Source organism: Chiloscyllium punctatum, chromosome 5, assembly GCF_047496795.1.
Source record: "Chiloscyllium punctatum isolate Juve2018m chromosome 5, sChiPun1.3, whole genome shotgun sequence".
Lineage (NCBI taxonomy): Eukaryota > Metazoa > Chordata > Chondrichthyes > Orectolobiformes > Hemiscylliidae > Chiloscyllium > Chiloscyllium punctatum.
Genome location: NC_092743.1, coordinates 101,636,307 through 101,901,543, shown reverse-complemented (window position 1 = coordinate 101,901,543; position 265,237 = coordinate 101,636,307). Strand labels below are relative to the sequence as shown.

Sequence of the window (265,237 nt, the reverse complement as noted above, 5' to 3'; positions counted from 1 at the left end):
AAAACTAGACCATGTCACCATTTGGTTTTATTTTGATAAAAGATAAAATGATAAAGGACAAGAGATTCAGGCTACAAGCACCTCCTGTGCTGGGCAAAAAGACAAAATAAAATCAAAAACAGATTTATTTTTCTCTTTCTTCAAAACTTGAAAAGGCATTCTCCTCTATAAAGGAAATCCATGACATTGAATGCAGTATGCCCCCAGAATTTGATCAAGCAGCAATGCCCATAGCATATACCTAAGTTAGACATTTTCCTTCGCTCTCCAGTTCAAAATATCATTTCTTATAATAACTTCTGGCCGTAATGTTTTTGTCCTATAGTATGCGTTTCCACTAATGTAAGGGCAACTACTTTAATAATAAATTTAGATAACACCCAGTTCTGCCTTATGTTTCTTCCCTCCTTCAAAACACAGATCACAACCTAAAGTCATGCTTAGCTGGAACTCTTATATTCAAACAAAGCATCAATTGGTCAGAAGGAGAATGAAAGAAGATTTCAGACTCAAAATACTAATTCTATTTCTCCATCCTAAGATGCTTCCAGACCTGCTGAGAATTTCCAGCATTTTCAGTTTTTATTTCAATTTCCAGCAGCTGCAGTGTTTTGTTTTTGATTATGACATAGGTTTTCCATGTGTCTGATTTGGAGAACTCTGAATCTTGTACTTGGTTAAAACTGAATAAAGAAGAAAAGATAAACCTCCATTTCTGTTTGCCTTGAATGACCTCAGGACATCCTAAGCAGTGAATAGCCAATGGTGTACTTTTGAAATGTAGTCACTGTAGGAAGCATAAAAACCAATCTGCACACGGCACGATCTCACAAACAACATTAACATAATGATGAGATAATCTGGTTTATTGGTCCAGGTCACCAGGATAACTCCATCAATCTTCTTTGAAATAATGTGATGTTATATTCACCTGACAGTATGGAACGGACCGGTTACGAAAGTCGAAATTGTTGGAGTCCTGTTGGATTGTTTCATCTGAAAGAATTGTTGCTTTCAAACAGCATGATTTTACAGTGACAGCTTCGATGACATACACAGTTTCGATTTAGCCATGTAGCAGCACCAATGCAACATTACATTGGAGACCCAAGAAAAATGCACCATGTTAATATATGTTAATATGCAAGTTAATCCACCATCTGGGTTTAGATTCTGGTTCTTTCCAAAATGGCTATGAACATGCCCCCAAATACCGGTGATTTATTTTCTAGATGAGGTCCACACAGACCCAACACACCCATCTCCCTTTGCAACAACAACAGAACTCCGCATGGTTTTCATGACATGGACAGAATCTTCTTGAGACAAAAGGGGGCTTGTATGTCAGCTGGAGATCCAATGGCAAAATGATTCTGCCTCTTGGGGTAAGGATCCCAAATCTAAAAGCAATCATGCATTGTGGAGATCACTGGTAGATTTCTGCTTGAAAGTATGACTCTGGGGGCAAGGTTCATGCAGGAATTACCAGCCAATAAAAGGTTGGCACCTCTTGCACTTGACAGTGCCACAGAGAATTCTGGAGGAGTGTCCAGGATTGTGGTGGATCTAGGAGAACTGGAAGTGAGTTGCATGTTGTTTGGTGATCGAGTTTTTGGGTTGAACAGGGAAAGGAGGGCTGGGGATACAGAAGCAAGGACAAGAGTTGGCTGTCAGTAGACAGCCCTTTTCCCTTTGCTGATCCCTTGATTAAGCCTTTGATTCTTTTGATCAAGGAGGCCTCTGACATCAAGCTGTGTCAATCCAAGCAGTGGTGGGTTGGGGTCCGTAAATGGAATTTAATTAACTGGGTGGGAAATTGGATCCTGGGCCTTCCTGCCCTTCAGTTCTTTCCAGAGGAGATGGGAAGATATCAATATTTGGGAAGACCCCCATCCCACCTCATTAAGTCCTCTTGCTGCTTATAAGCTTGCACCAATTTAGACTCTGCCACAGGAGTCATTTCTTAGCTTTATAAGGAATTTTCTCAATCTGAGGCCTCTTATTTGTCTGATATTCAGCAGAAAAATTGTTGACTAGGTGATGAAACAGCAAGGAGTCACCACATGGTACACTCTTATTGCTTTCATGGGAATGAACAGTCATTGGCAAAGGAGCATGTGTTGTCCATCTGCAATTGCCCTTTAACTGAGAGCCTTACTAAACAATTTCAACTGCATTGCTGTGGATAATTTGGCCAGCCCAGGTAAGGACAGGGAATTTCCTTCCCTAAGGGATAACTCAACCAAAACTTACAATAGGCAACAAATGGGCAAAGAACTGAAGGTGCAAATATTTGCAAAGAGTGACTCGTTGTTCAGAAGCTTTAACAAAAGCATCCCAAGTTAGAGTATTTGAGACAGGATATAATTAAATGACAGAGCAGAGGATAGGGGCAGGTAAATTGGAAAATATAATTTATTTTACGTCTGTTGTGATGGTACTTTCAACTATCCATTGAAAAACTAACAGCATACAGCACATGCCATTTTCCTAACTGATCTAGGCCAGTGTTTATGCACCACCTTACTCCCCTATCAAATATAAACATTAAGCCTTTCATCCTCATGTTTGTACCCAGCTTCCCCCTAAATAAATCCATACTGTTCACCTCAACCACTCCCTGTGTTAGCAAGTTTCACCACTCTCTGAGGCAAGAACTTCCATGTGAGGTTTAATAGTGAACATCTTATATTTATAATCTTTTGTTTTGGACACCCACAATCTTCTTTACATGTACTCCTTTGTACTCTTCAGGTCCTCTATCACATCAGTCCTCAGCCTTCTCTTTCCTGATTATTTTAACCTTGCAATTCTGGTTTTATCCCAGTGATCATTTCCACCTTTATCTGTGCCTCTATATCCTCTTTGTAATATTGAGACTGGAATCGAGCATGGTATTTCTATGTAAAATGTATAAATCTTCCAATATGATCTGTTCCTCTTATATACGTCTTTAAAGGATCTTCTTTCTACCAGGCCTGTCAAGCAATGTAATCTAGAGCTTTACTGTTTCATTCCCATTAAATTGACACTACTCTGAAATTTAAGAGAAAGTACGGGAGGGACCGCTATTTAAATGCATTTCTTCATACTTGTAAGGATTGAATATGTTTAATTATATTGTGACTCTGAGGAGATTTGTACACTGAGGTCACAGAAACAAATGATCCCAACTTTGTAAGAGACTAGTTAGAAATTCCTTTTTTTAATGAGTGCCGTTGGCATTTGCACACAGAGCAGAAATTTATCTGCTGACATCAATGAAGGTTTGATAGGGAAATGGGCATTTTATAGTTTCAATCCTTGACTCTGTATCAATGAGTGCAAGGGATCAATGACTCTGAGGCCAGATATCTCAAGAAATGAAAAATACTAGGACATGAATACTTACTGGCTGCATGGTTTCACTTAAAAGAAAGAAATTTGCTTGTTAAGCAACTAACAAATAGCGTAATATTTTAATGCAAGGTCTTTTACATAAGATGCCAGCATTTGCTACCATCACTGAGGTTAATTAGAATGAGATGTGTAGTGATTACAATTCCAATAAGAAACTATTCAGAAGCTATGATACTATTATCCCAATTATTAACCTTCATAGTCCATCTTAATGCAAACTAATTTCTAAAATCAAAATGAAGATCTTGTTTATAAAAGAATGAGATCTGGTGTGCTATGAATACAGTATTGGTCTTTCTGATTAAAGGATCAGATCCCTCCCTTCAATTTCTGTGTCTCTAAGATTTGACTGCAATTATCGGGTGAATACTTGCAACAGTTTTCAATGCAGCTACTAAAGAATGCGTTATTTCAGCATAATGGTCAGACTCTGGAAGAAGAACAAACTGACAACATCTCACTCTGGTCTGCAAAATTATGGTCACAACAACAACAAATTGCATTGATTTAGCACCTCCAACATAGTAAAATGCTCTATGGTGCTACAAAGATTCATGAGAAATAGGGGCACGAACAGGCCAGTCAACTCCTCGGGTCTGATCTGCCATTCAATACAAATCATGGCTGATCTGATTGTGGCCTGAACTTCACTTTCCTGTATACCTCCATAGTTCTTGTTTCCACTTATAAATCAAAAATCTGCCTAACTCAGCCATATTCAACATTCCAGGCTCCACTGCTCTCTGATGAAGAACATTCCAAAAATTCACAACTTTCTGTGAGAAGAAACTCCTTGTCTTTGTATTAAACGGGAAATTACTTGTTTTTAACTGTGTCCTTTATTTTACCGTGAGGGAATCTGAGCATCTATCCTGTCAAGCACCCTCAGAATCTTATATGTTTGACTAAGATCACCTCTCTTTCTGCTAAATTCCCATGACTCTAGGCTGTACTTGCTCAAACTTTCCTCATAAAGCAACCTCTTCATCCCATGAATATATTGGTGAGCCTTTACAGGATTGCTTCCAATGCAAGTCTATCCCTGCTTCTGTATACAGTAGTGAAGGTTCCATCTCACCAGTGTCCAGAACAGTATAACCTCACATGACTATCATGAAACAATTTGATACATAAGAGGGTATCAGAGAGCAAGACCAAATGTTTGGTCAAAGGGGTGGGCTTTAAAGAATAAAAACAAGATACTACCAATGCTTGAGATCTGAAATAAAATCAAAAGGTGCTGGATAAACTCAGCAGGTCTGGTTTTGTCTTTACTGAGAGAAACAGCAGTCATGCTTAGAGTGCAATATGACTTCTTCCGAACTGATGAAAGGTGGAAAGTGATAGTTTTTAATTGACAAAGTGGAAGGAAGACTGAATAGAACAGATGGTGTGTATTTCTGGAGCAAAAGACAATGTTCATTGTAATCAACGTGAGATGTAGAGGCAACATAGGTACTAAGGCTGGGTATGAATGGTTGGAAATAAATTTACTTTAAGAAGTATATAAAAAAGAACAGTGTAGTGGAGAGGCAGAGAGGTTTAAGGAGGGAATTTCAAAGCTCAGGCATCATTCCAGAGGTCATAATTAGCAGAGCACAAGGGTCTGAGGATTGAGAGATTGGAGAAGATTACAGAGAAAAAAAATCAGCAAGGTCATGGAGAGATTTGAAAGTGAGAATGAGAATGTTAAAGTTGAAGCATGGCTTCATGGAGGGCCAAAATACATTAGTGAGCACAGGAAGAGGTTTTAGTCTGAGCTAACTCATGGAAAACAGAACTTGTGATGATCTTTAGATAGAAGATGGTGGAATGTGAGAGGCCAGCCAGGAGTCTGTGAGAACAGCAAAATCAAGGTGTAACAAAAAGCATGGATAAGATTTCAGTAGTAGATGATCTGAGGCAGGGATGGATCCTAGTAATGTTACAGAGCTGACATTGGTGGTCTTAGTGTTGCCAGGTGCAGAGTTGGAAGGTTCCCAGGGTCAAATATGACACTAAGGCTGTAAGCAGCTAGGTTTAATCTCAATTAGTTACCAGGGAGAGGAATAGAGGCAGTGGCTAAGGAACAGATTTTGCAACAGAGGTCAAAGACAAGGAATGGCATGGGCAATAGCGAATCAGTTGGGAAAATATGGTGAGATTGGGAAAAGAGATTCTTGGCATTGAGAAAAAAAAAACTGTCAGGTATTTTCATGTAAGATTTGGAAGGTAAGATGAGAATCGTGCTAATGAGCAATGAGGGGCCTATTTGCATGTGTTAACATCAAATTATTCCATAATCTCACCTCACTTGTTTGCAATTTGCTATTTTCCCACGGAGGGGAGAGAAGCTAGACAGCAACAATTCTTGACAAGGAAGTTTGAGTGCATGCCTGGTGGTTGCAGCTTCCATCTTCATCAGCAGGGCATGCTCAAATGGGCAGCAATGAGCTGCATCCTCTGTTCACAGAGTTGGCATTGGCAAAGCACCAACCGTACTAAATCATTGTGGCAACTCTCTGACTCACAATTCACCATTTCAATACTACACTTTGAGCCTCTGGACACCTTACATTGCAATGCTAGTACCAGGCTAGTTTGCATGCAGGGATTAGCACCCATCTCATGCATTGAAACAGGGTATACCACAGGGCTCTTACCTTGCTTTCTTAGTGATCACTCACTGTGCTCGCTGACATGGACGGTCACAATACTTCTGTCTTGCTTTGTCTTATAACACAGATATAAGGCCAGGCAGCCTGTTAAGTTTGCCAGCAGTGATCAGTCAAGGGGACTGACATGTAGCTATACAGCACAGTGCAGCATCAGTGTCACACTGACACCATGTGACAGCAGCTTACGTGGCAAACATATTGTATGTGCTTCAACCAAATGAACGTATTGCAAAGTCTAAGGGACGTAGTCCTCAGTCAAATCTAGGGAATCCCCTGTTGTAAGTCAAAGGATGTCTCAACAGTCCATCAAATCCAATCTCAGACCAGGGACTTAGCCACAGTCATTTGGTCATTTGGGCTTACAGGTTCCATAACATTACAGTATAGGGAGTGGGCTCAGCATATCTAGTGCAACCAACCCAGAGATTAATGGTTCATCATTTGGGGAGCTGCACAGATTTTAGTCAGGCACTGATCAGTCACCAGACCAGGCTGTCCGTCCATGTCAGTCAGGGGATTGAAAATGGTATTTAGGACAATGGTATTTAGCATTGATTTAGGACATGGTTTGGGACATTGTTTGATATAGGTAAGCTGGTTTTCAGGGGTTTACGTGGAGTGATGAAGATTCAAATAAAATAGTTGGGTGGGAATGTGAGGAAGCTCAAACTTGATGGGGTTGATAGGGAATGCAAGGCAGAAAGGAACATGAAGTTCTGGGGTGAGGTCACCTTGATTGAAAGGCTGAGCCTGTAAGTCACTCTGTGGAACACTTCTTGTGTTGCTTTCCATCCCCATTCAAACTACAAATGTGCATTGGAAATGGAGAATGGCTGCCATCTCTTCTGGAGTGAGCAGAGTCAATAATGTTGCTATCTGAGGGTGTAGCTTGACTTGTGAATGACATTAAGTCTATCAAAAGGTAACTGCAGTCATTGGAATATTGACTGCTCACATTTACTAAGGACCTGTTTTGTTTCTGATATTTCCTTGTAACCTAACTGGAAGCACAACCAATGGATGCAGTCATAGCTGAGGATGCTGGAAAGCAAACTGCAGAGAAATGGATGAAGAATAGATGTGATAGCAATCCAAGACTAGCAGCCACCTCCTGCAGCTGCCAAACACCCCACACATGAAGAGGTCACAGCAGATGGTCCCCTCAGGTTACATAGGAAGAATGGGAGCCTATCATCCTTCATGTAATTTCATCCGAATAATTGAGAGACAGTGCCTGCTTTCAGCTGAAGATAGCCCCGGACACAGTCGTGGACTGTGTCACCTGCTGGAATGGGGCTTGCAATCTGAAAGGGTGAGTGGCCAATCTATTCCAATGGCCATCAAGATGATACTGGTGCTTAAACTTTATGCAATTGGCCGCTGCCAAGGACCCAGTGGGGACCTGTGTAGGATCTCTCAATCCTCAACCCAAGAATGCGTCAAGGCTGATACCAATACAAATAGTGCCAGATCACTGTGCTTCCCCTCATTTCCCTGTGACAAGGTCATAGCTGCCTAGGCAGTGGCAGTAGGCTTTGCCAACTTCACTGGCTTTCCCCAGGTGTGGGCATATTCTTATGACATGGGGTAAACCCCTTTGTTAATTTAAAACCCGCAACACAGAAAAGATTTATCCTATGCAGTAATCTGTGGTAATTCGACAGGTCAAGAACTATTTAAAGTAAAACTTAACAACTTTATTTCTTAAAGTATAGCAGAGAATAACAACTAACAATTATTTACAATTCCTTCCTCTAACCTACCTTTTACCTTTCCATCTATAATACTAGTCCGATAAGACTCCCAATTAAGATTTACAAAACAAAACTTCTTATCTCGAAACCAGGCAGCTTTTGGTTCTTCTCTGTATTCCTTTCTTCTTTTCTTCTTCTAAGAGATTCTGCTTCACTGGTTATAGATTGATAAAGGTACCTTTAAGAGAGTTATTCTCTGGACAGTTTGCAGATGCTGGCTTGGCAGTTCTCCTCTCAGCTGTTCAATTTTCCCCAAAGCATCAGATTGTGTCATTTGCTTTTATGATTGACAATATACTAAATTCAAACTTGATTGGGATTTGGTATTCTCGGAGTATAATTTAAACTGATTGGCTGACTTCGAATTTGTTTTTGTCTCATAACAACTCAACCAGTGCTATCTGTTCTGAACCAAACGTTACTTTGTAAATTCTCCAGCACTCAGTGTGTTTGCCAAATCCTTCACTCTCTTAAAGGTATAATACATCTCTCTACCTTCATAACAATATACACATATCAGCTTGAAAGCACCACGTTATAATGTGACTGATTTCATCAATAGAAAAGGATTTCATTTGATCAATGGACAAGACATTTGTGATCATTAACACTACATCTTAGAAGTGGTATTAATGATCCAGGGTGGCACAGTGGCTCAGTGGTTAGCACAGCTGCCTCACAGCGCCAGGGACCCGGGCTCGATTCCAGCCTCGGGCGACTGACTGTGTGAGTTTGCACATCCTTCCCGTACCTGCGTGGGTTTCCTCTGGGTGCTCTGGTTTCCTCCCACAATTCAAAGATGTACAGGTTAGGTGAATTGGCCAGGCTAAATTGCCCATAGTGTTCAGGGATGTATAGGTTAGGTACATTAGTTAGGGGTAAATGTAGAGTACTACGATATGGATCGAGGTGGGTTACTCTTTGGAGTGTCTTTATGGACTTGTTGGGCTGAATGGCCTGTTTCCACACTGTAAGGATTATACTTCAAAAAAAGTCTGTGGCAGGCCTTCTGGAAATTGTTATGATGCCTACGTCCTTGGTAACTCTCAGGATCCTGTTTCATTTAAAGGGTTGGATGTCTTACAAGGATTGCTGCTGGGAGACAAGGGCTGCCCTCTCCAATGATGATTGATGACTCCATTATGGAACTGTCAATTAAGGCCAAGCACCAATACAATATAACCCGTTCTTCCACCAGGGTGATCATGCAGCAGACCTTAGATATCTTAAAGTAGGGGGCCTTTTAGTACACTCCAGCCAGAGTGAGCCACATCCTCCCAGCATACTGCGTTCTGCACAACTGAAGCAGACAAACAGGACAGATGATGGTTCCTTAAGAATTAGGAGAGGGACAGCTGTATTCTGAGGAGGAAGACAGGGGGAGTACCTCTTTCATCATGATCGAGTGGTGCAGCACTGAGTACAACAAGCCAGACAAGATGTAATTGACAGCGGCTTCCCATACATCTAACTTCTGTGAAAGCATTGTTCATTGACATAGAGGTGTATAAAATAATAAGGGACATCGATAGGGTGAATAGCCAAGCTCTTTTTCCCAGGGTAGGGGAGTATAAAACTAGAGAGCATAGATTTAAAAGGGACCTAAGGGGCAATGTTTTCATCCAGAAGGAGGTGGTGGAGGCGGATTGGCATGTGGATGGTTATATGAATAGGAAGAGTTCAGAGGGTTGTGGGCCAAATACTGGCAGATGGGTCTAGATTAATGTAGGATATCCAGTCATCACGGACAAGTTAGACAAAAGGGTCTGTTTCCATGTTAGATATCGCTCTGATTGTAAATTTGTTAATGCTCAAAAAGCAAGCAGCCTCATTTTAGACCCAGAAGTGAATGCAGTTTTTTTTTTTGCTTGCTCTTTCTTTACTTTTCCTATTGTATAGTAGCTAACTTTAACAACTGTTTGAAAGCTTTTACAATATGTGATGCTCCAAGATTGCACAATGACAAGATGTTAGGCTATAATGGGGCATTAAGGAAGGATTGGTGGCACAAAGGTCAGGGAGCTCCAACAGCTTCATTCCTGTAGATGCAGCAGCAACGGCAGTCAATCAGACAAGTGACTATTTAAAGTGCCAATATATTTATGAAAATGATATTGTAGTTACAATGATGTGCCACCAATGGGCCCTCAGAGGCTTTTCGTTTACATTTCTCATTCACGATGTGCACCTCGTGCAAACCTGGTCTTTCAATATGACATAACGGTGGGAAAGCCAGAAGGTCTTGGTTGCTACAAGCTCCTCTGCCATGGATGAGGCACGATGCATGCATGCATAATGTGATGAGGAGTGGAGAATTCTATGGGACAACTCACTGGAGCTCACAGGGAAAAACCCTCTGTGAAACCCCTGAAATTGACACTCAGCCTGGTTTTGGGAAAATTCAGTCCAATGGCTTCAAGTTTTCTCAAGGTTTACTTGGAAGTAATCTTTGCTCATCCAGTACTGGATCCTGGATAACTAGATGATCATTTAGAGGCAGTGGTAGAGTTGAGAAAGATGGTGGTGAGGTGGATCTGGGTGTTATGCATGTACACGTGGAACAACACTGTGGGCTGAATTTTATGCTGCTTTGAGAAGTGTTCCCTGTAAACCGTTGGTGTGCTGACATATCGAGTTCCAGCTCTGGAAGTCATTGCCTCACACTGACCTTGGAAGTCTGCATAGGGAAGAAACAAATTATAGGGAATGTAGGTTGGCAATGACAAGAAAGTTCGGAAGATACAGCGAACATAGAAAAACATGATTCCCAACATGAAGAAAATGTTTCTAATTTTCCACTTAGGGTTTAAGCAGTGAGTTCTGAATCTCACTTATGTTATTTTCATGCACTTGCCTCTTATTATTAGCCCACCTCATTTCTCTGCAGCTCCCAAGTCTCCCCTCCAAACTGCGAAACGAGATGGTGCCAATTTCCAACATAAAAGGCAGAGCAGTTACCCGGTGGCAGCAGATCTCCACTTGCTTCTCCAGGCCTTTGGACAACTCTTGTCTTCATCACCATTTCCCTGTATGCTCCAGCAGACCGTGTTCTTTCACTCCAGGTCCACGCAAATCATCATCACAAAACCTCCAGCCTGAAAAGTAAAGGCAAAGAACAGTAGATGCAGGAAATCTGAAACATAAGCAGAAAATGCTGGAGAAATTCAGTGCGGAAGAGTTCTGATGAAGGGTCACTGGACTTTAAACATTAACTCTGCTTCTCTCTCTACAGTTGTTGTGGGACCTGCTGAACCCACCTGCAGCAATTATGTTTTCCCGTCAGCCTCAACACACCATAATGGCTGCTGTCGGACAAACTCACACACTACTCCAGCCCTTCAGGACTTTATGCTTGAGCTCAGGGACACTGATGACTTGTAATGCTTCTTCTGGGTAACTTGGTATGCAGGGACATACACTTCGTATGCATCTAGACATGATGTATTTCATGGCTCATAGCTTATTTTCTTAGTCCAATTCATTTTGTGCTGACTTGGAGGTTGCCTTTCAGCAGAGAGGAAGAGGTGGACAGATTTTCATGGTCCAGAGACCTGAACATCATGGAGGTGCATATGTTGCTTTACAACACCATGCTACGTCAATGTCACAACTACAGTATATACCATCAGCTTACGTACAAACACACTGTACATGATTCAACCATGGCCATGTCTGAATGTCAAAGAGGACCAATATTTAGCGGGGTGAAGGGAACTTATGGCGAGTCAGGGGGGTGTCACTACAGTCAGTCAAGGGACAAGTCCAATCTTAGTCCAGGGAGTTGGCTACAGTCAGTCAAATTCATGATTTTAACGCAGTCGAGGGATCATGTCCTTGCATTATGGAAATTGAGTCATGGTCGGTGCTGCAGGTCATGTACCACCAGACTGGTAGTTACAGGTTTATCACTCATGGTGCTTCGGGAGCTGGGAACTGGGCATACTCAGTTACTGCTATTGTCCTAATCCAAAATTGAATGGGAGTGGGGGGCACAGCTAGTCCTGAAAATTTAGGTTTTAATGAACATTGGACCTGTCAGGGAGCAGCAGAATGTGAAGTCTATGGATTGTGGTGGCTCAAGTTATATTCATTGGACTGGAGATCATTGACTTTATTCCTGCAATGCTGGGAATCCTGCTTTATCCAGAACACACCATTGTCAAGTAACAGGAAATCAGTAACCAGAGGGAGTAGACTTCAGTTGGTAAGCAAAGTAACTAAAGGCAGCCCAAGAAGGCAGATCACCACCACCTTCTCAAGGGCAACTAGGGATGGGCAATAAATGTTGGCTCACACAGCAACTCCCACATCCCGTGCCTGAATAAAATAAGGAAAAATGTTGTGATACATTATAATCCGGGAGAAAGTGAGGACTGCAGATGCTGGAGACCAGAGTTGAAAAATGTGGTGCTGCAAAAACACAGCAGGCCAGGCAGCATCCGAGGAGCAGGAGAATCGACGTTTCGGGCATAAGCCCTTCTTCAGGAATGCAGGAGAATTGACGTTTTGGGAATTCTGGGAAGAAGAGCTTATGCCTGAAATGTCGATTCTCCTGCTCCTCGGATGCTGCCTGGCCTGCTGTGTTTTTCCAGCATCACATTTTTCAATACATTATAATGCAGAAAGCCTAAAGAAATAGGTTCAATAGAAAATTCCGGAAATAAATTAGATAAGTACTTGAAATGGAAATATTTGCAGGTTTGTGCTGAAACAGCAGGAGGAGTGGAGGTAATTGGATAGCTTTTATAACAAGCCAGTATTGATATGACAGGCTGAATGGCTGCTTCTTCATTTTGTGATTCTGTAGACTTAACTGTTTATCCTCAATTATATTCAAGCCAGCTTGCTGTGTGGATTCAGACACTGCGGCAGAAAAGAAGTTTAAAAAAAAGAAATATTTGCTTTGAAGATTTTTGACATCTCCCCGGTTGACAGACTGAGTGAAACCAACATGGTTTTTGATTAGAGAAGTGGCAGGTACAAAGGGAGAGGAGTATAAAGCAGTCAGACAGAGAGGCAGCTGAACCACAACTGATTTATGAGCATATATTCAATGTTGAATTTCTTGGCCTTCTTGCTGCACGAACACAATCATTCGAAAGAAAGTTTCCATTTCAAGTTTGTGCAGGATTATCCCCTGTTACCTAGTCTAATCCACCATAAACAAATTAAATTCTCGCCAAATTGACTTGAAATCAATAGTTTCATTTAAGAATTGTGAGGCGTAATAAAAGACAAAAATATAGCAACTGGTCTCAACAATTTAAAAAGAAAATAAATCATTGCCTTTAGAAAAACAAATCTAACATTCACATGACCACATATTGTCCAGTGGGTAATAGTTGTCAAATGGTCGAATGGCTTGTGACTTCCCTCACCAATTACTGCAGGGTCCTTTAATTTAGCATTTGTGATACAGGTGCACAGTTATTGCTGTTATAACAAATGCTTCATTTTGTTCAAGAATGATACTTTTATTAACAATTAATTCAGGATTGGGTGTTTGAACACCAGAGCCCCTTGCCTACCTGAACTGAGAATTGCATTTTCAAATTAATTGAGATTTGAAAGAGATAGAAAGAGAAGACAGAAAACAATAAAATATTTCCAAATAAATCATACAATATTTCATTTTGGATACCGGTAGAATTAGTGTTTTTTTTTGTTTTTCTAGAGGGTTCCCAATAGTAAAACCAACTGGATTTGATATACAAATAGCACAGCTATCACTTATTGGATGTACTTCAGAAGGTTTTAACAACAAACTTGCACTTATATCAAGCCTTTAATGTGGTAAGTTGTTCTCAAGCACTTCCCAGGCACGTTGTCAAACAAAATTTGACTTGGAATCACATAAAGCACTTAGCACAGGCAACAGAAATCTTGGTCAAAGATGTATGTTTTAAGGAGTATATTAAGGGAATGAGTGGTAGACAGGTAGTTAGATTTAGTGAATGAATTCCAGACTTATAGCCCATGGCATTGTTGTGGGGCAGTGGCAGTGTCCCTACTACTGGGCCAGGAAACCTGGGTTCATGGCCCACCCACTCCAGAGGTATGCAATGGCATCGCTGAACAGGTTGATTAGAAAATATACAGACTTAGGTTCCAGATAACTGTAGAGCTATAGACACCACCATGACTGGCGCAATGGTAAAAATCATATGACCTCCTTTTGCCCACAACCACTCCTACATTCCCACCACTGGCTATAAACATGTCAATCCTAATAGGACTTTCCATGGCCAATTGGAAAACAAATATTTCATTATGTAATTGAAAGATATTTGGTTGCTTCTCAAAAAATCTTTTACTCCTATTTCACACATTTACAATTAATAATCAAAGCATTTGAAAATATTTCAGAAAGACACAATTCTGTTATAGCTCCTGTGATATTGTTTTTACTCAAAGCAATGTCCTTGAGGTTAATTCTGTATTTGTAGAGGTTCCGGGGGTAATCCTGGAAGTTTGACAACTCTACATAGAGTAAGGGAAGGTTAGTGTGGTCTCGATAGACCACAATGTTATAAGGGCAAAGTAGTCACATGTGAAGCAAACGTGCAAGCATATCATAACATAGACACAACTATGTGTACCTATTGTGATTTTCTTGTGTTTTATGCTTCTAGTGCAGTTCTGGTATTCTTGGCATGGTGAGATTTGATTTTGAATTGCTTGTCAAGTCAAATGATGGTCTTTGTGGCAGGAATGACATCAGTTTGGACTGTGGTCTTTCTTGAAGTTGAGTGGCCGCAAAATGGAAAAAATTCCATTCGGAGGTCAGGATGCAAGAGGGTAATTCAGTTGCTAGAATGGCATGGAGAGAGAGTCATTGAGGATTGAAAAGAGGGACGGCTGCTCAGTGACTGACTGGACAAAGAGAATGGGGCATAAGGTGTATGTGGGAATGAGGAAGCTGGAGGATCGACAATCACAGCTGGGAGGGCAAGAGAGGGTTTGATTAGCAACTCTGAAATCTTTCTTGCAATGCTAAGATCGGAGGAACATTCCAGTTCCTTTGGGTCCACAAAGCATGACTAAAATATATTTAACTTGTGAAGGTATAACCTTTTCATTGTTTACATTTCTGAGTCCTGAGAAACCTGCGCAGCAACAGTAAATTTAAACAAGATTCCCAATTTCATTGCTCACCACCCTCCCATCCTTTACCTCACATACACTGCAATTTGTATTTGTGTGTTGCACTGGAGATACATTTCCTGATTTGTTTTAATTTTTCATGCTACGCTGACCCTCTTCCTCACATTGTCTTGGTTTAGCATCAAAACATAGAAAATAGGTGCAGGAGTAGGCCATTCAGCCCTTCAAGCCTATACTACTATTCAATATGATCATGGCTGATCATGCAATCCATTCCCACTTTCTCTCCATACCCTTGATCCTTTTAGCCGAAAGAGTCATGTCCAGCTCCCTCGTAAATATATCTAATGAACTGGCCCCAATAGCTTCCTGTGGGGCGAAATTTCAACAGGTTCACAACTCTCTCAGTAAAGAAATTCTCCCTCATCTCAGTCCTGAATGGCGTATCCCTTATTCTTAGACAGTGAGCCTTAGTTCTGGATTTCCTCACCATAGGGAATATTCTTCCCGCATCTAGCCTGCCCAGTTCCATCAGGATTTTAAATGTTTCTATGAGATCCCTTCCTCATGTGTCTAAATTCCAGTGAGTACAAACCCAGTCAATCCAGTCTTTCCTCCTATGTCAGTCCAGCCATCCCAGGAATCAGTCAAGTGAACGTTCGCTGGACTCCCTAAGTAGAAAAAGCACCCTTCCTCAGACTCAGAGACCAAAACTCCACACAATACTCAAGGTGTGGTCTCACCAAGGCCCTGCATAACTGCAGCAAGAAATCCTTACTCTGATACTCAAATAATCTCGCTATGAAGACCAGCATGCCATTAGCTTTCCTCACCGCCTGCTGCACCTTTGTGCCAACCTTCAGCGACTATTCCACCATGACACCCAAGTCTCATTACACCTTCCCATTTCCTAAACTGCCACCATTCAGATAATAATCAGTGTGTTTTTGTTAATTAGAGCTATAGCTTGTCTCAATTAAAATCAAACATTGCAAACTTGCAAAGCTGCAAACAAATGAGGAAGATACTACTTCTATCCAAAATAATGATTTTTTTTTTGCTTCAAGGGTTGTGAACAGTTGGAATTCTCTATCACAGAGCTCAGTGGAAGATTAGTCTTTTGGTACATTTAAGGTAGAGCTTGATATAATTTATAATTACCAAGGCATGGGAAGAGAGTGGCTAAAGGGCATTGAAGTGTTTAATCAGCCATGATTGCATCAAATGGGGGCAGGTTTAATGGGCCAAATGACCTATTTCTGTTCCTTTGACCTTAAATAGTGGATGAACTGCCAAAATTAACTCTGAATTCTCCAACGTAACCGTACAGCAAATTTCTCTCATCCCTGTTACCATTCTGGCAAATCTCATCTGCTTTGTCTCAAGGACCTGTATACTCTCCGTCTCAACGTATTGCACTTGGCCTGGGTATTTACTAGAAGAATTCTTTCTTTTAAACACTGTTAGATACACACATTCCCGGTTATCTGTCTTGCACTTGATCATTCTCGCATCCTGAAAGCACTGCCTTCAGCACAACAAAGAACTCCCACCTCCTTCAATAAAACGCAGCACAAGCACAATAACTGCTAGTCCACTGGTGTTTGTCATGAATCAATCCAATTGCATTGCTAACCAGGCTTACTTTACCAAATTTTTATGAACAGAGTTGATTAAAAGTGAGAAGGAGATGATCATCTTGGGAACATCACAAGGATAACCTCAAGGATGGTGTTGATCTAAATTTTGACTGCATTGCTCGGATTTTCCTCTTTGTATGATATTGTATTTATCAGTCTGGGTCAACAGAGTGTATGGAACAATTTATCCAGTGTGATAATCTCCCAAAGAGTTTTTTTGAGTATGGAGACACAGCAAGAAGCCGTATGAAAGATATGGTTATTAATCAAAACTGATAGAATCTTCAAGATTAATAGAATGACCAGTGGAGATGCAGCAATGTCGTGTAAGTGACAACAAAAAGGCAACACAGATTTAACATTTCCTGTGTATTCTACCATCACAGGTTACTTTATCTATATTGTTGTAAAAACTAAATTAAAACACAATATAAGAAACATTTCTGTTGAAATACTTCTGGGTACTTCACCTCAGCCTCTCATCATGGTGCAGAAATGACTCAGCTCAAATACAGAAGGGCGCAATTTGAGCTGCACAATCTAAAATGAGGCTTCTGAGCTCCCAAGTCACTGTCAGTTACACTCCCTTTATAGGCTAGAGCTTTGTTCACAAAGAGGTGATAACTAGATAGCTTGCATTTCATGTCAAAATAAATATGCACAATAGCAGCATCACATTGCTTTTACATTAATGTAGTGGAGCAATGAAAATCAAGGATGATCAAGAATTGGAGAAGCACAGAGATCTGAGATCTCACGCTAGCTATGGCATCATTACATACAAATTGTAACTGTGACTATACTCAAATTAAAAATGGATCCCCACTGGCATTCTTCATTGCCTCTCATCGTGTGCCACTAGAAATTAAGGTGGTGAAAGCAGAGTACCTAAACTGCTACATCAGCCAGCTCCCAGCCTTGTCTAAGTTTTGGTTGTATCGTGTCTTTTCCAATGTGGAGTTTGGCAAACAATATAGTGCTTATGAGATACCACAAAAGATGTGGTGCCACTTTTAAAATACTGTATACAATTCTCATCATCCTTCTTTAGGAAAGATGTCAAACTTCAAAGGGTGCAGAGAAGGTTTACAAGGATGTTGCTGGGACCGGGGAGTTTGAGTTATAGGGAGGGGCTGAATAGGCTGGAGCTTTTTTCCCTGGAGAGTTGGACACTGAGGGGTGACCTTACAGAAATTTATAAAATGATGAGGGGCATGGATAGGGTGAATAGCCAAGGTCTTTTTTAAGACCAAGGAAGTACAAATCAAAACAGCATAGATTTATGGTGAGAGGGGAATGATTTAAAAAAGATCTAAGAGCTAACGTTTACACAAAGAGGACGATGCGTGTATGGAATGAGCTACCAAAGGTAGTGGTGGAGGCTGGTACAATTACAGCATTTAAAAGGCATCTGGAGAGCACATGAATAGGAAGGTACATGAGCCAAAAGCTGGCGTATGGGACTAGGTCAGATTGGAATGTCTGTTGGACTGAAGGTTCTGTTTCTATTCTGTATGACACTATGTTTACGTTGTTGTAGACAGGCTAAGCAATTGCACAGCAGGTCAGGTAGCATCTGAGGAGCAGGAAAATGGATGTTTCAGACAAAAGCCCTTCATCAGGAAAGAAGGGCCTTTGCCCGAAATGTTGATTTTCCTGCTCCTCGGATGCTGCCTGATCTGCTGTGCTTTTCCAGCACCACATTCTTGACTCTAATCTCCAGCATCTGCAGTACTCAATTTCGCCCAGGCTAAGCAATGGGCTGACTCCTGACAATACAAATTAATCTGTAAATGCAAAACACTGTATATTGGGAGAATGTGAGTCAAAATTATAAACTATACAATCTTCATTTGGCATATGGGGAAACCTGAGAGGCAGCTAAGAGTACTAACTGACCTATCATTTTCAATAAAGTAATTAAAAGATAAATAGGATATTGTAATACATAACATGGGGATAAAATGTTTGAGGGCATGTGGTTGCCTATGTAAACAGCTAAGAGGACTCGACATTGGTTCTGCGTTAACGTTAATGATACAGAGTTAGCAAAGTGAACATATTGCTTTAGATGAGCACAAAGGAATAGCAAAACAGTTTCAGCCACTCCCCTGATGAATATTTATGGCTTTTTCTGTGATTATAGTCCAGCTGATAAAGTGGCAGTGAAGACTACCTTGAACTTATATGATACAAAAAGTCCATTGCACATTCCTGTTTCGAATAATATATATGCATATAAAGGGTCTTCGCTAGTTTAAAGGAAAAGAATTTGGAAGGCAATACCTCTAATATTTATTAATTATATCCCTAATGGTCATTGTAAAGCAATTAACCATAATGCAAAATATTAATTTTTGGTATATTTGGAGCAACATATTTAAATAAATATTGATTTCATAAAAATATATCAAAAGGAAAAACTTGTATTTTCTACAAAGCTTTTCATGATCATACTGTCAATGCACTCAGTAGCCACAACACAGCCTTCAAGATTCATGCTCATCTATCCCCCTCATTGCTACCCTACCACTAATACACTCCCAATATTTCCACCCACTTGAATGGCTTCCTCCACCATAACACTGCGGTTAGTTTGTTCATCCTCCCGAAGTCTCCACTCTTCTCCACACAACTTGCAAGAACTTCATAACTGTTTGACAATTGCAGTGACAGTGGCTCCTTGAGAGCTGCTCTGACATCTGCCTCACCCATAATTACAGCCTCCTGTCCTTGATCACAGACCAAGCTTAAATGATCTAATCTATGGTGTGAGGCTAGCTCCTAGATCAAAGTGCTCAGTAACTTTCTCATCCATGATGCAGTTCTCCTTCTGCAGCGTGCACTTTAGCTTCTCAACTTGAATTCATAATTATTGGCGGCACGGTGGCATGGTGGTTAGCACTGCTGCCTCACAGCGCCAGACACCTGGGTTCAATTCCCGCCTCAGGCGACTCTCTGTTTGGAGTTTGCACATTCTCCCCGTGTCTGCGTGGCTTTCCTCTCACAATCCAAAAATTTGCAGGTTAGGTGAATGGGCCAGGCTAAATTTCCCGTAGTGTTAGATGAAGGGGTAAACGTAGGGGAATGGGTCTGGGTGGGTTGCGCTTCGGCATGTCGATGTGGACTTGTTGGGCCGAAGGGCCTGTTTCCACACTGTAAGTAATCTAATCTAATAATTGCAAGCACTTACTACAGTTTGTTCATTGTAGACCATCTTGATGTCAGCAGTTTCCACATGTTAAAACTGCAGCACATCATCTGATCTGCCCTTGTTACTTCATTTTATTTAATGTATTAATTAAATCAGCCTAAAATCTTTTCACTACACTTGAAGAATCCACACACTTAACATTTTCTTATAATTTTCCATTTTTTAAATGTACTCGTGTCAATCTTATACTTCAGAAGCAATTTTTAAAGCTAAAAAAGTACTAAAGACCTAAAAATAAACTTATAATCTTACTTCTATTTTAAAGATTATAAATACTCACCAATCCTCCTCATTAATCAGCTACTTTGTTCAGGCTAAAGCAAATGATGAAGAGTCATCTAGACTCGAAACGATAGCTTACTTTCTCTCCATGGATGCTGCCTGACCAACTGTGATCTCCAGTAATTTTTGTTTTCAGTTCAAGCAAAAATGTTACTCCTTCCACCATTTAATTCCTTCAGGTGCTTAACTCCCACACTCAATTATATGTCAAACGCCTTGAGATGCTGAAGTATTCTTTGTAATGTAGTCAGTGTTGCATTGCAGGAATGCAGGGGCCAACTTTTTAAACATCAAACTTCTACAAACAGCAATGGGATAATGACCAGATAAACAGTTTTCTTTTGTGATTTCAATTGAAGGAGAAATATTTTGAACAGGACATCAGGGAGAATATCCCTGCTCTCCTTTGCAATAATGTCACAGGATCTTTTGCATCCACTAATCTATGGTGAAACACATTCTTGCAAATGATGTAAAGTTTTGGTAAATATCTTCATGTAGGATATAGGCATATGGCTAAGGAGAAAGTGAGGACTGCAGATGCTGGAGATCAGAGCTGAAAATGTGTTGCTGGAAAAGTGCAGCAGGTCAGGCAGCATCCAAGGAGAAGGAGAATCGACGTTTCGGACATGAGCCCTTCTTCAGGAATGCTGAAGAAGGGCTCATACCCAAAACGTCAATTCTCCTGCTCCTTGGATGCTGCCTGACCTGCTGCGCTTTTCCAGCAACACATATGGCTAAGGAGTCAGGAAAAGATGGCAAAAGTCATCCCAAGCCTTAGACCATATGTACGGGTCAACTGACTATCCCTCTATGTTTTGAAGCCAAGACTAAGGGATTCAGTTCTTCAAAATGATGAAAAATACAATAGAAAAGAGAGTCCAAAATTAATAGGCAAGAAATTTTTTAAACATAGTAATTGGACAGGGATTCCCTATTCAAAGTGCAACATATGTTTTTTAAATCATGAAATAGATAGGGAATTAAATGGGCAAAAAGATTAAAAATGTTAAAGCTAAGAATGATGCTATTTCTGAGACTTAAGCTATAGGAGAGACATATTTAGGTGGAACTTAATAAAAAGCTTTGAGATTATGAAAGAGTTGCTTGGGCAGACCTTATATGTTTCCACTTGTGGGGGAGACTAAATTACGGAACAATTAGAGTTATTAGAGTTATTAATAAATTTGTTCAGGAACTCAAGAGAAACTTACTTATGTAAAGAGTGTCTAGAATGTGAATCCTATTACCACATAGAGGTGAATAGCATAGTCTAGAGGAAGGTACATGACAGACAAAGAAATAGAAGAATATGTTGATAAACTGAGATGATGTAGTACCTGAGGAGGACAGTATGAATCATAAATACCAGTACATACTAATAAGGCAGTAAGGCTGGTTTCATGCTATAAATCACATGTCAGTCTATTATCCTTTTCTGCCCCTTTTAATAATTTTATATTTACAATCTTGATGAAGCAGTAGTCCAAATCTTTTTCTACTGTGGGAACAGATGTGGAATTTCTGTGACAATACCAGATGTGGAGAAATTCAATGTAGAGCTACCTCAGAGTTACAGCAAGTGTTTGTTGAAAGTCTAAGAAATCTTTGCTTTGGAAATTTTTTTTCTTGAAAACCAGTTTTCTGCATATTATCTGTTTTTCATCATGTCTCATTTAAAGCAGGACTCTGCCAAGAATAACTAGATGACCACTTACTGAGATTTATTGACGTGTGCAAAGAAAAAAACTGAAGATTGAGAATGTAGGTACTGAGGAATTGTTGACAGTTTCAAAGAAAGCAGGATCCCCCAATATTGGGAAACGTTCTTTTTCTGTTGGCTTTGCAAATTCAGTATTGAGACAATCATGAAGGTCACTCACTGCTGTGGAAGTCACAACCATGTAGAGTAAAGATGAGTACGGTGTAGATTTAGGATATCTGGTCAGCATGGAGGGGTTGGACCAAAAGATTTGTTGCTATGCTGTACATCTCTATGACTCTATGACACACTTAGGTGGTAGCTGGATAAATAATGAAGAAGAAATAAATAGGTAAGAGGTCTCTCAATTACAATGGAGAAATCAGTTCAGCCATGATTATTTCTTATTGAATGATGGCCTTCTAGTACTCTTATTTCTTATGGTGCTATGGTCTTTTGAAGTGCTGATAGAGTGAGATGAAGTGGGAGGATACCAACTAATATTGGACCAACTGATCTGTTTCTGGTGTACATTCAATTGCAATCAAGGACAGGTTAGTCACAAATTTAGGTTTAATTCTCAGGGTTTCCACATGCAAAGCTTAAATTGCATGTCTGACTTGCTTTTGTTTACATCAGAGTTGTGTAAAAGCCCTTCAGTGTGCTGAGCTTCATTTTACTTTTTTTTGTTCTCCCAACCCAGCCCCTGACTGTGCGCTGAATGCAAATCGAAGCTAAGCTTTGCTGGTAGATCACTCCAGGCACATCCAGCACTTGACAATGAAGAAATCCCTGCTCCATTTATATTCCAGATTGGAATATAAATTTTCTCTTATTCTTATGGCATCTTGTGCTATTCCCTTGTACTTTAAAGTAATATTCTGGATTTATTTAATCTATACTCTATACTTTAGCAAAGTTATTGCTATCAACTAATTTATGTCACAGGCACAGATTCCACGATTCCCCACTGTCAGGGGAGGACAGCTGCATTCAAAGGGGGCATGGGTCAGAAATAGGGCCACATAACTGTTAGTAATATTTCTTAGGCCAACACACCCATGTCAAACACAACTTCCCACTGGAAGTACAGCAGTCCTGATAATTTTCCCACTGCTCCTTTGTCTTTTGGAGGTAACATTTATCAGATGGATGCAAATTATTCTATTTCAAGAAAAAGCAGGTGAATTCTTCCTGGTGTCCTTTGATCAACATTAAAAAAACAAATCACAGAATCTCAGGATTCTGTGCAGAAGGAGGCCATTCAGTCCATTGTGTCTGTATCAACTCTCCAAATGAACATCATAATTTAATGCCATTCTTCTACTATTCCCCGATTACCTTGCAGATTGTTCCTATTCCAATAACCATCTAATGCCCTCTTGAATACCTTGATTAAATGTGCCTCCACCTCACTTCCAGGCAGTGCATTCCAGACACAAACTATTCACTGTGTGAAAATGTTTTTTTCTCTCATCTTGTATTTGCTTATCAATAAGTCTCTGTCCTCTCATTTTCAATCCTTTTTATGAGTAAGGATCTTTTCTGTCTATCTATTCTCCATAGACCCATCATGATTTTGAAATCTTTTATCAAATCTCCTCTTAGCTGTCTTGGTTTTAAGTAAAATAGTTCCAACTTCTCCAATCTATCTTCGTGACTGAAGTTTCCAATCCCTGGAACCATTCTTATAAACCTCCCCTTTAATCTCACCAATGTATTCACTGCCTTTTGAAGTGTGGTGCCCAGACTGTACACAATACTCTAGCAGTGACCTAATCACTGTCCTAAGTTCAGCACAAACTCCCTGCTGATGTACTCTATGCCCCTATTAATAAATCTAATGATATGGTAATGTTTATTAACTCTCGCCACCTTTAATGATTTTTGCACATACACAAGCATGCTCCTGCACTCTTTTATATTAGACTGTCTCTCTCAAGGTTCCTTCTATCAAACTGTATCAGCTAATACTTCTCTCTACTTCATCTTCACACGTCATCTGTTACCTATTTGTGAATTCCACCACCAACTTCTCAATGTCCTTTTGAAGTTCTAATCTCCTCCTTGCAGTTTACTATGTTTCCAAGGTATGTATTGTCTGAAAACTTTGAAAGCGTACCCTGAAAACCAACGCAGTATATATCAAGAAAAGCAATAGTCCCAAGACCGAACTCAGGGTAACACTATCATAACCTTTCCACCATCCGGAAAAATATCCATTGGCCATTATCTTGTTTCTTATCTATTTTGCATGAACAAAATGCCCTGCAATAAACTCAGTTCCAGCTCTATTCAGAAACAATCTGCCTTGCCTGTACAGGTGCCATCTCCCCAGAGCTCCCCAGTATCCCAAGGATCTAAATTGTTCCTTCCTTCAACATCTGTCCAGCCATGCATTCACCTGTCTTATCTTATTATTTGTACCCATTTGCAGATTGCACTGGGTATAATGAGGAATTTAGCACTTTTGAGTGTGCATTTGTTAATTTTCTACCTAGCTTCCTAAATGTTGACAGTAGGACAATGCCTCCTTCTTATCTTTGTTGTTGGAACCATTGTGGACCACGACCTTTGTCTGACGACTATCCCTCTTGGAGTCATTCTGTGACATTCTTGATCCAGGCATCAGGAAGGTAACATACCATCCCACACAAGTGTCTGTCTATTTCTCTAACTACCAATCCCCCAGCACCACTGCTTTTCCAATCTTCTTCCTTGCCTCTGGTAGAACTAACATGATGCCTGGCTTTTGCTGCACTTCTCTGAGGAACCAATTATTATTCTCGTCAATACCCATAACAGAATAAATCAATTAAGGAACAGTCATTTGGGAGACTCCAGTATGGCCTACCTAATCCTCTTTGTGGTTACCCATTCTCTAAAGTGCTCCTAACTTGTGGTGTGACCATGTCTCAGAGTGTACTATCCACGTGGATATCCTACTCTTGGATGTAACACAGAGACTCCTGCAGCCTGAGCTCCGAAACCTGCAACTCAGTTTCTCCAGTGGTGACACTTGCTGCACGTGTCCTCGTTTAGGTCATGAGACAGATGATATGTTGATCAGATAATCTGTTGCTGCTTGTTCAAGTTTGCTGAGTGCAGATTGGTTGCCCCTTTTCCTAGGTTGCATTAGTGTCTGCACTTTGTTGGCTGCAATGTGCTTTGGGACATCCTGATGTTATGAAAGACTGTATGGAAATGCAAGTCTTTCATTTTGCTACATAGCTATAGTTGAACAATCTTCAAGGCAGTCAAAATAAGTAGAACTCTAATTGGTTTCAGAATTACAATAACTGTGCTTCATCTATTCATTTTAACTATATGTTCAATTTTGAGTATTACAATGTGTGTTTGACAAAGTTGGCCTCCAATCTATATAACAATGTAACAGGTAATAATTTTGTACCTAAGATCGCATTAATATAAAAGCATATATCCTCTTTGATCAAGTAGTAATTTAATAACTGTATCAAGTAATTCCATCTCCTTCTGGTGCATACTATACTGTAACAATGAATCTAAAGTCTCAACTACTTAGGTTCTACAACTCTCTGAAATATCTTTGCTCCTCCAATTCTGGCCTCTTGAACATCCCAGATTTGAAATTCTCTTATATTAATGAGATCTCAGAAATTCTCTTCTTAGACCACTCTGCCTTTTCTCACTCAATAAAAAGCACTTTGGTAATTTATCTTAGTATCTCCTTATATGACTTGGTGAAAAAAATATTGTTTGATCATCGTTCCCATGAAGCACTTTGGGTTTGGGGATAGAAGTAAAATTGGAGAACTTTTCCAGAAATCATGCAATAATAATGGTGCTGACCCTTTTCAGGATATTGAATAAGGTTGAGTTTTAGTCATTCAATCCCCAGCATCTCACAGCACTGAATTCAAACCTTTTCCTTTAAAAGACAGAACTATTATGGATTTTGTGGACACCAATAGAATTGAGGTGACACTTTCAGATTTATGTGCAAAGTATCTGGTTACTCTATAGGATGGCAGAGTGTTGAAGAAGTAGCAGGCTGGGCTCTGAAGAATTGACCATGGTTTTACTTATGACTGCAGGAATCTTGCATCACTTTTGTTTAAACTTTTCTATTGCTTTCAATATAATGCCTGATAGAATCTTTCATAAGAATGCCAGAATTTAAAACGTAGGAGAACGAATAGGGCAGATGACCCCTCAATTTTCCTCTGCCAGGCAATAGATCATGGCTGATCTGTTCATGGCCTTAATTTCTTTTTTCTACCTATTTCCCATAACCCTTTCCTTCCCTAAAGTTCTGTCTAGCTCAGTGTTCAATATATTAAATGACCTCTATCAAGGAGAGAATTCCAAAGATTCATGATTATCTGAGAGAAGATAAATCCTCTTTATCTCCATCTTAAATGGGTGATCCGTTATTCTAAATTTATGCCCCTAGTTCTAAAATTTCTCCAAGAGGGTACAACCTGGTTGGTCGATGGGAGGAATGAATCTGTTTGTTGTCTGGAAGGAAGGATCAATGAGAGGAATGGAAGGGAGGGGGAGGGACTGGGAAGGGAGTCGGGGATGGGAAGGGAAGTTACTTGAAATTGGAGAACTCAGTGTTTAGTCCTCTGGGCTGTAGGATGTCCAGTCAGAAGATGTGGTGTTGTTTCTGCAATATGAGTTCTGATTTGTTGTGGCAATGGAGGAGGCCAAGGATGATCATGCCAGAAAGGGAGTGGTTGGGGTAATTAAAATGGGCTGTGACTGGGAGGTCCAGTCAGCCTCTGCGGGCCCAGCTGCGACACTCGGCGAACCGTTCCTCAAGTTTAAGCTTGGTCTCCCCGATGTAAAGAAGACTGCATCAGGAGCACTGGATACAGTAAACTAGGTTGGAGGAGAGGCAAGTGACCCTCTGTCTCACCTGGAAGGACTGTTTGGGACCCTGGGTGGGGGCGAGGGTGGTGTTGTGAAGGTAGATTTTGTATCTTTTCCGGTTGCAGGAGAAGGTACCTGGGGGTTTGGGAGGGTTGGTGGGGAGAGTGGTGCAAACCAAGGATTGGCAAAGGGAACGGTCCTTGTGGACTGTGGAGAGGGGAAGATGTTCTTGGTGGTAGGGTCGAGGTGGAGTTGGCGAAAGTGTTTAAGGATGATGTGTTGGATGGGGAGACTGGTAGGGGGATAGGTGAGGACAAGGGGACCCTGTCTCTCTTGTATTTAGAGTGGAGGGGGGGTTAGAGCAGTGGAACAGGGGATGGAGGAGGTATGGTGGAGGGCTGTCTGAATGACAGAGGGGGAAAAAGCACATTGTTCAACATAGGTGGACATCTGGGATGCTTGGGAGTTGAATGTCTCCTCATCTGAGCAGATAGAACATAACAGCGCAGAACAGGCCCTTCGGCCCTCGATGTTGCGCCGACCTGTGGAACCAATCTGAAGCCCACCTAACCTACACTATTCCATTCTCATCCATATGTCTATCCAATGACCAATTAAATGCCCTTAAAGTTGACAAGTCTACTACTGTTGCAAGCAGTTCATTCAACGCCCCTACTGCTCTTTGAGTAAAGAAACTACCTTTGACATCTGTCCTATATCTATCACCCCTCAATTTGAAGCTATGTCCCCTTATGCTAGCCATCGCCATCTGAGGAAAAAGGCTCTCACTGTCCACCTGATCTCACCCTCTGATTATCTTATATGTCTCAATTAAGTTACCTCTCAACCTTCTCTCTAACAAAATCAGCCTCAAATCCCACAGCCTTTCTTCATAATTGTACCAGCCTCCACCACTTCCTCTGGCAGCTCATTCCATACATGCACCACCGTCTGCGAGAAAAGGTTGCCCCCTACGTTTCTTGTATATCTTTCTCCTCTCACCCTCGAGAGGGCTGTTTGGTTCCTCGAGCTCAGTCTACCATTCAACAGGATCAGGACTTTGAGGTTCTCATCCTTCTTTCTAGTAATATCATCGGTGTCAATGTGCACCTTGATCTCTGGCTCTTCACCCTCTCCCAAAGAATATTCTGCAGTCACTCTGTGACCTTCTTGATTCTGGCACCAGGGAGATACAATACCATTCTGGAGTCAGGTGTACAGCTACAGAAATACCTGTCTGTTTTCCCAACTATCTATTCATCTATCACTATTGCACTTGCCCTCTTCTTTTTCTCTTCACACCCTCATTATGCATTTGAGATACTTGTGGTACCATACGCTTGGTTGTTGATACATTCCTTTGCTGAAACATCACCCTCACCAGTATCCGAGATGGAAAATCAGCTGGTAAGTGAGATAGACTCAGCAGAACCCTGCAGCACCTGCTTGGTCTTGTGAGACAGCCAGGCAGACTTCTGTTGCGCCTCTTCCTGCTTGGTCTTAATCTGCAGTGTGTGACCACTTTGTCAAATGTATTACCCACATGGTTCCCAGCTTTGCAATTGCACTCGCAGTGGCTCCAGTTGCCATTCAAGTTTCGTATGTCTTTGAATCAACCTGTTCAGAAAGACACACCTCAGGAGAAGGTGGAACTTGAACCCAGGAATCCTGGCACAGAAATAGGGACACTACCACTGCACCACTAGAGCATTGGGCACTATTTCGAAGAAGGGAAAAGGGGCTATACTGGGCAGGAATTGGCGCTAATTATCTGTCAATTCCCTACATTACAAAATAATTCATTGTCTGAAAAGATAGATTTTGGGAGATCACCTAATATTGAAAAGCCTGATATAAATGCAAGCCTTTTTATTCTTACACAGGATTTTACTTTTCCAACTGGTAAATGAAAACTTGAGAATAATGACAGGTATGTACTTATTAACAATGCGTTATTAAGGCAGGAAATTAGGCAGCTAAATTTATATGCATGAAATACAGTCTCTCCAATTGACTGGCAATCTATACCTCCTCTTCACTGTCGTCTCTCGCCCAGTAAATATAGCTGGGGTGACTTTAATTGTGTTATGAATGTACAATTAGATAGATTACCTTGCAGGCGGGTGGAAGTAATTCTTTTAAGTCTGCTAAGGCATTATGAACGGCTGTAAAGATCTATGATTAGTTGACATCTGAAGAAAAATGCATCCTGAGGACAAGAATTATACTTTCCATTCTCACCTTCATCAGATATGTTTGCGTATTGCTTATTTATTTATGGATGAACCTTTAGTTTCAAACGAAGATCTTGCACATGGGAAGTATTCTATTGCAGAGGCCATGGAACTGGCTGTTTTCAGCATCCTACCACTGCTCCCCACCACCCCTACCCATGACAAAGGCTACATTTTTTACAGCCAGCAGCTTCGCTGAGCTTCAGGAATTTGTATAACGTGATGTTGGCTCAGATAAAGTGACAGAGGGTGAGTGTATCTGGAAGGAATCCAAGGTGTGGTTCATCGGAGAATGACATCTTACTTCGTGGCATCAGGACACCTTTCAGCACAGGTTGCTGTATGCCAATTAGGTGTTGGAAAAAAGCTTGGCTGATCTTCTGCTCCCTAACGCCCAACCCCTAATTAACTCATCATAAACCTGGATCCTTCTTGTTCAGTGATAGGAAATTTATCACTAAACTATCAAATTACTCCAACCTCACTTAATCTGCATGCGAACAAATTTCAAGGCTTTTCCTCCTTTATTCCTGATGAAGGACTTTTGCCCGAAACGTCGATTTCGCTGCTCGTTGGTTGCTGCCTGAACTGCTGTGCTCTTCCAGCACCACTAATCCAGTATTTGGTTTTCAGCATCTGCAGTCATTGTTTTTACCATAACAGAGAAGGAGGCTATTCAACCCCTCATCCCTGTGCCAGCTCTTCGAAAGTGCTGTTTCACTCTGTGTTTTATTTCTCCATTTTGATTTCTCACGCTGTTTTCCCTGGAGGGTTGAAGGCTGAGGAGAGTACATATAGAGGTTTATAAAATTATGTGGAGCATGGATAGGGTAAATTGACAAGGTCTTTTCCCTGAATGAGGAGCCCAGAACTAGAGGGCATCAGTTTAGGGTGAAAGGAGAAAAATTTACAAGGGACCTAAGAGTCAAAGTTTTCATGCAGAGGGTGTTGTGTGTATGGAATGGGCTGCCAAAGAAAGTTGTGGAGGTAGGTACAGTTACAGCATTTAAAAGGCATCTGGATGTGTATATGAATAGGAAGGTTTTAGAGGGATATGGGCCAAATGCTGGCAAGTGGGACTAGATTAATTTAGAATATTTGGTCAGCATGGACAAGATGGACTGAAGGGTTTGTTTCTATGACTCTATGACTCTAAGATCTTTCCCTTTCAAAAATTGATGCAATTACCTTTGAAAGTTATTACCAAATCTGTTTATGCATGTGTTGTACCTTACAACAACTTATTGGCACCAGTTTTTTTGTCCTAATGATCCACGCTGATGTTCAAGTATCACGCTATCCTCCTCCCATCCCACTTCATCTCACTGTCCCATCATATCTCTTTATTTCTTTCACCTTGCACTTGCTGACTCATAGGTTAATATCTCCTTTTCAAATTCCTTTAAGGCCTTACCCTTCCCTATTTGTGTAATCTCTTCCGGCTCCACAACTGTCAAGGATGTCTAGGCTCCTTTAGCAACCACAAATTCACAGAATCTGAGTGTCACTGGGATTGCCAGCATTAATTGCTCATAACTTACATAGTGGCACCAGGACACCTTTCAGCATAGGTTGCTATATGTTAATTTGATATTGGTGAGATCCCTGAGAAGGTGCCTTTTTGAAATGCAGCTGTTCTTTGGGTGTCAGAATGTTGTTAAGAAGGGAGTCCCAGGAATTTGACCAGGTGAAAATGCTGAAACGATGATACACTTCCAGGTCAGGATGGTGAGTGGCTTGGAGGGAAGCTTGCTGGTGGTGGTGTTCATGTGTATCTGCTGAAATTGTCCTACTACATAGTGGATGTCGCAGGTTTGGAAGGTGCTCTGAAATGCAACTTGTGTATTTCTACAGTGCACCTTGTAGATGGTACACACTGCTTCTACTATGTGGAAGGATTGTGTATTTAAGATGGTGGATTGGGTTACCAAAGAAGTGGGGTGCTTTGTCCAAAATTGGATCCTGTGGATGGTGCTCAGACTGTGCAGAGTCTGGAGGTGGGGGGTTACTCACCTCAGAATTCCTAATCTCTGACCTGCTCTTGTAGACATTGGAATATTCCTTAGTGTGGACACATGGTTGCCTGTTTTCTGCTCACCCATGCAGTGTGCCATGTATAGGCTGCTGGTACATGTCAGTGTGGGAATGATGTAGCACACTGTTGTCCAGCAAGGTGACTGCACTCTTCACTGAGGACCACTAATGAGTTCATCGACAAGGCATTCAGTGAGTAGCCCTTAAGTGCAGGCTGGTCCAACCTGTGAGCTAGGTGCCAGTCCCTGTGTGTAAAGTGTCCTTTCAGTAGCCGTTGACATGCTCAATGTCAGCGCACGTCTGTGCTTCTTGAGAGGCCTGGAGGGGTGCCAGATGTAATTAGATTTTTTTTTAGATTGGATTACTTACAGTGTGGAAACAGGCCCAACAAGTCCAGACCAACCCACCGAAGCGCACCCACCCAGACCCATTCCCCTACATTTACCCCTGCACCTGACACTATGGACAATTTAACATGGCCAATTCACTTAACCTGCACATTGTTGGACTGTGGGAGGAAACCAGAGCACCCGGAGGAAACCCACGCAGACACAGGGAGAATGTGCAAACTCCACACAGGCAGTCACCTGAGGCAGGAATTGAACCCTGGTCTCTGGCATTGTGAGGCAGCAGTGCTAACCACTGTGCCACCGTGCCGCCCATGTGATGATGCTGCTCCTTTAACAAGGTTAGGTTGTCCTTGGTTTTCTTTCATAGAGGTTGAAAAAATAGCGATTCCGAAAAATCTGGGTTTAACTACTTTGGAATGCTTTCAAGTTTAAAAGAAAAACCCTTGTACAATAAAAGGAGAGTAGCCAGTTCTCCCAGCTCAGCTTTCCTCTGGCTTGGTTTGGTTTTAGCCAGCAGTCTAGCTGTTCAGGGCTGCTAGTGAGTTGTGAAGCTGCAGAACCCAAAGAAGCAGATCCATGCTGATCCTCCCTCTCTCTGACATCTCTCCTGTAAGAACCTGGGTTGGATTTTTCCTTTTTTTTTGCAAAGCGGTGCTTATGGGGATTGTTGCAAATATTTGGAACAGCATGATTAAGTTGGTATAATCTGTTGGGTTTTTGGATCGGTTAAGTTATTCTGTATTCTGTTCTCTTTTGTTTGTGTTTCTTTCGGTAATCTTGCAAATCGAGTCTGTTTTGGTTCAAACTCAGTGGCTGGGCCAGCTACATCACTCCTAGAATATGTACTCTCCACCTCCTTAAAGCAACGAGCAAAGTTAGAGTCCGGGCTACTGTCTTGAAATGTTTTGAGGGGGCTGGCCTGGTCCATAACACAGAATGGTCATGAGGGGTTGGCAAATGGCAGATTTGAGGGAGCATGTATCTGTTGCCCATGGACTGTGCCCTGAGATTGTGTTTGGTGTGATCCTCACAGCCAGTTACAAGCTGGAATTACCAGGTAGCCGAAGTGACTTTCATGTGGGGTTTTCTCGAGGTCTAACTTGTTTGGCGTGTTTGGGAAGGTAGGAAGCTGAATGTTAATGAGGAACATTGTAGCATCAGTAACTGTTTAACAATCTATAATCCCGTTTAATTGGCAACTTGCTACTGCCTAGTGAGAAACTCACCTTGCTGCTCGGCAAGAGCATAAAAGATGGAGCAAAATGCTTCCAACGTCAAGAGAGTCCCCACTAGACTTCTCACCCAATACTCCCCCAATCTCACCACTCATCATTCAGGCCCCTATAAGATTCTGCCCCATATTTCTTTTAACACAGAGGGCTAAAGTTTGCATTACAGTTATATAAATTCTTTTTTGACCCACATTTACAATAGCTGTGTTCTGTTCAGGGCTTCACTCCTCAGAAAAATAAATTGATCTTGGAGAGAGTGCAGTGTCAATTTGTTAGGTAATAGCTTGAAAGGACCACGTTGTGAGGACATGTTATATAGACTAAGATTGTATTCCCTTTGATGTAGAAATTTCAGAGGTGATCTATTTGAGGCATTCAGATTTGATCAGGTTAAACGAGAAAAACTATTTCCTCTGGTGGATCTGTCCTGAACAACGGGACACAATCTTAAAATTAGCCCATTCAGGAGTGAGATCATTTGTAAATAAATTTCAAAGCTGAGACTGCAAGATTATTTTGTTACACAAGGGTATTAAGATACATGGGACCAAAGATGACAGACAGATTTCATATACAGCCAGCCATTAATTAGTTAAGTTGCATAACTCACTTGAGGGACCAAATCTTCTTCTGTTCCAATTCCCTAAGTCTCTAACTTCATACAGCCACATTAAAAAAACCCACTACTTGATCAACTTAAATGGGTGAATGAATGAAGAGTCATCTGGTGTCATGTCCTGTATCTAGAACATACATCTACCACAAGTGTCACATATGATCAATTTTTAAAAAGAAACATTCACAGGTAACTTATTGTGTGGCGCCATCATCTTATCATAGTCAGTACTTTACTGTTAAATAATCATGACGTGTAGAAACTGCTATCAACATTCATATTTCATATTTTATGACTCTGCAATAGATTTTTGGCCAATTTTTGAAATATTTTGGGAAAGAAATTGAGCCCATTAACTGAGGAGAGGGAAGAAAATATGGGAGGGGGGGGTTGGTTTCATGGTGTGTTGAATGTGGAGTAGAACGCATCGACATTGATTTAGTTTGTCATGTAGTACCGTAAGAAACATGACTTGCTATAGCATCTTTCATTGCCTCAGGACATCTCAAGCATGTGAAGGAAGCGCTTTTTGAGGTGTAGTTACTGCTTTAGTGTAGGAAGCCTGGCAGGCAATTTTCACACAATAAATGGAAACATGAAAATGACTTGGTGCTCAATGTTAGTGATGTTGATTGAGGGATAACTATTGACCAAGACCTGGAGACCAGTTGCCAGCTCTTCTTCAAAATATTGCTGTGAGGTCTTTACCTTCCGAGAGAGGACACAGGAATCTTAGTTTATCAACATATCGAAAAGACTTCTGACAGTGCAGCACTTCATTAGTTCAGCATTTCAGTGTCAGTTTGGACTTTGCACCCAGTTTCTGGAATGGGAGTTACATCAATAATCTTCGGTTAATATTTATTCCGACAATATAACCATTACATAGCAGATAATCTGATCTCTCTTTCAGTCAGAAGAGAACAGCTTATTTTGACACCATTTGGATGCTGTCTGTGAGTTTTTTAATGGTGTTACTCTGCATTATGGGTCGCCTAAAGACAACTCAGTTACTATATATGATCCTTGTATCATTACATAACCTGCTACCGGTTAGTGTAAACTGTGCAATACTTAACAGTAGACTGTCCAAATTTCCAACCTTCAGCAGGAAGCATTATAAACATTGTGTGAGCTGTTAGGTTAGGAAAAATGATGTTGAGATTGATAGTGTAACTGGATCATTGTAAAATGATTTGGTTGGCTTTCGTTATTGATTTCATTCTAGAAGGCGAAGGAAGAAAACAGGTTATTCATGATTTATTTGTCAACTTTCCAAATCCAGCCATGACATTCTGAGGGTGGGAGGGAGTAGGGGAGTTGATCTGAAGGGCAGGCTACCTGTACTCCCCCTTCCCCCTCATCCCCGAATCGCTCTTCCCCCTCACCCCTGTGCAGAAAAGAACTGGACCTTCTCTTGCCAATTGCATTAAATTTGTGTCCTCCTGTTACTGACCCTTCTCCAGTGGAAACAGTTTTTATCCTTTACTCTATCAAAGTCCTGCGTAATATTAAATGCCTCGATTAAATATCACCTCAAACTACTCAGGAGAACAACCTCAGTTTCTCAGACATATAGTCCCTCTCTCTATAAGTGATATTTCTCATTCTGTAAGAACATACAAAATAGGAGCAGGAGTAGGCCAACAGGCCCCTTGAGGCTGCACCATTTTCTCACTGTATTAGTCTGGTAAATCTCCCTAGCGCCCTCTCCAAGGCATTGACATCCTTTCTGAAGCCCAGAACACAATATTTTAGCTGATGCCTATATAATCAGTGATTTATAAAAGGTTTAAGATAATGTGCTTTCAGGTTTATGGGTTTGAATAGTGTCCAAATTGAAGACATGAAAGGCTTCTTTCTTCTATTCATTCTACGAGACCTAGATGAAACAAATTTGAGCTGTGTTGACACGACTGATATAGATTATATGGGCTCAAAGCACACAATGCCTTCCAGTTGTGCAAAACCAGCTCGAAGCCATCAATCTCATAAGACATAAGATTGTGGGAATTGGAAAAATTCACAGTGAAACAGAACACAGAACCATAGAAACGTACACTACAGAAGAAGGCCATTTAGCCTGTAATTCTTATGCTGGCTCTCTGAAAGAGCAGTTCTGCTTCATGCCACCACACCAGTCATTTTTGCCCATAATGCCTTAAATTCCCTATCATCAAACATCTGTTCAACTTCCTTTGAAAATTATTTCTGGAATCTGCTTCTGCCACCTCATCAAACTGGAAGTTCCAGATCCAGACAACTTTCTGAAATAAATAGTTTCTCAACTCCCCACGAGGTCTTTTTCTACTGATTTCAATACCGACAACATCTGCTCATTGACCCAATTGCCAGAGGAGATTGATTTCTCTCTCAAATTCTCTCATCATCTTGAGAACATCCTTAGTTGTGACAGTTTTCTCTGAGATCAGATCAAAAAAGACATGGGGGCAATTTTTTTTACAGAGAGGGTGGTTTGCAATGTTTAAAAGACACTTAGATAAGTAGGAAAGGTTTGGAGGGATATGGGCCAGGAGCAGGCAGGTGGGTCTAGTTTAGTTTGGGATTATATTTGGCATGGACTGGTTGGACTGAAGAGTCTGTTTCTATGCTGTATTACTCTGTGACTCAATGAAAGGCCAATATTAGTGGTGCTGCAATGAAGAGATTGTGCATTCCCACTAAATTGGAAGGAGAATCATTGAATGGCTGCAGCTTAGAAGGAGGCCATTTAACACATCATTTCCATGCTGGCTCTTTGAAATTCGTGCCACTAAACCTCCATTTCCAAGCAGCCCCACCCATGTATTCCTCAGCAGGAAATTGTTCTCAGGACATTGACCCTGTTCCCAGGCAGATCATAACCATAATCATGACAAAGATTTTCTTCATATCACCATTTTTTCTTCTGCTGAACTGGAGCCCTCTAGTATTTCCCCCTATCTGCACTGTTTAGATCCCTTATGATTAAAAATGTCTCCACCACATCTCCAATCAATCTTCTCTTCTCCAATGGCAACTATTCCAGCTTCTCCAATCCATCCACACAATGGTAACAGTGCTTTTAAAATTCAGAACTGACATCTTTTCTGTAGATAAACACAAAACCATAAACAATAAGAGAATTTCCAAAAGTGTAGAAGTGGAAAGTGGATATATGACCTGCTCAATGGTTATACAAAATGTTACAATACCACCACTGAAATGTTCTTTGCCCATCCTTTATAGCATTTTATTTTAATTTCTCGCCTATATTTTCTGTCATACAAAGGAATACAAAAGGTCAGAAGTCATGCTTCACCTATATAATGCTTAGATCACATGTGGAGTGCTGTGTGCGCCATACCGGAGGAAGGCAATCTTGACTTTAGTCAAAGTTAGATTTAATGGATACCTAGACTCCAAGGGTTAGAGAAGATTACACAAACTAAGGCAAGGTTCCCTGGAATTTGGAAGATTAAGGGATAGTTTGTTCATAGTTTTCAAGACATTAAGGGAAATGAATAGGGTAGCTTAGCAGAGATTATTTTTACTAATTTAAGACTAGACCTTATAAGTTAAAAATTAGAGCCAGCCTTTTCAGGAGTGAAATTAGGAAAAACTTTGATATTGTAGCTTGGAACTATCTGCAACAAACAACAATTGATGCTCAATCAGGTATTACTTTCAAAGTTTGTTTTGACAGATTTTTGTTAACCAAAGATTCTAAAGAATATAGAACAAAAGTGGAGTTAGGTCACAGATCAGCCATGATCTCATTGAAAAAGGGATCCCACTGAGAGGCTGAATAGCCTCTTCCAATGACTAATTTTCTATCTTATAGAGACTTTCATTTTTTTTTGCTATATCAACTTCAATCTAAATTGAAATATAAATGAAGCTAATTATAAGGGAACAAAATAAATCAAGAACCAAGAGGTTAAAAATATAATTCTGTGCCAGCAGTCATGGGTGACGATTTCACTGTGAGAATAAGCAATTGTAAATAAATTGTTTACCAAGGTCAGGCAGTCAACTTAAATCAGCTCTGTCTGTTGAAGCCTACCTCATTTTTATAAGCTTGTCAAAGATTCAAAAGGTCAGACATTTGTTTTGTCAAATGCATTTATATTTATTTAAATCCTGCAGTAGGTGGATTTTACATTTGGACAATGCATTACACCTGGGTGAAGATTGCTGCTTATATCACCACCTACTGGCTGTGAAATGACAGCGCAGTTTTCAAAGGGCAGGTGTGTGACTTTTAAATGAAATCATCACCGGCTCCTGATGTACAGAGATACCTCGATTATCCGGCATTCAATTATCTGAATATTGGATTATCCGGCAAGATCGCAAGGTCCCTATGCTTGACTACACTATGTTATCCAGCATTCGATTATCTGGAATTTGATTAATAGAACAAAATACTGCCTGCCCATGTCCTTCGGATAATCGAGGTAAAAACAGGCGTTAAATAGTTTCAGAAGCTTGTTTGTTTTGACAGTTTCCATTGAATTTGGCTTATTGCCCAAGATGAACATTAGCAGGGAGAGTAACATTATCTAAAAGTGGCTGAACTCTTGCTCAAACTAATCAATATTGTCACTGCAATAGTGCCATCCCCTTTAATTTGAATGTTCAAACAATCGTGAAATCTTGTCAACACGCTGTTGAAAAGGAAACACAATTTGGGAAAATGAAGGGCTTTTGTATCAATAGGAACTTAAGGACATTCAGCCCCTCAGCCTGTCTGCTATTTGATGGCTGACCTGTGGCCTAATGGTACACATCTAATGAGCGTGATATCCCTTAGTGCCTTCTCCCAACAAAATCTATTAACCCAACCTTACTAACCATTGACTGGCATTTATGGAATAGAATCATAATAATCATCCAATCACTGCAGTATGGAAAGAGGCTTTTCAGCCCAATGGGTATGCACCAACTCTCTGAAGAGCATCCTACCCAGCCCCAGACCACATCCTATCCCTGTAACCCTGCATTTTACCATGGCTAATTTACCTAGCATGCACATTCCTGGACATTATGGGGCAACTTAGCATGGCCAATCCACCTAACCTGCACATCTTTAGACCAGAAACTTCTACCACCGTATGCATAAATAGAACTATAGAGTCATGGAATTTCACAGTACAGAAGGAGGCCATTTGACCCATTGTGTCTGTACTGGCTCCCAAAAGATCTATGCCTCTTACCCCATTCTCCAGCTCTATCTCCATAGCCATCTAAATTCATCACTTTCAAATATATATCCTCCTCTTTTTTGAAACCTAAGGAATCCACTTCCACCCCTCTCCCAGGCAGCGCATTCCAAATCCTAACAATTCTCTGAGTAAAGAAGTTTCTTCTCATCTCACTCCTCTGCTCTCTGTTTGACAATCTTGAAATTGTGACCCATTGTTACTGACATACCAACAATGGAAACAGAATGTTGTTCTTCACCCTGTCAAAATTATTCACAATGTTGAGCACCTCAATAACACAATCTCTTAATCTTCTCTGATCCAAGGAAAATAAACCTAATTTCAATAATGTTCCTTTGTATCTAAGATCCCTCAGTCCCGGTATCATTCTAGTAAATCTCCTTTGCAGTCTCTTCAGGGCTTTAACATCCTTCCTTAAATAAATTGTCCAGGACCGAACACAATGCTCCAAAGGTGGTCTGACCAATAATTTGCAGCAGTGTAGCATCACTTCCTTGCTTTTATAATCTATGCCTCTATTTGTAAACCCAGGGATCCATTAAGTCTTCTTAACAACTGTTTCAACTCGCCTGGCCACCTTCACAGAATTATAAAATTCCATTCGCTCTGCTCCTGCACTCCTCTAAACGTTGCATCATTGACCTTGTATTGTCTCTTGGTGTTTCTTCTAACAAAATGCATTGCCTCACATCTCTCTGCATTGAACTTCATCTGCCAGGTGTCTGCACATTTGGCCTGATTATCAATGATCCTCTGAAGTCACTCAATGTCATCGTCACAATTTTGTTGGGAGGTGCTGTGAGGCAGCAGTGCTAACCACTGGACCACCGTGCTGCCCCACTGTGAAGTCACACAAGTTACAGGTTCTTTTCATTTTAAAAATATCCTTTATTCATAAAAAAGGCAGTTCAGTTCTGTACAGGTGCATATCAAGGAAACATATAAACATTGGAATTTGACTCTATCCAAACAAAACCAAAGGCATCTCTTACTTGAAGTAAACTATATTTACGTTCATTTGAGGCATTGGGAGGATCTAATAACTGAACAGAACCCAAGTTTGGCAGAAGGACCTCAGACAGTGGTCTTTCCCAACTGTGTCTTGAAGACAGCTGCCCCAAGCTTTACTGCATCCCTCAGCACATGGGTGCCGAGACGTGACTTCTTGCACCTTTCACCCAGTCATTCAGAATCACAGAATTGTTATGGTAAAGAAAACCATTTGGCTGAAATGCCTGTGCAGGTTCTGTTACCTAGTGACAATTTTCTACCTTTTCTTCATATCCCTGTGCACCATTTTTATACAAATAATCCTCCATTGTCCTCTCAAATGCCTCAATCGAACATGCCTTCACCATATTTCCAGGCAGTTCATTCCATACTCTAACTACTCGCTGTGTAAAAAAGTCTTTTCTTATGTCACCCTTATTTCGTTTGCGCATCATTTTAAATCTATGATCTTGCGTTCTTTTCTCTTCGACAAGCAGAAGCAGTTTCTCCCCATTCATGGGGTGGTAAGGTGGCTCAGTGGTTAGCACTGCTGCCTCACAGCAGCAGGGACCCGGGTTCAATTCCAGCTTCGGGTGACTGTTTGTGTGGAGTTTGCACATTCTCCCTGTGTTTGTGTGGGTTTCCTCCCACAATCCAAAAGATGTGCAGGTCAGATGAATTGGCCAAACTAAATTGTCCATAGTGTTAGATGCATTAGTCAGAGGGAAATGGGTGTGGGTGGGTTACTCTTCGGGAGGTCAGTGTGGAATTGTTGGGCCAAAGAGCCTGTTTCCACACTGTAGGGAATCTAATCTAATCTTACTCTGTCCAGTCTGTTTATGAAATTGGAAACCTCGATTAAATCCCCTCTCAGCCACTTTCTCTCCAAGAAAAACAGCCACAACTTAGAGTCGTAGAGGTGTACAGCACGGAAACATACCCTTCGGTCCAACTTGTCCATGCTGACCAGATACTCAAATCTAGTCCCATTTACCAGCACTTGGCACATAACCCGCTCAACCCTTCCAATTCATATACCCATCCAGATGCCTTTTAAATGTTGTAATTGTACCAGCTTCCACCACTTCCTCTGGCAGCTCATTCCATACATGCACCACCCTCTGCATGAAAAAGTTGCCCCTTACGTCCTTTTTTTATTTTTCCCCTCTCACCCTAAGTGAGTTCTAGTTCTGGACTCCCCCACCCCAGAGAAAAGGTTTTGTCTATTCACCTTATCCATGCCACTCATGATTTTATAAACCTCAACCTATGATGCTCCAGGGAAACCAGTCCCAGCCTATAGCTCAAATCCTCCAACCCTGCTACATCCTTGTAAATCTTTTCTGAACCCTTTCAAGTTTCACAACATCCTTCCGATAGGAAGGAGACCAGAATTGCATGCAATATTCCAAAAGTGGCCTCACCAACATTCTGTACACCCGTAATATGACCTCCCAACTCTTATACACAATACTCTGACCAATAAAGGAAAGCATACCAAACACCTACTTCACTATCCTACCTACCTGTGACTCTATTTTCAAGGAACGATGAACCTACACTCCTAGGTCTCTTTATTCAGCAACATTCCCCAGGTCCTTACCATTAACGGTGTAAGTCCTTCAATCTATCTTCATAACTGACGTTTCTCAATTTTGGAACCATTCTTGTCAATCTTTAAATAAGAATTTTACTTCAATGTGTGCCAATAAACAATCCTTAACTATGTAAGTCTTGCTTGTGACTATGGTTTACTTTATAATCCACTGCTCAGCTGTGGAATTTCATTTTGTTTCAAAACTCTAAAATGTCATAATAGTAAAAGAAAGTTTTATTTCTGTGCCAATCAATTTCAAGCTGGGTGACTGTAACTTAGAAGACACATTCTCACTTCCTTCATGATAGAATCAGGCAGGTTACGAGGCCATTCAGACTATGTGTGTCTCCAGATCATTAGGCCTGGATTAGTACTGGACTCGAGATTACCAGTCCAGTAATAGAATGCGCCTGCACTCAATAACATCAAAATGCAGCTCAATTTATTTTTTAAGAACTTTCTCCCCATTGACTTACCGTAGTTTCACATAAAAGTCATCTTTATCCTTCTTGATAAATTCTGTCCTTCATTTTAATGTCAGAAATTATCAGCATGCATCCGTATATTTAACGTGTCAGTTTAACGTCAGTTTAAATAGACAGTTTAACGTGGAGTTGGTCTAAGTTTCTAGCTGTTTAAAGTTTGGCATCTGGATAATAATTTGTTTTACTGCTAAGTACCAGGAAAATGATTGCAGTTTGCATCACAATTCATGCATACATTGAAAATTTGACATGATTACATCTTCATTGACAGAATTCACTGCACTTGTGAGCCATATATTGGGTGAGTACATGCTTACAAAATCATAGACAATAGACAATAGGTGCAGGAGTAGGCCATTCTGCCCTTCGAGCCTGCACCACCATTCAATATGATCATGACTGATCATCCTTAATCAGTATCCTCTTCCTGCCTTATCTCCATAACCCTTGATTCCATTATCCTTGAGAGCTCTATCCAACTCTTTCTTAAATGAATCCAGAGACTGGGCCTCCACTGCCCTCTGGGGCAAAGCATTCCACACAGCCACCACTCTCTGGGTGAAGAGGTTTCTCCTCAGCTCTGTCCTAAATGGTCTACCCCGTATTTTTAAGCTGTGTCCTTTGGTTCGGCACTCACCCATCAGCGGAAACATGTTTCCTGCCTCCAGTGTGTCCAATCCTTTAATAATCTTATATGTCTTAATCAGATCCCCTCTCAGTTTTCTAAACTCAAGGGTATACAAGCCCAGTTGCTCCAGTCTTTCAGCCTAAGGTAGTCCTGCCATTCCAGGAATTGACCTCGTGAACCTACGCTGCACTCCCTCAATAGCCAGAATGTCTTTCCTCAAATTTGGAGACAAGAACTGTGCACAGTACTCCAGGTGTGGTCTCACCAGGGCCCAGTACAGCTGCAGAAGCACCTCTTTGCTTCTATACTCAATCCCTCTTGTCATGAAGGCCAGCATGCTATTAGCCTTCTTCACTACCTGCTGTTCCTGCATACTTGCCTTCATTGACTGGTGTACAAGAACACCCAGACCTCTTTGTACTGTCCCTTTACCTAAATTGATTCCATTTAGGTAGTAATCTGCCTTCCTGTTCTTGCCACCAAAGTGGATAACCATACATTTATCCACATTAAACTGCATCTGCCATGCATCTGACCTCCCACCTAACCAGGTCACCCTGTAATCTCCTAACATCCTCCTCTCATTTCACCCTGCCACCCAGCTTAGTATCATCAGCAAATTTGCTAATGTTATTACTAATACCATCTTCTATATCATTAACATATATTGTAAAAAGCTGCGGTCCCAGCACTGATCCCTGCGGTACCCCACTGGTCACTGCCTGCCATTCCGAAATGGAGCCGTTTATCACTACTCTTTGTTTCCTATCAGCCAACCAACTTTCAATCCAAGTTAGTACCTTGCCCCCAATACCATGCGCCCTAATTTTGCTCACTAACCTCCTATGTGGGACTTTATCAAAAGCTTTCTGAAAGTCCAGGTACACTACAACTATTGGATCCCCCTCGTCCATCTTCAGAGTTACATCCTCAAATAATTCCAGAAGATTAGTCAAGCATGATTTGCCCTTCATAAATCCATGCTGACTCTGACCTATCCTGTTACTACTATCCAGATGTGTTGTAATTTCATCCATTATAATAGACTCCAGCATCTTTCCCACCACTGAGGTCAGACTAACTGGTCTATAATTTCCTGCTTTCTCTCTCCCACCTTTCTTAAAAAGTGGTACAACATTGGCCACCCTCCAATCCGCTGGAACTGATCCCGAATCTATCGAACTCTGGAAAATAATCACCAACACATCCACGATTTCTCGAGCCACCTCCTTCAGTACCCTGGGATGTAGACCATTTTCAGGGTCTCAGTTGAGGCAGTTCTTAGCATAAGGTAATGTCTGCTCATGTGTTTTGCATTTGAAAACCATTAAATACCAGGAACATATTCAACTATGAGTTTAAAACAAATGCATACTTAAAATGTGGATAAAAAATTACATTTCTTATTTATATCATGCCTGACATAATCTGAAAACTTCCCAGCCAATCACATAGTTTTGAAGTGCTCCTATAATGTAGGAGCTGTTGTAGCTCACATTCAGATCTGCTGAAGTTAACGGTACTTTCTTCATATATATGAATCATTTTTTTAACTGTAAACTCAGATTTAATCTATATGTAATCAGTAATGATAAAGCTGTCATCACTTAAGCTGCTGAAAAATATTTTTTCTTTTCAATATCTTCAGGCTTATTACGTATGACAGGACTGTATTCTGAATGTGGAAGTAAATACTACGTTTACTAAATGATATTACATTAGCTTTCTCATTGTATTCTTTAAGGTGCTATAAGAAATAGGGTTGTGGAAATCTGAAATCATTTTAGTCATAGAGCCATAGAGATGTACAGTATGGAAACAGACCCTTCAGTCCAACCCATCCATGCTGACCAGATATCCCAACCCAATCTAATCCCACCTGCCAGCACTCGGCCCATATCCCTCCAAACCCTTCCTATTCATATACCCATCCCAATTGTACTGAATTTATTACATGGGGATTGGAGTACAGGAAGAATGTTTTCATATTTCAGCTGAGCAGAATGTTGTCGAAAGCTCATCTTGAACATTGTGCAGTATTGTGAGCAGTTTTGGTCTCTTTACTGAATAAAGAACAAACCTGACACTGAGAGCGTGCAGCTAAGGATGACACAACTCTGCGTGAGTAGAGTTTGGGTCAATTGGGCCTGCATTCCATGATGTTGAGGAAAATGAGTGCAGGGCTCAGTGAAATATATTCATAAGTCTTTCTTGCAAGGTGTCAAGATATTAATAATACCTTGTAACCAAACTATGCATTATACTGCACTGCTCATTCACATCGAAAACAGAGATCAGAGCTGTCAATCACGGGATGCAGTGGTTCACTGTTAAGATCTTACATGCTGTGGGACATTTAAGTGTGCTTGACTGTGCATGTGTTTAATCCACAGATAACCACGAACCCTGGAAATGCAGGAGGAAGAGTTGAAAAGGGAAAAATAACGTGTCACCTAGGACAGGTTCCAGTCAAAGCTGTGTTCATTCATGATTCTGTATAGTGGCAATGCAAAAGTATACATTCCATAGTTAATGTTTACGTGAAATTTTCCATCTGTGTTGTGGTATGGACAATATCAAGAAAGTTGGGAGAATACAGTGAAATTGTGTACATCAGAATCTTGACTGAGAGAAAGCTTTGAGATTTTCCCCTTAAGCTTTAAATGGAGACTTGAGAATCTCGCTATACAGCCTCAATTCCATGCTTTTGTGTTTTATTATTCGTCATCCTCAACTGGATTCTAAAACACAAACAGAAAACACTGGAGAAACTCTGCTCTGTTGGACCATCTGTGGAGAGAAAAAACAAAGTTAATGTTTTAAGCTAATGTTTCAAGTTCGGTATGAATCATCATCTGATGCAACTCCACAGATGATGCCAGACCTACTGAGTCCTTTCTGTTTGCATGTTATATCTCCAGCATCCTTAATACTTCGCTTTTAATTTCGCCATATTCCTACACCAATTCCAGTTGCCCTCTCCTTCCCCGAGAAACGAGCTAGTGCACCTTTCTGACATGAAATTCAGGGGGGGATACTCACTGAATGCTTGTCCTGGCCATCATCCGACTGCTCCCTCTGTTCAACAACCCTGCATGTGCTTTAGACACCATCCTCCTCAACTCTTCATCCACACAAGTTGACATTAGTGAACCACCAACCTCCCCACAATCATCACATTTGCTGTCAGACCAACTCTTGCCCTACTTCAACCTGTCAACCCTTGACTTTTGGAGGTCAGAGACATCCATAATGTTCAAGTGTTTGCCAGGTCACTCTGCACACAGACAGACAGACACATGCACACACACAGACACACACACATATCTGCATGTGAACCATCTTATGTGTCTGAGCTTACATTTTTAGCGCTCTCTCACTTTGCACTTCCTTGGAGGCTGCCAGCTTCAGTGGGCTTGCATTGTCTTTTCAGTGCAGAGGGGGAGGCAGACAGCTTATCACTAAACAGTTCAGGGAATGGACAAGTAGCTGTACATCACTGAACTACATCAACATCAGCCCTGTGACATGTGCCAGAGGTTTATTTAGTAAACACAGATATGGGGTTTCAACAAAATGCAATTGCTTGAATGTCAAAGGCACATAGTCCTTTGTGGCCAAGGGGAGACTCTGATCAGTCAGGGAATACAGTCACCCGCACTCAATACCAGCTGGCCATGGGATCAGCCAAGTGGTTGCTTACTAGAGCCTAGGGATCCATGACCTTTTAGTCTCTGGATTTGAAATCAATAAGTCCTTCAAGTCAAGCACACCCAATCTGGGGATTACAGGGAGGTCAGTAAGAGAGTTATGGAGTCATTAATTCCTGGGCTGGGCCATTCGTAGTTAGGGACTGCACTGATGGGCCAGTCCTGGGAGTTTGGGTAGTAATAGATATGAGGATTTTCAGGAGACAGTATGTGGAGTTGTAGGGACAGTAGGCAATTCAAATCCAGGCATTGGATAGTATCACTGAAGGGATGATTCTAGTGAAAGGGGCTCTTCAAGATATAAGGGTGGGGCTTCGTAGAGCACAGGAGGGAAGTGGGAGGCCTGGAAGGGGTAATAGTCACAGTCACCATCACTCTGGCCTCTACACAGGGGAGAATGTTTGGCAAGAATAACATTAGAATTCACAAAGTCGGGGCTCTGGGTTAAAGGGTCATTAACAGTCATATGAAGGTGATCAACTGAAACAGAGACTGAAAGGTGATCAACATAAAAAGGAGCAAGAAAAATGTGGGCAATCATTCTGTTTCTCAGGTGGAGCCTGGATCTCACTCACAAGAATTAAAGTTGGAACCATACCATGTTGGATTGAATGTTGACGGTACATTAACTGCACAAAATGGCTGACACTGCATGCAATGTGGTCAATATAAATTACTTTATTTCTCCTTGGGGGTGAAATGAAACTTTTGATTTTTGAGTCCTCAGAATTGGGCAATTGCTATAGTCAAGACCACAGTGATTCAATAATGAGACACATCTAAATTCAATTTGCACTTCATTCAGTATCCAAGAATGCAGATTAAGAATGATAGACTCAAGTGAGCACAACCCTCCCATGTCATGGGAGCAAATGAAATCAGAGAAATGTAATTAAAAGCCTCATATGAGAAACACAATCTGTAGCTATGATGGAAGACAATGCTTTGGAGCTGCCAGATTTGTCCACTGAACTACTAGGATGAAAGGATACAGGTTGTGGTGGACAACAGTGCTTTTTCTTTTAGAAGGTGCACTGCCATCCAGTTGTCTTACTGGCACAATTCTACTTCCCTAATGTAGCTTGAAAACACAAAATATATTTGGCTACTGTGCTGCTGCTTATAGAAACATAACAGTTGTGCCCTTGGAAATGCTCCAATCCACAATCTGTAGGCTTCATAGTGATTGATATGAGGGACCAGGGATTCCTTCAGTAAAAGTGTGTGATCTTTCTGACCTCCTCCACAGATTGTCAGCGCACACGTTTGCCCCACACTTCACCTTGTGACCTTGATTCAAATGGAAGCACAAACTAAAGAAAACAGCATTTCCAACTTGGTCAGCAAGCTCAGGGTTAGCAAGCTCAGGGTCAGCACGTTCAGCAGGAAGAGCAACCTCCAATAGTCATCAAGGTCCCAGCCTGTTTGCCTAGAAAACATGAGCAATCCTCTCTGGGGGTGTTCGGGTCTAGAGGGCCCATGCCTGCTGAGAGTATCCTGCCCAGACGCAGGCTTATCTTTCTCAGCTTGGATTCTAGCATCATTGGCGGGGGGGGGGGGGGGGGGAGGGGTCGGGGAACCTCCTCTCTATGGGTACCTTTTGGCATTACCTTGTCTCTGTAAGAGGAAGGGGCACTGGAGTCAGGTTGAGGTCCCTTGCACCGTGCCCCCTTCCAATGACGCTGAGCACCAATGGATAGAGTGATGGAGTGCATCTTGTTTGGATACCAGGGTGTTGATCTGAGTCTTCATGGTGATCATCGCCTCTCCATGAGACATCCAAATGCATTGCACTGATAACACTGATGGATTCCTCCATCCTTTGATCAAACTCATTGTGAGCCTCTGACAAACTTTCTTGCTGTTCTTGTGCCTTTCGGTACATTTTGATGGTCACTAAGGATGGAGATCATGGGATCCTCTATTGCTTGGTGCTGAGTAGTACCCTTTTCCCTGACAGTCATCAGTGTCAGATACCAGCAGTATTTATCCTTCAATCAACTGTGGAAATGTGCCAGAGAGCTGATCACTGCTGTGCTCCCATGTATACTCTAGAAAAGAGTACCCACTGAGGTAAAAGTCTTGCAGGAAAAAGCCTTGTCAGTGCATCCACTGAGAATTCTGTAGCTTCCTCCTCAGAGGTGGAGGTGGTATCCAGCATAGACCTCTTCCTGCTGGAGGTTCATTGAATATGCACCAGGGTATTAGTTGTGTAAGATAGATTAACGTTTGTGCAGGTTAAGAATGGGTTAGCAGCACAACACAATGAAGTTTTATGGGTTGGTTGCGTATAGAGTTCTCCCTGTCCCCATGAGTGGTCACCTTCTTCTACAGCCTAAACATGTACTTTCTCCTCAGAAGAAGTGAGAATCCTTACATCTGCCATGTGCCCACCTGTCTGGGCCCTCTTGGGCTTGGTTGCGGATCAAGTTTTTGTGCGATGAGATAAGGGTGGGGTGGGGGATCGAATGTAATGGAAATGGTTAGAAGGGCAGTTGGTGTTGCTGCAGGAGGTGGTAGGGTAAGTGAATGAGAAAACAATGAGATGGCAGGAAGGATTAGTTTTGCAGAGAGTGAGATGGGTGAGAGCTGTTGAGTGCACATAGACGTGATAATAGTGAGAGTTGTGGTCCATGAGCTTTGGTGCAGTCACAAAGTTTGAGTGAGTGGTGGCCCTGGGAACATCAGGAGCAGAGATACCTGATTGTTTGCACTGGACCTACACGTGTTTCAATCAAATGGCCATATCTCAAAGTCTTGGGCTAATAGGCCTCAGTCAAGTCATGGGGAGGGGGTGCTTATGTCAGTCCTTGTCATAAACACTTGAGCAGACATGGTCTGGGAGTCTGTTTCAGTACAGTCCAGGGAGTGAGCCAGAGTTAGAAATGCAGGTCCAGTGCAAATGTCAGGGAATTTGCTGTAGTTCATCCAGTGAGCAAAACAGGGATCAGTCAGGGATCTGGTCAGTCATCAGTCGGAGCTGTCCTTATTCAGGGTGTTGGACCACAGTCAATCCTGGGGATTACCAAAATGAAAATCAAAGAGGGTATCAGGGGTCATTGCTGTGCTTGGGAAGTGGACTCACTGTCGCATCTGATCCTCCTTTAGTTTTCTGCACCCTCACTTCATTGTAGCAAGAGTAACAATAACTGCTGCTTGTAGCTTCCAGTAACCTGTCTGGGAAATACCAGAATCGGAATTGGTCCCTCAATAATCTGGGCACTCAGTATAAGAATTGATCTCAGTTGATAGTATTACATATTCCTCCATCCAGTGAGATGTGGTGCATTCCGATAAGGAAGACCATGGAATGCCTTTATCTGGAACTTTGACACTGGTCATTATTCTGATGAATGAAGCAGCGGTCATGTCTGAAAGAGTCAGTAGAAGATTGTGAGTATTGCTTGAATGTCATGATTTGTCCCAGCCATTCATCACCCATCAAAGGAATCATTGCGTGCAAACAACATGATGCCTTCAAAAGATGGAAAGGTGATATTGAGCAGCAGGATCATCACCTCCTGAATTGATACCCGGTACCAGTAGGTGGGAGCTGGGTGCAATGATCATTCATTGATTGTAAATTTATTGGTGCTCAAAAGGCACACAATGTGTTTCTGTTTGTTTTTTATTTGTTTTTACTGTTGCTAAATAAAGTGCATGCTTTGAAGTATTTGAAAGCTTTCCTGAATGTGATGGTGCCACATTGAACAATGATAAGATGCTGGGGTATGGTGGGCACAGGGGAGAGTGGCAATGAGTTAGATGGAGTTGTTCACTGTGGCCAAAGATACATAAGCTGTGTGACTTGCAGGGATGAAGTGCAAGGAAATGTAGGTGAGGCCCATTTTGAGACCCCTTCTACTCAGATAACTGATACAAAAAGACACCAGCAAATTTCGACTCCTTATCCGCTCACTTAGGTCTCTCTCTCTCTCTCGCCCTCACTTTACCTTTCCCTCCTCTGTTTTTCCTCTTTTCTCTGTTCGTTTGCTGTTTCCTCAATTTCTAATTTCTGCAGTTCCCAAATTTAATCTCTCTACCGCTATTCTATTAATTTCACCATCCTCCGTTTCCAATTGTTCCCAACCAATTATGGACGACTCACAAACTTTGCAAGTGAGATAGTCAGTGGAAACATGTAAAGGTTTGGGATGGCTGGCAGCACGTCCAGGAGGGGTGGGCACTGCCAGTGTAGGTGGGTATCATGAAGGCACCTTCAAGATGGAGGCAAACATCAAAGATTTGTACAAAATGTAACGAAAAAGGAAGAAATGTAAAATGTTCTGCAGCCCCAGGCCACCAGTGCAGAGAGGCAGATCAGCATGCCCATGCTGGGTGTCTTTCACTGAACGCACCTCTTGTTCAATGTACACACTGCTGGATATCAGCTGTGCTCTCCAGTGCACTGTGGAATCCATTGACCACCTGGAAAATCCAGGCAGAGTCAGAAGACTGCATATAACTGGCACTTTAATCAGCTGTTTAATTTCCTTCTCTGTATTTAAAACAAGCTATAACACACAGCAATGAATTCAAGTCACTTGGCTAATTCATTTGTAAAGTGAAATAAGTTTCTGGTCATGATGCAGATTTGTCACGATTCATATACTAAGCCATGTTACCGTGTTCCATCTGACTATTATGTGATAATTAAGTAGTGAATTTTAAAATGAGACAGATTTGCATTGGTTTGTTTACAAATAAATTCACAGAATCACAGAAGTGCTACATTGCCCATTATGCCTGCACCAGATCCTTAAATGATCAATCTTAAATGATCCTTAAGTGATCAATTGCTCACAATTGAATAGGTTTAATATGGAAGGCCATTTGACACATCTAGTCAATGCTAGTGTTTATGCACCAAACAAGCCTCCTCCCATCCCTATTTCAGCTCAACACAAAAACATAGAAAACAGGAACGGGAATAGGCCATTCAGCCCTTCAAACCTGTTTCACTGTTCAATATGATTGTGGCTGATCATCCAACTCAGTGCCCTGTTCCTGCTTCTCTTCATACCCTTTGATCCCTTTAGCCCAAAGAACTGCCTCCTGTTCAGAAAGTTCAATGTTTTGGCCTCAACCCTTCCTGTGGGAGAGAATTCTACTGGCTCACCACTTTCTAGGTGAAGAAATTTCCCTTAACTCAACTCTAAATGCTTATCCTGTATCCTTAGGCTATAAGCTCTGGTTCTGGACTCCTTCATTGGGAACATCCATCTCGCATTTACCCTGTCTAGTCTTGTTAGAGTTTTATAGGTTTCTGCTAAATCTGAGTGAAATTAGTCCGAATTGATCTGGTCTCTCTTCACGTGTCAGTTCTGCCATCCCAGGATCAGTCTGGTAAACCTTTAGTGGATTCCCTCCATAGCCAGAACATCCTTCCTCAGATAAGGAGAACAAAATTGCACACAATATTCCAGTTGTGCTCAATTGCACTATGCCGGACAACATGCCATTTGTCTTCTTCACCGCTGAATGCACCTGCATGTATTTTGCTATCAAAGTGGATAACCTCATATTTATCCACATTGTACTGAATTTCCATGCATTTGTCCATTTACTCAACTTGTCCAAGTACTGAAACATCTCTGTATCTGCCACACAACTCACCCTCCCACTCTTTTTGTCATCTGAAAACTTGGAGATTATCTGAATATATTTTGTTCCTTCTTGGTGAAATTACATTTAGTTCTCTCATTTAAATCATTATTATATGTTGTGAATAGCTACAGTCCAAATACTGTTCCCTGCAGTACCCCACTCGTCACTGCCTGTCACTCAGAAAAAGACCCATTTATTCTTACGCTTTGTTAGCTGCTTACCAATCGCGTACTCAATGTTGGTTAGCTATCCCCAACTTATGCATCTGAGCTTCTATTTATTTTTCCCCAACAGACTGTAACTAGTTTCCCCTTAAATGCATATTTTCTTCCTCTATTGAATAACGTACTGCACACATCATGAGCTCTTGTCAGAATATGTTGCCATTGAATTCTGTAGCACTCTCAATTTTGTAATGCAACTCTCTTCCTCCCTCCACAGCCCCCTCCCATCCCCACCCCAACAGACTGTACAATTAACACCACTGCTCCAGTAAATCACATCCCACTAGATCCAGTTCTACCCTATGACTGTTAATCTATCCTTTGTCTTGCAGACAGATGACTGGACATAAATATGCAAAGCAATGACCATGACTGGACACCCAACTCTCTCTGACACACCGTTCCCTGCCATCACCTCAAACTAACCAGGATAGGACAGGGTTCTTGGGGTTCAGTGGTATTTTCCCTCCCTTTGAACTAGGAAGTCTGCAGGTATGTAATATCATCTCTGAGTTGGTTGATTAGAAAATAATTTATAGGACCAAAAAATGCCACCATGTCAACTTTTCACCTGGCCAGTTATCCTGACTTTTCTGAACTTCATTTGGAGACACACTAGAGACTGCTACTCTATGATTAACCTTGATTTAATGCCCTTGTAAGGGCAAACAACCAAGTATTTACTCTGTAGACCTGGACAAAGCCAAATTCACCAGGTACAAATCTCTTATATGCAATCAAGTTTCTGCAGCCACTGAGTTCTCAAATGGTAGAAATTAATTTGAATATAGTTCAGTGGAGTTGTGCTTTTAACATGATGCAAATACATTTCCTGACACCAGCAGCCAGGAAGGCCCACACGCCTTCTAAAATCAGTCAACTTCATTGCTAAACTTTATTTCTCAGTCAGAATTTAGCTTTTTGGATTCTTGGCCAAATAATTTTCTCCACCCGCCATTCTTTTCACTTCCTCCGGAGGATTCCACCCTGTGTCTCCTCTCAATTTGTTTTGTGTGGTGATGTTTGATGGTTAAGAAAGCAACAATAAAGTTGGTGGCCTTGCAACCCCCACACATACAGCACACTTAAGAGACAAGTTAATGATCTCATTTTTCATCATAGCAGATTCAAATCTGTTCTCTGTTCACCTTAAGCAGGTCATTTAAACAACACATTATTCATGAACTACCAGAGTCCAGTCAGTTTAAATGCCTTTGGAGTTATTTAATCAGACTTAAACACATCCCGTTGTGTTGCAGGTCTAAAGAGCTGTTTGCAAAGATGTCGGTTCCATACAAACATGTAAGTTTGTGTTGTGTGACATTTTTTATGTGCATTCCTCTTGAGTGTGTCAGACATGGTTCATTGGGTAGCACTCCCTGCTCAGATTCACAAAGGCAAGCAATACACTATCGTTATTAGAATTGGTTAGGAAGGTTTGTACAAATGGCCAGACTCATATTGTACTACTTATTAGATAGTGTTAGATTTTCAGGAGTGTTTCTGGGTGTCTCATGGTTTCATTTCTACCATTCTGTTAGTTACACAAGGGGTCCCCGATTTATGAAAATCCAATTTATATTTAGAAACACAATCCCATACAGGGGTGCAATTTCAAATACAGGTATCTGACATATGAACATTCTCTGTGTTATGAACAGCTGCTTTATATTGTCATGCATTGTGTTCCAATTTGCGTACAAATTGACCTGCGAACAGACTCAGGAAGTGAACCCATTCACAACCCGGGGATTGCCTGTAATTAAAAATCATTGCAAACACTTAGAACAGGAAATTGCTGGGAATACATGGCAGGTCAACAACATCTGAGCTGGAAAGATAGGTTAAGGTTTTGCGTGTGATCTTGCATTTGAGCAGATAATTTTGTTGTTTCCTTTTAAACTTCTGACTGCTAGGAGCAAAGTGGGTGGAAAGGTGAATGAAATTTCTTTAAGATTTCCACTCCAGCTATAACATCAGCAGGAAATAACAGAAATCCTGGAGAATGAGGAAAGCATACATCTTCTAATCATTTGCATCATTTCACTGTTGATCTAATGCTGAAGAAACCCTGAAGAAGCACATCGACCTGGACCCAATATACCGGCCACTGCAACGGACAGCTGGAACTGACAGCCAGAAGCAGCAGGTACAAATCACTACAAATGCCGGAGGAAAGATCACAGAAGCGCTTCACAGGAGGCTCCCAACCACTGAGGATGTCACCTAGACAGGGGACGAAACGTCTGCAGCACAAATTCCCAGCTCGGCGAACAGAACCACAACAATGAGCACCTGAGCTACAAATCTTCTCACAAACTTTGAACCCTCTTGAACGTTTCAGCAGAAATGGGAATAGATGGGTTGAAGGATACTTGAACAGTCAGCCATCACTTTCATCTCAGTGCAAGGGATACTGTGAGATGATCTCAGCCACTGGGATTCCCTCCTGTTGAGCTGTTAGTCATTGGCCGTGATGCCAAAATCTGGTTTGCACTGTTGGTGTGAACTCCATAGTTAGTTGGATCTGTTTGTCTTCTCTTTTGCTGTCTGCAAATAAAAGATAATGTTTTGATTTGTCGAATTGTTTGCCTTTAAGTGGTTGTTCCCCTCCTGGACAATGACAAATTGCAGCTCTCTACTCCTGGACTAGGACAAATTGTGGCTCTTCAGTGAGCATTAGGGATAGAGTAGCACTGACTGTGAGAGGGTGTTTGGATGAGATGTAGCTATGGACAGGTAGGCTGTGGGGCCTAGTGATTAAACAATGACTAGGATAAGAGAGTGGGGAGTATGTGTGAGGGAGTATCAGCCATACTAGCTATGTGCCATGAATGACGTGAGTTTGTAGCAGCTGTGCCATGACATTGCCAGTGAAGGGCAACACCAGATTGCCAATGCAAATCTGGGTGCACAATATGGCGTGGGTATAAGTGATGGCAGTCTTTTGGGGATAGTCAATGAATGGCAAGTAGTTCTGGGAATGAGATGCCCTAAGAAAGGCTAGAACCATACACGAGAGATGCCACGGTGTGGTAGAGAGTTAATAAGGTGAGTTTACTGAGATACGGTGAGAAAACCCATTTGGCCTCATGGTGGAATCCCATCCAAACAAAATTTGATGCAGTTTGGATTTAGCCAAAGAAACATCATTCGGCCACATGTTTCAAATTCATATCTCACAAAGAAAACAACTTGGTCCTCCAAGTTGGTATAATCGCTATTCCTGGACACTCTCTCTAAAGATTGAAAATGAGGCAATGGGAAAGTCATTTTATAGAATTCTTGTTCAAGAAGCAATAAATTGCATTTTGGTCAAATGGGTGGATCAGAACATACACGATGGGCTGAAGGGTATATTTCTGTGTCACAAATTTCCAATTATTTCCATTAACGCTTTTTAGCATAGAAAATTGTGATGTCTTTTCATAAATAAACTGCTAAAGATTCAATATTTGCAGCAATTTCTCAACATTAACTCTATTTTCTCAAAGAGGGGTAGATGAGAATTTAATCTATATGGGTATTTGCTGTTCCAGTCAATAAGACTTGGTGTAAATTTGACCAGAAATTAACTCATGTTCATTTTGGCAAGTTTCATGGAGTGCTTCTGCAAGGCCTAACAGGCTTTCTCACACTGTGCTCCCAAACTCACCTCATCACTTGTGCACCACTACGGTGCCCCATTCATCATTTTCTTCCACATTGTAGCTGGAAATTCTCACCTCAGCTGGGGACTGGTGAGCCTGCAGACCTGGTGCTGGAGTCAGTTTTAAAGTCCAGCCATACATCCTGTCAAACACTGACAGTCTGGAGTTGTCCTTCTCTGTGGATGTAACTGAAGGGCAACCACAAACAAATACTTCTCAGGACACATGGTCATCAATTCATTGCACATGTAAGTGTACGCCTGTTGCTATTGAAGAGCCAAGAGACACAACTTACCCATCTTTAATTTTATCCCACTTTGCAATCCTGTCTATGGTACCCCAGCGCCTAGTGTAGCCCAGTAATTTCTCATTGTTCAATGGGAGACCATTACATTCAGGAAAGTCTTCAAATGCTTCAAATTATTCCTATTTTTGCAGCAAAAGCGAAAATGAACAAATAAACAGAAGTTGTATTTGCCCCTGGGAATAGATAGCAGCTGCTTGTTTTTCAAGCCCCAACAGATTTACAAGCAATGAATGATCACGTAAGCAGGCTCACATCTACCTCAACCAGGAGTCAATGAAGTCCTGTCTGGATTGTATCATTCAACACTGCAACCCTCCATCATGCTGAAGGCGATATTCTTCCTGTTCAATGATCTCCTCTTCCTCCTCCAAGGACTGCTCCACTCTCCCAGCTCCTCAGCCTCCATCATATCACTCATTGCTTGCTGCAGATGTGCAGATCATAGCATGTTACAATTATGCAGCATGCTCTGTCTGCAGGCCCAGCCCCTCCCCCGACTGATCCAAGTGTCATAACCTCCTTTTCCGCAGATCTATCATCTGCTCCACCATTTCCCTGGTGTAGAATGGATTGCATTGAATCTACTATTAGCCTCAGTCCAATAGATGTTTAAGCTCTGGTAATCCTCGTCTCCCAGCTGATATCCTCGTAAGGCATTCAACCCTTGAAACAAACCAGGAACATGAGAGTTCTCAAGGAGAGAGCATCACGACACCTTCCATGGCACCTGGCACAGACTTGTCAGAGGTGGTATCAATGGTCGCATATGACTTGTACTTTGATGGAAAGGAACCCTTTCTATTGATGACGTCATCTGTTATGATAAGGCCCTCTCAATGCAACATAAGTACAATGTATGCTGCCCTGCACCTGAGGACAGCCACCTAGTTGCTAAAGCCTGTTTCCTGTTGAGCTCGTAATGGGCAAATGAGATGAATAAGTACAATCTGGCATAAATTGAGTTGAGTTTTCCTCCTTCACAATTATAGTCCCCCTGCATCCCTGCATGCTGCCTTCAATCTACAGAATCGAGTTCTCCCACTTTCCTATCACAGTGTTGGCCCCTGATAACCCCCTTGACTTTCATTGAGACTGTGGCCTAACCTCCTGACCAATAACACTGCTGTAAAGTGACTTCTTTGTAAACTACATTAAATGTTCTATTTAAATACAAATTCTTAAAGTTTGAATAGCTGATATGTAAGTACAGAGGAAGATTCTAGACTTTTAGATTCTTCACTTTTGTGATCTAGATGGTCTTATGCAAAGATTCCCCTCAATGAATTATACAGGTAAAAGCTGAGCCTGTGATTGAATTAAGTTGCACATGGTGCCTGGAAGGTACAGGTCAAGATGGGGTGAATCTTTTTTTTATCATTTTGTACTTTCTTGTCATCATGTGAGATCTGGGAGTGATTTGATTGTATTGGCACATGAAAAGACAACTGGAGAAATTATCCTTAACTAAAAAACTTGTATTTGTACAGTGCCTTTTCACAATATTGCTAAATCTTTTACAGACTACTGAAGTTCACCCTTCTCATGTAAGAACCATAAGTTAGATTGCACACACATCACGTTCACACAAACAGCAATCTGATAATGATCAGATATTTCCAAGGACACCAGGGATAACTTACCTGCTACTCTTTGGAAGAGTGCCAAGAGCCCTTTTATGTCTACTTGAGAGGGCAGATTGGACTCAATGTCTCATTTAAAAGATAGTGCATCCAACAGTGCTGCAATCCCATAGTACCATCCTTGATTTTGTGCACAAGTTTCTGGAGTGGGTCTCGAACCCACAACCTCCTGACTCAGAAACCGACTTTCCTCATCTGCTCCCCACTCAAGATAAAATAGGAATGAATTAAAAATCACCCACTTGGATTGAACAATCTTCCAAAACCAACAGCAACAACTAAGAGCTGCATCTGATATTAATCAGCTTTCCATATTTTTCCAGCGTGGAACCATTCTTGAATTTTTTTTAACATCTTTAATTGCTTTTGACATTTGTTTAATGGAGGACAGTCTCAGGTATAAATAATAGTGGGTAAAAAGGAATCACCTCTTGGTTCTGCTCTATTTGGGTGTAAATAAAGCATGTTATGAATAAATATTCTTCCTTTAATTACTGCCATCTGTTTGATGTACACCCATTATGCAGGCCGGGAGTTGAGTTCAGTTAGGAGGTGATATTCATGCAGAACCTTTGAAGACAGCTCTCTCTTTCTCATTCACAGCTGCCTGGAGTGAAAACTCAGCCATTCCCTCATTTTTTTTAAACATTAGATTTTCATCTTTTGTCTTTCAGAATTTTCAGCAATATTGTCGAATGAAAATTCTTGGCAGATCTAAGAAGCCACAAATACTGATGGTACCACTTAATTCACAAATGAAGAGTACAAAGCAGGTCATATTTTTTGCAGAAGAAGCAACATGCTTTTCAGTTCACAATTCTCTTCCAGTAAGAACCACTTTACATTTGCTTTCATCCAGTTTGCAGGCTAGCCTTGGTGGAATAAGGGAAGGTAGTGTTGTAGACAAGAGGGACCTAGAGGTTCAGGTATATAACTCTTTGATATTTGCCTCACCTATAGACAGGGTGGTTAAAAAGGTGGTTAGTTGGAAAATCACATTGAGGTCAGACATGATATTGGTGAGCCTCTTCTGAAGTACCGTGCCCAATTCTGGTCACCCTTTTATGGCAAGGATAATACTAAGCTCGAGAGAGTTCAGAAGAGATTTACCAGGATGTTGTCAAGTATGGAAGGTTTAAGTTATAAAGAAAGTCTGGATAGGCTGGGACTTTTTTTCATAGAGTGTAGGAGGTTGAGAGGTGACCTTACAGAGGCTTAGAAAATCATGAGGGATATAATGTAAGTTAATAGTAGGTGTCTTTTCCCTAAGGGCCATATTTTTATAGTGAGAGGAGAGACATGAGGGGCAAAATGTTTACACAGAGTGGTTTGTATTTGGAATGAACTTCCTGGGGAAGAGGTTGAGGTGAGTATGATTACAACATTTAAAAAACACTTAGATAAATACATGAATAGGAAAGATTTGGAAGGATATGGGCTAGGAGCAGGCAGGTGGGACTAGTTTGGTTTGGGAATATGTTCAGCATGGACTGGTTGGACCGAAGGGTCTGATTCCGTGTATGACTCTGTGACTAGGTCAGTACGGAAGGCACAGTGACTTTCATATTAATTACTTATTGATGGGTAACAAACTGGAAAAACAACTGGGTGACCTAGTCAATATCTATCCCTCAATCCGTGTCACTAGAAGAGATTATGTGTTTACACACCACTTCGATGTTTGATGGAACTTGCTATGAGTAAATTGGCCGCTGCATTTTCTTACATTATAACAATGAATATGTTTCTTAACACTGAATTGTTTGTCAATTTCATAAAGTTGTGAAAGGTGCTATATAAAACATATAATTGCATTTAGTTTATAGTGCAGGAACAGGTTGATTGGTCCATGTGGTGTTCATGCTCCATACAAGCCTCTGTCCATCACACTCTATCCTATATTATCACCATATTCTCCTCCTTTTCATGCAAATATCTAGCTGCCTCTTAATGCATCTTTGCTATTCATCTCAAAAAATTCCTGTAGCAGTAAATTATGACAATGAATGTTGTAAACATGTTTCTGAAGGCATGGAATGTTACCTTTGTAAGCTTTGGGCCAGGAGGATATACAGAAGACACTGTGTGGAACAAAAGAGGGAAAAAAATGTCTTTTTGTCACATCATTCAGGATATTGAGATACCCCAAAGCACTTTACATCTAATGAGTATTTTTAAAGTATATTGTTGGGTCATAAGAAATATGGTGACAATATGCACATAGCAAACTTCCACTATGGAGTATTGAAATAATTGGTGTTTTGAGTTACCAACTGAGGGACAATTGATAATCAGATCAAGCAACCATTGGTCCTCTTTAAATTTAGTACTGTGGGAGTTTTTTTTACATCCCCTTGAGAGAGCAGATGGGGGCACAGTTTATCATCTCATCTGAAATACAGGACCTCTGACAGTGTAACACTGCCTCAACACTGTAATGATGGGCAGCCCAGATACTCATGACAGTTTCTAGCACAGGACATAAGCTAAAATCTTTGGCCTCAGAGATGAGAGAGCTATCAGTGAGTCATTGCTGTGACTTCCCAACAACCTGGAGGACTCAATGTTTCCCTTAAGGAAAATGAATATTCTTATTTTGCATTACTTTCAGGACATCAATGACTGGAGGTGTTTGTAGCTATGTTGTTGCAGCAACAGCAATTTCAGGAATTTTGGCAAAATTAGAGTTTAAAACTGCATAAATACATGGACACATGTCCACAGTATTTCAGAACCTTCTGTGAAAATGCATATTACACAGCTCTCCCTTCTACATGAGGTTCAAAATTCATTTTCTGCGGCACAAATACAGATGTTTTGCAGACTTAAAGGTCACTTCTGCATACGACTGGGTAAGCTAGAAATTCAGCATCAAGTTACACCATTACTTTTCTTAGATTTCAAGTACTTCTTTTCCCAATAGCTGTGCAAAAGCTTTTCTTCAATAGTTTAGGCTTGCATTTGAAGATTTATTTTTCACCTCTGCCCTTGAGAGAAACAAATCAGTTCAGAGCTGTCACAAAACAACATTTTTCAAGCATTAGGCTAGGGCAATCTGAACATTCTTTCAAGGCTTTGATTGCAAGTGTTGATTTTGGAAGCTAATTCTTCCTGATTTCATCTGTTAAACGTCTTCAATTAGTTTCCGCAGGATGGCAGAGTGGTTAGCACTGCTGCCTCACCACACCAGGGACCCAGGTTTGATTCTAGCCTTGGGTGACTGCCTCCATGGATTTTGTATAATCCCCCCGTGTCTGCACTGGTTTCTTCCCACAGTCCAAAGATGCAAAGGTTAGATGGATTGGCCATGTGAAATTGCCCATAGTGTGCAGGCTAGGTGGGTTAACTATAGTAACTGAGGTGGAATGCTGTTTGGAGGGTCGGTGTAGACTTAATGGGCTAGATGGCCTCTATCTGCACTGTAGGGATTGTTTGTTTTAACTCTTGGATTTCTTTAAGTTAAATTCCCCAAATTTTTCATGCACTTTCACAGTAAGGGAACAAAATAATTCCGAGACTGAAATCTTGGGAAGTTTTTAGAGTCATAGAATCATAGAGATGTACAGCATGGAAACAGACCCTTCGGTCCAACCCGTCCATGCCAACCAGATATCTCAACCCAATCTAGTCCCACCTGCCAGCACATGGCCCATATCCCTCCAAACCCTTCCTATTCATATACCCATCCAAATGCCTCTTAAATGTTGCAATTGTACCATCCTCCACCACTTTCTCAAGCAGCTCATTCCATACACGTACCACTCTCTGTGTGAAACTGTTGCCCCTTAGACCTCTTTTATATTTTTCCCCTCTCACACTAAACCTATGCCCTCTAGTTCTGGAGTCCCTGACCCCAGAGAAAAGGCTTTGTCTATTTATCCTATCCATGCCCCTCATGATTTTGTCAACCTCTATAAAGTCACCCCTCAGCCTCCAATGTTCCAGGGAAAACAGCCCTAGCCTGTTCAGCCTCTCCCTATAGCTCAAATCCGCCAACTCTGGCAGCATCCTTGTAAATCTTTTCTGAACCCTTTCAAGTTTCACAACATCCTTCTGATAGGAAGGAGACGAGAATTGCACACAATATTCCAACAGTGGCCTAACCAATATCCTGTACAACCGCAACATGACCTCCCAACTCCTGTACTCTGACCAATAAAAGAAAGCATACCAAATGCCTTCTTCACTCTCCTATCTACCTGCAACTCCACTTTCAAGGAACCTACACTCCAAGGTCTCTTTGTTCAGCAACACTCCATAGGACCTTACCACTAAGTGTAAAAGTCCTGCTAAGATTTGCTTTCCCAAAATGCATTTATCTGAATTAAACTCCATCTGCCACTTCTCTGCACATTGGTCCAACTGGTTAAGATCCTGTTGTAATCTGAGGTAACTTTCTTTGCTGTCCACTACACATCCAATTTTGGTGTCATCTGCAAACTTACTAACTATACCTCTTATGCTCACATCCAAAACATTTATGTAAATGACAAAAAGTAGAGGACCCAGCACTGATCCTTGTGGCACTCCATTGGTCACAGGTCTCTAGTCTGAAAAACAACCCTCTACCACCACCCTCTGTCTTTTACCTTTGAGCCAGTTCTGTATCCAAATGGCTAGTTCTTCCTGTATTCCGTGAGAACTAACCTTGCTAACCAGTCTCCCATGGGGAACTATGTCGAACGCCTTACTGAAGTCCATATAGATCACACCTATCATTCTGCTCTCATCAATCCTCTTTGTTATTTCTTCAAAAAACTCAATCAAGTTTGTGAGACATGATTTCCCACACACAAAGCCATGTTGACTGTCCCTAATCAGTCCTTGCCTTTCCAAATACATGTACATCCTGTCCCTCAGGATTCCCTCCAAATAGTTTGCCCACCATCGACATCAGGCTCACTGGTCTATAGTTCCCTGGCTTGTTCTTACCACCTTTCTTAAACAGTGATACCACATTAGCCAACCTCCAGTCATCCGGCACCTCACCTGTGACTATTGATGATACAAATATCTCAGCAAGAGGCCAAGCAATCACTTCTCTAGCTTCCCACAGAGTTCTCGGGTACACCTGATCAGGTCCTGGGGACTTATTCCACCTTTATGCATTTCAAGATATCCAGCACTTCCTCCTCTGTAGAATGGACATTTTGCAAGGTGTCACCATCTATTTCCCTACATTTTATATCTTCCATATTCTTTTCCTCAGTAAATACTGATGCAAAATACTCATTTAGTATCTCCCCCATTTTCTGCGGCTCCACACAAATTTGCCTTGCTGATCTTTAAGGAGCCCTATTCTCTCCCTCGTTAACCTTTTGTCCTTAATGTATTTGTAAAACCCCTTTGGATCCTCCTTAATTTTATTTGCCAAAGCTATCTCATGTCCCCTTTTTGCCCTCCTGATTTCCCTCTTAGGTATACTCCTATTGCCTTTATACTCTAAGGATTCACTCGATCTATCCCGTCTATAACTTACATACGCTTCCTTCTTTTTCTTAACCAAGCCCTCAATTTTTTTAAATTCTTGGTGATTGTAAGAAAATTATAATACAATTTTTTAGAAATCCTATTGTTAAAACATACACTATCCCCAGAATGGTTCTCTTTAACCCAATTTACAAAATCTTTTAACAAAGAAAATGAACAAACAAAATCCCTCTTGCAACATTGGCTTAATTGGAAAAAAAGGATTTGAGTTTGCATGACAGGAAGTTTTCTGAAGATGGGGAGGAGAGTGTTCAGGAGTTGAAGGTGGAGTAGTGAATATGGTAAGCGTGGGTTTGGGTATTGACTTGCACTTCGTTCCATAAATCTTTTCAAAGAGCCACGATTTGTTTTACAGAACAGTGTATGTGCTTTGACTGGGACAGCATGAATGACGAAAGAACCACTTATGTTTCAATTAGGGCAATGTCAGTAAGGACATCTTCATCGATGGGAATGCAGTCATCCAGTACAAACCATTAACATGTATGCAGAGAGCTAGGAGTTCATCATCAACTGTGTCTGCTCCATGAAGTCAGTACCTTCTTTACAGCTATACCTTGGGCTAACTCCAATGCAGTTGTCATGAGCATCAACTGTAGCTGATAAACATTTATTACATCTTAAAGGAAAGACTTTTATTTATAACATGCCTATTGCAACATCTGGATTTCTTAAAGTGCTTTATGCCACTTTTTGCGAGTGTAGTCACTGTGGTGATATTAAAAATGTGGCAGTCAATTTGCACGCAGCAAGGTTCATCAAACAGCAACGAGGTAATAACCAAACCATCTGCTTACTGGTACTTTAGAGGCTGAGGGATAATTATTGGCAAGGAGAACTCTGACTCGAAATGTGGGATCTTTTACATTTAACCTGAGAGGACAGACAGGGCTTCAGCCAACGTCTCATCCAAGACACAGCGGTGCCGCACTCCCTCTGAACTGCAATGGAGTGTCAGTCTAGAGTTAGTGTTCAGCTTTCTAGAGAACCTGCAAATTGCTTCCTCAGAGGAGCACACTGACAGACTGCCTCAACATAGTATATTAGACTAAAGCTACTCAGGCTACCTTGTGGCAATAAAATGCCACATGCTATCCACCAAACTGGTGTGGGAAGGTGAAGTTGTTACAAGTCAAAACAATTTTTGACACAAACCTCACCAAGTTAAATACAGAAAAGGGCTGGTAGGGATCACCTATTAATGAATTCTAAGCCTAGATTTTTTATATATTGCGAAGGCTCCAGGGACTTTTTAAAATGCTGGATGATACCTGGCTCCAGAAGTCACATGCTCATTTTCAACATTACCAATTTTTCTGATAGGGCAAAAAGAGCAGTGCAACAGTCACCACATAGGATAATTGAACTCAGCAGGACTATTTAAACTCAGGGCTGAGTTTCAAACAGACTGCATGTTTGGTATAGCAAGGGCCTTAACTCTGCAGAATGGAAGTTACAAAGTTATGAATTTTGCAAATACTCTTGAAGTGCATATAAAATATATAGAGACATGTAAAATTATTTAGTCCCCAATTATTAAAAAAATGAAGTAAAACAACCTGCCTGTTTCAGTGATTTATAAAAAAACCCAAGCTGCCAAGTTATTTAAATCACTATCCTTTTAAAAATGTTAACGAAAAGGCTTGTGTCATTGCAAGTTGAAAAAATGTGTTCAATCAATAACAATAGCTGATTGTTGCCAGTATCCCAATTGCTATCATGATGTGATTATTGATGTTTGCCTGTTTTCCACAATATTCTATTATCTTAGTAGGGGATCAAAGTACATAATTTGATTCACAACTCAAAGCATTTATTAAAGGATTATTGAGGAGTAGTTAGAAAAAAGATTGAACATTTGAGGGGGCTGAAATATTTTGAATGGGACTTCACTAATGAGAGTTCTTTTTTATTTTCATAAAGGCAGTGATAGATAGTTAGATATTTATGTCATCTCAACCTGGTTACTGAGATCTGTCAGGGTGAATAGGTCAAGGATGGCATGGAAGATAAAAAGAGAAGAGTTGGTGGATAGGAGTCATGATTGACATCAGTCAGAAATACATTGCCATGGGAATGTGTTGGGAATCAGTGTTAATGATGACATGGAGCTATGAGCAGCCATGGAGTTTGTTTGGTGGGGACAGTTGGAAGGATGGGACATGGGAAATGCATGGTTGGATAAGGCGGCATGCAGGACATGGGCTAGATGGCTTAAACACTTAATGAAACAATTCCGTCAAGTCCTAGAAAACAGAAGTACTCCTTTTAAACATTTTTTCTCAGCATTCAACAGTCCCTGTCATTCAAGTGCACAGTGGTGGGCCTGACTCTATCCTATACCTCTACCTCCCAGAATGAAGATCCTGTCATTTGGGTGTCTTTCTCCCATGGGGAATGTGAAGAGATGGATGATTCCCACTTCCACATTCTGAATCAGGAGCAAAGATCCAGGTCACCATCACAGCTGTGAACTATCTCCACAAATTATTTCAACCGCACAACTTTGACTACAATATAAAACTTTTTGGTCATCCTAATGTTGTGAAAAATACTAAATAAATAAATAGATAAATAAATAATAAACAGACTTCATGGCTTGGGAATGCATTTACTTGAATGCAACTAGGGATGAGAGACTTCAATTCCATGGACAGATTAAAGAAACTAGAATTGCTCTCCTTGAGAGAGATTCCAGAGACATTCAAATAAATAAAACAAAAACAAGAAAAATGTTTTTACACTGCAAGCTTTTGTGATCTGGAACGGTCTAACAGGGTGGTGGGAGCAAAGCCAATAGCAACATTCAAAGTGGATTTCTTCAATGCTTAAAAGGGAAATGTTTAGACTATAACAAAAAAGCGAGAGGAGTGGGAGAATTGGATAGCTCTAAGATACAGTACAGGGACTGATGGACTGAATGGTCTCATTCAACGCCTAATTGTTCTTCAATTGCATAGGTCTTTATGTTCTTTTTGTTGTCCTAGAGTATACCCAGAAAAGCCATCCATATATTGAAAGGCACAAGTGTTATTCTCAAACAAACCCACAACATGGCTTATTTTTAATATTTAACATTTGTTCAGTCCTTCCTTACCTATTCATGTGCCAAATTTGAAAGTACATAAATGAAGCATTGGTATCAAAAGTTTGTTGGCATTGACAGGAAAGCTGCTGAATAGTTAGCTGCTAGAAACCTGTTCACAATGGTTTGTATTATGCCTTATTTTTGCATTGGAGTTACAGTGCAGAAAAAGGCCATCTGGCTCAAGAAGTCTGTGCTACTGTTTATGACCTCCTTCAACTTTATTTCATCTCTGCCTATTAGCATATCCTTCTTTTGGTTGCGAAGGGTGAGCAAATCAGGAAAGGGTTGCAAGGTAGCTCACAAAGCAATCTCACACACCCCACAGAAAAACAACAGTATTTCCCGATTATCTTAAATATAAATATCCTGGAATAATGAGGAAATGCTGCTTAGCAATGGACAAGATTTTCAGATAAATCATTTGTGCAGGCTTTAGAGCATGAACAAGGGAACTCATGATACAGCTAGAATGATTATTAACATTCACTTTGCTTAATGAAGATTGCAGGAGGATACGTCAGGAACAATGCCAGGCATACATAAAAATTGCAGTGTTAACTCAGTGAAGCGACAACCCAAGACTACTTGGATATTGAACATGAAGAAAACAGAAACAGCATGTGATAGACAGCCATTTTGATCCAATTTGATGTTACTACTGGACGAGTCAGATCACAGACTGAGATCTAGCTTGATTGATCTTTTTGTTAACTCGAAGAGGTGATTTGTCACTGAAACACAAGCGCTGCTGATTGGTGTTAGGAATAAACAGAAGCTTATTATACAAAAGAACAAAGATGAAATAGAATAAGTCAAGCTATTTACATATAACACATTTTGAAAGATTTAAAAACAAATGGTAAAAGATAATCCGATTGATCCCAACACCATCACTTTGCAGTGCTCAAATATCAGAAAGAGTTCCTGGTCTTGAGAGTTTGTTAGCCTCCTTCTCGATTATTCACACCTGAGCTTACAACTTTTCAGCTTCAAATAAAACCTTCAGGTTCTAATCAAATATTTCTGGTCTATAAATTTCAAACTAAAATCCTTACACTGAGATAACCTATTTCCTAAGAAAGAAGGTTCAGTGAACCTAAGCCAAAAGCTGTCCAAGTCATTTTTTCTCTTGACGAACAAAGACAAAATCAATGCCTGATTCTTCCAAATCAGAAGCAAGGAGATGCTTTTGAATGTTTATTTTGTCCAATTGTAAAACTCTAACAATGCAAACAAATTCCCATCATCACTTCATACTGGTTAAAATAAAGGTCTGACAGAAAATCTGAAAAGTTAATTATTAAACCATACTAAAACCAAAATCCTTATGCCATCAGTTCAAAATCCAAAATCCAAATTATATTAAAATACATGTAAATCACATACCTTACATCATATAGGGCCATGTGCTTCCATAATCAACAAATCAGATGTAGGCTCTGCAGTCCTGGCACAACCTGTTGTGAGTAGCGGTGGTTAAATAACTCACTGAAGGAGGAGGAAGTTATACAAAATATCGCAGTCTTATCCCAGCATATTACTGTAAAATACAAAGCTGAAACATTCACCAAGATCTTCAGCCAGAATTGTCTTGAGTGGATGATCCATTTGAGCCTCCTCCTGAGGTACTCAGCATCACAGATGCCAGTTTTCAGCTAATATTCTTCATTCCACATGATATCAAGAAATATTTCATTTTGTCAACATTGTGTGCCCTGAAAACTTTCAGGCAATAGTACTAAAGGCTTTTGTTCCAGAATTAGCTGTGTTCTTAGGCAAGCTGTTTCAGTACATTTACAACACTAGCATCTCTCTGATGCATTGAACAGGTGCAAATTCATTGCACAGAACAAATTCAATCTCTCAATTGTCACCTTATCACACTACTCTTGATCACCAGTGAAGTGATGGAAGTGATCATGACAATGGTCAGCAATAACCTGACAACTGATGTCCAGTTTCTGCCAGGGTCACTCAACTCCTGACCTTATAATGGCAGACAATGATCATTATAAACAAGAGAAAATCTAACCCTTGTCTCTTGATGACTGAGGTCAATCATCTCAGTCCTAAGCCATTTCTGAGGGAGTTCCTTAGGTCATGTCCTAGGCCCAGCCATCTTCAACTGATTCATGATCTTCCCTCCATCTGGGATGGGTTGTTTTCCATGATTACACAATGCTCAACACCATTCGTAACTCGTCAGATATTGAAGCAGTCTGCATTCATTTGTAGCAAGACCTTGCCAACATTTAGGCTTGGGTTGATAGCGGCAATTAGCATTTATGCCACATACGTGGCAGACAATAATCATTATAAACAAGAGAAAATCTAACCCTTGTCTCTTGATATTCTGTGGCATTATCATTGCTGAATCCACCACTATCAACATCCTGGGGTTTACCATTTATCAGAAACTGAATTGGATCAGCTACAAGAGCAGAGCAGAAGCTAGGAATTCTGCAGTGAATGATTCACCTCCTGTCCACTAACTACAAAGCCCAAGTCAAAAGTATGATGGACAACCCCCATTTGCCTGACTGAGTACAGCTCCAACAACACAAACAGAATTCAACACCATCCAGGGCAAAGTAGTCCAGGTATTTGGTACCCCATCCATCACTTTCAACAGTCATTCACTGATGGCTAGTGACTGCAGTTTGTATTATCAACAAGATGCACTGACGTGACTCATCACAATCCTATTGACAGTTCCTTCCAAACTCATGAACTCTGAGACTTAGAAGGACTAGGGTATTAGGTACATGACCACTGCAGGTTCACTTTAAACCATATACCATCCTGATGAGATTGATTATTACGATGTCAAAATCCTGAAACTCACTTCCGAACAACACTGTGGACTGCAGTGGTTCAAGAAAGTGCCCACTATCATCTTATCAAGTGCAATTAGGTATGGGCAATAAATGCTGGCATAGCCAACAATCCCCACATCCTGTGAATGAATGAAATAAACCCTGAATATCACCGCTGGAGGTTGCTGAATGTTTTCATCTTTGCAATCAGCAGCAAGAATGCCAGACTTCAAATTATCACTACAGTTTATTACAGGAGAAAAAGGTGCTGACTGGTTGGCAATGATTCAGTTCAATTACTCTTGATCCAAGTTTTATTCTTATATTTAACCAGCTGCCATGGTGGGTTTTGAATTCACATCCCGAGAGCATGAGCCTGAATCTCTAGATTGTGAAACACAAGTGTTACGGTACAAAATGAGGTCCATCATATCTGCACTGGCTTCCAAATGAACACACACCCACATTATTTCTATTTAAATGGTCATCCAACGCCCTCTTGAATCCCTCAGTTGAACTTGCCTCCATCTATGTCCAGGCAGTTTATTCAGACCCAAACCTTATGTTTAGTGAGAAAGATTTTTCTCATATCATGTTTGCTTCTTTGACAAAATACTCTATATCCATGCATTCTTGTGCTTGATTCTTTTCTGAGCCACAGTAGTTTCTCCCAATTTCTCCCAGATCCATCCTCCTCAAAGCATTGAAATTTTCTACCGTATCTCCTCTGAGCCTTCTTCTCTCCAAGGAGAACAGTTGCAACCTCTCTGGTCCTACATTCTCTCTAATTCACGTCTTGCTGCATGGCGATAACCTCTGGAACAAAAGTCAACATGTCCACACATCAATCAATGTGTACAGTGTGCTCATAAACCACGAGCTCTGCCTGCTTGCCTTTCTATGCTTCTAAACTGGAAGTCGAAAGATTCCTTCTTTCCACACTTGCAACTAACCATAGCATTTTGTATGGCCCTTGATGGGAGACTGTAACAAAAATCAAGAGGTCAGCCATATTTAGAACAGAAACTTATTAAATTTAAATCAAAATATTGTTAATGGGGGTGATGATGCAATCCAGTCCTGTAGTAAACAATGATCCCTAATTACTTCTATTGCATTCACAGACTGTGCAAGCTTCATCTCTATGGAGCGTGGAATTGAGCACGGACGTATCCGCAAAAGAGGATAGACAGTCGGGTGCTGTTACCCACTCCACATCCTACTGCTTAGGCCTGTTGATGGCCAACTTGGTCAGGCCCAGGAGCAAACTACAAGGAGGTCCTCCAAATTGCCTGTCCCCTTCCCCACAGAGTGCCATGGGATGAAAGGCTGAAGTGCTACCAAAAATGTAAAAGCAGCCTCCCCTTTCAGAAGCAAAGGAGAGGTTGCAAGTAAAAACAATCAAAGTAAACACATTTCTTCCAGACCACAAAGTCTACATGTGGCCTAGCAGCAGGTGAACCTACTCAAAGGTTTATTGTTTGATTCTGTTGCATGCAGCACCCTCCATTCCAGATACCTGATGGAGTGAGGGAGAACTGCCTTAGAGAAAGATTTCTTCTGGGGATCTCTGCTGCCAGAAGGATTGAACATTATCCCAAAAGTGGGCAAAGGTGAGGACGTAGAAAGGGCACAGCAGCAGCCTATACAGGAACCTCCTCTGTAATGATTTCAAAGGTATGAAGGGAAATCTTTTGAGGGAGTTCAAACTCTGGGGTGCAGGATCCCCTGGAAGAGTTCAATATCCAAGACCAGTGTCAAATTCGAGATGGGTGCAGGTTAGTCTGGAAGCTCACTGCACCCTTCAGTTACCTTTCTAATTCTGTCTCCATCCATCCAGGGACAAAATCAGCAAATCCAATTTCCTTAAAAGTTTCTAAAATAGCAATAAGACATTGCACTTATGTAGTGCCAGTAACGTCGCAAAATTTTCCAAGGTGCTTCATGGAAACATTTATCATACAAAATCTGACACAGAGCCACATGGAAAGGAAACATAAGGAGGGGAGATGAAAGCCTGCTCAAAGAAGTAAATTTTAATGAATATCTTAAAGGAGGAGGAGGAGGTGCAGAGATTTATAGAAGGTATCCCATGGTTTAAACCTCTCTAACAGCTGCCTAAATATGCTAGGTAACATATGCACAAGGCCTAATGACTGTTTTGAGTGAATTCACCCCAGAGGGAAAAACCATGAATAAACCAGTAACTCTTGAAAATGTATGTGTTTGGTATGCTGGAGGTGAAATTTGCACTAAGTTAAAAGAATTGGACCGGCAAGTGTTAGTCACAATTTTTACTGGTTTCTCCTTCTGGGTAGTAAATGGTCCTCCCCTATTGGTGTGGATTACACTTGGGTGTCCATAGAACACTAGATATTGTCTCCATAAATTGGCAATCATTCTGCCTATTAGGAATAAGGTCCAATTCTCAACTTTGATGTACCTAAAGTCTGCATTCATCTTCTTTGAGTTTGATTCTGTCTGGCTTTGAACCCTGGAGTTTTGTCTTGAAATGTGCCATACTCCCCTCGGTTTGGCTGCTCTGTTCAGGATCACAGACAATTGGTTTTTAAACCTGCCAAACACTATAATTCTTACTTATGGTAAATTATGTGAGTTTACTTTTTATACTATTAACTTGTTTTAATCTGTCTGTTGCAAAATGACAGCAGTTAAAGATTTGTTTTACTAAGTTTTAAACGATGGCTCCTTTGCTGTGCCTGCAGAGTGATGTCATTGGACCAAAGTCAGGCAGCAGCTTTTAAGTTGGGGTAGGATAGGCCAAGCCTCCTCCTACAGTACTGTGGTTAATGCTGGCCATCTCAATTTAGCAGCAATATAAAGGCAGTAGAAACGATACAGAGGTAGTTTCAGTTATGAGAAAGGGTAGGGGAAGAATTACGAAACCACGGAATGGTTACAGAAGGAGAGCATTTTGCCGACTGAGCCCTGTGCTGCCACTCTGCCTTCTCCCCATTACCTTGATACATTTTTCCTTTTCTACTTTGCTTTCACATTGTTCAACTGAAGTTGCCTCTACCATACTCTTTTTAATGCATTCAAGATTAAAATGACTCACTGCGTGAAACCCCTTTACCTCACATTTCCAGGTTTCTTTTGCCAATTATCTTAATCTGTGCCTCCCATTCTCAATTCTTCCATAAATAATTTTCAAAGAGTATTGGATGGAGCTAACAGATACAGACAAAAAAAAGGATGTTGTGTGATTAAATACAACAGCTGTTTCAAAGTTTTCTCAGATCCCTTGGCACTATAGTAGCCTACAAACCCACCCACACACTAAAACAGCAGCTAATGAACTTGAAAGACCCTATACAGACAACAAGCAAAACTAAGGTTATTTACAAAATACTATGCAAAGACTGTAATAAATACTACATTGGACAAACAGGCAGAAAGCTAGCTACCAGGATACATGAACATCAACTAGCCACAAAACGACATGACCCTCTCTCACTAGTATCCTTACATACAGATGAGGAAGGACACCACTTTGACTGGGTCAACACATCCATCCTAGGACAAGCCAATCAGATTTAAAACCCTATAAGATTATTGAGGCCTTCTTGCTGAATCTTACTTACCACTCATGAGCTTTTCAATCCATTGACTGCTGGCTTCCATCTTGGTGCCTCATTTATAACAATTGTCTTGAGCAAGATCTACCAGTAGACATCATTTAGATAATGAAATGGGAAACACAGGAAGTCCTAACAACCAATCTTACCTGTTGAATGGCTGGCTTTGAACCACAGCAAAGGTGACCCTTGATAAAGAGGTTCAGGATATAACAGAACCCTTGCACAGCCAACTTCCATAGCTAGTGTCCCAGTATGAATTCCTGATGTACTTTCGGAATGATAGCAACAATGCTGCACGTTACTGAGGAGTATCCAATTAATGCACCACATGGTGGATTAATCACTTAACTCAGCAAATGCAGGGGCTCTGCTCAGGGGATTTCCATTAACTCATATTGAATAATTAATGTATTGCCCATTTCTAGTTGCCTTTGAGAAGGCAGTGGTGAGCTATCTTCTTGAATTACCATAGTCGATCTGGTTCAGGTACATCCACAGCGCTGTGAGAGAGGAAGAAAGGCCTCGGCCTTTTAAAATCTCTGATCTCAAGACACTGAGCAATGTGGGCTATGGTGAGATTTGTGGCAAAATCATGTGAGAAGTCTGGCAAGGCTGATCTAAACATCAGAAGCACCTCACTCCATCTTTTATGCTGTTGCCAAGTGATATGGTGAGTTTCTCACAAGGCAGCAGTGAGTTGCCAATTAAGGGAGCTTGTGAAATGCCTCGTTAACTCACTTCATTAATATCCAGCTTCTTACCTAATCAAACACACCAAACAAGCTAGATGGTGAGAAATCCCGACATGGAAATCAGAGCAGTTACCTGGCCACTTCAGTTAGCCACTTGATCTGAAGGGTCTCCACGTTGAAGATTGGCTACCAATATCTCAGGGTTAACTCTGTGGGCACTGGTCGTGCACACACTTCTGGACATTGGCATCCAACATGTCCCTGAGTGCACAGTGTTCTTACCGCGCATGACAATGATAGTTCAGGGTAAGGCAATGGCCTAGTGCGTTTATCACTAGATAATTAATCCAAAGGTCCAGGATCTCTAATCCACATACAGGAAATTCCTGCACTTCAGTGCTGCACTGGCCATTTTTCTTTATTAATTCATTCATGGGATGTGGGAGTCACTGGCTAGACTAGCATTTATTGCCTTTCCCTATTTGGCCAGAGGGGAACCACGTTGTTATGGGCCTGGAGTCATGTGTACGCCAGGCAAAAATGATAGATTTCCTTCCTTAAAGAATATTAGTGAACCAAAAGGAATTTTCCAACAATCTTGTGATTTCATTTAATTTGATTCAAATTCCACTAGCTGCCTTGGTGGGATCCAAACCAAGGTCACTGGAACACTACCTGGGTCTCTGGATTTGTGATCTAGCAATAATACCACAACGCCATCACCACACTGTGAACTATCATTGTCATGCTGCTTGTGAGAACACTGCGCTTAAGGAGATGCACCCAGCTTATGGACTGATCTAGGCTGCATCGCTGGGCTCTTCGCTCACTGTCATTGCACTCACTCACTGTGTGGATGCTCCCAGCATCCCTGTCTGCCATTGCCCTTGTGTGCTTTGACCCCTCAGCCAGGGCTTACCAGGCTTATATTATTTCTCACCATTTAGTACAGGCACTAAGTCAGAAAGCTCGCAGAAGTCGTTCTGCAGACGTCAGACTAGACAAGATGGATAGCCTTCACTCAGGAGAACCCAGCACATTAAGTCAAAGGCAGCCTTGGCCAATCAACCACTCAGGGTGGTCACAGTAAGGATGCTCTCCATTTTATGCAGCGAATGTAGGGCAGCCCACTACCCGTCTTGACTCTTTCTGCCCTATTGAGGGATGTTTTCCTTTTGGAATGAGAGAGAGGGAGGTATTTTCAGAGATGAAAATGGATGGCACAGCTTTGACTGTTGGTGCTGGTGGGGAGGTGTCCTGTGTGAGTGAGTGGATAGTGCAGAGGGTATGCAGAATGTGTGGTGTCAGGGGTTGGGGTGGGTGAAAGTGAGTGAGGGAAGATGTTGCAGGCAATTGCCAGAGTGGTAGAGCATGAGCCATGGTGGGAGGTGTGTGCAGTAACAGAGATCGAGTCAGTGAACGGTTTCAGAAAAGATGGTGGAACTTGTGCTGATGCAGCGGAAATGGTCATTGACCTTCTTCCACTGGTGCAAGATACTCCCCAAGGTAGCTACCTTCAACCAGGTTCGCATGGTATGGTATCATGGCTTCCTCTGCTGGTCCTAGAGGACCCACATTGGCATCAGTCCATCCAGCAGGACCTCCAGGTCCCTGCCTGAAAAGCAGGGCACCAATTTCTCTCTGGAGAAAGTGAGGACTGCAAATGCTGGAGATCAGAGTCGGGAGTGTGGTGCTGGAAAAGCACAGCAGGTCAGGCAGCATCTGAGGAGCATGAGAGTTGACGTTTCGAGCAAGAGCCCTTCATCTTGAATGAGGCTGACCTGCTGTGTTTTTCCAACACCACACTCTCGACACCAATTTCTCCCTGTCTGCACATTCAGGGCAAATGTCAGGAATTGTGCATGGCAGCTCTGAACTGACTATGCTTATTGGGTGCACAATGGCACAGGTACAAGGGATGGCAGTTAATTCTAGGATAGCCTGGCAGTTACAAGTTGTTCTGGAATGACACATGGTAAGATGGGGCTGGATTTGGACAGGAGAAGTGGAGTACAATGCAGTGAATTGTGTAAGGCATTGCAAGATAACTTGATAAACCTCAAAAAAACCCTCCCAAAAACCTAACATTTTTGCACTTAGGCAAAAAAAATGTAATATTCAATCCATCATGTAGGACAGCTTTCTAGGAGATACATTAATCTGAAACAGCTAAATATCCAAGTAGGAATCTAAATATAGATTTCTTTATTTTCCAAAGCAGTAGAAAACCACAGGAGGTTTTGAATGATTTTGCAGCCATCATCAGCTGTTGTGACTCCCTAACTTTCCTGAGTCAAAGAAGTAATTTGTTTTAAAAAGTACCACACCTACAAAACTATTTTGTACAGTGAAGAGGACTGCCATCAATTATGACCAGGTAGCTCTATACAAATGTGAAACAAAGTCACTAAAACAAAAGGGATGCAGAGACATAATAATCCTTTGAGACGAGGGACAGCAATAGCTCCTCAGAATCCAATGGATAATGACACGGATGCCCAAAAGACTAAAGATCATGGAGGAAATGCTTAATGTGATCAAATGTATTCTAAAATGCTGGCGTAAGGAGATCAGTTAGACAAGACTATCATGATTATGGAAATAAGAGAGCAGGGAACAGAAGAAGACTACAACAGAAGATGGCTGGAGGCTGTAAAGAGCTGGACAAAAATGCCAGTTAGATTTGCAGTCACACAGCACTTGGAAGCCAATATGAGAGAGTGTTGTGACCATTGAATCTGAGATGTGAGCTAAACCTCGAATTTTGTTGAGTGCCAGTTTGCAATGATCAGCTTCCTGCTTTGCCCATGTTCTAATGGCTTTGAGAGAGTCTCTCTAGGACCTGGCTTCTTAAAATGAACTTAACCATTGAACACAATGTATATAAAATTTGGCTTTCAAATATATTCATTTTAAAAGGCTGCTTGTAAAAAGCTTAACAATACAACTTGATTTTTTTAAACTTAAAATGAGGATGTATGGCCAGGAAAACACTTGGACACATTGTTGTTAAAATTAAGAATGGTTTAATTTTAAATTCCTACTCAATCACTCTATGCATGTTTATATTTCATGGGCATCAGCTTTAGCTCAGTGGTTGCTTTGATTGCTTAATGATGATTGAATAAGCTGGGCCTCCTTTTTTTCTGGAGAGGGAATAACTGAGAAGTGGCTTTGATAAATAAAGGCATTTAAAGTGAGACAGGGATTTGATAGAATGGATGCCATGACACCTTCACTTGTGTGGAGCCCAAAACTAGGACCATAAATATAAGGTAGTCTCTATAAATCCAATCAGAAATTCAGGGGAATCTTCTTTACCTAGAATGTAACTAAAATGTAGAATTTGCTTCTGATTAATTGAGACAAACAGCACAGGTGCATATAAGAGGAATATAATAGATATGTACAAGTGGAAGAAACGAATAGAAGAATAGTAAGGAATTTAAACATCCCTAATAAAAACACAAAATCAAAGCTTTTCCGCTTACATTTATCAGGACCAAGATGTAAGAAAAATGGAAAAAAAAGACACCAATTACATACAACATGAGAAGACAGTGCTGATTGGCTGGGTCATCATTGGCATGAAGATGCAGCAGGAACAGTTAATTGTCAATCTTCATTCCGAGACTGGGCAGGTAGATTCTGATTAATCAGGATGTTGCCATGGGAACACGGCAATGATTAGGAATCTCCAGGACCCCTTTTCTCCAATGTAAAAGTGCAACAGATGTCTGAATTCCTTTTGCCTTCATAAAATGGCACCCTGGGTATGCAGATTCTGACATGCACAATCGCGCTTCTAGTCCATGGATAATCTTAAATTGGTTTCTGCTGTAATTCTTAGTACAGTCTGTATTACTTAAGAAATGTTTCCTAATAGCAGAATCACATCTAATGTTTTACATGGTGCAAGCAGAAGCTATTTAAGTATGACTGGCATGCTGCTCACTGCAAATGGTCAACAAGATGTATTGTTTAAAATGATCCATCAGTCATCGGATTGTACAGCCTACATACCTACACTGGTGCTGAACCTGGTAATGCACATTGTTCATTTGTGTGGTAGGCAAAATCATTTTTTTGCCTCAACAACAGCATCCTGTTAGTGAAGAAACCCACTCTTAGGTGTACTGCAATGTAGCAGTGTGAAATTGCTGGTCTCAACTGTGGTATAAATTTTTGAATCACCTTCCCCTTCCAAGACAACCTGAGGTTGAGGAGGAACTGATTTTGAATTTGTGCAATATACGGTGAATGATGAGGGTGTGCTAAAACTATCTCACCTGATAATGCTACCCTGATCAAAGAAATAAACACTAGTTCAGACTCAACTGGAGAATGTGCCCAGTTCTGGGCACCATAATTTAGAAAAAAAATTAGAAGGTAGTAGAGAGAACTTAGAACAACTGTACCAGAGATGAGAGACTTCAGTTATACAGATAGATCAGGAAATTTGGATTAGTCTAAGTTATGAGGAGATTTGATAAACGTTCTCCAAAGCACGAGGGCTCTCAACAGATTAGTGGTAGATAGGCAGAAAGGTTGGGAACTGGAGGACATTAAAGATGGTTGACAAATGAAGCAACAACATGAGAAACATTTGTTTTTCAGCAACTGGGTAGGCTCTGCAGAATCTCTTGTGGTTTTCATGGTGTCATTTACATTGAGGCTTTCTTTCTAGCTGGGGAAACATAGCACATAGAAAGTGAAATGATTGTTCAGGCAATGAGAATGATTGAGAGAAAGAAAAGCAACTGGGAAAGTCTGCAGAAGGAAGAATGCAATGGTAGAATCCTGTTGCATCGAAGGAACAGCAATCTAAACCATTCCTATAAATCAACTAGTTTTTAATTTGACTGAATAATAAAAGATGTTATGAGTTACACTGCTCTAACTGTGTCCATGATTTATCTTTCATATATAACAGAGCCCAAATATGTAGCTTGTTCATATCACCTATTGACAGATTTTACTGATTTAATTATGTTTTTGAAATGATTGAGACAACATAATATCTTAATTCTGCTGAGATTTACATCAGTAGTAGGTTACTACGACCTCCAGTTATACAGGACCGCTGAGCTGTATGAACTGTACAACAACATAAGGTGTTCCCAGACTAAAAGGCAACCAAGATCTTTGCTTTTTTGGTTTAATGGGAATATTCTTTCAAGATGTAGAAATTACAGTAAACCTTCAATCATTGGCAATCATAAATATATAAATTCAAAGAAGGTAAAATGTCCAAAAGACATGAGAAACATTAACAGGTTAATTACAATGACTGGAATGTCTTCATTTCAAAGGTGCATACTATTTAAAATACAGAAACAGGCCATTCTGTCCAACAGTTCTGTGCCAGTCGTTCTGATCGACATAAGCCTCCTCCTACCTGATTTTATCTCACCCTATCAATGTATCCTCTATTCACTTCTCTGTTATACGCTTACAGAATGGTCTTGATTATCTCTAGGAATTAAAGGTGAATCTCTCAAGAACATTGTAGCCAACAAATCCAGGAGAAAAGTCTTTGGAGTCTTAAAGTTAAGCTTGAATTTTCTTTGAATGCTTTGAATTATTACTTTTGAAATATTGAGAAATTGAGGAAAAATGCATCTTGACAAACAGTCTTGAAACATCCGATTGTTTAAGAAAAAGCATGTTCAACTCAAAATTTTTTTGCAGAAGTCATTAAACTGGAGTTAAACCCCCAGAAAAATGTCTGATTGAGTTGGTAACCTTACTAACACACTTCTGGGGGATCTGATTCCACGTTCTTAACATAATTCATAAATAAGTGAGGATGCGATGGATTTTTTTTAACATTAGAATCATTACCTTATTGAGAGCTGAAGATTGCAGTGTGATCGCAGTTGAGATTTCATTTGGGTTTATTACTGCATCTGCAGTGTAAAGTTTCAGAGAGTGCCTTATATCAAGAGTGAGTGATCTGTGGTGCTGTGATGTAGATTGTTTTGACTGATATCATGGATATCTTACACTATTTGCTTTCTGCAATGAAGGAAGCCATTCGGCCCTTCCTGTTTGTATCAGCTCATTTTAAAAATATATTTTTATTGAAAAAATAGATTTTTAAATATTAAAACAAACACAATACAATTCAAAACAGTACAAAAAAGTTAAAAAAACCCAACCCGCCCTCACGTACAAATGTATAAATATATATAGAAGGATATAGAATAAAAAAATGAACTATTTAACTCAAAAAAACATCAACAAACTAATAAATAGTAATAATTCAACTCAGCCAAACAAGACACTCATACGTTGACAGGTTCCTCCTCCCTGGGTATTGGACTCGTAAAACACAATTGTTACGACAGTACAAAAGCTCTTGTTAGTGTGGCACATAAATCTGGGTCCAGGTATTCCAAAAAGGGCTGTCATGTCTTATAAAGATTCTCAATCTTGTGGTGTACCATACTTGTGAGAAAATCCAACGGAATATGCTCCATAATAATCTTCCGCCAACCCGACAGGCCTGGGGGTTTTCAGATACTCAAGCTGGGAAGATATTCTTTCTTGTGCAAAAAGAGAGGAGATTGAAAAGTTTTTTCTTATGCGCAGCTGCAGGGTACACACTGGGCAGGCCCAGAAGAAGAGAGATCGGGTCCTTCTCCACCCTTTCACCCAAAATCCTCTCCTTTGCACCCGTCACAGCATTCCTGTATGTTTGAAGCCTACCACAAGACCAGAGACAATGATTAAGAGTGCCCATACATACTTGCACTTGGGACATGTTGAAGGTAACCCTGGTTTAAATTCTGACAAAACGATCTGGAGCCAAGTGGACCCTGTGGAGAATCTGCAACTGTAAAGCATGGGTCCTATGGGGTGGCATAGTTGCTCAGTGGTTAGCACTGCTGCCTCACAGCACCAGGGTCCAAGGTTCAATTCCAGCCTCAGGCGACTTTCTGTGTGGAGTTTGCATGTTCTCCCTGTATCTGCATGGGTTTGCTCTGGTTTCCTCCCACAGTGCAAAGATGTGCAGGTCAGGTGAATTGGCCGTGCTAAATTGCCCATAGTGATAGGTGCATCATTCAGAGGGAAGTGGGTCTGGGTGGATTATTCTTTGGAGGACTGGTTGGACTGAAGGGCCTGTTTCCACACTGTAGGGAATCTAATCTATTGCAAATTCGTATCTTTCTTGCCACGCCTCTGAGGAGACTTCAACACCTAGCTCTCTCTCCCACACTCTGCAGAGTCGATCGAACTCATCTGAGGGGCCACCCCCCAACTGATAATATAAAGTGCTAAGACAAAGTGTTCTCTTAGCACTGAGCACCCTCCTCTCTTTGTCGGATTTGTAGGGATCAATCAAAAGTGTAGTTTTTTTAAAAATAAAATCCCTAACTTGAAAAAAATGAAAGAGGTCCCTGTTAGATAGCTCACTTTTCTGTGGTAACTGATCGAAGGACATCATTGTTTCTCTCTCTCTCAAATAAATCACCCATGCAAGACACATCCCTAGCTGCCCAACATTTTAATCTTGAATCTATCATCCCCGGTTGACTACCTGGCATGCCCCCTATAGGTGTAGAAGAAGATGTTTTGCCAATATTGCCTTCCCTCTGCTGAATTGACCTTCATGCTTTAACAGTATTGAAAACTATTGGGTTATGGCAATATTCACTAACTATCCTCATTTTGTCCAGAAACAGCAAACTGGTAAGGGGGCACCTTGCCTGGGAGGCTTTGATATCTAACCATATTAAAAGAGGGTCCCCACAGGCCCAATCATTCACAGAGGATAAAAGCGAGCTTAGTTTGTAGCCTTTAATGTCTGAAAGGTCCACTCCCTCCAGTCTGTGAGGCAGTTGCAGTTTAGTTAATTTAATGAGGAGCCACTTATGATGCCAACTAAAGGAGATGAACCAGCCATTCAGTCTCCTGAATGTTTGCTTATTGAAAATCATTGGGAGTATCTATATAGGGTATAACAAACGGGGGAGAATACTCATCTTAACAAGCACTATCTGACCCAACCACAAGACCATCTTTGAAGGTCTTGTTTGATTTTATCAAATAATTGAACTAAATTGGCTTTGAACGACCGATCTAGAACTAGAGTAATGAATAAGCCCAAATCACAAATCCCACCCCCCCATGACCACTTAAATGGGAATCAAGACTTAGTACCTTCGTAAGACCACCCATAGGCATAGCCACTGATTTTGCAAGATTTAGCTTGTACCCCAAAGAGGGACCAAACACGCAGATGCATTATATCAGGCAAGGCACTGAAACTGCTGGATTTGACAAAAAAATTAGGACTTCGTCTGCATACAATGAAGTCTTATGTAAATTTGACCGCACTTCTGGAGCTGATATATTAGGATGCTTACGAATGGCCTCCACCAATGGTTCAATCATTAATGTAAAAAGCAGTGGCGAAAGGGGACAGCCCTGCTGGCTGTCCATAAAAATGTTAAAATTACTTGATTGCACCCCATTGGTGATGACTACAGCAAGAGGGTCACTGTGGAGAACCTTTGCCCAAATCAAACCACTCCAGAGTATAGAAAAGGTACGGCCACTGAACTCGGTCAAATGCCTTCTCTGCATCTAGGGAAATCACCAATTCCTGTACTGACTGTTGTTGACATGCATGAATTACATTAAGCAGCCTCCTAACATTATTGGAGGATCTGCAGTCCTTTATGTAGCCTGTCTGTACATCTTTAACAATAGAAGGTTACACTGCCTCCAGGCTTAAGATGAGAGTCTTAGAGAGGATTTTAAAGTTCACATTTAAGAGTGAAATGGGCCTGTATGAGGCACAGTCCTCCAGGACCTTCCCCTTTTTTAAGAATAAACATCACAGAGATGGCAGGAGACAATCATGGCTGTATGAGTCACTAAACATACTAAGCATCGGGCCTGACAATATGTTTATAAATTCGCTGGGTGGTCTGTCAGGACTGGGCACTTTCAATTCTGAAGCTAATTCACAGCTTCCTGCACCTCCTGCTCTGATGAAGGGGCAAAGAGAAAGGACTCTTGTTTGGGGGTCACCCCCAGGGAGCTCCAGATCCTTAAAAAAAATTCCATTTTGGCCTGCCCCTCCTCACAACCCTCAGATTGGTATAACTTTGAGTAAAAGCTCTGGAATATCACATTAATCTTTTTGGAATCATATGTTAGGTTCCCAGACCGTTCCCTAATCGCTGTAATGGCTTGTGAGGCATTCCTTCTCCTGGCGGGATAAGCCAAGTATTTGCCGGGCCTGTCGCCTTGCTCATATAATCTTGCAAAAGTAGGGTCCTTCTTTGCTGTCTGCATGAGCATAGAATTCGATGCAGACCACAGCACCGTAATCCTCTGTAGTTTGATCAACGAGGGCCTGTCAAAGTAAGCCTTCTCGGCTGCCTTCAATCGTGCTTTGAGGAGACGTTGCTGCTCACCCTTCTACTGCTTCCTACTGGCAGAGTAGGAAATAACTAACTCCTGGTATAGGCTTTGGCAGTTTCCCAAAGGAAGTATGGGCTACTAACCAAGCCTGAGTTAATGCCTAGGAATGCCCGAAATTCCCTAGAGAAATACTCCACAAACTTATTATCCTTGAGGATAAAGCGATCCATTTGCCAGTGTCTCAGACCCACAGTAATGTCCTTAACATTAACCAACAGGTACGTTGGAGCATGATCAGAGATAGTAATATAACCAATTGTACAAGATGCCACCAAATCCAAGGTTGCCACAGGGGTCAGTAAAAAATTAATCCTGGTGTGACATCTGTGTGAATTGGAAAAAAACATAAAATCCCTGCCTGTAGGGTGGAGACACCTCCAAATGTTCACCAACCCGAACTCTACACACAGATCCACTAATTGTTTAGTATGTATAGAGGGTATCGGGGGGGCCTTTTGGCAACCTGTCTACTGTGGGATCAGTTATAATCTCCGCCTATAATGATGTGCCGGGACTCGAGACTTATCAGTTTAGAAAACACATCTGCCAAACATTTGAGGGGATGAGTTGGAGGGCAATAAACATTTAAAACACCATATTCTTCCCCATTTATCAGGGCTTTAAGAATTACAAACCTCTTGTGTGTCTCTTTAACACACTCTAGTAACTTAAATGGGAGATTCCTCCTACCCAATATAGCCACTCCCCTACTTCTGGCATTAAATGATGAAAAGTAAACCCGATCAAAGCCATTCTGCTGTAGTTTCAAATGCTCCCTATCATCGAAGTGTGTCTCCTGTAACAAAGCAATACACCTTCTCCTTTCTAAGATTCAAAAGTACCTTCTTTCTTTTATTTGGTGAGTGATTCCCCTTGATGTTCCAGGTACACCATTTAAACAAGTCATTAGCCATAACCTTCTGCAGTAACATTTAAATTCCAAAGAGGAGGAACTTGAACCACAAATCGCTGAGCCTTTGTATCACATGATCCATCGAACATAAACTAACGCCACTACATTTAACAAACCTACAAAACTATCAAAGATTAAAAACAACAAAAATCAAAAAACAAACCAACATATAAAGCGCCAATGGCACTGAACAGGGGAACTCACGCCCTGCCCAAAGGGGGAAACTACCTATCTCAAAACTGCCCATAAGTAGGCACCTAGCCATCCCAACGATTTTCCCTTCTCCTAGCTAGAGCCACACCACAAACACAAGCAGAAAAGAAAGTAAATACACCATAGAATAGCAAATGAATAAAGAATTTTTTTAAAGAAAAAAGGGACAAATATCCCACCCATCCTTTAATAAAACAACTTAGAAATTGAAAGTACACATCTCAACTGCCACCATAGTTTAAACCAAATTATTACCAAAAGAAAAAGAATAGGAAAAGAAAGCTCCAACCGGACTTCCTCTCTTTCTTTTTTTAAAAAAAACAAGGACATACCCAAACAACACTACTATTTGTACATACTAAATTGTTCAAATTAGGTTAATTTGTGCACAAAGTCTCTTGCCTTCTCCAACGTGTCAAAGAGATGTACGGATCCATCTAAGGTGAACCGAAACACCGCTGGATACCTCGGAGAGTTCTGGATCCCAAGCTCCCTCAGTCTTCACTTAACACCATCATAGGATTTTTTCTTCTGGATCACCACAGCTGAGAAGTCCTGGAAGAACATGATCTTAGAACCCTTGTAAATTAGGGCCTTCGGATCCTTCCCCTGCATTCTGGAAGCTTCCACGATTCTCTCCTTATCTCTGTAGTGGTGAAACCGCACCGGGAGAGGATGAGGGCGTTGACCCAGACCTGATCTCCGCGCTGCGACCTGGTGAGCCCTCTCGATCTTCAAGCCTCTCATGCCAGCCTCCAAGTTAAGGAATTTCGGCAGCTAGTCCTCAATAAATTCTGCAGGCTGCTTGCTTTCCTTACCATCAGGCAGACCAACAGTCTGAATATTTTTTTCTTCTGCCTCTGTTCTCAAGATCATCTACTTGGTCGTGCAAACTACAGACCTGTGTCTCCAGGGCTTGGATCCTATCCTTGGAGGAACTGGCATCAGCTTCCACCATTGTGACTCTGTGCTCAACCTTATCCGTCCTCTTTTCCAGGTCCTCTTTTCCAGGTCCTCTTTTCTGCAGCATGATAGAGATTGGGGCCAACTTCTCCTCTATTTCCTTACCTAGCATCTCGTGAGATTTCACGAGCTCTTCACCAGGTAGGTAATTGAGTCTGACGATCCTGTAGACTGGCTGTGGGCCCGGCCTCAGACACTCCTCCTCCCTTCTTCGGCATCTCTGGACGGCAAAAATGCAGGTAAGTCCATTTTCCACGACCTTTCTAGAGTCCCAGGATATTGCGATAGTTCCGGTTAAGCAGGTTAGAAATTTGTCCTGCTTGTGCTGAGGTGTGAAGTTCTTCAATGCGATCCTCCTGGATCGCCGCCATCTTGGATCCCCCGTGTCAGCTCTTTAAAAGATCTGTCCAATTATCCCTAAATCCCACTGCCTCCCATTTTTCTGTCATAAACATTTTTACTTTTGACGTATCTATTCAAAGAAGTGACAATGTTACAATATCTTACTCCTGGACACAAGGATATAAATTCTATTAGTTGTTATAATAGACACTGGGGTCATGAAACATAATTAAACATACAGTTTGAAATACATTTAGACATTTAAAAAAAACTGAAACTGTGTTTTATTTTGGCTTAGGGGACACACTGATAGTTTAGAAATCCCTTTTAGTTTCATTTAGCAGATGTTCTGGCTAAAATTGAATGATGAAAATCACTGTGCTTGGAATTGCTTCTTTTATTTATTCATTTGTGTGATTTGGCTGTCGCTGGCTGGCCAGCATTTATTGCCTATCCCTAGTTGCCCTTGAGAAGGTGGTGGTGAGTTGTCTTCTTGAACCACTGCAGTTCACCTACTGAGGGTTGAGTGGCTTGGAGGGAAAGTTAAAAGTGGTGTTGTTCCCATATATCTGCTGCCCTTGTCCTTCTAGCTGGAAATAGTCATGGGTTTGGAAGGCGCTGTCTAAGTATCTTCCATGAATTTCTGCAGTGCATCTTGTAGATAGTAAACACTGCTGATACTGAGCGTCAGTGGTGGAGGGAATGGATGCTTGTGGATGTAGCACAAATCAAGTGGGCTGCTTGGATGGTTTAAAGGTTTTGGAGTGTTGTTGGGGCTGCATTCATACAGGCAAGTGGGGAGTATTCCATCACACCCAGATGGTGGACAGGCTTTCAGGAGTCAAGAGATGAGTTACTTACCACAGTATTCCTAGCCTCTGACCTGCTCTTGCAGCCACTGTGTTTATGTGGTGAGTCCAGTTGAGTTTCTGGTCAATGATAATATTCAGGATGTTGACAGCGGATGATTCAGTGACAGTAACATTGTTGAATGTCAAGGGGTAGTGGTTGGATTGTCTCTTATCGGTTTGATGGTTATAATGGTATTTGTTTGGCATGCATGTTACTTGCCACTGAGCCTGGATATTGTCCAGATCATGTTGTGTTTGGCATGGACTGCGTCAGTTTCTAAGAAGTCACAAGTGATGCTGAACATTGTGCAATCATCAGCAAACATCTCCACTTCTGACATCATGTTGGAGGGAATGCCATTGATAAAGCAGCTGAAGATAATTGGGTCAAGGACACTACCCTGAGGAACTCCTGTCCTGGAGATGAGATGATTGACCTCCAACAACCACACCATCTTCCTATGTGTCAGGTATGACTCTAACCACTTTGCCCCCTGATACCCATTGATTCTAGTTTCGCCAGGGCTCCTTGATGCCACACTTTGTCACATGCAGCCTTGATGTCAACAGCTGTCACTCTCATCTCACCTCTGAAATTCAGCTCTTTTGTCCATGTTTGAACCAAGACTAATGAGATCAGCAGCTGAATGATCCAGCGGAACCCAAACTGGGTGTCACTGAGATTATTGCTGAGCAGGTGCTTCTTGCCAGCACTGTTAATGACACCTTCCATCACTCTACTGATGATCAAGTGTAGACTAATGAGGCGGTAATTGGCCGTTTTGGATTTGTCCTGCTTTTTGTGTACAGGACATATATGGGCAATTTTCCACATTGTTGAGTAGATACCAGTGTTGTAATTTCACTGGAACAGCTTGGCGAGGGGAGCAGCAAGTTTTTTTAGATTAGATTACTTACAGTGTGGAAACAGGCCCTTCGGCCCAACAAGTCCACACCGCCCCGCCGAAGCGTAACCCACCCATACCCCTACATCTACATCTACATCTACCCCTTACCTAACACTATGGGCAATTTAGCATGGCCAATTCACCTGACCTGCACATCTTTGTGACTGTGGGAGGAAACCGGAGCACCCGGAGGAAACCCACGCAGACACGGGGAGAACGTGCAAACTCCACACAGTCAGTCGCCTGAGGCAGGAATTGAACCCAGGTCTCAGGCGCTGTGAGGCAGCAGTGCTAACCACTGTGCCACCGTGCCGCCCAATCTAATCTAATCTAAGTTCTGGAGCACAAGTCTTCACCAGTATTGCCAGAATGTTGTCAGGGTCCTTTACAGTATCCAGTTTCTTGATAGCACATGAAATGAATCAAATTGATTGAAGACTGATATCAGTAATGCTAGGAACCATTGGAGGAGGCTGAGGTAGATTATCCATTCAGCACTTCTGGCTGAAGATTTCTGTGAAAGCTTTAGCCTTATATAAAAATAGGTTAACTCAATGTAAGAAGTTTACTCGAAAGCTCTAAATCAAAAGTGTTTGGTTAAAACCTTGAGGGTTATTTGAAGCGAAGAATGTCTAAGCTCAGTTGTATGAAGACTCAAGGATGAATTTAAGTATCAGGTAAAATAAGCCTTATAGATGAGATAGTGAAGGGAATTTTCTCTCTTGTGAGTACTAGTAGCAAGTGCTATTGGGATGAATGGGATTGTATTAAACCAAGTGCTTTGAAATCTTTAAACTTGTGTTTTATATATATATAATCGTTGGCTTTTTTCTATTGTTTACATTTTTTTGACTTTATTTTGTTTAATTGCTAAAGCCAAATGTACAGCATTGCCTGCTTATGTTTCTGTGAAAGATCACCTCAATAAAACCAAAAGGAAAGAAAGATCTGATCCATCAAACCAGATTACAGTCTAGCATTTGCTTCCCCAGGAAGTTCATCAGTTGGGACCATAACAGTAACCATTACTGGACACAATTCCAGATGTGGTCTCACTTGTGCCCTGGATACCTGAAACATAACCTCCCTACTTTTGTGTTCAACTCTCCTTACAATAAACAAAAATATATTAGCTTTCGTAATTACTATTTGCTGTACTTGTATACCTGCCTTTGCAATTCATGCACTAGCACATTGAGATCAAACCATCTCAGAGCCCTGCAATCTTGCAATGTTTAGGTATTATGCTTCAGTTTTATTCATCCTGCTAAAATGAACCATTTCATAACTTTTCATGGTATACTCCTTTGTCTGATTATTGCCATTCACATAATCTATCTACATCTTATTGCAGCCTCGTATGTCTTCTTCTCTTCCTATCTTTGTATCATCAGCAAATTTAGCAAACAAACCTTTTGTCCCTTTATCAAAGTCATTTAAATAGATTGGAATCAGTTGATGTTCCAGCACTGACCATGGCACAGAATTCATTATATTTTGCCAAGTATAAAAAGACCCATTTTGGATTACGCTTTGCTTCCTGCTGGTCAACTGATTTTAATACACCAGCCCCTAAACATGGGCTACAACTTTCCACAAAACTCTTTGATGTGGCACTTTATCAAATGCCTTCCAGATATCTAAGTGCAGTACCTTCACTGAATCTCCTTTATTCAAAGCATGTTACTTTCTCTGCGACTCCAACAAATTGAACTTAGAATCCCTACAGTGTGGAAACAGGCCCTTTGGCCCAACAAGTCCACACCAACCCAGCCCATTCCCTCATTTTGCTACATTTCTGACCAGTTTTCTCTTGTACTCTAGTACTACCCTCCTTCTTACTTTTCATTCTTGCTGTCTTTTACATTGTATCCAATCTTCTGACCTTCCACTTTTCTTTACACAATTATATACTTCACCTTTAAATCTGATACTATCTTTAATCTTTCTAGTTAACCAACGAAAGTGATCAGTCCTTTGAAATTTTCCTTAGCAGTTGGAATGTATTCAGTTGGTGGCTTTAGAACTATCCCTTTTAATACCTTCATGCTGATAACATTGAGTCAACAGTCTGGATAACATCCTTGTAAATCTCTTTTGCACCCTTTCCAATTAAATACATCCTTCCTATGTCAGGACAACCAGAATTGTACTCAATACTCCAAATGAGGCCTTACCAATGTCTTGAACAGCCATAACATGATGTCCTAACTCCTGTACTCAGTGACTTGAGCAATGAAGGCAAAAGTGCCAATACCTTCTTCACCACCCTGTCTACCTGTGACGCTACTTTCAAGGAACTATGTGTCTACATGCCTAGGTCTCTCTGTTTGACAGTATTCCCCAGGGCCCTTTCATTAACTGTGTAAGTCCTGCTCTGATTTGTCTTACCAAAATGCAACACCTTGCATTTATCTGAATTAACACCTCTTTCTGGCTTCCTAAATGTCCAAGATCTTTCTACATTCAAGAACCAATCCATCTAATCCTGCAACCATGTCTTTGTGTCGCTACCAGATCATACTTATTTTTCTCTATTGATGCTCAGTTCATCTTCTTTATTTTAAATGTTACTTGCATTTAGATATGAGAACAAAATCTTATGGGCATCTGAGCAACATGGGCTATGGCGAGATGTGAGACAGAATTGAACAAGATATCCAAGAAGGCCTATCAGCTGCTAGGTTCCTCTGAGTAAATAGGAGACATGGAGACTTGGGGTGGGATGGGACGGAGGGTGGAACTGAAGACACCAGGTGGAGCCCAATACTGATGGTGTCCAGGGACAGGATGAAGCTCAGAAAGTCATTCTGTTCAGTCTCCGGTTGGGAAGCGTCCTCAATCAACAATCTTCTTTCAACACCAGTTACCCCCTATAAGATCTGGCCTGTGCTGATGCTCCTGCTCTTCAGCCTTTCCACCACTCTCACCCCCAATTCTTCCAATACTCCTTCCACACATTCCCATGGTAACCAGGTCTCACCATCCCTCCCGCCCTGGAATGCCAGGACATGGGAGTCTGGGGATTGCTTGCACACCCAGTCCGAACTACTATAACCTCTAGCATAACTAGAACTGGGGAACTCCTGAGTGAGGGGTAAGCCAACTGGGAGGCAGCCAGTATCAGCAACGATGTGATTGCCCGCTCTCTGAAGGATGAGAAGGGAAAACTCCATCATCCATAAATCCTGGCCTCTCTTATATGGTAACAAATTTGCACATTCCCACAAAGAGTAACCTGATACTGACCAGATCATCAGTGATGTTAGCTAAGAGTGAAATACTGGCCTACCAGGGCCCTGGTAGGAACTCCCCTGTTTATCCTTGAACTGGTGCTGTGGGATCATTTACACCCAGCTGAGACTCCAGATAGAGCAATGGTTTAACTTGCCACTCCAAAGATTGCCATTTCACAGCGTCACAATTAGAATATTAGATCACTGGGGAATCAGCAACGTATAAACAAGGGCAACAAGTGGATTACAGAAACCTTTAATATGGAAACAGACAAAGAAATGTTTACACACTAATCCAGAAAAGTGGAAAATCCAAGAATTAAAATTATACTAAATCAAAATGCATGGATTAAAAGTGTTTTTTTAAAAAAACGATAACAACAGAATAAATACCAAACATAAACAGCATTAAATATATGGATCTAACACTCCAATAAAATGATAGTAAAATAACATTGCAACACAATTCTGCAGGGAGAAAAAATTAACCTTTGTCATGCCATAAACTACAATTGGAATTAATTTACATAACTTATTGAAACTATTGATATTAATAAAAGGTTCTTGATAGAAGTTACAATCAAACCAGCAAGGTGGGGAGCAAAAGGGGGAAGAAAGAAATTTCAATCTCCTGAGCTTGATTCTTATACTAAGTGTGGATAAACTATCGTCTCTGCTCTCACCAAATATTTCTACCTTTAGTTAGACTTCACTCAGAATGGAATGTTGCATCATTACACTTTGTGCTCCACATAATACTATATGCTATATTGAAAACAGAAAAATATCGAAGGAAATATACAAAGTGTGGTAACAAAAAAAAATGCATACAGCTCCTTAAAAAATAGTTTGAGGTATTATTGATCAAGTTTTTGTTGATTTCTGGCTATTCCTAACTTAATCACATGTAATTTTCCATGAGATTGGTCATGACAGTGTGCACGGAAATAGATGATGAGGGAAGGTACTGCACCTTGGGCTTCTAACTTGCTTCATTTTAGATATTACTTTATGTACGGTTGATTGTTTTATAAGAGGGACATCAAATTTAATAAGTGCTAGAACAAAAAATTACAATGAGAAGAAATGGAACACGCGAATATAATTCAAAAACATAAATAAAAAGCAGAAATGCATTTTGTGTGTTTGTCTATGAATGTGTATCTGTGTGTGTGCATGTCTGCATGTATGTATATGTATATTACTGAGCTGTTTGGGTCGAGAGGATTAACTCTCACATCCATCTCACACACAAAGAGTTCCCACACTAGTCAGTTTCCACAGGATCTGCAGTGACTTTCTGAGTGGCTAAGACAAAGTGGTGAACTAAGTGATGTTTAAGAAAATGAAGAGAGCTGATAGGATAGATAGAAACCTACCTTTCCTGTGGACAGTCCTGAACAAGGGGCCATAAACCAAACTTCAGGTGTTAGCTGTTCAGAGGTGACATCAGGAAGGACCTTCACTAAAATGGTGGTGAAAAACTGGAACTCTTTGCCAAGGAAAGGTGTTCAGATTGGAGAATGAACCAAAAGTTTCAAAACTGGAAATCAGTCACGGTTTAATTGAACTGCTGAGTAGACTTGAGCAGCTAAGTAGCCTCCACCTGTTTCTATGTTTGTAGAATCTTAGAGTGACCACAACACAGCAGATTATTCTGCCCATCTCGTCTACACTTGTTTCTTATTAGAGCAATTCATTGAGACCCACTTCGTCTCTGTTGCCTTGTTGCCTACAATCTGTTTTTCCTTCAATTAATTATCCAAAACCTCAACCAAATTCTGCATCTGTGCATCCCTGATCCTAACCACTCACTGTGCAAGAAGTTTCTCCTTTTTTGCTTCTTTTGCCAATCTCCTTAATCACCATCCTCTGGTTCTCAGTTACACCAAGGGGAACAGTTTCTCACATGACTTTGCACACTTTTATAAGTATCTTCTTTCCTCCAGGAACACCAATGCCTGCACACCCTTTTATGAAGTGTTGTGTCCAGATTAGGACAAAATACTCCAGTTGAAGCTCATCTTGCCTCTCACCTGAGGCATGAGGACCCTCAGGTTAAACTGCCATCAGTTGTCTCTCTCTAATGAGAGAACAGCCCTATGATCCTCTCAGATGATGGCAACTTTGCCTAAAGTAAACCTCTGCACAGTGACGGGCAACATTTAGATAGTTTCCTAAATAATTTAACAAGATTTTCAGGTTAATTTGACCAGGAAAGTCTACATAACAGACTACATTAGAGCAGTAATCTTCCAACACACTGTTACCTCCAAGAACCCAGTTAGCAGGAAAATAATGGAGTGCAGGAACAGATTATTTGGCTCACCGTACCTGGCTCTTTGAAAGATCTACGCAATTATTTTCATTCCACTGCTCATTCTCCACAGTCCTGCAATATTTTCCTGCTTCAACTATTTACCAAATGCTCTTCTGAAAGTTACTGTAGAATCTGCTTGCAACATCCTTTTAAAGTAGCGTATTCTAGATCATAACAGCTTCTTTTGTAAAACATTGCCCCATATCTCCCTTGAGAAGAAAGCTCTCTGGTGGTCATTAAGGCTTTATTCAGAATGAGAGGTGCTCGAATTGAACATTTAAGATTTTTAGGTGCTATGACACATGAAGAAAATCATATCCCTGACTGGGGAAACTAGAATACAACGCCACAGAGAGTTTGGAAACTTAGGACTGAGCCAGGAAGACATTTCTTCACTCAGGCGGTTGTGAATATTTGGAAATCATGGTAGCAAGTAACTGTGGATTCTCAAGTAAAAGCAAACTACTAATGTGAAATAAAAACAGATGCTGAAGAGATTCAGCAGGTCTGGCAGCATCTGGGGAGAGAGAAACACAGTTAATGTTTCAAGTCCCAAGATTCTTCTTTAGAACTGTGGATGCTCAGTAGTTAAATATATTTAAGACTAGCATCAATCGAGTTTTAGGCCCTTAAGTAGTTAAGGGGTACATGCAGGAAGGTGGAATTGAGGTCAGCAATGATTGTGTTCAATGATGGAGCAATTGCAATGGGCCAAATGGACTGATGCAGTTCCTACTTCATATGTTATGTTCATATATTAAAGGGTAAATCACAGGGAATTACTTTAGTTGGTCATGTTTTTAATCAAAGAAATGTTTTTTTTAAATAGATAATTTCAGTGAAGAAGCGTATCTAGTCACTATTACTTGATGTCAGGGGTCAATTTTAAACTAACTGCCCATTATTATATCGATGAGATTAGTTTGAATTGCACTCCACCTAATTATAAACTCCAAAGCGGGCAATAAGAAGGGGACAGCCACAAAATCAACATTACACTCAAACCTCAGTTTCTCAATGGACAGCTTTGGTTAAAATGAACCAATACTCTGTAAAGACTGACAGTGAGAAACAACATATTTCCTCATATGTGCTTTTAAACTTGTGAGGCATGAGCCTCCATACAAAATGGATGGAACAGAATCTTCAAAGCGTCAGTAAAATTCTTGGAATCCAATGCAGGAGAAATAGAACTGGATTTATTCCATCTCCACAAAGCAGTAAGTCTCAATGTCACACTTACAATATTCGTTGGAGTATGTGTAGGCAATCGTTGCTCTCTTTACTGGTGTTGAGTCTTTCTGTTTCACATTATGCATAGCATTAAATTGCATCCGAGAGAAGTGTACTCGCAAAGCAGAACCATCGCTGCTTGAGAAATTTTACAGACTCCTTAGGTTGTAATTGGCTGGTGCTTCAACTGTTAATCACGTAAATAAAATTGCTATCATACACTTGCGCTCATACACATGGTTCACACATTCTTGTTAATAAGCAGTCCTTAAATGTAACATTAGCGGAGAAATTGTGGGCTTCTGGAATTGCCTGTATTAAATCAAAATTCTCTATATTGTACACTGATGCTTCTCTTTGCATTCTGTGATCCCAAGTCAGGCAAAACTTTCTGAAGTGAATAGCCAAAATGGAAGAGGTAAAATAAGTCTTTTTGAGCATAAAAGGATAGCAACATGTTGCAAAATAAGAACAAAAACTTTTTGGGAAAGTAAAATAACCTTGCAGGACAGTCCTGAGCATTAAAACAATGAGTTGACATTTCAGATCTTAGTGTTCAACTGATGACCATTGCTGTTGTTTTATCTCACAACAAGATTAAACCCAGGACAGCTTTTCTTACTTGGAATTTGTTTTCCCTCTGGCTTCTGTGTCTCAAACTTTGCTTTTGCAGTGAAAATAATGGTTTGTGTAAAATGTCCTGAAAAGTGACTGAGTAAAGGATTATTCAAATTCAATCTGTATTTGATATGTCATTAAAATTTTGTAAGAATGAGCTCATGTTAACATTTAGTACCTTTCAGCAGATAGCAAGACTGCTTCCTGTTGACGTGGCCTGCCATACAGGCTTTTAGTTTTTAACACAAATTATTTTTGCCAAAAGAGTGCCATAAATTTCAAGAAAAATATATGATTGTATCTTTGATCAATTTTGACTTTGTTTTGCAATAAGTTAGAACGATATGGTAAGGGATAAATTGCATGTGTTTCTAACACTAGTACCTAGCATTCGATTCACATTGTCCAGTTCAAAGCATTGGCTGAGTTTCCAAAGTCCATCAACATTGAAAGAAAGATCAAAAAGCAGGACCATGTGTCAAAAATAATGAGGATTTAACCAGTCAGATCCTCGATGCAAATAATCAATATGCAATCTGGATGGACAACTTTTTAGCATTCCGTTTGCAGACCAGTAGTCCGTTGAGCTGCAGTCATTCATCACGGAAAGAACAGGCATTCAACTCTTGGGTCATGTTAGCACTTAAAGATTGTTCCTGCAGTCTTTGAACCCTGAAGAGACAGTGTCATTGTGACCCATGTTCTGTCCCCACTGAAAGTGGAAGGAAATTTCCTGAAATTTGCACATTGGGAATGGGCATTAATCCAGTACTGTTGTTCCTGTAGCCTGGCAATCTGTTGAAAAATGACCAAACTGTTTATTCATTGTCCTGTAGAGATCCACATCACTCCGTGAGAGTCTGAACCGTCGATCTGGATACTGGGTGTTGTCAAATGGCACGTGATGAACACATTGTACATGGGTTTTCAGGTTCCCCTTCTGCGAGGCACTGTACGGACAGTATCTGCACTGGAAAGGTCTCTCTGCTGAAGGACAGAATAGAAAAGTGATGTTAGAGTCACAATTCCAAAAAAAAATTCATTTCTCAGATGTTGAATAGCCTGCTGTGTGCTTATATCTGGAATGAGTCGGCTGCTCTTGTGTGGTATTCCTTCAAATGCAAAGATCTAAATTTTGAATATTGCACTTAAAGCTTTCTGCTTCATTATTTCCCTCTCTTTTCCTTTAAGACACATCTCTTTGACCAAGTTTTTGGTCTTCTGTCCTAACATCTCCTCCCATGGCTTTGTATCTAATGTTCTTTGTTTACACACCGATGAAGCACTTTAGAATGCTTTGTAATGTTAAATGCGCTACAAAAACTGCATGTTGCTGTTATGGTGAATCAGCATGTGCACAAGTATAAAATGTGACGTAAATCTTTAATGTGCAGCAAGTGCAGAATATACATCAAATTTTTAACATCTTATTGTTATATACAGGAAGGCAATATGGAACTGCTTAGAAACATCTATTACAAGAGAAGTTCTGAAGACAATATGGAATCATTACATATACATAGACATTTTTACTTCTCTTACATTTATATTAGTTGTGGCTCAGTGGGAGAACTCTTGCCTTCAATTCTCAAGTTTTCAGTTCAATTCCCACTCTGGGGCTCGCATGAATATCAAGTATACAGGAAGTGTGCTGTTGGAGATGCTGATTGAATGAGCTGTTTAAACTGAGGGCCCACATGTTGCTTGGGTGGATTAACAAGATCCCATGGTACTATTTTGAATAAGAGTAGGAGAATTATTCCGAGATCCCTGGCCAGTGTTTATTCTTCAGTTGAGATCACAAAATAAAGTATAAGCACAGAAAGTGAGGGAGAATCTCAACATGTCTGGCAGCATTTGAACAGAGTTTAATGACTGTCCTTCAGAACTTCAGTTCCAAAGCAGTCTTTGGACATGAAACGTTAACTCAGTTTCTGCTTATCTCTCTACAGATGCTACCAGACCTGCACATTTTCTCCAGCATTTTCTGTTTTAATTTCAGATTCCTAGCAACTGCAGTATTTTGCTTCTACTACCACAAAGATAGATGACCTGGTCATCGTATACACCCCCTGCTCAATTCCTAAATCTTCCCAGTTCTGACAAAACCTTGAAATACTGGGGCAGATTTTCTGCTGGCCAGACAGCCATTATTCTGGTGTCAATAGAAGTTACACATGAGGACGCTGTGGAGTCCCCATGGTAGCAGGTTCTCAACGCACTGCCCAGGAAATGCAAGATTCCACAGGACATTTCCTATATGCCTGGAATGTCTGAAAGTCTCAAATTACATTGAAAACTTTGGAGGGTTTCGAAGTAATTAAGTAAAGTATCTGACACCTCACCCTCCAGCACCCTGACCTTATGAACTAATAGCTTGACAGGGAGAGCTGATCAGAATCTCCTCTCAGAAATGCAAGGTTTCCTTCTTTTACAGAAAGATTGACCAGAGCAGATATCTGCCTGAAACTGCTGCTCCTCAGAAAGTCCAGCCTGCTAACTCTGCCAGATTTGCTGGATATTTCCAACATTTTCTGTTCTTACTCTGGCAATATTGAATGAGTCAGGTTAAAACTGTTCTCACCACCCTCAGTGGTAAAACTTTCAAGCTCAAAGAAAAGAAGCATTGCACATCAGGGACAAGAAAAGGTTGGAAGAGTGGTTTAAGAATTTCTGCAAGCACTGTCTCGTTAGTCAATCATTCAGAGAGTCTCGGTGGCAGACTGATCTTTAACCAGAAACACTTATGGCCCATGACAAAGAAGAAAGCTGCAATACAAACAGGGAGTTACTTTTGGATGGAGATGGGAAAGAAAGAAAATACAGGTATCTCTAGAGGGAGTTAGGAGGGTTGGACCAGGGAATAATCACACTCTGCGATTCACCATGCGCCAGCTCTCTAGCTTTTCCTCTAATTCCACTGAGACCTCCAAATTTGCAGGTTTGACTTTGCTGTGACTACTCCGCTCCATCACTGACTTAAATCTATTGAATCTCTGACAGAGAAAACTCCTCTCACACAGATTTTCCCCTGAATTCTTCATTCCCCAAAATATCTTCTCAAGATCTATGGTGTTAAGCACCTCCCACCAGTGGGGCGGCACGGTGGCTCAGTGGTTAGCACTGCTGCCTCACAGCACTAGGGTCCCAGGTTTGATTGCCACCTTGGGTGACTGTCTGTGTGGAGTTTGCACATGTCTGCGTGGATTTCCTCCGAGTGCTCCGGTTTCCTCCCACAGACCAAAGTCAGGTGAATTGGCCATGCAAAATTGCCCATAGTGTTAGGTGCATTAGTCAGAGGAGAAATGGGTCTGGGTGGGTTACTCTTCGGAGGGTTGGTGTGGACTGGTTGGGCTGAAGGGCCTTTTCCACATTGTAGGGAATCGAATCAATGAAACCACCACTCATTCTCCTAAATTCCAATTAATATCTTGACACATATTCTTTATCTCCTTGTTCATTTGCCCTCTGTCACCACACCACAGTTCTTCTTCATTATATCAGGTATGAATTTATCTGCTTCAGGTATGCAGTTACTCTTCAATCATTTTTGTTTTTACTACTCTCTGTTTTCCACGCTTAATGATCCAGCCAATTTCAAGGTATCATAATCTGACAGGAGCTGAAATCTTGAACACCAGCTCAGGTTGGGATTCAAACTCAAGTCTCCAAGTACAGAGCACAGCTGCCCAAACACTTTCCACTTGATCAATCAAAAAGCTGGTCACTGACATAATGAGATAAAAGAAGACATCAGAATAGGAATGTTCTCCAAATAACTTGATTGCATCATAGGAAGGTATGCTTTACTTTAGTAAAGAATGAAAGCCACAGATAGGTTAAAAAAAAGTCAGTGCAGAACACGAATACAAAGAAATTGACAGGGTAGTGAACAGAATTCAGAAGGATAGAGAATGCAGCCACTTGAGAATTTAGGTCACTAATGTATCTTGGTTCAATTACTCACGTTCAGTATTGGAAGGTTCCATTGATCTCAAGCACTAGGATTCAATTAACTCATACAGAATCATTTTTACAAGTCATTTCTTATTCTAATCAAATGAACAATCACCTCAAAAATGCATTTGAAAATTGTTATCTTTTCTTATGTGAGCAGGGTAATGGAATCTACATTGTTACAGAGCTTTGGTACTACAGAGGAATCAACAAATGTAAAGGGATGGAACAGACCATTTTAGCCCATCTGGTCGGCACTAGTTTACCCAATGAAAGGTCATTCATTCTGTTACTTTCTCCATAGAGGCTGCCAGACCTCTTGAGTATTTCCAGCATTATCAGATTTTATTTCGATTTTCCAACATCCACATATTCTGCTTTTCTGTATGCATTCTGTTTTCCAACTCTAGTGCTGACCAGATGGGCTAAAATGGTCTTTTTCATCCCTGTACCCCTGTCTAATCCTTTGTAACACTATAGCTCCGTAACAGTAAAGATTCCATTACCTGGTTTCAATAAAAGGTCATTGAAACATTAACTCTGTTTCCCTTTCCATGGATAACAGGATAAGGCTCCAGGCTAATGTTCTGGAGACATGAGTTTGAATGCCAAAATAACAAATAATGAAATTTGAAGTGAATAAAATCTCTAATAAAAAGCTAACCTCATGGCAATTGTTATAAAAACCATCTGAGCCTCTAATGTCCTTTAGCTGAGGATCTGATCTGTGAATCTAGACCCAGAGCAATGCAGTTGACTCTTAACTGTCTTCTGAAGTGGCCTAGCAAGGCACTTAATTCCGTCAAATCACAATAAAGATTAAAGAAAGAAATGAACCTGGCATTAACAATGGCAAGAACAGCTCTGTCAACCAGCAAAGACCTGCTTACTAACATCTGGGGGCTTGTGCCAAAAATGGGAAAGCTGTCTCACAGGCTAGTCAAGCAACATAATCATACTCATGGAATCATACCTTACAGACAATGTCCCAGCTAACATCTTCACCATCTATTTAGCACTGGCAGGACAGACCCACCAGAAGTGAAGGCACAGTGGTATACAGCCAGTAAGCAGTTGTGAGTCCTGAATATTGACTCCAAACCCCAAGGAATACCATGGTATTAGGCTAAACACAAGGAAGGAAACCTCCTGCTGATTACTATCTACCATCCCCTTAGCTAATTAATCAGTCCTCCTCCATGTTCAACACCAATTAGAGGAAGCACTGAAGGGGGCAAGCACACAGAATGTGAGAGACTTCAATATCTTTCACAAAAAGTACTTAAGTAGTACCACCACTGTCTAAGCCAGTCAAATCCTAAACGGTTTGGCTATTAGATTTGGTCTGTGGTGACTGGTGAGGCAACCAACAAGCAAAAAAAAATGTTGGACCTCATCTTCACCAATTTACCATTGCAAGTGTATGGGTCCATGACGGTGTTGATAGGATGAAAATGAAGTCCATATTCAAACTGAGGATACTTTCCATCTGTTATGTGGCACTATGCACTTTGCTAAATGGTACATATTTCAAATATATCTGGCAACTGAAGACAGGGCATCCATTAGGTGCTGTGGACCATCAGCAACAACATAGCTGTAGTCAACCACAATCTCATGGCTTGGCATATCTCCCACTCTACTATTACCATCAAGCTGGGAGATCAATCCTGATTCAATGAAGAATGCAGGAGGACATGCCAGGTGCAGCATCAGGCATTTCTTAAAATGAGATGATAACTGAGTGAAGCTATAATACAGGGAGATTTGCGTGCCAGACAGTGGAAGCAGCAAATAAAAGGGACTCCACAACCAGTACATCAGAACTAAGCTCTGCAGCCCTGTCTTATATAGTTGTGAGTGGTGGTGCACAATTCAACAATTAACATGAGGTGGAGGCTCCACAATATGTCCATTCTCAAATACAGGGGAGCCCAGCACATTAGAGCAAAGGACAAGGTTAAAGTATTTTCATTTTCAGCCAGAAGAACCAAGTAAGTGATTCATCTAAACTTCCTCCAGAGATCTCCCACATCACAGATGTCAGTCTTCAACAAATTTAGTTTTCTCCACAAGAATTTGGTGAAGGCATTGGAAACTACACAGCCTATGGGCTCTGGTGACATTTAGTCAATAATATTGATAAGTTGTTCTCCTTAACTGGCTTCCCTGACACCCTAAACTAAGCTGTTCCAGTACTGCAACAACATTGGCATTTACCCAGCAATGAGCAAATTCGTCCATTATGTCCTGCACACAAAATGCATGACAAGTACAAAGCAGATCTTGATGTTCAATGGCATTATTCTCATGGAAACCTCAATATACTGGCATTAAACATTGACTAGAAACTAAATTGGACTTAGTACAGGTACATAATCCTTTATCCAAAATCCAAAAAGCTCCGAAATCCAAAGTTTGTTCATGAAGTTTTGTTTGGCATGAGAATAGGTGACCCAACTCCATACCCACTTTACCCACGTCTCTCAGAGGTGACATGGAGGCGTGGCCCAGCACTGGTTGGCGTCAATTGTGTCTCAGTGCTTGTACTAGTCACATGTGGGTCTGCTGTTAGGTTTTTTTATTTCACTGTGAAAACATAATTTATTCTGAAATCTGAAAAATTCCGAAATCCAAAAAACAACCGTCCCAAGGATTTCAGAACAAGGATTGTGTACCTGTATATAAATACTGTAGCTACAAAGCCAGGTCAGAGCATAGAAATTCTGCCACAAATAACTCAGCTCCTGAATCCCCAAAGTCTGTTCACTATCTACAAGTCAGGAATGTGATAGAAGACTCCCCATTTGTCTGGATGAGTGAAGCTTCAACAACATTCTGGAAGATTGACACCATCAAGGGAAAAAAAGGCCTTCTTGACTGGCATCCCATCAACCACCTGCAATATTAACTTTCTCCACCACCATTCAGTAGCAACACCATCTACAAGATGCACTACAGTAATTCAACAAGGCTCACATGACAGCACCCAAACGCACAACCTCTACCAGCTAGTAAGACAAAGGCAAGAGAAACATGGGGGCACCATCAACTGAAAGTTCCTTCCAAGCCACAATCCAACCTGATTTGGAATCCCAGAACTCCCTTCCCAACAGCATTGTGATGTCCCTACACACCAAGGACTGCAGTAGTTAAAGAAGGTAACTCACTCCCACTCTCTCCAGGCCCAGCAGGCAATGCCCATATACAGTCACACAGCATGGAAACAAACCCCTCAGTTCAACCACTCCACGTCAACATAATCCCAAACTGAACTTATCCCACGAGCCTGCTCCTGGTCCATATCCCTCTAAAACTTTCCTATTCATGTACTTATCCAAATGTCTTTTGAACGTTGTAATTGTACCCACATTCACCATTTCCTCAGGAAGTTCATTCCACACACGAACCTCCCTCTATGTTTAAAAAAAAATAACCCTCATGTCTTTTTTAAATCTCTCTCCTCTCACCTCTATCAATGGGTGAGAGGGGAAAGATTTAAAAGTAACCGAAGGGAGAACTTGTTTATGCAGAGGGTGAAATACGGAATGAGCTGCTGGAGGAAGTGGTAGAGGCTGTACGATTACAACACTTAAAAGATGGGTATATGAATAGGAAGGGTTCAGAGGGATATGGGCCAAATGCTGGCAAATGGGACTAGATTTATATAGGATATCTGGTCGATATGGAGAAGTTAAACCAAAGGCTCTGTTTCTCTATGACTCTCTGACTCAAGGAAAGACTAACCTGCTGAGCACTTCTTACAATTCCTTTATTGTTACACAGACTTTATCTGTTGCTGTCTTAAGTAGTACTGTGGAGATATAGCTTTATTATGAGGCAATCATTAACCTCTGGAGCCCGCTGACTCTAACTAGCAGCTATAAGCATAAGATAGTAATAAATAACTGCATAAAGTGCATTCATGAAAATCTTCTTCACCAGAAGAGTAGTGAGAATGTGGTACACATTACCACAGTGAATGGGTGAATTATATAGATATATTTAAAGGGAAATTAGATCAACATGAGGGAAGAAGAAGTGGAAGGATATAATAGCATCTTTCATGACAATAATAACAAATTTTTAAGTATAGTTAGTGAAACAATGTAGCAACGTCCCATGAATGAATAAAAAAACATCCAATTTGCACACCACAAGCCTCCATAAGTAGTTAAACTGTGATAGTGACCACTAATCTGTTTTAATGATGCTAAATCATGGATAAATATTGACAGAACTCCTTTGTTATTTTTCAATATAATCTGTGGCAGTCTTTACCATAGAGGGCTATCGAGGCTGGGTCTTTGAGCATATTCTGGGCTGTGATCAATAGATTTTTAATCAGTAAGGGATCAAGGATTATGGGGAAAAGGCAGGTAAGTGGAGTTGATGGTTATCACATCAGCAGGGATCTCATTGAATAGCAGAACAAACTGGGCTGGATGGTCTACATCTGCTCCTACTTTTGATGATCTTATTGTCTCAAACTGTAGTGGGTACCCATGTGAAAGCTATTCAAGCATAAGACTGACAGAGTTCAATGGAGAGGGGTATTAGGAGGTACGTGCAGAACATAAATAGCAGCAGAAAAGATGGGTCAAATGGCCTGTTTTGGCAATGTAGAGCCTTTGTAATTAAACACGTTTTACACTGGGCATAATGGGGATTTAGTACTGGCTACAACACTATGCTATTTTCCTTTTCCTTTCCAAGTGGAACGTCTGCTAATGGGACCTTTACTCCTGATACCATTTTCATGTAAAACTACTGCTGCACTACAGTTATCACAAAAATAAGCTTCTACAATTGAAGTGAAAAATCACAGTATTACAAGCCCAGCAACCTTTGTGCTATTGCACTCATGAGTAGCTTTCCACTGGTACTGATTCATATCACTATAAGAAAATATCTCACAGGAAGATGTTTTCTGTCCATCAAAGCTTAACAAAATGTCATCCGAACATTAACAGTTCCAAGGCAGGAAGCAAATTCAAATATTCGATTGCAATGGTGCTATGAAGAACCTTTGTCATGCAACCTCATTAGAAACATCTTAGCTCTGAGATTTTAATGTTTATGTTTTTCATTTTTGTCTATGGACAGGGCACATAGAAAAGATGCTGAGGAGAGAACAGTGAATTCTGTAGCTTCATTGAAGTGGACTGGATGATTGCAGATACAACAAAGTGTCATTGATATAATGCTTAACGGAGCAACACATCTTAAGATGGTCCACAAGACGATCATTAATCAAACTTTAGCACTGGGCCATTGAAAGATACCAATATAGCTTGGTAAAAGAAGTAAGGTATAAGCAGCACCTTAACAGAGGAGAGGGAGGTGGAGTACTTTGAGGAGAGAAATTCCAGAGCTCAAGACCAGACAATTGAAGGCACAGCCACTGATGGCAAAACAATTAAGTTATGATACATGCAAGAGGCCAGTACTGGGGGCATGCGGGGCTGGGGAATGGGGGGGAAGATGTGCAGAGATATCAAAGAGTTGTGGGGTTTAGAGGAGATTACCGAGATACGGTGGGCCATGGCCATGGAGGGATTTGAAAGGAAGACTGTAAACTGTTACACTAGGGCAGTGCCTGACCAGCAGCCAATGGTGTTCAGTGAGGAAAGGGGAGATAGATGAACAGTACTTGGCACAAGTTATGGACTGCAAAGTTTTGGATAAACTCAAATAGGCTGGAAGATGGTTCAGGATGAGAATAACAGCTGGTATAGCAGAAAATGTCTACAGCAAAGTCTTTGCTGAGAACATAAAAACTGATAGCTTGCAGAAGATCACAGGGTCCGTCAATTGTGCACCTCACCTCTTGACGGCTAGACCATCATTGCTAAACACTTCTTCCCAATCTTTTGCCGTCGGCTCAGCTCCTGAGAAAGGTCAAGAGAAAGGGAGAAAGGATAAAACTAAATCAAGGGCCATTATGAAAGTACGTTGGAAAATTCACAGCTCTTCAAGTGATCAAAACCAGCATAGGAAAGAACATTAATATGGAAAAATGGAACTCGTAACAAAAATTATTAAATGCAGTATGAGCCATAACTAAAAGATCAAGGCAACTTTCCAGAGCAAAAATGCTGTGAAAGCTGAAAGCCGAAAATAAAGACAAAAGTGCTGAAAATAACCAGACAGCGTCTACTCTGAGAGAAACAGAGATAATGTTTCAGGATTGATCTTTCAACAAAACTGGAAATAGGTTTTAAACAAAAATTGGGTTATATGTAACTGAGCTTCAGTGTTGTTTATAGCACTTTGGCCTAGATCTTCCAAGCAGAATTGAAAACCCTACTCCTGATGCTGATTGGATTAAAAAAAAACACACACACAACTTTGGAGGATTCTTCTGTTTGAACATCTGGGCCAGGAACATTCCCAGCTCTAGCAGTCGGGTCCGGCACTGGCATGGAGATGTGTTAAAACCACACACTCCTTTTAGATGATAATTCCAGGAATGAAGGCTCCTGAAGCCACTTTCAGAGCTCCTGACAGAAGGAATGTGCATATGATAAGTGCAAGGATACCAGGTGGTTAGGGGTTAGGGTGTTGAGTGGGTGAGGGAGTAGAGGCCAAGATGGATGAGGGGTTATATTGCCAGTTGGGTGAGTGGCAGTTATAACCGGGAAGTCTAGATCATTGCATCATACTGCAGCATGGAAATCGCTTTCTCTTTTGCAAAGAAATGGAAAGTTCAGAAATGGGTCATTCACCCAATGGGGTCTACACTGTTATTTATACTTCACCCCCATCTCTAAGCTCACCCCCACGCAGAATACCCACTTGCTGCGAACACACTGCCAAACCCATCAGTCCGAACTCTAAGACTCTTAGATTAGATTCTCTACAGTATGGAAACTGGCCCTTGGGCCCAACAAGTCCACATCGACCCTCCGAAGAGTAACTCACCCAGACCCATTCCCCTAACCTATATTTACCCCTGACGAATGCACTATGGGCAATTTAGCATGGCCAATTCACCTGGCCTGCATATCTTTAGACTGTGGGAGGAAACTGGAGCACCCGGAGGAAACCCAAGCAGACACGGGGAGAATGTGCAAACTCCACGCAGACAGTCGCCCGAGGTGGGAATCGAACCTGGGTCCCTGGTGCTGTGAGGCAGCAGTGTTAACCACTGAGCCACCGTACTGCCTTGACTCTTCTTCCTCTGTAATCCCAGCTGTGATCACGAAAGACACTGGTCAATTTCTTGGCGGTTCCCTCTCTTAGATAGGGGCTGAGGTTTCACTTTGAGACATTTAAGCTGCTCCCAGTGCAATGTGGCTGCAGGACCTCGTGATTAGTGGGGTCAAGTCTGACGTTTCTGTCAGTGGGACGGAGAAAGCATGGTCCCATCAGAACCAACCCTATGTGATTGCCTCTCATCACAATGTCTCTTGTCCATAGTTACATTCATAGTTTTGCAGCATGCATGCTTTGTTCAATTTTCTTCTGGTCCATTCATTGTGAGAGTAAAGAAGAGTGCAATAATAGATCGTTGTGATGTTGGTTGAAAATGGCTCTGCGTGTGTAAATGTATGTGTGTGTGTGGTGGGAGGCTGTATTCTATTTATCCATTGTGGAGATATAATGTACAACTAGTGACACAAATTCAATAACATTCTTGTATGTAGGAGTGTGAACCTCTGTCTTCTTTTTTCTTGATGTCTATGAGTGGAAGTCAGGGTTGAAGTTACAAGATAAAAGTCTCCACTAAGTACTACGCAGATTTATGCCTCGCTACAGAACGAGGAACACTAAGATCAGTCACTCCATCTTCAGAAAGATGTTTTCTCTCTTCTCTTCAGTTTGGGTTCATGCCAATGTCATGGAGATCTTTTACCACTCACCCCAACCCCCACTAAACACAGCAGATCTTTGAACTTGATAAAGCACAACTATTAACCATCACAGTTTTTCTTAAAATGAAAACATTTCTACTGTGGCAGTTGCTAAAAATAGACTATCTATAAGGGCAATCATTTTTGCAGCAAAATTAAAATAGATTTTCTGCTAGTCCATAGAGTAACAGAAGCAAATTCAGAATTGAATCTAGCTGCTTCTAATTGAAGTGGTCTGTAAAAAGCACAAAAGCCCATCTGTCCAACCTTGCAATTACTTTCTGCATTTAAAATTCTCAAATTATATTAAGATCAAAACAAAAAATGCATGTCACAGTGAAAACTGGATATTTTGGAGTCATAAAATCAGTGTACATTAAAAGTAAAAGAGCTAAAGACCTTAAAATCATAAATATTAACAAGAATAGGAAAGTTCATTTATAACCAATCACTTATGACAAATGATCATATTCCGATTAACTTGATTGTATATTCAACATAAGGATTATTTTAAAGAGTGAAGAAAATTGAAAATTCTTCCTTTCTTAAATTCTGAATTTCCTGCACTAAATCAGTAAATGTTTTTGTGCATAATTTTTTTGCAAAGTTGAATCACTTACAGCAGGCAGATATACAATTCCAAAGGGAACAACTTATCATAAAGTATAATTTAGCTAAAGATAGTGATCAGTGTTCTATAATAAGTCACACTTGTCTCAAACTTTTTAAAGTTGTTAATAATTAAATCATTACTATTGCGTGCCTGCTGGTATGGAAACATTACATTGTTGCTGGAGCTGTGGCAGTTGAACAGAATACCTGACTGCATCTTGGATATATCACGAGAAGTTTCATTAAGCACTATTGCTAAAAGCAGTAACTGCATTTCTACAGCATTGCCCACAATCGCAGGAAGTCTCAAAGCACTTTCCAGTCACTGAAGCACTTTTGAAGTGTCATCGTTGTAATGTATAAAAAAAAGTGGCATTAGATTTATGCACAGCAAGGTCCCACAAATGAAACTGTGATCGTGATCAAATGATCTGGTTTTTAGTGATGTTGGTTGAGGATTGATGATGACCAGGACACTGGGGAGAATTTACCCTGCTTTTCTGCAAAATAGCACCAATGAAATCTTCTCTATTCACCTCAGAGTGTAGACAATGCCTTGGGTTAATGCCTGATTCCTTCATTAATGTACTGAGCTAGATTACAGATGGCAAATCTCTGGAGTGGGACTTGAACTCATGACCTCCAGACTCAGAGGCACAAGTGCTACCCACTGAACTGTGACTGAGGCACATACGTCCATAAGCAGTTCTCAATCTATGGATGGTCATTAGCTCTGTGTCTTTCGACAAACTCCAGATTTTAAGTCTTCAGATCTACAGCACTGAGGATAAATAATGCAGTGATGAACAACATCATCTATAGGGTAATGAGCAGAAGGGATTTGTCACAAGCCTGTGTCCCATTGATTAGAACTGACACCGCAGGAAAGGTGAGTGATTATCAAAGTGTAAAATAAGTGAACAATCCATTGCTGATGAATGACAACATCAATTCAAAAAGACCTACATTGATCAGGCAATTATGATGCTACCAAGGCAGTCTCAATTTCCAAGAATCACCTTCCAATAATCATTGCTGTTACTTTAGAATTTTGATAATGACCTTATGGAGTTATTGTGGAATACCATTGAAAGATAAATCATCAAATGGGATTTACTGCCTCTCAAATGCCCTTTCTTACACAAGGAAAGTAGGATAACAAGTCATGTTAAATATAAACAATCCACTTGCGAAACAGCCTAAATAGGTTTTAGCCATGAAATGACCAGATAAACACATCGACCTGGACCCAATATACCGGCCACTACAGCGGACAGCTGGAACTGACAACCGGAAGCGGCAGAGACAGGCCACTATAAATGCCGGAGGAAACAGCACAGAAGCGCTTCACAGGAGGCTCCCAAGCACTGAGGATGTCACCTAGACAGGAGACGAAACATTTGCAAGACAAATTCCCAGCTCGGCGAACAGAACCACAACAACGAGCACCCGAGCTACAAATCTTCTCCCAAACTTTGAATGACCAGATAAAATTATTTTATGACTGATTCAAATCTGAATATGTTTTGGATGATGGGAAATGGAAGTTCATTTACTTGGGCAACTGCTTTCTGAAAGGCTGTGTGGAAAAAATATGAATGGGCCAAAGGGTCTCTTCTGTACGATATGACTCCGTGACTCAATGAATAATTCTAACTCAAAAAGTGAACTAGTACTGGAGAAATACACCACTTGCCTGTTGCCACTTGAGGACTGCAGAAGGACTTTTGCACTGAAACGAAAAATACAAAGGTTAATATGTTTTAGTTTCCATGGAGAATATTGCATGTTTCATGTTATTACATATCTGTCAATTGTGCTTTATAAACAGTCACTGTAGAAGATAATTTCAATAGGGCTTCTGTGAAGTGGGCTGATTTTGTAAATGAACATGTTTAATACTGAAAGGGTATAGAGACTATCACTTTAAGTAAAAGTAAATTTCAAATATACATATAATCCTTTGCCATATATCATTCTGTGAATACCGCTGTATGAATATTTATTACAATTTATTACATATTTCAGAAGTAAAGCAGTAGTGAAAATGAAAATATAAAGACTCTGCTAAAGCACCAGATTGAAAATGCTGAGTTTAGCTAGTATTGGCTGTTAGCTATCAAAGAATTTTAAGGCCAAAAGAGAAAATGCTGGAAAATCTCAGCAGGTCTGGCAGCATCTGTAAGGAGAGAAAAGAGCTGACGTTTCGAGTCTAACTGACCCTTTGTCAAAGCTTTGACAAAGGGTCAGTTAGACTCAAAACGTCAGCTCTTTTCTCTCCTAACAGATGCTGCCAGACCTGCTGAGATTCCCCAGCATTTTCTCTTTTGGTTTCAGATTCCAGCATCTGCAGCAATTCATTTTTATCAAATGTAATTTTAAGGCTTCTTTTAACTTCATTTTACATTTTATTTTCTTAGGCAATTGATCTTCCTGTATTTTAGCAAGCATTGCTGCTTTGTAGCAGTCAAAACGTGAGTACACCATGGGCAATCCACTTAGTTTAATCTGTCTGGAAAATGCATAGCTGGAGACCAGTACCACAAAGGTTGAAACTTGGCTTGACTGTTAGATGTTAGAAAGAGTTGGGGCTCCCACTCAGGAACCAGGTATCTTTCCATTGCATTATAAAGAACAATGCAGAATTCTGAAAGATATCTTCCAGAGGACATCTTCCAATGATATTAGCAGAATTAATGCAAACAGTTACATCATAAATTGCATGATGTGAAAATACTGAGGGCTGGAATTTCAACGCAAGTTACCTTATCTCTGGTGAAATGCGTCTTAGAATGGAGCAAAGGGGTCTGACTGCACAGATTCATAAATTAGTACCAATTACACTGCAAATTAACAAAGCCACAAAAAAATTAAAATCTATTGTTCATTTCTTGGAAAACAGAATTGCAAAGCAGGGAAGATAGAACTTCACATGGTTGGTTAAGAACACATTTAGAGAACTGCAAACAGCTTTGCTGATGTTGGGAGGTAAGTGGGGGTGGGGGGGGATTATTAACAAAGTTAAGTAAAATTTGTATCGTCAGAACCGCAATGAAAATTATAGGCAGATGTGATTGCAGAGGATTTATATTGCTCCAAGGAATTTGGGAACAATAAGGCAGAATCATAGAACTGTTACAGTATAGAGGAGGCTGTTCAGTCCATTATGACTTCACCTGCTCCTTGAATGAGTGGTACTCTTTACTACCATTCTCGCAATTTCTCCCTGTAAACCTGCTGCTTTGTCAGAAAGCAATCAAATACTTTATTGAATGCTTCAATTGAACCTGCCTCTACCAAACTCTCAGATAATGCATTCTTTGTGAAAAACATTTTCTCATATCACTTTTGTTTCTTTTACCATCTACCTCAAATCTGCATCCTCTTTTATTTGATCCTTTCATGAGTGGGAACAGCTTGTCCCTATCTGCTCTACTAGATCCCTCATGATTTTGAAAACCTCAATCAAATCAGCCTTCTTTTCTCCAAAGAAAATTGTCCTAATTTCTTCAATCTACCTTCATGACAGAAGATTCTCATTCCTGGAATCATTCTCAAGAATCTTTTCTGTCCTTTCTTTAAAAGCATGCTTCCAATGTATTAAAAACACACATTTAATAGTTTTACTCAGGTCACAAAACTGTTGAAAAAACATTAAAAGCAATCCATAATATATTTTGCCCAAAGCAAAGTGCTTCCGATGCCAAAAATCTGACTTTCTAGAACAACAAAACTTGGAAGGATTATTATTTGCTTTGTTATCTGCATCTTAATTTGACGGATGTTAACTTGGTATCTTCAAACCTTAACCCTGCAAACTCAACTCTTAAACTTGCAACTGGATCCGAATCCAACTCTGATCTTTGTCTTCTGATGCACTACATCACTATGATCTGCCACTAATTCAAACAGCTTAGCTCAATTCCCAGTTTGGATCATCATTTACAGAGTGGCTTCCCCCAGTGGCATTTTGCCTGTGTTTGAGCTGACTCACCCGCTAAAACAAGGCAAGGGAGTGAACTGCCTTGACAGTGGGAGGGGGTGGAAATTCTTCAGGGGAGTACCATGTCCAGATGCCTAACAATACGAGCTGCCCTTGGTGTAGCACGGATGGATGGAAAAGGCACAGGAAACAATGGTCTCCTTTTGTGCTCTATCACTCCAAGGGGTCCATCTCTCTCTCTCTCTCTCCCTCTCTCTCTCTCTTGCAGTATATAATCCAAGATGCCAGCAAGTGCAAAGGTGATAAAAGATAGAACATAGTTCCTGCAATTTTTAGAGATTTTGGTTATGAACTGTCAGTGCTTTAATGGTATTCTATCAGAATGGAAACTCATTACTTGTCAAGTGCTGGTGGTTAGCAGACAAAACAAATCAGGTCTGAAAACAGTCACGACTCAATTTTACAGCCACTGAGAGAAGTTCAAGATGAAAGAACAATGGAACGATCTGGTATTGCTGTACAGAAAAAGCTTCACTAAAGAAGCAAAAGGAAGGCAAGGCTAATATAAAACACAGCAGGACTCACAAAGCAAGTGCGCAAGCCTTTATAAATCTGTCGACGACTAGCTAATAAAGTAATAAGCAGATCATGTACTAAGAATTTTGTTTGTAATTTATATTGTGTGTCCTCTATGTCACTCTTCTCTGCAGCTCTGAAATGAGTTGTGAATGCCTCCAGCTTTTGATTAAATCAGCTGGGGGTAAAGATCTTCGTAATAACAGTGCATGACTGCATTAGGAATGAAGGCGTACAAAATGGCTTAAATCAATCATTAGCGATTCAGGATTAACCCCCCCTATGCCTCCCCTGTTCTAAATGCTAACTGGAGACATCATTCTTATGTGATCATATTTGCTTAATTCTGAGCAAAAAACAGATGAATCCTGAGGAGTGGTTTCACTACTTAATGCACTATGGTAGAATGGTGCGATTTTCTGACTGAAGTACATTTGATTTCTCTGATTTAAAAAAAAACAGCATTATACAGGCTAGAAGAAGGCCATTCAGTTAATCACATATTTTCCAGCTCTCTGAAAGAGTGATTCAAGTAGGCCCATTCCTCCGTCTCCTTCACTTCTCAGGAAATATTTAATCCTTCTCAAGTATTTATCTAATGCACTTTCACAAGTTACTATTAAATTTGTTTCTGCTGCCTTTTCAGGCAGTATATTTCACATCACAATCATCATGTCAAAGAAATTCTCCCCATCGCTAGGTGCTCCGATTTCCTCCCACAGTCCAAAGATGTGCAGGTTTGGTGGATTGGCCATGCTGAATTGCCCATTGTATCTAGGCATGTGCAGGCTAGGTGGATTAGCCCGTGGGAAATGCAGGATTACAGGGATAGGGTAGGGTCTAGGTCTGGGTGGGGGATATGCTTCAGAGGGTTGGGGTGGATTTGATGGGCTAAATGGCCTGCTTCCACACTGTTGGGATTCTATGAGATGAGACTGGGTTTTTAACCAATCACCTTAAATCAGCCTCCTCCAAACATGGACTCTCCTGCTAATGGAAAGAATTTTCCCTTATCTATCCTCACTAAAAATTTTAAATTTTAGCTCCCCTAAACCTTCCTTAGACTTCTGCTCTAAGTTAAACAATCGTGCATTATCGCCACATAATTGAATGCCTTAATTCCAAGCACCGTTCTGGTAAATCTCCGTCACATCTTTCTGTGATGCAATACTCTAGATGAGGTCTAACTATTCAGTTATCAGCATTGAGCAAAAGCCTCATTACCATCAATAAATATCCCGGCTCAGAAGCAAGTAGTTCAATCAAGGATGGTGATATCATGTGCGATACTCAGCCAGACCAGCTGTGACGACTTATTACTGAAAAGTGAGGCATATGGCCAAAGCTTTTTGGCCTTTGCTCGTCAGGATAGATACAAGAAAACCAAATTTTCAAGTGGTCACAACAATTTATACAACAGGAGAAAAGGGTGCTAGTTGGCTGACAAGTTAAATCTGATTGAGTGGCTCAGGCATTTCTATGGAGAAAGAAATGGTGAAATTCAAGCTCTTGTGTAATTTAAAACAGACACACACACACACGCACACACGCACACACACACAAACATATTCATTTCGTTTGCAGAGAATGGATCCTTGTGCACGAATGCATGTCCCTTCTAGCAAGTGTAACTGAGTAATGTTGTGGTCTCAGCGGTTTACCTGTGAGAGGCTCTTGCTCCTGGCTGTCTCTTTGTGCTCAGCAGGGGAGGTCAGACAACATTTTACTAAAGGGGATAACCTGTTCTTCTTAAACATAGTCAGTCCATCTTAAAACAGAACCATACTGAATGATATCACTGCAATTCTACACATGGAAAATGAAGAACGGGGTAGACAGAGGATTCCAGACTGACAGATGTATCATTAGAGGCATTAGTGGTGAAGATAAGCAGGAGGAGAGATGCTGTGGTTTCCAAGATGTCCAGGAGGCACTGAATGACCACCCTAGAGGAGCATGAGGCCAGCAAGATCAGTTCCCCAATATTTGGTCCTGAGGACTTGGCAGCAGTGCCACAAGAAATCTCATGACCTCATTATGGTCAAGGGCAATGATTGCTCCTCCATTTGACATGTCCAATCTACCACAATACCAACATCTCACACTGTCCAATGCTCTACACTGCCATCACTCACCCAGCAGCACTACTACCTACTCAAGACTGACACTAAACACTCATGTACACCAGCTCACCCTCACATACCTAGCAATGCTGTCAATATCACCGCTCTCCTCTATCTCCACATACCTCCAGCTTTTCAGCTAACAAAGGCACATCACACAAACTCTTGCTCTACAACAATTGATAGTCTGCCTGCCCTCTTGCAGGACAAGGTGGTACAGAACAGAAAGGATCACAGTAGAACAAGATAGGGACAAGGATGACTACAGTTCCTGAGCCCTGCAGAGGAGATTGCTGTCAGTATCAGGGAGCCAGCTGTGACAGAGCTCATGGTATGTGGCATATCTGAGAACTCTGAAGGCCATAGTTTATTCCTAGCTTCTGCCCCCTTTCAACTGGAAAGCTGATGGTGTGACCTTCTGTTTTCCCCCACCATCCATCCCGCTTCCCCATTTCCCTTACACTAACATTCACTTTCTAGATTCCTGCTGTCAGATATACAAGGTCTGCTACCTGATCAGTCACTGCAGCCACAAGAAACAAAGTGAGAGCCAGCATCACTACAATACCAATGAAGAGAGCACATCACTTGATCCACTAGCAGCTCAGATACTCACTGCACATACCTTGAACTAGTACTGAATGGGGATCACTGGGTAGGAGCAGGCTACAACCATGCCAGGGGAAAAGGTAAGCTAGGTCACAGAAAGGTTCTGCTGTAGAGGAATTGGATGAGTATCTCAAAGGGGTGGCATCTAGGAGAGTGCTGAGGGGTGTGCACACAGAGAGGCTGGGTGCATTGGCTGACCTGTCACTCTTGTCATGATCAAGACAAGATGGCTCCCAGTTACCAGAGGTATCCTGTAGAGCCTACTCTCTCTGTGGCCACTACTGCACCGCCAGAACCACAGCTACCTGTTGCAGCTTTTGTATGGATAGGTCACCGTCTCACATGCCATTCCTAACAGGATGTGGCAACACTCTCAGGTAAATCCAAGAACTGATCATATCTCCTCAATAACCCTCCCAAGTTCTTCCATGTACTTTGCAAAATGACCCTACTCACAGTCTGAATGCCTAGCATTGGTGAACAGTTTGTCATATATCTCAGTGATTTACATAATTGTTTCTCGTGCCAACATTGTCTAAATCAGGTAACAAGGTAGTTTCCTAGTAGTAAGGAATTTGAAAAATGGTAAAACAAAAGGCATGCACATGAAATTTTTCACCTTGCACTGATCATTACACATGATTGCTGCTTTTGAATTTTGGCATTTTTGTCTGTGTCCTTACCAATTTTCCTCTCATCTGCAAACCTCTTGTCATGTATGCTGGTGTAATGCCAGGTATACAGGCAGTGTGTTCAATGGCTGACTGACTGAATCAAACAGCACTTTTCTTTCATTGCTGGGTAATGGGCAGAGTGCAGCCTATATTTATCCAGTTGTCCTACTGGAACCCAAAACAAAATGTCTATGTGATTCATGGTTGGGCAGCATCTGCCGAACAATCTTAAGTGCACCAGAGCCAATGCTAATAACCAACTTTATGTAATTAGTCAAACTTGTAACCTGACGCACATAGGCTTGCTAGAAGTGACATACATTCATATGTTAGGGGTGCTTTCTTTGTAAACCAAAGTAATATGTTCAAGTCCTGTGACTGTTTTGAATTATCCAGGAGCTTGGGGAGTCTCTAATTCTTTGCTGCTTTCTCCAGTTCAGTTCCTTAGACAATCTAAATCAATCTGCCAACTGATCAGCAGCCTTTTCTCCTGCTGTATAAATTGTTGTGATCACTTGAAATTTTGCATTCTTGTACTTATTATGGTTTGATGAAATAGTTTCTCTCTATTAACTCTGTCAAAACCCTTGTGTTTTCTTTTATCAAATGATCTGGTGTATCGAGAGCTATTGCAATAATAGACTTCAATAATATATTTGTAATAATACCAATTCAGAGGCAGAGTAAGAAGCTCCCATGTATACTGTACGCATTAAAGACTTGTTCTTATACATGACTTCAGAGAGTGAAATGGACAAACTATTATTTTATTTTTAAAAAAGGACGAACATTTGTTAAGTTACTACAAATGAATGTTCAGTCCACCAAGGGAATCTTGTATTTCCATTCAAGTATTTTAAAATTTAATTGCTTGGGGATTCACAAAAGGTGCATTTTCAAGCCTGTCAGCTGAACTTCCTGACAAAGAGGCTTGCAAACAGGAAAACCTTGACGACTTTTATGAGTGATCTGATATTTAGACAGTGACACACCTGTCACTACTATGAATTATGATTTCTTGCATGTTGTAAATTTGGACAACTGACACCTGTTGGGACCCGAAATAAAGCATTGTGGGATTTCAGAAATAATTTATGAGTCTTCTTTTGGAAAGTTAGCAAGTCAAGTCAAACTTGCAATTGAAGAAACAAAACCTATTCACCACTAAATGAAAAGACACATTTCAAAGTATTGTTGCAATAAAGTATTGGATTTCCTTCCATGAATTGTGGGACAATAATCCAATCAAAACATTCATGTCACATCATAACCTACAACAAAAGCTAAGTACTGCAGATGCTGAAAATCTGAAATAAAATACACATGAAAAAGAAAAACTTGCATTTCTGTAATGGCCAATTGCATCCACAAGAAATTGCAAATTCTGTTACAGTCAATAAGTGTTAACACAGTTGTATTGCAGAGAACACAACAGTTTGTTTGTGTGCAGCAGGCTTCTGCACATACAATAATGATCAAATAACATACTTTAGCAATGTTAATTGAGGGATAAATGTTGACCAGGATGGAAACTCCCCTGTTCTTCTGCAAATTCATGTTGTAGGATCTTTTACAACTGCCTGAGAGGGTTTCTTGGAGCCTCAGTTTAGCATCCCACCCTAAAGATGGCATCTCTGATAAGGCAGCACTCCCTCAATCCCATGCTGAAATGTCAGCTTGATTTCTGTATTTGGATCTACAATCTTCTGACCCAGAGGAAACATCACAATTCACTGAGCTGCAGCTTAGATGAGATGAGATGGCATATATACATATTCATTAAAAATTGCATATCATTCATTTAGCTAACTTCAGCAGTACATCTTCAGCATTGTGATGTTGAATTAGGTGCACAAATGTTCACATTCATTATGCAATCTTCACATTATATACAAATATATAGTTTAAATGCTTCTAATGAGATTTACTTGGTCTTTACAAACTAAAGACACATTTTGTTTACTAAAAGCACTGGTATATTTTTATGGTGTGAAACATTCAGATTACAACTTCAGTTTTGGTGTGAATACATTCTTTTGCTTTTCCTCATGCATTGCCGTGGGGTGAAATTTGCTCAGAAAGAATTGTGCTCCAAAAACACAACAGGATCACAGCAAAAAGCAGGGATGAGATTGCCGCATGAGCACAACGGTTTGGCTGTTTTGCCCGAAAAAATTGGCAATCTCCATGCTTGATTCTCATGGCTCTGCAGAGCACTATAAATTAAAAAGGCAGAGAGTGAGGGTAGCAGCAACCTCTCTTGAAGGGCTGCTGCTTCCTGTCTGTATGGGTGCGGTACTCTGACTGTACAGATCTGTAGGAATAGGAAAACATGGAGAACTGGCCATTTCAATGGCAAGAGGCTGAAAGTTACAGTGGAAACGCTGCAATGGAAGGATGGCAATCATGCACAAGCCATAGATAAAGTTTCCTGCAAGGAAGAAGAAATTGTCGAGGAAATGCTGTGTCTTTTACTCTCAACAGTTATGGGAGAAAATGGGGAAGGAAGTTTCATATCTGCAATCTGAAAGGTGCAAAGGTGGGATTGCCCACACATTGTCTGCTCAGTAAAGAGAGAAGAAATATGCTGAAATATGACCTGAAATGTGCTTGCTACAAATTCTGTTCTCCAAACATGATGTAATACCAGTAATGGAGGATGGTATAGACAGACATAATTCCTTTTAGCTTGACACCAGAACCCCTTAGTCAAAGATATTTCAGCTTAGCCTCTAAAGATGACTTCTCAACTGTCCTTAAAGTGTCACATCAATGTTTCAAGCACGAAATCAAAATGTGGTCTAAAACTATCAGCCACATAAACATCTGTACTAGAAGAAGAATGTAAAATTGTTTGCTTCATGCTTGCACTGTCTGGCTGTCAGCAGTGTTGAAAGAGATGACAATCCTATTCTCAGTACTGTGGAGTTTCTATAGTGAGGTTTTACTTTTCTGGAAGTAGTGAACACGTTCTTGGCCTATTTAACTGTCATAGTTCTTCAAGTAAAATAACTCCTTGTAACAGAGGATGAAACGAAATCTGAGCACTGTGATATGTATTCATAAGAAAATGTACATTTTGGACTGTGATTTGCATTGATGACTCTGTAACCTCTAATCCTCCAGAAAATCTGTCTTTGTTCAACACCTCCCAATTCCCTTCATTTCACTATTACAGGCCACGCCTCTATTATCTGATCCCATTTTTGAATCTTCCCACCCCCCCCCAAACCTTCCTGATACTCTCCTTCTTGAAGATTTCCAGCAAGTGTTTGTCAACAATACCACTCCTCCTAAGAAAGTTTCAAATTTGGCTGGTAACACTATAATATTAATGCATGCTGCTGTTGTGACAGATAGATTGACACGTGGTCCTAATCAAGTATGAAGGTGTCTGATTGTGGGAAGGTCTGGGGTTCCTGAAGGCAGTCTGGGGATGTTTAATGGGTTTGATGGTGGTGACGGAGGGGAACAAACAAGTGCCTGCTTATTGAGGTGATGGGTTACTCAGGAGCTGATTAGGCTTCTGGGTCATGTAGAACCATCTTGCTCCTCTTGGTTTACTAGCAGTGCTGCGAAGATCCTTACCTCATGGGTTCAGCTCTTCCTGCCTTCTTTCATATACCAGCTTTTACAAGGGAAACCCAACTGATATGAGTTAAGATATAGAATGAAACTTAATTATATAGAATATAATGAAGATGAAAACTCACAAGGCACATTATCATATTTCAATGACCAATCAGAATCTTTCAAGTGGATTAGTTACCTCTTCCTCATTCCAACTGTTGAAAGCAAGAAATGGGATGCTTCAAGTTGAGCTTCTGCTTCAGACTGTTTAAATTAAACCTCTGACATAATTATTCAGTTCAGTTCTTTCCATTATTTTACTTGTATCTTTTTTTTCTTTATTCTTTCAAGGGGTGTGGGTATAATTGGCAAGACCAGTATCTACTGCCAATCCCGAATTGTTCTTTAACTTGGTAAGTTATTACTATGGGTCTGGAGTTATATGTCCACCAGACCAGGTAAAAGTGGCAGATCTCTATGAAAAGAAAAGTTAGTGAATCAGATGGGTTTTTACAAAAATCAAAGACAGTTATCATGACTGAGACTAGCTTTTAATTTCAGATTTCTATTAAAGACATGGGAAGATATGACGCAAAGTCTCCAGAGTATTAATTAGCTTGGCTTCTAGATTACTAGTCTAGTGACATTGCCATGACACCACCATTGCTGCCAGTACCAGGCAAGCATTGAGATATTATTACCTCAATAATAATATGAGCATTATCTACAGTTCATTACATACCCAGATGTGAATAACTGGCTTTTAGTACATTCCATCTATAAAATAATGATGTTCAAAGTAGTTATTTCCACAATCGGATCACAGGGAACGAACAGATGAAGACCCTGCCACATGAAAAAAGATCTTGCAAAACTACCATTAGCCTTCATGGTCCAAAGCAGTTCTCTTTCAGACTACAAAGGAAAACTGGAGGCACTGCATGCCTGTCCCTTTAAGAATTTTGTAGAACATTTTTAAAGGTACAGACAAATGGCACAGGAGCAAATATAAAATTAGAGGCACAAGGGATGTTTGTCGCTTTTTAAAAATAGAGCTGTTCACAAGGCAGGTCTGATTAAACATCAGATTTCAAGGTCTGGAGGCCAGATAAAGACAATTTCTTTCTGGTGAGGGTCTAGAATCTCTGCCTGCATGGATGATAGGGGTGGAAACCTCATCACATTTGAAAAGCTCTTGTTGATTACCCAATATTAAATGAACATTCAAGGCTGGAGAAGAGGAACTGAGAAAATGGGATGACGCTGGATCATTTTTTCTTTTGGCCAGCACAGACATGATGAGCTGAATGGCTTCCTTCTGCACCAAAAATTGATATGATTCTATGAATCAGAAAATCCATTCAGCTTATCTACCTTGGAAGAACTGGCAGTACTGTCTTAACAGGTTGCAGGGTGTTCTGCCTCTACTCTTTTGACTGGATGTCTGTTGTTCATGTTCAGCATTCTTTGTGCAAAAAGAAGTTTCTGATATCAGAAATTAATGTCTCACTAAACTTGTCAACTTCTATTTTCAGCCTCCCTATAAGTGACAGCATTGTGCTGATTATTTCCTTTTCCTATCCTGTTTACCAGGAAAACAGTTTACGAAGAGATTTCATTTTTATTTCCAGGACCTCCTTTAAAAGGCTAACTACTTCAGATTTCTACAATACTAAAGCCAGTCCTCTAGTGTCAGTAGTTGGCTTAATTTGATCCTCAATGCTCTCATTGTGTCTCAGCAAACAAGCTAGGACACGTTCTCGTTAACGTTCTAACCTTGAGATGGGCAACCACTTGTCCGAGAGATGGCTCCTGCTACCTTCTGCAAGAAATAACTCCAGTGCAGTTCATGTCAGTTATAAGTCTACTCCACTTAGAGTAATCTTCACTGTTTCCACGCAGAATACCCTTATTAATGATCTGTGTCAAGCAATTTCACCTCTTGGGAATGCTGCATGACTTTTGTTACTTTGCACTGCACTTTGGGTGCAAGGCGATGGAGAATTGTATTTTTATTGGCCCTCAGCCAGACGATTTTGTGCACTAGTTTTGTTAAATAGTTGTTTTTCGTCAAAGAACTTTGTTAACTGGCCTTATGGGATCTCCATATAGGTAATTCTCCTCTCCAATGCAAATACATGTGAGAGAACTACTGACCAGAAGAGATTATTTCAATATAATGTGTCGCATGATCTGCTTGAGCTAATAAGACAATCAAATGTAGTCACTTGTTTTAAACATTCTCTATTTTTACCTATGGATACACAGCAAGTAAGATTATTTGTTGACACCAAGCAATCCATACTCTCTGTAAATATAGGGAGAATTACTTTTTGATCAGGAGTAGCAAAATACAAGAGAGGATAATGAGGTATTTTACCATTTTAAGGAACAATCTTCCCCTACATTTCTCCACATGGTTCAGGCACAAATGCACAATCTGATCAACACATGCCATACAAAGGTTACTCAGAATTTAGAGTTCAAATTAAAGGAACACTGGCTAAAAACAGAGTTGAGGAGACTAACTTTCCATACTCATTGTTGTAAGCAAGCTTTGCAACCATTTCACTTTATATTTGAATGGAAGTGTTCATTTCCTGCCAGTCAGGAGCTCACTTGAAACATTTTTAAAAAGTTATTTGTGTTTCAGACAAGCAAAACACCCCACTAATATGGGAAATCACAGCGTGTTCATTTTTTTTATTCATAGTCGGCGACAGGCTGGTTAAATTAAGTGGGTCTGATCATAGCTGTTGCTTTGTTGATGAAATAGACCTGGTCCTGCTCACTCAATTCAGCTGCATGACTTAAACAAAGTCATTTCTAACTACTCTCCTGCATCTGTGTCTGTGGGTGGAAGACTGTCCTGGCAGCTTTCTATTTAAATGCCTGTCACTATGTGGTTTTCTGCCTATTTTTAATCACTGAATCAGACTACTTGCATTCTCGCCATCCTACTCGACCCAGAGTTAGATTTCAACTCATTATCTTCTCCATCATAAAGACCTCCCAGTTCCACCTCTGTAATGTTATATGCCTCAACCCATATTCTGCTGAAATCCTCATCTATCCATGAAGGCTCTGGTCTTCCAACTCTTCCTCCTATATATTACATGCTCCCATTTCCCACAGCATTGCTGGTCAGACCTCCCATCACCTAGGTTTCACATTCTGGAATTCTTTCTTCCAATCAGTGTGCTTGTTTGTGTCCTACTCTTCTTTATAACCCTCCTTGAACACCCGCCCCCGCCCACCACCACTCCCCCACCACCTAACCTCTTGGTCACCATTCATACAGTCTCCCTCTTTGACAGCTAATGGTGGTTCAGTGGCTTCTGAGTCAGAAGACTGGGGCTTTCAACTGCAAAGATTTGAATGGAGAATCTTGGTGACACTCCAGTGCAGTGCAGATGGAGTGCTTCAGTTTCGGAGGTGCTGTCTTTCAGGTGGGAAGTTAGAGCTGAGACTCCACCTGGCTCCTCTTTCTATTTTATATTTTATCTTCATCTGATCCCATCAGCATTGTTTTGAAGAAGAGCATGTTCTAACAACATCACTTAAAAAAAAATTACCAAGGCATTATCACATGGCTATAAGTGGAAGCTAAAAACAATGACTGCAGATGCTGGAAACCAGATTCTGGATTAGTGGTGCTGGAAGAGCACAGCAGTTCAGGCAGCATCCAAGGAGCAGCAAAATTGACGTTTCGGGCAAAAGCCCTTCATAAGTGAGAGCTTGCAGTGCACAAATTGGCTGCCACATCTCCTACATTCAGAAGTACTTCATTGGTTGTAAAGCGCTTTAAGACCCCCTTATATCATGAAAGGTTCTACAAAAATGCAATATTTCTGCCTTTTCTCTGGTTAACTAGTTTGTTGATTCCGACTCTGGAATGTGTCTTACCAATTCACCTTAAAACTCTACTCACCCTGACCTGTTGCCATCGAACTTCTGCGCCACTTTAACAAGTGCCTTCTGGAGTTCCATGTAAACCAAATTCATTGCGCTGCCCTAGTCTACAGTTAATATTTCATCAATACAATAAAACTGGTCCCTTTGAGAAATTTACATAAGTTTCCATGGCTATGTGTGAAATCATGTGCCACAGTTTTAGCCACTTCTTTTGCCCATTCTTCCAGCTCCCATTAACATTATTTAATCTGCTTCCTAATTCATTGTCGCCTTTACACTAACATGTACAGCTCTTCGCTCTTTGAAGTTGGTGGGGGTTGGGGGGGGGGGGGGGGTGGGGAGGGGAGCTGTAGGGGATGACACCCAGTGTGTGATTGGAGAATTGGCAAGAGGAATGGGGTTAAAGGCCACCACCAACTCCACCTTTGCTGCCTCCTCCTCTGCAATGTCCACCCCAGTACACCCTTTCTGCAACCATGCCTGGGTCCCTCCTTGATCTGAAGTCTCCTATGAGTGTAGTACCAGCATCAATCACCATCTTGCTAGTGGTGCTGCTGGGTACAGAAGAAATGCTGGTTTTAGAACAGCCAGCTGCTTTCGCCAGTGTCAAAAGATGTGGTGCTGGAAAAGCACAGCTGGTCAAGCAGCACCCAAGGAGCAGGAGAATTGACTTTTCGTGCAGTAGGTCTTCAGGAATGTTGGTGGGGGGGGGGGGCAAGAGGACTGAGAAATACATGGGAGGGGGTGGGCCTGGGGTTAAAGGTAGCTTGGAATACGATAGGTAGATGAAGGTGGGAGGTGATGGTGATAGGTCGGAGTGGAAGGTGGACCAGATAGGTGGGAAGGAAGATGGACAGGCGGGACTGATCAAGAGGTGGTGCCAAGTTGCAGGGTTGGGTCTAGGATAAGGTGGGGTGATGGGAGATGTGGAAACTGGTGAAATCGACATTGATTCCATGTGGTTGGAGAGTCTCAAGGTGGAAGATGAGGTGTTCCAGGCCTTGGCAGTGGAGGAGGCCCAGGACTTGCATGTCCTTGGTGGAGTGGGAGGGGGAGTGGGAGTCGTCGGGCACAGGGCGGTGGGGTTGTTTAGTGTGTGTCCCCCAGAGATGTTCTCTTGCCAGCCAGGCCTTCTGTTCCGAGGGTCCTCAGTCTTTGGGAATGTCCCGATGGTTGCCTGATAAGTGTCTGAGTGACCCAAGATGTGGCAGGCCTTCTTTGAGACAGACAATGCACGGGGTCTTGCGGGGATTCCAGCCAGAGGCTGAGACTCATGTTGTTCCACAAAAACCTGCCCAAAGCTTATCCACCTCTCTGTGGCAGTTAAAATTGTAGATCTGATCAGAGGCAAGGCTGCACATAGTTTTGCCACTTCATTTTCCAATTACAATGCAGAGAAGTTATTAATTCTGTTTAGAACTGACTTACAATTTTAAGATATGAACCTACAACCACCTGATGAAGGAGCAGCGCTCTGAAATCAGTGCTTCCGAATAAATCTGTTGGAAAGATGTCCAAAGATGTGCAGGTCGGGTGAATTGGCCATGGGAAATTACCCGTAGTGTTCGGCAAGGGATAGATGTAGGGGTATGGGTGGGTTGTCCTTCGGCAGGGCGTTGTGGACTTGTTGGGCCGAAGGGCCTGTTTCCACACTGTAAGTAATCTAATCTAATCTAATCTAAACTATAACCTGGTGTTGTGTGATTTTTAACTCTGTCACCCCAGTCCAACACCAGCACCTCCAAATCATGTCAGCCCTGAGACAAGAAATCTGCACAACCCAATTGCTGAGCTTCCCAAACTATGGGTTGTGATGGGGTCTTAAGCTGAGACAATGGAGTCGTGAACCACGAGGCAGCAATAGCAGCCATGTTGCTCAATGCACAGTGCTAACAGCTGTGAGATGTTGCATTTTATTCTAATGGTGGATGTGACCTTATGGACAGTTCTTTGAGGCTTTAACTGCTGCAGCTGCTGCAAAAAAACAAAAGGTAGATGTTCTTCTATTAAAGAAACCCATTGTTTAAACACTTCTCACCATGCTCAAACTACTGCTCTACAGACTAAAGGCCACCACCCTCTCCCAAACCTAAATCAATTTTCACTCTGAGGTCACATGAAATTTGGAGCATTAAAGTGAAATTGCATTGAGAAAAACTTCTAACAATGCTGCCCTTTGGTTAGAATATGGATCTTAACATCACATGAGGTAGTTCAGGTGAATAGCATTGATATATTCAATGGACAGCTAGATAATTACAGGAGGGAGAGAGGAATAGACAGATATAGTGATACAGAGAGAAGTAAGGCGGGAGGAGGCTCACATGGAGCATAAACACCAACATGGCTGATTGGTCTGATTCTATGCCATAATTATATCCCAGAATACTCCTTCAGCACAGATCTAATGCAGCAATAGGCAGGTTACGTTGCCAACTAAGGACACAAGTCTCATTTTTTGAAGCTATTACAGCAATTTAATAGTACAATCACAAAAGATACCAGCTACTAAGACAGTTAGCTTGTGGCCAGAAAATAGCAATTTAATACAACACTTAGAGTTGGAGAGTGTGCTAATAGCTGCCTGGAGCCACTGCCTTTTTAATTTGAACATTTATGCTGAAGAAAGCAATCACTGACAACATTAATTATAAACATTTGAGTAAGAGTGCCCGATGCTTGCATTACTTACCATTTGGCCTCTGTCACTTTTCATCACTCTGGCTTACCCATGCATCATTCACACTTATAATGATGCACTTACTTATCTGACTGTCTTATATCATATACGGATGTCTTCTTCACAAGCTAAATCCACTGCAGGCTTAACTATCAGACTTGATTCTTAATGACTGTCGAAAACTAAAGACTGCATTTGCTGAATTTTAAAACAGCCTATGCATAAATTGCTAATGTTAAAGCATTCAGTATATCCGTAACATTTTAACTACAGTACGCTTCATGGATGGTTTAGAATAGTTGGCAGGGTCAGTGAGCAACTGATTTTACACAGAAACAGGAGGAAGTCATTCAGTTCCTTGAGCCTCTTCTGTCATTCAAATAATCATGGATGTTCTGCATCTTAACTTCATCTCCTCACTTTTGTTCCATTACCAGTAATACCCTGGCCTAACAAAAGTCCAACAGTCTTAGTTTTGCACATTTTAACAGATATCCCACCCTCTATGCACCCCTACCTCTTAATGGGCAAAAGTTACAGATTTCTACTATTCTTACTGCCAAGTAGTAAGAGCTGACTTCACTTCTGACAGGTCTAGCTCGAATCAAAATATTTTACCCCTTTGGTCCCTCTCAACAAATTAATTCCTATCTCTTCTATACTTAAGGGAGTAAAACACTAGACTATGGAACCAGTTCTTACAATTAAATCTTTTCTACCCAACAGCAACTTATATTTGTTAGTGTCTTTATTGTAATGAAATATCCTACAGTGCTTTAGTACATAACAGATTATGTCAATGTGCGATATAACGAGATATTAGGTCAGATGACCAAAAGCTTGGTCAAAGAGATATGTGTCTCAAAGATGGAAAGCATTAGTTCACGAGGAAATTCCAGTGTTAGTGCTTTCCCTCATTTTTATACTTCCCCCTCTTTACTAGTAATTAGTTGTTGTCCAACAGAGGACCAGAGACATCTCTTTCCATTAGAGAGAAGCATTTGACTATGTATGGCTCAAGGATAATACACAAGTATGGAGCAAAGCTAAGAGGCTGGCCTCCATGAACTACCACAGTCAATATCAGGTTTAGACCAACATTTAAGCTACTTGAAATCCACTCTTTAACCAGCTGCTAACTCAACCATTTTCAGTACAGGCTCATGGTGCAACAGCAGAATGGAATATGGCTCCAAAACAGACAAACTGATGCGCAAGGACCCACAAACTCCGACTGACAATTTGTTGGCATTCCAAGTTGTGCAGGCATTCAAAACAAAACAAAAATAAATCCAACTTCAGGCAAAGGTAAAGTTAATTCTCTGAGGAGTGAGCCCCAGGATATGAAAGACATAAACTTCTGCGCTTGGACTAAGAGACAATACAGAAACAACTATAAGTATTGCAACTTTGTGGAAAAAGGCAAAATTGAAAATAAAAGGAAATCAGCCTTACAAGTTCAAGATATTTTGACAAATGTAAAGCATGGCCAGTGATTAGTGGGTCAGGAAGATCTATAATAAGGTGTATCACTAATCAAGCCTGAACTTTGTGAGAATGCTGAAGTATATTAAAATGGATGTTATCTATGCTTAATTTTCATAATGCTATTGGCAAATGAATTCATTTACATGTCCAATTCGAACTGTGACAATGACATCTGATAAATATGTAAAAGGTTACTTTACAGCCCAAGAAACAATGACATTTGCTTACGGCACATATGGAGTTTTTAACTACCAAAATTAATTAGCATTATCCTCAAAGCATCTGCACGTGTCTGTCAATTATAGGCAGGGTTATTTTTACAAGTTAAGTGGGGACCGGGAAAAGAAGGACTTTATTGATGAGATATTGAAATCACAAGAAAGATCAGCAAATGGTACAATGTAACAGACAGTGCCCCTTACCTGCATGGGTTTTCATGTGTGTCCTGAGATGCCTGGGTTGGCTGAAACTCTTTCCACATTCTCCACAGTTTAAGTCTCTCTGCTGAGTGGCAAGTATTCCTGCAGTCATTAATGAAAAGTTGAGAAAGAAAGAATATTATTTCAGGATGATACATCATTAGAATGTCTAATGTGTTGTTACATGAGGCTACCCTTCAGGCCCCTTAGATGACAACTGTCATGTTTCATCACTGCAGCCTCTGACATGGCAGATACACAGAACAGAGAGACTGCAATGGATTATGTTGAATCAAATGAATGTGCCTTATGAAGTGCCCACTCTAGGCATGTGTGCATTTCAGAGTCAATGGATCCACTCTTCATCCCATTACCCCACCTTTTCCAGTAGGCACATCAAACAGGCACACATAAATTGCATGACTAACAGGACATCAACACAATGAGTGCTTCACTATCGCTTTTGGCCATAAGATCTTGCAGACAAATGCAAAATGAACGGACACATCATGGGCTCCTCAAATTTCCAACTACAATCTAACTGTCTTCTCAAGCTCAGACCTTCAAGACTCAGGCTCAGTTGATATCTATGAATGATAGTGTCATCAGACAAGACAGCTTATAAAGGAAAGAAAATTCCAGTTTCTGTGCTTTGAAAAACAGCAGTAAACCTACAGCATCTGAAATAGCAGTGCTGATGGGCTAGATGCTGTATATTTCTATAATTTTCTGTTGGCTGAATAAATGATATTTTGAGTCAAAGAATCACTGTGAGTGAACTCAGCATTTCTGACAGTGGTTTCTACCAAGTGACAGAAGTTCCTTGGCAAAACCTGGGAAGTCTAATAAATCAATGATAATAAATAATTGCTTGGTGATAATTAACTTAAACATTTCTAAAAGAAGGCAAGAAGCCACAACTTTTAGTCTCGCACACATCAGAACTAAAATGAAAGAAACAGACTTGAAAAAAGGGACGCCAACTAATACAACTTGATTGGTTGGGCCATCAGCAAAAGATGGAGCAAGAACGGTCAATTGTCAATTGTCATTCTCAGACTCAGAAGGTAGATTCTGATTATAGATTCCATGCTACCTCAGGTTTCTCAGAAGGGTTGGATGTCTCTACAATGTTTGAACAACAGTGAAGCTACTTAGAGTCATAGATGACACGGTTCAGCACGGAAACAGACCCTCCGGTTCAACTCGTCCATGCTGACCAGATATCCCAACCCAACCTAGTCCCACCTGCCAGCACTCGGCCTATTTCCCTCGAAACCTTTCTTATTCATATATCCATCCAGATGCCTTTTAAATTATGCAATTGTACCAGTTTCCACCACTTCCTCTTGCAGCTCATTCCATACATGTACCAGCCTCTGTGTGAAAAAGTTGCCCCTTAGGTCTCTTTTATATCTTTCCCCTCTCACCCTAAACCCATGCCCTCTTGTTCTGGACTCCCCATCCCAGGGAAAAGACATTGTCTATTTATCCTATCCATGCCCCTCATGATTTTATAAACCTCTATAAGGTCACCTCTCAGCCTCCGATGCTCCAGGGAAAACAGCCCTAGCCTATTCAACCTCTCCCTATAGCTCAAATCCTCCAACCCTGGCAACATCCTTGTAAATCTTTTCAAGTTTCACAGCATCTTTCCCAAAGGAAGGAGACCAGAATTGCACGCAATATTCCAACTGTGGTCTAACCAATGCCCTGTACAGCTGCAACATGACCTCACAACTCCTGTACTCAATACTCTGACCAATAAGGGAAAGAATATCAAACGCCTTCTTCACTATCCTATCTATCTGCGACTCCACTTTCAAGGAGCTATGAACCTGCACTCCAAGGTCTCTTTGTTCAGCAACACTTCCTAGGACCTTACCATTAAGTGGGTAAGTCCTGCGAAGATTTGCTTTCCCAAAATGCAGCACCTTACATTTATCAAAATCCATCTGCCCATTGGCCCATCTGATCAAGATCCCGTTCTAATACTTGTCTCAGGCTGACACTAAGGCAGTAAACCCACAAATGTTTTGTTCCACGAACAAGATTCTTTGGTCAACCCCACCAAGTATGGTTTTGCCTTCCACACAAAATGAGTAGCCTGACATTGTGGTGCCAGCTATGTTGGCTATACTGATGGATTATATCAAACAAATATAGCATTAACCATTCACAGCAAAGAGCAGACCAATCAGACTCAGCCAACATGTGCAGGCAGTCTCAGAACACTATGTCAAATTAGATGTGATTTCTCTTTAGAACAATATTTATTAAATAATTCAGGTTGTGCTAAAGGTTACATTGGAAGCCAACTTAACATCATTAGCTGGGCTTGCAGTGTGATGTTTTTGGCATGCATATTAATGCACATGACCTATATAGGCAAAAAAAGTTTGAACATATAATGCACCTTTCTTTCATGGAAGAGAAAGGGGTCAAACCGACTGCCAATCTCTTCCAGGAACCCTCTATCCAATCAGAACCTTTCCATTAAGTGTATAAGTCCTGCTAAGATTTGCTTTCCCAAAATGCAGCACCTCACATTTATCTGAATTAAACTCCATCTGCCACTTCTTAGCCCATTGGCCCATCTGGTCCAGATCCTGTTGTAATCTGAGGTAACCCATTTCGCTGTCCACTACACCTCCAAGTTTGGTATCATCTGCAAACTTACTAACTGTACTTCTTATGCTCACATCCAAATCATTTATGTAAATATGCTATATAAATTGGCGCCCCTCTTTTATCAAGTTGTTTCTTCCCTCTTAATTCTGATGAGGGTAAGACAAAAATAATCTTTGACTTTATGTTTTTTTAGCAATGTTTGAATCAATTACAGCACACCCTTGTATGTATATAGTTCCTGTAAAACATTAAAGTATGCAGGGCTTCCCAGGTGCAAAATGTGACACTAAAGGAGATGCTAAAATAGGTCGATTGAAGAGGTCAATTTTGTAGACAGTCTTAAGCAGGAAGCAAGGGAAGGAGCAGAGTGATTTAGGTACAGAATGCCAGAGCTCACCCCATTGGTAGCTGAAGGAATGAAAGGCAAAATTAGACCAACTAAACCAAGACTCATTCCTCATTGTGGAATGTATCTAACTTCCTTATCTGAAACTAGTCAGAGAGTATTGCTGAATTAAAAGTATTCAAAATCTGTTCATCACAACAGATGTTTATTTGAAATAGGCCCTGATGTCAATTATCTTCTTCATTATTTGAAACATTTGTACAGCAAATATTTCAGAGAAACTCTTACACGTTGATTTGACGTCACTTTCAAAGCTGTTATTTCAAGTAGTCCAAAATAGTGTGCTTATAACCTGCACAGATGCTAACACGCAAAATTGCAAATATTCCTTCCAAATGGAAATTCCTATCAAAATTTTCATTTAATCAAAGAAAAGCAGCAAATGTTGTGTGGCAAATGCATGTGGTTGTTCCTGTGATCCAGACATCTGAAGAAAACCAGGAAATATAACTCTGGGCAAAAGACAGGGTGAATGGCACATATTGGACCGGTCTTTAAAATAGCCAGCAACACTATGATGGGCTGAATGGCTTCTGCCTGTCCATCTGGTTCTATGCTGGATGCTACTTTGATCAGCATTCATTAGGTGTACAGTGTTACTTAGCAACAGGAAACATGGAAAAGGCAGTAATTTGCAACAGGATGTATAATGGTCTCAGAAAGCAATGCAGTGCACTGGGTTCTTGGCAATCTTTTGATGCTGTTGTTAGTAGGTATGTTTGAATCTGACGGAAGATGGACAGATTATGCTTCCATCCAACTGATTGCAGCCTGAGTGGTTGTTTGCACTTCAAATTATTTATTGGGCAAACTCCTTAATAACAGAAGATTACAGGCTGGGAATTCTTCAGCAAATGACTCATTTCCAAAGAGACATCCCTCAAATTTCAGTCAATAGTTACAGATGAGATGGAATACTCTCCCCTTGTTTGGATGAGTGCAACTCCAAAAACACTCAAGAGACTTGACACTATTCTGGAGCAAGCAGCCCGCTTGATCTCTACCCCATCCACCACCTTAAAATCCACTCTCTTGACCACCAACACACGCTGGCCACAGTGTCCACTGCAACAACCAAAGGTGCTCCTTCAATAGCACCTATGACCTATACCACCTAAAAGAACAAGTGCAGTAGACGTACAGGAGCATCACAATCTGCAAGTTGTTCCCCTCCAAGTCTCACATCATACTTACTAGGAACTGTATTGCTGTGTATTCTCTGATATTGGTTCAAAAACCTGGAACTTAACAGCACTGTCCCTACACACCAAAGACTGCAGTGGTGCATGAAGAAGTCTCATCACAAAGCACATTTAGGGATGGGCAACAAATATTGACCATGCCAGTGACACTCAGAACCCATTAATGAGTTTTAAAAAACTCCTCTTGTTGCACTTAATCAAAGTTACACTTTCAATACAAGTCCACTCCATCATTAAAACTACTTACTTTTAACTCCTTACTGGATTCCAACCCTGCCTCAACTCATCTGCCACTGGAGCACTTGTCTAGTCTTTGCTATGTCAAGACTTTACTGTTTGATTGTTCTTCTGATCAGACTCCCATCTTAACCCTGTGTAAATTCTGCTCACCCAAAACTGACTGAATATTAAGTTGCACCAGAACTCATTGAGACATTACTCCTGTATTTACTGGCATACACTGTGTTTGCTTCCAGTGTGGAAAGTTAATGCTAAGATCCTTATCCTTGTTTACAAATCTATTTACGGCCTTAACTCCTTCCTTTCTCTGAAACTCTTTCCCAATCCTACCTCATTTCAAGATTTCTATATTCCTGCAATTCCAGACTCTTTTTTAATCTCTTTTGCTTGACCATTGTCAATGCTTTCAGCCATCAGAGACTAAAGCTCTAAACCTCTCTGCCTCTCTCTCCTTCTTTAAAGTGTTCCTTAAAGGCTATCTCTTTGACTAAGCTTTTAGTCAGCTCTTCCAATGTCTTCTTCAGTGGTTAAGCTCTTCCTGATGAAGGGCTTATGCCCAAAATGTTGATTCTCCTGCTCCTCAGATGCTGTCTGACCTGCTGTGCTTTTCCAGCACCCCACACCCAAATCTGATCTCCAGCATCTGCAGTCCTCACTTTCTCTTCAGTGGCTAAGTGGCAATTTTTTAAATTGATAATTTTCTTGTTGAACATCCTGCATCTTTGTTACTGTTAAAGGTACAATATAAATTTTCCAATCTCCGATGCAGTTCACAGTCAACAATGTTTAAAGGATCTAGTGGCACAATGGTAGTATTCCTACTGGAAGATCTGGGTTCAAGTCCCACCTACCATGATGTTCAGTCATAACATACACAGACAAGTCAATTTAAAAAAAGTTAATAAATGAATGTGCATTTTGACTCAAGCAGACCTGGACAGGTAAAGATCAGATTTCCCACCTAAAGGACATGAGTGAACCAAATGGTTTTTCAATGACAATTTATTAATTTTACTGGTATTATCACTCATACTGACTTTTTATTCCAGATTTATAACCTGCTACATTGGAACTTGAATTCCTTAAGTCTCTGGATCATATGCCACTATTCCCAAGTATCTTTAACTAAATAATAATAGCAGCAGCTATTTATCCTTCTGGCTCCCTGGAAGTGAAGTCATATACTGTATCCTAGAAGACCATAACATGTAGGAGCATAAGTAGGGCATTCAGCCCATCAAGTCTGTTCCACCATTCAATGAGATCATGGCTGACCTAATAATCCTCAACTCTACTTTCCTGTCTTTCCCCTATAACCCTTAATTCCCTTACTGATTATAATTCTTTCTATCTCACTCGTGAATATACTTAATGATACAGCCCAACACCCCTCTGTGGTAAAGAATTCCACAGATGCACTACCCTCTGAGAGAAGGTATTCCTCCTCATCTGTTTTACATAAGCAACCCCTTATTCTGAGATGATGCTCCCTGGTTCTACACTCTCACAAGGGGAAACAACTTTTCCACATCTACCCAGTCAAGTCCTCAAAAAGTCCTGTATGTTTCACTAAGGTTCCCTCTCATTCTTCTACTTCCCATGAGTATAGACCCAACCAACTCAACTATTCCTCATAAGATAGTTTCTCCATACCTGCTATCTTCTCTGAGTTGCCTCCAGTGCTAGTGTATCACTCCTTAAATAAGGGGAACAAAACTCTTCACAGTATTCCAGCTATGATCTGACAAATGCCTTGTATAGATGTTATTGAAATAGACTGGGTAAGTGTATGACAGCTAAATAACAGAAGCCTGAACATCCTTTTCTCCATTTAATATGTAAGACATCTTATAGCCAACAGATAGGACAAAAAGACCAATGTCCAATATTAAAAAAAAACTAAAGTCGACTTTATGACATTTTTATTTTAAACGAAAGGTAAACTCTGGTACCTTTCACTAAATGTATCTTCTTTCCTATTTACTTCTAACTTTTTGTCAAAATAGAACAACACTGAAGTGACTTCAAAATCAGAAAAAGCTTTGATAAGATAATGCTGTACTCAAATTTTGAATCTCATTTGGCCATCATTCGCACAGTGGAGTTACAGGAATGGTAGATATGTTCGCATTGTGGATAATGCAAAGATAGGACAATAGGTAATATTAACAATAATCTAATATAGAAATATGTTTCTGTGAGTAAGGTTCTTGTGGGGAACTATTATACCTCACAGGACAATAATAGATACTGAGATTCCTAATTTAAAAATCACACACCAGGTTATAGTCCAACAGGTTTATTCGGAAGCACTAGCTTTCGGAGTGCTGCTCCTTCATCAGGTGGTTCACAGGTCACAACCACCAAATGAAGGAGCAGCGCTCAGAAAGTTAGCGCTTCCGAATAAACCTGTTGGACCATAACGTGGTGTTGTGTGATTTTTAACTTTGAACACCCCAGTCCAACTTCAGCATCTCCAAATCGAGACTCCTAATGATTAGAGAAATTATTTGCCAACAACTTTCACCAGCCTATCAGCAATGCAGAAGCAGGAAAATTGTTATATCAGATTCCTGTCCATATCTTCAGCATCACCTTTCACAGATAGAACCACAAAACCATGCTTCATGGGTGGAAACCAACTGGCCCATCATGTTGGTCCACTCTGGGTCCTGCTGCCAGCCAGAAATGGTGCCATGCTAATGTCTCTAGACATGTAATCTCTGCATTACCTCTCATTTCAGAGGGCAGTTAAGAGTTAACCACACCATGGGCCTGGAGTCACATATCGGCCTGACTGGATAAATACAGTAGATTTCCTATAGGACATGCTGGATTAGATTAGATTCCCTACAGTGTGGAAACAGACCCTTCGGCCCAACAAATCCACACCGACCCTCCAAAGAGTAACCCACCCGGACTCATTTCCCTCTGAATGATGCACCTACCACTTTGGGCAATTTAGCATGGCCAATTCACCCGACCTGCACATCTTTGAACTGTGAGAGGAAACCAGAGCACCCGGAGGAAACCAGCACTGACACGGGGAGAATGTGTAAACTCTATACAGACAGTTGCCCGAGGCTGAAATCGAACCTGGGACCCTGGTGCTGTGAGGCAGCAGTGCTAACCACTGAGCCACCTTGTGGCCCGTTATTTGGCCTATCTAACAGTATTCATACTGTCACTATTACCAGGGATTAACGATATTATGCATCAGTTACTAATCCATACATTTCCATGTGAGTTATATGGAAAAAAACTCCCACTCTGCTATGGATAAAAACACTAATGAACTCATTGTAAAGCTTCAACTATTGAGTAAACTGAAATACTAACTTGTTTCGGCTGTTGGATCCAGAAAGGGACTGTGAGCTCTCCAGCTTTCGTATAAGGCAGACAGATCTTGTGGATTGTAGGCCGTTAGCACATTAAAAGCATTCCCGTGCTTCATCCTATCTCCCTGTTTCGTCGGTGATGCTGGGTCAAAAGTGCCTAATGAAGTAGAACATCCTGTTGGACTGGAATGACGTGGCATCTGCCCATCTCGTGTGCAGTATCCTAATGATGCCAGCTCAGCTATACCTGCTGATCTGTATTCAGGTTGAGGCAGAGCATTGGCTTTGTGTTTGGTCTGCTGGGCAGCTGTGGGCAAGCTTTTGCATCCTGACTCTCGACCAACTTGAATGTTTGTTGGGTATAGTTGGCAACAATTACCAGAAACTGCACCACCGGCACCATCCTCTTGAAGAAGTCGATCTATTGTGATATTCTCAGTTGTGGTTCCATATCTTAGAACTGCAGGGCGTGAATGAACAACCTTGTTTCCAAAACTACCAGCTTGCAAAATCTTGTGCTCTAAACTTGTATTTGATCGTACATTTTGTTCTGAAAAAAAACCATATTGCTTATGGCTGTTTGCTTGCTGGTACCAGTAACTATTTGGAACTGGGCCTACAGCCCTTGTACCTGTAGGGGGGAGGGATACTCTGGGCTGTGGGGGAGCGTGTGACTTGCTTGAGATCCCTGACAATAAGGGAGCAGCTCTGGCCGTTGGTGATTGCCTTTGGCATGGGGGATGGCTATGTACAGAGGATGTGAGCATGGGAGGACTTTCTTTACTGTTCAGTACAGGAGGAGGGCCTGTGCGTCGACTGCTACTAACTCCAGGCAAGCTGTGATTTGTGGCTTTCAGCCCATTCCGGGCTCGCCATTTCGGAGTTGACATATTGAGGTTCAGCTTGTGTAGGACACGCTGATGCATCAGGAGCACTTCAGGGTAGAGGGTTGCGTGATTGCAGAACTGGCAAAAGTGTGTGATCATACCATTCTGGGGTGGTGAGGTAGGTGAACCCCGGAAGAAGAAATTATCCTTGCAGGCAAACTTTTTTAAAAATGTTATGGTCAAATCTAAAGGAAATTCATTTTCGGCTGCATTTGTGTTGGGATCAATGTTGTGCACTTTATCTGCACCTTCCAAAGGCAGGTCTGAATTCTTTCCACTGTCTGGTTTGTTCTGAAAACCCGGTGGTAAGCTGGGCTGGAGGATGCCTTCTTCGACTCTGCAAGATCCAACTGATCCCTGTTCAGCTCTTGGTGCTTCCATTTGTGAAATAGAACTACATTCCACAGAGTCTGCAGGGACCCCTTTAACATCCAAACAACAAGTTACGTCTTTTGAATCAAGAACGATTCCTGGTCTATCTGGCAAAGATTCGTGAAACCTGTTGGTGGAAACAGGAACGTCTTCCTGAGATTCATTCTGAGGAGCCTGGGAGGCTGGGTTGCATGGCAGTACAGGTGGCTCAGTCACTGTGTAGTCACAAGGCAAACATTTGTATGGCTTTTCTCCTGGGGAGATACAATAAAACAGGCTTTCAAAATGTGTACATTCAAAATTAATACACATTTAGGTTTACATGCCAGGAAGATCTAATTTGGCATGTATCTTATGAGGGAAAAGACTTGCACTGTCACTGAATTATTCATGACCTCAGAACATTCCAAAAGCCAACAAAAAACTTCTTGAATTGTAGTCACTGTTATAGCATACAAAATTGCAAGAGCTCATTGTTGTGCAGCGAACTGTCTTGTACAACAAGGAGACAAATGCTTTATATTCCTCAGAAGCTGTAGGGACCCCTTTAACACCCAAACGTTAAGTTATATTTCTTGAAGCAAGAGGGATTCCTGGTATATCAGGCAAAAGATCATGAAACCTATTGGTGGGAACTGGAGGTACATTTTGCGGAGCCAGATGATGGGGGGGCCTGAGTGGCATTTGAGTAAAGGTGGCTCAATCATGAGTTAGTCATGAGTTAACATGATCTTCTGAAAGATGTTGGCTGAAGGACAAATATTGCTCAAGACATGGGGGAGAATTCCACTGCTCTTCCTGAAACAGTGATTGGGAAAAGACAGGCTGCGCTTCAATTTAACACCTCATCCATAAGATGGCATTCCCCACTGTGCAGCATTTCCACTTACAAATTATTGGCTACTGTGTTTTGTCTACTTCTGGATCATACTGGCTCTGAGTTAAATAAGGCCTCTATTTTAAAACTCTCATGTTTGTTTTATAATTGATGGAAAAACAAATATGCAAGCACATTCAAAAAATTAATCATGTGTTTGAAAGGGATCCTTATTTCTTAATTTTGGTATTGTTCCAAATGGCTTCCTCTTAGATTAGCAGTATTTTTCCATTTTCACTTACACAGAACTCTACTGTACATATATAATGCATATTCCTTTTAGAACACTGGCCTTCAACAATTTATATGCACCTTTGACATAATGAAATGTCCCGATGCAGTGCACAAGAACATTATAAAACAAAGTATGGACGAAGTAAGAAGATACTGGGTCAGGCGATAAGAAAGTTGGCCAAAGAGGTAGATTTTAAGAAGTTGGAAAGTGAGGTAGGGAGATGGTATTCTAGAGCTTGTGATCTAGACAACTAAAAGCACAGCTACAAATTGTTTTCAAAATAAAACTGGGATGGACAAGAGGCTAGAATTAGATTAATGCAGATATCTCAGAGAAACTGAGATGGTTACAGAATTAGGAGGGGTCAAAGCCACAAAGAGATCGAAAATAAGCGTGGACACTTTAAAACCAAGTTGTTGCTTGACCTCACCCAATACATGTCTGGATTCATGCTCCAAGAACAAATTCTACATTCATATTAATTATGCACATTTCTTTACCAAACAATATGTTACCTAGTACTTAGGATAACTATGTGAATGCTTTGAACATAACATTTTCTAAATGCTTTAATTTTATATGAATTTTATGGCACAGTAAGAGGCCATTTGGCCCAACTGGTCTATACGGGTGTTTATGCTCCATGTGATCCTCTTGTCATTATCATCTCCCCTAACAGCATAACCCCAAATTTCTTCCTCCCACATGCACTTATCTGGATTCCCTTCAAATGCCTCAATGTTATTCACCTCAGTTAGTCCATGTGGTGGTGAGATCCGCATTTCCCACAGCTCCCTGAGAACAGACTTTTCTTCTGAATTCCTCATTAGGTTTAATATTAACATATATTTATGGTTTTTAGTTCAGCTTCCCACACAAGTGAGGACATCTTCTTGATATCTAACCTATCAAACAGCTTCAGAACTTTTATTCTGCTTCTCTCTTTGTAAGAATGCTAAATTAATCAGCACCAGGAATCAGCTTGAATGACTGCCCCAACTACAGCATGATAAAGATTATTGTGACAAAGTTAAAATGTAAGCTTCCATTTCAAATGTGCCCACCTGGCAGAAAATCCAATTTTGTACTTTGATTAAACTTTTTAAACATCGCTTGCCTTATATCTACAAATTTCATAAAGGATGAGAATTCAGTTCATAATTTAAGTTTGTCCTTTTATCTAAAGAACTGAAAAGTTACAGCAATTGGAAAAGATTCAATAGATTGAGACTGTTTTCTTTTGACTGATCTGGCAGAAGTCTTTGAAATTCTGACTGGGCTGGACAGGGTAAATGTGCAGACTGTTTGTTTGTGAGAAAATTGAAACTGAAAGGCCAGATATCCAGGATAATTATGAATAAATAGTCGAGAAAAAAGCACTTTATTCAGTAAGTATTTGAGAAATAAAATTGAGATCTTGTAGTGACCTGGGTCATTACACCACTAGCCCCTAGTATATTGCCATACATAATGGATTGGTGCTAACTTTGAGCCTGATACATAACAAGTTCACATAATTTTCCATTTAACATACTTGTCCATTTTAAAAATCAAAACAGTTTGCTTACATTGTGTGCCAAAGCCTAACTGTACAATGATAGACACAAAGCTCTAAAAGATCTGACTCAATCAAAAAAATCAAGTCTTTTCTGTGTCTTTCTTGTTCTCTACAGCTCCAATTCTGGTAGAATCATTTTCAGAATTCTGGTGACTTTGCATATTGCAACGATTCCCAAAAATAATTAACCATATTTTAGCATTTCACATAATCATTCACAGAGGTCGAAGAAAACTCAAACAGTCTGTTACATTACTTATTCCGCTTTCTAAATTGTGATCATCATAAAATTACTCAGATGCACAGTGACCCATATCATAACTCTGACTGCAGAGTAGATTTGCTTCAGTGCCTTCTTTCACGTTCAGTGACATTATCACAACACCAACATTTCCCCTGAAGCTTACTCTTCCAGAACTCCCCAGGATAACTTCACTCCTCCAACTCTGACATCTTGTGCCTTGTTGACTTCTATTGGTCCACCAGTGGTAATTGGGCCTTCAGCTACCTGGGCCTTAAGGTCTGAAATCTCTGCATAAAAATCTCCACCTCTCTTTCCCCCTTTAAGGCATGCTTTTAAAAACATTTTCTTTGATTATTTGTACTCTCACTTTGTTTGGATTTGTGTTAAACATAGAACATAGAACTGTACAGAAAGGAATGGTCCCTTTAGCCCATGATGTTGAGCCGAACATGATGTCAAATTAAACTAATCTCTCCTGTCTGCCCTTAGTCCATATTCCTTCATTTTTTGCTTATTCATGTGCTTATCTAAAGGTTCCTTAAACCTTATATGATAGTGTCCCTGTGAACTGCTTTGCATCATTTTTCTACATTCACAGTGGTGCATTATATTGCAAATTGATGTCACAATTTACTAATGGCTAATATGCCTGAAATAACTCCACAGAGGCTCGTATCCCATCATCTAGTCACCTTTTATTTACATGTGAAGAGATCTTGATACTGATCCAGTTCCCTCAGAGCCAACTCTCAGAGTGAATAGAACCTCTGACACTTCTTGTCAGCCAGGGCTCCCTGATTGGACCAGATTAACAGCCCCAATCAGAGAGCACAAAGTATATTAGATCCACCTGGCTAACCTCATTACAATCGCTGTGTCCCTCCCACTCTGAGAGTCTAAGGATATAGGCCAGGTCCTTTATTTGTAGAACCTACTGGGGCATTTTAGCACCAGTTTTAGGTTCCTTCAACTCTGCTTCTGAAACGGGCAGAATGTAACGCACAGAAGCACTCCTCTTGCATCTGGAATTCAAGAAAGAAATTCATTCTCCTTGTCAGGTGGCAAAGGCATTGAGGTGGTGACATCCACAATGTCCCTCTCAGATTCCAAGGTATCTTCAACACTTAATGGAGAGGGAGAACCCACAAGTTTCAGAACAGTCTGAAGGGCTGTCGAGGAGCCAGGCATGTTTTGCTCCCAAACCACTGGCGAGTTTGGAGCTTTCATGTGGCTTGTTCAGGACCCTCACACCTTCTCGAACATTCTATGTCACTGGGCCCTGATGTTGCAGTGATTGTGCCTCTTACCCATACAGGGTTTATCCTGTGGTTCTTATACCAAAATTCATCCCCTATAGTAAATTGTCTCTTCAGTCTGGCAGAGTCTGACATTGGCATTCCTGATCCATTTCACTCTTGGAAAGATCAGATTTAACCTGGTGTGGAATCTCCTCCCCGTGAGCAATTCTGCTGGAGCTATCCCTGCAGTTGCATGAAGTGTGGTTAGATAATCAAATAGGAACCAGGACAGTCTGGTACCTAGTGAAGCTTTTGGCTGCTTCTTTAAATCTGCCTTCAAAAGTTTAGACTGCTCTTTCCACCAGGCCATCAGATGACAAATGGCATTTGACTTTAGGAAATACTCAAACTCCCTGCTGGTAATTAATGGCCCATTATCTGTGACCAACACTTCCGGGAGCCTGTGTGTTGCAAAAGATGCACATGGGTTTTTTTATCATCATCCCCATGTTTGACGAATAAACTCTATGCAAATTCAGACACTTTGAGTGTACATCCACAAAGACTAAGGTTGTTGAGCTCACAAAAGGATCTGCATTGTTGATGTGTAGCCAAGTCCGGGGAACAGTTGGCAATAATTGTTTTTCCTTGTTGGCACTCTGGGCACTGCCCACCAACGCAGCTATGTCTGCATCCAATCATGGCCACCGGACATAACTTCTCGCCAATATCTTCGTTTTGGAAATCCCATGGATGACCCTGATGGAGTTCAGCCAGTATCTGGCAGCAACCTTTGCTCAGAGTAATCACACTTGATCCCCATAGTAATATGCCATCCTCTGTTGTGATTTGGTCTCAGTGGATCTAAAAAGATTTCAATTCTGGTTGTGATCTTTCTGTGTCCAAGGTCTGATATTGTCAGCTGTGGTTGGAAGTGTATCCAGAAAGTTTAAAACTATCATGGACTCTTCCAGGGGCGGTACCATAGGTGGTGTATCTGGCAGCGGGAGGTGGCTCAGTGCATCTGCATTGGCTTCTTGGCCTTTCAGACAGTGTCCCAACGAGTAATTATACGACTTAGTATTAGAGCCCAGTGCTGAATTTGGCCGGAAGCTACGGGCAGCACTACCTGGTCCCCTTTAAGTAGATCGTGCAGGGGCTTGTGGTCCATTATTATTACAAATGTACATCTGCAAAAATATTGGTGAAACTTCCCAACTGCAAACATGATCGCCAAATGTTCCATCGCTAGGCAAATTTAAGCTCTGCATTAGCAAAAGTCCTGGATGCATATGCTATTGGGCATTCCTCACTATTGGACTACCCATGAGCTAATATAGTGAGGCATGTCGATACCGGTTGGGATCATGGTGTGCTAACATGTTACATGATGATAGCTGTTTCTTCATTTCCCCGATAGCTCTGGCTTGGCTATGTGACCATTTCCAAAGGCTGACCCCTTTTTAACAGTAATGCAAAGGTGCCAGAATGGAGGTCAGGTTATGTATGAACTTTCCGTAATAGTTCATCAGCCCATGAAAGACCTAAGCTCTGATACAGATATGGGAGATGGGGCAACTGGAATCGCCCTCACTTTATCTTCCAATGGGTGTAATTCAACTTTGTTGACTCTCTAGCACAAGTAGGTACTTAGAGGGCCTGGAATACACATTTTTCCCTTCCACAGCATATGTCTGCTTTGCAGAAACATCTAAGAATTATGTCCAGGTTCTCTAAGTGCTCCTTGTTGGTCTTCCCTGTTATTACCTTGCAAAATGTTCTCCATCGTCCACTGAAAAATTGCACAGACTGACAATATTCCAAATGGCAGGCTCATATGTTGCTACAAACCCTCTGGGTTTTAATTGTAGCATGCTTCTGGGAATCCTCATTTTACTGCAGTGGCAAGTACACATGTTTCACGTTCAGCTTTGTGAAGGACAGGCCAACCCCCCAACTCAGTCAGGTTTGCTTTAAAAATCTGTATGCCATGGAATCAGTATTTATCCAGCTGTGAAAAGCCATTTACCATTTGTTTAAAATCCCCCCCAAAGGTGAACTGAACTGACTCATTGAGCTTCACAGTCAGTATGAAACTGTCCCATCACCAGGGTCACCCTTTATTTACATGTGCATGGTACTTGACACTGGTCTGGTTTCTTCAGAGCCAGCTCTCAGAGAGAACAGAACCTCTGACACTACTCTTTTTATCTGTCAGCCAGGGCTCCCTGGTTTGACCACATTAACAGCTCCAATCAGGGAACTCATATTCTATATGGTCCACGTGGCTGACCTCATTACAATCACTGCAATGTCTATCATGTGGTCAGAGGTAAATCATACTAATAACAGAGGCCTAGCTATTGAACTATAGCTGATTTCAGGCACTGATCAGTGTGCAAATTGCATTTAACTGGACTAATGGTAGAATGGATCTAAATACATCCACCAGCCTCATTCTTACAACAAGCCTGTCCCCTAAGGAATCAGCTGACCATATGGCTTGACAAGAATCACAGGTTAGGCACCTGTTGGCGTGTCAGTCCTGAGTGCTAAGGAAACCATGTTTAGCCAGAGTTCTTGAAGCTCTTTTCTTACACTGAGTCAGTACAACACAGAAAGATATAATTCAGCCCATCTAGTCAATGTGGATTCACAAAAGAGCAATCCAGTCAGTCCCATTGCTGTTTATCGCTGTAGCTCCACAAATTTAATTATCCCATATAATTTTCTATTAAAGTACCTGAGTCTGTCTGTTTCCACCACTCTCAGAGGCAAAGTGTTCCAGGTTATTACCCATCCACCGCACTAAAAATGTTCATCCTCACATTATTCCTGTATTTCTTGCCTCAACATTAAATCTGTGTGGTCTGCTGGTCCTTGGAACCATTGGATAATAGAATCAACTTTGCTTTTTCAACCTTATCTAAACTCTATAAAATCTTTCCATCTTTTATCCAGGAAGAATAACTTAACTACTCTTGATCAACTTTGGAGCTAACATCCCTCATTCCTGAAGCCATTCTGTTAAATCTCTTGTGCACCAACTCAAGGATTTTCACATCCTTCCTAAAGTGCTGGTCATGAGAACTGAACTTTACACCCTCATTGTGGCTTAACCAAAGCACACATACAAGGGATCTAATGATGGAGATGCTATAACATTACAGTTAAGTGTTTTTTATTCAATCGTGGGATGTGGGTGTTGCTGGTCGGGTCAGTAAATTGTTGCCTGTGTTGAATCCAGAACTGGATTGCGTTTCCAATGCTATTCAGGTACAAATGTTTGCCTCCTTAAGTTGGATGTTTTTAGACCAATTTAACCCACATAATGGACGCAACAACTCTTGAAGAGTATCATGAAAAATAGTTAGTATCTAAAAAAATGTATTCATAAACTGCAGTTCTGACTTTTTTATATATATGCTGTACCTATTTAAGTTTTCCTTTAAACTCTTGATTAAAAGTTCAAGAGATATCCTTCTCACTTTCTCAGCCTGTAAAGTGGAAACATGCCACTAGGTGGTCCCATTTCCAAACTGCACAGAGATCTCAGCTGCAGTTCTGATGTTGTTTTACAACTGAATCATCCATCTGAGCTCTTTCTTCACTAGAGAGCAGCAGAGACTGCATTAACTTTTAGTAAGAATTGATGTTCACTGGAGCTACAAAAAAACAGCTTTAAAATGCCATTAAAAATACGTGCAAAACAAGCGCAGTGCCAATAATACACTGGTAAACATCCCTTGATCTACGGAAAGCCACAGACTCAACTTTTCCAGTTCTTGCTGTTCCCTCATAACTGACATTTGATTTCACACAAATAGCCTGAACAATTACAAAAAAAATGTGACAACAATTTGCTCCTTCCTGACACATAAAATTCATTTTAATTCCTCTAGCTGTTCTCTTGAGTAATCCCAATTTGAATTGCTCCATTGGCAGTCGAACTTTTAGCTGCCTGGACCTCAAGCTATGGAATTCCCTCTCCAAGTCTTTCCACCTGTCTATTTCTCTCACCTCATTTAAGGTTGTCCTTAAATACCTTTTCTTTTACCCCTCCTCATGGTCATCCGCCCTCATATCACCTTTTGTGCCTTGGCATCAATATATGTTTAAAAACATTCCCAAGAAACACCTTGAGACATTTCACAATGCTAAAGATGGTACATAAGTGTTGGTAAACTTTCCATACAGGGATTGCAGCAAAGGTTCACCAAACTGTTTTCTCAGATGGCAGTTTTGTTGCATGAGGAAAGATTGGGTCAACTGGGCCTGTATTCACTAGAGTTTCGAAGAATGAGAAGGGACTTCATTAAAATGTATAAAGCGCTGTCGAGGGCTGGGTTGACTTGATGCTGGGATAACATTTCCCCTGGCCTGTGGGGTTTAGACTAAGATCATTGTCTCAAGATACAAGGGAGGCCATTTTGGACAGAGATTAGGAAACATTTCTTCACCCAGAGGGTGGTGAACCCATGGAATTCTTCACCACAGACGGCTATGGAGGCAAACTCAATTAATATATTTAAGGAAGAGATTAATAAATTTCTAGAAGCTACTAGTTTAGTTTGGGAAACTTGATCAGCATGGACTAGTTGGACCGAAGGGTCTGTTTCTATGGCTCTAAGAATGTTGACAGATACGGGGAAAAAACAGGAGCATGGCTTTGAAACACAGGATCAGCCATTATCAGGTTGAATTTTGGAGCTGGCTCAATGGATTGAATGGTCTAATCCTGCTCCTATTTTTGACGTAGTTACCATTGTTAGGTTTCTCAAGGCACATTTTCCAAATGCACAGATGAAGGTGCAAAAGAAGATTTACAAGGATAAAGGCAGAACTGAGAGATTACAACTATCAGGAAAGAACAAAAAGGCTGGGACTTGTTTCTCTAGAAAGAAGGATGCCAAAGAAGTGTTCTGATGGAAGTCTTTAAGATTATTGAATGGTTCAATTCAATAGGTAGGCATAGGAGAAGATGCTTCTCCCTGTGGAGGAAATTCAAGGAGCATTCACATAGAAGCTTGACGAGGGGATGAAAGGAATTGAATGATACATTGACAGACTGAGATGAAATAAGTGGGGAGGAAGTTCCTGGGGAGCATAAACATCAGAATTGAGTCATTAGGTCAAGTGGCCTGTTTCTGTGTTGTACCTTCCCTGTGATTCCAAGCAAATTTGTAATTTCATGTGAAAAGTATGCAGTTAAATTGTCAGGCATTATCATATAGAGCAAGAATGATTATTATTAGAAAGCTCGTAAATTTCCATCTGGAACTTTAACACATGGATATAAATATGAAATGGAATATCAACTGATGCAAAGTGTTATTATGCGTCCTAGGTAACAGTCGTAGATAAATAAGTGTTTTCTATTCTTGTACTACTTGGTACAGAGCTTTTCAACAACAGGATGAACAGCAGAATATTTATTGAGAGACTCCAGTCCAATGAATCTTCTTCTTTCCATACTTTGGATTTTGCAGTATTCATGCTACACTCATATTCATCATTAACCGAAGGACAACCTCCCTGCTCCTGAAACCAGGTTGTCTCTTCCTCCTTCAGTTCTCACATTACTCTTGCCTTGGGGGATGAATGTCAGATCCTGCAGGTACATTCCGGCTTTACCAAATTCGCCTCCAGACTGATGACCAGGCAATTTTGAAAGCCTTCTCCCACCTCCTTTGTTTAATATAATCGTAAAATCTATCAATTCTTTCACCCTCATGTGTTTACCTAGCTTTTCAAATGTCAAGCCAAGGCTGTGTCTGCTCTTGTAAGTGGACTTAAAATATCCCTCATCACTATTTGAAGAGAAGGAGAAGTCTTCCTGGTATCCTGGCCCATTACTTGTCCTTCAACCAACATCACTAAAAAATGTTTATCTCTTCCTTACGACATTACTAAGTTTGAAAACTTGCTGCAAGAGCAAATTAACTGTTGCATTTTTTTCTTCACTCATGGGACATGGGCATCACTGGCTGGCCAGCATTTATTACACATCACTAGTTACCCTTGAGAAGGTTGTGGTGAGACTCCTTCTTGAACTGCTGCAGTCTAAGTGTTATCAGTGGATTTCTTACATTACAACATGGACTGCATTTCAAAAGGACTTTGTTCGCTTTTGACATCCTGAGGTCATGAAAGATGTTATATACAGAGGAACCTCGATTATCTGGCATTTGATTATCCGAATTTAGGATTATCCGAATAAGGTCGCAAGGTCCCGACGGTTGGCTAAACTGTGTTTATCGGCATTCAATTATCCAAACAAAATACTCTCCACCCGTGACATTCAGATAATCGAGTTTCCTCTGTAAATGCAAGTCTTTCTTTGTACAGATATTACTGTAAATCTGTAACTCTCTTCCAAGTGGCTCAAAACTCTGAATTCAATTGACAACAGCAAAGTCAGATTTTGTTGAGAGTATTAAAGGTTTACAGAACCATCTAGTGAGAAGCTGGAATTAGGATACAAATTATCAATTGTCCAACTAAAGGGTGGAACAGGCTTAAAGGGCAGAATGGCCCCCTGCTATTCCTATGATCCCCGGGTGTTCTAAAACAGTCCAACTAGGGAATGACAACTGTAACATTGGTTTTCAAAGAAGCCAGGTTTTGAAATTACATGCAACACTTTAAAGTATAAATACATTTCAACAACTGCCTATATTTATATAGAACACCTTCAACATAATCAAACTAAACTTGACATAAAACCACATAAGGAGACAGTAGGACAGATGATCAAAACCATGGTAAGAAAGTGAAGTTTTAATGTGCGATATAAAGAAGGAAAATGAGGTCGAGATGCTGAGGTGTTTAGGGAGGCAGCCCCAGAGCTTTGGGCTTTGACTTCTGAGGGCACAATCATTTTTGGAAATGTTGAGCATTGGCGAAAATGAAAAATGGACTTGCGTTGACATACCACATGTTTCATGACCTCAGGTCAACTGAAGTGTTTTACTGCAAATGAGCTTGTTTAAATTTTTCTGTCATACTGTTGTGTCAGAGAGCCAGTTAGCTCTGTTGCTTTTACAGGAGGCCACACTTTTTTTTATTTTGTGGCACCAGATGCAGCAATCCTGGGCAAGCTTCTCCCAGGACTCTGGATCGATACCAAACTTTCCAAGTGAATCTTTCAGAGTGTCATCGTAGCATGTCATTTGAATCTCAGACTCTCACTCTCCATAGAGAGTCTAAGGTCTGATCATTCTCTGTCTAAAGACGTTTTCTCCAGAATTCCTTATTGGTTGGTTATCTTATATTTATGGCTCCCAGTTTCACTGCCATTATTAGAAATATTAGAAGCTATTTGCTTCAAACTGTTACATGCAGTATCCAGGTCACTTTGCCTATATTTGTTGCAGATCCTAACTTAAACTAAGCACTTACTCACTTGACAGAAAAAGCTCAGGATGTTTATGGTCTGCTCAAAATATTCTGGCTTAAGATATTTTCCTATAGGAATAAAAGGAGCATGAGGATCAGAGTGTAGTCATCACTGGGAACAAGGATAGGAATAGTGCCTCATTTTTTCCCTAGTCGCAAATTGTTCAGGGGCCTATCAATGTCTTTTTGTCAGAAATAGGGCTGTAATTGTGTAGAGAAAGATTTAAGCTTCATTTCATGCGCAACTCAGAACACAAAAGCCTGCTGTTTGGATTTGCATCGTGTTAACGTTTGCAATTAAAAAAGTGTCTTGAAGAAATGATTATTCCATTCCAAAATGTAGCACAAACAGAACAATTAACATTTATACACACCTTGAAAATGGTAGGATGTCCCAAAATTTGGAGAAGCATTATCCAACAGAACTTGACAGTAGGCAGGTAAGGAAATGTATTATGACATGCAGAGACAGGTTTTAAGGAGCTTCTTAAAAGAGATGAAAAAGAGGCAGAGATATTTTGAGAAAATTCTAGAGGTTAGGCCTAGGAGGCTAATGGCATAGTTCCTAAATAGTGAAGCATGCTTAAACCTTTGGGTGCATAGCATGCCAGATTCAGATGAACACAAAAAAGGGATGTGGAGCTGGAGGGGATTTCAGATAGTGAGGATAGAGGGACATAGAGGGATTTGAAAACAAATTCTAAAATCAAGCACAGTACAAATATTGTAGTAACCATCTCCTATCGCCACAAATTCAGTCATGATGATTAATAACAGCGCCAGGGACCCGGGTTCGATTCCACCCTTGGGTGACTGTGTCAAGTTTACACATTCTCCTTGTATCTGTGTGGGTTTACTTTGGGTACTCTGGTTTCCTCCCACAATCCAAAGCTGCGCAAGTTGGGTGGATTGGCCATGCTAAATTGTCCATTGTGTCCAGGGATGTGTAAGTTAGGTGGATCATTCATGGGAAATGGAGGAGACGGTGGGGTGGTCTTCGAAGGTCAGTGTGGACTTGTTGGGATGAATGTCCTGCTAGGATTCTATGATAAGCTAGGGTAGTAATAGATTGCACTTGAACTTTATTTATGTATTCATGGGATGTCAGCATCACTGGCTAGGCATGCATTTATTGACAGAGAAGAACATGTAAGGATTTGTATTGTGTAAATAGCAGTTGAAAGCCTAAGAAATTGCATGTAAGGACTAAGTTTGAATCATTGAATCATATATTGCTGTTTTCTGACCAAACATTTTGTGAGTAAAATGTAAGGTTAATGTTAGTATGTATGCTAATAATTTTTTAAAAATGAATATGTTTATTTCCACTTCATAAAAGTGCATTAGTGAAATATAAAATAAGTTTAAGGAAATAATATTCATTGATTATTAATTGTGTTTGATTATATGATAAATGTGGTTCTCTGGTTATTCGTTTCAATCTTCATAAATAGATAGAGATTGAAACTCTGGGTATTTGGTTTGGATGTGTATACTTGTAATATGTAACTCTATAAACACATTCAAAAGAGCATAAAGATTGAATGGATTGATTTTATTCTTTACCAATCAGCTTTCTGGAATTTCAGAAATAATGTTTCCGTGTCTTCTTTTCATTATTCTGAGTAGCAAATTTTAAGGACTGTTCTAAAAAGCTAAAAGGTGCTGAAACATTTGTGCAGTTTCCACTTGTAATACTTTGGACAAAGAGTTAGATCATAACTGAGTCTCCAGATATCAGAATAACTGAAGGGTTAAAATATCTATCATTTTCAGAGCACATCACTGGCGGATCATTCCAAAGTTAATCAAATTCACAAGTGTTCTGAAAATCAGCAAAGTACTTGGATTCCATGTTTCGAACCTTGAATACATCTGACACGAGGATGGAAGGGTAAACTTGAATAAATTAAGATGGCCAATGTCAATCGACATAGAGATTCCACAGTTATGTTTATGGGGCTCAGAGTTCCAAGTGGTCTGCAAGCTGTGGGCTCTTCGGCAGCAGTGGCTGCCACAAAACTCTGTCCCCTCCATATTAGAGGTCATCTCACCAGCCATCCACTTCCCTCTCGCAGTTCTCACCAAGGGTTTGTGACAATTCTCAAGCCTTGAAATTGGTTCATAGTGAAAAAAGTTTGGAAAGCACTTGTAGAGATCTAATGATCTGAAGACTTGAGTTTAAATCCCACCACAACAGCTGAGGAAGTTAAAAAATGGAAATCTACTGTCTTTATCTGGTGTGGCCTGTATGACCCCAAATGCACAGCAATGTGATTGACTGTTATCTGTCCTCTAAAGTGCACTAACAAACATTCAGTGATCAAGGATGGACAAGGATGGCCTGACCAGCAACCCTCACATTCTGCCAATGAGTAAAAAAACTCTCTTGATTTTTCTTCCAGTGAAATCAGTGAGTGATTTTCAACCTGTGACTGCATTGATATAGTATGTGTTACACTACCTCCCAGAGTTAAAGTTACCTCACTAAAGTACACTCTGTGAGGTCACATAGTGGTCATTATGGTGGCCAACATTACATCCAATCTGAGGACAGCATGTTGTTAGAATTCAGGCAGATTGTTAAGCGGATAAGGAAATATCAAAATTACACTACAGATAAAACATTTCTGATGTTCTATGGTAACACAGTATATTGAAGGCCCTTTGGTTAAGTTATCACTGTAGCCTGAAGTGCCACATCGTTCTGTTGCACATCAAAACGTTGCCCTGTACAACAATAACATTTGTGTAGCCAAATTCTAATCTGTTAATGATAAACGGGAAGTGTTAGAGAAACTCAGCAGGTCTGGTAGCATCTGTTAAGATAGAAACTAAGAGTCGCTGGACTCGAAACATTAACTGTTTTCTCTCCATAAATGCTACCAGACCTGCTGTGTTTCTCCAACACTTTGTTTGTATTTCAGATCTCCAGCAGCTGCAACATTTTGCATGCATTTCTTTAATTGATTTGTTTGGTATAAAATATCAGATTATCTATCAAGATGTTGCCTAATGGACCTTAAGTGCTGTGAACACTTCTTCAAAGAACAGAAAACAAAATGAAAAAGCAGTACAGTACAGAAACAGGCCCTTTGGCCCATCAAGACTGTATTGTCACGAGGCCTTATCCCTATCCCTCTATTCCCTGCCTATTCATATAGCTGTCAAGATGCTTCTTAAACATTGCTATTGTATCTGCCTCCACCATCTCCTCAAGCAGCAGAATCCAGGCACTTACCACCCTCTGTAAAAAAACTTGCCTCTCCATTCCCTGAAAACTTACTCCTGTTTACTATAAAGCCACACCACCTCATAATTAGCATTTGTATTCTGAGAAAAAGACTCCAAATATTCATTCTAGCTATGCCTTTCATAATTTTGTAAACTTTTATCAGGTCACCCCTCATCCTTCAATGTTCTAGTGAAAACAAAGCAAGTTTGTTCAATTTCTTCTCATAGTTAATACTCTCAAAACCAGGCAACATCCTGGTAAACTGTTTCTGTACACTGTCCAAAGCCTCCACGTAAGGCCAGCACAGTGGTTCAGTGTTTAGCACTGCTGCTTCATGGCGCCAGGGACCTGGGTTCGATTCCAGCCTTGGGCAACTGTCTGTGTGGAGTTTGCACATTCTCCCAGTGTCTGCATGGGTTTCCTCCAAGTGCTACGGTTTCCTACCCCAATCCAAAGATGTGCAGGTTAGGTGAATTGCCCATAGTGTTCAGGGATGTATAGGGTAGGTGCATTAGTCAGGGGTAGGGGAATGGGACTGGGTGGGTTACATTTCAGAGGGTTGGTGTGAACTTGTTGGGCCGAAGGGCCTGTTTTCACACTGTAGGGATTCTGTAATCCTTCGGTAATGTGGTGAGCAGAACTGTACACAATATTCCAAATGTAGCCTAACTGAAGTCCTATAAAGCTACAACATGACTTGCCAATATTTACACTCTACACCCAGACCAAAGAACACAAGTGTGTCATATACCTTCTTGACCACCTTATCTATGTGTTGCTACTCTCAGAAAAGTGTATGCCTAGATCCCTCCATATGCTGATGCTACTAAGGGTTCTGCCATTTACTATATACTTTCCTCCTGCATTAAATCTTCCAAAATGCATCATCTCACATTTGTCTGGTTTAAACTCCATCTGCCATTTCTCTGCCCAAGTCTCCAGTCTATCAATGTTGAGAGTGTGCTACTGGAAAAGCACAGCAGGTCAGGCAGCATCTGAGGAGCAGGAAAATCGACGTTTCGGGCCAAAGCCCTTCATCAACTCTGATCTCCGGCATCTGCAGACCTCATTGTCTCCTCCAACCTATCTACGTTCTGCTGTATCCTCTAGCAATCCTGTTCACTGTCTGCAGCTCCCCCAATCTTTGTGTCATCTGCAAACGTACACATTAGGCCATCTACATCCTCCACCAAATCATTCATATATCTTGCAAACAACAGGGTTCCCAGAAAAGAGAAAATGCTGGAAAATCTCAGCAAGTCTGGCAGCATCTGTAAGGAGAGAAAAGAGCTGCCGTTTCGAGTCTAACTGACCCTTTGTCAAAGCTGGTTTCAGATTCTAGCATCCACTGTAATTTGCTTTTAACAGGGTTCCCAGCACTGATACCTGTGGAACACCACTAGTCACAGAACTCCAGTCAGAAAAACATCCTTTTACTGCTGTTCTCTGTCTTCTATGACTAAGCCAGTTCTGTGTTCATCTGAGTAGCTCACCTTGGATCTTACATGACTTCACCTTTTGTATCAAGCAGGTATGAGGGACCTTGTCAAAACCCATGCGAAAGTCCATACTGACACCTGCACTCATCAATCATCTTTGTCACTTCCTGAAAAAAATTCAATCAAATTTGAGAGGCACTACCTTCCCCACACATAACCAAAACTCCTATCCCTAAGACGTCCATGCTTTTCCAAATTTGAGTAAATATATCTGTAAGAATATTCTCCAATAATTTCCCTACCGCTGACATAAGACTCACCAGCCTGTAATTTCCCAGATTATCCCTGACGCCCTTCTTAAACAAACAAACAGCATTAGCTGTTCTCTCATCTCTTGGGACCTCTCCTGTGACTAAAAAGGATACAAAGATTTTGTACAAGGCCCCAGCTATTTCCTCACCTGCCTCCCTCTGAATTCTGGGATAGATCCCATTAGGCCCTGGGGACTTAATTTTTAAGTCCTCCTATTTTATACTGACATGCCCACAAAATATCAGCATACCCCTTTCAGGACTCACCATCTACCACATCCTTTTCCTTTGTGAATACTGATGCAAAGTATTGACCCACTTCCTCTGGCTCCACGCATAAATTCCCTCCCTTGTCCTTATGTGGACTTACCCTTTTTCTAACCACACTCTTGCTCCTTACATATGTATAAAAAGCCTGAGGATTTTCCTTAATCTTGTTTGTCAAAGACTTTTCATTTCAAGACTAGAGGCACTAGAGAAGGTGCAAAAAGATTTTTTAGTTTGAAACTTGAACTGCAAGGTAATATCTAAAACTAGTTAGACCACACATGAAATACTGTGAACATTGTTCTTCCCCTTATCTAACAAATGATACAATGGAACTGGAGGTAGTCCAGAAAAGGTTTTTAAGTTGATCTTGGGTATGGAGGGATTTTCTTACGAAAAGTTGAGGAGCTCGGGTTTGTACTCACTGGAGCTTTGAAGAATGAGAGGTAACCTTATTGAAACATGTATGATTCATACATACATACAAGGGGGCTTGACAGGGTCAGTGCACAGAAGCTATTTTCTCCTCTGGTGGAGTGTAGGATTAGAGATCGCACTTCAAAGTAAGGGGTCACCCAGTTAGGTCTGAGATTAAGTGCAATTTATTCTCTAGACAATTGTGAATTTGTGGAAATTCTTACATTGATAAGTTGGGTCGTTAAATATTTTCAAGGCTGTGATAGACAGATTTTTAATCCGTAAAGGGAATCAAAGGTTGTGGGAAAAAGGCAGGAAAGTGGAGTCGAACATCAGCAAATTAGCAACGAACTCACAGAATATCAGGACAGATTTGATAGGCTGAATAGCTTATTTTTGCAGCAACAGTCTTATCTGTCAGAAATATGTCAACAGACTTGGGCATTTTTTGCTTTCATAGTTGGAGATGGGATATCTCAACAGGTGAGATCAGAATGAATATATGACAGCCACCAATAAATCAAATAGGGAAGAACCACTTCACTGACAGAGTGGTTAAAATTTGGAATTTGCTACCGCAGGGAGTGATTGAGGTGAACAGTATTGATGTATGCAAGAGGAAGCTTGATAAACTCAAGGGGGAGAAAGGTATAGATGGGGTTAGACACAGAGAGAGATGGGAAGAGCCCACGTGGAAAACAAAATTGACACAACCAGCTGAGAAATGGTCTGCTGTAAACAGTCTGTAGTATTTCATAATTAAAAGAAATGCAAACGGATGACTTTGCAGCCGGTGTTTATAAAGTGAGGAGGAAAGAGAAATCTAACCAATGGTGCACATCGAAAAAAAGTTAGAAACGGAAACAGCAGACCAGGAAAGGCGACCACTGTCAATGGCTCACCACAAATGTACCACAAACATGAAAGCAGAGCAGTGCAGTGGGAAATAGTCAACTTCTATCAAAATTAAACTGCTTTTGAGTAAAACTGGGAATTTATACACCAGGATTGTCCCAATATTTTTCATGGGGAGTGTCGGATTGTATTTCAAATTATCTCTTACCTGGATGGCCCAGTAAGACATTTTCACAAAAGTAAGGCTTGGTTTGGCAAGAATTTTAATAAATTAATAATGGTCAAAACTGGCCTTTGAAAAGTTCTGAGCTGTCAAGCTGACTAATAAATCTTTTGTTTTGCCTTTTGGTTGAGAAAGGAAGAGATACAAGAAGACAGACTATGTCCCAAATCCTCATCACCTGAGGAGGATTTGGGAACAGGATTTAATTAACATTGATCTTGGTTCACTGCTGGTGGTGCACACTCTGAGTTAGCTTCCATGGACTTCAATTGGGAGTGAGGTCCAGAAGCAGGTTGCTTGTCATGGAGTCAGAGACGTACAGCACGGAAACAGACCCTTCAGTCCAACTCGTCCATGCTGACCAAATAGCTCAACCAAATCTAGTCCCACCTGTCAGCACCCAGCCCTTATCCCTCCAAACCCTTCCTTCTCATATACCCATCCAGATGCCTTTTAAATGTTGCAATTGTATCAGCTTCCACCACTTCCTCTGACCAGCTCATTCCATAAACATACCACTCTCTGTATGAAAAGGTTGCCCCTTAGGTCGCTTTTAGATCTTTCCCTCTCACGCTAAACCTATGCCCTCGAGTTCTGGACTCCCCCACACCAGGGAAAAGACTTTGTCTATTTATCCTATCTGTGCCCCTCATGATTTTATAAACCTCTATAAGGTTACCCCTCGCCTCCAATGCTCCAGGGAAAACAGCCCCAGCCTATTCAGCCTCTCCCCATAGCTCAAATCCTCCAACCCTGGCAACATCCTTGCAAATCCTCTCTGAACCCTTTCAAGTTTCACAACATCCTTCCAATAGGAAGGAGACCAGAATTGCACACAATATTCCAACAGCGGCCCTAACCAATGTCCTGTACAGTCGCAACATGACCTCCCAACTCCTGTACTCAATACTCTGACCAATAAAAGGAAAGCATACCAAATGCTTTCTTCACTATCCTATCTATCTGCGTCTCCACTTTCAAGGAACTATTAACCTACACTCCAAGGTGTCTTTGTACAGCAACGCTCTGAAGGACCTTACCATTTAATTGATAAGTCCTGCTAAGATTTGCTTTTCCAAAATGAAGCATCTCACATTTATCTAAATTAAACTCCATCTCCACTCCTCAGCCCATTGGCCCAGCTGATCAAGGTCCCGTTGTAATCTGAGGTAACCTTCTTCGCTGTCCACTACACCTCCAACTTTGGTGTCATCTGCAAACTTATTAACTAAGCTTCTTATCCCCACATTCAAGTAATTTATATAAATGATGAAAAGTAGAGGACCCAGCACTGATCCTTGTGGCACTCCACTGGTCACAGGCTTCCAGTCTGAAAAACAACCCTCCATCACTACGCTCTGTCTTCTACCTTTGAGCCAGTTCTCTCTGTATTCTATGAGATCTAACCTTACTAACCAGACTCCCATGGGGAACTTTGTCAAATGCCTTACTGAAGTCTATAAAGATCGCATCTACCTCTCTGCCCTCATCAATCCTCTTTGTTACTTCTTCAAATACTCAAGACTTCCCACGCACAAAGCCATGTTAACTATCCCTAATCAATCCTTGCCTTTCCAAACACATGTACATCCTGTCCCTCAGGATTCCTTCAAACAATTTGCACACTACTGATGTCAGGCTCACCAGTCTATAGTTCTCTGGCTTGTCCTTACCACCTTTCTTAAATAGTGGCACCACATTAGCCAACCTCCAGTCTTCTAGTATCTCACCTGTGACTATCGATGATACAAATATCTCAGCAAGCGGTCCAGCAATCACTTCCCTAACTTCCCACAGAGTTCTGATCAGGTCCTGGGGATTTATCTACCTTTATGCATTTCAAGACATCCAGTACTTTCTCTTCTGTAATATGAACATTTTTCAAGAAGTCACCATCTATTTCCCTACAGTCTATATCCTCCATATCCTTTTCCAGAGTAAATACTGATGCAAAATATTCATTTAGTATCTCCCCCATTTCCAGTGGCTCCACACAAAGGCTGCCTTGCTAATCTTTCAGAGGGGCTCTATTCTCTCTGTAGTTACCTTTTTGTCCTTAATGTATTTGTAAAAACCCTTTGGATTCTCCTTAGCTTTACTTGCCCAAACTATCTCATGTTCCCTTTTTGCCTTCCGGATTTCCCTCTTAAGCGTAATCCTACTGCCTTTATACTCTTCTCAGGATTCACTCAATCTCTCCTGTCTATAGCTGGCAAATGCTTCCTTCCTTTTCTTAACCAAACCCTCAATTTCTCTGGTCATCCAGCATTTCCTACAGCTACCAGCCTTTCTTTTCACCCTAACAGGAATATACTGTCTCTGAATTCTGGTTATCTCCTTGTTGAAAGCTTCCATTATCCAGCCGTCCCTTTACCTGCGACTGTCTGCCTCCAATCAACTTTTGAAAGTTCTTGCCTAATACCATCAAAATTAGCCTTCCTCCAATTTAGAACTTCAACTTTTAGATCCGATCTATCCTTTTCCATCACTATTTTAAAACTAATAGAATTATGGTTGTTGGCCCCAAAGTGCTCCCCCACTGACACCTCAGTCACCTGCCCTGCCTTACTTCCTAAGAATAGGTCACGATTTGCACCTTCTCTAGTAGGTACATCCACATACAGAATCAGAAAATTTTATTGTACACACTTAACAAATTCCTCTCCATCTAAACCCTTAACACTATGGCAGTCCCAGTCTATGTTTGGAAAGTTAAAATCTCCTACCATAACCACCCTATTATTCTTAGAGAAAATTGAGATCTCCTTACAAATTTGTTTCTCAATTTCCCGCTGACTATTCGGGGCTCTATAACACAATCCCAATAAGGTGATCACCTCTTTCTTCTTCTGGATATTCTTTCTCTCCAAGTCCGGTGAATAGGTTTTTGGGGAGAGAGCAGATGTAGGTGCTTACACATACACACATACATACACACACAAACTCACACCTTGGCCCCAGTGGGCACAATCTCAGAGTGGAGGTTCACCTATTTAAGACAGCAATATAATCATAGGATCACTACAGTGTGGAGGCAGGCCATTCAGCCCATCGAGTGCACACTGACCCTCTGAAGAGCATCCTACCCAAACCCCCCCCCATCTCCTACCCTACATTTCCCATGACGAATTCATCCACCCTGCACATCCCTCAACACTATGGGGCAATCTTCCATGGCCAATCCACTCAATCTGCACATCTTTGGTCAGCAGAAAGAAAGCCACGCAGACATGGGGAGATAGTGCAAACTCCACACAGACAGTTGCCTGAGGGTGGAATCAAACCCGGGTCCCTGGCGTTATGAAGCAACAGTGCTGACTACTGAGCCATGGTGCCGCCCCAAGATGAGGAGGAATTTCTTCTCTTACAGGGTGGTGAATCTGTGGAATTATTTATCAAAGAGGGTTGATAAGCTTTTCAAGGCTAAGATACAAAGAGTTCTCATCATTAAGATAATTAAGAGTTATTAGGATAAAGCAGAAGAGTGGAATTGAGGATTATCAGATCAGCCATGATCTCATTGAACGACCATATGGGTTGAATGGTCTACTTTTGCTTCTATGCCTAAAGGTCTTAAGGTGCAATCACTTTGAGAAATGTGGCAGCCAATCACACACAACAGATTGCTATTTGTGAGAACTTGCTGTGCGCTTATTGGCTGTCACTGTCCCTGCATTACATCAGAGAACAAACTGCAAACATACTTCATTGGTGGTAAGACACATTGGGATATGGAAGGTGCTATTCAAATGCAAATTCTTTCTTTAATCTACAGTACTGTTTGGCAATATCTTTCCCCCAATTGTCAATTTGTTCACTCTTCATCTAAAATCAGCTCAATTCCAATTGCTGTAGCAGAAACTTCCCTTTTAAGAATTCAAGGAGTTTTATAAATTCAGCAAGAATGGATTCATGTCAAAGCTGTATTAATACATCTTATTAGGCTGATATTGAGATTTAGAAATTAGATTAGTACAGTGATAATAGTCACTCTACAATGATATACACTAGTATGGGTGGGGACGGAGAACTGAGTGATATATTACACTGCATTTAATTCATTGGCCCTCATCAGAACTGAAAATGCGCTTCTGCAATATTACAGTATCTGAATTTGACTGAAGTAATGATTTATGAAAAAATCAGAGTTAAATTTGAATGTTTGATTGCACTGCTGAAAAAAGCATGGACTAAACCCCAGACGTTAATAACAGCAAACGATAACGGACAGATGTGTTACAAGCAGCTAGATTTTAACATTTGCTTTTGTAACTCAGCTTGTTAATGACACATCAGCGCCTGTAACCTTTGTGAATATATTTATTGACAAAGTGCAGTGCACTTACTTTTCATGTACCTTCATGTTGCAAACTGTCATCATGTTTTATGTCACAATGAAGAAGATTAGAAAGGAAATGCAATAATATGTTCTAAATGATGCCCAACTTGTCACGATCACTACTGCACTGTGCCATGCTGCTTCTCTAAATTGTTCTGGACATGAATCAGTTTGATAAATGAAGGGTTTTGATAGAATAAATAAGGAGAAACTGTTACCACTGACAGGAGAATCGGTAACCGGTGAACACAAATTAAAGATGATTGCCAGAAGAACCAGAGGGGAGATTGGGTGATTTATTTTTTGGTACATTATGAATTTTTGGCTTTAAGATCAATGTGGGAGGAATGTGCTTCAATTCATGGAGCACTGGCAACAGTTCTGGGCAGAAGGGAGCCCAGAATGGGTCAGGTTTCGCTTGGACTGTGCTAGGACTAGTGTCCTTGCGACTAATAACTAGTGCTGTAATGAGAACTTTAAACTGATTAGAGGGAAAGACAATTCTGAAGAGGGGATACAAACGCTACAAAGCAAACAGGGCCAGAAGCCCTGGGGTCAAGTCCCAATGCTCTACAATATGACTGTACACATTGATTAAAATAGTTTTTTTTTATAGCAGCATTGCAAGGCAACTATTTCAATAATGATAGCCAGACTGAGACAGGAAGGAACAGAGTGTACAAGCATAAATAAAAAATAGGATGAAAGGGGAAAAATGGCTAAAATGCAAAATTAGTAGCTCTTAAATGCACGTTGGATTCGGAAGAAAATAAATATGTTAATGGCACAAATACAATTTAATATGTGTATAATCTTATGGAGAAATGGTTGCAAAGTGATCAAAGCTGGAATCTAAATATTCAGGGGAATCCTTTCAAAAGGACAAGCAAGATGGAAAGGGTGGTGGAGAAGATTTGTCAGCATGAGATAAAATAGCAAAACTTTTTCTGTAATGCAGACTACTCTGACTCCAAGTAATATTTAGCTCTTCTGTTCCTCCTGCCAAAGTGCATGACCTAAACTTTTAGATGCAACTAATGTGATCGGGTAGGTGTAAAATCCATTTCATTTAGATTAGGTAGATTAGGGTGGATAGGCAACTAATTTTGCCCACTCTGATCCAGCTGCATGCTTGCAGATTGTAATAATATCATTTCAAGATACTTATAACGTCAGAGTTCTGGTTACATTCTAGTAAATCATTATCCACCCACTGCAGTGTCTCTATATTGATTTTCACATTACATTGAACACAACTATACTATATTCCAAGCGTTCATCCAAGGTTCTGCACAAGTTTAGCATAACTCCTCTACTTCTCAATTCTATTCTTCTAGAAATAGTGCTTTTTTTTCCTGATAGTCTTACTAACCCGTTTCACTCCTTTTCATGATTTTGTGAATTTGTACCCCCAATCCCAATGGGTCTTCAATTCCATTTCAAATCCCCTATTTTCCAAATATCATGTGATCTTTGATTTTGTTACCAAGGTATAATAATACCTCACACATAGCAAAATTGAAATGAATTTGCCAATTATTATCACATTCTACAGAGTTAGTCATGTCCTCCAGAAATTTACTACAGTCCTCCTTAGAATTGTTACCCTCACAAGTTTTGTATTGTCTGCAAATTTAGAAATTCAGTCATGCATTATTTCATTAGAGTCCTCTAATGCAAGGATGGACCCTATCTTCTCCACCATAATCTGACTTCTTAACCTATATTCTTTGGTCTTCTTTACCCTGACATTTAAAAATAAGTTCAGGAGCTCATGAATTTCTCTGTCAGCTAGACTGGGACTGGTCATTCAGCTGCATCTGCCTCTTCTGTCCTCTTCTCTTTCCACTGAAACATAAAGAAACCATCAGGGCAGATGGTCACAGGAGTACATTTAAAGGGTCATCTTAAAAACAAAGCCAACAGAGCTATAGGAAAGAAACTCTAGTACCTAGAGACCTATACAGCTGAGGGCATATGGTTAGAGCAAGAAAATCAGGCATGTTCAAAATGCTAGAACTTGAAGAGTACAGAAATCTCAGAGTGTTGTGGACAAACAGGAGGCTTGGAAGAACACAGCAGGCCAGGCAGCATCAGAGGGTAGAGAAGTCAATGTTTCGGGTTTTAACCCTTTCTCAGGACTGAAGAAAGATGAGCACCCAAAACGTTGACTTCCCCACCTCCTGATGCTGCCTGGCTTGCTGTGTTCTTCCAGCCTCCTGTTTGTCTACTTTGGATTCCAGCATCTGCAGTTTTTTTTTGTCTCTAATCAGAGGGTTGTGGAACTGCATGGAGTTATGGAGATAGAGCCTGAAAAGGCCATAGAAGGATTTGCAAAAAAGGATGGAAACTTTAAAGGGGAAGTGTTACTTGATTCTGCATTCACAGGGGCATTTGTTGAACAGGACTGGATGTGAGCTAGAAAATGGACAGCAAGTTTTTGCTGAGCTCAATTACATCCAGGGTGCTAAGTGAGAGGCCAGATAGAAATGAAATGGATTGTAACTGATCAGATGAGAAGTCCTATCAGAACACCACTTTAACCCAAGCATACTTTCTTCTAATGGTAGATGAATGTACCCTTTCCAATAGGATGTACAAACACCCATCAATAACCCACTGGGACTCCACTGGTAGTTGCTTACCTCTTTCTGATTGTGCCTGTGCATCAATAACTGATTGCATCTCTATACCCTCTTCAGAGCTGTTGACGTCTTCCCCTTCCAGCCCCGGTGCATCTTCTGGGGCTGAAGTCGAGCCCGGAGTACTGGGCCGGCTGGTGGAAGTTGAGTCTGCTTCACTTGTGGAACCAGGCTTTACATCCTGGCCAACCTGTCCACCTTCGCATCTACCCCTGTTCTTTCTATGCACTCTGGAATGCAGCACCACCTGATGATAGGTCCGGAATGCTTTCCCACATTCCAAACACTCTGTACTTTTATTCTGTGAAGATCTCTTCCCATGACGTAATGTGGGTCTGATATCTGCGCCATTGTTGCTTTCCCCAGAGCTGGCTAATTGACTCTCTTTCTCTTGTGTACTATTTGTCCTATTGCGTTTCTTTGGACAGCTGCTGTTATGAGTGTCTTGTTCCCGTTTGCGCTTCTCAGTATCAGTGAAAGTGTATGCTCCCTTTTCTTTATCACACATGATATCTGCCTCTGGAACACCTTTGTCCGACCCAGTGAGTTCTACGACTTTTCCCTTTGTGACCAACTGCCAAGCTTGATAGCTACTCACAGGGTCCAGTTCAGCAATGCCCTTAGCAAACAAGCGACTTGTAAAAGTATCCACTGACTTAGATGGTCTCAAGTTCAGAGACCTGAGGAAACTGTCCTTTGTGCAGTTTTTGGTGGTGCCATTCATCACTGCCTCCCTTACAGTCTTTACCCGTTCTTCAGTGCACTCCTCAAATGTTCTAATGTGCAACTTCTCGTGTTCTTTTAAGCTTTCTCTGCTTGGGAACAAGTAACCACATTTCATACAGATTTGATACTGTGAGCATGTAATGCTCATTCTGTCTTCTTGTACCACATCGTTAATGGTGACTAAACCCTCAGAGTCAGCTCTACTGACTTTGTTTCTGTTTCTGCTCCTCGTGGCATGCACCTTCATGTGGTTCTTGAGGAACCAGCGTTCCTTGAACTTGCGTCCACAGACATGACAACTATATTCAAAGGAGCCATTATGTTTCTTCATGTGGGCCTTTAAAAACCAGGACTGGTTGAAGGTCTGATGGCATGTTTCGCACACGAACTCACTGGCTGGTTGTTCGACCCTGTCACTCTCACCTTCATTATTTGGCTTCTCCACGGTAATGTGAACTTTTTCTATATGGCTAAGCAATTCGTCGTCTCTTAGCGTGACATACTCACATAGTTTGCATTTGTATGACTTGTGCAGTAGTTGTACATGCTGATCCAATTGGTCCTGCTTCTCAAACCTTCCTTTACAGCATGAACATTGGAATGCGAAGGCACTCTCACTGGCATTTAGCGGAACTTCCTTCTCTTTCTTAAGCCGCCTTAGAACAATCTTGCCATTCTCCGCCTTTGTTAATCCATTCTGTGCCAGGCTGCGAGATGAGGTGCTCTGTGCAGAGCTGGTGGGAATATTAACACTCTCCAAAGCATTGAACTCATTGGGCTGTTGCTCTCTCAAATTTGTTTTGTTCCCCTCACTCAAGTCTCTGATTTTGTGAGTCCGGATGTGTATTTTAAGATTCCCTTTCTGAGAAGCTCTGTGGTCACAATATGGACACTTGTAAGGCTTTTCACCAGTATGGGTTCGCATGTGAACTGACAGCACACTAAGGAAAGTGAAGCTCTTTTCACAAATGCGGCAAGTAAATTTTTCAGCCTTCTTCTCATCTCCGTCATCCCCATTGCATTGGGCATGATGTAATCCGCTAAAGTTTTCTGCCTCTCTGTCTTCCCGAAGCTCTGTATCTACATTCTCTTTTTGATCCTTCACAACTGGCCTGTTCCTCAAACGCCTGCTTGGGGGCGCCATCATAGCCATTTGGCAAGGCTCTTCCTCCCCGGTTTGTTCCTGCGAACCCATTGATCTTATCAACAACACCATTTAACTCCTTCGAGTCCCATCAATAGAGATGTACTCAGTTGTCAAAGTTGGCAAAAGGTTCTGTTTCTTCAGCAAGTGGACTCATCAGTTGAATCTGTCATTCAAAGATGGTGTCAAAGCCTAAAATTGAAAAGAGCAAAAAAGATTTCAAGCATCATCACTGAACATGGTTTCACAAAATTCTTACCAAAGTTCTGTGCTTATATTACTTGGACAATATGTAAAATGCAATATATTAAGAAGAAGAAATATTTAGGAAACAAGCAATGAGGAGGAAATTTGGGCCAGGTTTCCTGCTGATAGTGATCAATTATTGGGAGAGCTTTCATGTGGACATCAATAAAACACGATCACCCTTGGATTGTTATGGCCCTGTCCATCACCAACCGAGCCTTCTGCCATTCCCTGTGTCGATGCTTAGATGATCTGCTAGAGTTTGTAACACAATACTCAGCAATCACAGTAAGTTACCATGTTAGTACAGCAGGCAATTAAGAAGGAAAATGACATGTTAGTTTTGGCAAAAAGCGATTGGAGTATGAATAAAAAAAGTCAGCTACAATTGCACACAGTATTAGGGAGACCACATCTGTACTGCTAGCTAAGTTTTGGTCACTTTACCTCAGGAAGGATACAGGACTGCAAAGAATATTCACTAGATTGATTCTGAGATGGACAGGACCTGATGATCCTATGGCAATGATTGAGTAGTTTAGATATATACTCCCTGCAGTTTAGAGGAACAAGAGGAGATCTAATTGAATCATTGAAAACGTTCAGCGCCTTGACAAGGTTAGATACTGAGAAAGTGTTTCCCCCGGCTGGAATCACAGTCTAATCACAGGGATTGGCCAGTCGGGACTGAGATTGGAGAGATTTTTTTTCACCTTGAGGTTGTAAGTCCTTGATATTCTTTCTCCAGAGAGCGGTGGGTTTTCAACTGTTGAGTATGTTTAAGGTAGACACCAATGGATGCTTAGGCGAAAGTGAGTACTGCAGATGCTGGAGATTCATGATGAAGGGCTTTTGCCCGAAACGTCAATTTTTCCAGCCCTCGGATGCTGCAAGACCTGCTGTGCTTTTCCAGCACCACAATCTTGGCCCCAATGGATGCTTGGACACTAAGGGAATTCAGTGATACAGAAATAGTACAGGAAGAATTGGATAGAATTGAACTGAATTAGCTTTATTGTCCCATGTACATAAATGAGTACAGTGAAATGTTTATGCCACTTTCGACATCATCTTAGGTACAAGGTACCTAGGTCCAGAATCTTATTGAATGATGGAGCAGGCTCAAATGAGCTACTCCTGCTCCTATTTGTTATGTTCTTTTAAACAATCAGTACCATTGGTGGGAAAGGAAGAGTGGCTAAAGTGTGAATAATACTTGAAAACAAAATATACAAGAAACCAGGCAAATTAAAGCAGCCGAACCAACTATTAGAAAAAAGCATGTTTGCAGCAATTGTACAATTACTGCTTCTTGTTTCACAGATTTCCATTGTTGGGGAAAGCAACAAGTAAATTTATGGAATTCCTGCCTTCCCACATTTACAAAAAAAATTTTTATAACATGTTCATTTACTTACATTTACAATCTGACCACAGTAAAAAGTGTTTACAATACAAAAACAGGCCAGTTGGACTTGATGACCATGGAAGGTGGGTTCATAAACAGTCATGAAAGTTAATCATCAACCTGCGCATGTTTCCAATATGCCTATAGCAGGCAGTAAGAGAGGCACAGTTGCTGTCAGTTTGAACGCGTGTGGTAGCTGCAACGCCATAGCCTCCTGACTTTAAAAGACTCCACGCACAGGTTCTTACTAAGGGATATTCTCTGTGGCAAGCATCCTTCTCAGTTCAAGGGACTGGCAGAGAATAAACCTGGGAGAACTAATATTCCACTCCTCATGGGGTAAGATTCAACTAGAGGCTCAGTGGTAACTTTGCCGACAGTCCCCAGCATTGCCTTGGAGGCTCCTAACCCAGGAATGAAAGATTTAATTTCACTGTTGCAAGAAAAAGCCAGGATAAAACTGTTGGGACAACTCACAAAAGTGCATTTACTTTCAGCAGCTATCAACACATGAATATATGAATTAGGAGCAGAAGTAAGCTATTCAGCCCTTGAGACTGTTCCACCATGCAATAAGTCTATGACCTCACCTCCACTTTATTGCCAACTTCAACACGCTTTGAGTCATTTGGTAGTCAAGCCTCAATTAGCCTCTGCTTTAAAAATATTTAATGTCTTTTCCTCTACTATACTCTGTGGAACTGAATTCCAGAGACTTACAATCCTCTGAGAGAAAAAAACAATTCTTGCCATCTCCATCGGGAGACATCTTATTTTTAATATGTGAGCTTAGTTTGATTAGATTAGATTCTCGACAATGCTGAAACAGGTCCTTCAGTCCAACCAACCCACACTGCCCCTCTGAAGAGTAACCCATCCAGACCCATTTCCCTCTGACTAGCACCTAGCACTATGGGCAATTTAGCATGGCCAATTCACCTAACCTGCACATCTTTGGACTGTGAGAGGTAACCAGAGCACCCGGAGAAAACCCACACAGACACAGGGAGAATGTGTAAACTCCACACAGATAGCTGCCCGAGGCTGGAACTGAACCTGGGACCCTGGTGCAGTGAAGCAGCAGTGCTAACCACTAAGCCACCGTGCCGCCACACAGTGTTCTAATCTCTCCCATAAATGAAATCATACTTTCAGATTATGATATCATATCTCCTCAGGATCTGATGTTTCAGTAAGGTTATTTTTCATTCTCCAAACTCCAATGGATATAGGATCAACTTGTCAAACCTTTCCTTGCAAGATAACCTGCTCATCCTAGGAATCAGTCCTCGTGTACCTTTTCTGAACTGCTTCTATTGCAATTATATCTTTTCTTTATTAAGGTAATCAAAACTCTACATAGTACTTTCACCATTTCCCAGTACAGCAGAAGCAAAGTCTCCTTACTTTTAGACTCAATTCCTTGCAATAAACAACAATATTCTATTTCACTTCCAAATCACTGGCTGCATCTAAATATTAACTTGTAATTCTGGTATGAGGATATAGAGATTCCTCTGTATCTCAGTTTATTTGTTTTATCCTGTAAAAAAAAGTGGGAGACATATAGGGGAAAAGGACCACTAGAAAGTCAGAGTTCATCCAATGAAGTAATGAAGAGATTGTTCAATATTTTTGACTGCAGCAATGAGGACTTATGTGGCAGGAATCCAATGGTGAGAATCTGGGGGCTGGGGAATTGGAGATGAGAGGTCACTCAATAACCTCTGCAAGAAAGATGTTTAATTCAACAACTCAACACGACTAACATTGTCATGGACTCTCTCCATATTCAATAGTCCCTGAGAGTTTAACAGCTAAATGTAAAAAAAGACAAGAGAAAGTTCAGTGAAATCTCTTGACCTCCAAAGTTATTCCAGCAAATTTTGACAAATTGTGTCTAAATTTCTCATCTACTGTATTCAACGCTAGTTGCATTCTACAGATGTGCCTCTAAAGTACAAGCAATACTGAAGCATTTGATGACATTAGTCTTTTTAAACTATGTTAAAAATCACACAACCCAAGTTATAGTCCAACAGATTTATTTGGAAGCACTAGCTTTCGGAGAACTGCTCCTTCATCAGGTAGCTGTGGAACAGGATCATAGGACACAGCAAACAATTACAGTGTCATGCAACTGAAATGATACATTGAACAAGCCTAGATTTCTGTTTAAGTCTTTCACCTTTTAGAATGGGTTGCAGGTTTCAGTCTATTATTATGCAAATCGCAGAACTCCTTTTAAGTCACATTCTCGACATAACTTAAGGTTTTATTTTTTAAAATGACATCACAGCTCAGACAATGCATTAAAGGTGTGAGGCTAGAGTCTGTCTGTATCTCAAACTTGAGTCAGACTCGTTCTATTTCCAAAGTGGAATTTATAAAATGTTACATGAATTGACTGCCTGCAGATTGTGCACCTTTTGAGCAAAATAGAATGTATCTGCAAATGCAAATTCACCTCATACATGCGTCCGTGTGGAGAGAGAGAGAGAGAGTGAGTGCAAGCGTATGAGTGCGCGTGAGACAGTGTGTGTTTGCATGCGTACATGCTTGGTAAAGTGTGTGTGTGAGTGTGATGAGCTTGTGAGAGGGTGTGTGTGTGTGAGGGGTGGTTTTGTGTGTGTGTATGAGAGAGAGCATGTGTATGAGAGGTCTGCGTGAGTGTGTGAGTGAGAGAGAGAGAGAGTGATTAGTGTATTGGGGTCACCTGTAGAGTGACAATGAACCCAAGATCCTGGATGAAGCCATTCTCATGTGTACCGAACTTGGCTATCAGCTTCAGCTTGGCCATTCTGCATGGCTGTGTATCCCAAAATCAGCCTTGGAGGATGGTCACCCGAAGATCGGAGGTCGAGTGTCTCTTACTGCTGAGATGTTCCCCAATTGGGAGGGAACACCCCCTGTCTGGCAATTGTTGCGCGGTGTCCATTCATCTGTTGCCGCAGTGTCTGCTTGGTCTCACCAATGTACTATGCCTTGGGGCATCCTTGCCTGCAGCATATGAGATAGACAACATTGGCCGAGTCACATGAGTACTTGCCGCGTAACACGGTGGGTGGTGTACCATATATGTGGCAGGTACTCATGTAACTCAGCAAATATTGTCTAAGCTGAGATGTCTGAACTGAGATCTCGAGATGTGACTTAAAGTTCTGCGATTTACATATTAATAAACCGAAACCTGCAACCCATTCTAAAAGGTGAAAGAGCTAACAGTAATCTAGGTTTGTTCAGTATATCATTTCAGTTGTATGACATTGTAATCGTTTTCTACAAATTCTGTGTCTTCTGGTCCTGCTCCACAGCTACCTGATGAAGGAGCAGCACTCAGAAAGCTAGTGCTTCCAAATAAACCTGTTGGACTATAACCTGGTGTTGTGTGATTTTTAAACTTTGTCCACCCCAGTCCAAAACCGGCTTCTCCACATCATTTTTAAACTATGTTCATCTACAACATTCATAATAAATAACTGGATAGATACAAAGGCCTATAAGTGGATTAGATCAATAGTAGGAGTTCAGCAATCAAATGCATTGCAAACTACAGGTAGTGAGAGAAAAATAGCCAATTGGAAATGAAACCCAACAGCCTTGCCCTGGCAACAACTTAAGCAAATATTAAGGACAAAACCAGAAGAGAAGTCAATTGGGTGGACTACATTCAGATGTAGACTGAGCGTGTTTTGAAGAAAGCCAGAGAATAAGGAAGGAAATGCTAATGAACCCACTAAGGCTGTGGTGACATCGAACAATATATAATGACTAGAGCGAACTCTCCCTAAGTAGGTACTTTGGGAAGACTGGAATTTGGGTCTGTTTGTTACTTCTTTTATACTGTGTAGTGGGTTGTGATCAGATGCTCATTTAACACCCCATCCAATTATATCCCTAAGCCAGAAGAGGGCTTCTATGACATGTTATCAGAAAGGGGGATAGGAAATTAAAGGAAGTCACCTTAGGTCATTCTTGCATCCCTCACAGGAACTATGTAGTTATAGAAGTGCTGCTTCAGTTAGTAAATTATAAATGCATACCTTGCTTTCTGCCTTAAGATCAGTATTAAGCAACTTAAAATAAAACACTTAGCACGATACAGATCAAGAACAATATACAGGATAAAAGATATAGTACAGAGTCATTATTTTCTCTTAAAAGTCATTCAGAATAGTTTCCTAAAAAAAAATATATGCATTCCTTGAAGGAACATAGGATATTACATCAACGGTGGAAGTCACATTACCTAAAGTAACCGCACTTGAAGACTGTCCTGCATGGTAAGCAAAAGCTATATGATCACAAGATTACAACATAAACATCCAATCTGGACATCGTCCAGAGCAAAAGAGAAGCCAATCCTTGAGCTGCTAATTGATTCCACATGGAAATAAAGTCCCTTTATTTATGGTGCTGAAATATGCAACATGATCATTATGAGTTCAGATGTACTAAAAAGCATAAAACAAAGCTGGCAGCACTAGCACTGTTTGTATAACCCGTTCTCATGTATTTATCCTATATTCAACTTAATATCATACACATGGTAAGAAATGGCATTTGAGAAAATATATGTCAAGCCCTTTTTTGTCATGGCTTGCAATTGATCAATAGGTTCTTTATATAATCTCGCTCCATGTCCCCTAACTCTTCTAACTCCCAAACTCCGCCAACTCCAAGAGGTACTAGAACCATATCATAAAACATTAAAATTAAGTTAGCTGACAAAAACATGTGGTTTGTTTTCCTCCAAAGTAATAGGCCAGTGTAACCTTACAGGCTGCTATTACCGAATTAGCTTTACTTCCTTAAATACCAGCATACCTCTATGTGATTATATTCTCAAGCCGCTGCTGATAAATTAAAGCCTTTTGGCTGGAAACTAATTGAGCAGAAGTGTTTTTTTAGTCACCCAGTCAATAGTGATCAGGATTTGGCCAAAAACAAGAGGCTTTTTCTACACCTCTTGAACCTTTAAATCATTAGCAGACAATTTCCTAAAGGATGTAACAAGCCATTCACTTGGAGGTAAATACTGGTTTAAGCATACAAGTTCAATTCTGCACCAGATAGCCGCAAAATAATTAAAATTGCTTGTGAAGCTATTTAATGAAAGGAATCACATTCTGAAATGTTTCCTTGAAATTGTGCAACTCAGCTCCTGAAAGTGGTGTGGAGCTGGATTTTAAATATGATTAAAATATGGCATGAACCCCAGAAGATTTGGCCCCAAACACTTCCACTGCTGCTAAGCACAAAATAGCAGATGATGGCAGGGTGTATTCTTAATAAGGTAAACAGCATCAAAGTGTATGAGAAAATTCATAAAGACTCACAGAGGAACGCAGCCAAATATCTTGTACAGTTATTTAATTTAGCGATCACATTTCAGTAACCCTGAACAAAGTACAAATCTGCAAAAGTCAGAGCAGAAATGGGTTTGAGTGTTCAAAATTCAGTTATGTCAAACCATGGTGTCTCCTGAGGTCCTCCCACGAACAGCTTTTCTACCTGCCTGCTTCATCAAGACAATCCTGTTCATTCCACAGATTAACTCTGGCACAAAAGGACAACCTTTTTCATTTCCATACTCCACATTTTTCACCATCCCCATTCTCTGATAATCAGAAATACAGGAAATGATGTGTGTTACAGTTCACTCAGGGAGTCCAAGTACAAAAAAAGGACATAGACAAGTTGATGAAATGGGTGGACAGGTGACAGATAAAGTTCAGTCTGGAGAAACGTGAAGCCATTCAATTATGGTAGGAAGACCATGAGCAGCAAGGTCAAATCAAAGACATAGTGTTAAAGGTATATGTACATATGTCATTGGAGGTAACAGGATGGATTAAGAGAGTTGTTGGTGAATGGTTGATAGCATAGTGATTAGCATTATTGTCTCAAATTACCAGGGACCCAGGTTCAATTCCAGCCTTGGTTGACTTGGGTCTGTGCAGAGTTTGCACATTCTCCTTGTGTCTGTGTGGGTTTCCACAGGCACACCAGTTTCCTCCCACAGTCCAAAGATGTGCAGGGTGGGTGGATTGGCCATGGGAAATGGGGGTAACCATGGATCAGAGGGCAGTGGGTCTGGGTGTGATGTTCTGTGGAGAGTCAGTGTAGTTTCAACAGACCGAATGGCCTCTACCTCCACTATAGACATTCTTCGATTAATAAAGCATACAGTATCCTGTGGTTTATTAAGAGAGTATAAACACAAGGAAGTTAGGCTGAAATTGTATAAAACATTGGTTCAGCCTTAGCTGGAGTACTGTTTCCAGTTCTGGACTCAGTCCTTTTCTCCTGGAAGCTGTACTATGCATATGGCAGTCGTAGCTTACTAATGTAATTTGCTTCATTGCAATGAACAAATTGCAGTGCAACACTGAGATCTTGAAAAGCTAATTATTCATCTAAATACAATTCCAATAAAACATGGCTAATTGTTCATCACCAAAACAAAAATCACTAAGCTTGAGCATTCCCACCCTATTTGGGTAAGATCACTTGCTGAAAAGCCACAGACCGAGATTCTGAATTGGTTACCGGATGACTCTCTTGTTTGTACAAAACTCTTGCAAAAAGGATTTCACACTTTGGTTATATATAGTTAGGCCATGCAAGACTTAAATTAATAAATCATGATTTTTGCAATTCAATAACATATGTTACACATTTAACTGAGATAGGTATGAACAGAAAAGATGGATAAGGGATTGGTATATAGAGACTTTGTTCCTTGAAGTGTTTTATTCTTTTACTAGTTATTTAATTAGAGAAGAAACAGTTTAATTTTTCTAGTACCTTTCACAAAAACAACTTCTATTTTAATAACGTACTGTAATGAAATGTTGTAAGGTACTTTACAGGAGACGAAGTATGGCACTGAGGGCAGATAACAAAATACTTGGTCAAAGAGGGACATTTTAAGGAGTATGTTAAAGAAGAAAAATGAAAAAGAGTGTTGAAGGGAAGGTATTCTAGAATGCAAGGCCCAGACAGCTGAAGACACAGCTACCAATGATGTTGTGTATATAGTCTCATTATGTTTCATTTTATTCACTTGTAGGACATGGGCATCACTGGCCGGTCAGCATTTACTGCCTATCTCCAGTTGCCCTCAAAAGTGGTGGTGGTCAGCTGCTTTCTTGAACTGCTGTAGTCCACATGCTGTAGGTTGACTCACAAGGGAGGGAGTTCCAGGATTTTGACACAGCGATATATTTCCAAGTCAGGATGGTGATTGGCTCGGAACCAACTTGCAGGTGGTGGTGTTCCATAACTGCAGCCCTTGTCCTTCTGGATGGAGTAGTCATGGGTTTGAGAAGTGCTGTCTAAGGATCTTTCGAGAATTTCTTCAGTGCGTCTTGTAGATAGTACGCACCGCTGCTACTGAGCATCAGTGGCGATGCTGGCTAAGATATAAATATTGGCTAGAACACAGGAGAAATTAACCTGTTTTTTCTTCCAAATAGTGACATATTTGTGCTTGACAATGTTCACAGTCCCCAAGATAGTATTTTCTTTCTCTCAGCTCTATGTTTGACCAAAACAGTATCCTGAACAACAGCAACAACTTGCATTCGTACAACAATTTGAATGTTTATATATCCCATGACACTTCACAAGCATGCTACAACTATAGATTTGATATTGAGCCATTTGAGGCGATAGTCAGAGAGGTGACCAACAGCTCAGTTAAAGTGGTAAATTTTAAGGAGCATCTTAAAAGGTAGTGAAGTAAGGAGCAGGAACAAATTCTGGAATTTAGCACCCAGGCAGCTGAAGGCACAGTGGCCAATGACGCAGCAAAAAAAAACCTGTGGCTCCACAAAAGACCAGAATTAAACAACTGCTCAATCTCAGAGGCTGGTGGAACTGGAGGAGTTTATGAGTTTATATAGATGAGAATGGGCAAGATTAGGGAGGGAATTACACTGAAGAATGGGAATATTAAAATCAAGGTATGTTTTCATCGGTGGTTGTTTTCTGATTCAAGGATGATGTCTGCTCAGGGTGGGCCGGTAGATCTTTGGTCACAAGGGGCAACAGGTCCCATAAGCTGGTGGCACTAGAGTGCAGAATTTGTTTCCATTTCTTTCCTTCTCTGCCACTGACATGCCTCATCAGTAAAAAGTTATGATTCAAAGTATAATGCAGCTTAATGGACAAGTTGGTGACATCCTGAACAACTGGTAACAAATTTCTCCCAGTTATTAATACCACGAACAAATAGAGCTTCAAACTGCCTTTGTAGTATTTACTTTGTCTTGCCCTGGAAATTTGGCAATTTAGAAATGGTAAAACAAGAGCTGATGATTTTCATTATCTGGACATGATATCAGTCTACTGAAACCGATTTTACAGTTTTGCCTAAATACGTGTACATCAGACTTCAAGAAGGACAGTAGCATTTTCTAACAACCATCCAATCGAATGCAGAGAATGTGACAAAGACATTGCAGGAGTCAAAGGCATTTCTTGAAAGCTCTTATGTGTTGCTAATACACAGACCAGATGTCACCATTGGACAGGAGTGCAGTGATGACAGATGTTCTGAATATTAGATGTTTGTTGGCCTGTGGAGGTCTTTGTTGTCACATACTGAATGCCATAGTTTCTCAAAGTCTGCGTTGGGACAACCTAGCTGGTATAGGGTCTCCTCAAGCAACGGCAGACTTTTGAGATAGATAGCTGCCAGCTGCTGAGAAGTGCTCAACATATTCCAGCATCCTGGGGACACTTATGCTACAGTGGTAATGTCCTTACCTCTAAATTAGGAGGCCTGTGTTCAAGTCCTATCTGCTCCAGAGGTGTGTAATCTGAACAAATAGATTATAAGGTATCTGTAAATGCAAGCTTTAAGGGTGACACGGTGATAGTGTCCCTACTTCTGAGACAGAGGTCACAGGTTCAAGTCTCACCTTCTCCAGAGGTGTGTAACAACATTTGAAAATACATGCACTCCAGAGTTCCTCTTTCAACATATATAGCGCTGGAATATTTGGCAGACTAGGCATGGGTTTATAGATGTGTTTTCTTCTGTCGACATTCAAAGACAGACTGTGTATCTTGTATTGGGAATTGAAGAGTTCAAGAGTGGCTTGAAAACTCGTGCAAAATGAGCAGCAACACTGTATTTATGCAGATATTGTATGTCTCCTTGGTGATTAGTTTAAGAGATTTCTGACTATTGTTAGTGGCAGTCCACTATCTCAGTTACAAACTAGTCGTGTGTCTCTACAGATTAAGGAATTCAGACAAACATAGGAAAGTAACCAATCAATACACTATTCAGAATACATAAATAGTGGAACAATAGCTATTATGTTAGTCTGCAGTGTCCAAGAATCTGTCTGTTCAGCAAAAAGGAAAGATAAAACACTGATCTATTATATGTGAGGTAAATCGTTATTCCCAAATTAGGATAATCCAAATGTAAAATGCTCTCCTTGAATTAACAAAAAAAACTGAAATATTTTAAAGATACATCCTTAAATCCAGGAAATCCTGACATTCTCCAACATAACATTTAGACCATGGAGTGTTTTCTGACCTGAAAACAGATATTTTTGTAAAGGTCCAGCCTCTTTGAAAAATTCAAACTTTCATCATGTCAGTACTGAAGACAGAGGGAGAACAAAGGGCCATCATTTAAAAAGGACCTTTAGTAAATACAGGGTAGGCATGTGCTCGTTTGCTTTTGGAACCTGCACACGGCTGGGATACTTCAGCATTCCAGACAGAATTATTTTTGGAGGGGGAAGAAACATTTTTGGAAAAGCATAAAGCACCAGAGAATCGAACACTCTTGTCAAGTGCAAGTTAATGTGAGTACCGACTCACATGAGCATCCCACAACATTCACAATAAGATGAAAATATGAACATCAGGTGGTGCACACATATGAGATTATAGACACACGTTCATATACACAAAACAATAAAGGGGTTATATTCTGTACTAAACAAAAATGGAGATTGAAAAAAAGGCTTGCAGTTATGCAGTGCATTTTTTGCAACCTCGATACATTCCAGGGCAGTCTTGAAGTCCAGTCATTATTGTAGTGTGTGAAATGTGGCATCAAATTTACGCAAAGTATGGTCCCACAAACAGCAACATGATAATGACCAGTGATGATTTTTGTGATGCTGTTTGACACGTACAGATTTTCCTAAACCCTGGAACAAAATCACTGCTCTTTTTCAAAACAGGATTTTCTACAACCACCAGAGGTGGAGAGGGGTCTTGGGTTCACATCTCTGCTAAAAAATAGCATCTTCAGGAGTGTAGTACTTCCACATTACATCAGGAGGATATCAGCTTAGATTTTGAGCTGTACTTGTCCAGACAAAAGCCTGACATCGAGGTGAAAGTGTTTGGCTTGAAACAATCATTAAGGGCCATGCTTTATACTCACGTGGGATTGCTGCACACACTCTTTATTCACAAAAGCCTATTACTTGGAAGCCTATAGCCAGCCCCAAGATTTGTGCCCTGACCCAGATTGAATTTGATCCTCTGCTCTTCCACAGTTCAGGGATAAAAAGCTTCTCTCATTAAAGAGGGATTAACTGATGGTCGTTTCACCTGAGCATCACTATGCCTCAGGTGAGGGGAGGGGTTGAGGATGAGAATCCTTCATGGTAATCTCAGTCAGGGCAGGAATTGAACCTACCCTGTTTGTGCTACTCTGCCTTGTAAACCATCTATCCAGCCAATGAGCTAACCAACTCCCTATTTCAGGCATAGAAGCTGCAAGAATGAAGAATTGGGATAAATCTGAAATAGGTCCTTTTAACTTAATTTAACACCTTCATGTTTTCCCAGTTTGCATTGCTTTTCGTTCCTGTTGCTTTAACAAGCAACTGGCGTAACTGTTCTTTTCTCCAAGTGATGGAAATAAAACTAGGTTCTACTATTACTATCCACGGCTCCTGGTTACACCATACACAAGTATAAGTGTGCAAAAGTGCATGTTGCTACAGCAACTCAACTCGACAGACGTACAGTCAGATTGGTACCAACAGCATGAGATTTAGTCCCTGTTTTAGCTGGGATGGATTCAGGAGTGGCCTGCTTGTCCTACATGTGGTGGAGGTGAATATGTTCTGTGTCAGATCTGCTTTACTGCAGAGAATTGAGGAAGAATCTCCTCAGCTGAACTCTACCTTACATAAAATGGTGTTTGTTTTCTTCGGGTAAAGCACCATGTTGCAAACATTATTGTGCATGTTAAGGCCTATTTCTGAATAACAGTATTGCACCTGCATATGGTAAAGATGCAACATCATTCTAAATCTTCCCCAGACTTTACACTGCAGTTTGCTTTACCTCATAGACAGTAAAATGGGATCAGTTCCTAGTTTACTCTGAAATTGAACATAATTTTGAACTGTTGTTCCTTAGAGATAAAGTTTATGCTAAATGAATGCTTGATTTTTGACTCGCATTTGACCTGTTGCTCAACTGTTAACTCCACCTCTTTCTGTTTTGTAGTGATATCAATCTTACCACACAAGAAACAGTCACTGATAAATCCAGTCATGAACTGAGGAGGAGATCTTTACCTAGAGTATGGGGAGAAAGTGAAACATGCTATCACGTGGAGTAGTTCAGATGACGAGGATGGATACATTTACAGGGTAGTCAGAATAGCATAGATGCACATCTATATACATGACGAAAAAGAATAGAAGTTGAAGATTATATGATTAGATGAGTTAAAGTGGTAGGAAGCTCATGTGGTGCATAGATACCAGCACAGATTAGTTGGGCTGATTAACTTATTTCTTAACTGTATGCTTCATGTAAATGTTAAATGTGGGTAGCAATTAAATGATTGAGATTTAATACTCTACCTGGTAATTTACGATGGTTGGCTCTCTACCTCTTGGCTGTGATCAGAGACCTAGGCTATTCTCTTCGCTTACTGTTTGCAACTCTCTGCTCAATGAGCAAAGGCCAATATTCTATTTTATCATAAATTAGCTGATAATGTCAAAATCTAAACAAGTGGATTCAAACCCCACTCCAAATCTAAGAATCATAGAATCCCTACAGTGCAAAAAGAAGCCATTTGGCTCATTAAGTGTGCACAGACCCTCTGAAGGGCATCCCAACCAGACCCACCCTCTAACCCTACATGGGGTTTTTACCATGGCTAACCCACCTAACCTGGACCTACGGGGAAATTTTTGGCACAGCCACTCCACCCAACCTGCACATCTTTGGACTGTGGGAGAAAACCAGAGCACCTGAACATGGGGAGAACATGCAGTCCTGACCAGCAGACCACAATCAGTAAGGATAGACAACATCGCCATGATAATCCTCAACACTGGTACCCCTCAAGATAGTGTTCTCAGCCCCTTACTATACTTGTGCACTCATGTGGCCAAATTCAGCTCTAACTCAATTTACAAATTTGCCGATGACGCCGCCATATTGGGTCGAGACAGAGTACAGGAAAGAGATAGAGAGCTTAGTGGCATGGTGTAAAGACAACAATCTCTCCCTCAATGTTAGCAAAATGAAGGAGCTGGTCACCGACTTCATGAAGCGAAATGGGGGATGTATCCCTGTCTATACCAGTGATGCTGAGGTGGAGCTGGTCAACAGCACAATTTGAAGAAAAGCCCTGACCAATATTCCTTCCTTAACCAATCCGAAAAGCAGACAGATTACTTTTTCATTTTATTTTTGGTATCGTGGTTGGCACAAATTGTTCGCAAAGTAAGAGTGACCACAATCAAAGATAATTTGTGTGACGCTCATAAATCCTAATTCAGCATATTCTGTAGACAATGATTCCCAAATGGACACAAGTACTCACTGAACTTGAGTTAGTGTTAAGTAGCAAATTCCTGCCATTTAAACAGCAGAGGGGAACAATGCAGATTTATAGAAAAGGCCACACAAAACGAAATAGAATTGAGATTTTTTTTGATTTCATGTGCAGTTTTCCAGATTGCAAACATCTTTTTTAAGTTTTATTTTTACGGCTTTCTCAGTGCTGCAATAAATTCCTATTGAAATCCATTGCCAACAAAACATCAAAACATTGAAACATGATTTTAATCTAGTTCTATAAATATCTCTCTCTCCCTTTACATTCCAAATCTTGAGAACTGAAGGAATAGCATATGTCAGAATAGTGCTGTAAATGGGACAAGAAATTCTGAAGCCAAAAATATGACTTCCTCTTGAAACACACGATCACAAGCTAAAAGCTCATTTTCAATACAGCCAAGTCCTGATTGATGGCATGAAGTGCATTCACTATATTGAAATGTAGAATAGCACTCATGACAAAACCTTGGGGATATGCTATTCTCAGAAAAGAAATCAATAAACTATTATGAACAAGCTATATTATTTCTTCTAACCCATGCACATATGAAGAAATGCAAAAAAGGAACTACCTCCAATCAAAACCATAACAATTGTAAGTGAAAAGCATGAAAACAATGAATTAAAGATCTTTTCGCATTCTTAGTAAAATAATTTCAAACATGATATTTAAATACATGCTACATATTTAACATATATTCATTAACAATCTACCAAAAACTTTGATACTCTTCAATTAAAGCTTTATTTGCAAAATATCTGTAGAAACTGTTTGAACCTATACTTGTTTTATTGTTATCAAAGGCTTACCTCTTCAGGTGGGGCCCTTTGCCAAACTGAGCACAAATCAGCTCTAGTTTCGCTATTCACAATTATGTGGATCACAGGAACAGCAGGAAATGAAAACATTGAGTTCTAAGGTTGTGCATGGAACCGACAAAGGGAACAGATGGGAAAATTTCATCACAATTATTGATTTATTAGATTCAACTGGACTTGCAAGGTTCAGCAACCAAAGCCAATTTGAAACAGAGGATCAAAACACACAAATTAATCAAATGTGTGCTGTGACTGTATAGCAAATGTCTTACTTTCACCCCTGTCTCACTCAGTCCCTAGATATGTTTTAAAGTTTAAACATGGAATATGGTAGAATGCAATTATCTGTTGTAGTTATGCATTGCCTTTCAAGCAGGATGAAAATCAATCAAAAGTTATTCTGATGTAATGGAAATTTTATTTGTTTGATAAATGGCGTAGGAAATTTCAATTTCAATTTCATAGGATAACATGTCAAACCAATGCAAGGGAATAACCACGCGTAAACAACCTAAAATGCATTCTAAAAATGAAACAGATCACATTTAGAAAACATGCATTCCTTTTTGATAACCATCTATAGGCTCTTTTCAAAAAAGCCAGGAAAGACCTATTTTAAAATCATAGCAGACTATGATCGCAATTTACTGCTCAAGATTTCCACTTGAAACTGGACTACAACTGATGCACTGAAACCAACAAGGAATGCCTGTGGAATCTGCAATGCATAGAAGCCGCATACTTCCACTCTCCATTCCTCAGAAGGCAATATTCAAAAAATGCAGAAGAAAAGAACTCTAACTAAATGAGACAGTCATGAAAATGGTGCAGGACAGGGTAACCTAAATTTGATTTCTCTGAGGTACTGTTCAGATCAAGACACTTTTTCAACATAAATAAAGTCAAGCTGTTACATAAAACCAGCTTTGACCATTTGTGTTCACTTTTCAATTGAAACTGAAATGACATCACATCCACTATTATGGGTCTGGAATTAGTGGCCAAAGCAGATTCATTGTTAACTGATCTTGAAACAATTATATTTGGCCTCTGTTATTTAGCTCTGGGGCTATCTACATAGAAAATAAAAGAACAAAGTCACAGTCAAGACAGCTTGTACACAGCAAGTTTCCACAACACCATTGGGAATAATAGACATTTGATCAGTTTTAGTGATGTTGGTTGCAGCATTACTAGTGGGCAGGACTCAGGAGATTTCCCTTACTCTTCCAAATATTGAGAAATTGAATCTTTTCCACCCGGCTAAAGACAGCAAGTAAGACCTCAGTTTAACACTCAAGAGATGGCAATTCCAACTCTCTCTATACTGCATTGGCAATCTCAGCTCAGTTTCTCTTCTCAAGTCTCTGACATCTTTACTCACAAGTATCTGACTCAAGATACTCAAGCAAGACTATGACCCGCTAAGACAAGACTAACAGAGGGCAATGTCGATCTGTCTTGTGATTGTGTCTTCAACTAAACAGTTTCCTCGAAGTAGACCCAGTCCTTGTGCTAAATTTGCTGCAACTTCAGCAAATTTAGATTTGTGCTAAAGTTGATCACACAAATCAATCTTCTATCATAACTTCTGTACCCAACAATACTACAGCCTGATTTTCAATATTTTTATCAACAACAGTCAACCAATGTATCAAACAGCATTGAAGAAAGCTACTTGCCCCATCATCCCAATGATGGCCCTTTGAAAGAGCTATTTAGTTACTCCAAATCCCCAGTACTTTTCCCGATAGTTTGGGAATCTTTACAAGTATGTATTCAATTTCCTTTTGAAAGTTACTATTAAAGCTGTTTCCACCACATTTTTCAGGCAGTGAGTTCACTGTGTCAAGACACGATTCTTCTCATATTTGTGGCTATTTTGCAAGAAATTGGCAAATGGTTGAACAAACTTTACTATAAATATCTACTGGGAAGGCATGATCCACAGAACACAGGTTTATATTCCCAATGTGCTGAATGAGGTGACCAAGAGGTTCCCCATGATCAGACAATCAAATGTTTCCACTTCACACCAAAATGCTGTGATGCTCAAATATGCCTACATACTGCAGAAATACAGTTGTCAGCAATAATGTAAACATTATGCTAAAGTATAAAATTTTGTCCTTGAAACACAGCTTTACGTTTTAAAATGTTTCTTTCCTCCCTCCTATCCTCTCGCTATTCTTCATTCATAATTTATTTCTAATCAAATGAACATAATTATTTTCTCTGCACCTGAATTGTCCCCTTCTACCCCTTTGCAGCTTCAAAGAAAATTGGCACTGACATCGCTGGTGCAGTCCTATTCTATAATTCCTGTAAGATTGTACCAGGATAGTCAAAAAATTAGAGTCAACAACTTTTTAAGTCTGAGGGGATCTTATGTGCTTACCTATAAACTAGAAGTTCTGAATTTCAGTCTTATCTGCCATTGAGATGTGTGATGATATGTCCGAATAGGTTGATTTAATTATTGCTTTTTTAATAAGCAAAACTTAATTTTTCAGATTCACCAATCCATGAGTTTTCAATCTCGGGTTCAGGAGCAGAGTTGGGACAATTACCCCAAGGCTCCACAAATCCGACCTGGGTTAAAGTACCTGGAAGTTCAGATTTTGATCCAGTGGACTGATGACAGATAGAAATGGGAGTTAAGTCCTCAGGAAGACTATGGAGGTTACCAAGCTGTACTGCACGTCATAACACAGCCAAACAGGTTGATTATCAGTCTGCAAATCATTGCAATGTGCTAACGGCAGGAGCTAAGAGCAGAAAGGCTCCTGGTCAGCTGTGTTTTACAGAGAGTGGCACTGCTCAAACTGTAGCTTCAAACTACTGACCCTCTGAGCCCTCTCCTCCCAATTCCAAAATGACCAACCAAATTTTCCAAACCTCAGCAGACTCCACAATCAAAACCCTAACCCTTCATCTCCAAATACCCCAGAAACCCCCAGCAATCCTCTGCCACCCTCCACAACTCCCTGCGACACCTCACACAGGTACCACCCTTATCCATTTACCTCACCCACCTTACCCACACCTATATATTCACTCATTCATTCATACTCACACTAATATACTGGGAGGTTCTATGACAGTTTGACTCTTACTTTCCAGAATGCAGTAACTCGTGCTTTAAAAAGGAGGCATGGTTTCTGCATGGACTCTCTCTGCTGCTGCCTCTGAGATTTCTTGCACTGACTTAGTTTGGGAGGATCATGCATTGGAAGACTGGCCAGTAAAAGAAAACAGTAGAAGATGACAATATTTGGAGCAGCCGTTGTTAGACTGGGGTGTACAAAGTTAAAAATCACACAACACTAGGTTATAGTCCAACAGGTTTATTTGGAAGCACCACCTTTCGAATCACTGCTCCTTCATCAGATAGTTGTGGAGCATAAGATCGTAAGACACAGAATTTATAGCAAAAGTGTGATGCAACTGAAATGATATTGAAAAAGACCTCCATTGTTTGTTAAGTCTCATCTTTGAGAATGACCATGCTGGTTTCAGTTCTTTCGTATGTAAGTCCCAGAACTTTTTTTTAAAGTTCTCAAATGAACTTTAACAATAGGTGCCATGGCAGCTCTGATAATGCATGGAAGGTGTGAGGTTAAAGTCTGTCTCTCTGTGTCCCAATGTTCAGACTGATTTTATTTCCAAAAAAAGGGATTTACAGAATCTAACATGGATTCATGCAGTTTTTTAGCAAAATAAAATGTCATTCTCCAAGTACAAATTCACCCCAGACACTTGGATGTGTGTGCATACGTGTGTGTGTGTGCTTGTATGTGGGGGGCGGGGGGGGGGTGGCGGTGAGTGTCTGTGAGAGAGTGTGTGTATAACAAACGTAACATTTTGCCTGCTTAACATCAGCGAAAGGGATACTGACTGGAGGATGTGAGCCACTGAAGCCATGCCCTGGTGTCCTGTCAGATGGATGTAAACAATTCCATTTTGAAGTAGAGTAGGGCAGATCCCTCAGGTATCCTGGCCAATATCTACACCTTACTCAACATCACAAAGAACAGGTCATTATGACATTGCTGTTTGGGGGAGCTTGCTGTGTTCAAATTAGCTGCTGCATTTTCTACATTACAGCAGTGATGAAAATGTAAGTAATGTATTGGCTGTAAATTGCCTTGAGACATTCTGTGATCTTGATATTACTGTATTTAAATATAAGCATTTCTCTTTCTTTGATGTACCAACAGGGGCATAGTTTCCATCTGTGCTGTATCGTTCTATGATTCTATAAGGTTCATTATTATTTTAATAAAATCCCTTTACAATGCTGGGCATTTGATATGTATTGTTGTACAAGGCAGTTGGCTACAATGGGAAAACTGAGGAACATTTGGTGTGGCTCTGCCCGCTGATACACATAAGTGGTAATTTCTGGAAGAAGGCAGTGAATTTGTAATCTACTCCAGTCTCCTGTTAATCTTTATGGTCTGTAATTATGTGGTTTAGACCTCTTGAAGGAATTACAGCATTCCTTGCCTTGCAATGTCTTACTTTACCTAGTCTTACTTTACTGTAACTTGCTATCTTGCTATATGTAATGAACCTTTCTTTCTACTCTCGCTATTCTGCTGTGATTTCCATGTAATCATTCTTCACTACTTTGTACAGTGAGCCTTTGACTAATTGTTACTTCTGAGTGGGATTGTGAGCTGGAAATCAAACCACACTATTCCATAGAATCATAAAATTCCTACAGTGCGGAAAGAGGCAATTCAGCCCATAAAGTCTGCACCAGACTCTTCCAAAGTTTCAGAGTTATCACAGAAGTTAAAGATTTTTAAAAACTAATGCAGAAATCCCCAATTTTCCTGTCTTTCAGATGCAGTTTGACAGAAAGCACAGATTAGGTTTCTGTACTTAACATGGTGACTAACTAACTAAACAATTATGAATCATAGATGTGTAAAAACTCTAATCTTTTTATAATCTCCCCCTCTATACATATATATAAACAGACAGACATGAAGAAAGCATGGGTGTTATGGGTAGAGGTGAAAGTGAGGACTGCAGATGCTGCAGATCAGAGTCTAGAGTGTGGGGGTGGAAAAGCACAGCAGGCCAGACAGCATCCAAGGAGCAGGAGAATCAACATTTCAGGCATAAGCCCTTCATCAGTAATGAGGCTTGTGGGAGAGGGGGGCTGAGAGGGGAAGGTAGCTGGGAACGTGAGAGGTAAAATGAAGGTGAGCGGGGAAGGTGATAGATCATAGAGGAGGTTGAGAAGGAAGATGTTCAGGTCTAGAGGGCGGTGCTGAGTTGGAGGTTTGGGATTGGGATAAGGTGAGGGGAGGGGAAATGAGAAAATTGGTGAAATCCACATTAATCCCATGGGGTTGCAGGGTCCCAAGGCAGAAGATGAGACATTCTTCCTCCAGGCATCAGATGATTAGGGTTGGTGAATGAAAAGACCCAGGACCCGCATGTCCTTATTGGAATGGGAGGGGGAGTTAAAGTGTTTGGCCACGGACAGTAGCGTTGGTTGGTGCAGGTGTCCCAAAGATGGCGTCCTGTCTCCCCGATGTAGAGGAGACCGCATCAGGTGCAACAGATACATTAGATGGAGTGTGTGGAAATACAGGTAAATTTCTGTCAGATGTGGAAGGATCCTTTGGACCCCTGGACGGAAGTGAGGAGGGAAGTATGAGCGCAGGTTTTGCACTTCTTGCATTGGTAGGGGAAGATGCCAGGAGTGGGGTGTGGGCTAGTGGGAGGCATGGATCTGACAAGAGATTCACAGAGGAAAGCGACTTGGAGGAAGTGACACCATTCTTCAAGAACACCCGTCAGCAGGAGGAAGTATGGCTTGGGAAATTGAGAAAGGAATGGAAGTGACTTCAAGGCCAAGGACCAATCCAACTCCCAGAAACACTGCCGAATGTGTGGTTAAAGACTCAGCCTAGGATCAGGCTCATCAGCCACACAAGGACCCACAGAAACCATGACCATAAAATTTCCCACTGCCAAGGTGTTCAGCTATCTGGGAGCCAATCACAAAGCTATTGGCAGGCAGACAGACTTTGTCATTGATAACTGGTCACGAGAAAGAACACTTACAAAGAGTGCCTAGGTTATTTCTGTTAGAAATCCTTCAACAATCTTTAGTTTTTAAAAATACTTCCTTTCAAATTTCAGTCCACAATCAAAATAAAAAGTTACAGTCTTTACCCTAATATGAGAAGAGGGATCGTGGCAACTTTTTACTCAAGCTCTTCATACTGTAAGGCGAGCATCCAGCACAGCTCCCCCTTACAATGAGGTGCCTGCTTTGGGCAGCATGTATGTATGGCAGTTTTGCAAAAACAAAATCACAGTTGCTTTGAATTATACTTAAATAACAACATTTAACGGAGCAGATTAAAGCAAAAATGTTTGTCATATTTGTCTGGCATTTTAATTTGTCCATTTAAATAATGTAAAAATAACATTTGTAAATAGATCATTGTTGTAATTATGTTTTCTGATCCCATTTTCCCATCAGTAAGGTTAAAATGTTAACTGGTTGCATCTGTTTTCTTTAGTTTTTGTTTGGAGCAGATGGATTCCTATAATGAATTGTTCTTCATTTACTGTAATGAATATATTTTTCAAAACTCTGAAATAAATCCATGGAACTGGTTCTTCTCCCCCCCATATTCGTAGAAGTAGATCTACAAGTGCATGACAATCAGCTATTTATTAACACTTCCCAAATTATTTTTGTTGTGAGGTGATAATTAACCTGGATTCTTCCTGCAACTTTAAAATGTGACTCCACACGTGGAGTAAAATGTCTTAAGGTGCAATTGAAGACTGTTATATTGAACTTCAAAATTCTTAATTTGCAAAGTGCATGAGTTGTAAGCTAAGTGAATCTTGCAGTATCCTCACTTTAATCTTCAAGCTTTTGTACGTTGCTTGCAGATTAGTAAAATCTGGAGTGATTATTCGAATCAATGTTCTGACAGTTGATTCTGCTCAGAAACCAACCAAATACAAAGTGGAATAACTCTATTCGCAAAATGTCAGTTCAGATATTTCTTGTATATGTAAGAGTTGCACTGCTGTACAGCTTTTCCAATCATTCTGTGCTGAATTAAAAGCAGCAACTGGGTAATGGCGAACCTTTAGTTTCAATGTACGTGACTAGCAGACAGAGAAAATGCTGCATTGTCAGAGGTGTCATCATTCGGCAAATCAGTCTGCCCTCTCAGGTGGACCTAAAAGACCCTGTGGCGCTATTCCAAAGTAGAGAAGAGGTTTTCTTCAGTCTACACCAATAACCAATGATCAACCAAAACGTTCAGATGACCTGGGCCTCATCACATTGCTGTTGGTGGGAGGTTCCCTCCTGCAAACTGTCTGCTACCTTTCCTATGTTACAACAGTGAATACACTGCAGAAAGTACATCTCTGCCTCTCAACCACATTGGAGTATCCTGAGGTCATGAAAGGGTGCTGCCCAAATGAAAAGTTTTCTTACTGTGCAAGCAAGATTACATTAAACAGTTAAGTGTATATTATTACAAGTTTAGGTTATACATATTTTCTCTAAATTCTGAAACTACACACCATTATGCATCCAATTCAGAGGCTACGTGGCAAGATGTAGCAAAACCCTTACTTCCTCGAATGGAGTAAACAAACGCAACTAGGAATTCTACAGAAAAATAAGGAAAACTAAATTTTAGAAAAACATGTGGTGAGGTAGTTTCCTCTTTTAGGATAGTTACTAATGTAGATATAAATAATTTAAATTGGTATAAGAAGCAATAAACTTAGCAGCTGTATTGTTAGAATTTCCAAATTAATATTAATAATGATTATGTCAGAAAACACTGCAGATTTGACAACAAGCTGCACTTACATAGTGTCTTTAATGCCTAGGAACATTTTAATGTGAGCTTGATAAATACCCACTATGCAGAAGTGCAGGAACAAAATGCTTGCTATTTTAAACCAGAAGCACAGGCTACAGCCTCTTAAAATGGATGCTACAAGACTTTAATCCATTAGAATAATTTAATTTTATTGGCCATCACAGAAAGTACTCAGTAAATACTGTGAATCTTGTGACACTGAGGTAATGAGAAACATCTCCTGCAATCTTTCCATCAAATCATGGCTAGTGGTCTGAATGGATTTGAGCATTACGACATTAATAGGGTTACACTGACAAGATTAAACCTTGGGGTTCAACCCAAATTTTCCACTGCAGCTCAAAGTAACATTCCACATAGGGTGCCTTTGGTAATTGCCAATCTCTATGTCTTCCTTCTATGATGAGAGTAAGAGGTTATACAACAAAAATGCTCTCCTTTCATGGAAAGAAGCAAATGTGCAACTGATAAAGGACATAACCAAAGACATTCAATGCACGCACCTAAACCTGACTTCATCACTCATCACTTTCCCCTACACACATCCCCTCCCTCCTAGCTAACTCTTGAATAGCTCTAACACTGACAGATTAATAAGATTCAAAGGTCTGGAATAACTACCTTCTGACAAATTTTTTGATGAGCTTTAGGTAACATTTTAATCAATGAAGGAAGAAAAATTTGATCCATTATCTTAGTGGTTTTAATGAAAATATTGCAAGGGGTTTTCATCTTATTCAATGTCTGATGATTCACATAATAAACAATGGTACTGAAATATCCAAAGCAGGAAGAAAAATATAGAATGAGTTCTGAGTTTATATTATAATTCAAAGTAGCAACTAACAATCTCAGTTCCATTTATTTCCTGTTGATTTACATCAAGGACTTCAGCCGTGTTTAACATTGTTACTGGTTCAGCTGACATTGCATAACAATTGAAAGGAAGCGTTCATTTCTATCAGACAATAACTTTTGACAGATAAGTGGAGTAGTTACTGCAGAGATGGAATGAAACACTGGCAATCAGTGTGTTGTAAGGGAAGCTACACTGATTCCAGTCCCGTAACACTTAAACTTTAAAATCACTCCAAGGCTTTGCTCCTTTCTATTCCGTAGCCATCTTCAGCCTTACAACATTCAGTACCTCTGTAAGCTTCTGCTGCATTATCATTTTTGTCATCTCCGCAAACTACCCCAGCCCTACAACGTGCTGAGATGCTTTCATCCTGGCCTACTGTGCATCTCCTCATTTCCATCGCTCCACCAGCGGTGATCTTGCCTTTGGTTACCTGAGCTGTAAACTCTGGAATTCTCTCCATTAAGAGACTGTCTAAAATCTGCCTCATGATCTTTCTGCTGCTTATTTTCAAATTTTGTTTGCTGACAGTTCAGTGAAGCACCTTGAGATGTTCTACCACCTTCAAAGTGCGAGTGACATGCAAATTGTTGTTGATGTCATTCAAATGACTATTATGAACATCAATGAAATAGAGACAACACGATCAATCTTTGTTTCAGTTCATTGATCCAGAAGAAAAAGAGATAAACAAAACAACAGGTGTCAGTTTGTGCACACCAAAGGCTTACTATGGACTCCGCTCCTCATCATATTACTGTAAAGAACTGGCACTGCAGTGAGAGCTGCTCAAACGATCAAGCTTATACTAGGATTAGCTGAATATGACTGTTCACAACCTTTCTGTCACATTTGAATATGAGATACGCTTCTGACCATCTATCCAGGCTATCACTGAGATTCCTCATGTTCGCCTTTGTCACAATGCAGCTCATCTACTGTTGGAACCCTCATCCATGCCTTTTCACTCCAATGGACCTGTCTATTCCAATGACACCTGGCAGCCTTCTATATTCTACTCTCAATGAATGTCAGCTTTTCTAAATCTTTACTGCAATGATTCTTACTCAAGGCCTGTTTACCTATCATCCTTGTAATCATCCCACTAATCTACACTGGCGCCAGACTGGCAATGTCTCAATTTTAAAGTTCTCAGCCTTCCTTTCAAATCCTTCTGCAGCCTCCCCTTTTCCAATTTCTGTAATCCTTTACAGTCATTGTTACGTTAGTGGCAAAAATGGTCTATTGATTTTCAATGTACGTCATCTGATTTTTAATACCTGGAACCTTCCATGGACTAAAACAGCTTTAAAAAGGGCAAAACGCTGACTTCAGGTGGCTATCAACAAGTCAAGCTTTTTCCCTGCTCACCAACTGGAGCCTTCCCACCAATAACCGCCACACCAATTCCAGCATAACCCAACAGCTCTTATACCCCCCACCCCCTCAAAGTTTCACTCTAGGGTCACAAGGTTGAGACAGTTCATGAAATCTTCTATAAACAAGACCCAGTATGAATTGAAATTAACATGTCATCCAAATGACTGAAACCTCTGTACTTCATGTTTGATTTACATCTTTCTGGAAGTTTCACACTTTGGGATGAAAGGCCCATCTGCAGATGATCAAGATTGAAAAGAACAAATGAAGCCCAAACACATGGACATAAAAAATGGACTATATTTCAAGCAACTGCTTTTGGGCACAGAAAAGAAGGTAAAACATAGATTTGGAACAGCCGAATTTGAAGACTATCTCTCTAAACCTCCCTGTTTTTTCTGTCCACCTCTTAGAAAATAACACTGAGTGAAAAGCAAATTGGAGAAACATCTCTTCACTGAAAGCTCTTGATAATATCCACAAAATTTCACTATTGTACAGAATATAAGTAATTAATTAAACAACTGTGATCTTAAGTGAAACCTAACATCTCAAGGACTCTAAGGATTTGTTTTTAAATCTTCATCTTTCTTTTTAAAATAGACATTTTCCCTTTTTTAAACTTTCTACCTGTGCTTGTGTGCATGTTTTTGAGGTCATTGTTTATTATTTTTCTTGGGACTAGTAAGTTTCAAAATTCCTCTTATTTCACTCAAGGAAATATTGTAATTGGCTCCCTTCATGTTAAATTAACAAGAATCAGAAAAATAATTTAAAATCTTTGTTGTGGCCAACTAAAGGGGAAAAAAAGAGAGGAGTCAATTCACCCCTTCTCACCTAGTCATAACACTTGCAGTCTCTTGAAATATCAGTGCTTTCCCCAACTTCAGCAAATTGTGCACTCCAGATTTTCATTCACCCTCACAATGGACAATGCCTTTAGCTGCCTGGGCTCCTCAGCTAAGGATTTCCCTCCCAAAAGCTCTCCACTTCTCTTCCCTCCTTAAGAAACCTCTTTGACCAAGCTTTTGGCCATCTGTTCTAATGGATGAGTTTGGAGCTGGAGTGGGGAATCTTCTGCCTCCCACCTGCCACTCCCCCCAACCCCCAACACACATACCCTCCCCACCCCCAGCCAATGGTGAGTGCAGGGAAGGAAGGCTCACATCAGGAAAAGGTTTGGGATGTACTGAATTAGAATGTGGAATTGACCACATGTAATTGAAAGGAATATTATGAGTGGATTTCAACAGAAGGTAAATGAGCAAGTGAGAGACAAAGGCACAGAAGGATATATTAACATGGGTAAGCAAAGTGTTTCTACGCTGCACATTTTTGTAATTTCACATCGCAATGGTTAATCACCCTTCAGTGTGAAGGTCATTAATGCACAACAATCTAAGTCCTCACAGAGACTCAGCAGTTCCAACTAGAACAATAACAGACTCAATCCTGAGTAAAACCTATATATCAAGTTAAATCGTTTTATATATCATTGGAGAACATGAAAATAATCAATACCATGAAGTGTTATGAGGCAGTAATATTATCCTGAGGTTCCTTTGGCAGTTATAAGCCACTCAAGCCCTGCTTTTGCAGTTTATGACATCTAAATCTCTACGATTAGATTACTGCTTTGTAATCACTCCCAGGTACCCATTAGTCTCCCTTTATTTTCAAGGGCTGACTGCCTTCTACAGTTGAAGTATTGGGCAATGATTGCATTTCACTTGCTGGAATTTTGATAAAGCAGACCAGAGCAAAATACAGAAAGCTTGGTATTGAAATTTCATACCAAAAGAATTCTACAGCAATAAATGTAAAATTCAAGTACAGTTCAGTACTGCAGCCACATTCCCTTCAAGAAGAATTTATAGCCAAAAGTGTCTGACCAAAATGTTATTTTTCTATTCTAAAGATGGTTAGCATTGACAATGACTGGAGTATTGACTATTTGCACACTATAACAACATGACATAATGTTGTTTGTCCCCATTTGGATGGGGTCATATAACAATATTGATTTTATTTTTTATTACAAAAATGCTTTTCACAATTTAAACTCTTTTCATATTGTAACAATAACTTAGCAACTGTAAGACTGCAGCATCATCAATGTTTCTTACATACATAAATATTGTTGCGCTAAAATTATAGACTGATCAGAATGCAGCAGCACTGCACTCAGATCCAATTAAAGCTGTCAGCCAATCTTCAAATACATTTCAACGTTCTTCAGATTGAAACTGTTCACTTTTAATTGAGTCTGTGAAATCCAATAATGTTCTCTCATAATTGACCCAGGTTAATAAACAGTTTACAAAGTCTGTAATATGCATCAACCAATCCACGCTCTGATTGTGATTAGTGGGCCTTGTACTGTCAAGTGATGACATAGGCTTCTTTTAAACAAATAATAAGTGCTGTGGGAGTCCGAGGGTCAGTGACTCAAGTGATATACACTGGTTTGTTCCCAATGAGATCCTCCCACATTGATTGCAGTGAACCCCATCAGTGGCTGAAGGAGTTTTGCTTGTTGAGATTTGACAGGCGTACGAGCCATATTGAACAATGAGTTAGAGCCAAGGTGTAGTCAGTTGCTCGTTGGAATATTGTATCATACATGATCTAACATTAACGGGGCTGACTGCTCTTTGGTTCAGCCAGATGTCATAACCTGACAATGTAACACTGTTTCATTATCACATTAGATTTCCTGCTCAATGTGGCTCTTGAACACAACCTTGTCATTCAGAAGCATTATCCACTGAACTATGGTGAAAACAGGAGACTAATTAAAAAAGGGGAAGTAGGTGGGGGCAAGTGATGTCAAGTTGCGCTGGCTGGTATTCCATCACAGCCCAAGAAGTTTGGGACCTATTCCTCAGTTGGATATGGACAAGGTTGACTTAACAGTTTGTCCATCTGCTCTATAATGGATGTTATAGGTCACATTCTCAACTTCCTTCTGTCACTAGTAATCAGTGAAGCATTTTATTAAATACCATTCAAAAGAATGTGGAAAGGGGGAGGAAAAATAATGGGAGTGATCAATTTTACTCTTAAATAGATTAGCCTGTCCTGCTCATATCAGTGATTTGTTCCAGCTCATTGTATTAAAGAAGGTCACAAGATCAGCACTTATCGCATGAAGTCAATTATTTACTATTGCAATCCCATTCTCACTTTGAAGCCAAACAGGCCATTAGTCTTCAAAGTTGCCTAGGCTCAAAACTCTGGAATTCCCTCAGTGAAGCTTCCCACCTCTCACTCTGATTTCCCTCTCACCAATGCCAGTATGATATGGTCTGTGTTCCTAATACATCAGTCCCTGTAACACATACCATGAAGACCGGATTTACAGGTCGTGAAGTTTATTAACAACACTCACTATATACACTGAAATAAGATATCAGACTTCGACATTGTCTGAGTTATGTGCTTACTGAGCAAAGATACAATAACTACAAGCAAGACACAACTGTTAGTAAAAAGGCTACAGTTACACAATAATACAACTTCTTTATTTTCTTTTAAAGAAGGGAACCCTTTTCTGGCTAAATGCAAAATTATCTATTTGGATATATTGTCTCTACAAAATAAGACAACACATTGGCACATATACAACTCAACCAGATGTAGTGCTTACAAAGTTATCACGACTTGGCTACACAGCTTCAGTCTGTGGTGTGTGGTCTGCTGTCAAAGATGGATGTGTATCATCTGTCGTAGATCAATAATTGTTGACTGGCAATAATACTTCCAATATCTGATTCACCATCCCGTGTGATGCATGAATGATCATATGCACTTCATCTGTCCTGCCCACTCATCACATAACTTGTGCATTGCTCATAACAATATCATATGACCTGGGTGGACACTACGTTGCAACATCCTTCCATGAACCCATGTGTTCATGTGACAATCCTGAACACTGATGCTTTGAATGCAAGCTGGGATAACTGTCAGGTAACTGTTTTGAGGAGTATCTCACAAACTTGATTGAGTTTTTTGAAGAAGTAACAAAGAAGATTGATGAGAACAGAGCAGTAGATGTGATATATAAGGACTTCAGTAAGGCGTTCGACAAGATTCCCCATGGGAGACTGATTAGCAAGGTTAGATCTCATGGAATAAACGGAGAACTAGCCATTTGGATACAGAACTGGCTCAAAGGTAGAAGGCAGAGGGTGGTGGTGGAGGTACAATTGCAACATTTAAGAGGCATTTGGATGGGTATATGAATAGGAAGGGTTTGGAGGGATATGGGCTGGGTGCTGGCAGGTAGGACTAGATTGGGTTAGGACATCTGGTCGGCGTGGACAGGTTGGATAGAAGGATCTGTTTCCATGCTGTACATCTCTATGACTCTTTGAGTCTATGTAACACAGCTATCCAAAATTCTCAGTAAGTTGCTTTACACTTGACTATCAAGTGTTTTACAATACACATATTATGATCAGTGAAGCCATCAGAATCAGTGTAATGAGGAGAGCATCCCATTTCCTTCACATGTCTTGGAAGGGTCTATGTCTGTACAGTGGACCATTGTCAGACAAAACCTGTTAAGAAAGACCATATGTACTAGATATGATAGTGAATGCGTCATCAACTGACACACTAGTGATAGCTTTCGTTTGTGAATGCAATAATACAATACTGTCCCCTTTCAGATTGCCTCAAACCTGCAAAGGGACCTTTGTTCTTAATTTGTATTTTCAACTCTAATAGCACTTCATGTGGATGTGTCAAATCGTGCCAGATTTCACATTTCTGAAACCACTTTGGATATTTTGATACTTCAAAGGTGCTATACAAATGCAAGTCATTGTCTGCCAAATAAAAGTCAGATGCTAGACATAGTCCTGGACCTTTATTGGAAACAACATTCCTGTAATTCTTGTAATGTGCCTAAAAGACCTTGATTACCTCTCAGCTTAATATATGACAACAATATATTTGGATTTTTATCTTCAATATATGAAACCATTGCATTTACAAAATGCTCTGCTTTCAATAAGTTATATCTGGAAAAAATGAAGAGGATTTCGTACTGTGCATTGTCAAAACAATACAGCATAACAATCTTTGCATTCACCATCTGTTACTACTTCATTGTAAATAATGCATAATAAATGCAGGTTTACCAGTTATTTCTCAACGAAAAATATTAGTTGTACTAACAGTAATGTTTGCTGTTTTATTAAGATAGCATGTTGCACGGGTGAATACAATTTGCATTTGCATTATATGGGATATGACTGATTAGTTGTCATGGAGTTCGGATTTCTGTTTCCATGTGGAACTTTAGACTGTAATATGAGACAACCCAACTGTTTCACTACCATAAGCATTATTATCTGTCTACTAAATGACTAGTTTTATATTTAACCCATTTCACTGTATATCACATTACTTCCAATTTTTAGTACAAAACAGGCCATTCTGCCCAACAAGTCTATATTGGTGCTTTTACTCCTCAATCTCGTCTGTCCTCTCTTTATCAAATCCTATCAATAATATTCTTCTATTTCCCTGTCGTGTGCTCATCTGACTTCCCATAAAAGCATTTTTGTGATACTAACCAAGCATTTCAAATGACAAAATAACTAATGCAAAAGAAAGGAAACATCCCCTCCAAGACATATATCATCTGACTTGGAACAATATTGCCATTCCTTCACTGTCTCTGGAACAGAATCCTGGGATTCTCTTCCCAATAATACATTAAATGTATCAACACTACTTGGACAACAGTGCCTCAGGAAGGCAGCCATTCTGGCTGTTGCATCATGGGAGGCAGTAATGTTGCTGCTGAGTTCCAAATAGGCTGGTGCCCTGTGGGTCAGGGGACATTATTGAGCTTAACAATGGCTGACATCCTGCGGACCCTCTTATGGGCTTGTTGTCAGGTAATAGATCCACAGGAACGTAAGCTGTAAGAGTAGATTCAGGTCATCAAATCTGCTCCAGGAATCAATGAGATTCCAACTGAACATAGAGTCGTAGAGATGTATTCAAAGTTTGTGAGAAGATTTGTAGCTCGGGTGCTCGTTGTTGTGATTCTGTTCGTCAAGCTGGGAATTTGTGTTGCAGACGTTTCGTGACATCCTCAGTACTTGGGAGCCTCCTGTGAAGCACTTCTGTGTTGTTTCCTCCGGCATTTATAGTAGTTTGTCTCTGCCGCTTCCGGTTGTCAGTTCCAGCTGTCCGCTGCAGTGGCTGGTATACTGGGTCCAGGTCGATGTGTTTGTTGATAGAATCTGTGGATGAGTGCCACGCCTCTAGGAATTCCCTGGCTGTTCTCTGTTTGGCTTGTCCTATAATAGTAGTGTTGTCCCAGTCGAACTCATGCTGCTTGTCAACTGCGTGTGTGGCTACTAAGGATAGCTGGTCGTGTCGTTTCGTGGCTAGTTGGTGTTCATGGATACGGATTGTTAACTGTCTTCCTGTTTGTCCTATGTAGTGTTTTGTGCAGTCTTTGCATGGGACTTTGTACACTACGTTGGTTTTTCTCATGCTGGGTATCGGGTCCTTCGGCTTGGTGAGTTGTTGTCTGAGAGTGTCTGTTGGTTTGTGTGCTGTTATGAGTCCTAGTGGTCGCAGTAGTCTGGCTGTCAGTTCAGAAATGTTCTTGATGTATGGTAGTGTGGCTAGTCCTTTGGGTTGTGGCATGTCCTCATTCCGTTGTCTTTCCCTGAGGCATCTATTGATGAAATTTCGGGGGAATCCGTTTTTGGCAAATACCTTGTAGAGGTGTTCTTCTTCCTCTTTTTGCAGTTCTGGTGTGCTGCAGTGTGTTGTGGCCATTTTGAACAGTGTCTTGATGCAACTTTGTTTGTGTGTGTTGGGGTGGTTGCTTTCATAGTTCAGGACTTGGTCTGTGTGTGTGGCTTTCCTGTATACCTTTGTGGTGAATTCTCCGTTCGGTGTTCTCTGTACCATCACGTCTAGGAATGGGAGTTGGTTATCCTTTTCTTCCTCTCTAGAGAATCTGATTCCTGTGAGTGTGGCGTTAATGTGGCATTGTGGTGTGCTTTCTATTTCTGTGTTTTTAATGATTACAAAGGTGTCATCCATATATCTGACCCAGAGTTTGGGTTGAATTTGCGGTAAGACTGTTTGTTCTAATCTCTGCATTACCGCTTCTGCTATGAGACCAGAGATGGGTGAGCCCATGGGTGTTGATTTGTTCATATATTTGGTTGTTGAATGTGAAGTGTGTTGTGAGGCACAGGTCCAGTAGTTTGAGTATGCCGTCTTTGTTGATAGGTTCCCTGTCTTGTTGTCTGTTCTGTATGTCCAGCAGGTTGGCTATTGTTTCTCTGGCTAGGGTTTTGTCGATAGAGGTGAACAGTGCTGTTACATCAAATGAGACCATAGTTTCCTCCTTGTCTATGTGTATATTTCTGATGATGTCCAAGAATCCTGTGTTGACTGTATAGAGTGTCTGGATCCACTGATTAGGTGTTTCAGATTCTGCTGTAGTTCCTTAGCCAGTTTGTGTGATGGTGTCCCTGGTCTGAGTGGGATGTCTGGAGTAAAACCAATGTAGTGTACAAAATCCCATGTAAGGACTGCACAAAACACTACATAGGACAAACAGGAAGACAGCTAACGATCCGTATCCATGAACACCAACTAGTCATAAAACGACACGACCAGCTATCCTTAGTAGCCACACATGCAGATGACAAGCAACATGAGTTCGACTGGGACAACACTACTATTATAGGACAAGCCAAACAGAGAACAGTCAGGGAATTCCTAGAGGCATGGCACTCATCCACAGATTCTATCAACAAACACATCGACCTGGACCCTATATACCGGCCACTGCAGCGGACAGCTGGAACTGGAAGCGGCAGAGACAAACTACTATAAATGCTGGAGGAAACAACAAAGAAGCGCTTCACAGGAGGCTCCCAAGTACTGAGGATGTCCCCTAGACAGGGGATGAAACATCTGCAACACAAATTCCCAGCTCGGCGAACAGAACCACAACATAGAGATGTATAGCATGGAAACAGATCCTTTGGTCCCACTAGTCGATGCCGACCAGATATCCTAACTTAACCTAGACCCATTTGTCAGCACTTGGCTCATATCCCTCTAAACCCTTCCTATTCATATACCTATCCAGATGCGTTTTAAGTGTTGTAATTGTACTCATCCCCACTACTTCCTCTAGCAGCTCATTCCATTCTTGCACCACCTTCTGTGTGAAAAAGTTGCCCCTTAGTCCCCTTTTAAATTTTTCCCCTCTCACCCTAAACCTATGCCCTCTAGTTCTGGACTCCCCCAACTCAGGAAAAAGACTTTGTTTATTTATCCTTTCCATGCCCCTCATGATTTTAAAAACCTCACTAAGGTCACGCCACAGCCTCTGACACTCCAGGGAAAACAGCCGCAGCCTATTCAGCCTCTACCTTATAGCTCAAATCTTCCAAATCTGGCAACAATCCTTGTAAATATTTTCTGAACCCTTTCAAATTTCACAACATTCTTCCTATTGGAGGGAGACCAGAATTCTACATAATATTCAAAAAAAGTGGCCTAACCAATGTCCTGTACAGCTCCAATATGACCTCCCAACTCCAATACTCAATGCTCTGAAAAATAAAGGAAAACCTAGCAAATGCCTTCTTCACTATCCTATCTACCTGTGACTCCACTTTCAAGGAACTATTAACCTGCACTCCAAGGTCTCTTTGTTCAAAAATATTATCTAGGACCTCACCATTAAGTGTATAAGTCCTGCTCTGATTTGCCTTTCCAGAATGAAGCAGCTCACATTTATCTAAATTGATCTGCTATTCCTCAGCCCATTGGCCCATCTTATCAAGATCCCGTTGTACTCTGAGGTAATCCTCTTCTCTGTCTGTTACACCTCCAATTTTGGTGGCATCTGCAAACTTACTAACAATACGTCCTATGTTCACATCCAAATAGTTTATATAAATGACGAAAAGCAGTGGACCCAGCACAGATCCTTGTGACACACCACTGGCCACAGGCCTCCAGTCTGAAAAGCAACTCCCCACCACCACCCTCTGTCTTTTACATTCAAGCCAGTTCTATATCCAAACAGCTAGTTCTCCCTGTATTCCATGAGATCTAACCTTGTCGAACAGCTTATCGAAGTCCATTTAGATCATGCCCACCACTCTGCCCTCATCAATCCTCTTCGTTACTTCTTCAAAGAAACTCAATCAAATTTGTGAGACATGATTTCCCATGCACAAAGCCATGTTGACTATCTCTAATCAGTCATTCCTCAATTTTCCACTTTCCTGCTATTTCCCCATAACCCCTGATTCCCTTATTGGTTAAAAATCTATGTCTCTTGACTCGGCAAAATGGCGGCTATTCTGTAGAACTGCTGTGGACAACTCTGCCTAACAGCCAAGGCATACTGGCGTTTTTTGCCTTCCCTGGCCAACTTTTGTGGTGAAGTTATTAGTTTAAAACCTTACAGAACACATATTTGTTATTATTTGGGAGTGGGAAGGATGCCAAAGGGAAAAGGAGCGATCAAACAGCAGCAGGGAGGACACTCCCTTGCAGCACCTAGCACACCAGAGACTGCAGCAGCCTCTCCTGAATCCCCCGGGGACTTGACAGACTCACAGGAATTGGCCACTATGATGGAGAGACTTATCTTGAAAGATGGGGCTGCGATTGAGGAGATCCGTGAGGAGATTTGTGCCCAGGTCAAACCTATTGCATCCATGCTCAAGAAGCATGAACAGGAGATCCAGGGGGTCGGGGAGAAGCTAAAGGAGGTGGAGGGTCGAACTGAGGCCTCGGAAGCTGAGATGGGGTCCTCTTCCAGTCAGATCCAGGTGCTGGAGTGAGAGGTGCGGGCCTTGCGAGACCAGGCTTCAGATTGAAAGGGCGTACTGGATTATGGTGCAGATCCCACCCCCCCCACCCCTGGCTCGGTCCTAGTGCACTTCCACTCATATAAGGACAAGCAAAAAGGCACATAAGCCTCCAGATTACTGGGAAAAGATCAGTAGGCACTGCTGTACAAGGGGTCAAAAATCATGTTTTCCAGGATTTCTCTGCAGCTGTAATTCAAAAGAGGAAGTCTTTCGATGAAGTTAAAAAGAGGCTGAGGAACCTGGGCATCCAGTACTCCATGAGATACACCACAGTACTTCGTTTCAGTCACGAAGACTCAATTAATACATTTGACTCAGCGGATAAAGCTAAAAGCTTTGTGGACACTTTAAAATAGACGGATTGGCTTGAAGAATAGGGTTAATGTTTGTTCTCTTTATTCCTTTCTTTCTCCCTAATAATTTCCTTATTGGAAAGGGGGGTCCTTTGTTTGTTTGTTCTGTTTCTCTTTTAGGCACAAGTAGGGATGACATGAAGCCAGGGATGGGTGGAGTGCTCATCCTGACTTTGTCTTTTTTCTGTTAATTTAAGGATCATCTCCTTGTTTTTTTTCTGGCCTAAGGCTGGGGCACAGTCCAGGTTTGAAGCAGCTGTGAAGGAGGGTAGGGTGAGTGCCCCCTATGGGCAGGGGGAAGAGTCCTCCATTCAAGGTTTTATAGTTGGTTTTCTTTGTAGTTTTTTGGTAGTAATAGTTGTTTATTATAATGATATTGTTTTTGTATATATAGTTCTTCGATTCTATGAGTCTTTATTTACTTATGCTTGGAGCTTTGTAAGCAGGGTTCTCCCTCTGAGGGAGTTAAGGGTCTCTGAAAGGGGATATGGCTAAGTGTCTTATTAAATGGTGTACCTGGAACATTAAGGGAAGTCATTCGCCTGTTAAAAGGAAAAAAGTGTTTTCTAGCCTTAAGAGGGAAAGGGTTGATATTGCTTTATTGCAGGAAACCCATCTTGATGATGGGGAACACCTGAAATTACAACAGGGGGATTATGACTGGGTATTCTTTTCATCCTTTACTACTAAAAGTAGGGGAGTGGTGGAACTTATCCAGAAAAATCTTCCATTCACATTATTAGAGCAGGTGAAAGATGAGCAGGGATGGTTTGCGACACTTAAAGCCCTGATACATGGGGAGGAATATGGCATTTTAAACGTCTACTGTCCTCATGCGCATCCCCTCAAATGTTTGATTAGTGCTTTCTCTAAGTTGAATGGTTTTGAAACACGGCACATTATTGTAGGGGGGGATTTTAATTGTCTTTTGGATCCAACTGTGGACAGGATGTCTTGTGGGCCCCCAACTATTTCTTCGCAGCAAGAAGGTGGTTGACTTCTGCGAGGAGTTGGGGCTGGTGGATATTTGGAGATGTCTTCACCCTACCGGCAGGGACTCACCTTTTTTTCCAACCCACATGAATGTTGCATCAGGATTTACCTCTTTCTGGCTGCCTTGGCCCTTCTGGATTATGGGTTATAAAATTGGGAATATAACTATTTCTGATCACACGGCAGTATATTTGGTGGTTAAGGCCAAGAGTGAACGGCTAGGTTTGCGGCACTGGCATTTGGAACCTTTCCTCCTTAAGGATTCCAAATTTGTGGAATACTTTTTGAAGCAGCTTTAGGACTTCCTGACTATCAAGTCAGGCACGGCTAGTAGTCCGTCTATGCTATGGGAGACTGCTAAGGCCTTTGCTAGGGGATTAGCTATTTCCTATTCGGCGAGCTGGAAACGACAGAAGGAGGAACAGCAGTGTCTACTTGAGACACGGTTGAAAGCCGCCAAGGCAGCACATTTTGCACGGCCTTCGGTGACTAAGCTACAGCGGATCACGGCCCTCCGAGCTGCCTTGAATTCAATACTGACATAAAATGCAAAGAAAGAACTTGCTTTTGTTAGACAAAGGCTGTTTGAATATGGGGATAGGCCAGGGAAGTATTTACGTACCTGACTAGGAAAAAGTGTGCTCCCCAATCCATTACTGCAATCACAGACAGCACTGGGGTCCTTACATATGATGCCACAAAGATTAATGAGGCTTTTCGGAACTTTTACTCTGAAGGTTGCGAGGACAGGAGGGCTAAAATGGAGACCTTTTTTAAGAACCTGGACCTCTCAGGGGTAACCTTGGAACAGGCCTCTCTCCTTAATGCCCCCTTGACAGTTCAGGAAATACAGGAGGCAACTGGGCAACTTCAGAGTGGGAAAGCACCTGGCCCTGATGGTCTCCCGGGTGAGTTTTATAAGGAGTTTATAGGGATTCTGTCAGGGCCGATGTTGGAGATGTACAATCACTCCTATATGCATGAACACTGACCACCATCTTTCAGAGAAGCTAATATTTCCTTAATTCTTAAAAGGGGAAGGTTCCTGAGGATTGTGCCTCATACAGGCCCATCTCTCTGTTAAATTCAGATTTCAAGATTCTGTCCAAGATCCTGGCGCTGAGATTGGAAAGGGTGTTGCCCCATATTATTAAAGAGGACCAGACAGGCTTTATAAGGGGCCATAGGTCCTCTAATAATATTAGAAGGTTGCAGAATATGGTCCAAGTTTGTCAGCAATGATCGATTCAGGGGTTGGTGATTTCCTTAGATGCAGAGAAAGCATTTGACTGGGTGGAATGGCTATTTCTTTTTATGTCTTACAACAGTTTGGGTTGGGTGGGGTCTTTGCTAGATGGGTCGAGGTTTTATATTGCCATCCTCTGACCGCGGTCATCACCAACGGGGTGTAGTCTGGAAATTTTAGAATTGGTAGGGTTAGTCGGCAAGGCTGCCCCCCTCTCACCGTTGTTGTTTATGTTGGTGATAGAGCCGCTGGCAGAGGCTATTCATCAGAACGTCCACATAACTGCTCCAGAAGTGGGATCGAGGGCACACAAGGTTACACTGTATGCGGATGATGCCCTTCTGTTTTTTATCGAACCCGATGACCTCCGTACCCCATTTGATACAATGTATCAATTCATTTGGGACTATAAGTTTAACTTTGCAAAATTGGAGACTATGCCTTTGGGGAACCTTAAGGATGTGCCAGAAGTTGAAGGTGGCCCTAAGTTCTCTTTTAATGGTCACGGGCAGGGTTCCGATACCTAGGCATTTTTATTACTCCCAAGTTTGATCTATTATTTCGGACTAACTTGCTCGACAATATTAGGGTGAATCTCCAGAGACGGGAGGCTCTTCCAATTTCATGGCTGGACCAAATATCTCTCAATAGGATGAATATTCTTCCTTGTTTGCTTTATCCTATGCGTATGCTCCCTACAATGTTTCCCAGGTCAACGCTGAGGAAGCTTATGGAATGGTTTGGTTCCTTTGTCTGGCATCGTGGGCTCAAACTTACTAAATTGCAGTTGCCTCAAGGAGGGGGAGGAGTTGATTTCCCAGACATCAGGGGGTATCAATTGAGTTCCCTTCTGTCCTTTGTCTGCGATTGGGTAGATAACGATCCAAACTCAATATGGCTGGATATTGCGGCCTCCCAGGCAAAGTGCCCTCTTATTAACCTGTTGTTCATGGATAAGATGAGGACAGTTATGGACCACTGCTGGAACCCCATTGTCATTAGTTCAGTTAATGTATGGAGGGCGATGCATCAGAGTGAGGGTTGCTTATCCAAGACTTCACCACTTACACCTATAGTTGGCATGCTACGGTTCCGACCAGGGATGATGGACTCAGGGTTCAAACTATGGGCAACGAGAGGAGTTTCTAGTTTGGGAGACTTGTTTGAGGGGGAGGTTATGCTGTCTTTTAAGCAACTGAGCTGCAAATACGGGTTGTCCAGCAGAGATCTTTTCCGTTTTTTTCAGGCTAGGGATTTCATCCAGAAACCCGATACAGAGAGGTTGTTGCTATGTTCCACAAGCACCCTTTCAGTTAGTGCCCTCTATCGCCTGCTGGGTGACAGGGCCTGGCAGGATATTAACCGGTGATGTGAGGTCTGGGAGCAAGAGCTCGGAGTGGAGATCTCTTCCGAAACATGGGAGAACATATGGGAGAATACTCGAAAGATCTCAATCTGTAATAGGACATGCACTACGCAGTTAAAAGTTCTGCACAGGGCTTATCTGGCACCAGACTGTCTGGCGAAGTTTTAAAAAGGGGCATCTTTAGTGTGCCCCAAATGTAAAATAAGTGTAGGTACTCTTACCCATTGCTTCTGGACATGCCACAGGCTCCGTGTTTATTGGAGCGCTGTGGCAGGAGATATAGGGAGGGTATTGAGGACTGAAGTCAAAGTAGACCTAATATCTCTCCTCTTGGGTCAACCGAATTTAGCATCTTTAGATGGACATGGGAAGACACTATTTAATATTCTTGCATACTGTGCACAGAGGAATATTCTGATGAATTGGGTGTCTGATCCCGCCGGGATTGCTGGGATGGCAGGAATTAATTATGGAGCACATTCCCTTAGACTCTTTTCAAAACATGGTACACCACACAACAGACCATTTTTATAAGACATGGCAGCCCTACTTGAGTTATTTGGATATAGATTTGTCAGTTATCTTAGCTAGGGTATTTGTTTAACCAGGCTGGTTAGATTTCTCAAGCCCTGGGCCCTGGAGGGGGTCTCCTGAGTAAATATGGGTATATACACAATGCTCCCATTCCTTTGTTTGGGAGCTTTGCACATTTTCTACATTTACTCTGTGAAGTTCTCTTAGAATCTTATACATTTCAAAAAGGTCTCATTCTTTTAAACTCAGCTCCAGTGGGTAGTTTGGGTCCTAAAGAACTCTTCGGACAGCAGTGTATCATGAGGACAAGCCTAAATTTGAATGGCTGAACCTGAGAGAGGGAGGGAAAGGTCGCACCAAAATGGTGCCAATCAGGTCAGGTAATGTTTGGAAATAAACAATGTTAATACATTCATGAGATTTCCAGTTCTAATAACTTGGCAACATTAAAGCAAAATAATGCTAAAAGGGGCAATGTTAAAAGCAGACTCCCTACATTTCATATTAGACAATACAACAAAAATCATATGAAGGACAGTTACATAGAATGATAGGGAAATGGCACTTTCCACCACAGGGTGAAATTTTGAGGCAAATAGCATGGGTGCTTTTAAGAAGTTAAATAAGTACATGATGGATCATGTAATAAAGATATGTGGATAAGGTCAGCTAAATCAGGCCTGTGAAGAGATTCATGTGAAGCACAGACCGACTGGGCTATTTCTGAACTGCAAACTTCTCTGTCATTCTATAGGAATAGCAATATAATCATGATCAGAGTATAAATAAATATGTGAAGTTCAACGTAATCTGCTAAGGATCCATTTAATTTCAGGTTGGGGAAGAATCATTCCATAAGTTGGATGTTAGCCTAAGTTAGTAGCTCGGAATTTTCCATTGTTGCTCAATGTCAGTTGAGACAAATGTTAAAATTGGTGAAGAAACTAAAAATAAAACTGAAATCACCATTTGATCACCCGTCATGCTTCTCATCATGAACATGCACATTCTCCCTGTGTCTGCATGGGTTTCCTCCGGGTGGTCCGGTTTCCTCCCACAGTCCAAAGATGTGCAAGTTAGGTGAATTGGCCATGTTAAATTGCCCATAATGATCAGGGATTTGTAGGTTTGGTGCATTAGTCAGGGGTAAATGTAGAGTAATAGGTAGGAGAGTAGGTTTGGGTGGGATACTCTTCAGAAGGTCGGTATGGACTCTTGGGCCGAAGGGCTTGTTTCCACACTGTAAGAATTCTACGAAAAGAGCAAATTTGTGCTGAAGTTTGCTTGCAAAAATTGCTTGTGAGTACATAGGACTATTAGGCATTTGGTAGAAATGAACTCACCCTCTGATTAGATGTTACTTAAAGAAGGGGAGTATATAAATTCTTCGGCTGAGTATTTGGTCTCATATAGATTTCTATTTCTATTTGATTTCATGTTACATTGGAAGAAGACTGTCAGCCTTGAATATATGGCCCATCAATGATCATCTGACTTGAAACAGACTTCTGCATGGTAACCACATTATCTGGGCAACAGCTGGGATGTGGGATGTTTTAAACAACCAAGCAGCAGACCAAAGACCTATTTATTTTATTCTTGCCCATGCAATACTGAAACTTCCATAATGCCTTTCATGACCTCAGGATGTCCTAAGTTGCTTTACAGGGAATGTAATACTGTCACTGTGGTAATATAAGGAACAGAGCTGCCAATTTACACATGGCAAGATCCCACAAACACAGGAATGTGACTTTGAACCAGTTAATCTTTTCCAGTGATTAAGGTTGACAGGACATTTTTTTACCTGGAGCACAGGAGGCTGAGGGGTGACTTTATAGAGGGGCAGAGATAAGGTGATTAACCAAGGTTCTTTGTCCAGGGTAGGATACTCCAAAATTGAGGCCACAGATTTAAGGTGAGAGGGGCAAGATTTAAATGGACCTGAGGGGTAACATTTTCATGCAGAGGGCGATGAGTGCATGGAACTGCCAGAGGTGGTGGTAGAGGCAAGTACAATTATAACATTTAAAAGACAGTTGGACAGACACATGGATAGGAAATGTTTGGAGGGATATGGGCTACAAACAGGCAAATGGGACTAGTTCAGTTTAGGAGACCTGGTCACCGTGGAAGAGTAGAGCCAAAGGATCAGTTTCCGTGCTGTGTGACCCTATGACTCTAATGGAAAGAATTCTCTTGTTCTTTTTCAAAATAATGCCAAGGATCTTTCGTATCTGAGATGGCAGATATGACCAGACAGAGCAGTGCATCTGACTAGCACCCCATCTAATACTTGAATTATTCACTCCGACTTGAACCCTCCAACACTGACATACAGTGAAAGCAGTGTGCATCATGTGGAAGATGCACTGCAACAATTCACCAAGCCTCCTTCAATAACTTCTTCCAAATCCCTGACCTCTACCACTTAGAAGGGAAAGAGCAGTAGATACACATGAACACCATCACCTACAAACCTCATACTCACCTGACTTGAAACAAAATTCCAATCCCATCACTGTTGCTAGGTCAAAACCCTTGAAATCCCAAGAGACAGTGTCTTCAATAATGTAGCCCTCCCTCTCTACTATCACTGAGAGTAACAACCTGGAAATATGAGCTCAAGTCCTGGGAGTGGGACTTGAGTCCACACGTTCTGATTCAATGAAAGCACGTGCCCACAAAACTATGGTTGACAAGACCATGACAAGTTCAAAATGGGTAGAACTAAAGAGGAAATCATGTGAACATGATTTTGAATATGAGCTAAATAACTGGTCAATGCAAAAACCTGAATTAAAATTGATACTTTGTTTTCAATTTAAAAACTCCCAGATTGATTGTACACATAAAAGCAAGTGCTATATAATCACAGACTCATAAACCCATCTTTCAAAATCAAGAAATGACCTGGATTTGTCAATTCACTTCAGTGATTAATTTTCTCCAGAGTTCAACAGTCAGGATTAATGTCCACAGCCAGCTTTCTGACAGGAAATATTACAAAGTCTCTCTTACCAGTAGTAGACTGAGGCAATTAGTATTTATAATTGAGCCAATAAATGAAAAATAAATTATAATGTTCTACATTGAATTACATGAATTCAGAGCCTACAAAGAAACCACGTAGTCCACCAAGTGTTCATGCTCAAGATGAGCCTCCATCCACTCAATTTCATCTCATCTCTTCAACAGTACCTTCTATTCCTTTCTCCCTCATGTACTCACCTCAATTTACGTTAAGTGCATCCACGCTATTTATCTCAACAACTGCTAGCCATGGTAAATTCCACATTCTCACCACTCTTAAAATGAACACTTTATTTTCCTAAATGCCTTATTGGACATATTAGTAATGATCTTGTATTTACAACTCCTTGTCCACAAGAGGAAACACTTTTCCTGAGTCTACCCTATTGAACCACTTCCATAATCTTGAAGAGTTTTTTTTAAGTCAACTCCCAACCTTGGCCTTTCTGAAAAAAAAATAGACACAGTTCAATCTTCCATCTTAGTTACAATGCTTGAGTAATGATGTCATCCCTGAAAATCATTGTGGCATGTTCTCTAGCAGCTCCATAACCTGTTGATGATGAAGGCCAAAATGATACATGGTACTCTCAGAGTGAAATTTTACATGGATCCCTAAAAACCTGGGAACAACAGCACCTCTTCTTGGCTGGGTCAAACTAAACCAATTTTAAGGCTGTCAGGACATTAACTGACTCATTGAGAGGCATCCAAGGACATTTGTGGGCGGCACGGTGGCACAGTGGTTAGCACTGCTGCCTCACAGCGCCTGAGACCCGGGTTCAATTCCCGCCTCAGGCGACTGACTGTGTGGAGTTTGCACGTTCTCCCCGTGTCTGCGTGGGTTTCCTCCGGGTGCTCCGGTTTCCTCCCACAGTCCAAAGATGTGCAGGCCAGGTGAATTGGCCATGCTAAATTGCCCATAGTGTTAGGTAAGGGGTAAATGTAGATGTAGATGTAGGGGTATGGGTGAGTTACGCTTCGGCGGGGCGGTGTGGACTTGTTGGGCCGAAGGGCCTGTTTCCACACTGTAAGTAATCTAATCTAATTTAGGAGGAGGGAGCTCAAAGGCTACTGGCTGTCTAGTTCCAATTGCATCACTGGATGTGTTAGGCACAAATAGGTCTCCAAATTGTAACACTGGAGCAAATTGGAGCTGTGTTGAGACCAGGGCTTTGCTGGGATTGGGTTCGCACCTCACTTCACTAAAAGGTAGCCAAGCTTCACCAAGCAGCCTCACACGTGGTATGGATAACTTCCCACGAAAGGCAAAATTTCACCAGCAGCACGGGGAGCCTCAAATGGCACATGGCACTCACATCCACAAACATTTCACCCTTTGTGGTCTAAACATCATTTAACACAAATTTAGCTTCACTGATTTTCAATTCTATCTCTTTTGAAATGAATCTGGCCTTGTTAACTTGAATTGCTGCTTTTAGCAATTTCTTTATCTGTACATTTACTAAAAAGTGTCTTTTCAGGATAAGAAATAAATTATTCTAAATTACCTCAGATCTACATCATAATCTGAAAAATCTTTCATCTCCAGATAGTTTAATGACTATTTGTAACCTGAAACCAATAGGCATTTCCAGTGACACATGTTGTAGGGACTCCTCCCGTCCAAGAAATCAGATCTGGAAGGGACTCATCTCTGTTTCATTGCCGTAATGATTCACAGTTCTGAGTGCAGATCAGGACTGGTGTGGAAATGCAGCCTCATACTGGGCTCAATATAACCCTGTATATGACATTACAGAAAGATGGACAGATGAAAGACAGAAGAAATAGGAGCAGGTGAAGGCCATACAGCTCCTTGAGATTGCTCTGTCCTTGAGTAAGTTTATCACTTATCTGACCTTGACCTCAATGTCTCTTTCTTACCTGTTTCCCCATAATCTCTGAATCCCCTATTATTCGAGAATCTTCCTCTCAAAGCTTTGAATACAATCAATGAGATGGAGCAGCTTATCAAATGTCTAACAAAAACCCAAAGATACTGCATCTCATTTACCCTTTTCTACCTTGCTGGTAACTTCCTTAAAAAAGTTATTTTCGATTTCTTACAGGTGAACGTGCTAACATTATCAAAGCATATTATAATTTTGTTATCGTGTTCTTCATAAAAATTACCCAATAGAAATAGACCAGTAACCCTTGAGGCATCTGGAAAGGTTTAAAAATGTATTTCATCCAATTGGCAAGACTGCATGCAACTTATAGTCATAATGAAGAGGAAAGGAACCCCAAGGTACAGGATTGAATCTTCAGGCAAGTGATGGAGCAATCAAACTCCCAATCCTTGGTTTGATTGGCTACTGAAAATGGATGTGATGTAGAATTACATGCTGAAATAAATGACAAACCAAGTAACCCCATTCCATTCCATTCCGTTAGTGCTATAAAGGCAGTCCTTAACTCTTTGTCTGGTGTCACTTTGACTTGAGCTGTTTCTTTAGGCCACTTTTGCCAGTGGCAGTTTGCTGGTGGTTTTAAATCTCAGAAGGAGGCCCTGAATCTATGGGATCTGGAACATGAATTGAATCCGAACTGTTGGTTCTATTCAGAACCACACATCAGCCATCTAACCACAGAATTAATTGTCTCGGTATTGGCAAGCATGGCTGCCAGTGGGGGATCACTGAAAATTGGCTACGGACAAGAGGTTAAAATTGGAGACAACTGTAGAGTTGGGGGTTTTGCAGAAGTGGAGATGATTAGGAATCAGAAGGCTGGAATTGAGGCTGTCTTAGATAGAAAAGCATTACTGTATTAGTTTGCATCTTTGCTTCCAGTAGTCATCTCTACCATAAGGCACTCACAGCAAATATCTATCTTACACCTAGTTCAATAAAGATACAGAACGAGCCAGGTTGGTGTCCTATGAGCTCCGTACAGGGGCACTGTCAGACTGAGTTAATGGGCCTAGGGGTGATGGATGATTTGATGGAGCTAGGATATGGATTGCTGAAGTCATATTTACCAAAGTGGGTTCAGTCAGGAGAGTACTAGAGCAGCAAAAGAACTGCAGTTTTTCCAGCAACAAAAATTACTGCTTGTCTTACAAAGGTATTACTGCAATGTGAGTTGCCTCCTCAGAAAAGTTTAATAGATCAAGATAAAAGATCAACCGACTTTTAAAAAAAACACAGATCTAATTTCTATTTAAGGGTAGAGCTGAAGTTTATTAAGATAAAAACAGGCACAGATGATTAAGTACTCAATGAACTATAAGACCTCATTCACTGTGTGACTGATATAGAGACATCGGAGCAATAATTTTATAGCTCTTAACTGACAGCTTAAGCTTAGAGAGTTGGGACTTCTCTGTTCAAAATATGACCATTAAAGACAACTTACCACTTCCCTTGGTATAGAATCAGAATGTCCCAGAATACCACTCCTCGCTCAACTGCAAAATTGCAGGCCAATGCCATCAGTTGACTCTCAGATGCATTAAGCTCACCTTTCCAGGGTTTAGCTGATGTCAGCTGCCTCAGGACATCCACTCAGAATCTGAGTTGCCAGAATTACATTGCCAGAACTAAGACTGCCAGCTATGGTTGGACATAGCCCAGGAGGTGTAATCACATGGCCTCTTGCATCCAACTGACCGTCCCCAAAATCTTGCAACTGGTCATTCAATATGCCAATCTTCACTGAAAAATTCCTTTTTTCCCCCAAACTCTTTCATGGGATGTGGGTAACACTGGCAAGATCAACATTACTTGCCCTTCCTTAACTGAACCACTGAACTCAACAGCATGCTATGCCATTGGAGAAGGCAGTTGAGAGTCAAGCACGTTATTGTGGAGTCATATGAAGACCACACCAGTTGAGAATGCCAGGTTTCCTTCCCTAAAGGGCATTACTAATGGATGTGATTTTAGAAAAACATAAATAGTTGGCATGGTCACGATTACGGAGACTGGTCTTAGACTCCAGATTTATTGATTAATTTTAAATTCCACAAGTCGTTTTATTAATTCCCTGATTACTAGTTCAGTGGCATTACCATTACCTCACATCAACTTCTTTTCACCATCAATTAGAAAGCAAACAGCCTCGTTAGTTGTTTGGATGATGCCTGATTGCCATTCAATCAACCTTTCTTCCCTTACCTACCGATTTCCAATATTTTTGAAATCATCAAATAGCACTGTACAAATACAACTTTAAAAAGCATATTTTGTTTTAATGCCTCTCTGATTTTTCTCAGGGTTTCTGTTTGTAGCAGTATCCACGGAGATTAATCTTCAATTTCTTGAAACTCCAGGTTGATCCTGGAGGATTGGCATTGCTGGTGGACACTCAAAGGCCAATTTAAGACAAGGCTTAACCGTTAGGTATGTGATCTGAACATGACAACTATTCAGCTCCTGGAAAATGTATCCAATCTGATTTCTGACGAGGTGACTCCCAAGCTTGCCCTTAATTTCTCTTAATAAGCTTTTAAAATCCAGTGTGCAGAGTATACAACTGCCTTTTCTGCAGGGTTAGTATCACCACAAAGTAAGTGTTTAAATATGCTAAACTAAAATGTAGGGATCCTGCTCTCATTAAATCCCTTGCATGGGTACATTTATAAAGGGGAACTATTGCTTCATATCCATATGCCTATCTTAAAGTACTGTTCCACTCAATAGCACAACATGCCGAACCTGAAGTGGTCTGCACCATGACTACCACTAATATTTTATTTTTGTACATCTTGATGTATTCTCTTCCAAAAAAGAACAGCAATATGCTTCCTCCCTCATCCCATCATTATTATTCTTAAATTAGGAACAGGCGTTGAATGGTCAAGGGGTTTCAACATCAAAATTGGAATTTCTCATATATTAATGTATATTGGCGCAGTGAGAATATGGAATTTATTGCCATGTGAAGTAGTTGAACCAAACAGTATAGATGGTTTTAAGATGAAGTCAAGTAAATACAAAAGAGGAAAATAAATAGAGGAATATCCTGGTCGGGTTTGATGAAGAAAGGAGAGACAAGCATGTCAGAAGTAGATGCACTAGGATAGATTTGTTAGGCCGAATGACCTGTTTTTGTGCTACAGATAAGAAGCAATCCGTGATGTGCTGTGAAATGGGTTAAATGTAAAACTAGTAATTTAGTACACAGATAACAATGTGAACCAGTTGGGTTGTCTCATATTACAGTCTAAAGTTCCACATGGAAACAGAAATCCGAACTCCATGACAACTAATCAGCCATATCCCATATAATGTAAATGCAAATTGTATTCACCCGTGCAACATGCTAACTTAATAAAACAGCAAACATTACTGTTAGTACAACTAGCATTTTTCACTGAGAAACTACTGAGAAATAACAGGTAAACCTGCATTTATTATGCATTATTTGCAACCAAGTAGTAATAGACTGTGAAAGTAATATGCTACATTGTATTGACAATGTACAATATAAAGTCTTCATTTTTTTCCTGGATTTTTTTAGTGCACAAAATTGAACACAAAATCCAGATTGTTGTGATACATTAAGCTGAAAGGTAATCAAGATCTTTAAGGCACATTACAAGAATAGTGCTTCCCATAACGGTTCAGCATCTGCCTTTCAATTGGGAATTATATTTATACAGAACCTGGCAAGGGGCTTCATGGCAGCACAATAAAACATGATGGGACACTGAACCACGTAATGAGATACTGCACAGGTCTGGGCCAGACTCAGAAATCCCGGGACCCTGTGGTGCTCTCCGATCCACCACCCCCGACGCAAGCACTGTTCCCAGCCCCGGACGAGAGCACAGCGGGGCCCACTGGAGTCTCAAGTCCTGGTTACTGAGTCCTGATACCTCCTGGGGTGACAATACAGACGACCAAAGCTTTGGTCAAAGGTTTCAAAGAACATACTAAAGGGAGAGAGAGTGAACGGAGATGAGGTTTAGGGTAGGAATTCCAGTCAGCTGACAAACTTTATCACTCTCATGACTGCAAAATGTCTGTCTGAAAATGGGATTGTGAAAACTGATACTTATTTGTCTTTATGTGACAAGTACTGATTTTACTGATGTTAACTTTATGTTTCACAATGAGATGAGTGAAATTTAAATACCGGTATGGATCAGTTGGGCTGAATGGACTGTTTCTATGCTGTTACTTCCATGTAATTAAACTAATCACTAGTATGAATGCACACAGCCCTGTAAATGAGGGGGAAATTGTTTCCCATTTCTGTGTCTTCAGATCATGGTCACTGATTCTATTCTTAAAAGCATCCCAGTGTATATAACATGTGGCATGTTGTTTCCAATTTATCTCTACCAGCTCAGATGTGGTCTGCTGCTTAAATGACTTAACATCCTGTACCATAAAATAAAAACAAAATGTACAGAAATGGCAGGTCCACTTACTTATCCTGCACAAATGTAAATAGTTATCAGTCTGCATCGTAAGACCCTATAATTACTACAAGCGATGTACTGTCAGCTTTGCTCAAAACATTTCTTTCAGTTGTGCCAACAGAAACAAAAACAAGTTTCAAGGTCAACGAGAAACAGTTGCTTTCTGTTTTATTGGAATTCCCAGCTCTGTAAGTTTTTAGGAACAAAAAGTTGTGATTTAAACAGGATGTCATTATGATGGTGCCAGTGCTTCCCATATTATAACAAAAAAGGCAACAGACATCAAGCACCACCTATTTCCGTTTGCTGCACTGCAGTAAAGCAATTCAGCATTGAAAAACATTTCCATAGAAACCCCAAATGCTTGCCAACAGCTGACCAAAACCGTCAGCGACTGGAGAAGACTATTCGTACTAATGAAGTGATTTACCCTGAGGCTGAAGAAATTGCAAATACATACCCGAAGCAAACCATAACTTTGCAAATAGGTAGAAATGTTCAACATATCAAAATGCTCACAAAGTCAATTCAAAGTTCCTTTTGTGCACCAAAGTTCATAATTTGTTTTACAAACTGGACTGGTCTGAAACTTGGGCCAAGTGCAGTTTATAAAATTAGAGGATCTTACAGCACAAAGATGTCAAACAGCCATCATGTCTATGCTGGCTCTTTGAAAGAGCTATGAGGTAACAATGGCCTAGTGGTATTATCATTGGGCTAGTAATCTAGAGACACAGGTAACGTTCTGGGGCCAAGTGTTGGTGGAATTTCAATTCAGTAAAAGTCGAAATTAAAATGTATCGATGCATATTGCAGCTGAATCTGCTTGCAACACATTCCAGATTACAACCTGCAACAGAAAAATGGTTTCTTCTTACCTGTCTGACTCTTGCCAAAAACCCAAAAGTTAGCTTTCTATTAAAAACAATTCATTTGCAATTTGCTGGTTTTCAATTCTGTTCTTAACAAAGTCTAAAGGGATAGATTGAAAGACTATTTGATAGATAATGTAAACAAAACAGTGGCAAATGGATTCAGTTGCAGGCAAATGTGAGGTCATCCAACTTGCAATTATGTAAGAACAGAACAAGGCACATACTAAATGGAGGCCTTTATGATGTGATGGATAATACTGTCCCTTCTTGTGAGACAGCAGTTCTAGGTTTGAGCCCCATCTCAGGATTTGATGACCAAGAAAAATGTGTTCATGACATGGCTATGACCATTAGATACAGGAGTAGAACTTGGCCGATCAAGTCTGCTCCACCATTTAATCACAGCTAATATGTATCTCAACCCCATTTTCCTGCCTTTTCCCAATAACCCTTAATCCCTTTACCAATCAATCAATCACTGTCTTAATACGCTCACTGACTTGATCTCCACAGCCCCTGTGGCAATGAGTTCTACAGATTCACCACCCTATGGCTTATGAAAGTCTTCCCTGTCTCAGTTCTAATGGGTCATCCCTTCACTTTGAGGGTGAGCCTTTGGGTCCTAAACTCTCCTCTTGCTGGTTGTCTCATCCTTATCCTTTATATGCTTATTCTTCCTTGGGATGAATTTCTGCTGAGTCTCCTGTGAATTACCCCAGACTTTCCTCTAAACAGATTGAGTAATTCTGCAAATTCTTCCAACTCAAGCTCAGGGCCTCTGGTAAATGTGAGGCAGATTCCTTGTCAGCCACGTGATGGGAAGAAAGTTGGAGCACTTTGAAATTTCAGGAAGTCTCAATCAACAAGGGTCACCGACCAATCAGAGCTGGCCTCCCACCAATCCACCCTCATCTCCAGGCACCTTCCCCAGCCACCACAGGAATTGCAAAACTTGCACCCATACATCCCTCATCATCTCCATCCAAGACCCCAAAGGAGCCTTCCATATTCATCAGAGTTTTACGTGCACATCCACCAATGTCATTTATTGTATCTGTTGCTCCCGATGTGGTCTTCTCTACACTGGGGAGACAGGATACCTACTTGCAGAGCGCTTCAGACAACATCTCCAGGGCACCCACACCAACTAACCCTATAGCCGAACATTTCAACTCCTCCTCCCATTCCACCAAGGACATGAAGGTCCTGGGCCTCTTCCATCACTACACCCTAACCATCCAACGCTTGGAAGAATAACACCTCACCTTCCACCTTGGGACCCTCCAACAACACAGCATCAATGTGGATTTCACCAGTTTCCTCATTTCCCCTCCCCCTACCTTATCCCACTTCCAACCTTCCATTCGGCACCATTCTCATGACCTGTCCTACCTGTCCATCTTCCTTCCCATCTATCCGCTCCACTCTCCTCTCTGTCCTATCACCATTACCCCCACCTCCATCTACCTGTCTCACTCTCAGCTACCTTCTCCCCAGCCTCACCCCCTCTCATTTATCTCTCCAATCCCTTGGCTCACAAACCTCATTCCTGCCTGAAACGTCTATTCTCCTGCTCCACGGATGTTGCCTGACCTGCTGTGCTTTTCCAGCACCCCACTCTCGACACAATGGACAAAGCTAAGTGATCCCATAACCAATCGGTTAGATCTATGTTCTTCAGTCCTATCACATCCAGTTGTGAATGACAGTGTGGAGCCCAGCACATCAGTGCAAAACACCAAGCTGAAGCATTTGCAATCTTCAGCCATAAGTGCCGAGTGATGATCAATCTCAGCCTCCTCCAGAGCTCCCCAGTATCACAGAAGCCAGTCTTCAGCCAATTCAATTCACTTCAATTGATATCAAGAAATGGCTGGAAGCATTGGACACTTCTACAGGATATGGGCCCTGACAACGTTCCAGCAAAAATATTGAAGATGTGCTCCAGATTAGCCGCACCTCTAATCAAGCCGTTGTGGTTCAGCTACCAACATTGGCATCTACCCAAACATCTGGAAAATAGCCCAAGAATGTCCTGTACACAAATGGGAAGGCAATTTCAATCTGCCTACCTACAGCCCATCAGTATACACTGATCATCAGCAAAGTGATGGAAGGAGTTGTCAATAATGCTACCAAGTGTATGTGCTCAGCAATAACCTGCTCACTGATGTTGTTTGTGTTCTATCAGGTCCATTGTGGCCTGGTTAGCAGGTCCATGGTTAGAGCAATGCTTCACAGCACTAGGGACCCAGGTTCGATTCTGGATCCGGGTTTGATTCCTTCCTCGGGTGACTGTCTGTGTGCAGTTTGCCCATTCTCCCCATGTCTTCTCTGGGTGCTCCGGTTTCTTCCTACAGTCGAAAGATGTTTACGTTAGGTGGATGAGGCATTGGAAACGCAGGGACAGGGGAAGGATACTCTTCAGAGGGTCACTGTGAACTTGCTGGGCCAAACAGCCTGCTGCCACACTGTAAGGATTCTATGATTACTTAGCTCCTGACAGCTTTGGTCTAAAAGAGCTGAAGTTCAGAGGTGATGAAAGAGCAACTCCCCTTGACATTATGGTAGTTTTATTACTGAGATTACTGAAGGAACCCATCAAAATTAGTATCACTGGAAAAACTCAATTGGTTGGAATCATACCCAGCTCAAAGAAAGATGGCTGCAGTTATTGAAGGCCAATCATCTCAGTACGAGAACATTATGCACAAGATCCTAGGACCAACCAGCCTAGATATCATTCTACTTAACTGTAACATAGTGCTAGCTGCACAATGAAAATTAAAAGTAGCTTGCTAAAGACAAGATTCAATGGTCCTTAAAACTAATGGATCTTGGCTCTGTAGCATTAATATGTCAAGGCAGGAATGCTAGTGGATAATCAGACAATTAACTGGAGAAAGAAGATCCAAGAGCTTTCATATTCTCATATTGAAGCTTTCATATTGAAGCTCAGCACAAATGGATAAGGCAGGATGGAGTGTTTTCAGCAAAGAATATTAAGTGAATTATTCTGCTTGACATGTTTCCGAGTTCCTCAGCATCATAAACACCAGAAAATATGTTCACTTCAGCCAGAAAGTCAGTAATTAGTGGTCACTGAAATCAGAAGGGAGATGAGGAGAGTATTTGCTCTCAGCCTGTTCTCAGGATCTGGAGTTCTGTCTGAAACAGTGATACAAGAAATAATTTCAAAAGAAAATTGCAATTGTCCACGGAAAAAAGGAACTTGTAGAGTTACAGATAAAAATTGGCAAAGGTAACTGAGCATGGTGGTTCCTTTCAAGAGCCAGTGCAGGCATGATGGGCCAACTGGCCTAGTTCGGTGCTGTAAGAAAGTTTCAATTCAGTTTATTTGCCTCAACATTAACTGGGACGAACTGCTGCAATCATCGCCACTTTTATTTCAATGTAAAAGACGGAACTGAGCATGGAGGTGGATTGATCACTGCCTTTGACGTCAGCCCCAAGGAGGTCAAAGGGAGAACTCTCCAGTGACTCCTACCTGATACAGAGGAAGGCTGGCAGAGCCAATCAGTGAAAGAGGACACATCGGGGGAGGTGTTCCTTGGATCAGTGTTGCTGGCCTCAACCATCTTCAGCTGTTTCGTTAAAACCTTCCCTTTTACACAATGTCTGGAATTTGTTAGCAATCCCAAATTATCCTACTCCAATCCCAGTTCCTCTGACAAACAAGTGTCTGGAACAAAACCAAGACTATATGCAGGTGTGAGCTGACAAACAGCACAAATATTTGCAACATGCAAATGCCAGGCAGTGGTTAGTTCCAATCATTTTGCATCGTTAAGCTTTCATGGAATTAATATCACTGAGCTCTCATCAGCAATGCCCTGGGATTGACATATTCCCAGAAGTTTAACGAAACCAGCCATATTAGTGCTATAGCTTTGAGGCAACAAGAAGTTGAGCATTTTGCAACAAATGGCTTATGTCTGAATTCCTCAATGCTTTTTCAATGTTTACAAAGCTTCAAATTGAATGCTCAGTTTGAATGCAGGTAGCTGCAAGAAAACCTATGAAGCCTGACTCCATTCAGGACAGAGCAGTCTATTTCAACAGCATCACTGAACTCTCATTGTGCAGTGCACATTTTATACAGATACTACATTGTACAAAGTCAATTTCCTCCATGGTCTCCCAAAACCCACCTTGTCCACCTGTAAGGTCCTGTCTGAATAAATAAAGCTTCGGGGTTACAAGAACAGACTGGGCAAACAAAATTGACTGGATTGCTTTGCAGAGTGCTGGCATGGACTCAGAGGGCTAAATGGCCTCTTTCTAAGCCATGATGAATTTTCTAACTCTCCAAGGTCTTTGCCCTCCTCCAATTCTGGTATTCTATGCACTTTTGATTTTCAACTCTTTACCATTTGCATCAGTGCCCTAGACCTCTGCCTTCCCTCTCTTCCTTTACGACAATCTACACCTCTGAAAAACCGTTTGCTGACCAGTCCGCATATGTCCTTATGTGGGTCTGTGTCAAATTTTATCTGTGAAGTGCCTTGGGAGCTTTTACATGGGCCAAGGTACCATGCAAATACAAGTATTGAAGAGTAAAGTTTTAAAAGCTAATTATTTATAAATACATGTGCAGTGTACCATCTACAACAAGTTCACAGGAGAATGAAAAATATATTTTTTGCAACAATGTTCACTCAGTTCTTGCTGACTATATTCTTTACAAACCTATTTACAAATCTTCTCAAAACTCACTAAGACCTATTGGTCTAGTTAGCTTCTCAGATTCAAATACAGAACAATAGATCCCACAAAACTTTGCAGTATCTATTAACTCATTATCCTAACTTTTTATCCAGTTTGCTCTAAACTAAAAATATCTCAAACATACGTCAATGAAAAGAGGATAATAAATAAAACTGTGTTCTGTACCAGTAAACAGATTCAACATATGACTTTTAATTCAGGCTAATGCCATCTATAATAGAAATCCAATGCCTTTAATTGCGCAGCCAAAAAGATATCCTTCCTCTTCAATTATAGAATCACTTCCACACACTTTAGAATACAAGGACTGAGACTTAGAATTAATAGTGGCCCTTCCTGTCAATGTACTCTGATCTCTTCCTGTTCAATTTATCCACATAATAATCTTTCGTCAAAGTTCACAGTGGAAAGGGAAAAGAAAAGGATGCCTATCAACACACTAACTAAAACTCCAGCCATATCTTGGTGATTATTAACTACATGCATGCATTACACCCTTGGGAAACTAGTTGCTATTTCAGAAGCATCCTATAATCCCCTAACACTAATCTAACAGCACCCTACAAGAGAGCCCCAATGATAAAAGTGATTTGCCTTCAAATAATTCACAAAGTCTGTCATCTGCTTCTGCGTGACATTTTGCACATGTCACTGTAAATCCCCAGAATTGCTTAGCTTTGCATCCCTCCACCACATCTATAAAGATGAAACTTAACCTAAAATGAAGACTAATAACATGGTATACTGCTCTGAAGCAGACAACTGTCTCTGATTCTGCTGCTTAGAATGTATTACATTAAGCAAAGCCAAGAGGGTTAAACAAAGGGGAATTTGAGAGTTTCAAAAGTAGATTAATGATTACTCATTTACCTCCTGCACAATTAACTGATCAGTTAACACAACCACAGAAACAGACCGAGTTTCCATTTTTTCTCATGCATACCTATGACAATGTATAGATTTAAGATTAAGATTGCCAATATTTATTTTGGAAAATGATATCATACAGGATGCATTGCTAGGCTCAATATAAGGACAAAACAAAACATGTAAATCTGGAAGGATAACTGCCCCCAAGGGGCAGTAAGGAAATGAATCAGTAATCATCTAATTCCTGAAATAAAATCATTTTCCTTTAAGTAACTGAAGCCTATTTTACGACAGGGTTCACAGCATATTTCTTAATATAGTGTAGCATGATTCTGTTATATTTTTAGTGTCAAATGGAAATATAAAATGCTATACCACAATTATTAATAGACAACAAAAGATCTTAATTATAATCCTGGGCGTTCCATTACCTATTCTCAACATTACATGTGATGCATACACAATACATTTTACGATGCACTTACCTTAATATGGTTAACTTTGAATTGTAGAAGTGAATTAAATTTCCTGTAAACCTCTCCCTGTTATAATGCTGAACCATGAACAATCTGTTCAATAACATCAATTTTGCTCCCCAATTGCTGACCAAAAAAACTGCTCGTTCTTCACATATCAAGAAGGTTTGAATTAAAATAACTATTTTTTTTAGAAAACTTCCCATTCTGAAAGGAACTATGAATCATCATTTGAATTTTCTGTTACCCTTGACCACTTCTGCAATAAATAAAAAAGGAAGTGGTTTACTTAATTTCTAGTGAATCTGTCAAATTGAGAATAAAAACACAAATTTAAATAGGAATTACTGTAAGAAAAATTGCACATTATACAGTGAACTTGCAATATTGATTCATCACATCTTGCCACCTCAGACATTTGCAAAAAACAGTAGAATTGTTAAAATAAAAAGTAGTTCTATGTTATATATACATTTCTGTACTTATCTGCATTTACGATATACTCCTCTGCTAACCCTTTCTGACTCTTTCTAAAAGTACTAACACCACAAAGTCATTACTTCAACATCTGCACTGGATTAAGCTGACAATAAAATGTTCAGCTCACAGGCACATACGTGCTTCATATAAGGAAAAAAACTCATACCTAAAATCCCTGAAATATGAAAGATTTCAAAAGTAATTTTCACTGTGAACATGGAATTATGAAAGAAAGCGATATTGTTATTGGCAACCCCATTCAGAGGAAAATTCTCCCTTCAACATTGCAAACAAGATACAAAATATAAAGCATGTCAGTAGAATGCACTATAAAATCAGTGAAGCTTCTTATTAAATCTCCCTTCAAAGAATGCAGATTGACCTTGCATCTGCCATAGGAGAGAGGGTTGTACCAACCCTTGTCTTATATGACAACTATGCATTATGGCTGCCTTTGCTGTCCATTAGAAAATGAGCAGAACTACTTTTACTTTTACATTAGACAATTTTATCTCCTGTTAAATAAAATCAATTTTAATATGCAAGAGGCCAGAACTGGGTTCGTGCAATAATCTGACAGCAGGGATAGGGCTGGACAAGGTTAGAAAATTTTAGGGGAAACATGGGGGAATAGTGACGGATCAGGGCAAGGTCTTGGGTGGTGTTTGGAAACAAGGATAAGAGAAAATAATGGGCTAAAACTTTATTTAAACCTGTGATAAGCAAGTCCTGTTAAACAAACATGACCACAATCGCCTGTTTCTAGGTTTTGGGGTCTGTGAAAGAAACAATCTTTTGGGACAGTAATGTCCCATTTAAATAACATGCATGCAGCCTAACACTTCAATGTTACCTTTACGAATAGGAATTAGTTCCCAGCAAAACAGAGGGGCTGCCTGCTTTTTGAACTGTAGCCCATCTTGTTGAATGCAAATCGCTTTAAGCCTTTTGATTATTTTTCAAATCTTTGTTTTCATTAAACATAGAACATTAAAATCATATATTATGTAGCAGCAAGATGAGAAAGCCTATCATACTCACCCCTCTACACCCAATACACTGCTCTATGCATGAAATGTCTTGCAACAGACTTTCTCATATCAACATTGTTCCTTTGAAATTAAGGGGATCTGAGGCCAAAGATCACATTTCTTTTAAAAGAAAGCTCTTCAATTTTGTAATAGCAAATGACCAAACAAAATACAGTATCTCTGTAAGTAGTTTTTATATGCATTTGGCTAGGTAGACTAATGGACATCAGTGAATTACTACGCACTGAGGGTCGATGACAAAATTAAGGAAAAGCACTAAAACAAATAAAAGCAAAGTCCTCTGGTGATCTTAAAACAGAAAATGCTGTAGAAACTCAGCAAGACTGATAACATCTGTGGAGAGAGAAACAGAGTTCTCATTTAAATATTTTTCAGATTATCAAACTTGAAACATTAACTTCACTTCTCTTTCCATAGACACTGCCAAACCTTGCTGAGTTTCTCTAATACTTCCTGCTTTATTTGAAAGTACTTAAACCACAGTTTTACTGTAATAAAAACCAAGAGTGCTGGACAAACAAGACAGATCTGGTGGCATCAGCGGAGAAGGAAACAGAGCTAACATTTGGAATCTGGTACTAAAGGCTCCTGTCAAAGAGATCTGCAGAAATTCTTCAACTTTAATAGCTTTGACTAGCACCAAGCAATAGTACATTTCCAATTAGATATTGGGTGCAGCACTGGAACACACTAACAGACTGCTACCCTCTTAGTAGGTATCTGGGAGCCAAGAGCAATGACAACCTGGTCACTCTTACTTGCCACCAAAATGAGTACAAACTGGGTGGACACAAGTTTGGTCTAACTTATCAATATTGTATTCCGATTCCATTGTTGTGCACATTCACCTTATGTTTAAATTCATATGCCTGAATCTTACAGGGGCCTGAATGATATGGGTGATGGCAAGTAATGTGGCAGAACTATGTGAGATCCAGTGAAGCCTATCTCACTGTCAGAAACAACTCAATTGCATCTTTTAACTATGTTTAAGGCATCAAGGTGAAATTCTCGATACAGAGCAGTCAGATGCCAACTAGAGCGGATTATTCCTTGTTAACAACCAGTTGCTAACTAGAATGGATAACGATAACGATCTTACTAAACTACAAATCTCGCTGTATTAACATGCGGTTTTCCATTCTCCCATTTGCTGCAAGCAAAGTAGATGCTGAGAATTCTCAACGTGGAAACCAGAGCGGGTACCTGGCGGCTTCTGCTGGCTGCTGGCTCCAAAGGACTTCCAGGATGGACACTGAGCACCTGCATCTCAGGACAGCTACATGTGCGCTGGTGACTCATACCCCACATCCAAAAAGTGCCAGCCTCCAAGAAGCCTCATGTCACATCTCTGATGCACTTACAGGATGCTCCTACACAACAATGCTGCACGTTGAAGCAAAATGACAACTATCATTCTAACACTGCTGTCAGGCCACTTTATGCTGAGGAACACACACCCAGCTCATGGACCCAGCTGCATTTCCGCAATGTTCACTTGTCCTCTTAGCGTCCACTCAACTCTGAGCATACCTGGATGCTTGTTGCAACCCAGTCTTGCCCTCTTTGCTCCCAGCTTCTCAGCCAGAGATACCAAGATTTTTATTACTGCTGTAATGCCATATCACTCACTGCAGACACAAGACCAGGAAGCTTATCGTGGTTGTTGGGGATCATCAGTCAAGGGAGATCACCTTCACTGAGTAGACCTTGGCACAGTAAGTCAATATTAGCCTCTGATGCCAGTCCAGGAGCTTGGACACTAAACTCTCTATGTAAAGGGTGTAAAGACTTTACAGAGCAGCCTGCCACTCATCTTGATGCCTTATTTCAAGCACAACAGTTCTGACTCTCCCAACCAGCATTGCTTTCTCAAGGAAAACAGGGGCTACTGGTGCTACAAGTGGAGTTGCCCACTTAAAGCCTTCAATCTACTTCCTTGCCCAATAAAAAGACAGTGCAACTTTGTTGACATGGAAGGTGTGTGTGTGTGTGTGTGTGTGTGTGTGTGTGGTATGTGAGTGCAGGGGACAGTGAGGGGGGAAGATTGTGTTCAGGGTACCCAGAGGATAGCTAGACGCACAAAGATGTTAACCCTTGCTCATCCATGCTTGTTAACCTGCAAAACATAAAACACCTCCACCCCACCCACTTCCTACGGTGCCTGACTGCCTCCTGTCTTATAACCTAAGATTTACCCAGGTCAAGATATCACTGGCAGTGTCCATGCAGTACTGATAGTGGCCATTACTGAGTTTTGACACCATTCGGACCACTGGAGATGTGAGCCAAACAATTTGATCAGCTTGTTTAGGTCACCCCAGTGTGCTATTGCTGTGGGTCAAACAATAATAATCAACAGGTTGGTTTGGAATTGAATTTCTTCCTGGGAGGAGAGTGTACTCCACCCCTGCTTTCTCCCTTCACTCTGAAATACACAGCCCATTAACATTGTTTTTTCTTTCTCCACAGATGCTGTCTGACCTTAGGGAGTACAAAAACTTGAATTAACACAGCATATGCCAAAAATTGCCTCACAGCAACTATTAGAAAGAAAAACTGCCACCAACCACTGATGAAGGGCTATCAAGGACTGGAGACTGAAGTTTTATCAAAGATTTTTAAGGTGTGTCCTCATTGCGAAATAAGAGATATAGAAGTTTAATGAGAGAATTCAAGAGCTTAGCATTTTGGAAATTGAGTGTACAACCACCAATAGTTGGGTGAAGGAAATTGGGGATATCACAAGAGACCAGAATTGGTGGTGTACTCCGCATTTTCTAAATGGGCCTCTTGTCTGATGTTTTGGTTCAGTCTGAAACAAATTCATAATGGTCACTCCCTTTCAATTTTCAATGGATACAGTTATTGAGCAGATACATAAAATGCCTTGAAATACTGTGTCCAATTTGGATCCCCTTATCTATTGAAAGGTATATTGGCATTGAATGAAATCTAGTGATGGTTCACTAGGTTCATCCCAGTATAGAGGTATAGTCTTATGAGGGGAGGTTGAGTGGGCTTTTCCTTTACTTATTGGAGTTTAGAAGAATGAGAGCCAGCCCAACTGAAACATGAAAAATTCTTAGGGGGCTTGACAGGGTAGATACAGAGAGATTGTTTCCTCTTATGAAACTGTCTAGAACCAGAAAACATAATCTCAGAGTGAGGGGTTTCCCAGTCAGAATAGAAATGAAGAGGAATTTCTTCTTTCAGAGGGTAGTAAATATGTAGAATTCTTTTCCGCAGAGAGTTGTAGAGGGTTGGTTATGAAGCGTATTCAAGGCTGAGATTTTGAACCAGTCAGGGAAAAGGACAGGAAAGTGGAGTTGAGGATGATCAGATCAGTCGTGATTTCATTAAATGGTGGAGCAGACTTGATAGGCTGACTGGCCGCTTTTGCTCCTACATCTTATAGTCTTCAACTGGAAACTGATCTTCATCTACGAGGGCTAAGAAGGGTAATGAAACGAAAAAACTAGGCTTTGCATTAGTTCTATTTATATCAACAACTAAATTACTGCAACGTAAGGTTACCTTAACTTTCTATCTTACAGAATTTATTATGGATAGTTAAACATCCCAAAGAGACATTCCTGATAAAGGGCTTATGCCTGAAAGTCAACTCTCCTGCTCCTCAGATGCTGAGTGACCTGCTGTGCTTTTCCAGCACCACACTTTTTGACTCTGACTCTCCAGCATCTGCAGTCCTCACTTTCAACTCAAAGAAGCTCCAAGTCTGGGGAAATTAAGGCTATAACTCAAAATATCCTCCATATGGCTTGACCAGAACTGGGGAGCAAAGAGGAAACTGTAAGGGCAGGGGATGTATTTGTCAGTACGTTGCTATGAAAATAGAGATAGCATGGCTGCAGAAGAAAACATGGTATTATATATTAGGATAAACTAAGCAGCCATCAACGCAGATTTACTAAAATTCAGTCTTTCAGAGCAAACAAAGACATTTAATAAACATATGGCACACTCAAGAAAATATATCAGTGTTTTCAATTAGCTCAGGATAATAATATTCATATCCTATACTCTAAATGCATGCAGGCTTAGTGATCTGAGTTCATTCCATCCTTGTGGTCTATCAATCACTGCAATTTCCAAACAAAACATATTGTTAATGGAGTTTTTCTTAATCCTAAATTGGAAGGTTATAGCTATCAGGAAAGGTCGAACAGTTTGATAAGAAAGAGATGAAATCAGATTGGGAGTTGGGTGGGCACCTGATGGAGGCCTTTGTTTATGAAAGAGTTTGACAGGGTAGATGCTGTCATTGTGGCCACAAACATAAAGACTGTGTTTATTGTGATTGCCCCACCAGATGGGGCAGAGAGGACACTCACTCAGAAACACAGTTTAGTTGTGGAACAGCAGATGCCTAGAGCAAAGATAGCACTGCCCATAAAATCACACCGAGTCAAACATCTGAGCATCAGCTCACTGTAATCAATGAACAGTTCACCTCCATACCTCCAATTGTTAAAAACATTTCAATACATTTTGAATTTTAAATGAAGTTCAGTTTGTGCAAATAAATATCTCAATTTTATACTGGTAGTGGTTCAGACCGGAAAAGGGCCAGTATCACACCTCGGGCTGATGGTGTGTGATGGACCTCCTGTCAGACCAAAACAGTAACAGAGAAACTCAACAGGTCTTGCAGCATCTGTGGGGAGAGTCAATGTTTTGGGTCCAGTAAACTTTCTTTGGTCAGATTAATGTGTTTCTGCTGTTTAATAATGTATTTCCAAAAGGAAAAATCTCCATAAAGCTTCGAAATTACCACAAAATTTGACAGACCTCTCAAAGAAAAAAAAACTCATCACAGACATTTTAACAGGTTGACTGTGCTACCTGCACATGTGTAAACTCAGCCTGGCAAAGAGAGCTGTACTGCAACACAGTGATGTTACCACAACGGCACATATATGGTACCCAGAGGCTACTTCAATGACCATCTTTATGTTTGGGCCAAGTTTTACAAAATATGAAAACAAAATATTGCTTCCGATGGAAATCTGAAATGGAATCAAAAGATGCTGGAAATACTCAGCAGGTTAGGCAGCAATTGTGGAGTGAAAAAGAGGCTTATCATTTTAGGTTAATGATCTTACATCAGAAAAGTTTAAAACTTTGAAGAGATTATCAGCAAGTTAAATGGGACAGGCTAGGAGATCAAATAAGATGGTCTGTGATGGTGTGAAAGGGATAAAAAATAATGGACAATAGGTTTCACGGTGCAAGGGCAAAGGGAGTGGTATGGAGCAAGTAAAGAAACAAAAGACGTCTCTAAAGAAGGTATGAATGGTATGTGCTGAAAGCAGAGAAAGCAAGGTTGTGAATATTAGATAGGTACCAATATATCAAATAGGAATTATGGGGAAATCTTTTTATCCAGAGAATGCAGAACTCAAGAGTTCTGGATAGAATGCAGAGCTCAAGAGATGTCAATCTTATTGCTGTATGCTATAGAGAGTTTCATGAAGGAACAAGAAGTAGAAGATTATGCTGACAGACAGAAATAAAGAGGGAGTTGGAAGAGACTTGTATGGAGCATAAACTGGGCCAGAATAGAAAAAGCAAAGGTAGCCTGAATGAAGAGTTAACACAGCATTTACAGGACAGTTTCAATCTCAGAACAGCATGCTCTGAAGCTATCCAGTTAAAGAAGGCGATACTACACCTGGTGATAGAGTCATAGAGATGTACAGCATGGAAACAGACCTTTCGGTCCAACTTGCCCATGCCGACCAGATATCCCAACCCAATCTAGTACCATTTGCCAGCACCTGGCCCATATCCCTTTAAATCCTTCCTATTAGTATTTCCATCCAGATGCCTTTTAAATGTTGCAATTCTACCAGCCTCTACCACTTACTCTAGCAGGTCATTCCATACACGTACCACCCTCTGTGTGAAAAAGTTGCCTCTTAGATCCCTTTTATATCTTCCTCCTCTCACACGAAATCTATGCCCTCTAATTCTGGACTCCCCCATACCACTGGGAAAAGACTTTGTCTATTTAATCTATGCACGCCCCTCATGATTTTATAAACTTCTATAAGGTCACCCCTCAGTCTTTGAAGCTCCAGGGAAAATATCCCTAACCTATTCAACCTCTCCCTCTAGCTCAAACCCTCCAACCCTGGCAATATCTTTATAAATATTTTCTGAATCTTTTCTAGTTTTATAACATCCTTCCAATAGGATGGAGACCAGAATTGCATGCATTATTTCAGAAGTGGCCTAACCAATATCCTGTACAGCCGTAACTTGACATCCCAACTCTTATACTCAGTACTCTGATCAATAAAGGAAAGCATACCAAATGCCTTCTTCACTATCCTATCTACCTTGATTCTACTTTCAATGAGCTATGAACCTGCGCTCTAAGGTCTCTTTGTTTTTCCATGCTGTACATTTCTATGACTCTATGACTCCCTAGGACCTTACCATTAAGTGTATAAGTCTCGCTAAGATTTGCTTTCCAAAAATGCAACACCCTGCATGTATCTAAATTAAACTCCATCTGCCACTCCTCAGCCCATTGGCCCATCTGATCAAGATCCTGTTGTAATCTGAGGTAACCTTTTTCGCTGTCCACTACACCTCAATTTTGATGTCCTCAGTAAACTTACTAACTACACCTCCTATGTTCATTTATGTAAACGACAAAAAGTAGCAGACCGAGCACCGATCCTTGTGGCACTCCACTTGTCACAGACCTCCAGCATGAAAAACAACCCTCCACCACAACCCTCTGAGCCAGTTCTGTATCCAAATGGCTAGTTCTCCCTGTATCCATGAGATATAACCTTGCTAATCAATCTCCCATGGGGAACCTTGTCGAACACCTTACTGAAGTCCATATAGATCATGTCTACTGCTCTACCCTCATCAATCCTCTTTGTTACTTTTTCAAAAAACTCAATCAAGTTTGTGAGATGTGATTTCCCAAGCACAAAGCCATGCTGACTATCCCTAATCTATCCTTGCCTTTTCAAATATGTGTTAATCCTGTCCCTCAGGATTCACTCCAACAAATTGCCCACCATCAACGTCAGGCTGCCCAGTCTATAGTTCCCTGGCTTGTCCTTACCACCCCTCTTAAATAATGGCAACATATTAGCCAACCTCCAGCCTTCTGGCACCTCACCTGTGACTATCAACGATACAAGTATCTCAGCAAGAGGCCCAGCAATCACTTCTCTAGCTTCCCACAGAGTTCTAGGATACACCTGATCAGGTCTTGGGGATTTATCCACTTTAATGCATTTCAAGACATCCAGCACTTACTCCTCTGTAAACTGACATTTTTCAACATGTCACCATCTTTTTCCCCACATTCTATATCTTCCATGTCCTTCTCCACAGTAAACCCTGATGCAAAATATTAATTTAGTATCTCTCCTACCTCCCACGGCTCCATAAAAAGGCTGCCTCGATGATCTTTGAGGAGCCCTATTCACTCCCTAGTTATCCTTCTGTCCTTAATGTATTTGTAAAAACCCTTTGGATTCTCCTTAACCCTATTTGCCAAAGCTATCTCATGTCCCCTTTTTGCCCTCCTGATTTCCCTCTTAAGTATACTCCTACTTCCTTTATACTCTTCTAAGGATTCACTCAATCTATCCTGTCTATACCTTACATATGTTTCCTTCTTCTTCTTTACCAAACCCTCAATTCTCCTGTCATCCAGCATTCCCTACAGCTGCCAGCCTTTCCTTTCACCCGAACAGGTATATACTGTCTCTGGACTTTCATTAGCTCATTCCTGAAGGATTCCCATTTTTCAGCTGTCCCTTTACCTGCAAATATCTGAACCCAATTAGCTTTTGAAAGTTCTTGCCTAATACTGTCAAAATTAACCTTCCTCGATTTCGAACTTCAATTGTTAGATCTGGTCTATCCTTTCCCATCACTATTTTGAAACTAATAAAATTATGGTCGTTGGCCCCAAAATGCTCCCCCACTGACACATCAGTCACCTGTCCAGTCTTATTTCCCAAGCGTAAGTCAAACTTTGCACCTTCTCTAATAGGTACATCCACAGACTGACTCAGAAAATGTTCTTGTACACTCTTAACAAATTTCTTGCCATCTAAACCCTTAACACTATGACAGTCCCAGTCTATGTTTGTAAAGTTAAAATCCCCCACCATAATCACCCTATTATTCTTGCAGATAACTGAAATCTCCTTACAAATTTGTTTCTCATTTTCACTCTGATTATTAGGGGGTCTATAATAAAATCCCAATAAGGTGATTATCCCTTTCTTATTTCTTAGTTCCACCCAAATAACTTCCCTGGATGTATTTCTGGGAATATCCTCGCTCATTTCAGCTGTAATGTTATCCCTTATCAAAAATGCCACTGCCCCTCCTCTCTTGCCTCCCTTTCTATCCTTCCTTTGGCATTTGTATCCTGCAACATTATGCTGCCAGTTCTGCCCATCTCTGAGCCATGTTTCTGTAATTGCTATGATATCCCAGTCCCATGTTCATAACCATGCCCTGAGTTCATCTGCCTTCCCTGTTAGGCCTCTTGCATTGAAATAAATGCAGTTTAATTTATCAGTCCTACCTTGTTCTCTGCTTTGTCCCTGCCTGCCCAGACTGTTTGACTCACTTCTGTTCTCAACTGTACCAGTCTCAGATTGATCTCTTTCCTCACTATCTCCCTGGGTCCCACCCTCCCTCCTTACTAGTTTAAATTCTCCCGAGCAGCACTCGCAAATCTCCCTGCCAGTATATTAGACCCCTTCCAATTCAGATGCAATCCATTCTTCTTGTACAGGTCACTTCTACCCCAAAAGAGATTCCAATGATCCAAAAATGTGAATCCTTCTCCCATATACCAGCTCTTTAGGCATGCATTCATCTGCTCTATCTTCCTACTCCTACCCTCATTAGCTTGTAGCACCGGGAGTAATCCAGATATTATTACTATCGAGGACCTCCTTTTAAATTCCTGCCTACCTTTCTGTATTCTCCCTTCAGAATCTCATGGTATTGTGCAAGAAAATAGGAATGGTTGATTACTTTGTAGTCAGAGACACCCCAGTACAATAATACAGCCAGTTTGAGGGAAAGAAGAGTGGGTCGAATATCAGCATGTTAAACTTAATTGAGAGCAAGTATGATGGCACAAAAAGCAAAGCTAGCTAACTCTGAACTGGCAAATTAGGTTAAGAGACGGGTCAATAGAGGTTCAGTGATGACATATAAAAGGATACTTGAGAATACACAGAATAGATACATTCCAACAAAAAAAGAAAAAAACGTGAGGGGCTAAGCCTCCAACCCCTCTACCTGCAGTCAACTAAAAAGTTAAAAGTAATATAAAATTTAACAATAAAGTATACAATTATGCAAATATGGGTGCTAAGTCAAAAGATTGGACAGAATATTTAAAAAAAAGCAAAGAATGGCAAAACAAAATTGTGAGAAGGATAAAAGTAGAGTACAAGAGAAAGCTAGCTAGAAATATTTTAAAAACGGAAGGACCCTGTAGATATTTCAGAAAACAAATAGTTAACAAAGTGAATGTTGAATCATGAGTCAGAGGAATGAATGACAATAATTGGCAGATTACTTCCACAGGTATTTTGCTTTGCTGTTCATTATGCAGGATACGAGGAAAATCCCAGAAATAGCTGTAAATAAGGAAATGAGAAACTCAAGACAATTATAACCACCAGGAAAGTGAGCAAACTGTTGGAGCTGCAATGATGACAAGGCTGGACTTCATCAAAGTGTATTCAAAGAAATAGTTAGTGAGATAGTTGATGCATTGGTTTTACTTTTCTAAAATTCCCCAGATTCAGGGAAGGTCCCATTAGATTGGAAAATAGCAAATGTAATTCCTTTATTCAAAATGGGAGGGACATAGAAAGCAGGAAACTACAGGCCAGTTAGCTCAACATCTGCGTGAGGGAAAATGTTCAAAGCTGTTACCAAGAAAGTGATAGGAGGGCAGATAGAAAAAGTTCTAGGTAATCAGGTAAAGTCAACATCGTTTTGGCAATGGAAATCATGTTTCACGAAGTTACTGGACTTCTTTAAAGGAAGAATGTGGTTTGAGTACAAAGGGAAATTGTGAATTCATTGTACTTAGATTTACAGATGGTATTTGATAAGATACCACAAAGATTATGGCGGAAAATTAAAGTGCTTGAGGTAGGGCATAATGCTTTAGCATGGCTAGAAGATTAGCTAGCTATTAGCAAACAGTGTGCAGGCATAAATGGGACATTTTCTAGTTGGCAAGATGTAACCATCCCTGTCCCCAGCACAGATCTGCTGAGGGCTCAACCTTTTACAATTTGTATAATGAACTGAATGAAGGGACCAAAGGTATGGTTGTTAAATTTGCTGATGACACAAAGATAGGTTCAACTAATTAGTGAAAAGGATAAGGAGGCTGGTTCAGTGTGTGGGCAAACATCTGGCAGATGAAGTGTAATGTGGAAAAATTACCACTTTGGAGGAAGAATAAAAAATAAATACTTATCTAAATGTAGAAAAATTGCAGAGCTCTGAGACAGAGATCTGGTGTCTTAATACATGAATTGCAATAGCTATACAAGTTATAGTATGTTATTGTTTACTGCAATGGAAATTTTATACAAAAGGAGGAAGATTATCCTTCAGCTTGAGAGCGCATTGGTGAGACCATATGAAGAATGCTGTGCACAGTTCTGATCTTTTTATTTAAGCAAGGATGTAATTGTAATGGAAACAGTTCAAAGAAGGTTCACAAGACTAACACCTGAAATGAGTGGTTTGTTTATGAGGAAAGGTCTGACATTCTGGACTTGTATCTGCTGGAGTTTAAAAGAGTAAGAGTGACTTGATTTTGTCCATTTAGGGCAAAGTGAGGTGACATTGTTTTTCTGACACAGGGTTGGGAGTCTTTAGTACACTCTTTCCCGAAACAGGGGGAAAATTAATTTTTCAATATTTTTAAAATAGATAAGATTCTTGATAAGGGGTAGAAAGGTTATTGGGAATAGGTGGGAATGCAAAATAACCTTATTAAATGTGAAGCAGGTTTGAGGGGGCTGAATGACTGCCCATAATTTGTATGTTTAAACACCATCACAGACCAATTAGTTGAATAGCTTGTCTTTACACTTTTTGTTCTATGTTAGCAATTTGCTTTCAGTTTATGCTCCTTTTTGTTAAACTGAAAGATAATGGGCCAGGAAAAATGATCATATTTATTAAATACATTTGTTTCTTCCCTCAATACTTTAGAAGTACCTCACACCTATTTTATCTCTGTGTATACTTACATCAGAAAACTGCTGGGCATCAAATGTTATTAACTTTTCACAAATCTTTTTAACATACCGAACCAGGTTTGCATATTTGTGTACATCATTTCCATGAAATCCAGTAAATCCAGTAAAATTACAGCAGGAATTTTCAGAAACTGCAATATTCAGTCGGCTAATGCCAGGGATGGCCAGACTGTCCTATGAGGAGAGATTGGTTTGGTTTGGCCTGTATTCACTTGAGCTTAGATGGATGAGAGGGGATCTGTTTGAAACATATAAAATTCTAACAGCTGGACAACTGGATGCAAGGAAGAACTCTCTTTCTCAAGAGGAGTGATAGAAGATCCTTTGAATATTTTTAAGACTGGGTAGGGCTAGGTGGAGATGTTGAGTAAACAGATCAGCCATGATCATATTGAGAAGTGGAGCAGGATTGAAGGGCCGAATAGCCTACTGCTGCTCCTAATTTCTGTGTTTCTACATTTCAGGTACTGGATGTATAATTTCTTCAAACTATATTATACAGTTGTTAGAACAGAAAGATTAAAATCTCAGAACAAAAATCAGGAACTCACTCAACATACAGAGTCTAATTTCAGTCATTTCTCATCTTTGTTCACTGAGGAGCATAAATGTGGTCTTTCAGCCAAAGAGAAAAAGAGAAGATTTGTAACTCTCACAATCTTGAGTCCTCCCAAAGTACTTTACAGAAATTGAATTATTTTTTGAAATGTGATTTATTTTGTAAATTAAGAAAGTGGCAGCCAAATTGCTCTCAGCAAGCTCCCATGAACTCCAGTGTGATAATGACCAGGTAATAGGGTTTCAGTGTTGTTGGTTGAGGGATGAACACTAGATATTTTGCCTGCTCTTCTTCACAACAGTTAAGTGGGATCTTTTATATTCACCTGACAGAACAGAGAAAGGTTTAGCTCAGTTTCTTATCAAAAGGACATATAAACCTAACCGCATGTACCAAAATTGTAAAGGGAATGTTTATTAATAAACTTGTGATTTCTCACAAATAACCCAGAGAGGAAATCACCTCTTCAAAAGGTGCTGCTGCAAAATACTCTCTCGGCCAAGTGTGCAAAAATTATGAGAATTCCAATAAAATCTGCTGAACAGGAAAATTCCTTTGCTTATCACATCAAGTTCAAATAATCCAGAATGCTGACCCTTTGGTCCAACTGGTCTGTGCCAACCAAGTCTCCCAATCTAAACTTAATCCCATTTGCCCACTTTTGGCCCATACCCCTCTAAACCTTTCCTATTCATGTGTCTATCTAAATGTCTTTTAAATGTTATAACTGTACCTGCATATACCACTTCCGCTGGCAGTTTATTCCACATATGAGCCACCCTCTGTGTGACAATGGGGTTCCTCGGGTCCCTTTTAAATCATTCTCCTCTCAATTTAAAAATATGCCCCCTAGTTTTAAACTTTGCAATTCACCTTACCTATGCCTCTCATGGTTTTATAAACCTCTATAAGGTCACCCCTCAACCTCCTGCTGAATCAATTTGGATCTTGGACAATCAAACCCTATGTTTTTTGGCAAAGTGTACTGAGTATTTTGGAGGGTTCTTTGCCATGAAGCCGACTAAGATTTCTCGCTATATCTTACCAAACTCACCTCATTAACTACCTACCCATCCCAACAGCATCCCTCCATCCAATTCTAGCCCCATCTTACCACACACTGTTCCTGGAATAATCCACCGCTGTCAGGATGTCCTGGAATGGACCACCATTGGTGCCATCTTTAGAGACCCATTGTGCACACAGACAAGCAGTGTTCGTCTGCAGTGGCCCTAATTGGTCCCTGACCTTTGCCCTGGACAAGGCAGACAAAGGAAATTTGACACCTCTCTTTGTGAAAAGGGGTTTGGTGGTCCTGCTGGATGGGACGATGCAGAGGCTGGATGTCCTCTTCCCCAGTCCTAGCAGAGCAGGTCACTATACCAGAACATGCTAGCCTGCTCCACAGTCCTGGGTTAGTACAATCTCAGCCATCTAGAGGAATGCATATCAATGCAGGAAGAAAGTCAATGACTCTCTGCCAGCATAGGAGGCACCATCTTTTCTTGGTTACCTCAAAGTAATATGAACATAAAAACTAGAAATTCAGCCCCTCGAGACTGTTCCATCATTTAACATGATCATGGCTGATCTCAGCTTGGCCTTTCCTACCCACTAGATCATAATCATTTAATTTAGCTAAGTGAAAATCTGTCTATTTTCTCCTTAAATTCATTCAGTATCCACATGCCCACCACGCACTGTGGTATTAAATTCCACCGATTCATACTCTCTATCTCGGCACCTGTCAGCATGGCTTGCACTCCACCACTCTACTGTCTGTAACATTTTCCTTCACTCACTGTCACACACCCCAGCCCCCAAAATCACTAACCCTGCATGCTCTCTGCACTATCTAATGACAGCCATCCCACCGACATCAAAAGTAAGAGCTGTTGCACTCACTTTTATACCTCATGATACCTCCTTCCAGGAAGAGAAAACAGAGCAGAAAGAGAGAAGGCAAGTAGTGTGCTGTTGACATTTGGATCCTCAACCCTTATGTGGAGAGCATTTGGATTCTGACCGCCCAGGTGGCTGACTGACTGTCCAAGGTATCAGAGGCTGATACGGACTTACTGTGCTCTGAGAGAAGACTTCAGTTAAGACTGTTGACAATGATGACAACTTTCCTGCTTTGCTTTTACTCACCCAAAGGATAGGTGTGTCACTGGCTAGGCCAGCATTTATTGTCCATCCCTAGTTGCCCCTTGAGAAGGAGGTAATGAGCTGTCTTCTTGAACCACTGCAATCCACCTGCTGTGGTTTGACTCACAATAACATTAGGGAGAGAGTTTCAGGTTTTTGACCCAACAACGGTGAAGGGGAGAGGATATATTCCCAAGTCTGGATGGTGAATGGCTTCAAAGGAACTTGCAGGTGGTAGTGTTCCTATGTAACTGCTGCCCTGGTCCTTCTAGGTGGAAGTACTCGTGGGTTTGGAAGGTTCTTACTAAAGAGTCTTGGTGAATTTCAGCAGTGCATCTTGTAGATAGTTCACACTGCTGCGACTGAACAATGGTGGTGAAGGGAGTGGGTGCTTGTGGAAGTGGTGCCAATCAGAGTGAGTTATCCTACAGCCCAAGTGAAGAGCTCAGGGATGTAGCCTCATCTAGTCCATGACATAGGCGTCTTTACAGCAGCATTACAATGAGAATTACCTGTGCAGCCCGAGGTGTAACACTGAAGTGCCCTGTAAGTGGATGACGTGCGATGGGGTTCTTGGTGTCTGGCACCAGTTGGATACCAATGCGTGGCTGGTGTTCATGGAGTATGCCCTGACAGACTGGTGTACTGTGTGCAACATGAAGATCCTTTGGAGCAAGCAGTGAGTTCCATGAGTGAAATGCCCACCCAATTTCCCTGCCAGATTTCTCAACATCCAATTTGTTCGAAGCATTTGGTAAGATAGAAAGTCGGACATTAATAAGGTGAGTTGCAGCATTAGTGAGGGATTTAACAAGCTTTAATTCCTAACTTGATGCTACACAGCATTATCTCTTGGCAAATTCACAAAAGATGCAGTGGGATGCTGCCAATATTGAGACATGCCTCACGACACCCTCACACCATTCCGCCCACATCACTCAAACCCTTGTAAGATTCAGCCCCATAACAATCCATCTCTGGGCTAACAATATGGTCACTGTCTTCTTGAATTATAGCTTAGAATACACGGTTATTTCACATTTATCTACATACTCCCTTGGATGCAGGGAGAAGAAAGTGAGGACTGCAGATGCTGGAGATCAGAGTCGAGAGTGTAGTGCTGGAAAAGCACAGCAGGTCAGGCATTATCCAAGGAACAGGAGAATCAACGTTTTGGGCATAAGCCCTTCATTCCTGATGAAGGGCTTATGCCTGAAACGTCGATTCTCTTGCTCTTCGGATGCTGCCTGACCTGCTTCCCTTGGATGCATACATGACAGAGACAGCCTATGGCCATAAAGGCACTGGTTAGTGTGATAAGCTGAGGCCGCAGATAAAACTGCATCAGGAAACACTTGATGTAACAACTGGCATACATAAATGAGGTTTCCTCCAATCAAACCCAACAATGTATGATTGGAGAGGGATGAGATCCAAGATAATGAATGTAATTGGAAGGAGTGCAGCTCAATTTCACCAGAATGTTATCAAGGGCCCAAGGAATTGAATGCATACAGTGTTTACATAAACTAGCCTCATAATGACTGGAATATAGAAAGTTAAGAGTAACTTAATTAAGACTTTTAATATTTTGAATAAAGTGTTGAGTAGATAAAAGGAGATGGGGATTGTCACTGATGTGGGAGACATGAACAAGGAGACATAACCTTGATCTCAGAGTCAAGTCATTTAGGAGAGAACTGAAGAAACACTTTTTCGTGCAAGGGTAGATCAGAGTGTAGAAATCTCTGACCCAAAAAAAGCAGTAGATGTTATTTCAATTAATAATTTTATATCTTGACTTCAACAAATCTTTGCTGAGCAAGGTTACAAAATGATACTTAGCCATGGCAGGTAGGTGAAGGTGATCCCTGATCAATTAGCCATGATCACAGTGAATGAAGGAGCAAGCTAAAGGGAGTGAACAGTCATCCTTTCCTTTGGTGTAACAATCTGAATTGGTGTAATTTTTAACAGCCCAATCACTCTAGTTCTGATTGATGTACAGGAGTTCTCCTTCAAACTGAGCATTGCTTTTAATGTGATTTTGTTAGAAGTTGGCTAATCTTATGGTGGGAGGTCTTGCAAAGAAACTATAGCATTCCTACATTTAGGCCAGAATCTCTGAGTTTGGCTCTCATGTCAAGATGGTTGGAAGATGCATTTGTAACATGGCCGAACAGGTTAATTGGCAGTTTGTAAATCATCCAACGTGCCCAAAGTTGACAGGATTGCTTAACTAACTTGAAGAAAGCAATAGTAAATCACTGGAAATACTTTACCCATGATCTTGGACCAATCCAACTGAAATCCAAGGCCCAACTCTCAGAATGAAGAGAGGAGAAAAGAGAGACAGAATCACTTGGGAAAAAGTATTGTACTCATTTCTTTTGTAAGAAAATAGGAAATATTGTTCATTAATTGCTGAAGAATATTTGAGCAAAATATAATCAGTCTTTCAATCACGACGTTACAAAGCTTCTGAAAGGCCTAAAAGGTCTTGTTTGAGGTATCTCTGTACCTCACGTACTAAGTGTACATTCACATAAATTGGCTAACATTCACGCATGCACTCAACTCACTAAAGTAAGCTGTTTTTGTGCATGTAGCTCCATACCGAATTAAATTTTATTTCTGTCAGTTTAAGTGTTTATAAAATGTTATAAAGTGCAAAATACCAATAAATTTCATAACAATTATTAAATTAACATTTGTATCAGAAAGCCTGAATCAATGTTAATGATTTATTTCATTACACTGCATAACCTTCATGTAACCTATTTTAATGCAAGTCAGCTTTTCTATTTGAACACAATGTTTTTTTACATTAAGCAAGAGGGTTCACTGAGGTTTGCAAATCCGTACATCTATGATCCTTGGTGCTGGGACACTAGTAAAGCATCAAAACTAGTTTTAATTACAGAGGTATGCTCTGTAATTGAAAAATGAACATCTGAGATCTAGAACAACTCGTAATCTGACTTCCGACTGCGCTCACTGTAGATTTCTTTTTAGAAGCTGAGTATGGAACATATTCTAGTTGCTCATTGAACTAATCATGATTTTTGTTTAAATTCAAGGAATACACAAAATGGGTTTCGAGGGATATGGGCCAAGTGCTAGAAAATGATACTCGATTAGGTTAGGATATCTGGTCGGCATGGATGAGTTGGACCCATGGGTCTGTTTCCGTGCAGTACATCTCTATGACTCTATATATAAGACAGATACAGAACAGTACAGTACTGAACTTTGCATCCTGTTCACCTGTTGCATGCATCATGGAACCCCTACTGTGCAGGCGCAGGCCATTCAGTCCATCAAGTCTGCATCCACCCTCCAAAGAAAATCCCAACCAGTCCCACTCCCCCATGCCTGTAACCACATAGCCAACCCACACATCTCTGGACACCATGAGCAATTTAGCATGGCCAATCCACCTAACCTGTCCATCTTTGTGCTGTGGAAGATAGCTGGTGCCCCCAGAGGAAAGCCACTCAGACAAAGGGAGAGTAAGAAAACTTCACTCAGTCAGGTGCCCAAGGGTGGAACTGAACCAGGGTCCCTTGCACTCAGTGCTAACCACTGAGCCACCGTGCTGTCGCAAATCCACACAACGGCACTCACCCACCTCATCCTCCCAAATTACTCACTCTTCTGGTCCTTTGTACTTCCTATTCCTTCATGGGGACATCTCACCATCTCTTCTGCTCTTGTATGACCGCGAACTGCTTTTCCATCCAATTCCATCGGACTCAGTTCCTCCCTTTCTCTCATTGAAGAAGGAATTGACTCAACCCCACCCTGATGTATCTACAGCATCCCATGTGATGTACAGGTAATCCCAAGGTTCATTACACCTGACCTGCAGGACTGACTGTGGCTAACCCATGGACTGGAAACAGATGAGCCACTTCACACTGTGGAGATAGCATCTGATAGACCACTGTCCCTTTTGACCCTACTAAAGACTTTCATTCAACTTGACACAGACACTGCGCTGGACTATGACAAGCTGCCACCTCTCCTCATGAGTTAAAAAGCCATACAAGCCAAAGGCTGGCCATGTCAAAGTAAGCACAAAGTAAGTGAGAAAGGAAGCTAAGAACAATAAGATGCATCCTGTACAGATGCGTGTTCCTGTGAGAAGCAATAAAGTTCTAAGTGGTCTAAGCTCAAAAGTGTTGTTAGTTGATCCCAAATTAGCAGTGATGATGTGGTGTATGGTTTGGCTATACTGACCATAAATTGAACATTACACAGGTCATTACAGCGCAGTACAGGCCCTTCGGCCCTCAATGTTGCACCAACCTGTGGAATGAATCTGAAGCCTACACTATTTCATTTTCACCCATATGTTTATCCAATGACCATTTAAATGCCCTTAAAGTTGGTGAGTCTACTACTGTTGCAGGCAGGGTGTTCCATGTCCCTACTATTCTCTTGTCCTATATCTATCACCCCTCAATTTTAAAGTTATGTCCCATCGTGCTAGCCATCACCATTTGAGGAAAAAAGGCTCTCACTATCCACCCTATCTGATTATCTTATATGTCTCAATTAAGTCATTTCTCAACCTCTTCTCTCTAACAAAAACAGCCTTAAATCCCTCAGCCTTTCCTCATAAGACCTTCCTTCCATACCAGACAACATCCCAGTAAATTGCCTCTTAACCCCTTCTAAAGCTTCCACATCCTTACTGTAATGCAGTGATCAGAACTGCACGCAATACTCCAAATGCGGCCGCACCAGCATTTTGTACAGATGCTGCATGACCAGCCTGGATAAATGGTGGCAGAGGATGGTCTTCATGGAGAATGGAAAATGGCGAAGACAGAGAAGCAAGCAATATGCATAGAACACAATGAGTGGACAGAGTCTGCATCGTACTGGTACAATGACTGAACCCACACTGCTGGCATCACTCCGCATCGCAAGCTAGCCATCTACACAACTGATCACCCACAGGGAAGGCACATAATCACTCACCACAATAATAGTTTCTTCTCAGTGGAGAGTATCAATTTACAATATAGCCCCTAAAATGTGATAGACACTGTATCTTTGTGACTTGAGCAAGGAATATCAAGAAATGATTACCAAGAATGAAGCAAGGACAAAATAAACATTACTCCATTTCCTACTTACACACTGAATAATTATCAGAACACAGCTCTTAATAACACTCTCCTATTTTCTAGGTTCATTTTGGGCATTTTATTATGGTTCTGTAAATCAAGAAAACATTTTAAAAGTTGCAGCTTTGTCCTTGACTGGGAGTTACTTCTGACGCACTATATCATGAAGCATGAATCAACATAAAGTAGTTAAAGAATGAGCCCAGAGGTACCTCAATTATCCGAAGGACACGGGCGGGGAATATTTTGTTCAGTTAATCAAATGCTGGATAATCGAATGCTGGGTTACATAGTTAGCCAAGCATTGCAACCTTGCAATCTCGATCGGATAATCCGAAATTCAGTTAATCGAATGCCGGATAATTGAGGTTCCTCTGTAATCAGTTTCTGATTTAATAAGATTTAATTTCAAGCTGGAAGTAAATGATTTGTAATTTCTAATAACACTGAGAGGCAAGAGGAAGATTTGATCTCATGATGTTTTCCTAACCCAGCAAATTTCCACATTTCTAAGAAAACAGAAATGAAATATATTATGCAACCTGGATTATTCTAGTCTCCACATTGCACCCAAGGGGCACTACAGAAATGGAATGGAGGTTTACAAAAGTGATACCAGAGAGCAGACCTGTAAATGACAAATGAGAAATACAGATCCAACTTGTCTTGTATATTTTATGCTGGAGGTCCAGTATGTCATTTCAAATCATACAGTCATAGAGATGTACAGCAGAGAAACAGACCCTTCGGTCCAACGCGTCCATGCTGACCAGACATCCTAAATTAATCTAATTCCATTTTCCAGCATTTGGCCCATATCCCTCTAAACCCTTCCTATTCATATAACCATCCAGATGCCCTTTTAATGTTGTAATTTTACCAGTCTTTACCACTTCCTCTGGCAGCTCATTCCATACGTACACCATCCCTCCTCATGAAAACGTTGCCCCTTAAGTCCCTTTTAAATCTTTCCTCTCTCACCCTAAACCTCTAGTTCTGGACTCCCCCTACCCAGGAAAAAGACCCGCCTTTTACCCTATCCAATTCCCTCATGATTTTATAAACCTCTGTAAGATCACCCCTCAGTCTCCAATGCTCCATGGAAAAATGCGCCAGTATTTTGATATTTTTATTTCCTTCTGGGAGAGCTAAGAGGTTATATTTATCCGAAAAGGTTGCACTTGCTAACATTCATTTCTCGAGAAGGGTAAAACAAGGGTAACCTGATAAGGTTATGAAAGGGCTTGATGATGTAGGGGAAACGAAAGCTAGGGGCCACACATATAAGATAGTCACTACTAAATCCAAGAAGAGATTCAAGAGATAACTCTTTACCGAAATAGTGGTTAGAATGTGGGACTACCTTACACTTGGAGCAGTTCAGATGAGAAACATAGGTTAGGTTATGAAGAGGTTAGGGAAATCAAGAGGGAGAAGAGCTGAGGTTGACTCCCAATTTAGCAACATGTTAACATTAGAATTCACATTCCTTGTTTCAAATTCTTTCATGGTTTACCCAAACACTATTTCTTTTACATCCTCCAGCACCAGACCCTCTTCAAATAACACCAAGCGGCTAATTCTAGCCCTTTGAGTATCCCTGATTTTGGCAGTCACGCCTATAGTTGCCTAAGTGTTGGAGTCTGTCTACTCTCTTTCGTCCTTTCAAGCAGACCTTCAGAATTACCATTTTGACCAAACATTTGGTCATCTGCCTTCATTAATATCTCCTTCAGCGTCTTTGTATCAAATTCTGTTTAATAATATCCCTGTGGAGCTCCTTTTACAAAGTTCAGGGGCTATATCAATACAAGTTGTTGGAAGCCAATATCATTATATGCATATCACATATAGTAGAAGGACTAGATACTTAATACACCGCCAAAAAGGCGGAATACCTTTATATCTGCTCTCGTCTCTGCTGTGAAATATGTGGGTTAATGCCCACACCAGAAACCTCAGAACGTCATCTTGGTTGACATTTCATAGTGCCATTGAGGGAGCATCAGAGATGTCACCTCTCAGGTGAGACATTAAGCCGAGGTCCTGTCTGCCCTGTATAAAATAGAAAGATTGCAGTTATATTCCACTTTTCATCACCATCAGACAGCCAATGAAGCACTTTTTAATGTCACTGTTGAAAATTCAGCAGCTAATTTATACTTAGAAAAACCCCACAAGCAGCAAGCTGACAATGACAAAATTAGATGTTTTCTGAGGTGCTGACTGAGTGATCAATATTGTCCAGGGCCCTGGGAAAATTCCCCTGCCCTTCTTCAAAATAGTGCCATGGATCTTCTGTACCTACCCAAGTTGGCCTTGGTTCAGCATCTCACCCAAAAGGCAGCAATAATACACAACACTGGAGTGTTAACCTTGAGTTTTGTGCTCAAGCTCGAAAGGATGACTTTAACTTTCTGCACGAGTCAATATTGCTACCAACTGAGCCATTGCTGAGACAGCCCTGATGTGGACATGAAAGATCCCATGTCTCTCTTTGAAGAGAAAAGAGAAGGAGCATTTTTCTGGCGTGCTGCCCAATATTTATAGCTGCTCTATTTCCATACATTATGACACTTCAGAAGTATTTCACTGTCTGTGTAGCATTTTCAGATGCCCTGAAATGTATAATTGAAGTCAAGTCCTTTGCCATTTAAACTCACTTGCTTGTTATTCAACCTAAACTAATGTTATAAAAAGCCAGGTCAGTCAGTTTCACCATCATGATGGGAAATCTTTCATAAATTATAATCCTGGACAAAATTAAGTTACTTATAAGATCATAAGAAATTCAAGCTAAAGCTTCAACAGCCATTAAGCTGTTGACCCTGCTCTGCCAATCAATACAATCAACACTGATTTGATGTGGCCTTAACTTCATTTTCCAGTATACCCCAATAACCTTTAACTCCAATCAGAAATCTGTCTACCCTCAGCTCTGAATATACTCAAGGACCCAAGGTCCATTGATCTCTGTGATGCAGAATTCCAACTACAAAGGACCCTCTAAGAGTACAAAGTTCCCCTCAATTTAGTCTTAAATTGGAGACATCTTAACTTTATATTGTAACCCCTAATTCTAGATTCCTCAGGAGGGAAATCTTATGAGCTAAATCCTACATTTTTTTGTCTAAGTATCAGTTTCGCTAAATTTCATGAAGGGTTTCTCTCCATGGTGACAAGTGCATTCTCTTGATGCATACCAAACTACCTACCCTGCCCCAACCTCACCCTTCTCATCCACTTCTATCACCTGCTATACCCAAAACAACTTGGAATCCCAGGATGTCCTGGTATGGATCATCATGCCTAGTGCAGGTGCCATCTTTGAAAACCCATTGTGCACCAGAGGATGCCATGCACAGTTCCTGACACTCACTCCAGATATGACAGAGAAGGGATATTTGGGCCCCGCCTTGCAGGCTGGAATCTAGCAGTCTTGCAGGAATGGGGGGTGGTGCAGAAGTGGGATTTCCTCTTCCCCCCCCCGGAACAGCAGTGGAGGTCATGACACCAAAACTTGCCTGGAGGTTGCCATCTGACAGTACAATTTCAGTCGACTGGGGGAATTCACAGCACTGTAGGGAAAAAGATCAATTACCTTCTTTGCTATGCCACCATAAGTGGCATTACCTTCTCTCAGATATCTCATATTCATTCTACCTCTGTTACTGTACCCACCTCCCACCAAGGCTCATGCTCTACCACTCTCACTATTGCCTGCAACATCTTCCCTCACTCACTCTCACCCATCTCAACACCCAACACCACTAACCCTGCATGCCCTCTGCACTGCCCACTCACTCATGACAACTCCCACCTCCACCAGCAGTGACAGCTGTGCCACCCGTTTTCATCTCCATTAATTCCAGTCTCTCATCCCAGGAGGAAAACATCCCACAACAGAACAGAAGGAGCCAAGATGCATAGTGTACTGCCTGACATTTCGCTCCTCACACCTCATGAAGAGAGGATCCTGACTTTGACTGCTCTGAGCAGCTGACTGACCGTATTCAAGCAACAATACTGCTACTGGACTGTGTAATGCTTAGTATAGCAGGACCCCTTGAGTGATGGCTATCAATCTTGACTTGACTGAGGCCAGCTAACAACCATGATAAGCTTCCTGGCTTTGTGCCTGTTCCAAACATCAAAGAAATACAGCAGTTGGTGTGGTATTTCTGGCTGAGGGACCAAAGTGCGTAAGTGCAAAGCAAGGCAGGATGCTTTGAACACTCATGTAGGTTAAAAGTGAGGGATGACTAATAGGATTGAACTTCAAAAAGGTCAGCAGCGACTGGATGGGGTGAATGGTTTCCTGTTGTGCTGGACTATCCTGTGATAGACTACAATATGGAACGCTCATCTGTCCCAGCATCCTTAGAAGTGAGCTAAAATGAAGTAGAGATGATGGATGTTGTGTGCGTCTAAATAGGTATTAATACCAAAGTGCATCAAATAAATGTGGAGATTCTAACTGATTAAAGACTTAACAACCATCTAGTTGTGTTCAATAAGTTCACATCAGTTGTATGACCCTTTGAACTGATACATTGTGTGTAATATATCCTCCCTCACCAGCACATGAAGAAGGAGCAGCACTCTGAAAGCTTGTGCTTTCAAATAAATCTGTTGGACTATAAGCCAGTGTTGTGTGATGTTTGATTTCATCAAATAAATGACTGACAACAGCTCATTATTCATAATCCTATGCCCCAGTGTGAATCAGCAAGAATCTCAGCAAGGGATGGTGTATGGGTATCAGCAGTATCAGCAAAGGGTCATTTTCGGTGTAAAGAACAAATTCCCCCTCTACTCTTCTATATTGCTGATGAATGGAAATGAGAATTATTTCTGGAAGATTACAAGTGAAATTCTGTACTTTAGATGATTTGGGTTTAATTTAGATCCCTTTTGGCACACAGTCAGTTTGGTAACTTCATGCCTGAGTTTTACTCCACATTCTGATACTCCACATTCACATTAAATGGCATTAGCAACACATTAAGACAGATTGTGTTGTTTAATTTGTCTCTTTGAGTATACTGTGAATAAGAAACATATGTCTTTTAGCAAATCTGTTCCAGTTCTTATAAAATAATGTTATTTTCAAGATTTGAAATACAATTGGCATTCAAAGCAACTGGCTCAAAGCCAACCTCCAACCAGCACTATGTAAGGCCCTAACACTAACCCAAAGTGTTGCACAGCATCATGTTGACATGTGTCTTTTCAAGCATAATTCAAGAGAGCAAATCTACATGTACAAGGTTCTTCTTAATGTCACTACAACCCACACATAGCTCAAGGGCAATGATGAAGTCCAATGTAAACTGCTACACCTTGCTGTTTTAGGCTTGTCCCCCCACGTGAGAATTTAACATGCATTCTCCCCCATCTCTTGACATGATGAATATACTAAAGGTTTAGGAATTACCTTCTGTCTATTTATGAATAGACATTTATTTAAATCTCTTTATTCAAATTCAGGCCAAATAATTCATTCTGAGTTCAGTTACTGGTGCACCTTACCATAAATAAAAGTGAAAGCCTTGCACGTTAACTGACATCCAGAAGAGGTCAGAGTGGGTGGTACAAACTTGAGGCTGAGTGTAAGTTGAATATTATAGTTTCCCTACCAGTACAGGTTTACTGCTCCAACAATTTTAGCTGTGCCCCTCAGAGAATAATTTCATGTACTCCACTCAATGTACGTGACGGGTGGGCGGGGAAGCTGTTACATGCAAATCTTAAGGGTAAACGCCATCCCCCACGAAAAAAAATGTAACTTTATACAAGGTCTGTTAAGCATTATTGAACGCGATGTGTAATTTTCTTTGCACAACATATTACACAAGACAAATGCAATGGGTGAATCAGAGATTGTTTCCTTCTGTCTCGCTCCCAGCTCCGTCGCAATGTTTTATTTTTTAAATTGCAACATTGAAAAAATACATATTTTTGAAATCTCCAAGTGATTTAATATGTATCCAGATGTTGCCACCTTGAGCCCTGTGTGCGTGCACCCAAGGCATAAGCGGTAACAAAACAGCTCAGCTCCGGACGACGGTGTTTTCTGAAGCTATTTACAACAGTAAGAGAGGGAACGCTGTATCTAAGGAAATATACACATACATACACAGTGATCCCTGTCCCTTCAAATCTCCAACAGACATGCCAGAGCAAATTAACTAACGCTCCACACCCAGAAGGGTAAGGGACCGATATCGGTATCCAATTTCCTTTCTCTGTCTCGTACATACATACAAACACAGAGCTCTCGATGCATTCCCCCCCCCCCCCTTTACATTATACTTACAGAGCAGTTCGTTTCCTCAAAACCGCTTGTATAAATTCACTCCCCATTGCAACAACAAAACAATCCGCTTCGCTAAATATGCAACAGTCTCTTGAGAAACGAAATCTCTTTTTACGGTTTATGGTAAGAATGTATCTCTGGTCAACCAATCACCCAGCTCCGTGTATTGTGATATTTATTTTTAAAAATGCAACTTGCGAGTATTAAGCTGGTTCTGCGTGTATGTGTGTGTGCATCATTTGCAAAGACGTAAGCAGTTTGCGTGACACTTCACATAGATGCACCTCGTAATCGTTTATAATCGTTTTATACACGAGCCTAATAAAAATACTAAACGTTGCTTTTTGCAGAAACCGCCAACTTACCGAAGCGCCTTTTATTAGGAACAAATATACCAATGCAGAGAGACAGAAAAAAAACACGCCTTGGGTTCCGTTGACTTGAATTAACTTTGTAGCTTGTTTGTGTTCAGTTCTGTTGGTATAAGATGCTATCAATAAAAAGCAAACAGCGGTTGCACAGTATGTGCCTAGTGGGGAGAAGGTTACAAGTTGACGATTACATTACTCTACAATATTTCCCCTGTTGTTTAATTTCTTGCATTAAATTACTGACGTATGCTGCAACCAGGCAGAGGAGTGATAGGGGAATATGAGTCAAGCTCAATTTGTTCAGTGTAGTCACGCCTCCTCCACTGTACTGATCGCTGACTATCAATATTAACAATTCAGAAACGCAGCTATGTATCAGACAGCAATTTTTTTTCTCTCTCAAATTACCCTTTAGCAATTGTACTAATGCTACTAAACCCCAAATTAATTTACTAAAACTGCAAATCCATTGATTCAATAATATAATGCGAGTTGTACTTTTTGCTTCTGAAAAACAAAAGCTTGCACTTTTTAAAATGTATTAAAATAAATTTAAGCGTTATGAAGGTGAAATATAGTCATAAATCCATATCAAAACGGAGAGCATTAAGATTATGAAGGATACATGGAACATTTTACTCTGCCTGTTATTTCTGTTATTGTTCTCATCATTAATTCCTATTGCCATATCTATAATAGCTATAGGTAGGAGAGTATAATTACATTGTTACATGTTTACATAGGCAATTTCCATTCAAATGTGATCGTAAATACTGTCTCAATGAATAGTGGAAGCTGATTTAATAGGAAATCTCAAAAAGGGATATGATTTGGAAAACAAAAGAAATTGCAGGGAAACGTGCAATGAGCAGTCAGAGATATACACCTTGAAACAAAGAAAGATAGAAAATAGGAACAGGAATAGGTAATTCAGTCTTTCAAGCCTGCTCCAGCATTCAGTATGACCATGGTTGGTCATCCTTCTCAGCATCCTCTTTCTACTTTTGTCAGAGTTTTGGATAGCTCAGTTGGTTAGATTGTACTGTAGAGTGATATAAACCGTGTGGATTCAGTTCCAATTCTGGCTAAGTTTATCACAAAGTTCCTGCCTTCTTCACCTTGCCCCTCACCTGAGTCATGGTGTCCCTCAGGTTAAACCCACCACCGGATGCCTCTCGCTAATGAGAGACGGGTCCACTGTGGCCTTACTTGCTTTCTCCCCATACCCTTTGGTTTCCTTTAAACATAAGAACTATATCTATCTCCTTCTTGAAAATATTCAATTTCTGGCCTTCACTGCTTGGTGTGACAGAGAATTCCATAGATTAACCACGCTCTAGGTGAAGAACTTACACCTCATCTGGGCCTAAATCCTAATATTCTTATACCTTATGTTCTTAGACTGTGATCCTGATGAAACAAACTGATAGTTCTTGCAAAGAATTTGCACCAGCACTTTGGGTGAAGCCAAATCATCTCCCTCTATGTTTCTATACAACAATAAGATGATGACTTAATTACAAATGTCCACCTCAAATTTGTGATTCTTGACCTTAATCACAATTCCTCATGGTCTTGATTTCCTTTTACACCAAGCAGGAGATGCAGAATGTTAATATTTTTGTTGTACAAAATTAAGTGCCGAGGATTGCATTAAATTCTGTTGTAGTTGCAATGAACTAAGATTGTGTTTGATTAGCACCCTACTGCATAGGAAATAAACTGAGTACAAAATTAGCATCTGTTTAACAATGATAGTGTTGGAGAATATTAGCTGTCACTGGATTATAATATTCTAACTAAAGTCCATAAAATGTATGGTTTATATTAGGGCAATATTGTTATGATTCCATACCAGAACACCAAATTTATGTTAGGATCCAGCTAAGGACCAGTCATGCTTTTTTAAAGTAGTCAAAGTGTAAGATTCCAGGGATTTTCTAAGAGAACAAAGCCACAAGATTCCACACTTTTGAACAAACTATGTGCTTTATAGAACAGTAATACAATCTACTTCACGTAATCTGAGGCAAATGTGGGGAAGAAACTGTTATTGAACACCCCACAGAGCTTATCAAATAGTAAATACGATCAAGACAGAATTTTCAGCCATTTGACCCCAGTGCCCACACTCAGATGCCAGTGAGACAGTGGGATATCAAATTTCATTAAAATTCACAAGGGATTCCAAAGGATTTTCTAAGGGTTTTTGACAATCGGGCCTTAAACCTCTTTCAAAAATAGTTTAGTTATGGACTATTTCACTGAGTGTTCATGTTCTAGTTGATTAGCCTCCTTTCCTGAGACAATGCTCCTCTCAATTCTGGAAACTGCATTCCAGAATTTACTCATGAGCAGGATTCCAGCTTTTCACCAATAGCTGGATTTACCTACCTCATACTACCCTGTATTTATATCCAGTTAACCACCTGTTGAAGAGGCAGTGCTCCGAAACCTAGTGCTTCTAAATAAATCTGTTGGACTGTAACCTGGTGTTGTGTGATTTTTAACTTCGTCCACCCCAGTCCAACACTGGCAGCTCCAACTCATTTATTCAGCTGCATTAAGCAACTCAAATAATCCCTTCTTGAACCATAATTGCACAGAATTATTCAACTATTCTTGGTACTTCTTCTTTTGAGCCCCAACACACAAAATCAGTGTAGCTCGATTGCCTTCTCAGCAGTCCAGCTGAGCAACAGCATAGTTAAAACATAATCTGCCTGCCTTCCTGTACCCCACTACTTACTGCCCGTGTTCTCTGAACTACTCTTCAGCAGCTCTTGAACTATTTTGATTGACCAACTGAAAATAACGCAACAAACTCTATCCTTATTCCTAGGCAGATTTGAGTGTAGCTATGTGTTGGAATACTTGATTCCCTGAATATTACAATTCAGAGTTACTGCCTTTACATAGATCAAATAGATATAGCAAAAGAAATTCATTACAATGTGTACTAATGTTGAAATTTGATACTAAAGCCCTAAACATGGTCTCTGGTCTATTAAACAACTATTTATGCCTATTTATTGTCAATTGAATTTTAATATTTTTTCCAGTTTGACACACTTTCAGCAAAGTTCATCTGGACCTGTTATCGAGTTAGACATGAACTATGGAGAACATTTAAATATTACATTGGAGGACTCGTAAAAACCCATTGAACAGCATTTCCGCCATTCAGCTCGACACAAATTGACTTAACTCTACCATTTAGTTTTTGATGCTATATGATTAAATTCAAGGCTTGCCTTTTGCCAATTATTTGAAATTATCACAGTGGCTCAGCGGTTAGCACTGCTGCCTCTCAGTGCTAGGGACCTGGGTTCAATTCGTGCCTGGGGCAACTGTCTGTGTGGAGTTTGCACATTCTCCCTGTGTCTGCGTGGGTTTCCTCCCACAGTCCAAAGATGTGCAGGTCAGGTGAATTGGTCATGCTAAATTGCCCATAATATTAGGTGCATGGGGGGGGTTGCTCTTTGGAGGGTCGGTGTGGACTTGTTGGGCCGAAGGGCCTGTTTCCACACTGTAGGGAATCTAATCTAATCTCTATTTTGATTGTGGTTTGACAACATTTTGAATTTTCCAACTTTTGCAACCACTTCCTCCCCAAATCTTCCTTGAAATTTGAGTGGTTTTATTCTACCATCTTCCATTGTGGCATCTCAAAGCTCACTTCGCTTTTCTTCAGCTCTCCCTCCCATCATACATGATTGTCTAGCTGAAAGAAGATCTTCTTTCCAGCTTCTACCAATGTAATTCTTAAGTTTGCCACTAGAAGCCATATGAGAGCCATGGGCTAAGAAGTTAATAGATTTCCAAGAGGTTGAGAGATCTTGCAGCGAAGTGGATAGTATCCCTGCCTTTGGTCCAGGAGCTCAGAGTTTGAGTCCTACTCAGGACTTGATAGCCGAGGAATAAGCATTTTATAACGTTGCTATACAGGTTGATTATCGATTTGCAAATCATTTCCATAAGCATCAATGTCAGGAAGTAAGTGGTCAACCATTTGCTGAAAAGAATATTTGAACTCTACTTCCACTATCCATAGCTTCAAATTGCAACATATATGTAAAAGTGCATTTTGCCAAAGGAACTTGGACTCCCTAAGTAGATTGTAGTACATTATTCCCACCAGAGAGTTTGCCTTCCTCTACCTTTCTTCTGTATAGCTGTTAGCATTGCTGATCAGGATGAAGTTTGGAACTCATGTGAAAATTAGATTGCTGGAGAAGTGTAAAGAATGATTTACAATGTGGCACCATAACTGGTGTGTGTTTTAATTTGCTGAATTATGCTTAATCCTCTGTAATTTAGCATTAGCTACTTGGCGTCCCGACTGGAACAATGTACACAGAATTTATTTCTTACCAGTTGATTTGCATCATCTTCTGAAATTTCATTTAGAAACAAAGGGCCCCACATGGATAGTACCATCATAGATAGTCAAAATAACTGCATTAAGCTACCATGCCATTTGGGTTTTTCAAATGAGTTAGCCAGAATGTGGTTCAAGACTTAGAACAGATATAATAGAAGCCTTGTTTTGACATGCACCTGGATGTACACATAAAATTCAGCATCAGCAGACATAATTTTATGAGATCTGTGGCATTTCCATTAATTACAAGGCAACTTCAAAGCACTATTTGTGCATCTGAAGGCAATATAATTATCTTTATTCACAGAAATGGATACAGCTATACAAACAATAAGATGGTTTTCATGATAGAGAACTGTGCAAGTTAATTCTTGTTTTCCTGCAACTAGTCATGGTAAACAATCAAACACTTAACAATTATTCAGCAAGGGAGAGAATCAGCATGTGACAGTAGGGTCCCACTCCAAATAAGGGTCTGCAGAGTGCTTAGAATAGAGTATGTATGTTAAAGGAACAATTTTGATGTTTGAACTGCTTCACAATATATCGCAACAAAGCTGACAAAATAATTCCAATATGTTACACACAACATAAAGGTTAGTAAGCAAATAATATGTTAAAAATAATTCATAAAAGAAGTAGGTGCCAGATCAGGACCACTTTTTTCAACATATTCAAATGTTATGGATTTTATATACTAAAAACAATTTATTTTTCCAAGATAAGGTTATTTGGGGAATAACTTATAATTAATTAGAGATAATTATCGAACTGAGCATCATTAGAGTGCCTCATTAGTACAGTTTTCATTCATCATACTTTTAAAGGGTTAATTATATCTGAACTCTGTACTTGCTGATTGAAAGTACATGATGGTTGTGGCTTGCCAGCACCAGTGATGCATTTCTGAATATGAATCTAACCCATGGAAAGATTGGATAGGAGAGTAAAGCATTTTTCAAGATTTGAATATTGTGTACAAATTATGCAGCACACACATTCATGCTGAAATGCTTGATTCTAATAATGAGAAGCATGCAGTGACTTGTTTACAAAACATAGCCAGTCTTAAGAATGTTAACTTCAAGATTACTCTTGCTATTTTTTCCAGTATCTCTTTTTAATTTAACGGCACTCAGACAAAATGTTTTGTCATATGCACCAACTTGTTAATTGTAATTACGTTGTAGATTGCAGTCTTATAATGTCCTCTCAAACCAAGTTGATATTTAAATAGAACTGAGTTTATCACTTTAAATAATCTTAGCTTAGATTGACAAAATAAATGTTTTTTGTTGCTAGAAATACATCTGTTGCAGGGGGATTCAGACCTAAAAAAGGATCTTTTATGCCATTTTTTTGTTAATGACTATGGTCCTAACTGCCAACTGTATGTTAACTGAGAGTTTAATTTTATACAATTGCTGGACTGGGGGATTCACTTGACCTTCAACATATAGGAACATAATAAAACTGTGATTGTTGGATTTCATGATATATTTTAAAACAGTGTTTCTGTAAATAAAAGCTTATAAACACGCAAAGGTTAGGGTCCAGTTATATCTTTTACCATCTGCTAATTAGTGACTCGTTCCTGGGCTGCATTTTGCAGTCTAGGATTAATGAGTTACTTCCCACAGAGACAGTGTATGCAATAATTGAAATAGGTACAGTAGATTCTCACCAGAAACACTTCAATGTGCAATTCCAGCAGAAAACACCATACTGAGATCAAAAGTGAGAGTGTACCTTGGCCATTGCTCTCTCTAGGCAAGTGATGTTAACACATTCTTTTAAACACACAAATTTGCATTCTGGCCAAGATGATCTAATTAAGCATATGCAGAGGGATTTTCATCTTGGTTAGCAGAAACCATAAATCATTCACACAGGGGAATTTTGCCCAGTATCTGACAAGGCCAATTGAGAGAAGCAAGGATCTTTATGTTCCTCATTCTAAATGATAGCTTCTCTGTAACAGGCATCTATTCCTAAAGACTTAACAGATTATGAATACACCATGGAATACATCGTACGTGTTGTGCTGGGATAAAAGCAGGTTGTCAACTCTGAAATATTCCTTTGAAATAGTATTTCAAACCACTTGCTCCTCACACATCACACCATTGTCCATTTATCAGATGCATTGTCTGCCGATGCCATTTGGAAGGGGATTCCTTTTTGTCCCAGTTAGATCAATCTTAAACTGTTTACAAATCAGATTAATTCTTTCATCACCAATACATTTATTAAAAAAATAATTGAATGCTGTAGATACAAGAGTAGGTCAGAGTCTGGGAATTTTTCAGTGAGTATCTCACCTCCTGACCCCATCCACAAAGCACAGGAACATCAGAGAATAATATACCACACTTGCCTAGTAAATGCAGTTCCAACAACCCTCAAGAAGCTGACCACCACCCAGGACAAAGCAGCCCACTTGATCAGCACCACATCTGTTATCTCTAACCCTCGCTCCTTTCATCACTGACAATCAATGGCAGTGGTACATATTGTTTACAAGCTGCACAAAGGATCCTTCAAAAGTGCCTTCCAAATTGCTCAAAATCAACTGTGGTTGTGTGAATCAGGTCTCTCACATGCCTGACACCAGACTTTATGGCTGTGTTCTACTTGGACCTTGATCATGAGGAGGACCACAGAAATGTCATGAAAGTGTCCCTGAAGAGGTTCCCATCAATTTCTGGCTTGCGACTAACCAAACTGAAAAAAATTTATTCAGGAAGGGACCAAACATATTGAGAAACATGATTGGAATGACACAGCTGAGGCATCAGAGAATACACAGAAACATGTTATCTACCCAACCCATCAAGCACCAAATGTCCTGCATGTTTCAGATTTTACAGATCGTACATTGAACTCGTCAGTCATTGTTGACCGCCCTTCCCAAACTGAGTGGAAGCAACTCATCCTTAATCCTGAGAGACTACTTGAGAAGAAAGGGGAGAAACCCGCAAACTCCACCACTTTAGAAGGACAAAGGAAATATGTACGTGGAAGCATCACCAAATATAAGTTCCATCCAAGTCACCGACCATGCTGACTTGGAATTATATCACCATTTTTCACATACAAAATTGAGTGAGTCGTTCCCTAAAAGTTATGTGATTGTACGATATGGACTGCGGATATTCAAGAAGGTAGTTCACCACCTCCTTTTCAAGGTTAATTAGGAATGGATGTTCCTGGCATAGCCAGGAATGCTCATATCTTATGAACAAAAGAATACACTCAAACAAAATATTTTCAAAAACACTATCTTATTTAATTGGTGCATCACCATCACCCCTGCCCCACATGAACTGGCTCTGAGCTGCTGCTCACAGTAATGTGGAAATTAGGTTTTCAGGACAATCCTGGAACATTAGCAATCCTTGGCATAAATTATACCTTGACTTGTGGTCACGTCATCCAAAAGAATCCAGTAAGTGAGTTGGGTTTATGAGTCATAAGCTTATACTTAGACAACATAAGAACATTTATGAAAATATGACTCAGACTTTAGATGTTAATAATATTGGCGAATGATAAAATGGCCACTGACGAAGTCAATATGGAAGGTGGTAAATATGATTGAGTTCAGGCCTGTTTTCCAACCAGTTTTCCTTCAAAGCCTATTCTGTTTGATGGTGAATTTAAAAAAATAGTGGAGTTTATCATTATTCTAAATACAGTAAAGTGCTTATTTCTACAACAGAAAGAAAACTGATTAACTTACATTTTTCATATTCTAGCCTGGATGTTTTTATAATTGCTATAAATTTAACAGCTCAAATTTCTTTTTAGTCATTTTTTAATTATTAAAATTTAATCATTTGCACATGTATTTGAATAGATTTTCTAGAGTTCTGGAAAAAGTTTTCAGTCACTTACATTTTAAAATAGAGTTATACTGGAACAGATTAGTCACTGCTTTTATAATTAGTTGTCTAAATATGTACGATGAGCTGGTTGGCAGACTCCTAAATAAAAATGGATTGCTTTTAGGGAATTTTTGCCCTGGCCTTCACTCTCTGGTTTCTCAATAATTCAGCCAGCATACAACAATATAAAGCTGCCGCATGAAGGCAGAGAGCTGACTGTCAAACTAAAGAACATGTCACCAAGATCTGGTTTGATTTGTTCAGACAATGTTATCATTGAATGATTCCTTTTCCAGTTGTAAGAATTCTTTGTTTCCCCACCACGCCTTTCCAATGTTTTGTTTTGAAGATGGGGGAAAAAATGTACAGCTTATGACAGCTTCCTCCAACTATGGGCAGTACTGAAATATATCGTGTACTATTGGGGTATGTATTTTTTATACACACAAGAATTTGTCTGCTATCTATGCCCTTGCACAGACTCTGGCCTCTTTCCCTATTAAATTGTGCTAAGTGCATTTGAGTGTATAATCCCTTTGTGTTGGGATTTTGTACCGTAGTCAGGCCCACCATCTTGCAGGCTCAGCATAAAAAAATGAAAAAATTTATTAGCAGAGGACCTCAGTATCCTGCAGTGCTCTAATCTACTCTCAGAGATTAGTTTGCTAATTAAAAACAAAAAGAAAAGACCACCTATTTTCAATAATGCCAAGTAAATACACTGCTTAGAACAGGAACTTCACTGCTTGAGTGACTCATTACGAGGCAAGGTACTTGGCCTTTATTAAATCCCCTGAAGGCTTGTTTAAATACACACAGGCATAAAAAAACAACAAATACCTCAAAATCAAACATTGAGAGTGGCTCTAGACAGCACTGGAGCTCATTAAATTTTAAATCTATTAGTTAATACAGAGCTACTCATTCTACAACCGTGTTTCCTTAGAAGTGACCTATTTTTCGTCATGAGATAGGCACTCGAGTTAACAGATGCTTATCTTGTAATCTGTTTTCCTGCAAGCAGTTCAAACACTGGTATTTAAATCATTTAAAGATACCAAATGCCACTGCATTACATTAAATTTTGTGTGTGCTGGCTTGTTATGATGACATTAAAGTAGAATACTTATTTTTCCATATCCTCACCAATCCACTGTTCTGCATTGCAAATTCCACAGGTTAGACCAATTAAGCTTCAGGCTATGTAGATTTACACTGAGTCAGTCACGAGTGGGAGGGAGAGGCAGCAATCAATATTTTCTGGAAATAAAAATAAATACAGGACGTTCACTTCTAGGCCCAGAGGCAACCATTATGCATTAACAACCATTTACAGCCTACCAGCTGTAATCTAATTAATATATAAGACCATTTGGGAAATCCAGTACGAACTCACTAGCTGTTCATATCCTCCCCATGAAAACAAAAATTGTTGGAATCAAACATGCTCAGAACAAAGACAGCAGTTAAATCAAAGCTGTTTAGCAGCTTTTAATAAGTGAAATTCCTCTCAGTTGAATAACTGAGTGGGCTTCTTGTTACTGGAAATTGAAATGCATTACATTCGGGTGAGGGGGAGAGAGCTGATTCTGGAGGAACAAGTAACGATTGTCATTCTTTCCTATCCTCAATGTACTTACTCCTGCAGCCAAGAAATCTCCTTGAAATGTTATTTCTTTTTATGTCTGATGATAAGTGAGATTTGATGGATGTGTGTGTATATATGCTATGTATATAATAAAAAATGACTGTAGACTGCCAGAAAAGCACAGTTAATATTCAAGGGGACCTTGTCCTTTTTCCAAAATATCTTGCAAGATGCTATTTTCAAAGCTCTTTAAATAGAGGTCTATACAAAGGCAGGATTGGTGGCACAATAGCATGATCACATCATTGACGTATCCATGTGATAAATGTTTAAAGTCAAATGGAAAAAAAATGCATGGTTGCAAATGTCTTGCCTGTCATCTCAGCCAGCAGCCAAAAGAGCAGATTTGGAGCAGAATTCGCAGAGAGCTTTGTCCTTGGCTGTTTGACTTTAAATATGGCTATGAAATAAACTATCAGAAAAGGCACACATTCAGAGTGCACATGAAGTGACTGAGTTGACTTCATCCTCTATGGGGACAGTTATACTCCACAAATTACAACTTGCTACATGTCGTGGATGTCAAAAGAAAATCCATAGAACATAGAGAAAAGTCACTTGGATCATTGTGGCTGTAATGGCTTGCTTTGAAATAGCTACCTCATTCATTCCATTCCCAGTTCTATCCCTATAGACATGCATTTCTTCCCCTTCAAATACTTATCCAGATCCCTTTTAAAAGCTACCATTGAAACTGCAACCATCGCCCTTTCACACAGAACATTCCTGATCATAACAACTTGCTGCATAAATAAATTTATCCTCATTTTGCCACCAGTTTTTTTTTGCCAAATATGCTAAGTCTGTGTCTTTTAGTTACCTACCCTCCTACCAGTGGAAACAGTTTTGTCCTAACTACTGTACCAAAACCATTCATAATTTTGAACAACAACCATACACTCATCATTATATTGTTTGAGAAAAATGAATAAAATAACCTAAATCTAACTTCTTTAATTCAGGATATTTTATCCCAACACTTTAATAGTAACTTTCAAAAACAAACTGCAGTAAAATTGAAGGACCACATTCTAGGTCATCATTATCTTCATCATCTTTACTCACATCAAGCCGTGTTCACTCATGTGCTCACTGACCTACATTGGTCCCTGGTTTAGTATTGCTTCAATCTCAAAAATCCCAGTCTTGTTTTGCAATCCCATAAGAGCCTCACCCATTCCTTTATCATTCCTATATTCCTTTAAGTCAATGTAATCTATTTGTGGGGTCTTCCTTGTCACAAATTGACTGCTGGGTTTTCCTACATTAAAGCAGTGATTAATCTTCAGACATACCTCTTTGGCTGAAATGTGTTTTGCGACATCTGGAGGTTATGGAAGGTAGATAAATGCAAACCCTTCTTTGTACAGCATGTTAATTTGGAGATCAGATTTTGAGGCATTGATCAACTTCACTTGTGAAAAGTTTTGTGACCAGGAGAATTCATTTGAAAAGAATATTGTGGAATTACGAGACAGGTCTCTCAGTACCTGAAAAAAGAAACATGAAGCTATTATGTGTGGAAGCTTGAAATACTTAAGCTGAAGCTTCTTGATGATTACATTTAATCAGCAGCAAGAATCCTCAACCATGTGTTGTTGCTCAGATGGAAGTAACTACTGTTCACTCATAATGGTGGAGTTGTGCAGTATGCAAAGAAAACCACGTGCCTGTAAACATGCTTAGCACTACACTGTAAAACTTGTTGGGGACTGTCCTGGCAGCAGTAACATTACTTGAGACATAGAGTCGTACAGCATCAGAACTGATCCTTTGGTCCAACTTGTCCGTGTCGACCAAGTTTCCTAAACTAAACTAATCCCATTTGCCTGCATTTTCCCCATAGCCTTCCAAACTCTTCCTATTCATTTGCCTGTCCAAATGTCTTTTAAATGTTAGAACTGAACCTGCATCTACCACTTCCTCTGACAGTTCATTCCATGTGTGAACCACTCTCTGTGTGAAAAAGTTGCCCCTTAGGTCCCTTTTAAATCTTTCTCCTCTCACCTTAAAATTACGCCCTCTAATTTTGAACTCTCCAACCCGAGGTAAAAGTTGATCAAATGAACTGATTGCTTGACAATGTTTCTGATGGTGGCATGGCTTGTCTTTGTGCCTGTTTGGAATAAAGTTTGTAGAGTGGAGTGCCCAGGGCAAGAGTCATGAGTCCTGCCAGGATCATGGGTACAGATCCTTGTGATGTTCTGCTAGAGGTCTCAAACCAGCTGCTCACTGAGAGAATGAGAATGCTTTGATTCATAAAAGTGCCTCATGAGGAATTGTGACTGCAGTCGAGAGCACATTGCAAGGCAAGCATCTGGAAGAATGTTTTGGTTGCTCCTCCACTGAGAATCTTGGTCTCCTGCCTAACACAGTATTGGGTTGGACACTGGAAGGTGTGGTCAATGAAGATTCTGGTTTCATATAATCAAGGATCACATCCATATAGACAACCAGAAGCAGTGTTAGCCATACCCTTGGGGCTTGCACTGTGACTGCAGCATGTTAGAGAGCTCAGTGATTCTTTGTGGATGTTGGTTTGCTCACTGAGCTGGAATGTTCCTTTTCAGATGTTTTGTCGCCATATTAGATAATATTATCAGTGAGCCTCCAGATGAAGTGCTGGTAGCATGGCCCACTTTCTATTTATGTGTTTAGGTTTCCTTAAGTTGTTGATGTCATTTCCTGTGGTGACATAATTTCCTGTGGCAATATCATTTCCTGTTCTTTTTCTCAGGGGGTGGTAAATGGGATCCAAATCAATGTGTTTGTTGATAGATTTATGGTTGGAATGCCATGCTTCTAGGAATTCTCATGCATGTCTCTGTTTGGCTTGTCCTAGGATGGATGTGTTGTCCCAGGTATAGTGATGTCCTTCCTCATCTGTGTGTAAGGATACTAGTGTGAGTGGGTAATGTCTATTTGTGGCTAGTTGATGTTCATGTTTCCTGGTGGCTAGTTTTCTGCCTGTTTGTCCAATGTAGTGTTTGTTGCAGTTCTTGCAAGGTATTTCGTAAATGACATTAATTTTGCTTGTTGTCTTTATAGGGTCTTTCAAGTTCATTAGCTGCTGTTTTAGTGTGTTGGTGGGTTTGTGGGCTACCATGATGCCAAGAGGTCTGAGTAGTCTGGCAGTCATTTCTGAGATATCGTTGATGTAGGGAGAGTGGCGAGGGTTTCTGGATGTGATTTGTCTGCTGGTTGGGGTTTGTTGCTAAGAAATCAGCGGGCTGTGTTTATTGGGTACCTGTTCTTTTTTAATACACTGATTTTCCTCTGCTCTGCGTAGTTCCTGTGTGCTACAGTGTGTTGTGATGCGTTGAAATAACGTTTTAATGCAGCTTTGTTTGTGGGCGTTGGGATGATTGCTTCTGTAGTTCAGTATTTGGTCAGTATGTGTTGTTCCCCATTGGCTGTTTGCTCTACTGCAACACCTAGGAATGGCAGTTTGTTATTGTTTTCCTCCTCTTTAGTGAATATTCTGCCAGGAAGAGTATTATTGATAGTCTTGAAAGTTACTTCTAATTTATTTCGTTTAGTGAGAACGAAGATGTCATCCACGTAGTAGACCCAAAGTTTGGGTTGGATGGTTGGCAGACTTGTTTATCCAAGTCTCTGCATTACTGCCTCTGCTAAGAACCCTGATATCGGAGATCCCATGGGTGTTCTGTTGGTTTATCTGTAGGTTTTGGTGTTGAAGATGAAGTGAGTGGTGAGGCATAGGTCCCCTAGCTTGATGATATTGTCCTTGCTGATGAAGTTAGTGGTGTTTGGTGTATGTGTCTTTGGTTCTTCTAATAATGTAGTCAGTGTTTTCTTGGCCAGGTTGGTGATGTGAACAGGATTGTTACATCAAAGAGACCATTATTTCTTCCTCTTCTATCTTGGTGTCTTTGATGGTCTTCAGGAATTCTTGGGTGGAGTGGATGAGTGGCATGAATCTTCTACTAAGTGTTTTAGTCTTTGGTGTAGCTCCTTGGCCAGTCTGTAAGTTGGTGTTCCAGTTAGCGAGACTATGGGTCTAAGGGGGGCTCCTGGTTTGTGAATTTTGGGTAATCCATAGAAGCGTGGTGTGTTGGATCCATCTGGTTTCATTTTTTGGAAGGCGGTCTTATTTAATTCTCCAGATTTCTGAAATGTTTTGAATAGGGCTGTGATTCGGTTCTCTAGTTGTGGGGTCGGGTCTATCGGCACTTGTTCGTAAATAGTACATTCGCTTTCTCAATGTAGTCTCTTTGATTTAAAATGACTGTCAAGCATCCTTGTCTGTAGGTAGGATAACAATATTTTAATCTTTTTTTTAGTCTTTCTCATGCTTTCCTTTCTTGTGTATTGAGCGTGTTTCTTTCCTTTTTCCTGCTTAATGTTGGTGAGATTGTCCGTCTGATGGTTTGCTGAGTTTCTTCTGTGAGGTGGTTTTCTTTCAGTGTTGTTTCTAATGCTGCTAAGAAATCTTTCTTGTCCACATCCTGGAAGTTGTAATTTAATCCTCTTATTAAGACGGCTTTGTCGGTGTCTGTTAAAGGTCAGTCATATAAGTTTTTTTATCCATGCTTCTGTGTTGTCTGTGTTATTATTTTGTGTAAGTTTGTTTAGGTTTTTTTTTCTGCAGGTCTAGTTTTTTTCATTTTCTGTGTTTGTCGCTGTCTAATGCTTGTGGCTTGTTGTACTGTGTCGGTTCATTCATGCTCTATTGCATTAATGAGTAAAGTTTTCTGGCCCGAAATCGCCCAGTTGTATTTACGAAGTCTGTTGTGGGCATTATCAGTCATTTTTCTAAGCATTCTGCAGCCATTTTCGCTCTTTGTGAAGGGAAGATGCCCGAGACATTGATGCTCAGAAGAAGGATTGGCTTTGGGTTGAGCCTTTTGCCCCATGGAATTATCAATCCCTCTCCTGCCTTCTTTGCTGCCCTCCCAGTCTTAACAGCTCACCGTCAGATGCAGCCAGGATATCAGGGCAACACCAGGAAAACATTGCTCCGTGTGAACAGAGTAAATTTTCTCCTGGTGGCATAATCCCACAAAATAAAAAGCATCCAGAAGTCCAAGAGCAGCCTGTAATGAGAAACCAGAAGCAAAGCTACCAGTATTGCCTGGTCCCTTTAAATAGCACTGACAAGATGTCTGTCCTACAGCATTATATTGAGCTGGATGAGTTCAGCAAAACACTGAGCTATTCAAATATTGCGAACAGACCCTGCAAGATCAGAGAATCTCAACATAAATAAACTTAAGTAACCCTGATGTGCCTTCCTGATGTGAATGCCAACCTTGTCCAAGCTGACTTCAAGTTGAAAATATGCATAGGGGCCCACAATATTTGACACCTTCATCTCACCTGAGAAATGAACCCTTTAATTTTCTAGGACTTAATACGTTATCATCCATCCAATCCTTTGCAGAAAATTGCATGTCTTATCTTTAACATCACTGTCACTGCCCTGGTTGAAAACCCCTGACACAACTGCTGCTAGACCAAGGGTATGCAAAGCCTTTCCATTTGTCTTTGAAGCCATGCAGCTGGAAGGCCTTTTTAAGTAAAACACAAAAAAAAATGAAAATAGTCCAAACTTTCTTGCTCTCAACAGGACCCAAATGAGTGTGCCAATGTTTAAACAAAGAAATTGCTGTACAAAGTGATTTAACAAATAATTAGTCTGCAAGTAATACATGTTGTCTATTAATTTAGATATAAATTAAGGCTTGTTTGACTTAATTATCTGTCGGACTTTGTCCCCCGGTAACCACTTAGCACCTTTTAATAGCCTCATAACTGTCAAAACATGGAGTTTTGTCACCAGATTAAATTATGATAAGCAAACTAATTTATTTGAGATTATCAATCATCTCAATCTCAATTATGCCATGTATACACTGCAGTTTCTGAAAGTAGGAACGCGGAGTTGTCTCAGTATAGCTCAGAGCAAAGGTGATATGCATTATTTTAGTAACAATTGACTCAAATGTCCTTTATTCCAAGGTCTGGTTCAGTATTCCTGTGTGACTATCCCTGAAACAAAACATCCAGAAATTTTGAAGTGTTCCACAATTGTGGAATTAAAAAAAACTATTCTTGGCATGCAATAGAATGGAGGCAATGTAGTCTCAGGCTGAATGTTTAAATCCAGGAGTCATAGAGTCATAGAGATGTACAGCATGGAAACAGACTCTTTAGTCCAACCTGTTCATGCCGACCAGATGTCCCAACCCAGTCCAGTCCCAACACCGGCCGGCACCCGGCCCATATCTCTCCAAACCCTCCCTATTCATATACCCACCCAAATGCCTCTTAAATGTTGAAATTGTACCAGCCTCCACCACTTCCTCTGGCAGCTCATTCCATACACGTACCACCCTCTGTGAAAATGTTGCCAATATAGGTCTCTTTTATATCTTTCCTCTCTCACCCTAAACCTATGCCCTCTAGTTCTGGACTCCCTGACCCCACGGAAAAGACCTCACCCTATCCATGCCCCTCATAATTTTGTAAACCTCTATAAGGTCACCCCTCAGCCTCCGACACTCCAGGGAAAACAGCCCCAGCCTGTTCAACCTCTCTCCCTATAGCTCAAATCATCCAACCCTGGCAACATCCTTGTAAATCTTTTCTGAACCCTTTCAAATTTCACAACATCTTTCTGATAGGAAGGAGACCTGAACTGCACACAATATTCCAACAGTAGCCTAACCAATGTCCTGCACAGCCGCAACATGACCTCCCAACTCCTGTACTCAATACTCTGACCAATAAAGGAAAGCATGCCAAATGCCTTCTTCACTATCCTATCTACCTGTGACTCTACTTTCAAGGACCTATTAACCTGCACTCCAAGGTCGCTTTGTTCAGCAATACTCCCTAGGACCTTACCATTAAGTGGGTGAGTCCTGCTAAGATTTGCTTTCCCAAAATGCAGCACCTTGCATTTATCTGAATTAAACTCCATCTGCCACTTCTCAGCCCATTTGCCCATCTGGTCAAGATCCTGTTGTAATCTGAGGTAACCCTCTTCACTGTCCACTACACCTCCAATTTTGGTGTCATCTGCAAACTTACTAACTGTACCTCATATACTCGCGTCCAAATTATTTATGTAAATGACAAAAAGTAGTGGACCCAGCACCAATTCTTGTGACACACCACTGGTCACAGGCCTCCAGTCTGAAAAACAACCCTCCACTACCAACCTCTGTCTTCTACCTTTGAGCCAGTTCTGTATCCAAATGGCTAGTTGTCCCTGTATTCCGTGAGATTTAACCTTGCTAATCAGTCTCCCATGGGAACCTTGTTGAACGCCATACTGAAGTCCATATAGATCACATCTACTGCTCTGCCCTCATCAATCCTCTTTGTTACTTCTTTAAAAAACTCACTCAAGTTTGTGAGACATGATTTCCCATGCACAAAGCCATTTTGACTATCCCAATCAGTCCTTGCCTTTTCAAATAAATGTACATCCTGTCCCTCAGGATTCCCTCCAACAACTTGCCCACCACCAAGGTCAGGCTCACCAGTCTATAGTTCCCTGGCTTGTCTTTACTGCCCTTCTTAAACAGTGGCACCACGTTAGCCAACCTCCAGTCTTCTGCCACCTCACCTGTGACTATCGATGATACAAATGTCTCAGCAAGAGGCCCAGCAATCACTTCTCTAGCTGCCCACAGAGTTCTAGGGTACACCTGATCAGGTCCTGGGGATTTATCCACCTTTATACATTTCAAGACATCCAGCACTCCCTCCTCTGTAATATGGACATTTTGTAAGGTGTCACCATCTATTTCCCTACAGCGTCTATCTTCCATATCCCTTTCCACAGTAAATACTGATGCAAAATACTCATTTAGTATCTCCCCCATTTTCTGCGGCTCCACACAAAGGCTGCCTTGCTGACTTTTGAGGGGCCCTATTCTCTCCCTCGTTAACCTTTTGTCCTTAATATATTTGTAAAAACCCTTTGGATTCTCCTTAATTCTATTTGCCAAAGCTATCTCATGTCCCCTTTTTGCCCTCCTCATTTCCCTCTTAAGTATACTCCTACTTCCTTTTTACTTTTCTAAGGATTCACACGATCTATCCTGTCTATACCTTAGATATTCTTCCTTCTTTTTCTTAACTTAACCCTCAATTTCTTTAGTCAATTCCCGACACCTACCAGCCTTTCCTTTCACCCTGACAGGAATATACAACTGCTACAGGAAGAATAGAAAGGGAGGCATTATCTCATTTCTGAAGGCTTCTCATTTTCCAGCCGTCCCTTTATCTGTGAACATCTGCCCCCAATCAGCTTTCGAAACTTCTTGCCTACTACCGTCAAAATTCTACAATTTAGAACTTCAACTTTTAGATCTCGTCAGTCCTTTTCCAACAACATTTTAAATCTAATAAAATTATGGTTGCTGGCCCCAAAGTGCTCCCCCACTGACACCTCAGTCACCTGCCCTGCCTTATTTCCTAAGAGTAGGTCAAGTTTTGCACCTTCTCTAGTAGGTACATCCACATACTGAATCAGAAAATTGTCTTATACACACTTAACAAATTCTTCTCTATCTAAGCCCTTAACACAATGGTAGTCCCAGTCTGTGTTTGGAAAGTTAAAATCCCCTACCATAACCACCCTATTATTCTTAAGATAGATGAAATCTCCTTACAAGTTTGTTTCTCAATTTCCCTCTGACTATTAGGGGCTCTATAATACAATCCCAATAAGGTGATCATCCCTTTCTTATTTCTCAGATCCACCCTAATAACTTCCCTGGATGTATTTCCAGGAATATCCTCCCTCAGCACAGCTGTAATGCTATCCCTTATCAAAAATGCCACTCCCCCTCCTCTCTTGCCTCCCTTTCTATTCTTCCTGTAGCAGTTGTATCATGGAACATTTTGCTGCCAGTCCTGCCCATTCCTGAGCCATGTTTCTGTAATTGCTATGGTATCCCAGTCCCATGTTCCTAATCATGCCCTGAGTTCATCTGCCTTTCCTGTTCGGCCCCTTGCATTGAAATAAATGCAGTTTAATTTATTAGTCCTACCTTGTCCCTGCCTGCCCTGACTGTTTGACTTGCTTCTGTTCTCAACTGTACCAGTCTCAGATTGATCTCTTCCATCACTACCTTCCTGGGGTCCCACCCCAACCTTACTAGTTTAAATCCTCCCGAGCAGCTCTAGCAAATTTCCCTGCCAGTATATTAGTCCCCTTCCAATTTAGGTGCAATCCATCCTTCTTG

At 40.7% G+C, this 265,237-nt stretch overlaps 1 protein-coding gene across 4 annotated transcripts; it reads right to left on the bottom strand.

Annotated features, from left to right (window-relative positions):
• Positions 1-90,021: 90,021 nt before the first annotated feature.
• On the bottom strand, positions 90,022-246,342 carry znf516 (zinc finger protein 516). Of its 4 annotated transcripts, none has more exons than XM_072570869.1 (7): positions 246,089-246,342; positions 241,303-241,459; positions 160,623-162,681; positions 134,084-135,595; positions 126,269-126,367; positions 107,965-108,000; positions 90,022-94,830 (listed from the first exon to the last, which is right to left on the bottom strand). In XM_072570869.1, the coding sequence occupies exons 3-7, from the start codon at positions 162,559-162,561 to the stop codon at positions 94,604-94,606; spliced, it is 3,813 nt and encodes a 1,270-aa protein (XP_072426970.1). In that variant the 5' UTR covers positions 162,562-162,681; positions 241,303-241,459; positions 246,089-246,342; the 3' UTR covers positions 90,022-94,603. The 4 variants fall into 4 exon arrangements, with proteins under 4 accessions (XP_072426970.1, XP_072426971.1, XP_072426974.1 ...); XM_072570870.1 differs by lacking the exon at positions 246,089-246,342 and adding an exon at positions 245,724-245,904; XM_072570873.1 differs by lacking the exons at positions 241,303-241,459; positions 246,089-246,342 and adding an exon at positions 245,724-245,904.
• Positions 246,343-265,237: the final 18,895 nt, after the last annotated feature.

What these genes read in the sequence shown, in the direction of transcription:
- znf516 (XM_072570869.1), bottom strand. Translation starts at nt 162,561, where the DNA reads ATGGTGTTGTTGATAAGATCAATGGGTTCGCAGGAACAAACCGGGGAG. An exon ending in GGATCCAACAGCCGAAACAA is followed by an intron (nt 126,368 to 134,083) that starts GTTAGTATTTCA and finishes TAATGACTGCAG; the next exon opens with GAATACTTGCCACTCAGCAG. An exon ending in ACACATGAAAACCCATGCAG is followed by an intron (nt 108,001 to 126,268) that starts GTAAGGGGCACT and finishes TTTTCGTTTCAG; the next exon opens with TGCAAAAGTCCTTCTGCAGT.